Source organism: Homo sapiens, chromosome X, assembly GCF_000001405.40.
Source record: "Homo sapiens chromosome X, GRCh38.p14 Primary Assembly".
Lineage (NCBI taxonomy): Eukaryota > Metazoa > Chordata > Mammalia > Primates > Hominidae > Homo > Homo sapiens.
This window is the reverse complement of record NC_000023.11, coordinates 118,466,168-118,722,948: the sequence shown is the minus strand read 5'-3', so window position 1 is coordinate 118,722,948 and position 256,781 is coordinate 118,466,168. Positions and strand designations below refer to the sequence as shown.

The window sequence follows — 256,781 nt, the reverse complement described above, 5'->3', positions numbered from 1 at the left end:
TTGCACAAGAGGCCACTGACAGGACCCTTTGGGTTTTGCCTGAGAGTAGGCACGCTTCTAGGTGACTGGGTCAGTGTCCTGAAACCCGTAGACCTGTGGGCCTCCAAACTTTACAGCAGGTTTTTTTTTTTTTTTTTTTTTTTTTTTAAGATGGAGTCTCGCTCTGTTGCCCAGACTGGACTGCAGTGCAATCTCAGCTCGCTGCAACCTCCACCTCCTGGGTTCAAGAGATTCTCCTGCCTCAGCCTCCCAAGTAGCTGGGATTACAGGCACATGCCACCATGCCCAGCTAATCTGTGTATTTTTAGTAGAGATGGGGATTCGCCATGTTGGCTAGGCTAGTCTCAAACTCCTGACCTCAGGTGATCCGCCCGCCTTGGCCTCCCAAAGTGCTGGGATTACAGGCGTGAGCCACTGCACCCAGCCTACAGCAGTTATTAAATTGACTCTTTAATTCAACAAGGCACTCCCTTTACCCAGAAATCTCCAATGCTAAAGTCCTCAAGATGGCTTCCAAGGCCTTACCCTATCTGACCCCATTATCTCTCTAACCTTCTCTCCTACTGCTCTCCTTGGCTCCCTTACTCTCCTCCAGCAACACTGACCACCTGGCTGTTCTTCACACAAGCTAAGTGCACTCCTGCCCGAGGGCCTTTGCCTTGACTTTTTCTTTGGCTATTTGCTCTCTCCCCGTCAAGATATCCTCATGCCTCACTCCCTGGCTTCTGTCAGATCTCTCACTGAGACCTGTCCTGGCCACCCCATTGAAAACTGCAAGCCCCATGGCCACTTCCTTTCTCTCCTTCCGCTTCCTGGGTCATTTGCTGTCTCCACTAGAATGTAAGCTCCATCAGGGCAAGAAGTTTTTTCTGATCGGTTCCCAGCTGGATCCCCAGCACTCAAAACTATATGTGGCACATAATACATGCTCAATAAATATATTTTAATTGAATAAATAAATTGTACATTTTTCTAGGTGCTGTGAGGAATACCAACCAACAAACCAAAGGCCTGCTCTTAGGAAACTCCTGGTCTAAGTTGTGGAAAGGTATAGAGAGCAATTAGAGAAAATGTAAAAAGCAAACAAACAAAAATGGTACAAATGCTCATCTGTGATATGGGTTCAAAGAAAGGTGACACAGGCCTGTGCTTTTGAAGGTTTCGTACAGTAGATGGGAGTTGAACTAGACCTTGAAGGATGACCAGAATGAGAGAGGGAGGTTAGGAGGAGAGAGAGAGAGAGAGAGAGAGAGCAGTCAGTTTATGGCTTGACCTCATAAGCAATAAGAAGTCACAGCAGGCTTTTTACAAACAAGATGCTGACATAATACGTGGTGTTTTGCTTTCTAAGATGAATTACCAAGAGTTTGTTAATTCTTGTCTGGAGGTAAGAAGGCCCAGGAAAGAATATTTGAGGTGTTGGCAGCCAGGGACAGGGCCAGCCTCCAGGCAAACTGCTGGCTCCATCAGTCAGAGCCCAGGTGCCAGGAGGCTGATTCTTCCCTGGGCAAAATGACTTGGGGTGCTGCTCTACACAGGAGCATGTTCCTGGGGCCTGGAGCCCCTACGCTCTCTTGCTCCCCTTGAAAGCATTCATTATTCCTTTCAGAAGCTCCCTGGCCTCACTTCCTCCAGGCTGCCAACCCTTCCTCTCTGGAATTGGCCTTGCTCTGTTTTCCAACACTTCAGTCTCTGAAAGAGGAAGGGCCTCTGTGTCTTAGCATCCAGGTCCCCTCCTTTGGCTTCTGGCTGCGTTGCTATCATCACTGCCACTACCACTACCCTGGCATCTTAGCCAGGATCCCCTACAACCTTTTCACTGCACTTTCCCCACCCTGGATCTAAAACTCTATGTAGGGCCTGTCCCCTGTTCTGGTCCAGGCAGGACAGGTCCAATCCTTGTACACTTTACCAGCCCCGTTAGTGCTTTGCCACTCAGTTCCCTGGCGTTAGGATCTCTCCTCGGCCTTAGGGTTCCTCAGTTTAAACATTCACACTTTGGGAGGCTGGGGCAGACAGATCACTTGAGCACAGGAGTTCCAGACCAGCCTGGGCAACATGGCCAGACTCCATGTCTACAAAAAATACCAAAAAAAATAATAATAATTAGTCAGGAACTGTAACATATGCTGTAGTCCCAGCTACTCTGGAGGCTGAGGCTGGAGGATGGCTTGAGCCCAGGAGGTGATTGTAGTGAGCCGAGATCACGCCACTACACTCCAACCTGGGCGACAGAGCAGGATTGTCTCAAAAAAAAAAGAAAGAAAGAAAGATTCAAATGCTCCATTTGTGTGTTAGTCACCTGCACCTTCTTGCCTTGAAAGGTCTCCATTGTTTGCTTTGAAAGTGTAGGGCAATTAGTATTTTCATTTAAACAAAGAAGCCTCTAGTCCCTCTTGCCCCAATCCACAACACCTCTCCAAGGAGGGGGCTCTTTGCATATCTGTAACTCCACCCCATTAATGCTGTCATTTGCATATCCCAATAGCATCCCCAGAGGTCACTCTGCATATCTAGCTATTGGACAGATCCCTGTGCAAGCACAGAATTGAGGCCTCATTTGTGGATTGGAAAATACCAGGCTTCTGGAGGAGCAGCAAAACCCACCCCAGTTCAGTCCCTGCATAAACCCATCTTTCCCATAGTCGTTGACCTGGACTGCCTTTTCCGACCCTCAGTCATAGAGCAAGTTGACTGCAGTGTGACCTCATTGGCATCCCTGGTGCTATGCTGCACCAGCCTTGCTACTTCTCAGCCACAGAAGCAAGGACCCCTCCTTAACTTCTTATTCCCAGTTTCCAGGATGGTACCAATCTTTGCGAGTGTGATGAGGTTTGCTTTATGTCACAACATATAGTTTGTTTTTGTAAATGTTCCATGAGTGTTTGAGGAAAATGCATATTCTCCAATTACTGGGCCCAGTGTTCTATACGTTCCATTAAGTCAAGTTTGTGGATTGTGTTGGTCAAATCAACATACTTGCTGGTTTTTTGTTCCTTTGGACCTGCTAATTACTGAGGGTGTTAACGATTCTCACTATGATATTATGAGGGTGCATTTGTCAAATTCTTCTTATAATTCTGTTAATTATTGCTTTATATATCTTTTTCGACGCTATTTCATCAAATACACGCAAATCTAGAATTGTTATAGTTTCCTCGTGAACCAAACCACTTATCACTATGAAGTACCTTTCATTAATGAAGTACTATTCTTTGTCTTAAAAGTGTATTTTGACTAATTTATTATAACTTCATTAACTTTCTTTTGTTTAGTATGTACCTGGTACATTTTCTTACATCCTTATTTTCCTTTCAGTGCAATTATGTTTTGGGTCTGATCTTGGGAACAGCATAAAGTGCAAATTCGGTTTTTTCTATCCAATAGGCAATTGTTGTCTTTTAACTGTAGACTTTAGTTCACTTAGATTTACTTCTTTCTTTTTTCTTAATTTAGTAGAGATGGGGGGGTCTCCCTACGTGGCCCAGGCTGGTCTTGAACTCCTGAGCTCAAGTGATCCTCCCACCTTGGTCTGCCAAAGTGCTGAGATTACAGGCATAAGCCACCACACCCAGCCAGACTTCTAATATATTTATACTTATATCTACCATCTGATTCTGTGCTTTCTATTTGTCCCATTTTTCTGTTTCTTTTTATCTTCTTTCTAGAATTGTGTTAAATGTTGTGGGCATTTTTTTTTTTTGGCCTTTTTAAATAACAAGAGCATGTTTTATCTTTTGTAAACCAGGCATAATGCTATAATAGTGCCTACCACAGGGTTTATTGTAACGATTAAATGAGATGAAGAAACTGACATAAAATGCTTATCCAGTGCCTAGCACATAATAAGCACTAATAAATGGGAACTATTATTAGAATTTCTAGTACTCTTTCATCTTTACAGTTCCCTTGTCTCTTGAGGTTCCGCTTCTGTTGTTCTCCTTTCTGCTGACATTGTCCCATTTGTTCTTAGTCCTTTTTCTTTCATTTCTCCTTTATTGCCACTCAATTTCCTGTTTCCTCTTACCCTTTCATCCCCAGGCAAGCTACATGCACAAGCTGCAATGATGAAGCCCTTTTGGGGAAGAGAGTCAATGTAAAGGGGCTTGGTGGCACAGCAGGGACAGGATCAGGGAGGAGTGCCTTGTCTACTGATCCCCACTCCACAAGCTGGCAAAGGTACACATAGCCAACGCTGGGCACCACTCCTGGCTGGCCATGGTGGAATTAGATCAGCTGGGATCACCGGTTTTTGTGAATGAGTTTAAAGGCCATAGCGTTCACCAACTAGGATACAGTTGAATTCCTTAGCACCTTCATGTATGAAGGATAGCTGGATCCTCACTCTCCACTCTCAAGAAGTAGGGCCGGGCACGGTGGCTCATGCCTGTAATCCCAGCACTTTGGGAGGCCGAGGCGGGCGGATCACCTAAGGTCAGAGTTCGAGACCAGCCTGGCCAACATGGTGAAACCCTGCCTCTATTAAAAATACAAAATTAGCCGGGCGTGGTGGCGCATGCCTGTAATCCAAGCTATTCGGGAGGCTGAGACAGGAGAATCGCTTGAACCCAGGAGGCGGAGGTTGCAGTGAGCCGAGATCGCACCATTGCACTCCAATCTGGACAACAAGAGCAAAACTCCGTCTCAAAAAAAAAAAAAAAGAAGGAGCCCCGCTGTGGGGGAGTGGGTCTCACCTCACTAGGAATTTGTGTATGCACAGGCCAGAGCCTGGAAAGAGGAACCATTTGTACTCAAACACATTGTGGTCAGAGGAAAATTTTGTCATCATTGTTGTGACAGAGCCGCAACTAAATTTAACAAGCTGTGTATTTTTGTTTCCTTCATGATGCATGGAGAAAGCAAAACATTTTGTTTCCAAAAAAGCAAAAACTCTTCAAACAAAACAAAACGACAACAAAAAGCCTTCTTCTAATTTGGTATTTGATTGCTGTAGAGATTCCTTTCTCTAGTTGCTTTAGATTTTGCTTTTTCATGTCCTTTGTAGCATGACGTACTTTCAAGATTCATTGTGTCACTGGAGGAACATTGGCACTTGGTGGAGTTTTGGGTGCTTTTCTGTTTTCTGGTGGTTTCCACACTTGGATTGAAATAAACAGAGGTGCCGAACTTCCATATTTCAATCGAGTCTCACGACAACTTGAGAGTCCAATATTTTGATGACAACTCAGCATGTGCTATCATTCTTCACGGTAAATTTTAAATAGACACTGTTGGTAATTTTTGAAATTTCTTTATTACAAAACTACAATGTCAACTTACAAGGTAGATGAAATGCAATATATTTCTGACTGCTTGCATCTACAATAACAAAATGCCTCTATATTATTCAGAAGTTCTAAAAAACAAACTATATATAATCTATCGTATCTATCTTTATCAAAGACAATGATACTGCGAGCATAGAAACAGGAGCAATTTGGTATTGACAGGTGACAGCATGCTGGCAGTCCTCAGAGCCCTCGCTTGCTCTCAGCGCCTCCTCTGCCTGGGTTCCCACTTTGGCGGCACTTGAGGAGCCCTTCGGCCCGCCGCTGCACTGTGGGATCCCCTTTCTGGGCTGGCCAAGGCCAGAGCCCGCTCCCTCAGCTTGCGGGGAGGTGTGGAGGGAGAGGCGTGAGCAGGAACCAGGGCTGCGCACAGCGCTTGCGGGCCAGCTGGAGTTCCGGGTGGGCGTGGGCTTGGAGGGCCCCGCACTACGAGCGGCCGGCCGGCCGGCCAGCCGGCCCCGGGCAGTGAGGGGCTTAGCACCCAGGCCAGCGGCTGCGGAGGGTGTACTGGGTCCCCCAGCAGTGCCAGCCCACGGGCGCTGTGCTCGATTTCTCGCTGGGCCTTAGCTGCCTTCCCACGGGGCAGGCCTCGGGACCTGCAGCCCGCCATGCCTGAGCCTTCCCCCGCCTCCGTGGGTTCCTGTGCAGCCCGAGCCTCCCCGACGAATGCCACCCCCTGCTCCACGGCGCCCAGTCCCATCGACTGCCCAAGGGCTGAGGAGGGCCAGCGCATGGCGTGGGACTGGCAGGCAGCTCCACCTGCAGCCCCAGTGCGGGATCCACTGGGTGAAGCCAGCTGGGCTCCTGAGTCTGGTGGGGACGTGGAGAGTGTTTATATCTAGCTCAGGGATTGTAAACACACCAATCAGCACCCTGTGTCTAGCTCAGGGTTTGTGAGTGCACCAATGGACACCATGTATCTAGCTGCTCCAGTGGGGCCTTGGAGAACCTTTATGTTTAGCTCAGGGATTGTAAACACACCAATCAGCACCCTGTGTCTAGCTCAGGGTTTGTGAGTGCACCAATCGACACTCTGTATCTAGCTGCTCTGGTGGGGCCTTGGAGAACCTTTATGTCTAGCTCAGGGATTGTAAATACACCAATCGGCACTCTGTATCTAGCTCAAGGTTTTGTAAACACACCAATCAGCACCCTGTGTTTAGCTCAAGGTTTTTGTGAGTGCACCAATCGACACTCTGTATCTAGCTGCTCTGGTGGGGCCTTGGAGAACCTTTGTGTGGATACTCTGTATCTAACTAATCTGATGGGGACCTGGAGAACCTTTGTATCTAGCTCAGGGATTGTAAATGCACCAATCAGCACCCTGTCAAAACAGGCCACTGGGCTCTACCAATCAGCAGGATGTGGGTGGGGCCAGATAAGAGAATAAAAGCAGGCTGTCCAAGCCAGTAGTGGCAACGCGCTCCGGTCCCCTTCCACACTGTGGAAGCTTTGTTCTTTGACTCTTTGCAATAAATCTTGCTACTGCTCACTCTTTGGGTCCACACTGCTTTTATGAGCCGTAACACTCACCGCGAAGATTTGCAGCTTCTCTTCTGGAGCCAGCAAGACCACAAGCTCACCAGGAGGAACGAACAACTCCAGACACGCTGCCTTAAGAGCTGTAACACTCACCGCGAAGGTCTGCAGCTTCACTCCTGAGCCAGGGAGACCACGAACCCACCAGAAGGAAGAAACTCGGAACACATTTGAACATCAGAAGGGACAGACTCCAGACGCGCCACCTTAAGAGCTGTAACACTCACCGCGAGGGTCCGCGGCTTCATTCTTGAAGTCAGTGAGACCAAGAACCCACCAATTCCGGACACAGTATCTTGCAATCCACAGAAAAGATTTGAGGAGTAGAAGGTGAAATGAACATAAACGGGAGACCAACACACGGGGATGCAGAGTGAAACCCATATAGGAAATAGTTTTAGGAAAGAGTGGGAAAAGGAAAGGAGATGAGAGAGACAGAGAGAAAGTAGGGAATGAGAGCGGGAGAGAGATGAACAGGAGAGAGGGTCTTCCACTATTAGTAGCCAGATAAATATTTGATTTGAAGTGACTCTGCGGGGGTTTTACCTCTCCTAGTATGCTGTAGACCAGTGGCTCTGAAACTTTTGATCTAGAGACCCCTTTAAACTTTCAAAAATTGTGGAAGACCTGATTCCTGCTTGCTTTCCCTCTTTCCCACAGCTATTCATCCCCAGAGCACTCCTTACTTAACCACCTGTCTCAGAGTTTACTTCCTGGGGAACCTCACCTGTGACAACTGTCCAGCACAATGCCTGCCGTATTAATGCTTAAATGACTGCAGCAATTAGTTTCTTCAGTTGCAAATGTACTTGACTTTAAACAAACTAAATTAAACAACTTTTAGACACATAGGGGTTATTTATTTTGTAAACAGTTTCTTTCTTTTTTTTTTTTTTGAGATGGAGTCTCAGAGTCTTGCTCTGTCGCCCAGGCTGGAGTGCAGTGGCAGAATCTCGGCTCACTGCAAGCTCCGCCTTCCAGGTTCATGCCATTCTCCTGCCTCAGCCTCCTGAGTAGCTGGGACTACAGGCACCCGCCACCACGTCCGGCTAATTTTTTGTATTTTTAGTAGAGACCGGGTTTCACTGTGTTAGCCAGGATGGTCTCAATCTCCTGACCTTGTGATCCACCCGCCTCGGCCTCCCAAAGTGCTGGGATTACAGGTGTGAGCCACCGCGCCTGGCCATAAACAGATTCTTGAATTCTCTCAAGGTATTTAACTGATAATATGATTTATTAAAAATAAAGTAAAACAGACAAAAAACAAGGTATCATTAGGGAAATGCAAACCAAAACCACAATGAGATACATCACACCCATTAGGTTGGTTTGGCTATTATCAAAAAGCAGAAGATAAAAAGAGTCATCCAGGATGTAGAAATATTAGATCTTTGTGTACTGCTGATGGGAATGTAAAATAGTGCAGCTACTATGGATAACAGTATGGAGGTTCCTCAAAAAATAAAACAGAATTGTCATAAGATCCAATGACTACACTTCTAAATATATACCCAAAATAATTGAAAGCCGGGACTTGAACAGATAATTGTACACCCATGTTCATAGCAGCACTATTCACCATAGCCACATGATGAGAACAACCCAAATGTCCATCAGTGAATGAATGGATAAACAAAATGTGGTATCCACATACAATAGAGTATTATTCAGCCTTAAGGAGAGAAATTCTGACACATACTACAACGTGAACTTTGCAGACATTATGCTAAGTGAAATAAGCCAGTCGCAAAAGGATAAATACTATATTATTCCTCTTAAATAAGGTACCTAGAATAGTCAGATACATAGACACAGAAAGTAGAATAGTGGTTACAAGGGGCTGGGAGAGGGGAAATGAGTTATTTTTTAATGCATACAGAGTTTTCTTTTTCTTTTTTTGGAGACAGCGTCTCACTCTGTTGCCCAAGCTGGAGTGCAGTGGCACAACCATAGCTCACTAGGCCTTGACCTCCTGGGCTCAATGGATCCTCCCACGTCAGCCTCCTACAGATGGGTGCTGCCACACCTGGCTAATTTTTGTATTTTTTGTAGAGATGGGATATCACCATGTTGCCCAGGCCGGTCTCAAACTCCTGAGCTCAAGTGATCCTCCTGCATCAGCCTCCCAAAAAGTGCTGGGATTAGAGAGGCATGAGCCACTGGACTCAGCCACATACAGAGTTTTCAATTTGGGATGATGAAAAAGTGCTGGAGACAGATGGTGGTGATGGTTGCAGAACATATGAATGTACTTAATATCATGGAATTGTACACTTCAAAATTGTTAAAATGGTAAATTTTATGTGATGTGTGTTTTACCACAATAAAAATGTACAAAATAAAATGTATAAATATGTCTGAAATCTTGCAATACCTTATAAATTGGCTGCATTCCTTTTTCTTGCCAGATAATAGTTCATTGTATGAATATATCACCCTGAAAACATCATGCTAAGTGAAAGAAGCCAGTCACAAAAGACCATATATTGTGATTCTATTTATATAAGATGTCCAGAAGGGGCAAGTCTATAGAGACAGAAAGTAATTTAATAGTTGCCAGGAACTGGCGGGAAGACTGAGGGGGGGAGGGCAGGCAGGGAAGAGGAGTGACTGCCAATGGGCACATTAGCAAATGGGCACAAGTGTTTTTGGGGGGTTGATGAAAATGTCGTAAATTTCATTGAAATGTTCTAAAATTAATTGTGGTGATGGCTCTGTAACTCAATGAATATACTAAAAACCGTTGAATTCACTTTAAATCACTGAATTATATCTCAACGAAAAGGTTAATGAAAACTGAAACAATAGAAAAGAGTCTTGGGGACTATCTTTCCTGATTGACCAAGGAAATTAAACTTTTTGCCTCTGTATGGAAAGGTAGGTGGGCTTTCTTGTGTTTCTCTTCAATCATTCAGTAAGTATGTTACAGTAGGTAGCTAGTAAGGTATGAGCAGGGCAGGAGAGGGCTCCCCCGACACACACACCAGTAGTGTCAGGCAACCATCCCGTGATGGTCAGGCAATGAGTGGTTAACTGTCTTTCTAAAGTAATAATTGTGGCCAGGCATGATGGCTTACACCTGCGATCCCAGCACTTTGGGAGGCCGAGATGGACGGATTACTTGAGGTCAGGAGTTTGAGACCAGCCTTGCCAACATGGTGGAACCCCGCCTCTACTAAAAATACAAAAAAAGAATTAGCCAGGCGTGATGGTGTGCACCTATAATCCCAGCTACTCAGGAAGCTGAGGCAGGAGAATCGCTTGAATCTGGGAGGTGGAGGTTGCAATGAGTCGAGATTGCACCACTGCACTCCAGCCTGGGAGACAGAGGGACAGTCTGTCTCAAAAAAAAAAAAAAGTAATAATTGGTCACAGCCGGTGCCAGGGAAAGGCAGTCTCCTAATAGAAAACACCTGAAACTGGTGATGAGCAACTTCCTGATAAGATCTCAGGAGTTGGGCGAGTGAGGAGAAATAGCACAAGACCCTAGAAGTATGCCAACCTATAAAACTCTAAGTCAAAGGTCAAACTGGGCACTTGTCTCTCAAGTCACCCACTTGGCCCTCTTCTGAGTGTACTTTCCTTCCTTTCATTCCTGCTGTAAAGCTTTTTAACGAACTTTCACTCCTCTAAAACTTGCCTCACTCTCTCCTTTTCCCTTACGCCCGTCAGTCGAATTCTTCTGAGGAGGCAAGAATTGAGGTTGCCGCAGAGCTGTATGGATACGTTTCACCGCTAACAAATATTTATTGAAAACATTCTCTAGGCAAATAATACTGTTGAAGGTAAATACCGGCCTACAAAAAGATATTATGTTAAAAAATGGTGTCTGCCTTTTATTTTATTTTTTGAGACTGAGTCTCGCTCTGTCACCCAGGCTGGAGTGCAGTGGCGCGATCTCGACTCACTGCAACCTCCGCCTCCTGGGTTCAAGCAATTCTCTGCCTCAGCCTCCCAAGTAGCTGGGATTACAGGTGCCCACCACCATGCCCAGCTATTTTTTTTTTATTTTTAGTAGAGACGGGGTTTCACCATGTTGGCCAGGCTGGTCTTGAACTCCTGACCTCGTGATCCACCTGCCTTGGCTTCCCAAAGTGCTGGGATTACAGGCCTGAGCCACGAGGCCCAGCCTTATTTTAGAGACGGAATCTCTGTCGCCCACACTGGAGTGCAGAGGTGCAATCTCAGCTCACTGTAACCTCCACTTCTTAGTTTCAAGTGATTCTCCTGCCTCAGGCTCCTGAGTAGCTGGGATTACAGGCATGTGCCACCACTTCCGGCTAATTTTTGTATTTTTGGTAGAGACGGAATTTCACCATGTTGGCCAGGCTGGTCTCAAACTCCTGACCCCAGGTGATCCACCCACCTTGGCCTCCCAAAGTGCTGGAATTAAAGTTGTGAGCCACCCGCACCCCCCAAGTCTGATATGATTTTTTTCTAATTCACCATTTCACTGAGGGAAAGGGTAAGTGAAGATCCAGTCTGTATATGGGGTTCTTGGTTCCAGGGCCTTGGCTTTTCTCTCTGTATGTTCATCGTATTGGTTAGTATTAGGTTCAGCTGAGAGAAACAGAGCTTCAAAATAATAGTGGCATAAACAAGAGGAAAATTGATCTCTCATGGAACAGTCTAGAGAAAGGCAGTCCAAAGCCAGTGTGGACTGTTTGTCCTCGTAATGTTCTCAGGCACTCCAGCCTCCTTTGATCTTGTTGCTCTACTCTATATGACCTCTATTTCTCAGGTCATCTCATGGTCCAAGATGGTTCCTCCAGCTCTAGGCTTCACTTTCACATTCCAGCCAATAGGAAAAACTAAAGAGCCAAGAAGAAAGGGACATGGCAGCTATCTTTTGAGATTCCCAGTACCTCCACATGAAATTTGCTTTTATATCCCCTTGGTGAGAGGTTAGTCACAGTGGTCATTACTCTGGGTAGCCATGTATGCAGTTAAAAATTAGTAGTTCTATTTCTGTGGACGTAGAGGAGAATGGGTGTTAGAAAATAACTAATAGTCTTGGGCTGGGTGCAGTGGCTCACACCTGTAATCCCAGCACTTTGGGAGGACAAGTCAGGCAGATCACCTGCGGCCAGGAGTTTGAGACCAGCCTGGCCAACATGGCAAAACCCTGTCTCTACTAAAAATACTAAAATGAGCCAGGCATGGTGGCGTATGCCTGTAATCCCAGCTACTCCGGAGGCTGAGGCAGGAGAATTGCTTGAACCCAGAAGGCAGAGCTTGCAGTGAGCTGAGATCGCGCCACTGGGTGACAGAGTGAGACTCTGTCTCAAAAAGAAAGAGAGAGAAAGAAAGAAAAGGAAAGCAGAAAGAGAGAGAGAAAGAAAGAAGAGAGGGAGAGAAAGAGAGAAACAGGCCAGACGCAGTGGCTCACGCCTGTAATCCCAGCACTTTGGGAGGCTGAGGCGGGCGGATCACGAGGTCAGGAGATCCAGACCATCCTGGCTAACGCGGTGAAGCCCCATCTCTACTAAAAATACAAAAAATTAGCCGGGCGTGGTGGCACACGCTTATAGTCCCAGCTACTCGGAAGGCTGAGGCAGGAGAATGGCCTGAACCCAGGAGGTGGAGCTTGCAGTGAGCTGAGATCGCGCCACTGCACTCCAGCCTGGGTGACAGAGTGAGACTCCATCTCAAAAAAAAAAAAAAAAAAAAAAATAGGAAGAAAGGAAGGGAGAAATAAAAAGAAAGAAAGGAAAAGAAAGAGCAGAACTAATAGTCTTGGCCACAGGGGTTGAATCTCGAATCACTAGATCACAGTTCACCTGCATGTCCCTCTAGTTTTCATTTCCTTCATCCTTTCTGGACTCTATTTTTCTTGCACTCAGTTGTGCCTTTCATTTATCCATTCATTCAACAAATATTTATTGAGCATCTACTATGTGCTGGAAACTGTTTTAGGAGCTGAAGATACAGCAGTGAACAAGATGAAAGTCCTACCCTTATTGAGCTTACATTCTATTTGGGGGAAACAGACCATAATCCAGAAAATGTAATACTATGATGTCAGAGGGTGTGAACTGGTATGGAGAAAAATAAAGCAGGTTAAGGGGATGGGGGGGTCCCGGGAGTGGGGTGAGTGGTTATTTTTTTTTCAGGGAAGGCCTCTGTGATGAGGTGACACGTGAGTCGAGACCTAAAATGAGGAAGAAAGCTATGGTATCATTTTGGGCAAGAGCATTCTAAGTGGAGATAACAGCAACTACAAATGGTCCGAGGTGGAAGTGGACGTGGTGTGTACAAAGGTCAATAAGGAGGCCTGAGTGACTGGAGTGGAGTGGGAGAGGGATAGCAGCTCTTCTCCAGAGGCAGCAAAGTGCCAGATTAGCCAGGGCTTCATAGTCTTTTGCGATTACTTGGAATGAGAAGAGAAGCCATTGGAGGATTTGGACAAAGGCATGACTTAACCTGCCTTATGTGTTGTTGGTTTTTTAAAACTTGAGATAGGGTCTAGTTCTGTGGTCCAGGCTGCAGTGCAGTGATGCGATCTCAGCTTACTATAACCTCCGCCTCCTGGCCTCAAGCACTCCTCCCACCTCAGCCTCCCAAGTAGCTGGGACTACACACATATCAACATGCCTGGCTAATTTTATATATATATATATAGTGTGTGTGTGTATATATATATACACACACATATATATGTGTGTATATATATATACACACATATATAGTGTGTATATATATATACACACTATATAGTGTGTATATATAGTATATATAGTGTATATATATAGTGTATATATAGTGTATATATATAGTGTATATATAGTGTGTATATATAGTATATATAGTGTGTATATAGTATATATAGTGTGTATATATAGTATATATAGTGTATATATAGTATATATAGTGTATAGTGTATACATAGTATATACAGTGTATATATAGTATATATAGTGTATGTATATAGTATATATAGTGTATGTATATAGTATATATATAGTGTATGTATATAGTATATATATAGTGTATATATATACACTATATATAGTGTGTATATATATAGTGTATGTGTGTGTATATATATATATATATTGTGTGTGTGTGTGTGTGTGCACGTGTGTGTAGAGATGGAGTCTCACCATGTTGTCTAGGCTGGTCTGGAACTGCTGGGCTCAATCAATCTGCCCAGCTTGGCCTCTCAAGGTGCTGGGATTACAGGTGTGAGCCACTGTGCCCAGCCTGCATTATGTTTTAAAAGGATCACTTTGGCTGTTGAGTTGAGAATAGACTCTAAGGTAGTAAAGAGTGGATACAGGAAGATAAGTTAGAAGGCTATTGTGGTTAGCTAGGCATGAGATAAAAAGTATATTTTGAAGGGAGAGACACAAATATTTAGTGAAGGATTAGATACAAGGTATGAGAGAAAGAGAGAGGCTGACTCAACTCCTAGGTTTCTGGTCTGAGCAATTAATTGAGTGGTGACACCATTTACCGAGATGGGGAATTCTGGGAAAAGAACAGGCTTGTGGGGTAGATTGAGGGTACTGTTCTGGCCAGGTTAAATTTGAGATATGCAATGGGAAAGGTCATAATACAACTGGGCATAATTTTTTTTTTTGAGACAGAGTATTACTCTGTCACCCAGGCTGGAGTGCAATGGTGCAGTCTCAGCTCACTGCAACCTCTGCCTCACGGGTTCAAGTGATTCTCGTGCCTCAGCCTCCCAAGTAGCTGGAATTACAGGTGTGAGCCACCACGCCCAGTTAATTTTTGCGTTTCTAGTAGAGACGGGATTTCGCCGTGTGGCCAGGCTGGTCTCGAGCTCTTAACCTCAAGTGATCCACCCGCCTCAGCCTCCCAAAGTACTGGGATTACAGACGAGAGTTACTGTACCTGGCCAGGCATAATATTTTTGAGATTAGAGAAATCTGGGTTGGAAACTCAAATTTGGGAGCCATAAGCCTATATATATGACCATGAGATTGGATGAGATCAGGAAAGGCAGCAGGGAGGTTGGTAGATTTGGCAGTGGGAGGAGGATACTCTCTTCTGATTCCAGTTTTTTTTTCAGTGCAATGAGAAAGAAGATCATTTGCTGACAGTGAGATGCAGAAGAGGAAACAAGGTTTGAGGAAAGGGGAGATGATATTAAATAGCTATTTGTGATGTTGTTATATTTTACATTTCTAGGTGTTTGTTGTGGAAAGGGTTTTTGTGTTATTCATTGAGCAAGTTTTGCTGTCATAGCTCACTTTTGTAATGAAGAGAAAGGTAATTTTATTTTATTATTATTATTTCTTTGAGACGGAGTCTACCTCTGTCACCCAGGCTGGAGTGCAGTGGTGCGATCTTGGCTCACTGCAGCCTCGACCTCCTATGCTCAGGTGATCCTCCCACCTCAGCCTCCCGAGTAACTGGGACTACAGGTATGTGCCACCACACCCAGCTAATTTTTTTTGCATTTTTGTAGAGATGGGATTTCACCATGGCTGGTCTTGAACTCCTGACCTCAAGTGATCCGCCTGCCTTGGCCTCCGAAAGTGCTGGGGTTACAGGTGTGAGCCACTGCACCCGGCCAGTAATTTTAAATTGAAAGATAAGTAGATAACAATCATCCTGTCGAAAATCAGGCAGAAGATGTTTTATTAAGACATTGACTGGCTGGGCATGGTGGCTCATGCCCATAAATCCCAGCACTTTGGGAGGCCGAGGTGGGAGGATCACCTGAGCCCAGGAGTTCGAGAACAGTTCTGGGCAACATGGCAAGACTCTCATCCCCACAAAAACATTTAAAAAGTAGAACAATAAGTAAATAAAAGAAACTGATTAGACACCATAGAAAAAGGAAACAATCACAAATTTGAAATGTTCCTTTTTTTTTTTTTTGAGACAGAATCTCACTCTGTCACCCAGGCTGGAGTGCAGTAGTGTAATCTCAGCTCACTGGAACCTCTGCCTCCTGGGTTCAAGCAATTCTCCTGTCTCAGCCTCCCGAGTAGCTGGGATTACAGGCACCCGCCACCACGCCCAGCTAATTTTTATGTATTTTAGTAGAGACGGAGTTTCATCAGGTTGGCCAGGCTGGTCTGGAACTCCTGACCTCAAGTGATCCACCTGCCTTGGACTCCCACAGTGCTGGGATTACAGGTGTGAGCCACAGTGCCCGGCCTGAAATGTTTCTTATATTCCAGTAATTGAATAAAATAGGAACTAGATTGGATTTCCTCTTTTTCCCCTTTACACAGAAGGAATGACATCAAAGAGTGGTTTACCTAATGTCTCTTGCTCGCTGTCACCATGATGTGGTGACTGTCATCATGTAGGTGGCACTAGCTCCCTTGATATTTGCCCGCCGGTCATGTTTCCAGACAAGAATGCTATTGCTGTCCAATGCCTCATCAAAGGTATAGATGGGGCAGAGAACTAGAAATTGAGGAGCAAACACCTCAAATGTCCTTGGCAGATTAGCTGGGTCCTAGCCACATGCAGATGTGTGGTTCCAAGTGAAAGCAGATCTGAATATCCAGTGTGGAGACCACTGGAAAGAAGGGGCCAGACATAGTCCAGCCAGCCCCTGAGGTTAGAAACAGCCAGCATGCTCTCAAATGCTGTCTCCCACTCTCTGCTTTGTAGACCCTTTCACTGGAGGTAGCTGATAGAGCATCATATGCCCTCTCTTCCCAGGCCACAGCAGAAAATGGTGGCATGCATTAACATATTATTTATCCAGTGCCAGCTGAAGGAAGGGGCAAACTAATCTGTAACTTATGCTATACACTATAAGGAACTTAAAAAAACATGGGAAGGACATGTACTTCCATGTACGATAGTTGTAGAGGATCTTTCCTTGTAGTTTTCAATTTTGCTTAACTGTCTATGTCAGAAAGCAAAATGGGCCTGGCGCGGTGGCTCATGCCTGTAATCCCAGCACTTTGGGAGGCCAAGGTGGGCAGACCACTTGAGGTCAGGAGTTTGAGACCAGACTGGCCAACAGGGTAAAACCACGTCTCTACTAAAATACAAAAAAAAAAAAATAATAAATTAGCTGGGCTTGGTGCGTGCCTGCAATCCCAACCACTCTGGAGGCTGAGACAGGAGAATCGCTTGAACCCAGGAGGTGGAGAGGTTGCAGTGAGCCGAGGTTGTGCCACTGCACTCCAGCCTGGGTGACAGAGCGAGACTGTGTCTCAAAAATTAAAAAAAAAAAGCAAAATGGACAAGTACCTGAACTAAAATGATGTAAAGATGGATGAAGAGATTCAATAACCATTTAAAAAGTGAGATCTCCAGGCATGGTGGTGCACACCTGTAGTCCCAGCTATTCAGGAGGCTGAGGCAGGAGGATCACTTGAGACCAGGAGTTTGAGACCAGCCTGAGCAACATAGTAAGGCCCCCTTCTCAGATAAAAAAAAAAAAAAAAGAAAACAAAGTGAGATTGTTGGACTTGTCTGATCAGATGTGGGGAAGGGAGGAGAGTGAGGATTCTAGAGCAGCAAGCTCTTCATATACCAAATCTAGCCCACCTACTTTTGTACAACCTGTAAGCTAAGAGTGGTTTATTACATTTTTAAGTGGTTGGAAAAAACTCAAAAGAATATCTTGTAACATATGAAAATGACATGACATCCAAATTTTAGCACTCACACAATTTGACTGGAATATAGCCCTGCCCATTTCTTACATATTGTTCAGTAGCTGTTTTCATCCTGCAGCAGCAGTTGAGTAGCTGCAGCAGAGAGTGTATGGCTTGCAAAGCTTCACATATTTCTTCTTTTTTTTTTTTTCTGAGACGGAGTCTCACTCTGTCGCCAGCTTCACATATTTCTATAAATAGTCCTTTATAGGAAAAGCTTACTGACCACTAGTCTAGGTGACTTGTAAATTTCTGGCCAGTGTCACTGGATAGGAAGGGGTGTCCTCAACTGAGACGGAGAACAGAGGAGGAGGAGCAGGTTGAGAGGAAAGAGGAGCATGGTGATTGTGAGGTGCCTGTGGATCACCTAAGGAGAGAAGCTCAGCAAACAGCTGGGTGTCAGGCTCTCGAACTTGGAGAGAGGCCCCACTGTAAACTGAGTAGGTGAATTTCGCCATTCTTCCACTACTCCAGAAGTGAATTTCTAAATTTTCAGAGTCTCTTCCCATTAATTTGGTAAGGGGCTTAAAGCTCTAATTTTATCTTCAATCTCAGTAGTTGGTTTAGAAATAAAGTCTTACTGTCTTATAGAATCCTAAAGACATGGCACAGGGTGGATGAAGACTACAGGGCTTTTAAGAATTTGAGAAGCTGGAGTTATCTACAATTTAGTCTGCCATCTTACTAGGATGTAAGGGCTTATGGCTGTTCAAAAGCTGCAACTTTGCCTTTTCCTGTTTAAATTATAGCTTAGTGCTGCGGAAAAGGCATGAATGGATCTTCTGATTTTGGTGCTCTAGGTTGCACATAGGCAGAGGGAAGAAAACTGAAACCAAAAAGGCAGCTTTTTTTTTCTTTTTTTTTTGAGACGGAGTCTTGCTCTGCTGCCAGGCTGGAGTGCAGTGGCGTGGTCTTGGCTCACTGCAACCTCCGCCTCCTGGGTTCAAGCAATTCTCCTCCCTCAGCCTCCCAAGTAGCTGGGATTATAGGCACACACCACCATGCCTGGCTAATTTTTGCATTTTTAGTATAGATGGGGTTTCACCATGTTGGCCAGGCTGGTCTTGAACTCCTGACCTCGTGATCCACCCACCTCGGCCTCCCAAAGTGCTGGGATTACAGGCATGAGCCATGGTGCCTGGCCAAGGCAGCATTTTTATATTCCTGAATTCACATGGATTCCTTCTGAAAACAATTGTTGTTTGTAATATAAAAAATAATAAGGCCGGGCACGGTGGCTCATGCCTGTAATCCCAACACTTTGGGAGGCTGAGGCGGGCAGATCACTTGAGGTCAGGAGTTCAAGACCAGCCTAGCCAACATAGTGAAACCCTGTCTCTACTAAAAATACAAAACTTAGCCGGGAGTGGTGGCGGGTGCCTGTAATCCCAGCTACTCGGGAGGCTGAGGCAGTAGAATCGCTTGAACCCAGGAGGCGGAGGTTGCAGTGAGCCGAGATTATGCCATTGCACTCCAGCCTGGGCAACAGAGTGAGACTCCGTCTCAAAAATAATAATAATAATAATTATTATTATTATATTGGGGAGAGAGTTAGAAAATTACCTATCAGGTACAATGTTTACTATTTGGGTAATGGCTATACTAGAAGCCCACTCCCAGTACAGAATATACTCATGTAACAGACAAGCACATGTACCCCCTGAATCTAAGATACAATAGAAGCAATATCAGGCCAGGCGCAGTGGCTCATGCTTGTAATCCCAGCACTTTGGAGGCCGAGGCAGGCGGATCACTTGAGGACAGGAGTTTGAGACCAGCCTGGTCAACATGGCAAAGCCCTGTCTGTACTAAAAATACAAAAATTAGCTGGGCGTGGTGGCACACACCTGTAATCCCAGCTACTTGGGAGGCTGAGGCAGGAGAATCACTTGAACCTGGGAGGCAGAGGTTGTAGCGAGTGGAGATCACGCCACTGCACTCCAGTCTGGGTGACAGAGCGAGACTCCATTTCAAAAAAAAAAAAAGAAAAAAGAAACAACATCAATTCCTCTGGACACCATTTATTTGTGAAAAAAATAGTTTGAACACTTATCCCCAAATCATGTCATTTTAGGAAGCTTGATAACAGAGGTAGAGGTGGGGACTGCAAAGACCTGGGTGTGGGCCTGAAAAAGGAGGCTGGGTACCATGTAGCAATTGCCTTCAGGTGTTAGTGAGCTGAGTTTTTCCTCCTCCTTCCTCCCCTTTTTATTCTCTTAGATCTCTCTTCTTTTTCCCTTGATTCCTCTCAAAGTGGTGGCTTGAGTGTGAACTGTTACACCAGATTCTCTGGGTTCAAATTCCAGCATTGCCACCGATTGTGTGATCTCAAACAAGTTATCTAGCTTTGCTGTGCCTTAGTTTCCCCATTCATAAAATGAGGGATATGTGTCATTACCTAACAAAGTTGTAGTGATCATTGAAGGATTTAATTTAGAACAGTGCCGGGCATGCATTTAAGCATTGTACGAGTTATTAACATCACAATTCCCTTCCACACCCTGCTTTCTTTTGTCATTATTTACTGTCCTGTGATGAGCCCACTTAAATGACTGCCTAAGCATGATTCTTGTTTTATGAATGCCGCAGTTGTTGCGGTTTGCTTAGTTGTGGTTCTATGTTTGAGTTAACCAGAGTAACATAAACCTCTGTGACTCAGGGGTGAGTTCTCAGCTGGACAAGTTAATTCTTTGTGTTAGCCACCTTGGTAAAAAGGTCTGTCTCTCAAACGAACAAAAAACAAAACAAAAAAACAACCAAACAAGCAAACTTGAACTGGGAGAGCCTTTCTTGGCATGTCTAGTAAAACACTCTTTCCATCTTCACCACGATGTCAAGATGTCTAGAAGGCACCTCCTGTGGGGAGAAGTAGGTTTATGGGGAGTAAGAAGCAGAGAGAAAAAGCAAGGAACCCAGATAAAGTGTCTCTGAAGTTGTACCAACCTTTTTTTAGACTAGATATCTCAGATGTTTATCATTTTGTTTCTTCTTAGAGTTTAAAAAAGATATTTCCTCCTTTGTCTAGTATTAATTCATATTTATTTAATAATAAAATTGAACATTAGTTCCTATGTTTATTGACCACTTGAATTTTTTCTTCTGCAAATTGCCTATTCACGTTCTTTACCCATTTTCTTTTCTTTCTCTTTTTGAGAAGGAGTCTTTTTCTGTTGCCCAGGCTGGAGTACAGTGGCATAATCTCAGCTCATTGCAACCTCCGCCTCCTGGGTTCAAGCAGTTCTCCTGCCTCAGTCTCCCAAGTAGCTGGGATTACAGGCTTGTGCTACCATGCCCAGCTAATTTTTAGTATTTTTAGTAGAGATGGGTTTTCCCCATGTTAGCTGGTTTCGAACTCCTGACCTCAGGTGATCCACCCACCTCAGCCTCCCAAAGTGCTGGGATTACGGGTGTGAGCCACTGCACCCAGCCTACCCGTTTTCTTATTGAGAAATTTCATCTTATTGATTTGTAAGAGCTCTTTTTATAGTAAGAATATTTATCCTTATCCTATCATGTATACTACAAATATTTTACTATTATTTTCCTTTTGACTTTATAATTTTTTTTTTTTTTTTTTAGACAGAGTCTCGCTCTGTCGCCCAGGCTGGAGTGAAGTGGTGCAATCTTGGCTCACTGCAAGCTCCGCCTCCAGGGTTCAAGTGAATCTCCTGCCTCAGCCTCCTGAGTAGCTGAGACTACAGGCACATGCCACTGTGTCCAGCTAATTTTTGTATTTTTAGTAAAGACTGGGTTTCACCATGTTGGCCAGACTGGTCTCGAACTAGCCTCAGATGATCCTCCCACCGTAGCCTCCCAAAGTGCTGGGACTACAGGTGTGAGCCACCATGCCCAGCCTATAATCTTTTTAAATTTAAATTTTATATGATCAAATGTATTAATTGCTTTTCCTTTTGACTTCTGGTTTTTAAGTCTTCTTTAGAAAGACTTTCCTCACCTCTACTGCACATATAATAATCTATGCCCAGTTTTAGTTTTTAAAGGATCTTGTCTTTTACATTTAAATCTCTAATCAATTTGAAATTTATTTTTGTGTAAATAGAGAGCCCTTAAATTTTGTGCATAAGGCCGGGTGCAATGGCTCATGCCTGTAACCTCAGCACTTTGGGAGGCGAAGGCGGGTGGATCATTTGAAGTCGGGAGTTCCAGACCAGCTTGGCCAACATGGTGAGACCCCATCTCTACTAAAAAATACAAAAATTAACCAAGTGTGGTATCACGCACCTGTAATCCCAGCTACTGAGGAGGCTGAGGCAGGAGAATCGCTTGAACTTAGGAGGTGGAGGTTGCAGTGAGCCAAGATTGTGCCACTGCACTCCAGCCTGGGCAACAGAGCGAGACTCCGTCTCAAAAAAAAAAAAAAAAGGTGCAAATGCTTACCTAATTATTCCAACACCATTTATTGAATGATCTTGACACTGTTATTTCTTGAAATACAACTTTTTTTTTTTTTTTTTTTTTTGAGACCAAGTTTTGTTCTTGTTGCCCAGGCTGGAGTGCAATGGCACGATCTTGGCTCACTGCAACCTCCACCTCCTGGGTTCAAGCGATTCTCCTGCCTCAGCCTCCGGAGTAGCTGAGATTACAGGCTTGTGTCACCATGCCCAGCTAATTTTTAGTATTTTTAGTAGAGATGGGGTTTCCCCATGTTAGCTGGTTTCGAACTCCTGACCTCAGGTGATCCACCCACCTTGGCCTCCCAAAGTGCTGGGATTACGGGTGTGAGCCACTGCGCCCGGCAGAAATCCAACGTTTATCATACACATTTTTATATACATACAGATTCTGTGTCCTATTACATCCTTCTGCCTATTTCTCTATTAGTAAATGTCCAATTTATTTTTAGGTTTAATTTTTATGGGTAAAATGTTCAATTTTAATTAGCTACATTATTCATTTTAATGTCTGCCAGGGCTCCTTACTCCTCTTCTTTGGTATTTTCTTAGCTGTTTTTACATCTTGATTCCTTCTGATAAATTTTATTTTTTATTTCAATTTTCCTTTTTTTGAGACAGAGTCTTGCTATGTTGCCCAGGATAGTCTTGAACTCTTGGCCTCCAGCAATCCTTCCACCTTGGCCTCCTGAGTAGCTGGGACTTCAGGTGCTTCTGATAAATTTTATAATCATTTTGCCAAGTTAAAAAAAAAAATCCTGGCCAGGTGCAGTGGCTCATGCCTGTAATCCCAGCACTTTGGGAGGCCGAGGCAGGCGAATCACGAGGTCAGGATTTCGAGACCAGCCTGGCCAACGTGGTGAAACACTGTCTCTACTAAAAATACAAAAATTAGCCGGGCGTGTTGCACCTATAATCCCAGCTACTGGGGAGGCTGAGGCAGGAGAATCGCTTGAAACCAGGAGTCGGAGGTTGCAGTGAGCCAAGATCGTGCCACTGCACTCCAGCCTGGGCAAGAGAGCAAAACTCCATCTCAAAATAATAATAATAATAATAATAATAATAATAATAATAATAATAATAATCCTTCTGGGATTTTGACTAAGGTGGCATTGAATTGACAGATATTAAGGAGAGAAGTCACATATTTATAATTCTAACAAAATATGTCTCTCCATTGATTTGGGAGTTTGTTTTTGTCCTTCAGTAGACAAGTCCTCCCGACTTACTGCTTCTCCTTCAGGGCTAATAACTTAGAGGTCTTAGGTTTTGTTTTATTAAATAAACTATACTGCTTCATAGGTGGTAGTAGCAATGACATTGTAATTGTATGGCCTAGTTAACTTGGATGGTTTCTAGTAATGAGAAAGCCTTTACTTCACCGGAAAGTGAAAGGGATAGCCACGGAGATCATGAAGCAGATCCTGAGCACCTTCAGGTTCTTGAGTATGGCCAACCTGCAGATGAAGTGCAGAGTTAGGAATGAAGGTTGAGCAGACCACCATTACTTGTGGCATGCAAACATGTGAGGGGGCAGACAGATGTAAATGAGGGTACAAACAGCTATTAATGGGAGAGATCTCCTAGTGGATTTATTGGTGAGTTGACCAGCAAAAGGCTCCTTGAAGACAAACCAGCGGTGGAGTAGGCATCACACATTCCAGTGAGGCAGGCATTCCTTCTAGCCAGTGTTTTTCAACATCTGCACTATTGATAGCAGGAGCCAGGTGAGTTTTTGTTGTAGGAGGCTAGCTGTGCATAGTAGGATGTTTAACAGCATCCCTGGCCTCTACCCACTAGGTGTCAGTGGCAACCTCTTTGCCCCAGTTGTGACAACCAAAAATGTCTCCAGGCATTGCTAAATGTTCCCTAGGGGGTAAAACCACCCCCAGTTAAGAACCCCTCCTCTAAGATCTCAGGGACAGTGGAGCAAACAACCAAAAAATGAGCATGTGGGGTCAGTGAGTAGAATGACAGTGGTAAGGGTGGGGGGGTCTAGGTAGTTCAGTCTTGGCCAGTCGGCCTCCCAGAAAGGGGAAGTGAAAGATACCCTACCCTCATTGGGCCACATCTTGGTAGAGGGGGTGGAGTAGCTGACTTCCTAAGGATGTGCCAACATCAGAGCAGGAGAAGGAAGAAACAGAACGAGGGCAGAAACTAACTTACTCATATCCATCTGAAAGAAGACATCCTTGCTGGGGTAAATCTTCCAGGAAGGGAGACTGAAGGTAGAGAGGGAGCCAACTCAGAGAAAAATTTTAGATCTTGGGTGGAGAGAAGGAAATTACAGTAAGTTCCACCTCACAACATTTATCTAATGGAGAAGACTCATCAGATCCTAACTAAACGTGTTTTTCCGAGTTGCAGCATCTGCAGTGACTTGCTAAAATGCCCTTTGGTGAGATGAGCTGGAGTTACACGTCATGGTTGTGGAAATTGATTCAGCCAGGAAGTGGACACTGGGAAATTGTCTTGAGTGTGCACAATATAGGAATGTGAGGGTGCTCCTGGAAAGATAAAGCAACTAAGTTGTCAGGGAGGACAGGGCTTAGGAGAGTACTGTGAGATAGGGGTCAGTGCTTTACTAGAAAGCAACAAAAAGGTAGACCTCAACTCCAAGCCCCATTACCTAAGTGAGAATGAAATGTCTTCAAATAATATTGGTTGGGCCAAGTTTCCCTTAAAGGGTGTCTGTCGTTACAGAGAAGTGGGTAGGAGGTGGGGAAGGGGAACTCTGAAAACCTTTCTGATCTACTTGAGAGCCATAAAATAGCAATCTGTGACCAGTGACAGGGAAATCCAAATGAGGGGAATAAATTAAACTTAACTGTAGGAGACTGTGTATGAGAGGCTCTCTATGGAGGGAATACTGAGCAAGTCCCACTAGTTGAATTTCAAATCCAAAACCACTTTCTGTGTAGTTCTGGTAGTGTAACAAAGCCAAAGGAAGTGCCAGTAAGCAGAGAAATCCTATAGTTAGGTGGCACATGGGAATTTTCATCAATCCTCAGATGCACAAGAAAGCCATAAAGATAAGCCACTGGCTTTGTTCAAGAAGACAGACACAGGGCCGGATGCAGTGGCTCACGCCTGTAATCCCAGCACTTTGGGAGGCTGAGGCGGGTGGATCACTTGAGATCAGGAGTTCGAGACCAGCCTGGCCAACATGGTGAAACCCCATTTCTACTAAAATTACAAAAATTAGCTGGGCGTGGTGGCGTGCACCTGTAGTCCCAGCTATTTGGGAGGCTGAGGCACGAGAATCACTTGAACCCAGAAGGCGGAGGTTGCAGTGAACCGAGATCGCACCACTGCACTCCAGCCTGGCCGACAGAGCGAGACTCCATCTCAAAAAAAAAAAAAAAAAAAAAAAAAAAAAAGAAAGAAAGAAAAGAAAAGAAAAAAAAAGACAGACACAGGAGCAGGGCTGATATTCAGCCAAGATGCGCCAGTATGGCAGTACTAGTTGCTAACAGCCAGCATCTGTGTATATTTGTTGGTACTTATACCACCACACAGAAAACAATGTCCCTTCATGGGGGAACAGATCTTCACCATATGGTGAGATCAACGGAGGCCAGAGGTGACCTGTAAGATATCAAATGGCAAAAATTGCCTGACCTTGACCCATCCATTACCCCTACCTGGATGGAGGGATGGGCCCAGAGACACAGAGGGTATCATGGCTGGTAAAATTATCCTATGCTGTGGGGGAAAGATTACAGTTATAAATAACACATATATAGATGTAACAATTACGTAGATGTGCCAGGCAGCATTCCTTTTTTAAAAAAATTATTTTTATATTTTTAGTGACAGAGTCTCGCTTTTGTCACCCAGGCTGAAGTGCAGTGGCACGATAGCTCACTGCAGCCTCAAACTCCTGGGCTCTTCCAGGAGTGATCCTTCCACCTCAGCCTTCCAGAGTGCTAGGGTTAAAGGCACACACCACCATGCCCAGTCCAGGCATCATTCTCTATGCTTTATATACTTGGCTTCATTGAATCCTCACGATGTTAGGAGGTAGGGACAATTCATACCTGCATTTTACAGGTGAGGAAATGAAGACCTAGAGGGGTTAAGTAATGTGACCAAGGTCCCACAGCTTGGTAAATGACAAAACTGGGATTCTGACCCAGTCAACCTGCTTCAGAATTTGTATACTTAACAAATGTGCTGTACAGTAGGGATGCCAAAACTCTCAAGATGAGAATAATCATTAGAGGGAGAGCAGCCAAAACACCCAGGTAGGTATGGGTACCCCTAACTACCCCCCTCCCCCGGCAGCATCCCCCCAACCCAACAGTCTCATCTAGCGTCACAGAGCTATAATGAAATAAACTTGGAGGCCATCACGGTAGTGGCAGTTCTAATAAAAATGAGAAAAATCACAAGATGGTTAAACCAATGGGGAGAGCTGGAATTTCCCCTCCTGAAGATATTCCAGGGCTAAAACTTCAATTCTGAGTTTTGTTTCTACAACAAAGAAGAGGTGGTGGTGGTTAGAGAGGTTACTTTGTTTTAAAAAATAAAACATTCTGTGTAAATATCCAAAATCATTTCCATGAAAATTTCTCTTCAGAAAGGAGGATGAAGAGAAGTGGGTTAAAGGGTACAGTTAGATAGACGGAATAAATTCAATGTTTGATAGCAGAATAGGGTGACTACAGTTAAAACAAAAATGTACTTGGGAGATGGACACCTTAAACACCCTGACTTGATCACTATGCATTACATACATGTAACAAAATTTCACATGTACCCTACAAGTTTGTACAAATAATGTGGGTACATTTTTAAAAATTCTCTTACATGTGACCTGAACTGTATTCAGCTGGCTCTGTGACTACTTGGGAGTTGCTGTGGAACAAACTGCAGCAATGCTTTCTTCTGGAAGTCTTTCATTTTCTTTATGATTATTATTCTTTTTTTAGACAGGGTCTTACTCTGTCACCCAGGCTGGAGTGCAGTGGCATAATCTTGGCTCACTGCAACCTCTGCCTCCCAGGCTCAAGTTTCCTTCCCACTTCAGCCTCCTGAGTAGCTGGGACTACAGGTGCATGCCTCCACACCTGGCTGATTTTTTGTATTTTTAGTAGAGAGGTGGTTTCGCCATGTTGCCCAGGTTGGTCTCAAACTCCTGGGCTCATGTGATCCTCCCACCTTGACCTCCCCAGTGCCGGAATTACAGGAGTAAGCCACCATGCCCGGCTTCATTTTCATTTTCCTTGTTCTGATAGGGATAATTTTGTCAACTCCACCTTTCTTTCTCTCTAATCCTCTTTCATTGCATGTGTATTTGTGTCTAGATTTAGTTTGGGATGGGGAGGGAGGACATAGTACTATTACATGATATCATCGTGGCTCTGAAGGTATCTCAAATCCTGACTATGCCACAGAAGAATTCTGAAATAACCCACTGCATGAGTACTATAGGAGCTGGTCAGCTTTGCATTGAACATAATTCCACATCTATAATGGCTTAGCTTTTGCTTCTCAATCAACATATTAATTGTTACAATATATCAGTACTAGGAACTATTACTCACATTCATCAGAGACATAAGATGTCTCTCTTCAAGAATACAGAATTTGGAAGATTCGTTATTGACAGAAGAAGACTACTTTTGAATTATCTTTTAGATTATAACATCCCATCTGCATTATCTGCCTGTGAAATATTGCCTTGATCATTCATATACCTGGTTCACAGTGGGTGGTCAATAAATGTGTGATGGATGAATGAATGGTCTACAGCTTCCACACTGCAGCCTTTACCTGCTCATATGATAGTTTTCACTGATTTTCTATGAAAGGCACATGCAGTAAGCATGCAGGATGAGAAGTCTAGAGCCTGTAAGACTCAATTCTAGGAGATCTACTAAAGTAATGACTATTACAAAACACTATGGTATATAAAGAATGAGACTTGTCGATCAGAAATTGACTGAGGTTGGCTGTAAAGGTTTTCTATCAAGAGGATGAAGAAAATTGAGCATAAGTTTTCTGGACAAAAAGAAAAAGCTGATTTAACTTGGCTTGTGTCTAAGACCAAAACAGGATGAGAGAGTCTGAGAAAAAACATATAAAGAATGTTACCTGATTTTATATGCACTTTATTATTTTTGCTTTGCATATTGTGTACTACGGATGGTTTTAATTGTTGGAATTCATATAATGATAAAAATAAAGAAGTTAATTTTTTAAACTTCCTGTTAAAAACTTGGCCTAAAGTACTTCCTCAACACAGACACGCTAGTGGCAGTTCTAATAAAAATGAGAAAAATTCATGGCATTTCCTCCATGAAGCCTTTTTCAGTCTACATCTATAAAGACTCTGCCTTTTCAAGCACTTGTAACTACCACTGATTTGCTATTATCAGACTTCTTCATAATACTTTGAGACCGAGTCTTGCTCTGTTGCCCAGGGTGGAGTGCAGTTGTGCGATCTCGGCTTACTGCAACCTCCGCCTCCCAGGTTCAAGCGATTCACCTGTCTCAGCCCTCCCCCACCCCCGCACCCCCCACCCCAGTAGCTGGAATTACAGGCGTGCCACCAGGCTTGGCTAACTTTTTGTATTTTTAGTAGAGATGGGGTTTCACCATGTTGGCCAGGTTGGTCTCAAACTCCTGACCTTAGGTGATCTACCTGCCTCGGCCTCCCAAAGTGCTGGGATTATAGGCATGAGCCACCATGCCCGGCCCATAATATCTTTTTAATGTGACTATTTGTTATCTCCCTCAACCACAGTCTCTCCGAGTTCTGGGATATCTGCCCACAATACCTTGCACATAATAAAGGCTCCAGGGGTGCTGTTTATCTAAACTGGCTTTATTTCCTTGAGACTGCTCAAGCACTTATCCTGTGCTAGGTTCTGGGAAAACAGAGGTGGAAAAGTTCAGATCCAGACTCTACCCATATGGAGGTTACCTTTTAAATGAAAAAGTGGAAAAGATGAACCCTTTTTAGTCTCTAGAAAGTTGCAAGAAGTTGAAGCAGAAGACCAAAGGAAAAAGTAGAGTTGAAAACAATAGACTATAAATCAGGATACCGTGACCTCATCTCTAATTTCCTGCGTGTCTTGAGTGCATTTCTTAACCATTTATGCATCCATTTCCTTATATGTGATACAGGATCACATGAAGAATTGATTCCTATATGACATATATAAGGAGAATTGGATCAGAAAATAGATGCAAAACATGTTGGAGGAAACTTCCTGAACCAGATAAAAAGCATCCATAAAAAACCCACAGGTAACACCATACTGAAAGGTGAAAGACTGAAAGCTTTCTCCCAAAGATCAGGAACAAGACAAGGCTATCTGCAATTCTGCTACTCAATATTATACAGGAAGTTCTAGCTAGGTTCTAGGTAACAAAATAAAATAAAAGACATCAAGATTTAAAAAGAAGTAAAACTATATCTGCAGATGATATGATCTTATGTATAGAAAAACCTAAAGAAGCCACCAAAAACACGATTAAAGCTAATACAGAAATTCAGCAAGATTTTGGGATATCAGATCAATATACAAAGACCATTTGTATTTCTATAAACTAGCAATGAACAATCCAAAAATAAAATTAAGAAAACAAATCAGGCCGGGCGCAGTGGCTCATGCCTGTAATCCCAGCACTTTGGGAGGCTGAGGCAGCTGGATCACGTGAGGTCAGGAGTTTGAGACCAGCCTGGCTAACATGGTGAAACCCCGTTTCTACTAAAAATACAAAAAAATTAGCCAGGTGTGGTGCCATGGGCCTGTAATCCCAGCTACTTGGGAGGCTGAGGCAGGAGAATCGCTTGAACCCGGGAGGCAGAGGTTGCAGTGAGCTAAGATCGCGCCATTGCACTCCAGCTTGGGCCACAGCAGCGAAACTCCATCTCACTAAATAAATAAATAAATAAATAAATAGAAAAGAAAAGAAAACAAATCCATTTACAATAGCATTAAAAAGGATAAAATACTAAGGAATAAACTTCCTTGTGGGCATAAGGAATAAACAAAAGAAGTGTAAGACTTATATACTGAAAACTGTAAAACATTGTTGAAAGAAATTAAAGATGATCTAAATAAATAGAAAAACATCCTATTTCATGGGGGCTGGAACACTTATTATTATTGAGATGGCAATACTCTGCACATTGAATTACAGATTCACAGCAAATCCTGCCAAAATCCCAGCGGCCATTTTTTTTTTTTTTTTTTTTTTTGAGATGGAGTCTTGCTTTGTTGCCCAGGCTGGAGTACAGTGGTGCAATCTCGGCTCACTGTAAACTCCGCCTCCCACCTTCACGCCATTTTCCTGCCTCAGTCTCCCGAGTAGCTGGGACTACAGGCACCTGCCACCACGCCCGGCTAATTTTTTTTGTATTTTTAGTAGAGACGAGGTTTCCCCCTGTTAGCCAGGATGGTCTCCATCTCCTGACCTCGTGATCCACCCACCTCGGCCTCCCAAAGTGCTGGGATTACAGGCGTGAGCCACTGCGCCCAGCCTGCCTTTTTTTTTTTTTTTTTTTTTTAAACAGCTATTGACTAGCTGATGCTAAAATTAATATGGGCCTGGGCGTGTGGCTCATGCCTGTAATCCTAGTACTTTGAGAGGCCGAGGAGGGTGGATCACTTGAGGTCAAGAGTTCGAGACCAGCCTGGCCAACATGGTGAAATCCCACCACTACCAAAAATACAAAAATTAACCAGGCATGGTGGCATGTTCCTGTAATCCCAGCTACTCAGGAGGCTGAGGCAGGAGAATCACTTGAACCCAAGAGGTGGAGGTTGCAGTGACCCGAGATCGTGCAACTATACTCCAGCCTGGAGGACAGAGTGAGACTCCGTCTCAAAAAAATAAGATAAAATAAAATAAAAATGGAAATGCGAGGGGCCTAGAATATACAAAACAATTTTGAAAAAGAATAAAGTTGGAGGACTCACACTTCCAAATTTCAAAATCTTACTACAAAGCTATAGTAATTAAGACTTTGTGGCACTAGCGTAAGGACAGATACAGAGGTCAATAGAATAGAACTAAGAGTCCAGAATAAACCCACATATTTTTGGTCAATTGATTTTTTATAAGGGTGCCAAGGCAATTGGATGGGGGAAAGATTCTTTTCAACAAATGGTGCAGGGAAAACTGGTTATCCACATGCAAAAGAATGAATCTGAATCCCTACAACACACCATATACAAAATTAGCTCAAAATGGACCAAAGACCAAAAGTAAGAGTTAAGATTATAAAACTCTTAAGAGAAAACATAGGTGTAAATTTCTGTGAAATTGGATTACGCAAGGTCTTCTTAGATACAATGCCAAAGCACAGGCAACAAAAGAAAATATAAATTGGACTGCATCAAAATTTTTAAAAACTTGAATGCTTCAAAGAACACCATCATGAAAGTGAAAAGGCAACACACAGAACAGGAGAAATATGTTTAAATCATATACTTGCATCTCGAATAAAGAACCCTGCAACTCAACAATAATAGTAATAATAGTAAAGCAACCTGATTTAAAAATGGGCTAAGGGGCTGGGAACGGTGACTTATACCTGTAATCCCAGCACTTTGGGAGGCCAAGGTGGGTGGATTGCTTGAGGCCAGGAATTCGGGACCAGCCTGGGAAACATGGCGAAACCCCAATTCTACAGAAATTAGCCAGGTGTGGTGGTGTTCATCTGTAGTCCCAGCTACTTGGGAAGCTGAAAAGGGAGGATCGCTTGAGCCCGGGATGGGAAGGTTGCAGTGAGCTGAGATCGCACCACTGCACTCCAGCCTGGGCAACACAGCAAGACCCTGTCTCAAAAAAGCAAATGGTCTAAGGACTTAAAAGAGATATTTCTCTGAGGAAGATACAAAAATGGCCAGTAACCACATGAAAGAATTCTCAACATCATTAGACATCAGGGAAATTCAAATGAAAACCACAAAGAGATACTACACACTTGCTAGGATGGCAATAATCAAAGAGGCAGATAATAACAAGTGTTGTCAAGAATATTGAGAAACTGGGACCCTCATACATTGCTGGTGGTAATATAAAGTGGTGCAGCTGCCGTGGAAATCAGTCTGGCAATTCTTCAAAAGGTTAAACATGGAGTTACCATATGAACCAGTCATTCCACTTCTGTGTACATGCCCAAGAGAACTAAAAACATGTCCACACAAAAACTTGTGAGTGTTCACAGCAACATTATTCACAGTAGCCAAAAAGTGGAAATAACCCAAATGTCCATCAACTGATGAGAAGATAAAATATGGTGTATCTATATAATGGATTATTATTTAGCCATAAAAAGGAATGAAGTACTGATACATTCTACAACATCGATGAACTTTGGAAATATGCTATGTCAAAGAAGCTGGACACAAAAGGCCACATATTGTATGACTGCATTTATATGAAATGTCCAGAACAGGTAAACCTTGTAGGGACAAAAAGTAGATTAGTGGTTGCCAGGGGCTGGAGGATGATGACCGGTAGGAGTGACTGCTAATGAGTATGGGGTCTCTTTCAGGTGATAAACATGTTTTAAATTGTAGTGATACTTGCACAACTCTGTGGATGTAATTTTAAAAAACACTGAATTGTGTACTTTAAATGGGTAAATTGTATGGTATGTGAATTATATCTCAATAAAAAGGAAAAACAAAGCAAAAAAAAAGAACATTGGAAAAGTTTTAAAATGCTATGCACAGAGGCAAAATCTTAGAACTTAGCCACGACTCCCATTAGGAGATGAACAAACATAGATACACTGTTTTTAGACAGTGACCATTAAGTGCTTAGAAAAAAAAAAAAAAGATAAATAAAGCACTCTTACTCACCAACTCCCAAGACAGGGGTATAGCCTTGTTACACAAACCCACTCCCCACCCACAACCAACTTTTACTCCTTTCCTCTCCTTGTCTTTTGATAGCTGAACTAGTGTACTGTTAGAACAAGACTGAGACTAAAGGTAGCCCAACATTTTGGAGATCAGAAGCCCAAGACATATGTCTAATTATCAATGTTTTGAAGAGTTTGGAAATTCCTATTAATCCATTATATCACTCAGGTTCTTCATCTCAGAGAAAGCTAATATCTCATGGAACAAACCTGCACATGTACCCCCTGAACCTAAAAGTTAGAAGAAAAAAAGATACGAAATAGTTTTTTAAAAATGTGCGTTCTTATTATCATGACTTATCTAGTTTCTTAATTAGAGTCATCTCTAGTTCTAGGATGATGTGTTGTTGGTCAAGGTTCCAAGGACATTACTACCACTGCTGCTTTCTGTTTCACTTTTGAAAATATATAATATTTTGATAGGCAGCCAAATCATATAAATACGGTAACAATAACAATCCCATCTATATACATGATGCCAGTGGTGACAACTGGTTACTAGGAAAATTTCCATGGAATTTCTTATTTTCTCTATGGTTTTTCACCGTAGTGATAAACTAACACTACCAAGGGTGACTTAATCACATTTCACAGTATGTCCAAAGACTATCAAAACAACAACTTCTAGGGGAAATTGGACTCAAGCTTAACTGCAAAACAATCAGTATAGGAGAAATGTATTCTTTGGTGTTAATTAATTTGTAGAGGACAAATCACTTCAAGAAATCATTAAACTATATACACTTTAATGCCTAATACATGTAGTGTTTAAAAAACAGATTTACCTAGCTTTCTCTGTTCGAGCCCACCTTGTTCTCTACAGCTTGCTACCTTTAGTCTGAGAGTTGGAAAAATAAATCTAGTGAGCTTGTGCCATGACATGGCAAACTCCCTGGCCACAGGACACAAAATTATCTTTCACATTTCTTTTTTTTTTTCCCTTGGCCATCCAATGAGTCTTACCTAGTCCTTCCATATATGTCTCTGGGACTCGTCCTTTCTTCTCCATTCTTGTCATATCACTCACATCTAGAGGTTTATTGAATTTAGTTTATTGCAATATCTATGTAACTGGTTTCCTAATTTCCATGTCTCTCTACCTCAAATACATCTGGCAGCAATATAAAAGATTAAATTTCTAAAAATAACATTTAATTAAGTAATCTGTTTAAAAACCTTGGCTAGCTCTCTCATGCCTATTGAGTAAACTCCAAATACCATTAGCCTGGTATTCAGCGCCTTCCAAAATCTCAGTCCGAATGTATTTTATTTCTTTTTTCTTTCTTTTTGTTGTTGTTGTTGTTGTTGTTGTTGACAGAATCTCACTCTGCCACCCAGGCTGGAGTGCAATGGCATGATCTAGGCTCACTACAACCTCCACCTCCCGGGTTCAAGCGATTCTTGTGCCTCAGCCTCCCAAGTAGCTGGGATTACAGGTGTGTACCACCATGCCTGGCTAACTTTTTTTTGTATTTTTATTAGAGACAGTGTTTTACCATGTTGGCCAAGCTGGTCTTGAACTCCTGGGCTCAAGTGATCTGCCTGTCTCAGCCTCCCAAAGTGCTGGGATTACAGGCATGAGCCACCACGCCCAGCCTGTATTTTCTAGATTTATCATCTACCACCTCTTGGACAAAACTGGTCTCCTTACTATCCCCTGAACCTCCACAAATTCTTTTTGCACCTTTGCTTATGGTGTTCCTCCTGCCTAGAATACCCCTCTCCATTTTTGGAAGCCTGTTCAAAGCTTAACTTTTCTTCACTAAACCCTCCCTGAACATTTACAATTCACAGTGATCTCTTTCTTTGAATGTGATTTGAGTTATGAATGCTGTCGTTCATTTGGCAATACTCACATATGACTTCTCCTGTCTTACATTGTTAATTCTTGTACTATTTAATTTTGTGCGTCTTGCTTTCTCAACTAGACTGCGAGATCCTTGGCAATAGGGGCCATTTATTACATTAAAAAATCTACCCACAGTGCATATTGCTGTGCTAGGGGCTTTGACAGGGACTAGTTACAGACAGAAGAGTGCTGGAGTCTCCTCAAGATGCCAAACTCTCAGAATGCAGCATTTACTAGAGGTGATGATTCCTCACACATACATATCAAATATAATCACTTTAAAGGTGAAACTAACTCTACAGGTTACTCTAAGATATTAAGGAATTACAAACTGCCTTGGAAATACTTGTAAAAGTCCCCTATTAAAATACAAAATTAACTTTTAATAAATAAGTTCATGCTCTCCTGAAAGCTTAAAAATGACATATAAAGAAAAAATGGGCTGGACGCGGTGGCTCACGCCTGTAATCCCAGTACTTTGGGAGGCTGAGGCGGGTGGATCACAAGGTCAGGAGTTCGAGACCAGCCTGAGCAGCATGGTGAAACCCCGTCTCTACTAAAAATACAAAAATTAGCTGGGCGTGGTGGCACCTGCCTGTAATCCCAGCTACTCAGGAGGTTGAGGCAGGAGAATCATTTGAACCCGGGAGATGGAGGTTGCAGTGAGCCAAGATGGCGCCACTGCACTCCAGCCTGGGTGACAGAGCAAGACTTTGTCTCAAAAAAGAAAAAATGGTACCCCCCAAAAAATAAAAATAAAAATGGTCAGGCCAGGAGCATAATCTCTAGGATTTACTTGATCACAAAGTGCTCAAAAAGCCAAGGCCCCGTGCAATCCATTTATATTTTAGTGACTGTTTTTTCATCTGTAAAAGAGGCTAAACCACATAAGGAAAATAAGTGTAGGCTGGGCAAAGTGGCTCATGCCTGTAATCCCAGCACTTTTGGCAGATCACGATGTCAGGAGATCGAGACCATCCTGGCTAACACAGTGAAACCCCGTCTCTACTAAAAAAAAAATACAAAAAATTAGCCGGGCGTGGTGGCAGGCGCCTGTAGTCTCAACTACTCGGGAGGCTGAGGCAGGAGAATGGCGTGAACCAGGGAGGCAGAGGTTGCAGTGAGCCAAGATCGCGCCATTGTACGCCAGCCTGGGCGACAGAACGAGACTCCATCTCAAAAAAAAAAAAAAAAGGAAGTCTAGAACCCGAGTTCCCATAGAAGGCAGCCAAAATGATTTGGATAATTCAAGCTAAAAAATGTCATTCACATCTTGGTTTCTCCTGAATTATTTAGGCAATCTGAGATTTCTTCATAGACAGAAATATAATCCCAAGCTAGTTTGCCAAATCTGTGGTGGTTTTCTACATTGACCCAAGACATGCTGCAACCATTAAGTTCTAATCAAAATGTTTATTAATCTTGTAACTGAAGAAAATAATCATTACAAAACTCCTACCTCAGATTGCTGTAAAAGCTTTGAAGTTCTGTGGGATGTACTGACTGCAATCTCAGAAATGTTTTATCTTTGTAGATGGCCCCAGATGATAAAGCTTTGGCAACAAATGCTGCTTGCCCTGTATAAATCCCTTAGATGTCTTGTATGTAGAAGGGAGACCTACTAGATTACCTAGCGTCATCAGATCATAACATATATATATGGTATCTCAAGCTTACTATTATATATATGTTATATATACAGAGTCTCACTGTCGCCCAGACTGGAGTGCAGTGGCGTGATCTCAGCTCACTGCAACCTCCACCTCCTGGGTTCAAGCGATTCTCCTGCCTCAACCTCCTCAGTAGCTGGGATTACAGGCATGCACCACCATGACCAGCTAATTTTTGTATTTTTAGTAGAGATGGGGTTTCACCATGTTGGTCAGGCTGGTCTTGAACTCCTGACCTCATGATCCGCCTGCCTCAGCCTCCCAAAGTGTTGGGATTACAGGCATGAGCCACCGTGTCCAGCCTAAGCTTCGTATATTTGTAAATATATCCTTTCCTTTTGAAATTTTCTGTGAAATAATGCTTTTGGTTCCTTTAGCCCAGCCTTGACTACTAATTGGCAAGGATTCAAATGATCTCCCCAATTTTAAATATCCGTGTATTACGGAAATGTTATCAATTTTCTTCTCCTCCTACCAAGGATTAGTATGATAATGAATTGAGCTTCTTGTCAAGAAAAATGCTAAGTTCAAAGTATTATTTCTTTCACTTCTAATTACAAATAAGTTTTACCTTTTATTGTATTCCATTATACAATTTTACATAGTACCATTATTTTAAGCAATAATTAAGCAAATTGAACTACTGTTTTTGAGCTCTACTTTTCAGCATATAGATTTACCTAAAAAAGTACAAACCAAGCACAGTGGTGCAATTTTCCAGGCACTTTCAAGTTGCTTATTTACAAATATGTAAGCACCCTGTTGGAACACATGAAAATTTTGGTGTCGAGAAGAAACACTCCATGTATATCAAATCTTTAAATTTTAACATTTGCACAGCTCCAAATATTCCTGAGAAAGGTCAGTCTCATTGTCACGTACATCTGCATTTCCTCACACTTCAGCGTATCTTGGGGAACCATAACCTCGGTCACTTGATGTACCACTAATTGCACAAAATACATGTAATGTGTTGCTCATCCAGGGAGAATGCATTGTGTCTTCTTGTAATATCTAAAACAGAAGAAATCAGCATGATTATCATGAAGCAAAATAGCCACTGCCAAAAAAAGAATGTGTATATGAAATTGCAGGCATATTTCAATTTATCACTGACAGTTATTTAAAAAGACAGAAAGCAGAGAGAGCAAAGAATAACATTACCGACTTAAGTCTTCAAAGCTGTATTACAAAGGCAGCATATCAAAAAAGCAGAAAAGATCTAGTTACTCATTAAGAAAAACAAAGACTGTAAAATGCAAAATTCAATAAAAAGCGAGAGGTAACACAATCTTTAAAATATTTTTTAACAGATGGTCATAACAAGAGCTCTAAATGGTAGACTCTGACATGAGTTTATGAATGATCTAACACAGTGGTTCTCAGAATCATCTATGGGACTTTTGAAACATGCAGATACCTATGTTCCTTCCCTGGAGACTTGAAAATAATAGTAAATGAAGATAAAAGTCTTAAGTGCATATTTCTAAAGACACATTATAATTGTATAAGCTAATTGATACAGAAGATTTTTCTTGGAAAGGAAGAACTTCATAAATATAAAATTTAAAGATTGTATTCCAGTAAGTATATAAACATAGATATTCGTATTAGTTTAAATATTTTTTAAATGATCCATTTTGTGTAATCTAAAGAAAAAGCAACAGAAATCTTGTGCTTAAAGTAGATTGAGGTAAAAAACGCTATATACATTATATCCACTCTCTTTACCATAAAGTCCTAACTTAGGTCCCAAGCTTTCAATACTTGGTTCTCAAGTTAGTTGTGAAACTTCAGTATTAAGCCCACAGATTGATCTATAGTGGCAGTATTGAGACATATCATTTGTGTTGCTACAAATCATAAGGCTTAAATAAAATTTATAATAGAGAAATTTCCTCTTACAAAAATATTAACTCATGACACTAATCTGAAAGCATACTAGAATGTTAAGAGATGAATAACTGATTATCTATGCTGGTCAGATGTGACAGGCAAGGAGGGTACTTATTGCTAAGAAATTACAAAACATACCCAACAGATGCTACAATGACCACCCCCAACTCTATCTGAGAAATCTGTAATTTATAGCTTTATGATAATATAAATCCTTTTAAAAATCAAAAGCAGCCAGGCGTGGTGGCTCACGCCTGTAATCCCACCACTTTTGGAGGCCGAGGCGGGTGGATTACGAGGTCAGGAGATCGACACCATCCTGGCTAACATGGTGAAATCCCCATCTCTACTAAAAATACAAAAAAATTAGCCAGGCGTGGTGGCACGTGCCTGTAGTCCCAGCTACTTGGGAGGCTGAGGCAGGAGAAATCACTTGAATCCGGGAGGCGGAGGTTGCAGTGAGCTGACATTGTGCCACTGCACTCCAGCCTGGGCGACAGAGTGAGACTCCCTCTCAAAAAAAAAAAAAAAAAAGAAAAAAAAAAGAAAAAAAAGCTTGAAGAAGTTTTTGAAAGGACTATATACTTCGGTATTCTGTAACAGATTACACTGAAAGGGGACAAGGAATATCCAGTCATGTCTTTTTGTCAAGTAATCATTTATGGAGCTCAAGAGAATATTTCAAATTTCAGTACACATTAACACTTGTCTTACTTCTCAGTATTAATATATGCCTCAAAGTGTATGACTACAAGGTGGCTCTCTTTTATGTGAAACTCAATTCACTACAAAGTCAACATTTGCCAAAAGTAAGGCACACCCAAATATGTTTCATAATGACAGGATGGCTTGCATAAATATAAGCCAATAGAAACTAAGAGTTTTCTTGGTTAGCTATCAATATACAATATTAAGAGTCTAAATTATTGGTCTCTATATCTAAGAGAAATAGCCATGTTTTATGGGAATAACTGATACAGACAAGTGGGAAATACGACAGTAGATTTGAAAAATCCATGCTTCAAAAGGAAAACAAAATTTTATAAAATGACCACTCAGAATATCTTGATTACAGTAATAACAGTACATTGAATAATTTGTTTTCAATTTGAATAATTTAGAGTTCAACACTAGGTCATGCAGCTGCATGCAAATGAAATAACTGTAATATAGTAGATACTCACTTAAAATAGCATGTGCAATTGTCATATCTTTTGTGAAGGAGGAATTTTTGCTGCTTTTTCTATGCATTATGAGGAATAGAAACTCATCAACTAGATAGTTTCTAAAAACAAACTATGTAATCTATTTGATAACGGTATACCTCAGTTCAACCTCTTGCCTCTGACACTGGAGCACAAAAAACAAAATGGTTTCTTACAGATAACTGCATCACTAACCACTTTAGATAATTGTTGCAAATTTGATTTGTATTGTATCACTTAAATGATTAAAGATAATATGAAAAAAGTTTAAAATATAGACTTAATAACTTTAAGGTTGTGCATTTTGAACCATTATATTTTGCTAAGCAACAATTTTGGGACCCGCAGATCATGTTTTCAGTTTTAGTCACCCTAATACTTGCCTGCTCATGGATAATGTCAGATAATTCTTTTACCATGTCTCTGAAATTTGACTTTAGCCCTTCATGGTACTCAACTTGATCTTCTTTAATTAGCCGCTCATTTAGTTCAAGTGCAATGCTGCATGCTTGTATAAATTTCCTGTGGATGAATATCAAAGATAAAGGTCTTGTTATTTATTCTTAGGAAGTATCACTGACAATCCATTTGATAACTCAGTTTAGCCATGGCTTGCCTAGGAAGAAGATCAGAATCCTCTATTTTCTCACTGTGCATTTATTTCTTAATGTCTCTTCCTAAGTCTGAAATGCCTTCTTTCCTTTCCACCTTTGCCTTATGGTTTCATTTCTTATCTCCTTCAAGACTTGGCTCAAAACACATACCCTCTGGAAAGCCTACTTGCTCAATCATTTCCTTGGCATTCTATCAGCTAAAGTTGTGCTGACATTAATTTGCACCTATAAATAACGAGTCATTCATTCAAAAAGAATTTATTTTGAGCTTACTATGTGGCTAGTACAGTGCTGGGTGGTACAGGTATGAAGGATCTTCCCTGGGCTGCTAGGAAGGAGAACAGAAAGTTGATGACCTATCATAAAAGTCTTTTTCCATTATTTCATGTGTTTATGTTTAATGTCCACAATTAGAGTGTAGGTCTTAGGGGACAAAGTACTTCATTGTCCATTTGTTTTATATCCCTGTCATAGCAACAAATAGTCTTTTGCATGTACCAGGCATTAATACTGGTGAATGAATGACTACTGGTTACTCTGCACTCTGGAACAGCTGATAAAACATAGACAGGAAAAGTAAACAAAATAAGTCGGGAGCAAATGAGTGGATAGATTATCATCTTTCTCCTTAGTCCATATTACTCAACTGTTTCTCTTCTTCTGAATGAAGACTTTTATATATTAAAGATATTTCTCTAATGTAGGAGCATTCATACATGCCTAAGCTTACAGAGCCGCTCACTGAAGACAAGATGTTGCATGCCCTAGTTTGGCAGAGTCCAAGTAGAAGTAAGGACAGGGGACTGGAGTGAGCCTATGCAATCTTTCCTGCCCCACTTCTATTCCTACCCCAAATGGTCTGAAATGCTGTAACAGGAGGTCAATTGGGTGAAGAAGGAAAGCACATAAGGAACATAGGCTTGTGTTTGTGTCACTTAAAATATTCAAAGCAATATAGTAAACTGGCATATTTAATCTCTTGGGTCACTAGGGTATTGTTAATGTCCTGCAGGATGAAACTGATCTCACATTTGCTCAAAGTGCCATTAGGAGGTCACTTAGATATTGTAAAAGACCACAGAGAATGTCCCTTTTTGGAAGGGTATTATTTGGTCAATACTTTGTTGTTTTTTAAAAGAAGAAAATAGAGAAAACGAACACGGGTCTAACCTGAAAACTATAAAACACTTACCTAAACATGTCTTTCAACTCACTCACTTTCTTAGGTGGATACTTGCTAGCTTGGCTGTCATTTAAGAAAGCTCTTGCATATGCTAATGGACCAGCATTGACCTATATCACAATAGAAGAAAAATGAGAGTGTTTCCAGAATGCAATAATCAAAAGAAGTTTTGGCATTTCTCTTTTTTATTAAAAATCCCAAAATATACAAGAAATCCATATCTGAGAAATATATGCTTATTTCAAGTTTATTTCAAAAAACCATTAACTAAAGAAAATAATCTACAAAGATGATATTCTAGTAAGTTAGTGATTTCTGATATGTACATACAGGGCTTCGCTACAGTCATCGGACTTATGTTAAAGTCCTCTGACATAACACAAAACTTTAAAAAATTCAATGTAATATCTTCATTAAATGAACAAAAAATAATGCACAGGTTTTTGCACTCAGTAAGTGCCCAACACATAATTACAATTAATGCTTGCTCTGTGCCCTTATAAAACCAAAAGAAACATCAAGAAACATTCAATACATGTTGGATGACCAACGTACCTGCACAGAAACACAGCCCTGCAATTTAAGTTGGAGCTGAATCATGTCCACGTCAGTAGAGGAGCAAAGCTTTTGCAGCTCTGCAGTTTTATCTTTTATTTCATCAGTGGCAACATCAATTGGTTTTAAATTAATCTGCTGTTCACAGTTAATAGGAATCCTCTTCTTCACGTAAGGAAACGAGTTTGAAGCTATTAAAATGTTAAGATTGATTTACTGACTTTAGAAAATCATTTGTTCAAACAGCCAAATTAAAGAAAAAACTCTATTGTGCTTAACTCTCCCCATCCTTTATCTAGAAGATGACTTAGGGTCCCATATAGTACTTCAGGATTCAGAGAGAAATTCTCTTTATGAGACACCTCTGGGCAATCATGGATGACATATGGGAAAATGATGGTTTATCACATGGACGTGCTTGTGCAAACTTGTAACTGAACAGCAGAACAAATAATAATTAAAATTTCAGTTGTATGTTCCAGCTGGCCAGCTGCTACTCGTGTATGCTGAAAAAGACCAAGACAAATAAGAAGTTAATATGTAAAATTGTACTTACTTGTCAAGATTGTACGGCGTTTGCACTGTTCTTCTATACAGCCCTGTTTTTTGCCTGATAAAGTGTAAGGGGCCTCAAAAACAAATCTGCTGATATTATGATTTCTTTCAAACTCGGTCTTCCTTTCTGTGAGTTCTTTGTCATCAAAGTAAGGCTTCACATAAGTAACTTGTATATGAGCATATTTTGGATCAAGCTCTTTGGCATTTACCTATAAAATAAGAAAGTTTTTATTTATTTATTTTATTTTATTTTTTATTTTATTCAGTGGAAGGGAAAAGGAGATAAGGTAACCTACTAACTTCTTTGAGACCAAGTGAGGAACATTGCCATTATAATTGTGTTTCCAATAAAGGGCGTCTTCATTCTTCTTTTTAAAAATCACTTACTTCTGATTATAAAGAAGTTACAGAAATCTATTTGGAGACTACAGAAACATACGAAGAAATTAAAAATTACTGTAATTGGCCAGGCACGGTGGCTCATGCCTGTAATCCCAGCATTTTAAGAGGCCGAGGCGGGCGGATCACTTGAGGTCAGGGGTTTGAGACCAGCCTGGCCAACATGGTGAAACCTTGTCTCTACTAAAAACACAAAAATTAGCCAGGCGGGGTGGCATGAGCCTGTAGTCCCAGCTACTCAGGAGGCTGAGGCAGGAGAATCACTTGAGCTTGGGAGGCGGAGGTTGCAGTGAGCCGAGATCGCGCCACTGAACTCCAGTCTGGGCGACAAAGTGAAACTCTGTCTCCAAAAAAAAAAAAAAAAAAAAAAAAATTACTGTAATCCTACTACCCAGCAATGATCATTATTCACATTTTTATATATTTCCTTCTCATCTTTCTTCTATGCCTATGTATTCAGAAAATTGAGGTCAGACTAAACAGTTTTGATTGTGCATTATGTGAATTACACCTCAATAAAAACACAGGTATCATAGTTTATTTATTTATTTTTGAGATGGAGTCTCGCTCTGTTGCCCAGGCTCAAGTGCAGTGGTGTGATCATGTCTCACTGCAGCCTCAGCCTCCTGGGCTCAAGTGATCCTCCCACTTCAGCTTCCCGTGTAGCTGGGACCATAGACATGCACTACCATACCTGGCTAATTTTTAAATTTTTTTGTAGAAATGAGGTCTCCCTGTGTTGCTGAGGCTAGCTTGGAACTCCTGGGCACAAGTGATCCTCCTGCCTCAGCCCCCTAGTGTTGGGATTATAGGCATGAGCCACCATGTCTGGCCAATAGTTTATACTATAGTCACTGACATTACTTTTAATGGCTGTATGGATAAACATGACTTATTGGACCATTCTCTCATTAGTGGAGACAGGCTGTTTTCCAACTTTTTGCTGTTGTAAATAATGTTCTGATGAACATCCTTGTATTTAAAACTGTGTGCATTTTTTTTCTGATTTTTTCCTTAGGATAAATTCCTAGAAAAGAAATTGCTTAGTTAAAAGATTTACATGGGGCCAGTTGCAGTGGTTCATGCCTGTAATCTGAGGGCTTGGGAGGCCAAGACAGGAGGATTGCTTGAGCGCAGGAGATTGAGACCAGCTTGGGCAACATAGCAAGACCCTGTCTCTAAGAAACATAAAAAAATTAGCTGGGGTATGGTGGTAACACACCTGTAGTCCCACCTATTCAGGAGGCTAAGACAGGAGGATTGCTTGAACCCAGGAGTTTGAGACCAGCCTGGGCAACATAGTGAGACCCCGTCTCCACACACACACACACAAAAACCCCACAAGAAACAAAAATAAGCCAGGTGTGGTGGTGCACACCTGTAGTCCCAGCTACTCAAGAGGCTGAGGTGGGAGGATCGCTTGAGCACAGGAGGTCAAGGCTGCCGTGAGCTGTGATCGTGCCACAGCACTCCAGCCTGGGCGACAGAGCCAGACCCTGTCTCGAAAAAAATTAAAAGCGGCCAGGCGTGGTGGCTCAGGCCTGTAATCCCAGCACTTTGGGAGGCTGAGGTGGGTGGATCACTTGAGGTTAGGAGTTCGAGACCATCCTGGCCAACATGGTGGAACCCCAGCTCTACTAAAAATACAAAAATTAGCCAGGTGTGGTGGTGAGCGACTGTAATCCCAGCTATTAGGGAGGCTGAGGTGGGAGAATTGCTTAAACCCAGGAGGCGGAGGTTGCAGTAAGCCAAGATGGCACCAATGCACTCCAGCCTGGGTGACAGAGCAAGACTCTGTCTAAAAAAAAATAAAATAAAATAAAAAGAAAAGAAAAAAATATACATCTTGATAGATTCATATGGACACTTACAAATCTCTCATGCTTTTTAATGTCTAGGTGGTTATATCCATTATATGGGTAATACCGCCATTTCTTTAACCATATGGACATTTAGACTGCTTCCAGGTTTTTGCTATATAAATTTTGTGGCAGTGAACAACTTTAAACATATACATTTATATGTGTACATCTACAAGATAAAATGTTAAATGTGAAATTGTTGGGTCCAAGGACACATACATTTAAAATATTGGAAGATATTGCCAAACTCCTCTTCAAATTGCCTTTGCCCTTAAGCAGATTTTGTTCTTTGGCAAGGGAAAAGAATATTTTTAATTTTTATTTTCACAAACTGAGAAAACAATAAATATATTTTAAAAGCCAGAACTGCTTATTATGTCTGTTGCCTGTGGGGAACTACTAAAATATGATACATAACAAACATCAGGAGTCCAGCCACCTGTAGTGGTTTGTCGCTAGCATTCTTTGGCCCAGTTTTCAGAGGCAGAATAAGGTAGAAAACTGCATGTTGCACAGAAAGTCTGACTTTTCATTACCTTTCCATTTATACAGTAATCAATATTGTGGGAACAAGTCTTACACTATCTGGCTGCAAGGGGAGAAAATCTTCTGTTGTCTCAATTCAACGAAACAACACAAAATAGTGAAACTGATAAGGAAAGAAGTAGAGAGTGTTTGCCATATATTACGTTGAAACTACCACCAAATCTATTTTTAAATGTCTTAGGCATGTGTTTAAGATAAAGTCATCTCCAAGAGATATATGTAAGTATACAAAGTGAAGAGATTATTTTCGTGGTAGACAATGAAGTGTCTTTACAATAGCCATGGGCTTTTTCACTCTGGTAATGCTTCCTGCTAGCTTTTAAGTGTTCTGCATAGCACTGCGCATATCATAGTCACTCAGTAAATATCACTGTGGATACAAATCTTGAACTTTATATGAGCTTCCTACCCTTAAAAATCAGCTCTAAGTCTGGGCACACCCAAGGCAACTAAGGACAGTCAGGCATTCCTACAGTGCTTCCCCCAAATCCTGTCTATAGGGAACTATGCATTTCCTAGGAAAGGGCCTCTCTTGCTATAATATAAGCCTTCTCACTATGCCTTGGCAGGGCCTAGTGGGATGGATAACCTTTAGAGCAAGGCTCAAGGATCTCTCCTAAACCTATTTCATTGCAAATGTTAACTACAGTCACTATTACTGAACTAAGGATATCTTAGAATAAAATGTGTGCCCCAAGGTGATTTTAATCATGATGTAACGGAGAATCATGATGTACAATAGCATTTACAATAATATCTAACCTTTAGTGAGCATGCTAGCTTGCTATTATTAGTGAATGCTTTTTATGTACCAGGAAAGTGATTATACTTTCCATATATTAACTCATTTAATCCATACAACAACCTCATGAGGAAAATACTACTATTATTATCTCCATTTTATTACTAAGAACGATGAAGCACAGAGAGTTAAGTACCTTCCCCATGGTCACACAGCTAGTGAGTGGCAGAGAGTAGAGATTTGAAGCTTGGTATCTCTGACTCCAAAGCCCCTGTTCTTTCTTTTATTATCTGGAAAGCTCTGTTTTCATGCTTCTCTACCAGTTAAAAAAGGAAAAAGTCAGGAGCAATGTACAATGCCTGGAACTAACAAATAATGATTTCAACATGTAGGGTATGTGTTACCTTGTCTGAATCCTGAATTATTTTGACATTCTCCGTACCAAACTTTTCACCATAAAGTTTAACAAGTCTCAAGGAAATTTCTGAGAGGCCAGTGAGCTTTGGTTCTTTATAGATGTACTCCTTTCCATCTTCTTCTTCAAAAAAAGACTATTATAAAGTTAAACAAATAATAACTTATAAATAATATGAGCAAACACAACATTTAAAGAAAATCTACTAAATAACTAGTAATAATATATTTGAAATAAATTTTGAATAATATTACTAAAAGTCCCATGCTTGTATTTACCCTTTTAATTTCAAATACATGAGAATTTTTAAATTCCTGGTAATTTTCAAATTTATAATCACATAAACATATGGCCTGAGGAAGATTTCCAAACTAGGTTTTTTCCTTCCCTGTACACTTACCTGTTTTTTATTTAAAAGTTTTAACTACTATATATTTAATATGTACTTTAAAAAGCTTAACAGAAAATGAAACTGACAGAAATCAAAACCTTTTCTGTTGTATTCTGACCTGAAGGGTTTAGATATGAGAACCAAAGTGAACTTTATACATACAAAAGAGGCTCCCTGCTGTTGTAATAGGCACTCTATCTGGATAGACTCCTAGCTGCTATAGTAAACTAGTAATTCAAAGGTGAATGTTTAAAAAGGAAAACTTTATGGATTCAAGTACACTTACTTGGCCATAAAAGGCAACTCTGAAGAAAGTGCCTAAAAGTCTCTTTTTTGTATGCATAACTTCCAGAATTTTTGTGTAAGCTCCATGAAGAGTTCTATAAACTTGAGTAAGTTTCTGAAAAATAAAAATATACAAATCAGCTTTGTTTTTTGTTTAATTACTAAATGTCTTCAAGATGAATGTACAAAAATAAAAAGCACCAGTATATTCTTTTCAAAATGGTCTTGGTGGGGCCATTCATACTCATCTCCCTTTGTAACAATCAAAGTCCTCAACAACTTTAGGTCTAAGGGTAGAACTTAAAATGGTAAAATAACACTGTATTTCTTTTTAAAAGAAATTTCTTCTAAAAAAAAAAGGGGGGATACATGTGCAGAATATGCAGGTTTGTTACATAGATAGATGTGTGTCATCGTGGTTTGCTGCACCTATTGGCCCATCCTCTAAGTTCCCTCCCCTCACCCCCCACCCCACAACAAGCCCTGTGTGAGTTGTTCCCCTCTCTGTGTCCATGGGTTCTCATTGTTCAGCTCCCACTTGAGTGAGAACACGCGGTATGTGGTTTTCTGTTCCTCAATGACAATGTATTTCTTAATATCATGCTTCATTTCATTCACATCTCAATGGAAATTTTAAATTTTGAAATACTGTATTATCAACTACTATTTTCTACAGGATCGGAATATTTTTAACTGAAAGGGCAGCCAAATGCTTTGCTTGAGCCCTCAGGTAGAGAGCTATGAGAATAAACAATCCATGTATTTAAAAAGGAAAATAAAATGCAAATATAAAAATAAGCAATGGTGTAAGCTGCAGTGAGGACTGCTTTTATGCAAGTTCACAGATATTTCCAAAGGATATGTTTTTCCGCACTTCCAGAAAAAGAGAGCACGTTGTGCAAAGAACATTATCAAAAATGTGAAAGACGAGCTACAGAATGGAAGAAAATATATGCAAATCACAGATCTGATAAGGGTTTAGTACCCAGAATATTTAAGGACTTCTTACCACTCAACAACAAAATATATGCAAACCAATTTTAAAAATGGGCAAATGACCTGAATAGACATTGCTCCAAAGATGTACAAGCAGCCAAGAAGGACACGAAAAGACACTCAATCTCACTGTCATTAAGGAAATGCAAACCAAGACAATGAGGTGCCACTTCACATGCACTAGGATGGATTTTATAAAACAAAATAAAACAAACAGAAAATAAAAAATGTTGGTAAGGATATGAAGTAATAGGAATCCTAGAACACTGATGATCGAAATGTAAAACGGTACAGCCACTGTGGAAAACAGCTTCGTGGGTCCTCAAAAAGTTAAACATAGAATTACCAAATGATCCAGCAATTCTACTCCCTAGTATATATTCAAGAGAATTGAAAATATATATCCACACAGAAACTTGCACATGAATGTTTACAACAGCACTATTCATAATAGACAAAAGGTGAAACAACCCAAATGTCCATCAATGGATGAATGGATAAACAATCTGCAGTATATCCATACAATGGAATCTTACTCAGCCATAAAAAAGAATGAAGTTCTGATATATGCTACAACTGATACATGAACCTCTAAATATTATGTTAACAGGCCAGGTGCGGTGGCTCACGCCTGTAATCCCAGCACTTTGGAAGGCTGAGACAGGTGGATCACTTGAGGTCAGGAGTTTGAGACCAGCCTGGACAACATGGTGAAACCCCATCTCTATTAAAAATACAAAAATTAGCCGGGAGTGGTGGTGTGCACCTCCCAGCTACTTGGGAGGCTGAGGTGTGAGGATTGCTTGAACCCAGGAGGCGGAGGTTGCGGTGAGCTGAGATCATGCCATTGTACTCCAACCTCGATGACAGAGTGAGATTCTGTCTCAATTAAAAAAAAATTATGCTAACTGAAAGAAGCCAGACATAAAAGGTCACATATAATATCACAGGCTGAGTATCCCTTATCTGAAATGCTTTGGACCAGAAGTGTTTGAGATTTTGAAATATTTGCATTGGACTTACCAATTGAACATGTCTAATCTGAAAATCTGATATCCAAAATGTTCCAATGAGCATTTCCACTGAGCACCATGACCATGCTCAAACAGTTTCAGATTTGGGAGCATTTATGATTTCGAATTTTCAGATTAGAGAGGCTCAATCTGTATTCCTTTTATATGACATATCCAGAATAAGCAAATCCAGAAAGCAGGTTAGTGGTTATTGGAAAATGGGAGTGGGGTGGGGAGTAATTACTTAATGGGTATGGAGTGTTTTTCTGGGGAGATGAAAAAGTTTTAAAACTAGAAAGAGGTGGTGGGTGCATATTGAGAATGATAGGATAATAGGATTTCTATACTTTAAAATGGTTAATTGTATGTTATATAAATTTCACCTCAACAAAAAAGGAAAAACACACAAGCTTCTTTCTCTAAAATTCCTCCCATATTATCTTTTATAATTGAGCTCAATTGGAGGGAAATCTTCCTTACTTTGGCTGCTATCTCTGATAGTTTTCAGCCCGTTCCATAGAGATACACTGAAAAAGTATGCATCAGTGTTCTACTTTTTGGTTTTGTTTTGAGATTGGATCTTGTTCTGTAGCCAAGGCTGGAGTGCAGTGTCTCAATCATAGCTCACTGAAGCCTCAATCTCCTGGACTTAAGCAATCCTCCTACCTCAGTCTCCCAAGTGGCCGGAATCACAGGCGTGTATACCATGCTCCAGCTACATCAGTCTTAAACACAATTACTTCATCTATACAGAGTTCTAGGGGATTTATACAGACCCTTACACCCCTCCAAGGAAATAGGAGTAGTTCCCCTGTAGAAAACATCATTTCCTTTAATGTATAAAGAAGATATATTTTTCTTTCTTCCCTGTTGGTTGGCTAAGTAGCAAAAGGCTCCCTGGGTTTCTAACAGCCAGAACTTCCTTCATCCTAAGAGTCAAAAAATGGGGACTTTATTTTGAAATTACTACAAAGGTTCTTCAGATGTAATGCTTTGATAGGAGGGGTAATGGCAAATCTGGTTTTGTCTCATAGGCTATTCTTTGCCATCTGTATGACCTATACTTCAGCTTATTAATATATTCACTTGAATTCTACTATGAGTTTTCAGGCATGCCCCATATACACCAAAAGTATGGCAGAGAGAGGAAGACCTAGAATCTGGGAAGAAAAAGTGAATTTGATCAGAGCTAGTTTGGAGGAGAGATGAAAACACTACTCAGATTATATTAAATCTATGTGTGTTCACTCTCAGAAACCACGTCAACAAGGAAAGGCCTAACTGCTTTATTTAAGAATACATGGCCAGGCCGGGCACGGTGGCTCACGCCTGTAATCCCAGCACTTTGGGAGGCCAAGGCGGGCGCATCACAAGGTCAGGAGATCGAGACCATCTTGGCTAACACGGTGAAACCCTGCCTCTACTAAAAATACAAAAAAATATTAGTCGGGCGCGGTGGCGGGCGCCTGTAATCCCAGCTACTCAGGAGGCTGAAGCAGGAGAATGGCGTGAACCCGGGAGGTGGAGCTTGCAGTGAGCCGAGATAGCGCCACTGCAGTCCGGCCTGGGCCAAAGAGCAAGACTCCGTCTCAAAAAAACTAAATAAATAAAATAAAAAACAAAAAAAAAGAATAAATTGCCTTGCTTTTTTAAAATGGCTTGAATCCTAAATCATCCCTTCCCAGCATAGTAGCAACAGAAATTATGATATGGACTAAGAGACTTGAATATTTAAAAAATCCTGTTTAGTGCTGGTGGCAATTGCTGTGCATTATACTACTATTCTTTATTAACTAAACTTTATCAATAGTTTATCTGGCAAGTCAAAATTTTAAAATTCTCATAATAGGGGTATTACTAGTGTATTATTACCTACCCCACTGTCATTTGCCAGCACCTTTAGGTTCTCCGCTAAATTATAAAGAATAGAATCATGTCTATGCCTCTTCCCTGGGTAACATGGAAATTTGACAGCTTTTTGAAGTGAAGGTTTAGTGAAAACAACACTGATTATTTTACGCTCTGAGAGGAAGAGGGGAGGTTGCTAGATAAAAATATTTTCAGGCCGGTCACAGTGGCTCACGCCTATAATCCCAACACTTTGAGAAGCTAAGGCCGGAGGATCACTTGAGGTCAAGAGTTCGAGACAAGCCTGGTCAACATGGTGAAACCCCGTCTCTACTAATAATACAAAGATAGCGGGGCGTGGTGGTGCATGCCTGTAATCCCAGCTACTGGGAAGGCTGAGGCAGGAGAACTGCTTGAACTCGGGAGACAGAGGTTGCAGTGAGCCAAGATTGCGCCACTGCACTCCAGCCTGGGCAACAGAGCGAGACTCCATCTCAAAAAAAAATTTTTTTTTTCAGAACCACTGGTCTAATTTAAATCTCAATTTCTATTTTGGATCTTTTACCCTTAATTTCATTTGGAAAACATAAATGAATATAAGGTAGGATGTTTTAAGTTTTACTTTATTTTCATAAGCAGGACCAGAGGAAGTTTTATGTTGTCTTTAATTGACACATAATAACTGTACATATTTATGGGGTACAATTTATGGGGGAAATGTTGTTTCCATACATGCCAACATTGTGTAATGATCAAAACAGGGTAATTAGTAAATGTATCATCTCAAACATTTATCATTCCTTTGTGGTGAAATCATTAAAAAATCTCAGGATTTAATAGCATTTTTAGGAATTGTCACTTTGAAATTGGACAAATGTGTCAAAATGATAGACTATACTCTATGATAAAATGCAAAAGTCATAATGTAATGAACCTTATATTCTTCAGAGGACACAAGTCGAATAATAGTGACAGAACTATATTACTGTTTTCCCTAAAACCAAAATAAAATACATAAGTCAATGATAAAAATGTTCAAATTGCCTACCTCAAACTCACGACGTTTCTCATAAATTGGAACGATCAACTTGGAAATCTCAGAAATTATTTCATAACGTTCTGCCTTCCATAAGCCATCCACACATTGTTCTAGCAACTCCAGCAAGACCTCCTGCATTAAGAGAAAAATCCAATTAGGAATTAAAAATAGTTTTAGAGTTTTGGACAAATAAATTTTGAAGCATTTCAAGTTGGTAGAAAACAAACAGATGGTACTAAATTCAATGAGATGCACAAAAGGAACATACTTGTGTGACGATATTTTCTAAATCAAATATTTAAAATATTTAAAGTTAAAAACATTCTTAAAAATATAAAATTGATGTTAACAATAGTAAACTATGATTATTTTGTTTATTCACATAATGAAGATGTTAACTATAGTTGTAAACGTTAACACATCGAGAAAGAATATTTTTAAAAAGGGAATATATTGTTTGTTCCAAATTGAGGATGTCTGAATGTCTAACATCTATTATTTTTTATATTAAAACAATATTTACCCATATTAGTCTTAAGAAAATTTGACAACTTTTTCAAGCTATTGTGTTGGTGGTTTAGGTGTTTATTACAATGATTCGATGTTTTTTTAAATTTTTTTAGTTTTTATTTTTGTGGGTTGGTATTAAAATGACTCAGTTTTGATAAAGAACACTTCCCGACTGATGGTTCTAAAATTACTGAGAATGATAGGATAACAGCTCAAAATAGAGATCACCAGCGCTGCCAGAATAACAGTTGCTATAAAACTCTTTTGTGAACCTTCATCTCATGTTCTCAACGATGAAAACATGAAGCCAATTACTGATGCTACCCGTAAGTCATAACAGCTTGTTTCTATCTTAAAGAGATGCACTTCAAACCTGTAGAACTGATTCCTAAAACAGCTCTTCCTGTATGTCCTTTAGAAAATCGAATTCATCTTCTAGCTCTTATACCTGTGTTTCCTATCTCACCAGTGGCAATATCCTATAGACCCTTAGGTAGTAAACTAAGCACAGTTTTGACTTTATTGTCTGTTATGGGTTGAATTGTGTCTCCTAAAAAGATAAGTTGAAGTTGTAACCCCAAGTACCTCAGAATGTGACCTTATTTGAAAATAAAGTCATTGCAGATATGATCATTTATGATGAAGCAATACTGGAGTAGGGTGGGCCCCAATCCAATATGACTGGTATCTTTATATGAAGACAGAGACACACAGGGAAAACACCATGAGACTACAGAGGCAGAGACTGGAGTGATGCAGCCACAAGTCAGGGGAAGTCAAGGAACAACTCTTACCACCAGAAGACAAAGAAGGCTTCTACCCAGAGTCTTAGAGGGAGCATGGCCCTGAAAACAATTTGACTGCATATTTCTAGACTCTAGAACTGTGAGACAATAAATTTCTCTTGTTCTAAGCCACCCAATTTGTGGTACTTTGATATTGCAGTCTTAGTGCTACAGCCTGAATGTTTCTGTGTACTCAGAATGCGTATGTTAAAATCCTAACCCCCAAGGGGATGGTATTAGGAGGTGGAGACTTTGGGAGATGACTAAGTCATGAGGGCAGAGCCCTCATGAATGGGATTAGTACCCTAATAAAAAGAGAGTTAGCTCACCCCCTTCCATCACGTAAGGGCACAGTGAGAAGATACCATCTATGAACTAGGAAGTCGATCCTCACCAGACACCAAGTCGGCTAACACCTTTATCTTCACCTACTCAGCTTCCAGTATAGTGAAAAATACATTTCTGTTGTTTATAACCTACCCAGTCTCTGGTATTTTGTTATAGAAGCCCAAATAGGCTCAGATATCTACGCAACTATTACACCCTCTTTCTTTACTCATTCTCTAATGAGTTCATCACCAAGTCCTGCCAGTTTTATTTCCTAAATATTTCTCAAATCTGACCCTTTCTCTCCATTTCTCTCATTGCTAAGGTGCAAAATTTCACTATTGTTTTTTCTTAATTTATCTTCCTGCCTCCAGTCTTAGCCCTTTCAAATACATCTTCCACACATCTGCCATAGGGTTCTGATTAAAATGCAAACCTGAGCGTGCCACTCTCCCTTTCTTAAAATCTGGCAATGGCTCCGCATCACTCACAGAACAACGGACACGCTCCTTCATGTGGCACATAAAGCTTGCAATGATGTGGCTGATACTTCCATAATCTCATCATTCATCATACCAAACTTTGTACTTTATGTTATAACAACAGCGAACTACTAGCAGTTTCCCTGAAGCACAATGGTGTGTCTTAGCTTTATGTCTTTGTTCAGGCTGTGCCCCTCCTCCCTTTAATCCCTTCTACTTGGTTAATCTCTTTAAAACACTTTAGGTATCACCTTTTCCAGGATCCTTCTCCTTATCAATATAGGGTAGGCAAGACACTACACATCTTTTTTTCTATTTCACTACTTTTTTGGCAAAGATTTATCACTATATTTGTACATTATTTACGTATTATCTACATATCTGACTTTTCCAATAGGCTGTGATTCTTTGAGAGTAGGGACAATATTTTACTTACATTGGCTTTTCCAGTAATTATTTTAGTGTCACTGGATAGTATATGTGAAATAAATGTTGCTACTTGAATAAAACATCTGTATATTAACATCTGCTAGCCAAATTAAAATTTCCAGCAATTTTGGGACAAACATTGGGGGAATTAAAAATAAGGTGCACACTTAGTATGAATTATCCCAGGAATGTAAAGTTAGGTTACAATTAGAAAAAAAAAACAATGTAATATACAACCTCATAAACTGAATAAAAAAGAAAAATTATATCTCTTTCAATAGATGCAAGAAAAAAGCATTTACAACACTCAACACCCATTCATGATATTTAAAAAGAACTCAAGAAACAAAGAATAGAAGAGATCTTCCTCAATCTGATAAGGGGCATTTACTAAAAACCTTAAAGGCTAGACATGTTTCTCCTAAGATTGAGAACAAGTTAGAATGTCTGCTCTCACCACTTCTATCCAACATTATGCTGAAGGTTCTAGCCAGTACAATAAGGCAAGAGAAAGAGAAAAAGCATACAGGATTAGAAAAAGTAAAATTGTTCCGTGCATATGGCATAATTGTATATGTAGAAAATCATAAAAGACATACAAACTATGAAAACTAATAAGCAGATTTAGTAAGGTTGCAGGACGTAAGATCAACATACAAAATCAATTATATTTCTATATACTAGCAACAACATAATAAAAAATAAAAATATAAAAGCAAACAATATTATTTACAATAGCATCAAAACATCACATATCTACCAGTAAATCTAACCCAAGACTTCTACCCTAACAACTACAAAATATTATTGGCAGTTAAAGATAACCCAGATAAATGTCCATTGATTGAGAAATTCAATATTGTTAAACTCTCCATTCTCAGGCTATTTTGAGGAAGTAGAAAAGATGATTCTAAAGATTATATGGAAATTCAAAGGACGTAGAATAGCCAAAACAACTTTGAAAAAGAATAAAGCTGGAGGGCTAACACTACTTGATTTCAAGACTTAAGTTATAGTAATCAAGTGTGATATTGGCATCAAGATGGGCAAATAGATCAGTGGAAGAGAACCGAGAATCCAGAAATAGCCCACACAAATATGAAAAACCGAACTTTTGACCAAGGTGCCAAAGTAAATTCAACGTGACAAAAGGAAAGTCTTGTTTTTCCCCAAATGGTACGTCTTAAAAAAAAAAAAAACTGTCTTAAAAAAAGAGCTTTGACCTCTATTTCATTCCACAAATGAACTTTAAATATATTATAGACCTAAACAAAACTCGGAAACAAGTTTCTAGGAGAAAACACAGGACAACACTATCAGGATCTTGAGGTAGGCACAGATTTTTGGGACCAGATACAAAAAGAACAAATTATTATAAAATAATAAACTGGATTTCATCAATTACAACCAAAACCAAAATTTTCTGCTCAACCACAGACTCAATTAAGAAAGTGAATGGTCAAGTCAGAAGCTGGTAAAGAAATATACAGCACATATATCTTGACAAAGGATTTATATCCAGGAAAGAACTCCCACAAAACAACAATAAAAAGTAAGCAATGTGATTTCTAAAACGGATAAAAGACAAACATTTCACAAAAGAAAATACAAAAGAGGCCAAGGAACACCTGAAAAAGTGGTAGACATCATCGGTTATTAGGGAAATACAAATAAAAGCCACAATGAGATGTTGATTCACACCTAATATTAATAGAATGGCTAAAATTTAAAAAGATCAGCAATATCAGATGCTAGGGAGGATGTGGGGCAACTAGAACTCTCATCTACTACTGGCAAACAGTATAAAACGGTCCAACCACTTTGAGAAACTCTTCGGAAATTTCTTAAAAGTTAAACATATATCTTCCCTAGGATTCAGCAATGCTACTCCTAGGTATTTACCCAAGAGAAAAAAAGCATATGTCAACAATAAGTCATAGATAGGAATGTTTAAAGTAGACTTATTCGTAACAGCCTGAAACTGGAAACAATTCAAAATCCATCAACTGAATGGATTTAAAATTTGTATATAAAGACAAAGAACAAACTTTTGATATACCCAACAATATGGATGAATCTCAAAAACATTAGGTTAAACAAGAGAAGCCAGATTAAAAAAAGGTACATATTGAATGATTGATTCCATTTTTATGCCATAAAAACTAATTCATGGTGATAGAAATCAGATGGTGGAGGTGGGGAGCCTGACTGGAAATGGGCACAAGGGAACCTTTCCCGAAGGAATGGGCATGTTCTATTTTTTGTTTCTGATGGTAGGTTACATGGGTGTATACAACTGTCAAAATTCATCAAATTGTTTAAGATTTTATTACATATTAATTATATCATTTTTATTTTTATTTTTGAGACACAGTCTCGTTCTGTTGCCCAGGCTGCAGTGCAGTGGCACGATCTTGGCTCACTGCAACCTCTGCCCCTGGGGTTCAAGAGATTCTTGTGCCTCAGCCTCCTGAATAGCTGGGATTACAGGCCTGTGCCACCACGCTCGGCTAATTTTTATATTTTTAGTGGAGACGGGGTTTCACCATGGGGACAGGCTGGTCTTGAACTCCTGGCCTCAAGTGATCTGCCTGCCTTGGCCTCCCAAACTGCTGGAATTACAGGTGTGAGCCACCACGCCCAGCCCAATTATATATTAATTATATGTTTAAAATCGATTGCAGGGGCACACGTCATCAGGACCTCCTGAGGTGGTGTCATGCAGAAAAAAAAAACTGTTGCAAATCAAGTCAGAAATACATTTTTGGAAACAAGTTACATTGCGTTATTACCGGTTTAACTCACATATTTAAATACAAGCACTAAATGGACAACTGTTTGTATTTTTCATTTCAATGTAACTTCTAAATCAGTGTCAGTTTTTTTAATTGGCTAGGGTTTAAGGAAGAAGCCTTATTATGCAAACTGAAAAATAAAGTGGCACTTGGTAAAACATGATTCTACCTGTATATATCAAATAGAAGTATGTATAAATTACTTGTAGAACCCAAAAGATTTCCAACAAATGTGTTTATACAGAAAACTAATTACAGTTTTTGATTATTAAGAAAAGTTATTGCTCTCCTTAAGAGTATAAAAAAGGGTCAAGCTCAAAGCCATTTCTATGAATACACTGAAGCTGCTGTTTAGAAGGCAAGGATATAAGTTCAGTTGTACTGAACCAGTTAAGCCCCATGAAATCCTCTGAATCTTCCTGCTGTCAGCCTGTAAAACCTGCAGGTCTCTGGGAAATCATCTAACTAATATCCAGAAACATGAATTAACTTGTCCAAGGCTATACAGTCAAAAATTAAGCTGGAATAAAAATTCAAGTATCTTGCATCTCTGTTATGATCAATCAATTCAACAAACATATTTTAAGTATCTATCCTTGTAGGTTCTGAGGGTAAAAGGACACCAACTTGCTTTTAAGAAATCTCACTGCCAAGTAGGTCAATGATAAAACCTGACATTATTCTCACACTTCATGACTTTTTAAGTTTTCGCATGTATTGTGAAGTGACCACGATAGTATTATTGTCCTTATTTTACTGATAGGGAGACAGACTATGTAGAAATAGTAGGTAAAGCTTCTAGGTGTATCATTAATTTAACTAAATAAGCCAGAGCTAAGTTGAGATTTGTGTATTTTAAAAAATCAATTCATAAAGTGTTTATGAAGTGTGTCACTGTAATTTTCATCTCATTGTTTAATACAATTTTTTTAAGAAATGTAATTTTATGGGACTGTAACTTCAATCTCTTTTCTGTGTTTCTTTCTTGTTTTCTACGTTCACACTCTTTGTGAACTTTTCCCCCATGGTTCAGTCCTTGATTCTCCGGTCTTCACTTGCCGTTATTATGTCTAACATTCAGTCTGCTTTGGTCCTCATAAGGATATGACTTCCAGATGTGTATTTCTAACCCTAATCTCTCTCCTTAGATTCAGTTTCATATTTCTTTTTTTTTTCTTTTTTGAGACACAGTCTCACTTTGTCACCCAGGCTGGAGTACAGTAGCACAATCTTGGGTCACTGCAACCTCCACCTCCCAAATTCAAGTGGTTCTCCTGCCTCAGCCTCCTGAGCAGCTGGGATTATAGGCAGGTGCCACCACGTCTGGCTAATTTTTGTATTTTTAGTAGAGCCATGTTGGCCAGGCTGGTCTCGAACTCCTGACCTCAGGTGATCCACCTGCCTCAGCCTCCCAAAGTACTGGGATTACAGTCGTGAGACACTGCGCCCAGCCTCAGTTCCACATTTCTAATGGCTTGATGGTTATTTCCATTTTGATAAGCTTTCACATCAAAATCAACTCACCTATAAAATGAAATTCATCACTTTTCCTGCAAAACCATCCATCTATCATTTTCCCTTAACCTCCAAACCTGAAATCTTAGAGCTACCTTTGACCCTTCCCCTCCCACAGCCAGCAAATCAGCATCTTTTCCTCACACTATTTCCTGAATCTTTCACTACCCTGGTTTAAGCCTTAACTACTCGTATCTGGATAATTAGGGCAGCCTTCTCTCTAGCCCCTGCCTCTAGCTCCTATCCCTGTATCTTCAATACATCTCCCACATCATCACCAAATTAGCCTTCCCTCTTCCTTGCTTTCATGTAGTCATCATCCTGCTCAAAAATCTTTGAGGCCAGGTGCGGTGGCTCATGCCTGTAATCCCAGCCCTTTGGGAGGTCAAGGCAGGTGGATCATGAGGTCAAGAGATCGAGACCATCCTGGCCAACATGGTGAAACCCTGTCTCTACTAAAAATACAAAAATTAGCTGGGCATAGTGGTGCACGCCTGTAGTCCCTGGTACTCGGTAGGCTGAGGCAGGAGAATCACTTGAACCCGGGAGGCAGAGGTTGCAGTGAACCAAGATTGCGCCACTGCACTCCAGCCTGGCGACATAGCGAGACTCCATAAAAAAAAAAAAAAAAAAAAAAGACTTTGATGCCAATTTAATATTCTACTGAATAAAGCCCAAACATTGAAAGTTTCTCAAAATCTGGCCTCAACTAATACTCTTCTCTATGGGAACCTACTGCTATAGCCAAAAGGATCCACTTCCACTCACTGTGCCTCAAACATGTCTTACACTTTCCTACCTCTTAGTCGTGGTCCCTGCCCTTCTCCTGTCTCTTAGGATGCCTTCAGGGTGTCCTCATTCTTCCAATCCCTCTCTGATCATACTTCCTTTATTTTACCTGAGCTCTAAGGCATCTTTCACCTTTGACTTTGCATGGCACATATTGTCTGCATTATTCAAATATTATTCAAAAGTCTTTTTTCCATTTCATGTACATGTATTATCTCTTCAGGTGGACCTTGGAGGTCAGGGACTAATCATATTTAATTATTTAAAGCTCCTAGGTCACCAAGTCCAAGGCCTTGCTGTTAAGTCAATGTTCAATAAATCTTTGGTGGTTGACTGACAGCCAAAGCTGTTTTCTATCCATGTGGTGTTTAGAGCAGAAATTTTCCATTTAAAAATACTTTTGTGCATAGTCTGTCTTAGTTGAAGTAAAGAGCAATGTTAACTCTATTTTTTATGGAAAAATTTCCAACATGTGTTGACTCTTATCTAGTTATTGGAATGGTGACTTGAGGACGGCAAATGCTGTATTTCTAAAACTAGACAATGGGACCAGTTCAAGAGACAGGGCCCTCTAAACAGGAACATCTTTGCCCTGGACAGTTTTAATACTTAAAGTTCATTAACCCTTAGTTACCTTCAAAATTAGGTTAGCTGTAATAATTGTTTAATATATATGAATTTTAAGAAGTGAAATTTATATAACTGGCAATGCAGGCCCTGGAATCCTTACTTCACTATAATGGACATCCATCATCCCAGCATCTTCTTTCATTGCTCCTTCTTCATCTATATTGGGAGTAATTTTCTTGAACGCTGAACATCCGTTAGGAAATAATTCTGTGTGAATAAAAAAAACAGTGGAGTGAATTTATGAGAAAGCATTTAGTAAATAACAGTGAGCCTTACAGAGATGGGCTATTTAAAATAAACACATTATTTTTGTAAGAATCAAAGTCTTAAGTACAATTTTCACTTACAAAAATTTTTAAATTTGTTTCCATTTGCTACATATTTTATTAGTTTCTCCCCCTACAAAGTGAGCTTAAGTTAGTTATGAATAACTTTTATTCTTTGACTATGTATCATCTTCAATGGCTAGGATAGATGTTTACCTAGTGCAATCTAAACATTTTTATTTAAACTTTGATCCTGTATACATTTGTGTTCTATCATCTAAACAAGAGGGCAGGCACTTTTCAGGTAACCACTAAGTGATCTTTGGTAACCATGTCTAGTGCCTAATTTCACTGAGATTTGGGAGAGGAAGTGAGATGTTGGAGAAGGTCTGGCCTAGGACTTTTAAGAGAGTCAGGAAATAAAACAGATGGCAGGGATGAAGCATCCTAGAGAAAACAGGATGGGGCACTGGAAGAACCACCACTTTTGGAGTTACATAGACTCAGCTCTATCACTAACTGTGTGATTTTGTGCTAATGTTTATCTCCCTGGGACTATAAAAAGTTTTATCATCTGTAAAACAGGGATAATAAATAACTATGCTATGAGAATTAAATGAAATGTAAAGTGTTTAGAATGGAGCCTAGTAAATAAGTACTCAATGAATTATTACTAGCAAATAAGCCTACCAATAAATAAACTAGCCTTCTCAAGGTAGAATAAAATAATGGCTGCCAGCTGGACTCCTGGGAAGTAGGAAGTGAACTCAAGCTGAGAACACCTGCTGTAGGCTTCTGGACCAAATTGTTACTGTCAAGCAACAGTCGAGGTGTAAAGGCCACATGGTTCCCCTATAGATTCTAGACAGGGGAACATGTGTAAACATTCCTACTGTGTCTGCCTTTACCTTTATCTAAGTGGGCTGTAATTTTAGAGTTCAAGGAAAATTCTGCCTCTTTATAACATAACCATTGAAAACGTTTCAATGAAAAAGTTTCCTTCTGATAGGAGCTAGTCACACAGACACAAAAAAATGGCTGTTGCAATCTACTGTTCTACAACCTAACAGTGATACTTACAAATAATGACCTTTACTTACAATTAAGTATCTGGTAATCTTCCTGTTAGAGGTTGGGGAAGGAAGAAGGAAGGTTTAAAAAAAAAATCAGACCTCATGTTGAAGAGATTTCTCAGAATTCTGGTGGAAAAGAGGTTATATATCAGGGCTTGGATTTTTCCAACTCTTCTTGTCTAAATGAAACCTAATCACTAGACATGTATCTTCTGGGTAAGCTGCTTAACAGAACATGGGTAGGAACCACACACAGAAGTAGGAACCACACTTCTTTGAGAGAAAGATGAAAGTCTGCTAGGGGAAGATAGGATTATTTTGAAATACTTTTTTTTTTTTTTTTTGGAGACAGAGTGTTACCCCGTCACCTAGGCTGCAGTGCAGTAGCGTGATCATAGCTCATTCCAGCCTCGACTTCCTGGACTCAAGCCATCCTTCTGCCTCAGCCTCCCAAGTAGCTGGGACTACTGGTGCAAGCCACCACGGCTGGCAAATTTTTATATATTTTGTAGAGACCAGGTCTTGCCATGTTACCCAGGATGGTCTCAAACTCCTGAGCTCAAGTGATCCTACCCATCTCAGATTACCAAAGTGCTGAGATTATAGGCGTGAGCCACTACGCCTGGCTTTGAAATACTTTTTCAAGAAGGGAGAAATACATGGGAGTAGTCAGTGAGTTTTAATTAAGGAAGAAGGAGCCCCAGGAATGAAAGTGATATTTACTTTGACCCACCAAGCTGTAGGACCATTTTTGTTCAAATAAAGTAGATAATAAAAGGCATTGGGCCAGGCGCGGTGGCTCACGCCTGTAATCCCAGCACTTTGGGAGGCCGAGGCAGGCAGATCACGAGGTCAGGAGATTGAGACCATCCTGGCTAACAGGGTGAAACCCCATCTCTACTAAAAAAAAAAATACAAAAAATTAGCTGGGCGTGGTGGCGGGTGCCTGTAGTCCCAGCTACTCGGGAGGCTGAGGCAGGAGAATGGCGTGAACCCGGGAGGTGGAGCTTGCAGTGAGCCGAGATCACCACTGCACTCCAGCCTGGGTGACACAGCGAGACGCCATCTCAAAAAATAATAATAATAAATAAAAGGCGCTGAAGATAAAACATAGCCTGCTTCATTTCTGAAGATAAGCATGCCTAAAATGGTCTGTTACAAGACCTCTAGAGAGTTCTATTCAAAGTACTGGACCATAAAAAGATAAGGAACTTTCACCAGAATGTAAATCAATTCCTCATTTCCTTCTTCAACAAAGTCTTTCTATTAAAAGGAACAAGTCAGTTGAACAAACAGAGTGTTTAGTGACATGGTTAATTTACATTCAGGACAATACTCCTTATCTTGTTGTAAACATGTGATAAATAGTTCTCAGACTAGCAGCTGGTCTGTGGGATACTCTTTGTGCAGTAGCGCATTAGGAGAACTTTTTGAAATGTAGAAGAAACCATCCCACTTGATCAGCACTATCAGGTCAAGAGCCAGGCCGTAAAGAAGAGGGCCCAAGACTTGAGTGAAGAGACAAAGAACATAGCCTTTATTGAAGAAGATAGTGAATCCCTGAAGGCCTCAGGCAGCTAGGTCCATGACTGGGAGAAAAAAAATTCCCATCTGTTCAAAAGAGATTATTACTTTAAGTCATTTCCAAATGTAGGGCTTTTCTAGAATGCTGGGATTTAAGGGAGGATGAAGAAAGGCACACTCCTATGCCAGATGAGATGAGGCTAAAAGCATCTTGCTAGAGTCTTCCGGTGTATCTTAAGTAGAAGTAGGGAAAATTATGTTTTATCTCAGGAACAAAGACATAAACACCCACTTTTGAAAGTCGTGTCTGGGTTATCTAGTGCAAAGACTACTATTGTGAATTTTCAGCTTCAGAGTCCAATATTCTTGCTAAGTGTGTTATCTTAATGCATCTGCCTGATAATGGATCTCTACCCAGAGATGACTATATTCCTCCCCCTTTTTGCTAAAGTTATCAACACCCATCAATATCCAATTACATCACGACCCTTTGTTAGAATCTTTAAAATGCTTGGAGAAAATCCTGATTCCTCTTAGTTCTAGAAAGATTTTCAGATGAAACAAGTTGCTGAGTCTAGAATTGGCCAATGTACATATCCCAACAGAAGGATGCATCTGTTTGAGGGATCTCATGTAGACCTATGCAGCCCTGTAGAAGGTGGTCCTGGAGAGTCTGCTATCAGTTTCTCTGGTATTTGACCAGGACTCTTGACCTTGCTGTTTATAGCTGTAACTTCTGTATTCCTGACTGCTGTTCTAGGGAAAGCAAGATGGAAACTGTTCAGATAGAGACCATAACCCTGAATCCAAGTTATCCCGTGAAAAAAAGTGGGAAGGGGTGTGGAAGATGGGATAGCAGTGCAACCCTTGATTAAAAAGGATGGCCAGTCAGAAGAAGGATAAGAGCTAAGAGTCCTGAGGGGAGGATAAGAAGGGGAAAAGCTATGACTAGGAAAGAATGAGGGAATAAAAAGCTTCATGAAACTCAAGCTATCAGATCCTGGATACCACGTCTTGGGAAAGAGAGCAACATTACCCTGTAAGGAATGAAAAAAACCAGATTCTATGGGAAAGGAAATTCCTTTTTCTGGGTTGATGGGTGAATCCTTGCAGGCCTGAAGCTTTGCTGAACCTAGGATGCTATTTGGTGGTGAAAGAATGCAGAGACTTGACTCTTGTCTTCCCTGGGGAAAACAGTTGTACCCTCTCTTAGGAAAAGAAAAAAGGGAGAATGTGATCTAGAAAATTTGAGGTTCTCAAACAAAATAAAAATAAGCAAATTCTGACATTTTTTATTTTATATTTTTTGGGAGGAAGGAGAATAGCTGACACTCAGTATTATCACTTTGAGGTGCCTTCAATAAAGGGAAGAGAATAGTGATCCTTAAGTCTCTTTGGTAGAACAAGCAAGAGCTCAGGCTGCCTGAAAGAAGTTTGAGGGTAGGGTGAGGGTGGGGGCAGGGAGTACTGCATACCTCCTTTCCCTTTTCCTGTCAATTCAGTGCCTGACACAGTGAAGAAAAGGATCTGGAAATGGTCCCTTGTGGGTGCTGTGCAGTCACCTTTGAGGGGCAAGGGCCCCTAAGCCCTTCCCTGCTTAGGCAATGATCCAATAGGGCAAAGTATTTTTTTTCCTTAAAAACGCTACACAGTAGAACATCTGCTTCCAATGTGTCAACTGATGAGTAGTATTTTATTCCATCTTGATTTAAAAATGTTTTATAATGTACTTCAAGAGAAACTGGTTAGGAATTAGAGAAAACAAAACATTTTTGGCAATGGATATGTATCAGGGATTTAAAATATACTCTAATGCTCCTTCCCTCTTGGCTTCATTATCAAAGGGCACTTAATGATAGAAAACAAAGAGTTCTAAAGGTGCCCAATTATCTTTGTCAAATACGTTGGTCTTAAGTGTAAATTCAATGATTTTTTTTCAGTTCTGCACTCAAATGTATTTTCATTTACTCTGTCAACTGCCGGGTCTTATCTAGACTTCAAAAAGCTCACTAATGCTTTCTCAGAATGGATGGGAGGTTAACAGATTACAGGTTTTTTAAAAAAAATAGTTTTGGAGGAAGAGGTGATTTTTTGTTACATGGATAAGTCCTTTAGCAGTAATTTCTGAGATTTTGGTGTACCTGTCACCCGAGCAGTACCCAATGTGTAGTCTTTAATTCCTCCCTGGCCCCCACCCCCAGTCCCCAAAGTCCATTATATCATTCTTATGCCTTTAAATCCTCATAGCTTAGCTCCCACTTATAAGCAAGAACATACAATATTTGGTTTCCATTCCTGAGTTAGTTCACTTAGAATAATACTCAGTTTACGTTTTTAACTTGTGTTTTAAATTGGTAGTCGACCTCGGTATAGCTAGCATAGTTGAATCAGCTAATTAAGAAAAAAAAGGTGTTTTGGATCACTGAAGCTAAGTGGGGAAAACCCTGAGGACTTTTACTACTACCACTATTTTAGAATAAGGTTTTCTAATTTAGGCAAATAGAATTTTCCAGGTTTAAAAATAGATGGCATCAGCAAACCACCATGGCACATGTTTACCTATGTAACAAACCTGCACATCCTGCACATGTATCCCAGAACTTAAAATAAAATAAAATTTAATTAAAAGAAATTTAAAAATAGATGACACCTATAAATAAATATGTAAATTCTCTTAAACATCATTTTTTTTAACATTCAAAACAACATTTTCTCCTCATTAGTGAAGAGTGCTTTGATTTCTATGAAGAATAAATTCTAAGAAACCTTGAGGGTATTATGAAATATATAAATGGCTAGTTGAAAATATTATTTCCACTTCCTGAAATGTATCAGTTTGGTGTTTATGCTAGCTGCCCCATGCTAATATCCAGAAAAACCATAGCAAGAAATTATATTTCTAAAGCTTAAGGACTGATAATAAAGACAAATAATTCTTGATTTTTGCTTAGCTTTAATGTCTCTGCACTTGTGAAAAAAACAAAAACATTCCAGGAAATAGTTTTAATATAATTAACTATTTTCAAAGTCTAAAAAGTACAGTTTTAGACTTAGTGGACATAAAAATCTTCAGATTTCTACTGCTATTATTATTATTTAGATGGAGTTTTGTTCTCATTGCCCAGGCTGGAGTGCAGTGGCGTGATCTTGGCTCACTGCAACCTCCGCCTCCTGGGTTCAAGCGCTCCTGCCTCAGCCTTCTGAGTAGTTGGGATTACACGTGTGTGCCACAACGTCCGGAGTTTCACCATGTTGTCTAGGGTGGTCTTGAACTCCTGACCTCAGGTGATCACCTACCTTGGCCTCCCAAAGTGCTGGGATTATAGGCGTGAGCCACCATGCCTGGCCAGATTTCTAATTAAAAAGATGAGATAATATTAATCTATTTCTCTGAAGACATACTTGAAATCACGGTACTCCGTTTAAGGTTCTCATATCTTGTCAGTTTATTTGGAATTTCAGGTGTGTAATTTCAATATTTACTTATACTGTGATTTCATATGCATACCAGTGATTTTTAAAAAAACCCTCAAATGGGGCCTTATTTTGGTAATTAATCTCCTTCTCTGTTTAAAACTCACATATGTATACTAAAAGGAGAAAACTAAAGTATATCAAACACATAGATTATTCAAAAGAATTCCAGAGTCAGACAGAAAGTGTTAATTTAAAATATAAGTAAAATGAATCTACATTTTACTTAAGAAGAATCTTTTTTAAAAAATTTATTTATTCATTTATTTATTTATTTATTTATTTATTATTTTTTGAGACAGGGTCTTGTCCTGTCACCCAGGTTGAAGTGCAGTGTCCTGGGCTCAAGCTATGATCCTACCTCACCCTCCTTCGTAGCTGGAACCACAGGCATGTGACACCATGCCCAGCTAATTTTTGTATTTTTTGTAGAGATGGGGTTTCACCATTCCTGCCAAGGCTGGTCTCAAATTCCTGGGCTCAAGTGATCCACCTACCCATGCCTCCCAAAGTGTTGACATTACAGGTCTGAGTCACCACACTCGGCCAAGAATCTTTTTAGAAAAAGATTCTCCACATGGGTGTTATATGAGGCAATCAAACACTGAGCCTCAGTGTGAAATGATAGATATACAGTTAACTGTAGGAATTCTGTAATTAAAAAATAAAACAAAATATGGTTGTGTTCGTACAGCTGAAGCCAGAGTGATATGACTCCTTTAATAAGTTGGTTTCATTTTGCCGTATTGTTACTCATTCCACTGCCTTAAAGGAAGTAGCTTGGACATTGAGATAGAGATTTCTTGGTTGCCAGCTCCATTGCCAATCAATGTTTAAACCTAACTCAACTGGGTTACTATTTGAGCAGATGCAGTTTGTTCAACAATACTGTTGAGCAGTAGCCAACAATACTGTTTATGGAAAGGGACACTTCCAAGTAGATTTCCTGAATTAGGAATCTTAAATTAGGAATCCAGGGCTGCTGGACCTAAAGCCCTTCAAGAGTATGACTCCCTTTTAGTACCCAGGTATCACTGCACTAAAGTGGCTGGAGAGACATAGTCTATGGGCAGTTTGGTGATGTTAAGACACATGACGGGGAAACAAATAATCTGTGTTATCCCGACTTGAGCCTTGAGAAGAGTTTAATTTGTGGCAGTCTTCCAGGGAGGGACAGTCTTGGAAAATAAACACTGGGCATCAGGCCTGGCCCTGTACTATTTTTTTTTTATATTTTATATTTTATTTTAAAATAGGTACAGGATCACACTCTGTTGCCCAGGCTGGTCTCAAACTCCTGGCCTCAAGCAATCCTCCAGCCTTGGCCTCCCAAAGCACTGGGATTACAGGCAAGAGCCACTGCACCTGGCCACCCTGTACTATTTAACTTTTCTTGTAATCTCTAATGAAAGCAGAAGGGACAACAAACAATCCAGTCTTCTTTTATAACAGCTTATTTTTAACACTGAATAAGGCCAAGGGTGAACATATTTTTCAGTGTTCTATTATATCATATTCATAGCTAAACTACAAAGATAAAAAACTATTATGCTAAATGAAAATCCCCCCATCTCTAAAAACAGAAATATCTTACTTTTTCGATGAAGAAACTCTGCAACTAGAGCTGCTACATGGACATAACACATCGCAGCCTGAAAAAGGATGACAGAGAAAGAACTGTCAGAACATGCTCAAGGTGTTTTGAAGGGCTGTTTAGAACAAAACTTTAAGTAGTCACCTCTGAAAAATCTCCATTTTTTACATGAATCTTGGCCATGCTATCAAGCCAGGTTTTCCTGAGCTCTGGGGTGCTTGCATAGGACTTGGCTAAGCTATACTGGAGATCAATTAGCATTTCAGGGTCTTTCTCATGCTCCTTCATTTGGGCAGTGGCCATAAGAACAGTGCGGATTCTCTTGGTCAAGTCTTTGACTTCTGCGGGAAAGGCAGTTGCCTAATTTCAAAACAAACAAAAAAGACAAGTTGAACAACAATATCGATGTGCTCTAAGGCTTGTCATCCAATGCTGAGGACATATGATTTTCACTTCCTGTTACAGTTCTTGGTATTGCATATAGTACACTGAAATAATTTTAAATAAATTATTTTTTAAATATGTAACTAGCCCAGGCTTCAAAGGCTCTAACCTTGGTGGCAGTACATTCACAGGACATAAAAGCATTAGCTCTGGAGCCAGACTACCTGGCTTTGAATCCCAGATCCTCCATTGTGAATTGCACAGCCATGGGAGTGATCTTTGTTTGCCGTTTTCTTGTAACAGTAACTAAAAACTAATAGCTTACTATGTGCCAAGCACTAGTCTGGGTTCTTTACATGTTTTAATTTTTACGACAACCCTATGAGTTAAGCACTATTATAAAAAAGTGTTTAAATGCTCGACCAAAGTCTCAAAATTGGTAAATGTTAGAGACAGGATTTTCACCCAGGCAGTCTGGCCCTAGAGCTGGTGCTCTTGGCCACTCTTCCATTCTGATAAGCATGCCTACTCCATCCACTAACTACCACATACACTAAGGTGAAAACCATACTGCAGAAATTTCTGTTTACACAAATGGGAGGTCATGAATCACAGAACGTTCCAGAAAGTTTAGAGAGATCATTAAGCTTTCAAAGTTTGTTTTTGGCACCAAGAATACCAGAGTTTCCTCTTTACCCTAGCCACTGCTAAGGAAGTCCTATTGCATCCTCTTAACCCCCACAGGAGTAATCACAATTATCTATATGATTCAGAGATGATGAGGAAGAGACAGGTACAGGGGTTAGGGAGCTTGTCAATATAAACACAATATGTGGGGGAAATGGTTTGAAACACTGCCTTCTTGGCCGGGAGCAGTGGCTCATGACTGTAATCCCAGCACTTTGGGAGGCCGAGGCAAGAGGACCACCTGAGATCAGGAGTTCGAGACCAGCCTGGCCAACATGGTGAAATCCCATTTCTATTAAAAATATAAAAAATTACCCAGGCGTGGTGGCAGGCACCTGTAATCCCAGCTACTCGGGAGGCTGAGGCAGGAAAATCACTTGAACCTGGGAGGTGGAGGTTGCAGTGAGCCAAGATCGGGCCATTGCACTCCAGCCTGGGCAACAAGAGTGAAACTCCGTCTCTAAGTAAATAAATAAATACAATAGAAATAAAAAATACCTACCTGGCTTTGACTCCCTTTAAAAATAATAATTATATACATAAAGTTCCTTTCTATACATTAATAGAGATCCCATTTACCAGGGGAAAGCTGTATCTTTTCGTAATAGGGTTTGTTGGTAATGACTGCCATAACAGAATAAAACTAAGTCATTTCATAAATGAGATATGGAAAAGAAAAAGATTTCCTATCAAGGAGAGAATATACAAGCCCCATTTACCTAGAAAAACTTACCAATCTACCTATATAACATAGTACTAAGGATGGTAACAACTGGTAAAAACAATTCCTTAGAGTATAAGCATAAGTGGTGTAACTTGTTTCTATGCTCACAAGATTAGCTGGAGCATATACTGATCCCCTGCGGAACTAGTAGAACTGGCTGGAAAGCAAACTTTCCCAGCCTGAGAGCGGCTGGCACTACACGCTGTTATTTTTCAGTACAAGCAACATTCCTATGGGAATATTTTTTGGTACTTAGATTCTACACATCCAAACATCAAATATGCTGTGACTATGAGCTTTTAATCTTTTTCAGATTTTACACAATGTTGTCAAACTGTGCTGGAAGATGACCTTTCCCAAGAATGGGGATGATTCATTCTTCTGGGAGGAAAAGTCCTATTGGCAAAGGATTCTTCTTCCCTTGTATACATGTGTCACTGAAGATCAGAACCTGCACTCTACGCAACAAAGCAACAGATGAATTTTTACAGTGCTATAAGTTTTAAGCATATAGGAAAGAAAGTGGAACAGTGGTCAGAGTCTTGGGTTTGGCCTCAGCAAAATGGTGCTTAAGAGTGACAGCCTTGGTGTTAACAGATAATTTTCAAAACTCACAAAACCATCAAATAATGAATCCCTTCTGTGCCATTTCTCATCCATTGGCAATGGATCAGGCAACTGTTAGCTATTCTAAGTGAAATTTTGTGAAATTTCAAATTCAGTGCTTTTTTAACCAATATTAAAAGTGGTGACAATTGTTAAGAAATAAAGGATCTATGTATTTTCTGAGCAAGTTTGGAAATGAAGCCCAGAAAAAAAAAATTCAGATTCGACTTGCCATAACAACTATGAATACATAGTATATTCATTCATCCATCCACTAAACTGATATTGAATATATGCTATGTACCAGGCAGTGTTCTAGGTACTAGAGATATAGTGATGTATAAGACAAAGCCCTTAACTCATAAAACTCACATTCCGTACATTCTATACTAACAAAAGTTGTGAATCCAATGACAGTTTAAGAGTTTAAACTTCCCTGATAGCAAAGGTGGTTCTAATTTATTATCTGAAATGAGAACATACCTTCATAGGTCTGTCACTATTTGCAAAATTATTGATAATGAATAAAGACTCCTGAAATCTTGATCCTCCGCTTAGTGCTACATCAGCTATCAGTTGGCTTACAGCAATTATTATCTGTGGGAAGAAGTAAATATTATTTTCCAAATAACTTTTGAACAAATGCTGTCTATGCTCATCATTTTATAAGTATATAAGCACTCACATGAAATGCTTCTTTTAAAGATTCTACACTGTACCATCATAATGTACCCTTCATACATGAGGGGTTTACATTCTTCTGCTGAAATAGTAACTTGAAAGGCCCTATTTCAAATTTTAAAGGATCTTTCTTGGTTAGACGTAAACAATTTTTCAAAACTCATAGCATAGCCAGATCTAAAACTATTTTCATAATAGTGAACTGATACAATGGTAGTCAGGTCTCCATTTTAAATATGCTTTCTAGGTTGTAGCTGTGGCAAAGGTGAGAATAAATCATGTTTTTCTTTGATGATTTCTCATTCCTTTTCACTAGTCTATTTTAGTTGGCTGGACTTCCAAGTCCAGTGCCTCAGCAACTTTCTTTGTTTTTGACCAGGGTTTACCTAGTTTAACAGAAGTTTATGGAATGGACTTTGATGGTACTTCTTATTTTTTGGGACAGGGTCTCACTCTATTGCCCAGGCTGGAATGCAGTGGTACGGTCTTGGTTCACTGGTTCACTGCAGCCTCAACCTCCCAGGCTCAGGTGATCCTCCCACCTCAGCCTCCCAAGTAGCTGGGACTACAGATGTGTGCCACCACACCTAACTAATTTTTTATATTTTTGTAGGGACAGGATTTTGCCATGTTGCCTAGGCTGGTCTCGAGCTCCTGGGCTCAAGTGATCCACCCACTTATGCCGCCCAAAGTGCTAGGATTACAGGCATGAACCACTGTCTTTGATGGGACTTTTAAATCTCTCAGTCTCCCTTGGGTGAATGCCAAAACAATTCATACTAAGATGTTAATGGCTGGATGCTTTACCACTGGTCCTAGGAAGCAAGATACAGTAATAGCCATGTGTATGGGCTCTAGAGTTGAATGCCTTAGATACAAATCTTGACTTTATCAATAATTCACTGTGTGGCTTTGGAAAAGCTATTTAACCTTTCTGTGCCTCATGTTTCTCATCTGTAAAATGCCTATGATAAAAATCCCTACTTTGTAGAGGATGAAAGAGATCATAACCATTAGAGTACTAGTTAATCCTTTATTGAGCACTTATTATGTGCCAGACAGTGTTCTAAGTCTTCATATTTATTAATTTGTCTATATTTGAATAAAAGACTTAAAGAAAACTGATGCTTTGACCCAGAAGAATCAATACCAATGGGGGAATTTCAGGTATATTGGCACACAAATTAGAACAATGTTCTAGGGGAAGGTGGGTTTCCAAATGCCATCTCATATAAAAGCAAATAGTAAAGGACCTAATGTGTAATGATGGCTGACTCTAACATGCAAAAGTAATTATATAGCAGACTTTTACAGGAAGCATACACAGTATTCCTATTAGATTTTCACATTATTGATGACATTTTTCAACAAGCTGCTTATGGTTGTTTCCCCACTAATAATCTTATCTCCAGTAAACAACTCTAATGGGACAGACCATGACAGTAAAGATATAAATAGGACCAAGGATTTCCCATATTACAATGAAGGCTACTGAGTCAAGCAGTCCCAATTGTGGTTTAGTTCAGAGCTATTTCATCCAATAAACCCAAAAGTATGGAGATGTTGAATAATAACTATCATGTAGGAAGTATCTATCTTGTGCTACACATTGTGTCAGGCACTATAGGCACTATACACGCCTTATTTTAATCCTCAGGGTAACTCTGCAAAGTGAAATACTCAGTCTCATTTCACAAATAAGGGAACAGGTTCAGTCAGATTGAGTGACTTGCTTAGGGTCACAGGGCATGTAAGGATTTAAGCTATGATTTAAGTGCAGGTAGGCCTGATTCCAAAGTCAATGCTTTCCACTAAACCTTGACACATCTCTCATTTTTAAAATAAGTGGGCATACTGGAGCATGAAAAACATAAACTGTGTTATCTGTTCTGTAAAATCTAACAAGCTTGTTATTTAATCATCTCATTTAATCCTCATAAAAATCCTATGAGCTAGGTAACAATATTTACCCCACCAGATTTGCAGAAACTGAGGCACTGAGAGGCTAAGGAAGTAACTTGCTCCAGGTCACATAGTATGTGGCAGTCCTCAAATTTAAACTAGAGACTGGGCACGGTGGCTCATGCTTGTAATCGCAGCACTTTGGGAGGTTAAGGTGGGTGGATCACCTGAGGTCAGGAGTTTGAGACCAGCCTGGCCAACATGGTGAAACCCCGTCTCTACTAAAAATACAAAAATTAGCTGGGCATAGTGGTGCATGCCTGTAATCCTACTTGGGAGGCTGAGGCAGGAGAATCACTTGAGCCCGGGAGGTGGAGGTTGCAGTGAGCCGAGATCATGCCACAGCACTCCAGCCTGGGTGACAGGGCGAGACTCCGTCTCAAAAAATAAAATAAAATAAAATAAAATTTGAAATAAAGCCTATGCTCTTCTCTGCTCAGGAGCAGCTCTATTCCATAGAAATATGACACATGCCACATACGTAATTATCAATTACCTAGTAGCCACACTAAAAAGAGACTTATTTTAATATACTTAACCTAATACAGGCAACATATCATTTCAACATATAATCAATATAAAACAATTGAGATCTTCTATTTTTTTCATACTTAGTCTTCAAAAGCCATAGTATATTTTACACTTTCAGAACATCTAAATTTAGACTAGCCACACATCAAGTGCTAGATGGCCACATTGTATTGGACTGGATTGGGTGGCTCTGGATCTTGATCTAGAGGTTAAAGATTGAAGAGAAGAAAGATGAAGAGGCGCTTTTATTTTCACTGACCTGTAGATGTGTCCTCAAAAAGGTTTTCCTTTTGGTATACTCAAAGTTGTTTCTCATCAAAAGATACAAAAGTGCAGATGCTTCATTCCTGGTTGAGCTAATCTTCGATGTGCAGCACTTTAAAACCTCATAGCAAAATGCAGCACACATGTTTACTCTTCCTTTGAAAAATGCTGAAGGAAACTAAAGAACAGGGAAAACAGAAATAAGTATTTAAAATCCAATCATAAAATCAATAGAATATCAAGTGCCCTCTATATCCTCACCTAAAACTATGCTGGGGGCTTTGAGGATACAAAATCAACATAAGGCAGGCTCTGCTCTCCAGAGAGCCTGAACTAGTTAACATAAACACCAGCATGTGATAATAATAGAACTTAAGTCAGTATATAAGTTATTACAAAGATGTAGAAGTACTGAATATAAATGCTATAGATCTGAGAAGAGCTCGAGAGTCTGCAACATATTATAGTATTATATTATATCTATTATATATTATATATGTATTATATATTATATATTAATATATTATATATATTATATATTTATATATATGTATATAATATATATAATTTATGTTATATATAAATATATAAATATATATATATTACATATTAATATATTAACATATCAATATAATATATTATTATATAATAATATATTGTCTCAGCACGTTGATGTTCACAATAAAGGAACTGTTGAAATATAAAGCAAAAGAGTAAGTAATGAAAATTGACCTTCCCATTTTTAAGCCCCCATTTGAGACCCATCATTCATCATTTCAGGCATTCTTTCAAAACATATTGAGAACCTGCTTACTGTATTATGGCGGTGCAAAAGTAATTGCCACTATATCACTATATAGTGGCAAAAACCGCAATTACTTTTATATATATATTATATTATTATATAATATTATAATATTATATATTATATTATTATATATTACTATTATATTATATATTATATTATTATATATTAATTTATATATTATATTATATAATATTACAATTTATATATTATATTGTATAATATTACAATTTATATTATATATATTACAATTTATATTATATATTATATATTATATTATTATATAATATTATAATTTATATTATATATTATAATAATATATTATATATTATTATATATTATATATAATTATATATTATATATTATTATATATTATAAAATATATTATTTATTATATATAATATTATAATATATAATACATGATATATTATTAAATATTATATATTACATGTTATTAAATATTATATTATAATATATATTAAATATTATATTATAATAATATAATATATATTATTATATATTATAATATATTATATATTATTATATATTATAATATATTATATATTATTATATATTATATTATATTATATTAATTATTATATATTATATTATTATATATTATATTATAATATAATATTATATAATAATTATTAATATATAATATATAAACATATAATATATTAACATATAATATATCTTATATATTATATTTATATATTAATATATAAGATATATTATATGTTAATATATTATATTAATATATAATAACATATATAATATATAATATTATATTATATATTATATTATTATATAATATATTATATAATAATATAATATATATAAAAGTAATTGCGGTTTTTGCCACTATATAGTGATATAGTAGCAATTACTTTTGCACCGCCATAATACAGTAAGCAGGTTCTCAATATGTTTTGAAAGAATGCCTGAAATGATGAATGATGGGTCTCAAATGGGGGCTTAAAAATGGGAAGGTCAATTTTCATTACTTACTCTTTTGCTTTATATTTCAACAGTTCCTTTATTGTGAACATCAACGTGCTGAGAAAATTATAGCTAAAATCTACTCAGCAAGTGAAGTTCATCTTTTAACAAATGGGATATAGGAGATACACACACACACACACACACACACACACACACACACACACACACACACATATCCTCTTCACATAAACACTGATAGTTAAGATACATTTTAGCATAGAAAAGGAGTAAGAAAGTGACTAATTATCAAAAGAGACAAGTGGCCTGTTCCTTTAAGAATGTATTCAGTCTGCTTTGTGGAAGACACAATATACAGGTAACAGACTTGTTACAATTTCCCATGCTTTTAGGTCTAGGCAAGCAAATAACAAGCTGCTTCAGGATACACAATAGATGTTTTTCAGAGAGTGAAGCTAGAGGGACATCTTTTAAAAATTATTTCTTAGGAACCTTGAATTTAGACCCACATATAGGAATCTACCCTTTATTTCACCTTAATACCAAGTGTAATTCTATGCAGATAATGAATGCTTAATAAATGTTTTCTGATTGGGAATTGGGAAATCTCGCTAATAATTTCACCAAACTAAACTAACTCTGGATGAAGCAGATACTCTGGTATGAAAATAAACATTTAAGGGAGATCATAGCTATAGTGTAGCTCATCACTACACTAAGTCTTCTACCCACATCACTCACTTCTCTGAGTGGGCAATGGCTAAAATCATCAATGACCTAATTGCCAATTCTAACAGACCTCTTTTCTCCTTTCTTATTTGACTACTCCGTATACGTCATGACAATGTTGGAACTCTTTCCTTCTTTGGCTTCCATGATATCCTTCTTTCTTACCTTTCTTCCCACCTCTGTGACTGCTCCCTCTCATCTCCCTTACAGATTCGTCTTTGAACCTCCCTTCTACGTTGTTTCTCTCCAATGTTCTGCTCCTGATTTTTTTTGTTGTTGTTGTTATTCTTCTTCTTCAATGTACCCTCCAGGGAAAATCAAACCACTCCCATGGCTTCAACTACCACTTGTATGTTGATGCTCCCGCTAGTTCACTATGCTCCAAAAATACCAGCCTTTTAGTTCTCAGAATACTGCAAACTGTTTCCCAACTCAGAGCCTTGGCACATGTATGTCATTCTCCCTAGATAGTTCTTCTTTAAGCTCTTTTTACAGCTGGCCCCTTTTCAATAATTCAGGTCTCTCTGTTTTTTTGTTGTTGTTGTTGTGTTTTTTTTTTTTTTTTTTTTTTTGACGAAGTCTCGCTCTGTTGCCCAAGCTGGAGCGCAATGGCGCGATCTCGGCTCACTGCAACCTCTGCCTCCCGGGTTCAAGTGATTCTCCTGCCTCAGCCTCCCGTGTAGCTGGGACTACAGGCACCTGCCACCATGCCCAGCTAATTTTTTTTTTTTTTTTTTTTTAACTAGAGACAGGGTTTCACTATGTTGGCCAAGCTGGTCTCGAACTCCTGACTTCGTGATCTGCCCGCCTCAGCCTCCCAAAGTGCTGGGATTACAGATTCAGGTCTCATTTTAAAAGTGACAAACCTATCTAAGATAAGATTATCTCCCACAAATCATTTACTGTCTCAGTACACTGTTTGTTTCCTTCCTAGAACATATAATAATTATGAATTCTTTTTTTTGAGACGAAATCTTGCCCTGTCACCCAGGCTGGAGTGCAGTGGCGCGATCTTGGCTCACTGCAACCTCCGCCTCCTGAGTAGCTGGGATTACAGGCACCCGCCACCACGCCCGGCTAATTTTTGTATTTTTAGTAGAGATGGGGTTTCGCCATGTTGGTCAGGCTGGTGTCAAACTCCTGACCTCAGGTGATCTGCCCGCCTCGGCCTCCCAAAGTGCTGGGATTATAGGCGTGAACCACTGCGCCCGGCTCATGATTACTAATTCTTTTATTATTTATTTTCTGTCTCCCCTATCCCCACTAAGACTGAACGCTTCATGAGGGCAAAGAGTATATTTATTTTGTATCTCCATTGTATCTACAGGACCTAGTACAGCACTTGACACAGAGAAGGTCCTCAATAAATATAGTATGGATGAATGGAGAATGACTCCAACTCTGGCTCTCCAATCTGATCCCTCTCCAGAGCAAAGATCCATATATCCTAATGTCCCAAAGGCACTCAAATTCAACAGGACTCATTAACTTTTACTGCAAATGTAGTCTTTCCCCTGTATTTCACATCAACCACCACACTCCACCATACTGTCAGTGGACTGATGATCAAATCCTGTAAATCCTTTTTCAACATGTCTCATCTGCCTTTGATCCTTCATATATCCACTGTCACTGCCTTACTTCAGGCCCTCATTTCTTATCTAGCTTACTGCAACTAGTCTTTTTACTGCCTTTGACATTGTCACCAATCCTTCTTCAACACAACTTTTAAAGAGATTTTCCCCAGTCCTTACCAATTCCCTCTTAATACAAATATAATTGTGTTACTTCCCTGCTTAAAACCCTTCCATGACTACCTGATGCCTGAAAGATGAAATCCAACTCTTAAGATGAGTCCACATGATCTGTACTCCATTTACATCTTTAGTTTCATCTCTTGGTGAATCCATATTAAATCCTAGCTCCGTTGCTGCAGAAAAACTTTTGCTAAATTAGAGTTCTTCTCCTGCTCACCCCCAGAGGTCTATACAGACTTATTTTATCCTGATGGTATTTGTTTCTGTGTATGTGTATCTTGATGTGTGTGTGCCTCCCTCTACTGGACAATAAGCCTTTAGGGACTATATCCAGTAAGTACCTACAGTTTTTGTTAAATGAATTAGTTCTGAATCTCTTTCCCTTAGTTTTTGTAACATGCTTGTGTTGAACTTGGCTTCCCATAGATTAATTCATAAATTATATTAAAGAATGGCAATAAAAAGCTTCAAATTCATCTAATTTCTGTATCTATTAAACACAATTGGCTGCTATCTAAATAATGAGGATGGCAAAAAGTTTTCAAAGCTTAGCTAGCCTATTACACAAATAAAGAAACTGAATTTCTTTGTCTTATTGTAGTTACATAAACCAGTGGAAGATCTGGACTGTGCCTTTCCATAACCTTGGCTCTATCTTGGTTAATTATGTTTATTCTTAAGTTTAAAAAGCCCCTGAGCACAGAAAATAAATCTTTGCTGTCTGTTTCAGTCATATTTCTTCCTAAAAGCCAAGTCTGAGGTTATTGTTTAGCTGAGGTAAGTGGACTGCACATTTAGGGCCCTCAGTTATGGCTAGCATTGAAAGGCAGGATTCATCCATTTGAACATGTACTGAGTGCTTACCATTTCCAAGATATTATACAAGACCCTGGGATTACAAAAGTTGGATCCTTTCAAAGTGTTTAGACATGAGTGCACTCATGGCTTATATACCTCCAACATGACAATACTTTTAAAAAGAAGCAAAATAGAGAACTGGCAGGTTTGGTAATTTTAAAACGATATTCTTCAAAGGAGCTTAATGGAAAAGGGAAGGTATGATGGGGTGAAATAAAAAGTAGCTTCTGATTTGAGGGGGTTCATGGTAGGCCCTCTGTGTGTGCTTTGTTGTTCTGTATTTCTATTTACAAAGGCAGTACTTAATGGCTTCATGAGCTGGCATTGTATATGTCACCACAATGACCCCCATTGTCCCATCTTTCCTTTTTGCAATGAAGAGAGCCCACCGGCTGCTCCCAAGCTTCTGTCCTTACCTTACTGATGAAAGCTCTCAGTGAGGCAAATACATGTTTCAGCGACACTTCAGATTGTCCATTTTTAAGAAAAGCAAGATGTATATCAAACACTTTTTTCATTAATGGGTTATGGCCATCATTATTTAAAAGTTGGGTCTATAAAACATTAAAAAATATGGTTTATGCCCCACTGAGAATGACAGAACTGATTTCACCAATACCTGTTTATGAAACCACTGTTTGGAAGTTTCAGGAAAATAAAAGGCTCTTGCATATAATTTCAAAATATTTGTGCCATCTTTCAACTTGGAAATCTCAAACAACTACTACATACATGATATCTAAAATATTTAATCCCAACATTTTAAACAGGTAGATTTTTTTTCAATGCAACACAGCAATATACAGGACTAGTATGGGAAGAGTATTTTCTATTAACCTATACCATATTGCTTCTCAATTAAGAAATCAATAAATTAATAATGAATACAAGCAAATCAGCCTTTGTATTTCTGAGAGACTAAATATTGTAATGTATGAATGAAGGAAAATACCAGTTCTATTTTATTAGATTATGATCTAATTTACTTTAAAAGTATGTTTAGTATATGGTTAGCCATTTGTGAAAAAATAAGCCCTCTATGAGTAGAGATAATTAACAGGTATCACAATTGAACAGACTATGTAAATTGTTTAAATGTCCCTTGCAAAGAAACAACAAATTGTAGAGAAATACCTTTTAGTTTGTCAACTTTGTTTTAATCAGCAATGGTTAATTTCTCCAGCCCTATCCTGCTAACCCTCAAGAAAGTAACCAGCAGGTTACAGCTTGGCCAAAACCAACAAAACCCAAAACAACAACAATCTAATGATAATACTGACAGCCAGAATCCCTGAATGGTGTTTGATTTTTCTGGCACTTTCCTTAGTATATTTCAAGGCATGGTATAGTGGCTAGAATCATGGTCTCTTATAACTGGCCTAGATCTCAATCCTGATTCTGCCACTGCCCAGCTATTTGACATTAACCTCCTGTGGGCCCCAGTTTCCCCATTATCAAAAGGGAATAATAACAGTATCTACATCATAAGGCTATTATGAGGATTAAAAGTGAGTTCATATTTGTATTTTTAAGTTATTGAGATATAATTTACAAACCATAAAATTCACCAGTTTCAGGTATACAATTAAATTACATTTAGTAAATTCGGCAACAGAGTTGGGTGACCACCGCAATCCAATTTTAGAACATTTCCATTGTTTCAAAAAGATCACTCCCCTTTCTCATTCCCAGCCTCACAATGAAAAAGTGAGTTAATATTTGTAAAGCACTTAGGACAGTGCCTGATATCTACCAAGAGACTATATAAATGTTTGTTAAATAAATTAGAGGTATCAGAATAGGAGGAAGGAATACAATGTACATCATGAGATCTAATGGCTTTCTTAGTTATTGGCACGATGAAACATGGAGTTGTGTTGCATTTTAATATAGAACAAACCTAATACTTCATAAAGGGATCTGTAGCCTATTTATTAAAGGTATTCTGCAGCCTATTTTATATTAGTATCTAATTCAATTTTCCTTTATAAGCCTCTTTGAAAAGCACAGGCCAGGTTTCCATAGAAAATCTCGAGGTCTGAAGCAATTAACTTAATTACTTAGAGAAGAGGGGAAAAAGGAAAAAAAAAATCTGTATAACTGAAGTGAAAGCAAGCAAGATTTTCACCTTTGAGTTCTTACATTATGGTCACACCGTTTTTACTTTTCAAAGCACTCTCACGTCCATTATCCCATTTCCCCCTCCAATAATCCTGCTAGATAACTGCTTTTACCTTCTTTTTAAAATCATAGCAATGATGATTTGCACTGAGAGGCAAACATCTGAGAAAAAACACTAAGTGCGCGCCTAGGGAAGCCAGCCAGACTGCCCGGACATCATCTACCCTGACAGGACATCTCATCACAATGGGTATTTGGGCAAACAGATCCAATCATATTTTGGGCTAAAAATTGCTGGCTACTTAAAGTATGGAAACTTTGTTTTTAAATACGAAAATCTAATAGAATTTAAGAGGTAGAAGAGAGCTTAAGGGCAAGTTAGTCCACTCCCTTCCCTTTATGGATGACACAAGTGAGTCTCAGTGACTTCCAGGGTCACATGATAACCAAACTAGAACTGCCATCCACATTTCCTGACTATTCATGCCAGCCTTTTTCAGTGTACTACCCCACATTGACTAGGTAATTTCTGCATAATGTTACTTTGCAATGGTACCAACTGAATTATAACTCTTCATTTTTACCTTGAAGCACTGAGTGAAAAATGATATGGTGTCTAGTACTGTTAGGGAAACTTCAGTAGCTGTATTGCCTTCAAGAAGTGCCTGGTGGAAAATGTCTGCTTCAGTTGTTGTAGAACCTAGGATTAAAAAAGTAAATTAAACTTTTCCCAACACGAAGATGCACATAATGGTGTTGAATGACTTTCTACCCAAAGACTTAAGACAAGAAAGGGGGCTCGGCTGGGTGCGGTGGCTCATGCCTGTAATCCCAGCACTTTGGGAGGCTGAGGCGGACAGATCATGAGGTCAGTTCAAGACCAGCCTGGCTAGCATGATGAAACCTGTCTCTACTAAAAATACAAAAAATTAGCCGGGCATGGTGGCACGTACCTACAATCCCAGCTACTCAGGAGGCTGAGGCAGGAGAATCACTTGAACCCGGGAGGCAGAGGTTGCAGCGAGCCGAGATCACGTCACTGCACTCCAACCTGGGTGACAGAGTGAGACTCCGTCTCAAAAAAAAGAGGGCTCACAGTGTCATACTGTATTTAACTCCTTCATCAAATATAGTCTGGGTTAATCAATTTCATTAGTTTTCATTACAGTTCTGTATCAACAGCTCTGCAGGACATAATTAGGTGCCCACCTCTTTGGAGACAAGGTTTCAGTGATGAACTCTGGCGATGTAACTAGGAAATAATGTGGGAGGCCTTCTAAGTCATGCCACTAATTATGTGGGTAAAAATGAGAAACCACTAAATAGAAATTCAGCTACAGATAAACAGTAGTGCCCTATGGTCAGACATTTTCAATTATGCCAATTATATGACATTTGTTTCTAAATCAGAAGGAAAACAAGGTATCTTGGAGGCAACTGAAGGAAGTGGTTCATCATATTTTTACAAGAAGCTGAAGGCTTTAAAACATGCAGATTTAAAGGTCCTGAGTCTATTAGTTCAGGGTCTAGCAAAACATTATTTTTTATTACTAGGTCTTACCACAAAGCCAGTTTTGCTGGCTTCCTTTTCTGAAACCTTCAGAGGACTGTGTGGAAACAAAACATTCTCACTCTTTGAGTTGTTATTAATATTTGCTTTTCATAGGATAGCTTCCATTTATATAACCCTCTAGCTTCCGCAGTTGGGCAAGATTTCTCTCCTTGCCCTATTTGCCTTGTCAATACTTCAACCTGTCTGAAATACACCTTTGCCAAACTAGTATTTAGGATTCACCGATTTCTGCAGTCAACTCAGCATGTTCATTCCCTAATCATTAAATGACCAAAAGTAACTAAACAAATATTACATATACTATTATATTAAGATGTCAATATTTGCATTGAAGTCTAACAGTAGGAATGAAGAATACTCAATATAAAAATATTATGAGAATAGCAATTCCATGGGAAAAATTTAGTTTCTTTAACACTAAGAAGAAAACATCATGACCTAAAATTGTTCAAAAATCCATGTGTATTTTATCATTTTATAGTCATGTATGATGAAATTGATTATATACATAGCAGAGAGATGCAAACACATGTATGGGAAATCATTTCCCATCATATTGGCAATTTAAACCAGGACTTCTTTTCTTCATACATATTTAAGGGATACAGGTGATATTTTGTTACATGCATATAATGTGTAATGATCAAGGTATTTATGGTATCCATCACCTTCAGTTTTTATTATTTAAACCAGGACTTCTTTAAGGTCAAATGGGTACCACACACACATTTTCACTTACTGTGATTAAGTGTAAATGAACTTTCTAGGCTACTAAGATGCTGAAGCCGGGCCTGCATTACTCCTGATCTGTTTCGAAGAGCAGGCATGGTTTGCGATTTTCGGTCTATTCCGAAGTGTTTTGACAGCCAGGCATCATGCACCCTAAAATAAATTTTAAAGTCAGGAACTGGAGTGCTCTAATAACATATCTCAATGTTATCATCTTTTTAACTAAAAAAAATTAGGTTTCCACATAAACATAGTAGTACACTCAAGGATTAAATGAAGTGTCACTAGAAACTGGATGAAGTTTTAATGTATCTTTAAAATAGCATATATGAATATAATTAAGGAATTTAGAAAGAGCTTCCACTTCCCTCCTTCTTCTCAAAAACATCAGAGATAAGTGGCCAACACTCCAATAAGATTTAATCTTTTCACAGGAGGTGAGGAAGGGCAAGAGTGGGAAGAAGACAGCCAGAGGTTCACTAAGAGTTGAAATGAGAGGGGAAACTCCTAGAGCCAGATGTTCAAGAATGAATGCCAATCTAATCTGTTTCTGAACCTGAGGTAAGTTTGGATTAGAAATTTTTACTCTGTAAGCATGTCCATTGCTAAGATGAACAAACTTTTCTTTGTTTTACTTTAATGTTGTTTCCATTTAAAAAATTACAACTGGGTCATACATGGACTAAGGAAGAAATAGTTTGTTTATCCTCTAGTAAACGTAGTGGGAGAGTTGACAGAATCCTAGAGACTGAGGTTCATGGTAACAATGGCCATACCAGCTCCAACTTATGGGAAAACATGGTTGAAATTGGAACCCTCACCACCCAAACTACCTATCCTTAGGACGTTCCAGAGACTGAACAGTAATCCCCATCCACACAGCCTCTTAAAAATTAAACATTTTTTAAAACTGTTTTTGAGCTCCTTTAATGACTAACTCTACCCCTAAAATACATCTCATTGAAATAAGCAAGTAACCTTCTTCACCTTAGAATCTCTCAAATATTTCCTTAAGTATTTATTTCACTAGGACTTACATGGCAAAAAGAGGAAATAGATAATGTATCATTTATGTCCCAATTGCTGTTGGGGATTTCTATTTGCTTTAGTAACTGAGGTGAGTATTGATAGTTTTCAGACAAAAATACAGACCTTACAGTTGTCCTCACTTTATGATTTCCTGCCTTCCCCTGGATCTAGCCTCTTCTGGATTCCTTTAGAAAAGATAAGCATCTCACAAGGTAGAAACTCTGTATATCACTTTAATCATCACTCCTTGGGAAGCTTGAAAATGTAAAAGTTCCCATTCGTTTAAACTTTCAATTGGGACATGTTAACTAAATCACCGGTATCCCAATGTTAACTCAAAGTATGCAACCTAGGTTTTACATGGCATGACTAAGATTGCCCTCTGTTGGAAGAGAAGGAAAAAGTAGAAATTGCAGTGCTATGGGAATTACCTTGCTATGTTTCTTTTCCCCATATATCTAAAGTGAAACAAGCATACTCTAGAAAGAAAAACAATAGCATGTTAGTAATATATTAACATCCTCTACAGATTAACAAGTGATATTTTAAAAGTCATAAGTTACAAAGAATAGCCTATTTAAATCATATTATAATGATAAGTGTTTTGCTATACAGAAATACATAGATAATTAATTGCGGGCTTGCCATATTCTCTTTCTACATTTATTTGCTACAATTACATCATGTTTTCATATACAATTTTAATGACAGGTTTAAAAAACCTGTCAATGCAAATCACCCTTTATGCTCTGTAACTTATCATAGCAAAGGTCTCCATCAGTCATTTTTTATTTTTGACACAGGACCTCGCTCTGTCACCCATGCTGGAAGGCAGTGGAATGATCATGCGCGGCTCACTGCAGCCTCGACCTCCCAGGCTCAAATTATTCTCTCACCTCTGCCTCCCAAGTACCTGGAACCACAGGTGCACATCACCATGCCCAGCTAATGTTTTATTTTTTGTAGAGATCAGGTCTCACTATGTTGCCCAGGCTGCTCTCAAACTCCTGGGCTCAAGTGATCCTCCTGCCTCAGCTTCCCAAAGTGCTGGGATTACAGGCGTGAGCCACCACGCCTGGCCCGCCAGCATAGTCAATAATATCTCTAAAAGGTTCTTCCACACTAAAAATTGGGGCAATTTCTACATTTTAAATAATAGCATTAAAATACTTTATATTATTAAAAATTTCAAACGCGTACAAAAGTAGGGAGAGTACCATAGTTAACTCCTACATACCCAATCATCCCCCAGATTCAACAATGATTGAACTCATGGCTATTCTTGTTTGACCTCTGCCCTGAATAGGTCCCCTGATATCCCTCCACCCTCCCTACCCCTGTGTTTCTAAAGCAAATCCCCAACATCAGATATTTTCATTAGTAAATATTTCAGTACAATTACAGTAGTTAAAAAAAAATCTTAACTGCTGTTTATTCTTCTGACATTTTCCGTAAAAGTTTGTAAGACTTTAATCCAAGGGTTTTGTATTGATATGCTTTGTTTTTGTAGACATGCACATACAAATCATATACGTGTACTATTTATTTAAAAATTTATTGCATTTCATTCTATCTCTAATTTTTCTTTTAGCTTCCAATAATCATATAAAAATAGCTCAGGATGAAATATAGGACAACTTCCCATGTCCAGACTAGGTTTCCCCCCAAGAGTCTTGGAATACATACATATACACGTGTGTGTGTGTGTGTGTGTGTGTGTGTGTGTGTGTACACACAAATACACAGACACATTTCTGCAGTGGGTAGAATTACTCAGCTCTACATGAAAGTACAAATTCTAAATTCCAATCATTTACACTGCTCCACTAATCCAGCATCTGTTCCAAATGAATGATGCACGACAGATGATACTACTTCTAGTTTTTCAGATCACAGAAAGCCTTTTGCTGGGCTTTAAAGATGGTTTATTATTAGCTAGAGTTTCAGCAGTATACAAAGTATTCCACGTTCACATTTTTCTTCTGTCTGCAGGTAAAGAACCTCTATGTCAGGCTCTATATTATCAAAATAATTTAACATTTTCTACATTATTAGCAAATAAGCTATTAAAAACAGAAAAAATTGTAACAGTTGAATTCTCCCCAAATAAGGGGAAAGTATATGAAGATAAATTAATATAACTTACTCTAAAAGTATAAGAATGTTTATGAGCTCCTGAGGTGATACTTTATTCCAGTAAGTTAAGAGAGTATCTGAAAATGGAATAAATAAAGTGTTAGATCTTGAAATAATTACAGCAAATAGCACAGTGAATCCCCAAGTCCTATGTAGCTTCAAGGACTATCAACTCAAGGTGAATCTTGTTTCATCTATATTCTCCTCTCCCCTCCCACTGCGCAGTATACACTCTGTATTCTTTTGAATTAATTCCAAATATATCATTTAATTGGTAATTAGTTCAGCATCAATGATCCTTTTTATGTGCTTTGTGTATGTCCTTTTGGGTCGCTTATCCCAATCTTCGTATCATTTCTGAAGACAGAGTAAGGGAAGTTGCTGTGTTTTTACTTTAGATGAGGTGTTTTGAATGAACTCCCTAAAATTTTATGCCAGATGGTGTGTTTATGTGCATTTTTCTGAGAAGGTCAAATGCCGTTGCCTGCTACTCAGAGGGCTCTGTGAATAAAAAGGTTTAAGAATTTTAAACTTCAGCCTGGTTGCGGTAGCTCACATCTGTAATCCAGCACTTTGGGAGGCCAAGGTGGGCGTATCACTTGAGGTCAGGAGCTCGAGGCCAACCTGGACAACATGATGAAACCCCTTCTCTACTAAAAATATAAAAATTAGCTGGGCGTGGTGGCCAGCGCCTATAATCCCAGCTACTCGGGAGGCTGAGGCAGGAGAATCACTTGAACCTGGGAGGTGGAGGTTGCAGTGAGCTGAGATCGTGCCACTGCACTCCAGCCTGGGCGACAGAGTGAGACTCCGTCTCAAAAAAAATAATAAAAATAAAAAAGAGAATTTTAAACTTCAGGAGAGACAGATAACTTTCCTTTTTCTCTCTGCCTTTGCATTATAAATTCTGATGTCCTATCTATCTGTGGAACAACTATTTCAGACACAAAAGTCTCTTAAATCTATCACATATACTTCTCTTTCTTACCCATTTCTTCCCCAACACACCTACTTAGTGAGATTTAAAACAAAACAAAACAAAACAAACAGTGCCACCACTTGACTTTCCACTCCTTTTTTATCCTACTTTGATGGAGCTAATGGTGTCAGCAGACCCTCCTCTAACTGTAAAAATCGCATAGGTGTCACAAAAGCAGGCAAATGACTTAATTCCCAACTGAGCTAGAACCTCTCAATGATAAAGATGGAAGACAAGACAATGTTGGCTTTATGGAGGGGCAAGGAGGATGAGGGAACAGGGGAGGTCGACTTAGTTACTTCCAATTTTCCAATTGTTTTATAAGACCACGAATATTGCTAGGTTTCAATTATTACAAAATGCTAATCATCAAGAATAAAACTGAAAATAGACTCAAAATTTGACTTGTTTTAAAAATTAGGCCAGGCCCAGTGGGTCACGCCTGTAATCCCAGCACTTTCGGAGGCCGAGGCGGGTGGATCTGAAGTCAGGAATTCGAGACCAGCCTGACCAACATCGTGAAACCCTGTCTCTACTAAAAATACAAAAATTAGTTGGGCGTGGTGGCGCGCCTGTAATCCCAGTTACTCAGGAGGCTGAGGCAGGAGAATTGCTTGAACCCGGGAGGCGGAGGTTGCAGTGAGCTGAGATCGCGCCACTGCTCTCCAGCCTGGGCTCAACAGAGTGAGACTCCATCTAAAAAAAATTAAATTAAAAAAATATATATCAAGCTAGCAGTGACTTCCGCTTTCGCCTATCTGCCACTGGGTGTCTACTCACAGAAGCTTGGGTTCCCCCCCAGAAGTCCCTGCGTTTCCGGCCTCCGGTCAAAGGGCAGCTTGCTGCGCCACTGCCTGAGGGTGCTGGCCTCCCTCTCCTGTGGGTTAGCTCTTCTAGCCGAAAAGTTGGTGCCTCCTCTCCAGCGAAAACCTGGGACTTTGCGTCCAACGGTGAGCACCCATCTCCCTCGCCCCATGTCCTAAGGTAGCTTCGGAGAAGGTCTGTGAAAGGGGTAAAAGTGCTCGCCCTCACAGCGAACTAGCTCCAATCCACTGCAAGTCCGCCATTTTCTTAACGGCACTGTTGTTGAGCGACGAGGCCATCCCTCCCATTTCCAAATCTGTGAAACATGATGCAGGCAGGGAACGAGGGTGTAGGAGGGAGGAGAGGTTGTAAGAAATCTTCAGGAAGAGAATCATCACGGCTTAGTGTATGTGATTTGGAATCTGACAATTTTAAAAAAACATGGCTGGCGCTAAAAGAGCTCCATGATAAAGAGCTGCGGCGTCTACAGGCAAAATTAACAAGTCTGAGGAAACAGCGATTGTCAGACGGGAGGCGGACGGGCTCCACAGCCAAAATTAAAGAGTTGACTAAACAGCAGAGAGTCCTGCAGAGCACCATTAATGACTTGAAAGATCAGTTAAAGGCAAAAACCTGTGACTGCTGTTCAATGACAGAAACATACAGGCTTGCGCTAGAGAAAGACTATTATGAAATCCAACAACAAAATCTTTTCTTTATTGCGGAACTCACTAAAGAAACAAATAAATTACGAGAAGAAAATAAAAGGCTTTCTAAAATAATAATGAGGCAACAACAATTTCAGACTTCTGGTAGTGATGACTTCGTTTCTGGTAGTCAAATGACTATGTCAGATTTTTCAGTCAGGGAGCCTGCACAAGGAAGGCAGAGGCATGTGCCTATCAAATCGATAAGCCAGTCACAAAGTAAGCAGATGAAACCTACGAGCACAAAGGAACTGCAACAAAGTTCAGAGTTTCCAGCTCCATCTTTTAGTCAAGGCCTCTTTGAAGTGCCAGAGACCTCTTTTGCGAAAAGTTCCTCTAATGACACTAAGCCTAACATAGAAGACCCTGCCAGCCAGAAGCCACTGGCAAGTTCTCTTTTAACAACTTCACTTAGTCCTCAAAAGAGGTATGAATTTCAAGATTTTTTCAATCTTCATGAAGACAAGATTGGCCAGCCAAAAGGGACACTTGAAACAAAGGTCTCCCCGCAAAAAGAAACTCAGATTGGCACATCATGGAACCCTTCCGCTATCTCCCCAGGAGAATACCCAACTCATGTATCTGAAAGTTTACTGGAAACTTTAGAGGATTATTCTATAACCTCATATAGCCCTCTTGCAAAGGAAAAGAAAATAATCCCTTTGAATGTCTTGCCTTTAGACTCTACTTTAAAATCTAGTACAAAAAGAAGAGCAGTGGTTGCTATTCCTTCTAACACCAAATTTGCAGTGAGAGATAGCTCTAACCAGATACCTTCCAATGAACAGTCTGCTTCGGAGAATATTAATGAATCTACAAGTGCAGGGTATGGTGCCGATAAGCCTCAATGTGATACTGAGAGTGTCTTTTTGGAGTCTGGGCTAAAGAGAAAAGTGAAGACACAGTCACAAAGAAAGAGGAAGTAGCTTCCCCATCCCCCCCACCCCCCTCACCCCCCCCCCCACCGCCCCCCACCACCTTCTCTCTTAAGGAAGCAACAATGTTTTACTTTTCCAACAGAACAGTCTTCTTGTCAATTCAGACTTCGTAACTGGTAACTCCTGACTCTTATTCCTTTTCTCACGATATAATAAACTAAGCAGTAAGGCCTGAAAATGTTTGGCAAATGAATCTAAGACTTTGAAATAGCAAATTTTTGTCAATTAATAAAATGCAGCTATAAGTAGAGAATGAAATTTATTCTCCAGAATCCATATAAAAGTGTAGAGATAGAACATCTTTTCATTGACATTAAAGTTGCTACTGTTTATGACTCAATAAAAAAGAAAGCCAAGAGAGGACCTCAAGATTGTGGACTTGAAAGAGATAAATATTTAAATGCATATAGAGTAACTAAAACAATATTTACCGGACAAGACAAAGTAATTAGAATACATCCATTGAGAAGGATCTAGAAGACATTTCTTAGAACAAAATGAATATGACTTTACAGATATACAGCATGACTTTATACATATAAAAGATAAACAGATGTGACATAGACTGTATACTAGTTATTGAAAATGTGCTTTTTAAAATCAAAAAGCAAGAGCAGAAGACTACAAAACCTAATTAACAAAGACTGAATATTCGGCACAGAGTACTGCCACTGAGCAAGCATGGTCAACATTTGCAAGAATAAGAGGAACTATCAAGTTCACAAGAAATAAAACAGTCATGGGCCGGGTGTGGTGGCTCACGCCTGTAATCCCAGCACTTTGGGAGGCCGAGGTGGGCGGATCACGAGGTCAGGAGATCGAGACCATCCTGGCTAACACCGTGAAACCCCATCTCTACTAAAAATAAACAAATTAGCCGGGCGTGGTGGCGGGCGCCTGTAGTCCCAGCTACTCGGGAGGCTGAAACAGGAGAATCACTTGAACCTGGGAGGTGGAGGTTGCAGTGAGCTGAGATCCTGCCACTGCACTCCAGCCTAGGCGACAGAGTGAGACTCCATCTTCAAAACAAAAACAGTCATGGTTTTACCCATGACATTAAAAATAACAACCAGAGACTTGTCTCTGGTTAGTATAGAATGTGATGTATATGTGTGTGTATGTGTGTGTGAGACCTACAGTGGAGGAGGGGAGAGAACTAGTCAGCAATGCAGCTTTTCCCCTCCTCCTACCTTCTCTCTCTTTCCCTCATTCTTTGGGCTGTGGTGGTATTCAACCGCTTTTTTGTTCACTTCTGCTTTTTTTCTAATGTATCTCTTGGACCTATTTTTTTTAAGGCTAGTCAAGTGGCAATGGGAGTGGAGAACAGATAAAGATTGGGCCTCTTTTTAAAAAAAAACATTTACTGAGAGATTCATTTATCATAAAAATGCCCACATAAATAGCCCACAATATTACAATAGTTTATAGTTTATTCAAAGACTAAGGAAACCTTCACCACAGTTTTAGAACATTTTCATTGCCTTAAGAAGAAACTCCATAAATGTTAGCAATTTCCAGATTCCACAACATAATGTTTGATATTTATGCTAAATCGTACATTCCTAGAACTTGAATATTCCAGTTATTTTTATTTTATTAATGAACTTTAGAATTTACTCATATCTAGCTATTTATTTTAATGTTTCTATAGCTACTTAGATATCAACTTATTTTATGTCTTTACATCCTGCATTATTATAAAATATTTAAAACGAAATAATTACTAAAAATAAAAAAATAGAAAATGAGTAAAAGATAGCAATCACTATGATGATCCCAGGTGCTTTTATGTTTTCCATTTTTGCATTTTTTTTTTTTAAGCAAAAGTATTGCGAAAAGGAAGAGAAGGGAGGGAACTGTCTAAGTAAATGTGGTATTTGGAAATAACCTGCTTTTACTTCCCGAGGACATGCAGTTTATGAAAGTCCTTCGGTTGTATTCCATCATATAGTGTAAAGAGGAACTGGTGACACTAGTAAATACGGCTCTATACCAAGGAGAAAAAACAGAGCCCGACAAAGAACGCGATACCAGACAATATCATACAGTGTTGCTGCAAAGATAATGATGACATTCCCTACCCTTCAAGAACTCTTCCTGTCTTTTTGTTTCTTATTTGTCAAATCCTGGGTTAAATAAAAGCTGAAGTATTAAATATGAATTCTGGTGGTTATTATTTCCTTTCAGTTACATTGGTCATTTAATGAATTAAATGCTCTGCATGAAAACAAAATGTTTAGCACTTCTAAAACCATTGCCTCATTTTAGAAATTCATTTGCAAAATTATGTTAAAATTATTTCAAAGACTCGAACTTGTGTGACTGACATGAACCTATTTTGAAGTTCAATTTAAGAAACATTTTAAAGTCAGAGTCTCCAAATAACTGTTTATAATGTGCATGTGCTCTGCCTCCAGATGATGATCAAATATTGTTGCATGAATTTGTGAACCTGTGAGGGTGTATGTCTAGTACAGTCCATGCTTAATATGATGGTAACTCACCTTCTGAAATCATTTTTACTATATACAGGTAGCACATCAGGAGGCTTCTGATTTCATACTGATCCAGGCGGTTATACTGGGATACACTACTCCTTGTAGAACTCTGTCGGGTCTGTAAGGACAGGATGTTCGTGAAATAGTATCAGTACAATTTTCCACAGCCTTTAACTCAGTAACTCTTTTTTTATCATTAGATCTGTTTGGGAAAATTCTAAACATAAATCTAAATTTTATATCACAACTTGAAGGTGAATGGGCTGAATCTTTCTTTCCTAGTAATAGCTAGTAATATCACTAGAAATTACCTTGGAGTCTTCACAAAGATATAGCCATGAATACTGTGTTTCATTCTCATATGCCATGTGTTTTAGTGGTAAAATTTTAAAATAATCATGGCTATTTAAGGAAAGATAGCTTTTACATGGAGTGAAAGCATAAGAAACATCTTAAACTTTTTCATTTGAATCTTTCCTTAGAGTTTATTAAAATCCAACCTCCAAATCATACATTAGAAAATCTATCTTAAGGGCTAATAAAACCAGGCGCAGTAGCCCACACCTGTAGACCCAGCGTTTTGGGACGCTCAGGTGGGAGGATCACTTGAGGCCAGGAGTTTAATACCAGCCTGGGCAATATAGCAAAACCTGTCTCTACAAAAAAAAAAAAAAAAAAAATTTAGCTGGGTGTGATGGTGCATGCCTGTAGTCCTAGCTACTCAGGAGGCTGAGGCAGGAAGACTGCTTGAGCCCAGGAGTTCAAGGCTGCAGTGAGCACTGATCGTGTCACTGCACTCCAGCCTGGGTGACAGAGCAAGACCCTATTTCTAAAAACTATAAATAAATTAAAAAATGGGCTAATTATATTACGATAATTACACTTAGGAGTACCCAATAATACTTCAAAATTAGTACCTCTACAAAGTACTGATGTGTTCCTATTATTTAATGACTTTTTAAAAAATATCAGAAATTAAGCATGACAAGATCTGACTTATTTGGGGATTTATATGAATAGAATAACAATAATCTAAAAAATTTAAAAACTAATACTTTCAGTTGAGCTAAACTGGGGATGCACCATTGACTAGGGTGGAATTTACTAAGGAAGAACTTTTACTTGGAGCAAACAGACCTAGGTTCTGATTGCTTGCCTAGCTACTATGTGACTACTAGCAAGTCATTCAACCTCTCTGACCTTTATTTGCCTTAGCTATGACAGTACCTGTTGTCACAATTTCTAAATGGTGTAAAAGAGAAACATTTGTGAATAAATTACTGTTTACCCAAAGGCTCAAGGAACCAGTGGAAGTATAGTCCACTGGTTCTCAAGGGTAACAATACCCAACCAGCAGCATCAACATCACCTGGGAACTTAGAAATACATGTTAGCAGGCCCTATTCCAGACTTACTGAATCTCACCCTGGGGTGAGGCCCAGACATCTATTTTTTAAGCCCTCCAGGTGATGCTGATGTACACTAAGAGCACCATGATATAGGAGACAAAGTGCTCATATTAGAAAATCTGGGTTCGAGTATGGTCCTGCCATAGCTGGTTGTTCTAAGTCATAATCCCAATTTTCATTTGTAAATTGAGAGTTGGAATTTATTGTTCTTATAGTCCCTTCTAATATAATTTTATACGATTCAATGATTTTACATAACAACATGGCAAAACTTTACTCGTCTAAAATGAGGTCTTTCTGCCTTAAGGCAGTCACATCTCAAACTTTAATGGTAGGCGTGAAACGACTTGATAGAAGAGTTGGGAGGATATATTCTGATTAAGTGATGCTGGGACCCTAAGATTGTCAATTTTGGGACCTATATTTTTTCCTCCCAAATTAATATCATTACTCTATTACAAAAGAATGAAAGACTGCATTAATCCTGCCAGGATGTGCTTCGTTTTAAATAACAAGGCACATTAGATATTTTAAACTTGAATTTCTCCTCACTAAAATAGCGTGCTAGGGTTAAAGGAGATATTCAGAGTTAGAACTCTTGAGGATGAATGCCTTATTCTCTATAAATAGTTTAAGACATTGAAGTAGCAGCTGCCACTATAGGAAGATACTGCTAAAATATCTAAGAATTATGGGATGCTTTTCGCAGAGCCAGGATGGACTACAGGTGAGTACAGATGCTCATATTTATACTATAAAAAAATTGTTGCAGGCTAATGTGTCACTAGGGTCATCCTATATATTTAAGTTCTTACATTTTCACCAGTGTTGCCCTGATCTGGAAATCCTGTTGCTCCTTCTGGGATGAGGGAACCTCTTGAATCTTCTCTCTTAATTCCATGTCCATTTTGAAAAGACCCATAAGCTGGGGAAAAAAAAAAGTCAAGCCCTTGTTGGCAAGAGGGGGAACTGTCAGAAATATTTAAAAAGTACGGAACTAATTTAAGTAGAGACATTAATGTAGGGAATAGATCTTGGACATCTAAAATGTGAAGTTTATTATATCAAAACACCATAAGAAACCATGTAAAAGTGAAGCAACTTTTCACCTTTCAAAACACTTTAGCATGTACAAAATGACAAGAAATTCCTTGGAAGCCGTAAAATAAAGCCACACAATTTAAAAGACAATTTTATAGACAAGGAAACTTGAGCCCATAGATGGGAGTATCTGGCTTAAAACTGGTGACAGATAAGAAGAGTGGAAACCAGTATTTTTCTCATTATCCTCTATTTTCTCAGTATGCCAAGCTATGTTCTAAATAAGCTTAGACAAGGAAACCTAGGCAAATAAATTTGACTGCAAGTATAAGTCAGATTTTAATTAAACTTTAGTAGAGATCAAGCTATGTATGGTCTTTATTATGAAATATATCAAAAATACTGAGAAGTAGAGGGTACATGTCTAAACACCCACGCAATGTATCATCTCCAAAAGGTTTAATTACCGGTGTCTTTGTCAGTGCTCAGACTCCCTCTATTGGCAGGTGAAGTAAAGCCACATGGAAACTCATCTCTGGATGCCTGTAACAGAATATGATACCTGTGTCATTTAAACAAATTCGTATATAGGATAAGAAATCTGAATTAACAGAATAAAATGTTACATTGATTTTAAACAAAGCTCACTGTGAAAGTCTAAATCAGATACTAGTAATTAGTATTTAGGTGACTCTTTTTTAAAAAAAAAAAGCTACTAGCATACTGTTGTAACCATGACCTCTAGCCAAGTGACATAATTCTAGATAGCTGCAACTGGTACAGCTGCAACTGGTACAGTCTTTTTTGTTTTCGTTTTCTGAGACAGGGTCTTGCTGTGTAGTCCAGGCTAGAGTGCGGTGGCATGATCATAGCTCACTGTAGCCTCAACCTCCTGGGCTCAAGTGACCCTCTCACTTCAGCCTCCAGATTAGCCAGGACTACAGGTATACACCACCACACCCAGCTAATTTTTCATTTTTTTAGAGATGGGGTTTTCCCATGTTGCCTAGGTTGGTCTCAAACTCCTGGACTCAAGTGATCCTCCTGCCTTGGCCTCCCCAAGTGCTGGGATTACAGGCATGTGCCACGGCGCCCAGCCTGGTAAAGTCTTAACATGATTCAGTTCTCCTCCTTAGAACCAGGGCAATGCTAGAAGAAGGTGTGTGACCAGAAGCCCTAGGGAAACTTGAGCTGCAAAGAATACAGAGAAGTGAAATATTTCCAAATAATGCTGTCAAATCTATGTGGAGGGAGCATAAGCATGAGATACTGTATTTGTAAAGTGAGACCAGCCTGACACTCAGGTAGGTGTAGTATCCACATTCAGCCAGTTGACATGACTGGGAGTCACAGGGAAGCAAGCCACTAGAAAAGCTTAAAAGCAACGTCCTCAGGAACACAGGACAGGCATGACAAATTGGCTGTAGCATTTCATAGGGGGAATTTGCAGAGGAAGCTGTAAATGACACAGTTTAACCTGCTACCCAACAATATTACGTGGCCAGCCAAAGTGCAAAGGTGATCTTGGGCCATACAGAACATGGATGGGGGCAGAAGTTAACAGTCCACTGGGCAGACTATAAAGTGTATAATTTGGACATTGTATTTTAATAGGGTTACTGGTAAACTGAAGCATATTTGGAAAAGGGGTGACCACGAAAGCAAAGGGTTTTGGGGACCGGGCACAGTGGCTCATGCCTATAATTCCAGCACTTTGGGAGGCTGAGGCAGGCAGATCACTTGAGGTCAGGATTTCAAGACCAGCTTGGCCAACATGGTGAAACCCCCCGTCTCTACTAAAAGTACAAAAAAAATTAGCCGGGCGTGGTGGCGCATGCCTGTAGTCCCAGCTACTCAGGAGGCTGAGGCAGGAGAATCACTTGAACCCAGGAGGCAGAGATTGCAGTGAGCTGAGATCATGCCACTGCACTTTAGCCTGGGTGACAGACTTAGACTCTGTCTCAAAAAAAAAAAAAAAAAAGTAAAGGATTTGGAATGACAGATTAGTGGAGATATTTGGTGGCTTGGAGAAAAATTTAGAAGGCACAAGTGGAAAGGGTACATTTGGAGGTGGGAACAGATGTGTTTCATGTGTCTCTAGAAGACAAAAGTAAGACCAGTGGATAGAAAACCTTTTAGGTCTAATGTGAGAAGGAATGTTTAAATTATTACAATGGCAAAAGGTTGTTTTGCCAAATAGGAGACTGATCACCTCCAAAGTTCCTTCTAATTCTTAAAATTCTAAGGGGAGCAAAAAAAGCACAGACCAATTGTGATAAACTAAAAGAGTCTCACCAAGAAGTGCTGAAGGAGACTACTAAGGGAAAGGAGAAGCAAAGGAATACAGTTTAGTCCCCAGTGCCTAATATCTTGGAAGTAGAGAATCTTTTGTTCAGTTTAAGTTGAATAAATGTATGAAGCCATACAACAACAGAAAATGTTAAGAACGAAAACACAGCGTTCAAAGGATTTGTGGTGTTCTCTTGGAATTTGTTTTCCAAAGTGCAATCTTTGGACCAGAAGCAGCCAAAAGCTTGTTAGAAATGCATGCTCTCAAGTCCCACCCCAGGTCTATTGAATTAAAATCTGTTGGCTAGGTGTGGTGCCTCACGCCTGTAATCCTAGCACTTTGGGGGCCGTGGTGGGTAGATCACCTGAGGTCAGATGTTCCAGACCAGCCTGGCTAACATGGTGAAACACCGTCTCTACTAAATATACAAAAAAATTAGCCAGGCATGGTGGCGGGCACCTGTAGTCCCAGCTATTCAGGAGGCTGAGGCAGGAGAATCCCTTGAACCCAGGAGGCGGAGGTTGCAGTGAGCCGAGATCACGCCACTGCACTCCAGCCTGGGCGACAGAGCGAGACTCTGTCTCAAAAAAAAAAAAACCTGTTTTAACAAATTCCCCAGGTGATTCATATGCAGATTAAAGTTTGCAAAGCACTGTATTAGGAAAAACAGTGTACATGGAGTAAAAACTGAACTCTTGGCTGGGCACGGTGGCTCATGCCTGTAATCCCAGCACTTCACGGGGCTGAGAGGGGAGGATTCCTTGAGCTCAGGAGTTTGAGATCAGCCTGGGCTGCACAGTGAGACCCTGTCTCTGCTAAAAATGAAAAACATTAGCTGGGCATGGTGGCGTATGCCTGTAGTCCCAGCCACTCGGGAGGCCAAAGCAGGAGGATCACTTGAGCACAGGAGTTTGAGACTACAGTGAACTATGATTGTGCCACTACACTCCAGCCTGGGTGATAGAGCGAGACTCTGGCTCAAAAAAAAAAAAAAAAAAAAAAGTGAACTCTTAAGGTTGAGATCATATAGCATATGACCCCAATTCCAAATGCATTCAATAAAATAGGATAAAACTCCAACAGAAACACATTACTACTTACAGAATTAGGCATGGCTGCACAAGAATACAAGGTATCTCGACCTGCTAATCGCTGTATATTTTCCAAAAGTAGTCCAACAAAGGGGAGGTACAATTGTGCTATTTTGGCTTGTTGGTTCTGAAAAATAATTATTGAAAGCTTAATACGTATATAATATGTATATATTACAAATAAATGGAGTTGGCTTCATATATCAATTTAAAGACTAAAAAGTAGGCTAACATCCATAACAAATTACTGAAGCATGAATCTCTTTATACTTATAGTCTGAAAACTAATTACCACAGAACTTTGTTGGCCTTTGGATTTATCCATGATACAGACTCAAATTACATCCCTCAAACATAATGACATGAAGTAAAAGGTTTTTGTAAAAAATAGAAGTTGGCCTATAAAGCAGATGATATTATTCCTGTTTTTCAGCTCCAGTGAGCGTTGAGCTTCATGAGAGCAGGGACAGTGTCTGTCTTGTTCACTGCTTCATCCCCAATGCCTGGGCACATAGCAGATGGTCAATACATATTAGCTGAAGGAATGAATGAGTAAGTGGAAGAAGTGAAAAAATGGTAAGTTACTGTATTCATTCAGGAAACATTTTTTGCTTCCATTAAAGCTACAATTACAATAATATGAACTTGGTCCCCTAAGTCAATTTTAAGACTTGGGAGATTGATATATTTGTAAATATGTAAATAAAACTGGCCACCAGGGCTCTTAATTAATGTGGTACCTCTTATACAAATTTATTTCTTTCCTCAGCTTATAGACATTCCTCGCCAGATATGTATATACACTCAAATCAGAGAAAATAGTGGCTGTGGTAGCACAAGCATTGCCCTCTATCTTTCATGACTTTAGGAGGTTTTTCTGGAGAATTAGATAAGGCCCTCTAGGGCAAAATGGTCAATATGTAGAATGTAGAAGATTACTGGTCTCTTACTATTGTTTTAGTTTGCATTTACTATTGAGGTTGAACAATTTGTCACGTGTTAATTGGCCATTTGCACTTCATTTGTGAATTTCAAAAACCCTTCCCTTCTTAACAGACTTTCTTCCAACATAGTACCCCGTCAGTAATAGTCTCTACCACCAGAAGATTCTGATTTACCAGGTCTGGACTGGTCCAGATGATGCTGATGTGCATAAATGTTTCAGAACCACTAACCTAGTCCAACTTCCTGCTGAAGGCAGGAATGAATGGCCCTTACATGTATCCTTGACAAATAGTTTTTTAAACTTCTTTAAAACTCAAGCCGTTTCATGGGTTCTATTAGGAAGGTCCTTTATCTGAAATACACTCCTCCTAAGTTCTACCTCCTAGGTATAGCTCTGCCCTTTGGAGCTACAAAGAATAAGTCTATTTCTACTTTTGCATGGCAACCCTTTAAATATGTGAATACAGTTACCATGAATCATCTTAACTCATTCTTTTTTTTTTGAGACTGAGTCTTACTCTGTCACCCAGGTTGGAGTGCAGAGGCACAATCTCAGCTCACTGCAATCTCTGCCTCCTGGGTTCGAGAGATTCTCCTGCCTCAGTCTCCCAAGTAGCTGGGATTATAGGTATCCACCACCACGCCTGGCTAATTTTTGTCCCTTTTTAGTAGAAACAGCGTTTTACTATGTTGGCCAGGCTGGTCTCGAACTCCCAACCTTAGGTGATCCACCCTCCTCAGCCTCTCAAAGTGCTGGGATTACAGGCGTGAGCCACCGCTCCCGGCCTTTTAACTCTCATTACTTTCCTTTGTTCCATGACTTTGGTGTCAAGATTTTTCACTTAGTGATTACCCTTTTTCTGGTGGTTCTCTAATTTTTCAATGTCCCAAGTTGAGATTTAAAAGGCAGTATAGCTAGTGGCTGACAGCACAGATTTTGCAGTTAGAGACATGCGCAAAACCCAGCTCTCCCATTACTAGCTACTTGATTACAATCAAGTCACTTAACTACAGTTTTCTCTTTGGTAAAATGGGGGTAATAATAATGATATCAATTAATGTGAGGTATTTAAAATAGTGTTCGGCATATAGTGAGTCCTCAATAAATTTTAGCTGCTATTATTAATATTATGGCTTCTAAATAGGAGTCCATTTTAGTTCTGATAATGAGTGATCTCTAGGGGAAGAGAAATTACAATTCTCTCAGGGAAGCAGGAACACAGGAAAACATACAGTCATTGCCAAATATGTTAAAAATTTTGCCTGCACAACAGAGAATATAACCTAAGTATCTATTAATAGAAGACTAGTTAGATAAATAAAATAAAGTATATCCATATGATAGAATACTATGCAGCTACTTTTTAAAATGCGGTAGATCTAACCTTCAGGCTGTATTGTTAAGTGAAAAAAGAAAAATGTATAATGGTTTCTGTTATATTTTATACATATATGTCATATAGGCTTGTGCTTATATAAAATAGAAGTATAAATAAACTCACAAGAGTAGTTGCTTCTGGAAAGATGAATTGGTAAGTGGAGGTAAGGAATGGGAGACAGGCATTTTGATTTTTGTTTTTCACCATGCACGTGGATTACTTTTTCAAAAAAGGAAAAAGGATTTGCCCACAGCCGAACTAGAAGTAGAATCTGCAGTTCTCTTAGGTATGAACATTACTTGTAGTGGGTACAAGAACTATACAGGCCCCAGGGTAAATGTTAGATATTGAACATTCTTGTTCTGAAAAGGAAAAATGTCTCATGGTAATTATAACAAGAGACATTGCTGGCTGGGCACGGTGTCTCGCACTTGTAATCCCAGCACTTTGGGAGGCCAAGGCAGGCAGATCACGAGGTCAGGAGATCAAGACCATCCTGGCCATCATGGTGAAATCCCATCTCTGCTAAAAATACAAAAAATTAGCCAGGCATAGCAGTGCGTGCCTGTAATCCCAGCTACTCGGGAGGCTGAGGCAGGAGAACTGCTTGAACCCGGGAGGCGGAGGCTGCAGCGAGCTGAGATTGTGCCACTGTACTCCAGTCTGGGCTACACAGCGAGACTCCGTCACAAAAAAAAAAGAGAGAGATATTGCTAAATAGTTTATGAGTAACACATAACAGGGACCAGCAATATCTCCAGAATTTCCTAAGAGCAGGGGCTTAGGAGTGGCAATTGGCTGGAAAGGGTGGGGATGATTAGGGAGTTGAGTCTCAAAGCAGGCTTTTCATAGGAAACATTCTTTTCTTTTTTTGGTTTATTACTTTGGGGTCCCTTTAGAGAACTGATGGAAAATATGAGGGCTTAAGGCTCCCTCCAATCCCTCACCTTGGTGTCATCATTAATAGGAAACATGCTCTACTTGGATGTATTTGATAAATGAACTCTTACACAGGCTGCCTGGAAACTGCACAAAACAGACAAAGGACCTTTTATATCCTCATCCAATACTCTAGAATTGAAACTTTGGTTAACCAAGCCCACGAAGTAAACAAACTTCTTATGGAGAAAACTCTATCGTCATTTAATGCCTGTATGAAGCCTCTGAACAAAGAGGAAAGAGCTTCAGAAGTCATTGAAAGAGTAATAAGGCTTGGCATTTCAATCTTTCCTGTAGTTTAAAACCTCAAACACTCAAAGAGTGTCTAACTTATTTACAGGTAACAATACCTGCGTGTGTACACACACTGCTCTAAGAATTTAAAAAGTAAGTTAAAAGTGTCCAAATTTGTGATATAAAATATTTAATTCTGCCTCTAGGTGGTGAGAATCCCACTGGCAAAATCCAATTTTCTTTCTCTTTCATGTGAAAAGGCAGTGGAGAAATATACAACTTTTTGCTTCAGAGAGGGGAAGTTCATTTTGTACTTTTCCAGTGAATCATTTAAAATCATGGCTAAAGACATTTTCCTCCACGTGGCATAAGATCCTTTTCCCCACTTACAGGCATAAGCAAGTAGTTAGCCAGAACCCAGCGATAATGCATTTTTAAAGGCTTGACCAAGCTTGATTGGACTGGAGGACTTTTAAGATATCTTTTTATTTGGATATATTATACCAGTTAATTTGTGTGAAGTCAATATCAACATTCACAAAAAGTGAAAATGGCACATAACTGAGCCAACTACACTAAGTGGAGGTATGTTATAATGTGTCAAAAACAAAGCAAACTGCAGTAAGCAATAAATTACATCTTAAAGCAAAGGAGTTAAATCTACTTTAGGATACAATCACATGAAGAAAACTAGCAAGATTTACATGTATGAAAATCACTGTAATTAAAGGAATGTGAGCAGATGTCACTGGCAGGCATTTTCTGTTTAAAAAGGACAAATGGGAATACCGTAGAAAAAGAATAAAAGCTCCAAGTCAGCCTTCCAAAATGACCGATGATAAATGACATCATAATTTTATTTATATTGGAATGTAAAAAGAAAAGGATAAATTATTTATTATGAAACAATATTATGTTTCCTAGAGTGATTTATGATACCGTGGAAGTAAATTAGAGTCTTCTAAATCCATACAGTTTGCACTCTACTTTTTCAAGCCAACAGGATTTAATGTCAGTAAGATTTCAATATATATGTTAAAAGTACAGTAAATAGGCCGGGCATGGTGGCTCACGCCTGTAATCCCAGCACTTTGGGAGACTGAGGGGGGCGGATCATGAGGTCAGGAAATGAGGACCATCCTGGCCAATATAGTGAAACCCCATCTCTACTAAAAATACAAAAATTAGCTGGGCATGACGGTGTGTGCCTGTAGTCCCAGCTACTTGGGAGGCTGAGGCAGGAGAATTGCTTGAACCAGGGAGGCAGAGGTTGCAGTGAGCCGAGATCGCACCACTGCACTCCAGCCTGGGTGGCAGAGCGAGACTCCATCTCAAAAAAAAAAAAAGAAAGAAAACAAAATTAGTGCAGTAAATAGAAACTGTAGCTGTGACCGTTACTCATAGACAACAGTGTAACGTATGTAAAATTTATAGCCACACCCACAGCTATTTATAGTAACACCATCACATTAACATTTTTTTCAGTAAGAAGAAAAACTTATTACATATTTTACATATGATATATATTTAAAGATATATTAAAGCATATGTTTCACAGAATAAATTTTTTAAAAATTCTTAATCATGAAGCAGTTATGTTATTCTTTAAGTATGAGTTGAGAAAACAGTGTATTTCTTTAACAGTTAACTAAACTATATATATATATATATTTTTTTTTTTTTTTTTTGAGACAGAGTTTCACTCTGTCGCCCAGGCTGGAGTGCAGTGGCATGATCTCAGCTCACTGCAGCCTCCACCTCCTGCCTCCCCAGTTCAAGTGATTCTCCTGCCTCAGCCTCCCGAGTAACTAAGACTACAGGTGTGTGCCACCACGCCCGGCTAATTTTTGTATTTTTAGTAGAGATGAGGTTTCACCATGTTGCCCAGGCTGGTCTCAAACTCCTGGCCTCAAGCGATCCACCCACCTCAGCCTCCCAAAGTGCTGGGATTACAGGTGTGAGCCACTGCTCCCGGTCCCAAATGGTATTTTTAAAAACCTAATGTTTTGAGGCCAGGTACAGTGGCTCATGCCTGTAATTCCAGCAGTTTGGGAGACCACAGTGGGTGGATCACTTGAGGCCAGGAGTTCGAGACCAGTCTGGACAATATGGTGAAACCCCATCTCTACTAAAAAATACAAAAATTAGCCAGGCGTGGTGGCACTCGCCTGTAGTCCCAGCAACTCGGGAGGCTGAGGCACAAGAATCGCTTGAACCTGGGAGGCAGAGGTTGCAGTGAGCCGAGATCATGCCACTGCACTCCAGCCTGGGTGGCAGAGTGAAACTCTGTCTCAAAAAAAAAACAACTTATGATTTGAAGCAAAAATAAATTTTCCTCAATGCTTATATAATGCTCCTTGCTACAAAAACTTCATCTTCTATAAAAAATCATAGTAGAACTCTACCAGTGTGATACTGATGACTGCATGGATATCCTTACCTTGTGCTGGTATCTTGTGTCAAATGCATGTTTTATCAAAAGATTCTTTATAACAGAGATAGCTGTATATCTGATCTCATAATTGTCCTGAAGAGCAATGGAAGTTTCCCTCAGAAGTAGACCAACCAAGAAGTGATGCTTGCAATACTCATCTGATAAACTGTATTCAAGATTTGAATCTGCAGTACAATGAAATTTAAAACCCATTTATGAAAATATTCAAAACATGATTATAATTAAAATACTGTATTATTTAATAATATGTGATCATGCTAGCAAGAGCTATAATTTTTATTATTAATGATTCTGAGCAATTCTTTTATCATCTAGAATAAGCATGCAAAATTTACAAGACAGGAGCACTCATATTTTGGGCTAAACGATAGCTTTAATGATCATTTCAGTCAGAAAGAAAGTCCCTAATTCTTTTTTTTCCCCTAGATTCTTTTAAACTCATAGAAATCTTAGGATAGAAACTACAATAAAATAATTATATATTTTGCAACGTTTTAACAGATTTCTTTATAGCTGAAGAGATTTTGTCACAACTATAAATTTGAAAAATTCTATGTAATAATACTTGATTTACTTATCCATTTATACTTATAAAGTGGGAAAAGACAAACTAAACAACTGAATAGTCTGACAGTATTGACTGTTTTAGTAAATATTATATATTGGGCTGAAAATATACATGGGACATAAGAACAATAAGGAAAACAGTCTCATTTCATTCCAATCCATCATCACTCAAAAACAAATATTTTATATCAGAAAATAATCACTTCGAACTAAGTCTTTCCCTTCCTTTAAGATCCTCAGTCTATTTTATTTATTTATTTATTTGAGATGGAGTCTCACTCTGTTGCCCAGGCTGGAGCTCAGTGGCACAATCTCAGCTCACTGCAACCTCTGCCTCCAGGGTTCAAGCAGTTCTCCTGCCTCAGCCTCTGAAGTAGCTATGACTATAGACGTGCACCACCATGCCCAACTAATTCTTTTTGTATTTTTAGTAGGGACGGGGTTTCACCATGTTGGCCAGGATGGTCTCGAACTCCCGAGCTCAGGTGATCTGCCTGCCTTGGCCTCCCGAAGTGCTGGGATTAAGGCATAAGCCACTGTGCCCAGGCTAGATCCTCAGTCTATTTTAAATCCCAGATGTTAATATCATGGTTGGGACTTGCTTTATAAGTACTTATAGGGGATTGTGATCAGGTTTAGTAATTTTTTTTTTTTTGAGACAGAGTCTCGCTCTGTCACCCAGGCTGGAGTGCAGTGGCGCAATCTCGGCTCACTGCAACCTCTGCCTCCCGGGTTCAAGCAATTCTGCTGCCTCAGCCTCCTGAGTAGTTGGGATTACAGGCATGTGCCACCATGCCCGGCTAATTTTTTTGTATTTTTAGTAGAGACGGGATTTCACCATATTGGCCACGCTGGTCTCTAACTCCTGACCTTGGAATCCACCCGCCTCGGCCTCCCAAAGTGCTGGGATTACAGACGTTAGCCATCGCGCCCAGCCAAGTTTAGTAATTTCTGTGGTAGATTTCTACTATCTTTATTTCCTCTCCCGTGCTATTTAATTAGATAGGCCATGAAGCCGAAGGATTATGTTTTCTATTTTTCTTTTGGCCTGTTCAGCACTTAATACAATGCTTTATATTCAGTTGGGACTTAATAAATGCTGCGAGTAGTCCAATTTAATCCTAAATCCTGATTATCTGTCCACCTCTTCTTTTTCCTGACTTCCTCATAGTTATAAATAAATATTGGGTGAATTATGTGAGCTATACATGTTCAGAATCGAATAAGGGGGTAGCTGAATAGGAGTGCTATGGTTTAAAAATATTTTTTTCTCCATTTTCACTGGCTATAATTCCATCACTAAAACCACCACTCAGCAGATACTTCTATACAGACCAAGGCAGATTATTTTCTTCCTGCATTGGTCTTGCTCTTTTGTGAATCCCTATCACCTTCTATGCACAAGGGCCAGGACTGACTAACAAAGGTGGCTTTATCTGAGTAGATTTTACAAATGGTAATCAATTTGTTATTTTGGTGATTTGAATAAATCCAATCAGGTGGTTTCATCTACACCTGCAAAATTGTGGCCAAGGTGTCACTAAACAGCATCTGAGAGAGGCAAGCCTGAGAGAGGAGACACACACAAAAAAAAAACAAAAACAAAAACAAAAAAAAAACAAGTAACTTCCAGTTCCCCATCCATGGCCTCTATGCTGGCTTGCAGCAGGAACTTGTGTTTTGAGGGAAAATGTTTTAAAGTTGATTTCTCTAGCAACACTCAGTTTTATTTTAAAACTAAACAAACACACTGCCTCCTAGATTTTCTGGGTACTTTAACTAAAGCCTCATTTTGGCTAGGGAGAATTTGAAAAGCAAACAAAGCCCCCATCCATCTTAGCAATTCATCAAATCAATTGTTTTCTAAAACAGCAAGCTAATTTAGAGTGAACCGAGTTAAACCTACCTACTGAAGTCAAACGGTCCACCGCAAATGAAAAAAAATCTAATTAATATATGAAAAGAAAAGGGACAAATAAAAAACATAGTAACATAAGAATAGTGCTATACAACAAAGCATTCAATAAAACTAGCAATGGAGATAACTGAAGGCATTTCATAAATTTAGCACAAACATGTTACCATTTTACTCTACCTTTACATTTTTTGATGCTTTGAGGAGAAATGCATTTATATGTCTTTTTCTTAATTTAGTCTCATACAAGATCCCAAACACTACTACAGAAAGTAATTTCACTAGTATCTGACATCTGTGTTTAAGCAGCAATCTATTAACACACCTGATTTCTTCACACTATGAACATTATTACTGATATTATGAAGGAAATGCAGAAAAACATTAATGGACTTCAGATAGTAACAATTCTGAAATTACCTTCAAGTTGACTGGTTCAACTAGAAAACATTATACTACACTAGCGCTAGCAAAACATGGAAAAAAACAAACTCAAATGATGGAAAATGCAAATACATGCCTTGAACCCGCTGCAGTTTAGGTTTTGCAAATGCCATTGGCAAGTTCAGAGGAATGTAATGTTCGTGATTGCAAATTGTTTGCAGAAATTCAAACTTGTATTCAGCCAGAACCTAAATGGAAAGAAATGATACATTAGCTCATATTTAGTAGGCATTTGCTATTTTAAGAATTTAATACAGCGCATTATTTTTCACAACGGAAGTGCTTAGTATTCTAAGCATACCTTGAGATGCGACCTGTGCAGGAAAGAGTTAACATAGCAGGTCCAAGACTGCTATCCTTTAAAAGGCCTGCTTGTTGGCTGGCATCTAAAAAATGAAATTTTGAAATGTTCCCTACATGTTAAGTTGCACCTTCTGTGTCAGCCTGCTTAGACTATTTGTACAAACATTGTGATTTATAGTGAACACCTGCTTTGCTTTCCTTTCTGAGAGTCTGGAATTTTGACCAGCCTCCAACACATAATCAGCCCCCAATAAAAACTCTCAACTCTGAGTTTTAAACAGGCTTCCTTGAACAGAAATATTGCACACTTACAAGTGCATTTTCACTGCTAGAAGGAGGCTGTGCTCTGTGAGACCCTTCACAGGAGGGAAAGAGCTCAAAAAGGCTGCATGTGGATTGCTACCCACCCCATTTGATGTCTTTTCCTTTCCCGATTCAGCTGAGTATCCTCATTATGTCACGCTCATGAATCTCAGCCATCAATACAACTATATGTTGAGTCTGTGAATCCTTAAAATGAGCTATTGAACACATGGGGGGTCCTGGGGACCCCAAAACACAGTCCAGTATTCCTTGCTTTTACGTATGTCTATAGTCCAACTACCTAAATAAAAACAACAGTTCCTAATCCCCTAGAAGAGAATAAATGTCACTTTGGTCTTATGCTCAGATGTCTGACATCCACTACAATCATGTCCTTATAACTTACCTTAGGATCTTTGGGGCTGAATCCAGATATATAGTCATTTATTAAATTGAAAATAAATCCTCTATCCATTAGTGTCAAACAGCGCTATAGAAACCAAAACAAAACTAAGGGTTAATTACATAATTCTAAAAGTCTAAATTTTAAAAATGTAAAGTTTTAAAAATTCAAAATTGGTTCCACACAAAAAGAAAGACATTTTTATTTTTATAGATAACTTTCTGAGCTTCAGGTGACCTTAAAGAAAAAGATAAAGGGCAAGTGGCATCACTGGAATTGGGACTGAAGGGCCTCAATTATACAGTTTTCAGAACAAGATGTATATATAGCCACACACACAAATATACATTTATCTATACATACACACACATACATACACAGACACACATACATATCTGTAATCTATTCAGCTACACTTCCTCATTTTGGTCAACTCTCAAAGCCCAAGCGAGTTGACCTCATTTTGGTCAACTCCCACTTCCAAAGGGAAGTGTAAGGTAGTCTGTTAGCTGATGAAAGTGAGGCTTGCCTATGTAAATATTAATAATTCAGACCAAAAGAGTTTTTGTGTTCAGTGAAGTCAAAGCATAAAACCTCCCTTCTCTGTGACAGCCCCAAGTTATTTATATTTGCCCACTGTCATTGTCCTAGTTAAGGCTCTCACTACCTTGCAACTGAAAAACTGCAGTTAACCTCCTCAGTCTTCATGTCTCTCATGTCTCTATCCATCTGCTTCCAGATTAACCTCTAAGTCCTAGCCCAATGGTGTCATTTTCCTGCCCCAAAGCTTCCAATAGTTCCCTATTGTCTCTAATACAATTTCAAATTCCTTAGCTTGCCATTCAAGAACACTCATAGTCTTTTCCCAACTTACTTGTCCAGCTTCATTTGCCAATAGATCTCATTGACTTTCTTTGACTCTGTCTCAAAACAGAAAAAAAGAGAGAGAGAGAGAGACAGGCAGAGTCTTGCTCTGTCACTCAGGCTGGAGTGTGGTAGCACAGTCATAGCGCACTACAGCCTTAAACAATCCTCCTGCCTGTCTCCCAAGTAGCTGAGACTAAGGCGGGCACCAGCATGCTCAGCCATCATTCACTTATTATCCCCTCGAGATGCACTGTGTATTCCCACCTCTAAGTCTTTGGCTTATGCCACACCTAGCAATTCTTTCGCTACTTCTATCTGGTCTTATTCATTCTTTAAGGTTCTCATGAAATCCCATCTTCCTTAACTACATTGGTCCATGGATCCTTTTAAACACTTTATTTCAGTATTAGCTTGTATTTTACTGACTGTTTTCCTGTCGTCTCACCTAGATTGGACAATAAGAATGATCTTTTCCTTTATATCCTTCATAGTGCCTAGAATATTTCTGTGAAATCCGAAGAATTCAATATTTGATTAACCAGCTACCTGCATCTTGCATCTCATACTCTCCTTTATACTTCTGCTGCCACTGCCCAGGGTAAGACCCTCATCACCTCTCATCTGGATTACTGAGTGAGGCTCATATTTATTTATTCCAGCATCCAACAAACATTTAGAGGATCTACTATGTTTGAGACAATGTACTACATTCTAGAGAAATACAAAGTGGAATAAGGCATGGTCCATAATCATGTCTAATAGTGAAGACAAACAAATAATGAAAAGATAGTGCACAATAACAGTGCCACAGAGCTATGTAAAAGACAGGTGAACAACAGAAGGGGTGATCAACACTGCATGGAAAGGCCAGGGAAGAGCTGAGCCTAAAAGATAAGTGGATTGTGCCACGCGGATGATTGGTTTTCTAATCGGTTGCCCTGACTCGAGTCTCTTCCTCACTTCATCTATCATACCAGCAAGAAAAGTATCCTCCCAAGTATTTGGTGTTACTCCATTGCATATGAATCAAAGTCCAAATTCCTTAACCTGACATTCAAGGCCTTTCATTATTGGCACCAGATGGCCTTTCCAGCTCTTTCTCCATACATCCTAAACTCATCACACGACTTTTCACTCGTCCCTGAACAATTTTTGAACATGCATATTTCATCTTTGTTCAGGGACCCTCTAACTGCAACATGCTCAACTCTTGTCTTGGGGAACTCTGCACTATGTTACTTGTTTCATGCTGCCTGGTCATAATCTCTCTCTCCCTTTCTAGTTTTTCTATAGTATTTTGTCTGTATTTCTGGTATTACTGTTATCACCTTTATCTTGTATATATATTCAAATTTGACTACTAACACGGCCTCTCACATCTTTGAATTGCCACACAGAAGTCAAGCCAATGTTTGCTGACTTGAATTAAGTAAATACTGCTACTAAACCAAAAATGTTCTATTCCCTTTACATAGTAAACTTCAACTTTAAACTCCATGGAAGAAGCTAATATTCTACATTTCAGATAATCTAATTCGTAGTTTATTTTAAAAAGATATGTGGATGTTGGCTTTTTTAATACACAAAAAAGGCTAGTGTAATAGGGTTAAAACTTTATTTTAATTCTGGCAAAGAGAAGTCTTATGTCAGAAAATCATACTCAAGATGTGTGAAACCTAGTTGTGAATTTTTAATTAACAATGAGGATATGTTAGAAACTAAAACTCCTTGGATGAATTGCTGCCCACAAGGTTCTTAATATGAAGAGTTTTGAGAGTAATGAAGAGCTTTGAGAAATGAAGAGAGGGAGAATGGAAAGAGGCAAGTAAAAACTAGGTGCATTTGCAACCCACGCTTGTCTCTGCCACACATCAAATATTGTTGTTACCCACTTTATCACAGTTACATTCAGGCCAAGAGGGGCAGATCACTTGAAGTCAGGAGTTCAAGACCAGCCAGGCCAACATGGCAAACCCCTGTCTCTACTAAAAATACTGGGCATGGTGATGCATGCCTGTAATCCCAGCTACTTGGGAGGCTGAGACATGAGAATCAGTTGAACCCAAGAGGCGGAGGTTGCAGTGAGCTGAGATCGCACCAGTGCACTCCAGCCTGGGTGACAGAGCGAGACTCTGTCTCAAATTAAAAAAAAATGAAAGAAAGCAAGAAAAAAGAAAGAAAAAACAGTTACATTCTCTCACTGCCACTTACATACTGACAATAACAAAACCTAATGATGGTAGTTTGCCATCTTTCATAAATATAGTTTTCTTCTGGTATATCCCAAATAAAATAACCTCACTGATCAACACTAACAATTTACATTTACACGTATTAGCAACATGTACACTGTGGTTACATCACCAAACAGGTTGCTTTAGTCCAAAAGTTGCAAAGTCAAAAGCCAACGGGGTCAGAGAAACGATTTAAATGAATGAGGAGGCTCAGGGCTGTAATAAGGAGTGGTAGGGATGGTGGCAACCTAGAAAGTATGTGCTCCCATTTAAATAAGCATTCAAACTATGCTTAAAAACACTGTGTACAACAAGCAACACTTGTCTTCTGACTAGGCCACCTGTATGTGTCCTCTGATTTAATTATTTGTCATTTCATTGGGGGATGGGGACAAATTTGTTGTGATCAGGTAAGCTAAAATATACAGCTTTTATCCAAAAGAGGCAATAACAAGTGTTGGTGAGGATGTGGAGAAAAGGGAACCTTCCTTCCCTATTGGTGAGAATGTAAATTAGTACAATCACTATCAAGAACAGATTTGTTTGTATTTCTGGTATTATTGTTATCACCTTTATCTTGTATATATAGTTAAATTTGACTACTAAGGTAGCTTCTCACATCTTTTCTTGTTTTGTTTTGAGATGGAGTCTTACTCTATTGCCCAGGCTGGAGTGCAGTGGTGTGATTTCGGCTCACTGAAACCTCCACCTCCCAGGTTCAAGGGATTCTCCTGCCTCAGCCTCCCAAGTAGCTGGGATTACAGGTGCCTGCCACCACACCCAGCTGATTTTTGTATTTTTGGTAGAGACGGGGTTTCACCATGTTGGCCAGGTTGGTCTCGAACTCCTGACCTCATGTGATCCGCCCACCTCGGCCTCCCAAAGTGCTGGGATTACAGGTGTGAGCTACTGTGCCTGGCCAGCCTCTCACATTTTTGAATCGCCATATAGAACACAAGCCAATGCCAATGTCTTCTATGGAGGTTTCTCAAATAACTGAAAATAGAGCTACCATACGATCCAACATTCTACTCTTAGATGTATACCCAAAAGGAAGAAAATCAGTGCATCAAAGAGATATCTACACTCCCATGTTTGTTGCAGCACTGTTCACAATAGCCAACGTTTGTAAGCAACCTAAGTTTTCCAACAGTCTTATGAAGACCTAGCTGAGCCTCTAGAAAGTGCTTAATTTTTTTCTTGGGCTTCCTATCAATGAAGAGGAGTTCCTTACCACATTCTAGCTGCCTTGAACTCACCTTCAGGAAGCTAGCCAAACTATAGTTCACATTTCTGGACTCATCGGGAATCTCCGCATACCGAATAGTCACATGGGGAATTATTGCAAGAAGCAGTGAATGTAAGACATGATGATATGTCTCGGGAAATCTCTGGCCTCGGGGAAGCTGAAATGAAATAGGCACAGAAAAAAGTCAGACTTCCAAAAGGTCTAAATCAATTGCCATTTTTACTTTCAAACACATTCTACAAATAAATATATCTTAAAACTGATGTATAATTGTTCTCCCAACTTAAAAATGACATCACTAGTTCAAGATGTACTTCACTCTATATAATTACAGGAACTATCTGGATCTCTAATAATCTACCTGACTGAGGTTATCAGCAAGAATGGGTTGTTCTGCCCCAACTTTGGAATATCATGCTTCTGAGTTACAGACACAACGCAGTTTTCATTCTACTTTTTTCCTGGCACACAAAGTATGCATGCACTTCAATTTCAGTAAACATATTCTGTGAAAATTCTGATAAAAAATAATTAAGTATAAGGTAAATATTTTGTACTTCACAAGTCTTAGCTTTATGATTCCTATGAATAAGAAAATATTTTTATACCTTTCAAACAATTAAAAATTACAACAAAATGTATACATCACATTCCGGGATCATATCTAGTGCATAAAGTGTTTGTAACACTCCACGTGCATGGGCAAGCGCTATGTCTGATTTAACCAAATGGGTCTTCTCGAGAGACATTTTTAAGCCATAAGACAAAGGCAAAGCTTCAAAGGTAATGAGATGTACATGGCAAATGATTATAGGAAAGAATCTATGTGGAAAAGTCTCTGCAGATTAGACGGTGAGAACATATCAACTGCGAGACCTCAGATTTATGCAATAGATCCATTGTTTTGTAAGCAACATTGAAAAAGCCAAGCACTAGCAGCCTTTAAATATAAAATGGGATTTGCATGGCATGGCTATCTGAGAGTAAGATTAGCTTTTTTTGTCTCCATCAAATATTATTCTTATATATACAATTATCATTTGCCAATTGAAAGTTATTCTTTACCTTAATTTACTTACCTTAATCTTATTCTCTTCCAACAAGTATGTGGCCATTGACTTTGCAATTATTTCAAAGAAAAACCATGAGTACTGAAAAAAAAAGAAAGAGAATCTTTAACGGTTACCAAATCTCTGAAGCTTAGCAAAGTTTGACAGATCAATATGGGTCTTGTCTTTGAATTTTACTAACATTTTCAAGTGATCCCAAGTCACTATCAAAGTCACAGAATATCTGCAAATGGTTTTAGCAAAAAGGTACTATTGTACTTCAGGGTTGACTGGTAATATATAAAGGAAGGATGGGAACCTTTGTCCCACTGGGGAGTATTTTATCCCCAAAATTGTTTCTAATTGCCCTCAAGTGGTAATAAGAGCAAACTAACTTCTAGTTTATCTTGTTACCGCTTTTAAATGCTCTATAGACAATGAATCTTATTACCACCTGCACTTAGCTTGGACCCCAACCCTGCTCTTGATGTGACATTCGTGCAGCCTAAGTAGCCTAGATGTTTGCCTACCTCATGTAATTTGAAGAGTAGAGAGAAGCCCCAATCAGATATACTCCAAGATACTCGAAATTCTACCATTAATAAAAGAAGTAATAAAAATAATGACAATAATAAGAGCTATCATTTCTTGAGTGCCTACAATGTGCCAGGAACGATGTGTTAAATGCTTTACTTGTATTTTAGAAATGAGGACTTGGAGGCTCAGAAATGTTAAATACCTGGCCCCAGGTCACAAAACTATTTTGTGATGGATACAGGATTCTAACTCAGGTCTATCTGATCCAAAATTCTTTCTTTTACACATTTAAATGAGGGCAGGGGGTGGGTAGTTGGGGTGAAGAAGGTTCTGTGGAGAACTTCAGGAAAAGGATGCATGGGCAAAATGGTGGAGAAAGGACGGGTCACATGTGAAACTGATGAAAGACTAGAAGTGAAACGGGAGGGTATCAAAAAAAGTGTGTCTATGGCTGCTTTTGTTCCTTGTTGTGTCCTGTGTTCATACCTTTAGCAATTTGTTTATTGATAAAAAATCTGCAGACTGTTTCAATATTGCTATCATCGTAGTAGCCAGGGTTTCATGTATCAGCTGGGCCTGAGGAGCACTCGGTTTTTCAGGTCGGAAGCTATACTACAAATAAACAAACAAAAAAAAATGAACTGTAAGACAAAATTGTCACATAAAACAAATTGCTCAGAAAGAAACTTTACTCCACAAACCTTTATGAATGATCTTAGATAACTATCCAAGCCTTCTTCATGGCACTTTGATACAATATGTAAGAGAACCCTGAAACGACATTCACAAGAGTCAGCATGTCATGCTATAATGAATTAACATATTTTGATTCTTAAGATCGTCATGTCTAGCCCCCAAAACATCTAACACTGCCTGAATAATTAAAAGTGAGATGATTGCATTAGATATAATGGTGATAGTTTAGGCATAACAAAGATTTCAGCATCTAACATGCTTGGGCCTTATGAAATATATTTCCTAGTTCAAAAGAAGGATATTTAATTTGACAACCCAGATGTCACATCTGTTTCTAAATCTCTGTATGTGTCTGAAGCATGGTGGTAGCTACTATCCAGTAAAAGACTTCAAATTAGGTAAATATTGAGATCTCCTCTAGTGAGAATAAAAGGAAGAGAATAGAAAGATAAAATGAAGGCTGAATCCCAGCACTTTGGGAGGCCAAGGCGGGTGGATCACGAGGGCACAAGATTGAGACCACAGTGAAACCCCGTCTCTACCAAAAAATACAAAAAATTAGCCAGGCGCGGTGGCGGGGGCCTGTAGTCCCAGCTACTCGGGAGGCTGAGGCAGGAGAATGGCGTGAACCCAGGAGGCGGAGCTTGCAGTGAGCCAAGATCACGCCACTGCACTCCAGCCTGGGCAACAGAGCGAGACTCTGTCTCAAAAAAAAAAAAAAAAAAAAATGAAGGCCCGGCACGGTGGCTCATGCTTGTAATCCCAGCACTTTGGGTGGCCAAGGCAGGTGGATCATGAGGTCAGGAGTTCGAGACCAGCCTTTCCAACACAGTGAAACCCTGTCTCTACTAAAAATACAAAAATTAGCTGGGTGTGGTGGTGGGCGCCTGTAATCCCAGCTACTCGGGAGGCTGAGGCAGGAGAATTGCTTGAACCCCAGGAGGCAGAGGTTGCAGTGAGCCAAGATTGCACCACTGCACTCCAGCCTGGGCAACAGAGCTAGACTCCACCTAAAAAAAAAAAAAAAAAAAAAAGAAGGAAAGGAAAAGAAAAGGGAAAGGGAAAAGGAAAGGAAAGGAAAAGGAAAAGGAAAGGAAAGGGAAAGGAAAGGAGAAGGAAAGGAAAGGAATAAAGACGCAATGAAAAGCATGTCAACGGGGAAAAGGAAGGGAGAGCCGGGGCAGGTGTAATGATATGAACTATAATTGGGGGTAAGAGACTAGCAGTGTCCTCAAAGTTTAGCATATATCAGAAGCACCTGGTGGGCCCTTTTAATAGATTGCTCAGCCCCTCTCCCGGAATTTCTGATTTTGTAGGTCTGGAGTGAAGCTCAATGATTAACAATTTTACTAAGTTCCCAGGCGATATTGATGCTACTGGTATGGGAACCATGTTTTGGAAACCACTGGCCTAAAGTTTCTTCCATTTTCAACAACACTATCCCCAACAGCAGCGATGCCCGCAAATGGTGTGTGGCTGTGGTGTGAGGCCTGCTGGAAGAGGTTGTGGCAACAGCAGAGGCAGCAAAGCCAAAGCCAGAAACTTCCAGCACTCAGCCCACAATTTAAGTACCCTGTTTTGATTTCAAAATTCAGGTGCATTTTGCATTCTACTCTACAATATATCCTTGTTTGTTTTCACATAAAAATAATACTTCCTTATTCTTTCAAGTAAAAATTGATGGCTTGGGGCCACATTCTGTTAAATATGCATCCCTAGTCACCTGTGTCTATTTAAATTGATTAAAATTAAAATTACACACAATTAAAAATTCAGTTCCTGCAGGAAGCGGTGGCTCACGCCTGTAATCCCAGCACTGGGAGGCCGAGGCGGATGGATCGCCTGAGATCAGGAGTTTGAGACCAGCCCGACCAACATGGTGAAACCCCATCTCTACTAAAAATACAAAATTAACCGGGCATGGTGGTGGGCGCCTGTAATCCCAGCTACTCGGGAAGCTGAGGCAGAAGAATCGCTTGAACCCGGGAGGCGAAGTGAGACATTGCACTCCAGCAGGGGCAACAAGAGCGAAACTCTGTCTCAAAAAAAAAAAAAAAAAAAAAAATTCTGTTCCTCAGCTGAACCAGCCCCAGTTGAAGTCTCAATAGCCACATGTGGCTGGTGGCTGCTATATTGAACAACACAAGTGCAGAACATTTACATAATTGGAAAAAGTTCAATTGGAACTTATATATTTATCTTCTTAAATACATAAAGCAAATATTAACGAACATGAAAGGAGAAATATATTGCAATAGAAAAATAGAGGACTTCAATACCCCACTTTCAACAATGGACAGATCAACCAGACAGAAAAGTAATAAGGAAACATTGGACTTGAACTACACTTAGACCAAATAGACCTAACAGACATATACAGAACATTCCATCCAACAGCAACAGAATATCCATTCTTTTCATGAGCACATAGAATAGTCTCCAGAATAGACCATATATGTTAGGCCACACAACAAGCCCTAAGAATTATAAGAAGACTGAAATCATATCAAGTGTTGTTTCCAACCACAATGGAATGAAACTAGAAATCAATCACAGGAGAAACCGTGGAAAATTCAAAATAGGTGGAAATTAAACATGTTCCTGAGTCAAAAAAGAAAAGGGAAAATTTAAAATATCTTGAGACAAATGACAATGAAAACACAACATACCAAAACCTATGGAATGCAACAGCAGTTCTAAGAGGGAAGTTTATAGTAATGAATACCTCCATTAAAAAATAAGAAAGATCTCAAATAAATAGCATCTTTGTATTATAACACCAAAACTCACATGGTGCAGTTGATAGGAACGTCATCTTCATGGGTCATATTTGTGAGAACTCGGAAGAGTTGCATAAGAATTACAGGTAGAAACTGTATCATGACTTGGATCTCCATGGCATGCAAACACTAAAATTAAGTCATTATTAGTTATGAAAACAAACAGAAATATGATAAAATTTGCAAATGTGAAACAGCAAAAAAATTAAGTAGTGAGAAATACATTGACTAGCATATAAGCTCAATTAAAAGTGAGCTTTCCATTGGATAGGGGGCTTTTTTGTTAATTACTTAATCCACACCTCTATTTGGCACTCAGATTTTGTTATTTAACATTAAACACTTTACTAAAGCTAATAAGTATAATTTGGATAAACAGTTTTTAGAAAATTGACAACTGACTCCTGGTAAACCAACACTCAATTGCCTGGGGCAGTGGGGAGGAACAGATGTTTGGAGATGATACTGGAGATGCATCTACTAACCCCCAGGCATTCTGTATGTTCTGCAGGGGAATGTGGGCATCAGTTAATCTGGTGACAAGTTAAGTGGAATGCAATAAAGAGTGGTTCTATATGTAATTGGCTCTACACCATCACCACTACAAAACGGAAGCACTTTTGCAGTCTAAGAATCTCACAATACATTTCCTTCAAAGTGCTAACACTGTGTCTCCAATGATAAGTGCGTTACAAACATCAAAAAGAAGAAACGTGATCATATATACAGAGAAATAATACAAACAGTGAAAGTTGTTCAATTTCTTTCTTCTTTCTTCCCTTCTCTCCACATCATTCACTCACTCAACCAGCTAACCAAAAAAAAAAAAAAAAAAAAAAAAAAAAGGAAACAAACCTCGCTGAGCATCTTTCTATATCAATTCAATGTGTAGTGCTAGGGGAAATAGAGAGGTGGATAAATCAAGTCTCTGTACTTAAAAAACTCATAAATTCTCTTTCCCAGATTCCCTGACTTTTGCCACTATCTGTCTTCAAGACCCTCTAATCAATAACCAAAATAGTATAAATCATTTTCTTTTTAGCAGGTCTCTGTACAATTTCTCTTTACTCTCCATACATCCAACTCTCATTTCTAAATTAATCTTCCTCAAATACTCGTTACATTAGACCACCTCCTGCCAAGATTTTTTCGATGTCTCCCCATAGCCTATGGCAGTGGTTCTCAACCAGGGGCCATTTTGTTCCCGACAGATTTGGCAATGTCTGGAAACAGTTTTGGTGGTCACAACCAGGGAGTGATACTGACATCTAGTGGTCAGAGGCCAGCAATGCTGCTAAATATCCTACGACGCACACACAGACCCTCACGGACAAAGAATAACTCTACCTCAAAATGTCAATAGTGCGAAGATTGAGAAATCCTGGCGTAGAGTATCAAGACCAAGTTATTTCAGACCTAACTGACATTTTCAGCCTAAACAATCATCACTGTTCTCTACAAGGCCAAACTGGTATCTCTGGTTTCTTCACTGTTCTTGAATATATCATATACTTTCCTGCCTTTGTGTCTGTTCATCGTTTTTAGCCAAATCCTGGCTACTCTTTCAAGGCAAGTACAAATCCCCACTTCAGTGAAACCATTCATTTTCTCATTCGACAAAGGGCAAACAAATGAACTTCCAATAGCCAAGCACACCAAAAACAAAAGTAAACCCAAACAAATAAAGGCCATGGTTTCTACCATCAAGTAGTTCACAGTGTACAGGGGATAAACACATGGAACTAAATAATTGCAATATCAACAGTAAATAGCATGATCATGGAATATACAAAATGCACAAAGAAGCAACTGAGTGTGCAAGTGGGTAGGGAATGTCTGGTAAGGCCTCAGAGATGAGAAAGGGTAAATGATAAATAGAATAGTGCCAGGTAGAAAAGAGAGATGGGCATTCCCTGCTACCAGTAGCAGTCCTCTGTAATTTATTCTCAACATGACAGCCAGAGTGTTCTTTCTGAAATGCAAATTAGACATTGCCATCTTTCTGTTGTTAAAAAACAAAACAAAACAAAACAAACTACCACGAACAAAGAGCTATCATAAGCTTCCATGCCTACGACATACCCGGCCTGTCCCGCCAAACCTGTCACTTGCCATCCTCCCCTCACAATGCACACTGTACTATAGCTACACGGTCTTTTATTTTTCTGTCCTTCAAACATGCTGATGTAAGGTGTTTACACCTACTGTGATATTCTGTTATCCTTTTACACGACTTTACCCCCTAAGGTTGTCTTCCTCTCATCCTTTCAGCTTGAAATGCTATTTCCCCCAATAGGCCTTCCCTGACAACTCTATGTAGAATACACTCCTGGTCATGTTGGATCTCATTAACCTGCTCTTTTCTTCATGGCACTCACTTATAATCTCTCTACCACAACTAGAAAAGGTATGCTGTCTAAACTGTTCCCCATTTGATTCATAGCATCCAGAACAATGTCTGGCCCATACTACATGGTCAATAAATATTTGGTGACTTACTGAATAAATGAATAAAATAAGAAAGTAGGCCGGGCGCGGCAGCTCACACCTGTAATCCCAGCACTTTGGGAGGCTGAGGTAGGCGGATTACTTGAACTCAGGAGTTCGAGACCAGCCTGGCCAACATGGTGAAACCCTGTCTCTACTAAAAATACAAAAATTAGCCAGGCATATTGGTGCATGCCTGTAATCCCAGCTACTTGGGAGGCTGAGGCAGGAGAATAGCTTGAACCCGGGAGGCAGAGGTTGCAGTGAGCTGAGTTCATACCATTGCACTCCAGCCTGGGCAACAGAGTGAGACTCTGTCTCCAAAAAAAAAAAGACAGGAGCCCTCTAGTCTACAGTAGTTCCTCAGTTCACCGAACCCTCAGCACTTGTGCCCTGTATCACATACTGGACATTTAATCATATATTGCTTTGAACTATTAATTGTATTATTGACAGACTGTCATTTAACTTATGTATGTCCTGTCTCTTCAGTTAGACTGTAAGTTCCCCTATGGACAATAACCCTAAATTATTCTTCTCTGTAAGCCTCAAAGAGCTAGGAAAATACTAAATATATAACAAGAGCTCAACAAGTGGATGGTAAATGAATTCTTGAAACAATGTCATTTATAGGAACAAGAGATAGCAAGGTGTGGTAGAAAGAACATGGGACTTGTCATAGTCTCACCCCAGTTCTGCTACTAACCAGTTGAATGTCTACAGGCAAGTCACCTCTACTTGGGCCCCAGCTTCCTCATCTGTTAAAAAAAAAAAAAAAAAAAAAAGTCTTGGCCGGGCATGGTGGCTCACACCTGTAATGCCAGCACTTTAGGAGGCCCAGGTGGGCGGATCACCTGAGGTGAGGAGTTCAAGACCAGCCTGGCCAACATGGCAAAACCCCATCTCTACTAAAAAATACAAAAAAAAAAAAAAAATTAGCTGGGCATGGTGGCGGGCGCCTGTAGTCCCAGCTACTCGGGAGGCTGAGGCAGGAGAATTACTTTAACCCAGGAGGCGGAGGTTGCAGTGAGCTGAGATTACGCCACTGCACTCCAGCCTGGGCGACAGAGTGAGACCCTGTCTCAAAAAAAGAAAGAAAGAAAAAAAGTCTTAAGAATCCTTTTCAGCACTAAGGTTATATAGAGGAGCTTGGCTATTTCTGAAATCACATGGTATTTCATTGACTACCACTAGAGGGAGAGCGTAGGTCACATAAATACCAGAAATTCCACATCTTCAGAAAAACAAATACGAGAACTTTTCTATTTTAAGAATACCCGTATATATGAAAATGATGTTCTTTTCCATTCCACTTGATTGAAACTTTTATAAAACTTTCCCATGTGAAGAACAAACCTTAACAAAGCATTCATACATATTGAAGTCCTAGATATTTACCTGAGGAAAGGATTTAAAAGTTAGATGATTATCATACTTTTTTCTTTTTTTTTTTTTTTTGAGACAGGGTCTCGCTGTGGCCCAGGCTGGAGTACAGTGGCATGATCACAGTTTACTGGAGACTCAACCTCCCAGGCTCAAACGATCCTCCCACCTCAGCCTCCTAAGTAGCTGAGATTACAGGTGTGTGCCACTATGCCCGGCTAATTTTTGTATTTTTTTATAGAGATGGGTTTCACCATGTTGATCAGGCTGGTCTCGAACTCCTGGGCTCAAGCAATCTGCCTGCCTGGGCCTCCCAAGGTGCTGGGATTACAGGCATGAGCCATTGCACCTGGCCTATTATACGTCTTAATGATAGTTAAGAACATATAGCCATATAGCCACCACTTATTGACTGTCTCCCTTCTACTCTTCCAACAGTGTGTTTTCTATATGGTAAGCAGAATGACACTTTAAAAACCAAAGTCACATCATGTCACACTTCTGTCCAAAGCTCCATATTCCTATCTCACTCGGAGTAAATTCAAACTCCTCGCCATGGCTTATGAAGCCTTACTCGACAAGCTCCCAGCAACCTCCCCAAGGTAATGTCCTATCACTCTGTGTCCCAGCCACACTGGGATTCTTGCTGTTCCCCAAACACACCAAGCCAAGCTCCTCGGGGCCTTTGTACTTGCTGTTCCCAGCTCTCCCCGAGAAATCCACATGGCTGGCACTCTCATTTCCTTTAGGTCTCTGCTCAAATGTGCCTTTACTAGAGAGATTTTCTCTGGCCACTTTAAAACAGGGACCCCTTGTAAATCCCTGCTCCCCTTCATTGTGCTGGTTTTCTTTATAACAGTTATTACCATATGAGATGACGTATATATTTATTAACTTATGTGTTTATTGTCTGTCTCAACAAGTAAGCTCTTTGACAATAGGGATATTATTTGTTTTCTCCACTTAAATTTCCAATGCTTAGAATGATGCCTGGCCCATAGGAAGCACTAAAGAAATAAGTGTGGCATGAACGATTACTATCCGGCAGATGCCCTAATCTTTTTCTTTTTTCTTTTTTTTTTTTTTTAAAAAAAAAGAAAACAAACCAGAATCTCGCTGTCACCCAGGCTGGCACAATCTCAGCTCACTGCAACCTCCGCCTCCCAGGTTCAAGCGATTCTCCTGCCTCAGCCTCCTGAGTAGCTGGGATTACAGGCGTATGCCACCACGTCTGGCTGATTTTTGTATTCTTAGTAGAGACGGGGTTTCGCCATGATGGTCAGGCCGGTCTTGAACTCCTGAGCTCAAGCAATCTCCTGCCTCGGCCTCCCAAAGTGCTGGGATTATAGGCGTGAAGCACCATGCCCAGCTCCATCATCTCATTTAAGTCTCACAACCACCCTACAAGATGGGCACTATTGTTATCCTCACATGACAGATGAAGAAACAAAGGCTCAGAGAAGTAACTTGGTCATGGTCAGTTACAGAGCTAGTAAGTGACATGTGGGATACAAGCTCAGTTTATGATTCCAGAACCCATATATTTGATCTCATCTCATACTACCTCTCTGAAAGAAATGAACATTTTTGTTTCCTGAGTATATCATTAAGTAATAGCATATGTCCAAAGGTAAATCCTAAAGATGTTTCATTTAAAATAATATTTCCTCAGACTTGCTATAGCTATCTTACTAAAGGAACAATTAAAAGAAGAGAGCCACTGTCAGGCAAATTATGATATGCACTGTAGTCCTAGCACACAGGGAAAAAACCAAGTGTTAGGTCCTCTATACATGTGGTAAGATACAATATGCCAACATGCATAAAATATGTGTCTTTCATTAGCTAGCCCCTTTGTTAGTCTATCACCCATGGACACAAGAACAATTTCACATTTCATTCCAAGTCAAAGTGATTCCATTCCTCCTGGCCCTTTCCCCCACAGCATCCTCCACCTTTATTGGGCAGTCAGCAGGAAGAGAAAGCCCCTGAAAAATCAATTTATGGACCTGAAATAAACATTTTCATGAGAGTTTCAAAAATATGATGCTGCATTGTGGCTATTACATTTTCTTCCTAATGTTGCCACTCTGCTGTCTGCTTCTAAACAGCCACATGATGGAAAAATACATCATAGAAAGTATTCTCTTGAGGAAATACAGCCAAAAATATTTTAAACTGTCTGTTTGCTTTTTTTTTTCACACCAAAATGTGGCAACAGAAAGACATGAAAAACAAACGTTTTGCAGAAAGCTGCTGTTCATTTACCTTTAAATATTTAATGAGCTCCCCTGGAACTTCTTTCGAGCCTGACTGAATCAGCTGGCAATGATGGAAGAATTTGTGCACATGCAGATCCTGGAACACAGATGGAAACAGCCATATGAAATTTGATTCATTATCCTCAAATGCAAGCTCTCTACCTCTCCCTCCTCCTGTATCTTGCAGACCTATTTATCCGGTATTCTAATGCCCAGGCTCAGCAGCTCTTGACCACTATACAAAGCAGCAAAACCAGGTAAATCTGCCATGTACACAAGCACATGGGGTAGGCCACCATTTATGCCCAACTAGCTAAAGATTCATTTGATTCCGACTTTGACTAGTGTGTTCTATGAAGTTGGGCTGCTTCTCCATTTTAATGAAATAAGCAGGAATAAAGGTATGAACTGAAAAAGATACAGATAAATAAATAATAAAGATGTGAACTGATAAAGAAAAGATAGCAGCAGGAAGTTAGCAGAACAATAGTCTCAGGCATTCAGTACCCAAATTTACCATGGCACTTCACTGGCAAGGGAGTCCAACTGTCCTATGTGGAACCCATATACACTGATTCTGTAGACAGCATGGACTACATCAGGAACCAGAATAATGAAATGTGTGTTTTGACCTGATTCCCCTGATTACTACTCTGTGACCTTGGGTAAGTCACCTAACCTGCCTGAGCCTCAGTTTCCTCACCTATAAAATGGAGATGATGGCTTCCACATTCCTTTCAGAGTTCTGTGAGGCTCAAATCAGTTAATGAGAATTAAAAGATCATGTAATTTGAGAGGAATTATAATATTTGAGATAGAATGACTGTTTTTTTTTTTTTTTAAGAGACAGGGTCTTACTCTGTCTTCCAGGCAAGAGTGCAGTGGCGCAATCATAGTTCACTGCAGCTTTGAACTCCTGAGCTCAAGCAATCCTCCTGCCTTAGCCTCCCAAAGTACTGAGATTACAGGCATGAGCCACTGCACCTGGACAGATGTTATTACTAATGAGAAAATCTTGCAGGTCACATATTCTCTAAGGCTGTAGGAATCAAATGTGGTCTATTTTAATCAAACAAACTCAAGTATAAAAATTGACAAAATTCAAATGATGCAACTTACTTGAGTGTAAATGGTAGATTCTAAGTGGCTTTTAATCTTCAACAAAGGCTTTGCACCATCTACCCATTTAATATCCACGTTACATTGCTGTGAACAGAAAATTGAGATTCTATAACATAATAATGGATAGATGAATAACATATAATACCTTTATGCATTTAAACATTTTTTTCAGAAATGAATGTATTAATTTCATACCAAGAGATTACTGGAGAAAATACCCTGCCTTTAGAATAAATGTATCATAAATCATTTTACATTTCCAATCCTTTGCAGACTATTTTTATAAATTATGATAAAATGAATTACTTAAATAATTTTTTAAAATTATGCACAAAATCTGAGCCCCACTAAAAAAATTATTAAAATCAACAGACATAAAATTACTTTGTCAAACTGCTATAAATTCTAAACATGCACATTCCATGTTTATCTTTGTTGTGGACCCGCACCAGCCCTCAGACCCCACTTTGAGTAACATTGTACTAAACAATCGAGACCAACAGAATTCTATTTTTTGCACATTTAATCATGATTACTTCAACAAATGCAGTATTTTCCTACCCTTCTTGATTCTGCATCATTCAGATTCAAGTAGCCTGGGGGAAGATTGGCGGAAACTGGCAGCTGCTGCTCAAATGTGATGATTCTACCATCTTTCAGCAAAGGTACCCAGGCAAACCCAACTGCCAAGATAATAACAAACTGTGAGAAATGAAATATCAAATGCAATCAGCTACACAAATGGCTGACTGCTAGGGGGCAGGGCAGGGTGGTGATGTCTCCAGGGATCTGTATGTGGGAGTTCAGGTGCTGGGCAACTGAGTACTGGGGAAGGAACAATGGGTTTGGATCGACTCTGAATCCCAGCCTGGCCACTAACAAGTTATGTACTCTATTTCTTTGACCATAAAAATGGGAACAGCAACATGGCCTTTCCATCTACAAGAATTATTGAGAAACCTAGAGTGAGATTATATGAAAACATTTTAAACCTTTAAAAGCGCATCGATACCATTATCTTTATGCTTTGGGAAATATTTTTGGTGGATTTATTTTCAAAAGGCTCAGATAGTTCTCATCCATTCTTACACTAAGAGTGCAGAGTCTCACGGCTGAGACTATTTCAGATAACAATCACATGTTCCAAAATTTCTTATGGCAACCCTAGGGTAAGGAACTATGGAAAATTAAGGTCACAAAGTCACGGCTACACTCCATATTTATACAAGGCAGTAGGCATAAATCATTTAGTTAGGCAGACTTGTCCTGATTACAGAAGGAAGAGGTGTAGGTGTAGGTAGGAGAATGCAGGCAGGAAATAGTGTTTATGACTTGAATCCATCAAGAGATTTTCCCCAATCTCTACATTTCTTAACAGTTCTCCCCAAAAGAGCCTTTTGGCTTTCAATTAGAAAACTCATCATGTTCTAGCTAAAAAAGCCAGAGCCATCTGTGTTACTCAAGTTGAGTGGTGTCAGTATTTCCATTATAGAAATTACTCTGGGATTCAAGTGTTTATAACTCAGCTGTAAAAAAGCTTGCTCTGGACTGAGTTTTGGCATATGAGAGAGGGTATTGGCTGGAGAACATTTTTTAAAGCTACTGCTTTCTGATTCTTTAAAATTATTTGTGACTCTGTGTGTGAGTGTGTGTGTGATACTGTGAACACAGAAGTCAACACAAATCTGGTTAGAATGTTTTCATTTATGTGTTTAATTTGGCAAATGCTTTAATTCTTAAAAGGAGACTAAAACATTGCTTCTCTAAGTAGACTAAATGGCTTTCTCAGACTCCGAAATGTGCCTGACGGGCATCTTTACTAGTTCAACTACAGAAATGCTTTACCCAGACCTTTTCTTTTATAAAAAGCAGAGGAAAGTAACATGAGCAGAAGAACCATTAGAAATGACTCTGTCAAAGTAGTTAAACTAAAAATTTGACAAATGAGAAAAGATTTCCAGCCCAGAAAATAGGAAAATGAAAGGAAAATCTATTTCTTGTTCTTAAGCAACATTTTTAAATAGAAATTTTTATTGAGACCTCATTCAGATATACCACACAATTCATCTATTTAAAGTGTACATATAGTGGTCTTTAGTATATTTGCAAAGTTGTATCTCCATGACCACCACTTAATTCCAGAACTTTTCATCACCCCCAAAATAAATCCCATAGCCCTTAGAAGTCACTCCCCATTTCCCTCTCCTCCCAGCCCCTGGCAACCGATAGTCTACTTTCTGTCTCTGTGGGATTGCTTAGGCAACATTTTTGTACTGTAAATGAATCAGAGCACGACCAAGCGTTTCCCCTATTCAAAACTCATAGAGAGCACTTGGAAGCTATAAAGGTACAATGTCAAGCACACCATCTGGCTCAAAGGTGGGAAGCCACTTAAAGAATGCACAGTTCAAAGTGATGAGTGGCACACGGAATAACTGTTTCATGCTCCGCTGAGCATCTTGTCCACTTCTGTCTAGGATTTGGATAATGAATCAGTAATTTAGCTTTCAGGATGTACACATGGTCATGGGTTCTCATCGTTCTGCCAGTTTTCTTCTCAATCCTCAAAGCCCCTACCCTGAACTAACGGCAATTTCTATGGGGATAAAGAACATATCCATACTACCTGCAAAGGGAACTCCCTCATATTCAGTCCTGCTGCCTGCTGGGTATCACTCCAATGTCTCACTAGCACCTAAAACTCAACTGATGTCCCAAACCTGCCATCCCTACCCACAGTTTTGCTATTGGCAATACCTTCTTTCCAATCACCCAGTTTTGAAACTTCATTGCTAACTAAATCATCTCTCTAATAGCCAATCACTTTCCAGGTCCAATATGTTCTTCTTCTGCACTTCCCTTTCTCTCTGCCCCCGCTGCTACTGCCATAGTGTGGCCTCTTCCTTTCCTGGACTTTTGAAATAACCCTCTAACTGGTGTTCCTTTCTTCCTCTTCCTGCTTCTACTTGCCTTGCCCATTATACTGCTGCCTGGTTGGTTTTCCTGAAAAACTGCTCTAATGTTTAAAACCCTCCAATAGTTCTACTGTGGTGATAGAATAAAATAAAATCTATAGCCTGGTATTCAAGGCTTTCCAAAATCTGATGCCTCCTGTTCAACCTGACATCCTATGATCCCCCTCCTAGCACCCTGTGCTCCAGGCTTAGTGAACTACTTGTGGTTTCCTGTCCATGCCTCTTGATACTCTGCCTCTGTACAAGCTGTTCCTTCACCCCATAATCCCCTACATTCCTGCCATTGTTGCATTATCAAACCCCACCCAACCCTTTAAGGCCTCACTCAAACACCATCTCCTAGAAGCCTTCTCTGATTCTCAGCCACTCGTCTCTCCACCAGCTGAATAACTCGCTCTTCTGAGTTCACGTAGCACTACTTTCTTAAACACCACTTTCTATCTTGTATTATAATTGTTTACGCAGGACTCATTTCCCTTACTAGATCATATCCTCACTGAAGATGAGATCTGTGTTTGATTCTCCACTGTATTCTCCAAAGTGCCTACTACAATATCTTGTACATAATACAGTTTGAGTATCCCTTATCTGAAATTTTTAGGAACAGAAGTGTTTCAAATTTCTGATTTTTTCAGATTTTTTCAGAATATTTGCATAATACCAGTTGATATCTCAAATCCAAAAATCCAAAATATGAAATGTTCCAATAAGCATTTCCCTTGAAGATCTTGTCAGTGCTCAAAAAGTTTCCAATTTTGGAGCATTTTGGACTTGGGGATTTGGGATGCTCAACCTGTATGCAGAAATATTTGCTGAATGAATGAATGAGTGAATAATACAGACTAGCTGGGATCTGAATCTTAGGACATGCTGATGTTCGTAAAGTGCTTGTGATACAAGCTGTGTTCACAAGGCCTTCTATTTCTGCTAAGGGTGCTACCCATTGGTTTACGTAAAGCCTTGCTGAATGGGCCCATGACGAGAGCTTCACTGCTGAAGCTTATTCAAGTTTGTTAAATCAGTTATCTTCTCATTAGAACTAGTCAGCCCCCAACCTCCCTCTGGCTCACAGATGTCCCTGGCTCTGGGCTCACTTCCCTCTTCCTCAGTGAGCAGAACTGGAAAATTCTGGTTGCTGGGCAATTCTACATAAAAGAAATAACAAAAATACTGTATCGCAATATGTGTTTCTTTTTGAGAATAGCAATATTACTTTATGTTGCTTATAGTAGTCTAAGCACATTGGCAAGCATATGGACAATGATATTTGGTAGAAATACTAAAATGAACATATAATATGCATTTTACCAATGAACTTTTAAAATCAGAAATGTGCTTGATATGGTTTGGCTGTGTCCCAACCCAAATCTCAATGTGAATTGTATCTCCCAGAATTCCCAGGTGTTGTAGGAGGGACCCAGGGGGAGGTAATTGAATCATGGGGGCCGCTCTTTCCTGTGCTATTCTTGTGATAATGAATAAGTCTCACGAGATCTGGTGGGTTTATCAGGGGTTTCTGCTTTTGCTTCTTCCTCATTTTTCTCTTGCTGCTGCCAAGAAGTGCCTTTCACCTCTTGCTATGATTCTGAGGCCTCCTCAGCCATGTGGAAGTGTAAGGTTCAATTAAACTTCTTTTTCTTCCCAGTCTCTGGTACGTCTTTATCAGCAGCATGAAAATGAACTAATACAGTGGTTTTTGGTCAAGGGGAGAAGTGGTCTATAGCTTGGTGAAAAGAGGTTATACCCTGGACAGTTCCATTTCAAATAACTGTAGAGAGAGACATTTAAAGAGAACACGTACCTGGAGTTTCAACTGTGTCTTGCTTTTTGGTTGTTCCCTTTGTGTTAATTTCACAACTTACATGATAAAAAGTGAAAAGCAAATGATGTTTTTGATGTAGGTGAATGGGAAGCTCAATTTTAATCTGAAATGAAAGCAAAATTACACATGGAACTTCGTTTTCTCAAGCTGAAACTGTCAGACATTAGTTCAGTTTCATCATACTGCTCCAAAAATACTTCCTAAAGGACTGGCCAAGTGGCCAAATAGTAGGTATCATTTAAATATATTCCAAATGCTTTTCTGGTCAGTTTCAATTTGACAGCAATATTCTGAGTTGTGAGAGTTGATTTATTACTTTTGCTGGAGAGTACAATGGATTCTCCTGGATTCAATTTTGCAGCAGAATTTTCTAAAACACTAAGTCAAAACTACATCATCACAGCCCAGGGATACTATGCAACTCAATCTGCATCAATGAATGCAACCCATTTAAAATGTACACTGAATCTGAAAAACAACTTTTTTTCTAAGTTGTTGCTCTCTTTTGCATGAAAAAATTAAGCCATTACAAATAAATATGCAAAAAGTAACGATGGTCTTATAGTATCCACAAATTATAGTTTATAGAAATTTCTCTAGAAGAAAAACACAACTTTGCTCTTAAAGATGAAAATTATCAGCCATGACATACAAACTTAGTTAAAAATTAATGGTTGTAATAAAGTATCACAAGTAATTTTCTAATCAGATCCCAACCGAATGTTTGTAATGCCTCCTGGAAGTATGTAAGAGACAAATTACAGATTTAAATGATTTGATGCACATGCATGTACCCACAAAGGTACACGTGCAAATATTCTCTCTGTCTCTCTCAGTCAATATACAGTGAATGATTGAAAGCATGTTCATTGACACTTCTCAAAAGAAGACATTTATGCAGCCAAAAAACACATGAAAAAATGCTCATCATCACTGGCCATCAGAGAAATGCAAATCAAAACCACAATGAGATACCAACTCACACCAGTTAGAGTGGCAATCATTAAAAAGTCAGGAAACAACAGGTGCTGGAGAGGATGTGGAGAAATAGGAACACTTTTACACTGTTGGTGGGACTGTAAACTAGTTCAACCATTGTGGAAGTCGGTGAGGTGATTCCTCAGGGATCTAGAGCTAGAAATGCCATTTGACCCAGCCATCCCATTACTGGGTATATACCCAAAGGACTATAAAACATGCTGCTATAAAGACACATGCACATGTATGTTTATTGCGGCACTATTCACAATAGCAAAGACTTGGAACCAACCCAAATGTCCAACAATGATAGACTGGATTAAGAAAATGTGGCACATATACACCATGGAATACTATGCATCCATAAAAAATGATGAGCTCATGTCCTTTGCAGGGACATGGATGAAGCTGGAAACCATCATTCTCAGCAAACTATTGCAAGGACAAAAAACCAAACACCGCATGTTCTCACTCATAGGTGGCAATTGAACAATGAGAACACATGGACACAGGAAGGGGAACATCACACTCTGGGGACTGTTGTGGGGTGGGGGGAGGGGGGAGGGACAGCATTAGGAGATATACCTAATGCTAAATGACGAGTTAATGGGTGCAGCACACCAACATGGCACATGTATACATATGTAACAAACCTGCATGTTGTGCACATGTATCCTAAAACTTAAAGTGTAATAATAATAATAAAAAAGAAAAGAATGATTAGGGAGGAAAAAAGGGGAATATTAAAAAATCAGAGCTATAAAAAAAAAAAGAAAAGCATGTTCATTTTAGGTATCCTAAAAATAATGTGGGTTACTTACTACATGATCAAGTTTTTTGTAGTGACTGATGTTGGTTACAGAGATACACATATTAAACAACTTGGTGATGGACATCTGGTCCAATTATCATTCATACAAAGCATGGTTTTGATGTTATAACTAATGTCCGTTTTAGGTCTATTTCACTACAGAACATGCCTATTCACAGCATCCAGACCATCTGGGTATGTAATGCTCTGCTGCACATAAATATGGGCATACTCCCTCCCTGGGTGGCAAAAATACTATTCCCCTCCCCATCCCCCATGAAACTAGGGACATTGGATTGAGAAGGAAATGAGCAAGGCCTAAGGCTGGGATATAAGGCTTCCATACAACAGCAGGTGGACATGGCAAAATCACCACAGCCGGGGGGATGGTTTCAGACCAAGCCAAGAATGGAGACATGTGGACTGAGAAGCAGGGACAGCAGAACGTCTGGGCTGGGATGCCCATCCAGGTTCCATAGAGACATATAGGAATCAAAAGGAGACTACAGATTTGGATATGCTGGATACATACAGACCAGAAGTGGCTGTGACAGAGATGCTAAGAGACATGCTGGGAAGCACACAGAGATGTAGAGGTGGAGAAGTAGGAAGAAGGAAAGAGGGGCAGAGACAGGGTTTCAAAGGCAGAGACACAATTTGAGAGGCTGAGTCAGGAGGAACCACAGAGGCTCAGAGACCCAACCATACCCCTTTATGTGCTTTGCACCCAAGCATGCAGGCCAGCCAGTGGGATTCTGGTGGCCCAGCTGTATCCCTGTCTTTCCTAGTATTTCAGTTACAGAGAGGCTGCACCCTACTGTGTAAAACCATAAGGGGAAAGAGCTAGAAAGGCATTCTGAAAATCTCTTCTGAATTTCTCATTTTAAAGCTGAGGAAATGGAGACTCTGGAGGGGGAAGTGACTTGATGTTACAGAGCCAGCACTGTCAAAGCTAGGAGGGCTAGAACCCTAGCTCTACTCTCATGTTTGTTTCCTGCATTGTTACCTCAAGTCGAAGAGCCCCTTAAATTGGGGGGTAAATCTTCTACTACCATCAAAAGGCACCAAGCAGGCCAGTAACACTCTGTTTTGTTGTAATATTTTCTGTTTTCATGGAACAAAACACTCAGGGATTGAAAGTGCTGGTAAAATGATGAAAATGATTCAAAGAGAAAAAGAATTCCAACCACTGTGTTTTAGAAATGTCAGGATAATATATTTTTACCTCATCATAGAACTCTGGATTTTGGTTGTGATGCGAGACAACAGCATAAGCATTTGTGGTAAAAACAGACCCTGCAGGTTTTCCATAAATACACTGCAAAAGAAAGAAACAGAGTCACCGCTCTAAATGCAGGTCTGTAAATGTGATGCCATGGAACCACATATAGTTAGAGGCATCTGTGACTATAGGGCCATGGCCAAGCCCACCTGGCAGTCACCGTGAGCCTGTAAATTCCCAATCATTTACACAGTCACTCCAGACACCAAATGAGACACCATGTAACTTGGCTGTATGGATGCTTCTGAATTTCCAGCCATCAAAGAAACACGATCTCAAACTAGTTGACAGTAAGGAGCTGAACAGGCCTACTCATTTGGAAGGGAAATACTTGTCTCAAACCAGGCCTGTAAAGCTTACTTCTCTTATGCTACTTGCATTTCTTAATATGAGAGGCTCCCCCTCAACCAGTCGGCAACATTTGTTGAACGCTCTTTGTGCAGTGGGCAAGGTGAAGCGTGTTTAAAAAGCTCCAGCAGACACATTCCTGGCCTAAAGGAATTAAAAAGTTGAATGTGTATTAAGCTACAGACAAGCTTGCTGTTCTCTCACATTTTTAAATGTGGCACTTTATGAGCCACATTTTAAAATATCAGTGGCTTTCTGTTATACCAATAAAATAAATGTAAGGCTTTCTATGGTTCCAAGGAAAGATCCAATTTCATTTCTAGTGGGATTTTTTCACTTCTATAGGCCTAATAGGCTCAAGGATGAATATGGAGTCAGCATGCCAACGTACTAATTGCCTCATTCTGTTACTTTAGAGTGAGCAATCCAGGCCAGCTAAGAAATGAAATTGAAACTCCATATAAGTGAATATCCAACTCTTCTTAAATATGGTTATGAAGGCAATTTGCAAGAACTGCTGAGAAGTAACCTAAGAGTCATTGGGTCTACAAAAGGATATTGCATGGAGGAAATAGAGCAGTTGTTCTCATCTCCACTGAACAGAGAACCAGAGAAAACATACAGAATTTGAGCCAGCAAATCCTTAATTTAAGTTTCTCTGTATACATAAAAAAAAAAAATCTCTTTTCAAAGGTAGGGGCTATTATTCAATTACTTAGTCAGGGGCATTCCAGCCTGTTTCCCTAGGTGGTTTGAGTGTAAGACCCAGCATCCATCTGTCTGATTTAGGCTGATGCAAGAGAAATGGGGAGCCAAATAAACACTTCTTGCTGGCTAGATGTTCTGACTTCTCTTTCAGGTCCCTGATTGATGGGTTACAGTTATAAAGAGTAAAAATATAAAGGCACTGTGGTGTGACAGGTATTTAAGGATTGCTGTATCAGATAAGACTGAGATTCTGCTTTTCATAGACCACAATCCAAGACTGGAGGCACCATTTGGCCAGTCACGGAGTAGAAGTCGTATCTCAGATCAAAGCAGTCATGCTGTGCTTCTGTCAGCTCAAAGCCTGTTCAGGTTTCAAGGAGAAAGGAGTTTATAGTCCCTTGATGGTACCATTATAAACTATCAGGTCATAAGAAAACGACCTTGCAATTGGGCATTGAAGCAATTGCAAAATCAAAAAGGAGCAAAAGCCAAAACCTGGCATTTTTAAAGCTATATATGCTCCTACTGCATTAATATTTAAACTAAGCCTTATAGTTAATATGTAAGAGTAGAAAAGAAAGTATTACATTTGTCACTTTAGAACATTTTCTTTTTGATGTTGATACAAATTAAACCTAGAGCATAAGACTACTGAGTACCAAAATCTCCATCTCTACTAAAAACATATGCCTATCAATATCATAAACAAACCTTTAGGGCACTAGCGTCACTTTCATCTGAATCCCGGAATTCCACACAGACTGCAATGTTCCTTGCCTAAAATGATTAATCAGTCAAAATGAGTCACACAATTAGCAGATTATAAATAACATTTTATACTCCAAAAATGTATAGTTTACATGGTTACCTTGGCAAATGTTTTCTGGCTATCGTATTTTAATTGCAGGGGATATACATACAGATGGTTTTTGTAAATAGTAAATGGATAACAATATTTTGTCATTTCTGGAACAAACTCTTCAACCTCCACAGTAATATTTTGGCAATTCTTTTCAAAAGGCTTCAAGGGCACATATGAAGAAGTAATACAATCTATAGCAGGGAAAAAAACAGGCAAAGATCATTCAGTTTAATAATCATTAACACATTCCTGCATGTATAAAAAATATACATGAATTGCATTCTCAAAGAGCGATTTAAAAAACATAATTCTTAGTAATTGACCAAAAAAATCACATGACAACTTTAAGAACCCAAAAAGACAAGACTGAGTAGTCTGATGCTGATTTTAGTGGAACCCTTCATACCAGACGTGGAGTGCTATTTCGTTCTCAATGTCGAGTGATTTGCCAAATATAACACATCATAATTTTGACAAATTTAAACTCTGCAAAGAAATCCATTTCATTTTCCCTCCTGTGGCAGCAATTTAGCTTTCACTGCAAATTTTTATTGGTATCAGGGAAATAACGGTAAATTTATGCTTCCAATTAGTTCATGGCAAGTCACTTTTTAAAAGCTAACTTGGTACAGGTGCAAATTTTCACCTAAGAAATAATGGAGGCCTTTTGATCTTACGATGTGTTACCAATGATAAACTCAATACCCCGACCGTGAAAAAATACTAAGCCTCAGAGAAGTTTAGCAGCATATGTTATTGAAATCGTCACTGTAGTAAAGGTTATTCATATACTTAAGGGGCTCTAAGACTGCTGGTCCTTGCTGCAGAGCAGTAATGATGAAGGAAGACCCAGGGAGAGTTGGACCTGAGGATGCTGTATTTTTTGTTGGATTTGCTTTTCTGATTATTACAGTGATACATGCCTATAACAGAGCATCTGGAGGTAGACAGTGAAGGTAGACAAGGACAGTTGCTCATTCCGCCACCCAGAGATAACTACTGTTGAGACTTTGGCATATCTTCTTTTAGTCTTCTATGCATATTGTATATAGTGATATGAAAATCCTACACTATATATAGAACTTTATCCTGATTTTTCGACATTTATCTGATGTCTCATTCCATGAACTCTTTGTAAACATTGCTGTTAATGGCTGCAATAAAGTTTCATGGTATCAGTGTAGCATCATTATCTTAACCACACTGACAGTGTTGGATTCTGATTGTTTCCAATTTTCCTCCAATATAAATAACACTGCAAAGAACATCTTTATGGATCCATTTCTGCCTAGATTTCAAATTGCTTCTTTAGGAAAAAATAATCCATTGTACTCTTAGATGTTTTAAAATATAAAGTGGATGCCACACCTCCATTTACTATTCTTTATTGACTTCTCACTGCATTTAGAATAAAATTCAATTTTTTAAGGCATTACCACAGTCAACACAATTCCTTACATGACCTGATGCTTCCTATTTTATCTCCTATCTCCACTGTTCCCATCACATACTACACTAGAGCTATACTGGATTCCCTTCTGTTCATGCAAACCCAGCTTGGTCTCACCTCAAGGTCTTTACATATATATGTGATGGTCTTTACAACGTATGTGATGCCCTCAGTCTGAAAATGTTCAGTCCCAATCACCACATGCTGGCTCTCTTTCTCCCTCTTCAGTTCCTGAGCTTAAGACAGGTGTTCCCTGGCTACCCTTTTTACAGCTGCCCTTGTGATATGGTTAGGCTTTGTGTCTCCACCCAAATCTCACCATGAATTGTAATCCCCAGGTGTTGAGGGAGAGACCTGGTGGGAGGTGAATGTATCATGGGGCGGTTTCCCCCATGCTGTTCTTGTGATAGTGAGTGAGTTCTCATGAGATCTGATGGTTTTATAAGTGTTTGGAAGTTCCTCTTTCATTCACTATTTATCTCGCCTGCCACCACAAAAGACGTGCCTGCTTCCCCTTCTGCCACGATTTTAAGTTTCCTGAGGCCTCCCCAGCCATACAGAACTGTGAGTCAATTAAACCTCTCTCCTTTATAAATTACCCAGTCTTGGGTAGTATCTTTATAGCCGTGTGAAAAACGGAGTAATACAACTCGTTTGCTTGCATACTATCTGTCACTCCTTCTAGACTTTAAACTCCCTACGTTTAAAGCACCTCGTTGGTAGTCAATAAACGTTTACTCAATAGATAGTTATTCAGTGAATGAATGCATATACTCTCAGAATTGGAATGCCCTACTTATGAACATCTATGGATATCTATTACCAAACTGTACTCCTACTCATGATAGGTGATACCACCTGGCCAAAACCTAGCCAGCATTAGGTAGCTTCACTTTAAACATTTTAATAGATTTGATGGATGAGCAAAAGCATATTGTTTAATTTGCCTTACTGGCATTATTACTAAGATTGAATATTTTTCACATATTTACTAGCTACTTCATTTTATCTCTTGCAAATTGTGTTTTGTGTCTTCTATTTTTCTCCTGGGATCTTGGATTCTTGTCCTTAGACAAGAAAAGAAATCCTTCTCCTTTTTCATCTCTTAGTTGATGACAGAAGTAAAAGTTACCAAAGGCAAAAGGCAATAGAACCTGACTGGGACACACTCACAACTTCGTATATATGAAACAGCATCTGATAAAATCAACTCAATTCACTTCCTAATCTGTAACTATTCATCGTGCATACTGGGTTGAAAAGCATCCACGCCCCCACTCAAAATTCATGTCCACCCGGAACCTCAGAATGTGACTTTATTTAGAAATGGGATATTTGTAGATGCAATTAGTTAAGATGAGGTCATACTAGATTAGATGGGCCTTAAATCCAATGACTGGTGTCCTTATAAGAAGGTCATGTGATGACAGAGGAGAAGTTGGAGTGATGCAGCCACAAGCCAACTGATGCCAAGGTTAGCTGGGAGCTACTGGAAGGCAGGAAGAGGCAAGGAATGGCTCTTCCCTAGAGCATTCAGAGAGAGCATGGCCCTGCAAACACCTTAATTTTGGACTTCTAGCCTCTGGAACTGTGAGAGAATAAATGTTTGTTGTCTTAAGCCACCCAATTTGTAACAGTACTTTGTGCTATGGCAACCCTGGGAAACTAATATGCCACGTAAACCTCAAGAAAAATATTGAAAGGATAACAACCTGACATTCAAACATTATGCTTAAGGTTTATTTGCAATATGTTCTTACTTGATAAATCCACAGGAACACATTCTACTGTGATGTTTAGCTGCCCAGGAATAATCTGCAGTTTGGTCTTTTCTGGCCTGGGTATAAAATAATAATATTTTAGAGTTAAAATTATGATTACTGAATGCACTGGTTACCCTCTATCCAAACTTACAATTTTAATCATTCTGTTTTTCCCATATATGACTCACATTCATCATTTTAAAAAACTGAGGATTCATCTATTATATTTACTTATTGCAGAAACACCAAACACTTACTTCTTATATTCTGAGAGCAACTTGAGAATGTCTTCACTTGAAAGCTTGCTACTGTCTTGTTTATACAGAGGAGAAAATCTCCCATCCAGATCAAGAGAGCCTTGAGTATCTTTGAAAATGGGTCTAAAACAGCAACAGAAGCATTTTTTTAAAAAAAAAAATTCCATGTTGATAAATTAAGATAAAATTAGCAATGGTCGGGATGTAAAATGGTGAAACCACTTTGGAAACAGTTTGGCGGTTTCTCATTAAGTTAATCACCCATCACTCTACAATCCTGCAATTCCACTCCTAGGCATATTTCCACATGGTACATGAATGTTCTTAATTTGCGCAGCAGCAATTTAACAAAAATTTATATAAATAAATGTTCACAGCCAATTTATTTGCTATAGCTCCAAACTAGTAATAACCCAGAAAAAGTGAATGGGTAAGCAAACTGCTGTATATTCACGCAATGGGATACTGCTCAAAATGAACTACATATTCACACAACAATATGGATGAATCTCAAGAACACTGAGTACAAGAAAGCAAACATCAGAGGACATACTGCATGATTCCATTTATATGAAGGTGCAAAAGAGATTAAAAGTCATCTGCAATGAAAATCAGATCAGTGGTTGCCTGGGACAGGGATAAGATGGCTGAATGGACAAGGGACATGAGGAAACTTTCTGGGGTAATAGACATGTTCCATATCTGGTTGGGGTGGTGGTTACGTGACTGTATACATTCATGAAAATTCATGAAGCTAGACATTTAAAATATGTACATTTTATCAAAGGTGAAGTATATTTCCATAAAGTTCATAAAAAGCATAAGGATAAATTTATATGGGGAGATTACAATGTAGAGTCGGTTCTCTGTATCCACAGGCTCCGCATCCGTGGATTCAAAAAACCATGGATAAAAAATATTTGGAAAAAAGAACTGTGTCTGTACTGAACACAAATAGACTTTCTTGTCATTATTCACTAAAGAATACAGTATAACAACTATTTATATAGCATTTACATTGCATTAGGTATTATAAGTAATCTACAGATGACTTAAAGTACATGGGAGGATGTGAATAGGTTACATGCAAATACTACGTAATTTTATATCAGAGACTTCAGCATTTGCAGATCTTGGTATCTGTGGGAGATCCTGGAACCAATGCCCCATGGATACTGAGGGATGACTATATATGTATAGTTTCCTATATGAACTTGAATTATTCCCTTCCCCTCCTCTTCTCCCATTTTTAAGCAACTATTCTGCTGCTAAAATGGAAAACAATATACACGCACCCAACACACTGGAAGCAGCTATAGCCTGAAACATATTTCCCCCCAGCATACCTCTGAAGATGTGGTAATAGGCATTAATTAACTCCATTGTTCCTACTTCATATATATATATGTGTGTATATATAAAGTGTATATATACACTTTAAGTTCTGGAATACATGTGCAGAATGTGCAGGTTTGTTACACAGGTATACATGTGCCATGGTGGTTTGCTGTACCCATCAACCTATCATCTACATTAGGTATTTCTCCTAATGTTATCCCTCCCCTAGCCCCCCAACCCACCGAAAGGCTCCGGTGTGTGATGTTCCCTTCCCCATGTCCATGTATTCTCATTGTTCAACTCCCACCTATGAGTGAGAACATGCGGTGTTTGGTTTTCTGTTTTTGTGTTAGTTTGTTGAGAATGAAGGTTCCTAGCTTCATCCATGTCCCTGCAAAGGACATGAACTCATCCTTTTTTATGGCTGCATAGTATTCCATGGTGTATATGTGCCACATTTTCTTTATCCAGTCATCATTGTTGGACATTTGGGTTGGTCCCAAGTCTTTGCTATTATGAACAGTGCCACAATAAACATACATGTGCATGTGTCTTTATAGTAGAATGATTTATAATCCTTTGGGTATATACCCAGTAATGGGACTGCTGGGTCAAATGTTGTTTCTGGTTCTAGATCCTTGAGGATCGTGACATTGTCTTCCACAATGGTCAAACTAATTTACACTCCCACCAACAGTGTAAAAGCGTTCCTATTTCTCCACATCCTCTCTAGCGTCTGTTGTTTCCTGACTTTTTAATGACCGCCATTCTAACTAGCATGAGATGGTATCTCGTTGCGGTTTTGATTTGCATTTCTCTAATGACCAGTGATGATGAGCTTTTATTCATATCTTTGTTGGCCACATAAATGTCTTCTTTTGAGAAGTGTCTGTTCATATCCTTCGCTAAGCATACCTCCTTTATTTCTAGTAAACAGAGGTTTATCATATATCTTTTAAACATCCAGCCCAGCCTTTTGAGTAAGTTTTTACTACTGCTGAGAACCAAAACAATTCAGGAGGAAAAAAATACCTTAATTCCTCATTAGAACTGGAAATCAAAGCTTCTAACTTTGAAGACTTCAAAATTAACTTTTCTACTGGTAAAACGGCATCAAGCAGCTACTGGTATGGCCCAAAGAGGGACCGTATGCCACAGTGGTCTAGAGATGGCTTTGAAGGCAGGTGCCCTGGGTTCTGATCCATGTTCTGCCACATGCTGTGTGAACTTGGAAAATAATTTATATTTTTGTCTTTCTGCTTCACTTCTGGGCCTCAATTTCCTCATCTTCAAAGACAGGGATAACAGTACCCACCTTTTAAGACAATAGACATGAAGCACGTAGATAAGTGCCTTGAACAGAGTTAGCACTTGATAACTTTTTTTTTCCCCGAGACAGAGTCTTGCTGTTGCCCAGGCTGAAGTACAGTGCTGTGATCTCGGCTCACTGCAACCTCCGCCTCCCACGTTCAAGCAATTCTCCTGTCTCAGCCTCCCGAGTAGCTGGGATTACAGGCGCCTGCCATCACGCCCGGCTAATTTTTATATTTTTAGCAGAGACGGGGTTTCACCATGTTGGCCAGGCTGGTCTTGAACTCCTGATCTTGTGATCCACCCGCCTCAGCCTCCCAAACTGCTGGGATTACAGGCGTGAGCCACTGTGGCCGGCCAATAACCAATTTTTTTTTTTTTTTTTTTTTTTTTTTTTTTTTTTAGGAGACGGAGTCTCGCTCTGTCGCCCAGGCTGGAGTGCCGTGGCGCAATCTCTGCTCACTGCAAGCTCCACCTCCCAGGTTCACGCCATTCTCCTGCCTCAGCCTCCAGAGTAGCTGGCACTACAGGTGCACGCCACCATGCCCAGCTAATTTTTTTGTATTTTTAGTAGAGACAGGGTTTCACCACGTTAGCCAGGATGGTCTCGATCTCCTGACCTCGTGATCCACCCGCCTCGGCCTCCCAAAGTGCTGGGATTACAGGCGTGAGCCACTGCACCCAGCCGTGCCCAGCCAATAACTATTAACAATAATAATAGCAGCAGCAGCAATGGACTTTTCAGGCTGGAGCATTAAAAATATGCTGATATTTATAAGCCATACTTCACCTTCTATAATGCCTACATACACCAACCTCTGCTACTCTTTGCCATTCACCTACCCCTAGCTATCATTTTTTTTTACCAGTCTGCAAAACAAGGACAATAGTGATCTTTCATCCACCAACATACAATACATTTTGAGACCTTGCCCAAAATGAAATGATTATAAATAGTGACAAATAAAAGAGTTAATTAACTTAGAATCTCCTACCCTTATGCTACTCCCTAGCACCCACTGAACATAATTGATTGAATTATTCAGAACATGGTGTCCTTTCCACAGAAGCCCCAGTGAGCTGTACAGGCTGTACCACAAACAAGCCAGTGAACCTGTACTTGAAAAAGGGAGAAAAACAAGAAACTTGTTTTAAGTCATCCCTGCATGGATTTACAAAATTTGGATAAAATAATGTAACCTACCATCAGATATGAAATATAGTTATCACATGCTGGCAGAATTTGTCATCAGGAAGAAAATACATTAATTACACACTCACATTTAATGACTTCATTAGTTGCCTCTGAATTTTCAGTATGTTTTCCAGAAATATTCTATGATAGATTTTCAAAGCATAAACACAACCAACTCTGAAATAGGGGGTATACTGTACATAACTCACTATAATTTCTGCTTTTCTGAAAAAATTCCATGACTACCAAATAAATTCTGCTTTTAAATGCAGTAAAATTAAGTGGTGTCAGTCAGAGCAGTAACCAAAGCCAAAGAAAACTTCCCTAAAGCAAGACATATGAAAAAAAAAATGAGAGGGTCTTTGATGCACAGCAAAGTTTAAGAGAAAGCATTCTTGGCCGGGCACAGTAGCTCACGCCTGTAATCCCAGCACTTTGGGAGGCCGAGGCGGGTGGATCGCCTGAGGTCAGGAATCCGAGACCAGCCTGACTAACATGGTGAAACCCCGTCTCTACTAAAAATACAAAAATTAGCCAGGTGTGGTGGCGCATGCCTGTAATCCCAGCTACTTGGGAGGCTGAGGCAGGAGAATCGCTTGAACCCAAGAGGCGGAGGTTGTGGTGAGCCGAGATCGCGCCACTGCACTCCAGCCTGGGCAACAAGAGCGAAACTCCGTCTCAAAAACAACAACAAAAATAATAATTATTACATCCCAAGTGTCCCAAGATACAACTGGCCTGCCAGAAACACAGTGCTGAATGCTGGTAAGTATAACAGCCCTTAACTTCACATATGAACACGAGTGAGCGGGTCAGGATTATATTTGTACAAACCTGGCAGCCCAAGCGAAGGGCATTCTGTATTGTCCAAGGCGGCTACACACTTGTTTAGCTGTCCTGTGCACCTTCTGGGCCGTCTAAGGTCAGAAACAAGAAGATAGGCTTGTATTTGTTCAAACTGCCATGGACCCACCCAGAAAAATAATTTCCCCAACCTACCATTACAAAACATCAAAAATCTCAAAAAAATATATAGAAATAGCCACAAGCAGAATAACATGCATCAGCCAGCCATTTTTCAAGTCCAAAGTATTTCATAAAGGCTTTGGATTTTCTCATTAACAGAGCTTCTGTCACTTATAGCAGAAGACAGACGAAATAGATATAGGGCACACTTTGAACCAAGACCTCTACTGGAAAAATGTTCAGTGGTTTTAACATGTACTTTACTTCACATAGCAGGCAAATGCTCATCATTCTTGGGAGAAGTTTTTTCTGGATACAGCTGCCCTTTCTACTCCCAAGACAAGGAGCAAGTCACCAGGAGTCAAGGCAATTAGTCTAAGTGTGGGCAGGAGCTGCTGTTTGCACAGGCACAGGGAGATGACAAGGAGATAAACTGCCTATAGAGTCTAAACAGACTCGAAATGCTGGCTGGATGCTTATCCCTAGGGATACAGAATGCTGGAGGCTTTTATCTATATTGTTGAGACATTTTTCCTCCACAAATTAGTCCCATCACATCAGCAACTTCCATTTAATAAACACTATTTGGGTATACAACAAAATGCCATGTACAACAGATTGATGTACATAAATACACAGTAGCTGGAGTGCTACTAATGAACTCAACCATGAACCTTTCCCTCCTGGGGTCTCAGTTTTTCCATTTATAAAAGGAGAGGATGAGATTAGAGCGATGATTTCCAAACATTTGAATTTCACAATTTCACAATTTTCTAGAAATCTGGATGACAATATAGGGTTGCCAACTTTTAATATTGCCACTTAAGGACACTCAACAATAATTTTTTAAATCCCTGCCATTTAATATGCCAACATTTCATGAAAGGAAGATACGCATAACCTTTAAAAAGTAGGAAGGGCAAAGATCTCAGAATAAAGGGCAGCCCTTTGAATTAAATACATTTAGCTTCATGAAATGTTCACTGTCTGTCTTTCTTTTCTCGTTTCATCACAGACAGGAGTAAATCTGGGTATGAACTGACATTTGGGAACTATAGGACTGGATCATCTTTAATCTCCCAGCTCTGAGATTCATTCTAGCACTTCATGTAGGGCTGTAAGGAAAAGAACGGCTATTGTCAAGGATATGGTGTCAATTAGCAGATGTTGCCTAAAAGCTTTTGGCTCTTATTTTGATAATCAAGCAGAAATCAGATTATCACATTAACAGAACATCAATGACAATAGGAAAATATGCCATGTTCAAGTTTTAGCAAACATACACAGTATACAATGTTTTCAGAATATATAGCATGCTCAAAGCAATGGCATTTAAAATATCAGTAAAAGGCAAATTCTACGTTAAGGTGAAATGTTGATCAACAACCTTTATAAATTACCTTTACTGGATCAGAATTTTTGATATAGGGTTCTGCACAGTGTGTAATGTTTCCCTGTAGTACCTTTTCAATTCTGGCAACTAGAAAAATTTCAGGATGTGGATTCGTCACTGAGAAAATTCCCTGGGAAAAAAGTACTTCCGTTAGACTTTCTTATGTAATCTTGTGCATATGGTTGTTTATGGTTAACGATTTTTAGTAAACAATGTTCATATTCAACAAAGGATCATGTCCAGGACCCTAGAAATAGATAGAATTTCCTTTCATAGAGTTTTCAAAGCTTCCAACGTTCCTTTCAAAATGGATTTTATATTTTGTCACCAACCTCACATCTGTTAGTCTCCATAGCGCAGGTGTCACCGTTGCTGCTTTGCCTCTTTGGTTTGGTTGTGTATGCGAAGTGAGTACATTTCTCGAGTGGAACTAGATATACATTTTTAAATGCAGCTGCATGTAACTCAAGAGCAATTAATATTTAACTAATATTTATTTCCACTAAGAAGGAAAAAGAAACTTTACTGCTCTAATATAGAAAAACTAAATCATCCTCTAAAAGACATTCCTTTGTTGCAGTTCAAGAGCTCTGGTGCTTCCAATGCAAAGGTAGGAGACAGAGAATCCAAAACTCATTTTGTCCCCATACACTTTACTTAAATGTACTAATGTAGATGCAACCAAAATTACATTTTTCTTTGAATGCATGTGGAACAGGAACACCTCCTGTCCAGTTTGACTCCTTCCAAATATAATATCATCTACATAGCATGTTAGTTGGTTATGCCTGTTGTTTAAAGGGGCATCACTAGTGAATTCAAGTGGAAAAATCTATCACTGAGTCTCTACCAAAATTTCGTTTTTTTCCTTGATATATTACCAACTTTGTTAATATAGTGATTTCCAGTTTCCAATGCATTTCAGACACATTATCTCATTTGTACCAGATAGAACCCTTGGAGGTAGACAGGGCAGAATAGAAAATTGAGTGTTAAGAGGCTAATGATTTCCCCCAAGTCAAACAGCTTATAAGGATCCTGCGTAATGGCTGATTCAGCTTTGAATTCCCAAGCAGCAAGCATGGAACAAAGTGGTTCAAATTTGCTTGAGAAAGTGAACAAAGTGGTTCAAAATTGCTTGTCAAATTTCTTGGGTTCTGGCTCCAACATTTATGGGTTTAAGCAAGTCACATTCTCTCTAAGTCTCAGGTTTCTCATCTGTGAAATAGCAGGATAGTAGTGATTTCATACATTTCTTGTATGGATTAAATGAAGTAATGCACATCAGGTACCTTGCTATTACCCAGGTGGCCCACCAAAGCATCCCAAGGTCACAGAACCTGGCTTCGGGTACTGCCGGGAACATGCTGTTTGAGCTGTGAGGCTGAACGGGTTGGCAGACTGCCCGGGCTGTCCCTGCAGAAGGTATGCTGAGCAGTGCACCTTGAGTGCAGTGTTACGCTAACTGCCACATAACCATGCTAGATGGTTTTCATGCTTTATCTCATTCAGTCTTCATAAAAACCCTGAAATGTAGGCACTACTATATACATATTCTATAGATTAAGAAGTGGAGGCTCAGAAAGGTTTGTGCAGTGAGTAAGTGGGTGAAGAAGATTGCAGTTCAGGCTTCCAGATTACACAGCCCATGCTATATTCTCTCTCAGCCCTGAGTCCCATACACCCAACATCTCATATGATGAGGCCTGATTAGAACAGTAATACTGCTGGGTGTGGTGGCTCGTGCCTGTAATCCCAGCACTTTGGGAGGCTGAGGCGGGAGGATTGCTTGAGCCCAGGAGTTTGAGAACAGTAATACTGATTATTGCTATAGCTAACATTTACTGAGCACCTATTGTTTCCCATTCCCAGTACTCTAAGCATTTCCTACTGATGCCAGCAATGAGGACTATAATTTTAAGATAGTTGATAATTGATAAAAGCTTGCTGTTTTCACTTGTTTGAGATCACTGTCAGTGCTACTACTCCTGGCTGCTACGCTGCACTGCGCTAACCCAGTGTGCCCATCACAGTGCTGAGTGTTTTCTTAGAACCACGCACCTTATTTGTGCCTCCCCACAGCCCTTGGAGACAGGTACTGTCACCACCTCCACTTGCAGATAAGGATGCTGAGGCACAGAGATGTCCATTTTCTAACTGACCAGGGATTCCAATGATGGGGGACACTCTTTGGGGTTGTTTTACCTTTTGTCCCAACAGCTTCTGGTCCTCTCCCTGTCCCCAGAATGCAAAAGGTGGCCAGAGAGAACCCAGAAATCCCACGTGGGCTGGAGGTCTGGCCGTTTAGGACAAGGTCTATGGCCCAGTCCTTGTTTCCCACCAAGGGGCATGAATATGCCTCCCCACCCCAGGGCGACTCTTACCCACTTTGCTGGCCCCTCCCGCTAGAAAATGGGCCAGGTCCTCTACCCCAGCCACCAGCACTTACAAAGCTCCCAGGATGTGGCAGGGCATGTGCTAGGGTTATATATTTCGGCACTTAATTACATTTGTCTAATATTCTTGATCAAATTATTTCAAACAGACCTAAATTCAAATCCTACCGTCACCACTACTAGCTGTGTAATGGTGAGCAGTTTACTTAACCTCCCTGAGCTTCAGTTTCGCCATCTGTCAAACAGTAGTGATTATATCATTTCACAAACTAGTATGATTACATGAGACACTGATGGAATAATGTTGGCACACAGGAGATCTTTTTTAAATGTTGATTTTCTTCCTGTTCCAAATTACAAACTGGATGACATCTGAAATCATAATTTAAACTTCCTGCATTGAACATACAGCTGAGTGCTACACACTGAAGTAATACGGGAAATACACATTGGCTTAAAATGACTTATTTGATATTGTGCAGGAAATTTTAAACATAAAATTCAATAGCAAGTTCTCAAATATTTACAACACTTTACTTGCTCCATCCCTCTTTCAGAAGCATCCACCATCATTGTGGAATGTTCACAGAGGTGACAACTATAGTCTCAGTAACAAGCTAAGGGGCTATCAGGGGATAAGGGACAACTTGAGGACAAGCCACCAGAAATCCACAGCCCCAAAAAGACAGTGACAGTCCATGTAAAGCAGTCTTCCCCAATGTTTGATCATCTATATAAATCAGCATAATCTTTGACCCTAAAAATCCTAATGCTTGGAATTTATTCTAAGGAGATAATTCAACAAATGAGCTAAGATGTGTGCACAAGAGGTTCAATGCAGCATTATTTCTGATAGCAAATAATTAGAAATGTCTTAAGTAGCTAAATCAATGAAATGTCATGTTAGCCTTTCATATAAATATGACTGATCTATAGATATTGGTATAGGATGATAAATATGATATTAAAAGAATACAGTAGGTATAAAACAGCATGAATATAATTTTTATAAGCATACACATAATGTGTATATATTTCTATATACACAACAGAGATGTCTGAAAAGATGTTTACCAAAATGTTAATAGGTATTGTCTTTTGGGTGGAGACTTTTACTTTCTTTTTTATACTTCTTATATTATTTGAATTTTCTACATAAGAATGTACTTATTATAATCAGGAAAAAAAGAATAGTATTTTTATTTAGAAAAAAATCAATCTCCTTACAACATGAACAGCTTTGTTCATATGCCTCTTTCTACTTTTAATTCTATGCCGTGCTCTCATTTCCTTTTAGCTGCAAAAGTCTAGCGAGCAAATGATCAATCCACTCGGCTAACTTCTTATGGCCTCTAGTCTGGTCAGAGGTCAGAATTCCAAGGAACAGTTAAGCTCTTTCTGAAAGGGATTCTTTGCTCCAGATAGAATAGAAGAGTGTAGCATTACAGCTATGACACAAGCAGTTCCCGCCCATTGCTTTTCAAGTAAAACTCCTTGTATAAAGAGCCCATATGCTCCATTCAAATGACCTACTCATAATGGACATGAAAATCAGGGGTGGGAGAGTTAATTTAGGGTCAATTTTTCTTAAAAACCAAAACTTTCAAGCACTTATTGCCTTGCTTAGAAGTATATGTATGAGTGTGGGTGCAGGTGTGTTTATGGGTGTCTGTATCAGCTTTCTTTGTGAGACGGAGTCTTGCTCTGTTGCCCAGGCTGGAGTGCAGTGTAGCGTGATCTCGGCTCACTGCAACCTCCACCTCCTGGGTTCAAGCGATTCTCCTGCCTCAGTGTCCCGAGTAGCTAGGATTACAGGCGCACATCACCACGCCTGGCTAATTTTTTTGGTACCTTTAGTAGAGATGGGGTTTCACCATGTTGGCCAGGCTGGTCTCGAACTCTTGACCTCAAGTGATCTGCCCGCCTCAGCCTCCCATAGTGCTGGGATTACAGGCGTGAGCCACCACGCCTGGCCTGGTTCAGCTTTCTATCTCACAAAATAATTCCCTTGTGTCTCACATCATGGTCCCATTAAAAATGTTCCTTTGATAACATGTTACTAGCATGTTCATTGGTTTCCATTTTTGCCCTCAAACTTCAGTAACCAGAAAAATCTCTATCGACAGACCTTACAAGAGAGAGAATGCCATGAAAACATTGGCCTGAAACCATGAAATAATACAAGAATATTTCTGTTTCTTATTCTGAATACGCTGCTAAGACTAAAGGTCATTCGTTACCTGTTGTATGTAGCGTAACTGAGATTCGGCAATTCCATGAATGTAAGATTCGGGTGAAGAGCCCTTTGGGCTACCGTCACTGGCCAGTTGGGTTGAAGAGCCCCACAGCATTTCACGGACAGATGGGGGATTCAGGTCTACATGAAAGTCTGCTGAAATCTTACAATTGTTCTTTACATCAAATAAGGCAAGATTGATAAAAAAGGGCTCAACCTGGGAATGAAAACAGTTACATTTTAAAACTGAGACTTTAGTGGGGGCATGGCGGGGAGGGGCACAAGTGCAAAATAAGTTTTGTATTCCTCCAGTTTCTGTGATTACAATTCCTTTCTGAGTTCAACACTTAGCTAAAATTATATTATGGCTTATCTGCACAGAAGAAAGGGCATTCCAAAACAACAGACTTCATCAAATTTTAACTTCCGTCAGGTGTAGATAATTTCACAAGTTATAAAGTTTACCAAAAAAATGGAAATCAAAAGCTACATTTAAATAACACAAATTGTTCTATGAATAAAATTTTATTCGCTACACGTTTACTGAAACTACCTAAAAAATAATGCCAATATTACAGTATAGAAATAAATCTTCTCTTCTGTTATGTTCCAACTTACTTGACTATACATTTCATAAGCGCTAATAACAGTCAACACCAAAGTACTTGACAAAAGCTTTGCCCTATCAGCAATTTTGGAAGACATGATTCCTCTCTACAGATGGCATTTGAAAGATGGTCACAAAGAGAAATTTCATGCCAGATGGCATAAAGATTAACCCTTTACACACAGAAAAGTCTGTTGTACTTTTAAGCTATTTTGTAAGAGAATCCCTCATCACTGTTTTATTTTTAATAGACAAAACTAGAACGAAAAAATAAAGATGAACACAAAAAAGTCTCTCTGAAGATTTTACACTTACAGTTTCAAGGATTTCTAAGCAACTCAAATGATCCATGAGAGCTGTCACTTAGAATTTTCTCTGTAGACCAAAATGAATCTAATGCTATAGAATAGTGACCGAGCCTAGCAGACTGCACAGCATCTGTATCCCAGCATGGCTATGGTGATCCTTACTCATTGCTACGAACCAATTTCATAGAAGAAAACATATTATCTAGTAGAATTTACGCATTTGAAGATTTTGCAAGTTTGGGAGACATGCTCCTCTTGAACATCAAGAGCCTACTCTATCTGCTATTCTGAGTAGGTAAGATTTTCATGAATCCTCACAATGAGAACATAGTCATATTTTGGCAAAAGAAAGAGATGTATAAAATTCTTCCATGTCAAATTTATCATAATATGTGGCACTGGAATTTTCACACAGTCAATTATTAATAGTTCTCAGTCATACAAAGATGTTTCTTCATTTTTTTATTGTAATAAGATTTCTTTTTTATATATATAAAACTTTCATTTTAGGTTCAGGAGTACATGTGCAGGTTTGTTATATAGGTAAATTGCATGTCACGGAGGTTTGGTGTACAAATTATTTTGAGAAAGACATTTCTTTAATGCACTGATGCAAGGGGGGTAGAAGGCAAAGTCATACATACATTTGTGGGTGGTCCTTTTGCATTGTCTCCAATTTGGCCCAAGATATTGAAAGTTAAATCATGGCAATTCACCAGGAAACGTTTATTGCATTTTTCTTCAAATGGCTTTATATCAGGTTCAATTCCTGAAAAGTCCAACCTCTATAAAAGAGATAGTATGAATCATTTTCAAAAAAAGATGGGATTCATATTGATTTACATCAATATACAAAAAATGGCAAAAATCCAACAGTTCTCTGTCCATTCTTCATTTGAACCCTTTTTATGTTTTCATCTAACAAGCTTTTATAGACTTTTTACACTAAGGTTAAACAGTGATGGAGAAATCCTAGAGGGAGATGATGAAACTCGGATCTAAGGGCAATGGAAAAGTCACAAGTCTGTACTATGGCCTACAAAGCCCTACATGGCATGATTCCCTGTCTCTTCTCACTGCTCTGACCTCATCTCCTACCACAATTGCCCTCTTCCCTCTTGCAGCCACACTGGCCTCCTTGGTTATTTTGCCAGCACAACAAGGACACTCCCATGCCGGGGCTTTTGCACTTGCTACTCTGTCAGGAACCCTCTTCCCTCAGATAGCTGTATGGCTTGCTCCCTCATTTCCAAGTCTCTGATCAGTCGACACTTCTGCAGGGAGACCTTTCCTAACTCCCTATAGAAAACTGCACACTCCCTGACAGTCTATACTCCCTTTCTCTCATTTATCTTTCTAATATTACTTTTTATATGTGTTTATTCTTTGTCTTCCCCACACAATATATGTTCCAGGACAGTCGAAATTTGGTTTCGTTTTTGAGCTGTGCAGGATGCAAAATTGACAGGAATGGGTATGGGAAGCATCAAAACTAATATGTAGACCGAGGAGGGAATTTCGCTTGAGGCCAGGAGTTCGAGACCAGCCTAGGCAAGACAGTGAGACCCTTGTCTCTATAAAAAATAAAAACTAGCCAGGCATGGTGGTGCAGGTCTGTAATCCTGGTTATTCGGGAGGCTGAGGTGGGAGGATGGCTTGAGCCCAAGAGTTCAAGACTGCAGTGAGCTATGATGGTGCCACTGCACTCCGACCTGGGTGACAGAGTGAGATCCTGTCTCAGAAAAAAAAAAAAAAGATTAACACAGTGGTCTCTAATTTGGGAGATTCAATAGATAACGATGTTATGAACTTAGTCGTGAAATACAAATGAATGGCAGATTTTGGGGTACAGTGAGTAGAAATGGTGAGTTCAGTATGGGATGTGTTGTGTTTGTGGTGACGGTAGTAGGTAGTTGGAAAAATGGGAGAGGCCTGACTTAGAGATCTGGACGTGGGAGTCAGCAGCATTTAGGTTGAGAGGCACAAAAGGCTGGAACCCCATGGACTACCTACGTTTAACTTATGAACAGAGTAAGAGGCATCCGCTTAGGAAACTGAGCAACACTGAGCTCAGCTAACAGAGCTGGGCAATGGACCTGGGCTGCCACAGAAATCGATTTTTAAAAATTATTGGTATTTTGAAATAAAAACAAGTTTAAGAAGAAGATATTGGGTGTGAAGGAATTCCTTTCAGTAGGGGAGGACTCTGTCTCTCAAAGAAAAAGATTGCTCAGGCAATCTAAGTTCATCTGTTCATGCTGAATGTCTGAACAGACTTATATTCTATTCACAAAGGGGAAGAAAAGTGTGGATTGTGGGGACAATTTACTGTACTTTCATTAAGGCCATAGACATTGTAGGCAGAAAATGATTGGGTGGATCTGAGCAGAATAACACTGTCAGTATGGAAAACTCAAGACAAGAAACACAAAATTTTTTCTCAATTACCTAAGTAATTCAAGCCAAAACAGGTATTATGCCTGAAGAATACTGGATAATTATAGCTGTTCTAACCTACCCAGTATGACTGACTGAAACCTCCTTAAAAGGGCCCAATGTGTAAGATTTGTGCCTGAAAGCTTGACTTCTTCACCTTTCAATCTATTTATCTACAAAAGGAATGCGAATGTGTGGGACTAGACAGCTCCCTCTTGAACACATATCCATCTGTGGAGGCAAGTCATTGCCATGGAGATCAATTTTAATTTCCACCCATTTATCTGCTCTCCTTTCTGTGTTACTCAGACAGTAGAATGGAAAGAGAAACTGGACCAAACCACTCCAGCCTTCAAATCCTTTCCCTTCTAAGGCCTGTGAGTACAAATGTTGGGACACATGGCCTTCTTCAGCTCTACGTTTGAGCCATCCCCTTTAATCAGCCAGTGTTTCTTTATTCTCTAAGGTCATGTCTCTAAACAATGAACTATGGCCAAAAGAAAAGGTAAAATTATGGGATGGCACCTCACCTAGAAAAGGTACTCGACAGATACAACATGGGTTTCTCCGAGGCGACACTGCCTTCCATAACCAACATTACATTCAATTTCTTCTCCTTAAAGCTTCATCACAACTGTGAATTTCTCTCTTACCATAGCTCACTGATAAACAACTCAGACATAAAACCAGTTCAGTTTTATTACCACAAAAACGCTACACCACAAATTTGTAAAGATACTGGATTTAGTTTCAACCACAGTCAGTTGGCTCCTTTGTATACAATGAAACAGCCTAACACGTCCAACTAGAGCCCAGTCATGGGTGGGAGGATCAAAGACTCAGACATGCTTGGAACAAGTAAATTTCTGAATGAATATCTTAGAACAAACATCCCTGAGGCCCATTATACTGTTACTTTTTTACAAAAAAAAAAAAAATCACATAACTTGCACTAAAGCAATATTTAACTCCGTGGGGGGAGAAAGGGAAATGAAATTATTTTTTAAAATTTATTTTCTCCAAATAATTCCATTTTCTTGTGTGATACTTTCATTAAGGAAAATGTTTGCATTATTTATAGCCTATATACTTTTTCTATTTTAAACTAAATTTTTAATTAGAAAACCATATGAAGCAAAAAGAAAAAAACAACAATGGCTGGCCCAAAGGTAGTGAGTTATCTCAATTGATTGTTCAGTCAATTACATATTGAACTTTTTGTTCTACTCTTTCTCCCCTTGTCACTACTGTACTTGACTACACTTAAAAAAAGAAAAAGAGGCCGTGCACAGTGGCTCACGCCTGCAATCCCAGCACTTTGAGAGGCCAAGGCGGGTGGATCATCTGAGGTTGGGAGTTCGAGACCAGCCTGACCAATGTGGAGAAACCCCATTTCTACTAAAAATACAAAATTAGTCGGGCGTGGTGGTGCATGCCTGTAATCCCAGCTACTCGGGAGGCTGAGGCAGGAGAACTGCTTGAGGAGGCAGAGGTTGCAGTGAGCCGAGATCGTGCCATTGCACTCCAGCCTGGGCAACAAGAGCAAAACTCCATCTCAAAAAAAAAAAAAAAAAAAAAAAGGAAAGAAAGAAAGAAAGAAGAGAGAGAGAGAAAGAAAGAAAGAAGAAAAAACGACAACAACAAAATCAGACTTCCCCAAATTATTTCATATTTTCGTGGAAGAAAAAACTGTAATGCACATTTTCCGATTTCAAACTAAATAAAAAATTTTCATTCGAAATCTCATGTAGAAAAAGGGAAAAGAAAGCCAAAAAATTTCGTCTTCCTCAATTTCATTTTTTCAAAAGGTATTTTCCATTAGGAAAAATATTTGTAATACTTAAATACTGTAGACCTTTCCCACTTAAACAAATTAAAAACTTAATTAGAAAATGTCATAGACTTAAATATTAACTGCATATATCTTACTACAAAACACATCTAACTCTCATGAAAGAGGTTAAAATACACATCCGCGTATAAACCTGCACCTTCCTGCACCACCCTCCATTTAAAGTGTGATTAAGCCAGACATGACAATTATCCTAGTTCTACAGGCCTACATCAAATGTGAAAAATAAATGTCTCATATGACTCATATGTTCTTTATACTGGAGATATTTTCTGCCACTAGATCACAATTGTATTTCATGGGCTAAAAGAACACTGTAACCATCTTTAACGGTGCTTTAATTTATCTATTTTGAGGAGCAAAAGGAAGTGAAAAGAATACAAGAAACTGAGAAATATATATATATATATATATATATATATATATATATATATATATATATATATATAATTCAGCCCCAAATTATCTGCATATGTGACAGTCCCCTTGAGTGAAGAGTTATTTGTTAAGTTACCTGTTCAAAGCAAACAAGACAAATATAAAACAATCTATATTCCCCACTGGTGCAAGAAAAACAGTGATTTCAACATTTCAAAGATGTTGTTTATCTGAATAAGCAATAATTCTAGGACTATTAAAGAAATGTATCATTAATACCTGAACTTCTGAATCAAAAGAAAAGAGATTCTGTCTTCCATCTCCTCTACTGAGTTTGTTTAGTTGTTCAGTTTCTCTTCCATACTAAAATTTTAAAAAATAAGTATGTTACTTCATTTCCTTCAAAACAGTGTTAAATACTATTTAAATGTATAGTTTATGTGAAACTATCAATCTGTCACAGCTTCAAAAATATACCATTCATCCTGTAGTCAGTACAAAACAGGAATGCAAGAGACTCTGGATGCAAAGGAGAAATAAACAAAAGAGAAATCACCATAGTTTTCATAGCCATTATGTTAGCTATAGAATATTATATGTAATTCTGATTCCATCACTTTGGGAAATACCTAATGGAGCTGCACAATCCAGGATGACAAAGATTGAGAGGGAATGCAACTAAAATCTATAAAATCATTTTATAAGATAAGGCCAGGCACAGTGGTTCATGCTGGTAATCCCAGCACTTTGGGAGGCCGAAGTGGGTGGATCACTCGAGGCCAGGAGTTCAAGACCAGCCTGGCCAACAAGGTGAAACCCTGTCTCTACTAAAAATACAAAGATTAGCTGGGCGTGGTGGTGGGCGCCTGTAATCCTAGTTACTCAGGAGGCTGAGGCAGGAGAATCACTTGAACCTCGGCAACGGAGGTTGCAGTGAGGTGAGATCGTGCTACTGCACTCCAGCCTGGGCGATAGAGTGAGACTCTGTCTCAAAAAAAAAAAAAAAAAATCCTAGATTAGAGGATCATGACTGTGTCCCTAAATTTTGAAAAATAGCTTTGAAGTTTATGAGGGGTAAATTTAAAATAGAAAAAAAAAAGGAGCTTCCAAATTTGTGTAACTAATTTGTCCAGTAAGATGAATAAAGTAAAAATATAAATAGATTTGGCAATGATTTAAATGAATAAATGGGTCACAACCTTCTAATCTACTATAATATAGAGTCTACAGAATACAGTATCGTGGTAAGATACTCAGGACAATCATCTCTACAATTTCAAAACTGGTTCATTTCAAACTTCAAACAGCAGAGTAAATAACAAAAATGATGCATGTTCACCAAAATCTTTATCAGATTAAATCATTCATATACACATATATTTACATATAGAGAATATGATTTTCATGTGAGATTAACATATGTTGGTCATAGATTAAATATCATGTGCATGAGCTGCATCATTATCCTTTTGGAAGAAGAATATTTTATGAATGATATACAGTAATTAAATTAAATAAGAACTAGCAGATAAAATTAATGAAGTCACAAAAGCCTGGAAGTATTTCTTGGTGTCTGGAAAAAAATAAGATTTTTCCAAACTGTCAGTTGGTACTTACAAGTTAGTCTTCAGGAGTGCAACTTTTCTTTTACAATCTCTACCTGTTTCACCAATTTGCTGTGGTTTTTAACGTGGAAATGACATTGCCAAATGGAATCCAGCATTAAAACTTTAATAGCTAATCCTGCATTATCTCAGTTGAAGGCAAGTTGCCATATGAAAGATGTACCTTCATCAGTTCCGGATGCATGCTCCTTTCCAAACTTGCCATGATGTTCTCGGCTTTTCCTTGGCTGCTAGTTTCATCATCTGCAAATTCATTAAAAGCAGATGTTCTAAACCATACAGACCATTACTAATAACCTAAGAGGAGTATCCTAACTATCTCTCCCACCCATCCTCTCCTACAAGATTTATTGCAAAGAATTTCTATTATGAAAGCATAGGGAAAACTTTAATGGACTTTTGAAAACCTGCCATGAATTTTCTATCTGTTTTAGTCTGGTTATATTTCATATGTCAGAGCCCATGCAGCATCAACTGTTTAAAAAAAGTCTATCAACCTCCACAGTCACTTATTAATGAAGAAGCAGGTCAACTTTTAAGATTAAGAGTTCTCTACTCACCCTGCACAGAGGACATTTCCACGGATTAAAGACAAGGGCTTTACTTCAATAATAAATCACTTTAAAATTCTGACCTTGTGCTGTTTCTACCGTCTCCTTTTTTTCTTGAACTAAACTGTCGGTGTTGATCTGAATAATCTTTTTCAAAGTTATCAACCATTCCTCCATTTCCTGCTCAGTTTCAGCAGCCAGATAATGGCTATATTTATCTAACATCTTGAGTTCAAAAGCATGACGGCGCATTTTGGGGCACTAGAGGGGAGAAAAAGTATGTGTTCAGTTAGTTTAGTTGTCCTTTTACTATTAGATTTCATTAGTTTATATTTATTTTTATCTCAGCTTAGTGCATATGTGCGTCAAGACTTTCATGAAATAACTGCTTCTTTCAGTAAGAAACAGACACTCTAAGACAACAAATGACCATGTTAAATATATTTTTTGTTCCCCTCCCTCAGGACTGAGCACAGTAGTATGAATATGTATAAAGTTGGGAGAAAACAATACTTGTTAAGTATTATCATTTAAGGCCTTTTGGCATCCTTCACATTCAGAAAATCAAAGTACCACCATAAAAGTAAGCAAACATTTTAGAATTTCCACTCCGTTCAAACTTTTCCTTGAATATTTAAGGATTTTCAAAGTCAGCACTTTAAAAAATTTAAATATGACCTGAAACAAATCTGATAAATTTATATCTCACCATAAAAGGCACTATAGATCCTAACTCATTTTACCACGCATAGTATCAACTGTATCACAATAGTATAAAAGAAGACCACAGTGTTTGGCAGCACAATAGGGCGACCATAGTTAACAATAATTTATTGTATATTTCAACATAACTAGAAGAGTGGATTTGGAATGTTCCTAACACAATTAAATGATACACACTTGAGGTGATGGATAACCCAATTACTCTGATTCGATCATTTGCACATTGTATACTTGTATCAAACTATCACATGTACCCCCAAAATATGTAGAAATATTCCATATCCATAGCAACAAAAAAGTAAAGATGGGGGCAGTGGCCCACACCTGTAGTCCTAGCACTTTGGGAGACAGAGGTGGGCGGATTGCTTAAGCCCAGGAGTTTGAGACCAGCCTGAGCAAAGCGGTGAAACCTCATCTCTACAAAAAAAATACAAAAAAAAATAGCCAGGCGTGATGGCGCATGGCTGTAGTCCCAGCTACTCGTGGGGCTGAGGTGGGAGGATCACCTAAGCCTTGGAGTTCAAGGGTGCAGTGAGCCAAGATGGTACTACTACACTCCAGCCGGGGCGACACAGTGAGATCCTGCCTCAAAAAAAAAATTAAAAATTAAAAAGAGAAGCCCCAGCATGGTGGTTTATGCATGTAATCCCAGCACTTTGGAGGCTAAGGTGGATTGCCTGCAGCAAGGAGTTCAAGGCTGCAAGGCTGCAGTGAGATATGATCATGCCACTGCACTCCAGACAGGGCAAGACTCCAAAGAAGGAAAGAAAGAAAGAAGGAAGGAAGGAAGGGAAAGAAGGAAAGAACGAAAGAGAGAAAGAGAGAGAGAGAAAGAGAAAGAAACAGAAAGAAAGAAAGAGAAAGAAAGAAAGAAAGCTAGCAAGCAAGCAAAGAAGAAGAAGAATGGCTTGGTAAAAAAGAAAGAAAAAATAAGACCATGCAACCATAGTTGGTTCACATTAAATTGTGACTCTCCATAAAATACATGGAAGTAACCTGTGCTGAATACCACCACACAAGGAAAATAAGTCTCCTCCTTTTCTCAAGCTTGCTGATACATTCTTTTACTTTACCACCTTCTCTGTCATGAAAAAAGAAATGACATACTACCCTTTTCAAATCCCTCAGCATTAATTTCAAGAAATGCTCATGAATCAATAATTTTCCACTGCATGGTCATTATTCAAGAAGGAACCAAGAAAGTTCCTCCTTCTAATCTTTGAAGTCTACGAAAGGATGAAATTAAACTGCTGTATCAAGTCATAAAGATTTATACATTTGAAAATATTTGGGAGGCGGTATCATAAATAGATGAGGTGCCTGAGCATGGCGGCTCACGCCTGTAATCCCAGCACTTTGGGTGGCTGAGGTGAGCGGATCACTTGAGGTCAGGAATTTGAGACCAGCCTGGCCAACATGCAGAAACCCCATCTCTGACAGAGACAGGAGACAGCCAAGGATTCCCGGCAAAACCTTTAATCTGTGAGGTGGGAAACCTGCTAGCAGGACTCTCTCTCACTTTGGTGAGAGTTATTTTTCCTTTTCACCCAGTAAATTCCACTTCTCACCCTTCTATGTGTCCACAAGCCTAATCTTTCCTGGTTATGTGACAAGAACTGGTTTTAACTGAACTAAGGAGAAAGTTATACAACATCTCTACTAAAAATACAAAAATTAGCCAGGCATGGTGGCGGGTGCCTCTAATCCCAGCTACTCTAGGCAGGAGAATCGCCTGAACCCAGAAGGTGGAGGTTGCAGCAAGCTGAGATTGCGCCACTGCACTCCAGCCTGGGCAACATAGTGAGACTCTGTCTCAAAAAAAAAAAAGAAAAGAAAAAAATTTTTTAAATGATAATAAAAATAAAAAGATGAGGGAAGCACTACAAAGAAAGGTCAATCCGGAAATTGTGTGTGCCTCGTTCTTCCAGTAAGAAAGCTCTTCTTTATATATATGAATATATATGAATTCATATATATGAATATATAATATATAATCATACATATAAGCACATTTTATTCACATAGAGCTTTATACTTTTTAAAAAGTGTTTTCTCATTTGTTAGAATTTTTTAATTTATCTTTTTAGAGATGAGATCTCACTGTGCTGCCCAGGCTGGAGTGCACTGGCTAATTCCACAGGCGTGATCATATCTCACTGCAGCGTCAAACTCCTGGGCCCAAGCAATGCTCCTGCCACAGGCTCCTGAGTAGCTGGCACTACAGGCACACAACATCATGCCCTAAAGGTATTTTCTCATTTGATCCTCACAACAATCTTGTTTGATAGAGTATACAGATACTACTAATCCCACTTCACAGTTCTGAAAATGAAGATTTAGGTAAACTGAGGGTGCTGAACTAACATCACTTTCCTCCTAATCAGCCCATTGTTCTTCTAGTCCACCACACCACCCTGGCTCTGTAATAATGACTTCTGTTCCATAGTCAATTGACTTCCCATCCAGATCATCTCTCAGCCCTCTACTTCCCATCCTGTTTCTGTCTGTGTCCCCTCAGTAATTCATATCAACAAACATTCATTAAGTCCCTACTGTGTGCAGAACCCTGGTAATTATAGAAGAAACAGAAATGAGTAAGAGATGGTCCCTGTAATCCCCAAAGGAATGTGTAGAATTAACCAAAATTAGAATGTGACTTAGTTGTATGACAGAAGGAAAAGCAAAATGGTTAGCACAGGAGAGGTGGAGCTTAATTCTACTTGGTAGTCACGAGGGTGAGGAAGGAAACACAAAACTTTTCACGGCAGTAGCCTTTAAGCTGAGTCATAAAAGATAAGGTTCAAACGGGAATAGAAGGAGAAATTATATATAGCAAGAAGAGGAAAAAAATGTAAGGCAAGCCATATATGTGTGCAACGCTTTAGAATGCTTAGCCTGGTGTGACCAGAGCACAGAATACACAAGGGGGTTCAGGAAGGATGAGGCTAGAAAGCACAGTGAGGCCAAATCACTATGGGCCTTCAATGTCAGGGCAAAAGCTTTAGAGTTCACTCTGTAAGACAATAAATCAAGAGCCAAAAGATTTGGAGAAGGCAAATGATTGACCCAAACTATATCTTAGGAAGTTGAACTGGAGCAAGACAAGAAATCAGGAGGCATAAAAGCGCAACTTTGGGCCAGCGATGATAAAAGGGAGAACTGGAGAAAGGGCAATGAAAGTAGGAGGTAAGAGGTTAAGAGGCACTTTAGAGCCAGACTCAAAGAGACTTGATAAACATTTAAATATTGGCACTGAGCAAGAACAGGGCACTGAAGAGGATTCTGAGCTTTCTAGTGTAGATGTTTCGGAGGACGGAGATGCCATCAATCAAGATGGAAAAATGCCAAGGTTCATTTTCTTTCCTTTTTTTTTTTTTGTGATGGAGTCTCACTCCATCACCCAGGCTGCAGTGTAGTGGCACCGTCTTGGCTCACTGCAACCTCTGACTCCTGGGTTCAAGCGATTCTCCTGCCTCAGCCTCCTGTGTAGCTGGGATTACAGGTGCGTGCCACCACACCTGGCTAATTTTTGTATTTTTAGTAGAGACGGGGTTTCACCATGTTGCCTAGGCTAGTCTCGAACTCCTGACCTCAAGTGACCTGCCCACCTCAGCCTTACAAAGCGCAGGGATTATACACATGAGCCACCGCACCAGTCACTTTTTCTTTTCTTTTTTGTAGACAGGGTCTTGCTCTGTCACCCAGGCTGGAGTGCAGTGGTGCAATCACAGCTCACTGCAGCTTCAACCTCCTAGACTCAAGTGATCCTCCCACTTCAGCCTCCAGAGTAGCTGGGACCACAGGAATGTGCCACCATGCCTGGGTAATTTTTGTATTTTTTTGTAGAGATGGGGTCTCTTTGTTGCCCAGGCTGATGTACTCCTAGGCTCAAGCGATCCTCCTGCCTCAGCCTCTCAAAGTGCTGGGATTACAGGCATAAGCCACCCCACCCAACCATCTGGGGTTCTTAAAAGTTTATCAATAACCCTGTTAGAAAAAGAGAAGGATTACCTCAATGGCCTTACCTGAACAACATCAATGCAGGCGTCCAAGTAGATGCAACCTTTCGATTCTTTTGAATTTTTCTCATCTTTATAGGAATTGAGAATATATGAACCGTCAGGAAGTTGGGTCAAGTAAAAATATCGTCTCTTGAATACCTACATGGGGAAAACCCAGCAATGATACATTTGTTACATATACATTGCATTTGAATAGTTTCTCTGAACTAAAAACCTCAAAAGCTTGCCAGGCAATTGTGCCTGGACAATCTTCAGACAACCCTGACAAGATGTTAGGAATTATCATTATCTTCATTTTTCTAAGATAGTGAATGAAAATCACATGATTTACCCTCAGTTAATCAAATATCTAGAGAACAATAATTAAGACTTAACACTTTGAAATGTATAAAGCATTCTGATATCTGAATCTCCTGACCCTTTCACTATAGCATTCTTTTCCCATTTAATTGCAAACCATGATTACATCATTTTAATTTGGTTTCTATTACCACGAATCCAAGAATAAACATAAAAAGCATATATATACATATATACATATACCCACATTACATATTTCCATCTCACCTACACATGTACTCATCTACACTGTACCACTGTCTTTGCTTCTGAAAGTCCAATTTACAGGGCACTCACAGGGAAGCACAGAGTCATTAGTTGCCTGCCAGTTGTTGTCGAGTGCCCCAAGTGCTGAGCTTTAAATCAACAGGCCTAATGGAACTATGCCATTTGTTTGGAGTTAGGGATTCACAATAGTTAAGGAGTAGCCTGTTGCTACAACTCACAGCAAAGCCCACAGGAACAGGAAAAGGTTGGGGACTGCCTGATGAGTTCATGCTGTCCCTCTATTCTCCCCTAAAAACAGACTTTGACAGTCTGATAAAAGAGGTGAGAAAAGGGATTAGGAGCTCTCTGATGAATTGATGCTTCTTTCAGTAAGTCACAAACTGCAGGCTATGTCAAGCAATTGTCACAGTGAAAGGCAGAGCTTATTCAAGTTGCAATTTCCCAGGATGACAGATCTGAAGTCACTTCAGGGTGAGATGGGAAGAGCAGCTCCTGGTGATTATTGAGGAAATGCATTCCTATGCATCTTGTCTTATTCGAAGAACCTGGCTTTAAAATTTAAGCTGGTCATTTTTAATTACCCATCTGATTATCCAATATGATCCCTGATCATTTTGAGAACTTTAATTATGGAAAGAGTATTATTTGGCAAGATCGTTCTTGCCAACAACTTAACGTCTGGCAAAGTACCTGAAACATCAATTTATTTCTCCATAGCATGACCAAGCAAAATATATAAAAGCCTTAAGGGACATTTCTTTTTAGAAAAACCAGTAAAAATAAATAACATTGATATTTATTTTTGACTTGTATAAATATCATTGATTTTTTTTAATGAATGACAAAAATATATATCAGTGTAAGGAATACCCTAACAGGTTAGACTGATAAATGCTACAGCTTCTATCTCGGGAAGGGGCCATGTGGGCTACGTGCTATCAACAGAAAAGAGTCCTAGCAGAAAACATCAGCTTGTTTTGCAATGCCAGTCAATTAAATGTTATTGTATTAGTATGCAAAGGAACAGAAAGAGAATGTGTGGGTATATTTATATCTTTCATATATGTACATATCTCATATATGTGAGAATATATACATATATTCTCATATTCAATTAATCTACATTTAAGTTTGCTGGAAGAAATCTAGATTAATATTAAAGGAAAATGTTAATCATAATGGTGATTATATATGCATGTTTGCTTATTTTCTTTATTTTTATTTTTATTTTTAGTAGACACAAGGTCTCCCTATGTTGCCCATGCTGGTCTCGAACTCCTGAGCTCAAGGGATCCTTCTGCCTCAGCCTCCCAAAAGTGAGCCACCCTGCCTGGCCTATTTGCTTATTTTCATGACAATGGTTCACATCTCTCATTAAAATGATGGGAATAGAAGGCTTAAAATTACATGCTGAGGTCATTTCAAATGAATAACATGTAATGAACACTAACTTTGTATAACACATTGCTTTTTAAAGTTATCACAGTAATTATCTATAACAAAACTAGAATACATCTTTCAGGCCAAAAGTAACATGAAAAAAATAATATGAAAAAATTTATATTTGAATTGTTCAAATCTAAAACTGAAATTCTGCTGCTTCAGTGGGACAGCCTACAGAATCCACTTGCAGAGTCAACAGCCAGCAACAAAGAGAGAGGCAGAAGAAGAGAAAATACAGAGCAAAACATTTGTGGCATACAGTCAAATTATAGTCTGAGAAATTTTTTTTTCACATACAGCTGCCTCACCAAGCAAAGAAATTCTGTGGCAGCCACCACTTCCCATATTAGCAAAGTGCATCATTACAATGGACATGGAAAGGGATATGAAATTACAGCAAATCACTTCCTCTAACATTGCAATTATATCTAAATGTGACACTAGGGTAGGTAGCTTATGAATCTGAGGAGAGAATATGATGCCTGAAAGAGCACTCAGAAAGAGCAGTTGCCTGAAAGTCTTATGATACTGATTCTCAGCCAGTATCTCCTGCTAACCAGCAGTGAAATTGTCCTCAAGACTCTGCTTCTCTCAGTTTACTCACTTGTAAAATGATGACATCAGACGAGATGATCTGTAAGATCATATTTTTCCACAATCTACAAATAATTTCATTCAACTTGAACAAATAACACAGCAGCCTTCCTAGCCTGGAAGCTACTCTCCCCATGTGATTTCTCATACACTAGAAACACACAGTTTGGACAGTAAGGAATATTTTTAAAAGTCATCTCTATGTAGAAATCAGACTCTGCCCAACAACAAATTGTAAGGTCTCTTCTCATTCTAATATTTTATGATATATGTTGGGTTTCAACTTCTGAGAAGCTTTTAAGATATCTTTTGCAAAGAAGAAAGGAATATCCTAAATCTCTCTCATGGAAATCAAAGGGAAATCAGAAACATAACTTCCTAGACATTTAAAAAATTTCCACAATGCAGCTACTTAGGGTATAAGTTTATATATATTTTTTACATTTCTAAAAGAAGACAGGTGTTAAAATAACGACTATACAGAATAATGGTAATTACTCTATATCATACCTGTCATTTGAAGGCTGCGAGCCTTTTGTAACCAATAGCTAATTCTTTTAATGCCTCTTGGGGTAAGTATCATTATCCACATTTTACCTAACAGCAAACTGAGGGATCAAGAGCTCATTCAAATTCACACAGGCGGCCAGGAGCGGTGGTTCATGCCTCTAATCCCAACACTTTGGGAGGCCGAGGTGGGTGAAACATCTGAAGTCAGAAGTTCAAGACCAGCCTGGCCAACATGGTGAAACCGTGTCTCTATTAAAAATGCAAAAATTAGCCAGGCGTGGTGGCGCACCCCTGTAATCCCAGCAACTCGGGAGGCTGAGGTGAGAATTACTTGTACCCGGGAGGCGGAGGCTGCAGTGAGCCGAGATCACACCACTGCACTCCAGCCTGGGCGAGACAGCAAGACTCCGTCTCAAAAAAAAAAAAAAAAGGTTCACACAGGCAAGTCACTGATAGAACTGGAATCAGAATAGGATAATGGCTACAAAGAGAATCTTGCCCAAATCCTCCAATGGCTTCCCATCTTACTTTACAGTAAGATCTAAAATCCTCACCATAGCCCAGAAAACTGCACAGGATTTGGCCTCAGATTACTTCTTGGATTCTATTTCTTCTCTTTTTTTTTTTTTTTTTTTTTTTTTTTGAGACAGAGTCTCATTCTGTCTCCCGGGCTGGAGTACAGTGGCGCGATCTCGGCTCACTGCAAGCTCCACCTCCTGGGTTCACGCCATTCTCCGGCCTCAGCCTCCTGAGTAGCTGGGACTACGGGCGCCCGCCACCATGCCCGGCTAATTTTTGTATTTTTAGTAGAGACGGGGTTTCACCATGTTAGCCAGGATGGTCTCGATCTGACCTCGTGATCCACCCACCTCAGCCTCCCAAAGTGTTGGGATTACAGGCATGAGCCACCGCGCCCGGCCTTCCTTGGACTCTATTTCTAATCTTTCTGCTCCAGCTACACTGGCTTATCTGCTGTTACTCAAATATCTCAAGTAAGCTCCTTTGGGTCTCTGTACTTCCTGTTTCCTCAGCCTAGAATCCTCTTTCCTCACTATCCACACAGTTTACTTTCTTACTCCTTTCACGTCTTTGCTTCAATCTCCCCTCCTCTGGGAGGCCTTCTGTACCACCTGCCCTCATCATAGCACCCAGTTATGTCTTTTTCATGGAGTGATCCCTATACAAATATGTTATTCATCTATCTGTTTTATTTGCCGTCTCTTTCTAGCCCATGAAGTTTCATGTTTCATCTACTGCTGTTAACCCCCCAGTACCTATAACAATGCCTGGACTCAATAAAATGTTTCAAAATTAATAAACAATGAATGAATAATCCCATTTCCAGCAAAGATTCTCCAGCAGATTCTCCAGTGGTTTCATACAACAGAATTGTGTTTCTCTGTAATGCCCACACTCTTCTTTCTCCTCCTCCTCGTCTTTATTATTTTTGTTTGATGGTGAACACAGCTGAAAATGCCCCACCTTACTCAGTGAGGAACACAGATCCTGAAGAGTGGCCCATTCAGACCACCCACAACAATAAAACAGAGAGCAAGCCAAAGGATTTGATTCTATAGGATCAGGTCCTGCCAAGTGTGCTTAAGGCCCCAAGCTGTTGGAATGACACACTTTTTTTTTTTTTTTTTTCCGGAGACAGAGCCACGCTCTGTTGCCCAGGCTGTAGTGCAGTGGTGTGATCTCGGCTTACTGCAACCTCTGCCTCCCGGATTCAAGCAATTCTCCTGCCTCAGCCTCCCGAGTAGCTGGGATTACAGGTGCATGCCACCACGCCTGGCTAATTTTTTTTTATTTTTATTTTTAGTAGAGATGGGGTTTCACCATGTTGGCCAGGCTGGTCTTGAACTTCTGGCCTCAAGTGATCTACCCACCTCACCCTCCCAAAGTGTTGGGATTACAGGTGTGAGCTACCGTGCCTGGCCAGATGACAACCTTTTTGAACCCCTTCTGGAGCAGGAACAAAGGCCTTTTGTCATTCAGCTGCATCAAAGATTAAACATAGGAAGGAAAGTTGGAGCACTTAGTATCCTCAAAGTAGGAAAATGGCTGGGGGTGGCGGCTCACATCTGTAATCCCAGTACTTTGGGATGCCGAGGCGGGTGGATCACCTGAGGTCAGGAGTTCGAGACCAGCCTGGCCAACATGGTGAAACCCCATCTCTGCTAAAAATACAAAAATTAGCTGGGCGTGGTGGTGCACACCTGTAATCCCAGCTACTTGAGAGGCTGAGGCTGGAGAAGTGCTTGAACCCAGGAGGCAGAGGTTGCAGTGAGCAGAGATTGTACCACTGCACTCCAGCCTGGAAGACAGAGCGAGATCCTCTGTCAAAAAAAAAAAAAAGAAAGAAAAGAAAGTAGGAAAACCTTTTATCATTTTATACAGCAAATCCCAAGAGCGTTTACCTATTGTGTGTTACCTAGAGGGGTAATTATTTACTGCTAAATTGCATGAACCAGAAGCCCTTAGAAAGGATACATCAAAGGTTTAGAGGCAGAGTAGGTAGGCCAAGAGCAATGTAGAAATGATGTAGGGGAACTTGCCTAATGTCTCAGACAGAACACAATGGAAGAGCCAGCAAGGAAAAGGAGAAAGCAGGAGAGACAGAGACATACTGGGTCTTAGAACTGTTCTGCACAAAAATGAAAGAAACAATGGGGAAAAAAACCACAGGACTTAGAAAAGTGAGTTGCAGTAATGACACCAGAATGCCAGGAACTTCATCCTGCTAAAGAACCCCTACCACTACGTTGGCAACCTGATATATCACTCACCTCTCTCCATCATGTCATTTACAGTCCTATCAAGTTTATTTTGTTTTTTTTTTTTCTTTTCAAGATGAAGTCTCACTCTGTCGCCCAGGGTGGAGTGCAGTGGCACGATCTCAGCTCACTGCAACCTCAGCCTCCTGGGTTCAAGCGATCCTCCCACCTCAGCCTCTCAAGTGGGTGGGACTATAGGTGTGTGTCACCATACCCGGCTAAGCTTTTTGTCTTTTTAGTGGAGACAGGGTTTCACCGTGTTGCCCAGGCTGGTCTCGAACTCCTGACCTCAAGTGATCCTTCTGGCTTGGCCTCCCAAAGTGCTGGCATTACAGGCATGAGCCACCACACCTGGCCCCAAGTTTTAATATATGACACTCTCCTACCCACTGAGAAACTGAGTAAAAATCAAATAGCTTTTCTTAAATAATTCTACCGTATCTGGGCACTGAAGAGTTCAACTATTTGATTTAAAGCCAAGTCTAGTAGGAGGGGTCTACAATCCACCCTTCTCATTACAGACAAATTATTTTATCAGATGTATTTCAGCACAGCATGTCACTGCTCAAATAATCAATGACTCTCAATTACTCACATAAGGCACACATGCCAGATACTGCATTCAAGGCCCTCCCACAATCCTAATAATATAAAATAACAACAATTGCTAACATCTGTGGGGTGCTTTGTGCATTATGGTCTCTGGTTAAGTGCTTTCCTTGTATTATTTCATTGAATCCTAGTAACAATTTATGTGGTCATTACTGTTATGCCCTCCATATTACAGAAGAGAAATGGAGGCACAAGGTGATACCAAAGAACCAAATCAACTTCATCTCCCATGACTACTGAGCTTCACCTAACCATTCTGCCTTATACATATTGCCTGGCACACTCACTTTCTCCTTTCTGATTCACTTCCTTCGAGGCCCCGCCTTCTTCAAGAAGCCTTCTCTGACCCCAGGCCACAATGATCTAGATTCATGTAGCACTTGGTCACTGTACCATCTTTAAACAATTATTTTTATTGTGTGTCTCACCTCCCCAAAAAGGTGGTTTTTTGTTTTGTTTTGTTTTTTTGAGACAGAGTCTCACTCTGTTGCCCAGGCTGGAGTGCAGTGGTGCGATCTCAGCTCACTGCAACCTCTGCCTCTCGGGTTCGAGAGATTCTGGTGCCTCAGCCTCCCGAGTAGCTGATATTACAGGTGCACACCACGACGCCTGGCTAATTTTTGTATTTTTAGTAGAGACAGGGTTTCACTATGTTGGCCAGGCTGGTCTTGAACTTTTGACTTCAAGTTATCAGCCCACCTCAGCCTCCCAAAGTGCTGGGATTACAAGTGTGAGCCACTGTGCCCAGCCCACCTTCCCAAAAAGGTTTTAAGCTCTACATCTGACACTTCTCTCTACCCTCCACAATGCTAATACCTTGTATTAACAAGGCATTCAATATCTATTTGGTAGCCAGGCGTGGTGGGATGCACCTGTAGTCTCAGGTACTTGGGAGCCTGAGGCAAGAGGATCGCTTCAGCCCAGGTGTTGGAGGCTGCAATGAGCTATGATTGTGCCACTGCACTCCAGCCAGGGCAATATAGTAAGACCTTGTCTCTGAAAAAATTAAATTAAGAAATTATCTATTTGGTCATGAATTTGTTGATACCCAATAGTGTCTGACACATATGAAGCACCTAATAAATAGTTTTTGAGAAGTAATATGAATGAGAGAAAACAAAACATAAAAAACAAATTAATGAAAAAATCTTATGCATAATAAATGAATGCAATCCATTTGTTAGCTGTAAGAGATAGTCTGGTAGATTTGAGAATACAATTGGACTAAGATATCAAAAATAAAATATTTTCTCTTCCTTTTGTTCTAACACACATAGTGACCTTGACCTCCTAGCAATTATTTTAATATTGTATGTGCTTTCTTAGGTCAAATCCTCATTTGATTTGATGTTCTCCCACTGCAGAGGAGGAAAAATCCCTCCTGGAAGAGTTAAGGATTTAAGGACTTTTGGACTCTGGATATATAACAAATGGCTCTTTTTGTGCCAAAAAAATTTTAAAGGGCACTAGAAGTGAGTCATACATCAACCAGTTGAACTTGCAACCCCGATATCATATCAAGGCACTTCAGCGTTTAATTGCTGAGAATGGGGAGGAGAGAGCTAGAGGAATGTGACCAAATTGAGCCAAAAAGATGCATAAAGGTGGGTGTCCCAGGAGTTGGCCAAGAATCTGCAGCAATTTTTTAAAAAATGAAAAACCACCCTGAAGATTAAATTCCTCCATATATCATTATATCTCTTAGGAGAAATAGTTCTAAATACCAGGGGAAGGCTATGTCCAATATCACAGCTATCTAAACCCACATTAAATTCCTTCATTGATATGAAAAGAAGTTGAATAAAGCAGATGTCTCTAGCAGCTACTTGGGAAAGAGAGAATGTAAATGAATAGGGGTCTGTTAGGATTGTGGTTTCTGTCTAAAGGATCATGTATTCTCTATGACATCTTAAAACTTCTCTCTAATACTTTTCCAGGAATTGAAGAGTGGCAGCAAGGTACCTCCTCATTAACTAGAAACCACAAATTGACGAAATTAATCACTATGATAAGGCTTGTCCTGTTTTAACTTGAATACCAAGAACAAAGCAAATTACAAGTGCTAAATGTTCACTGCACCCAAACAACCAACAGAGCGTTGGTTTTTTGTTTTTTGGGGTTTTCTTTTTGAAAAAAAAAAGGGGATGAGGTCTCGCTTTGTGCTCAGGCTGGAGTGCAGTGGCACAATCATAGCTCACTGCAGCTTCAAACTCCTGGGCTCAAGCGATCCTCCTGACTCAGCCTCTTAAGTTGCTGGGATTACAGGCACATGCCACCACACCCAGTACAACAGAGCTTCTGCAAGAACTGCATGATGCATCCTCTTCAGTGAGAGGAAGTGCTTGGGCACAGAGCACTGTGACTCGTGGAGTGATGCACATTATTCGCAGCTTTCCTGTAGTCCAGGCTCCTCAGGGCAAGTTTCTCAGCCAACAATGAGGTTATACTCAGCAAGCACTTCTGGGAAAATATGCCCATTTCAGAAGGTGGTACAGATTATATCTTAACAACTGACCAGAGCAGGGGGAAAGCTATATATTGGGGAAAATATAAATTTTTATCCTATAAATATGTGGTCTTATAATCTTCCAATACGAAGAACTCAGCCTAGTTCCTCTACTAGCCCCTCTTTTCCCTACAGCCCATCGACTTGAATGCACTGCAAGTCATTGCAAGAACTGTCGACTTGAATGTTCTTGCAAAACTTGCTGGCAAGCTAGCTAGGAAGGTTAAACTGTCTACAGCAACCCATATACAAATTAGTTTGGCTATATTATTTAGATTGCATTAAAGGCCATGTGGTTGCTTTCTCAAAAGATCTTATAAAGTTGGAATCTTCTAATTCCCTTTTATCAACTGCACTTTGCTGAGTCTCTTCTAATACTCTTTCCTTCGTTTTATTTTTGCACTTTCTCTCACGATGTGATTCCTCCCTTCCTTGCTATTAGAGTCCTCCCTCCCTCCCTTTTTTTTTTTTTTTGAGACAGAGTGTCGCTCTGTCACCCAGGCTGGAGTGCAGTGGCACAATCTTGGCTCACTGCAACCTCCACCTCTTAAACTCAGGTGATCCTCCCACTTAAGCCTCCAGAGTAGCTGGGACTATAGGAGTGCACCACCACGCCTAGCTAACTACCTTTGTATTTTTTGTAGAGGCGAGGTTTCGTCATGTTGCTCAGGCTGGTCATGAACGCCTGGGCAGATTCCTTTATTTCTAACAGTCAAAATGTCCAGCAAAACAACTCAGACCTATTTCTAAGATCAGTTTAAAGTTGCGCATAATTTCAAACTTTCCAAAGAACTGACTGTAATTTTTTTTTTAAGAGATCGAGTATTGCTCTGTCAGTCAGACTGGAGTACAGTCATGCAATCACAGCTCACTGTAGCTTTGACCTCCCAGGCTCAAGCGATCCTCCCACCTCAGCTTCTCAAGTAGCTGCAAATACAGGCATGCGTCACCATGCCCAGCTAATTTTTTTATTTTTTGAAGAGACAGGGCTCGCTATGTTGCCCAGGCTAGTTTCGAACTCCCAAACTCAAGCCATCTTCCTGCCTTGGCCTCCCAAAGTGCTAAGATTACAGGCATGAGCCACTATGCCCAGCACATAATTTTTAAAATTTAGAAATTTCTTAATGAATAAAGACGCTTAAACGTACACCTCTCTCTAAAAGGCACCAAGATGCCTTGCTTTTATTCCCTAGCAATTCCAGAGGGAACTGCAGGCCAGTGTCAAGCCACAGGGCATCAAATAAGCTCAGCTAAAACACAGGGAAGAAGCTTGGCTTATGGAGGCTGTTATTTGCCACTGAGTCATGGTTAATAACCAGATCTGCTCTTGCTTCCTAGTTAGTTTGCCATGAGTTTGCAGGGGCTATCGAAGCTTGGATTTTCCAAAAAGAAAAGATTCTTTGCTCTCAACTCTGCAAGCTCTGGCCCTGAGGTGCTGGTTGCTAAATCTACCAATGCTTCTTACCAGTGTGGGCTGGAGTTCCTAGCGGGCAGGGAACTCCAGATGCTCTAAGGATAAACCTGCCTCCAGGATTGGGGAAATGACTCAGATAATAGCACACCTGAGTCATCTTCCCATTTGCTTATGAGCTTCATTAGTATTCTTCACTTCAAACATTACCATAGTAGAAAAAAAATACATAGAAACTTTCCTCTCAAACTCTGTCAACCCTTTGTCTCAGTTCTTCTGCCTCTGCCTTTTCCAATTATCCAAGAGCTGGGTCAGCTGCTCACCTCATCTTTAGCTTTAGCCTCCTATGCCTGAAACAATCCAGACGTGATGCAGGAAGAACTTATATGATCCCCCACCCTGTAACAGAGCACTGAAAGGTACAAACCAGACTCTCCCAGTGTGCCTTTGTTCATAGGCCTGGACTTGTGCTTTGGCCTTCACTTCAAGTTCTAGCCTGGAAACTATAAAACTGCTCCCCCTTTTCAATCCTCTGCCCCATACACTCACTTGCCCTGTATTGATACAGAAAGAGAACATGAAAAAATGATGTGTCAACACTGCAGTTCCAACTAATTTCAATAATGTTGAACTAAATAACAGTTAAAACACTTTTTTTTTTTGAGATAAGGTGTCACTCTGTCACCCAGGCTGGAGTGCAGTGGCTCAATCTCGCCTCACTACAGCCTCGACCTCCCAGGCTGAAGTGATCCTCCTACTTCAATGTCCCAAGTACCTGGGACTACAGGGGAGCACCAATTCACATGGCTAATTTTGTTCATTTTTGTAGAGACAGGGTCTCGCTATGTTGCCTAGGCTGGTCTTAAACTCCTGGGTTCAAGTGATCCTCCCATATTGGCTTCCCAAACTGCTGGGATTATAGGCATGAACTACCACGCCTGGCCCAAAATACAATTATTAGAGGAAAAAGTAATCTTGGCAAAATGCCTCAGAAGGTTCTAGCTGAACCTTCCTCTGATTCCCATTCTAGCTGTGACAAATTCTGAAATACAACACTACTGCTATGGCTCAGGAGATGAAATCAGAAGAGTTTGAAATTCAAAATGGAGATTCATAATTTATAATGGAAAAGAGTGGGGATAAAGGAAACTCATAACCAGAAACAGCTCCCAAACCTCAATATGGCCTTTGCATTTCAAAGTATTTCCTATTAACTTTTTTTAAGCTGTGTAGTAGCCAGGCATGGTGGCTGATGCCTGTAATCTCAGAATTTTGGGAGGACAAGGTGGGAGGATCACTTGAGTCCAAGAGTTTGAGACCAGCCTGCACAACATAGGGAGACCCCATCTCTATCAAAAACAAACAAACAAACAAACAAAATTAGCTGGGCACGGTGCTATGTGCCTGTGGTCCCAGCTACTTGGGAGGCTGAAGTGGGAGGACTGCTTGAGCCTGGGAGTTTGAGACTGCAGTGAGCCGTGATCACGCCACTGCACTCCAGCCTGGGCGACACAGTGAGACTGTCTCAAAAACAAATAAATAAATGATAAAAATAAACATAAAAGTTGTGTAGCTTCATATGACCAATTAACTTGGTTTATTCCTCTTTTCCTTCCTTTGCCTGATGTTTGGTAGAGATTTTAAAAAGAAAGAAATAGGCCGAGCACAGTGGCTCACACCTGTAATCCCAGCACTTTGGGAGGCTGAGGTAGGTGGATCACTTGAGATCAGGAGTTCGAGACGAGCCTGGCCACATGGTGAGACCCCGTCTCTAATAAAAATACAAAAATTAGCCAGGCATGGTGGCGTGCACCTGTAATCCCAGCTACACAGGAGGCTGAGGCAGGAGAATGGCTTAAACCCGGGAGGTGGAGGTTGCAGTGAGCTGAGATTGCACCTCTGCACTCCATCCTGGTGCAACAGAGCTAGGAGCCATCTCAAAAAAAAAAAAAGTTTTATATGTTAATGATCACACACACACACACACACACACAGAATATGAGCAGCTGAGGATAAAAAGAGGCAAAGCAAAGAGCCTAGCTCAGCTGCAGCAAAACAACAATTAGCTGGAGACAAGTGGCAGCTGTCCCCTTCAGCTGTGGGCTATGTGGTCACCAGGTTGCCTCGGACCCATCACACACTCTATGAATTTATGGCTCCCGCCTGGTCACTGTTAGTGCTAGAGTTTCCAAGCTCAGGGATAAGAAACACACAAGCTGAACAATCAACCTTTGCCTAACTAATTGTATTAGTTTCCTATTGCTGTTGTAATAAATTAGCACAAATTTGATGGCTTAAAATAGCACAAATTTATTATCTTATAGTTTCGCAGGTTAGAAGTCTGACATGGGTCTCACTGGGCTAAATTCAAGGTGTCAGCAGGGCTATGTTCCTTTCTGGATGCTGCATGGGAGAATCCATTTTCTTACCTTTTCCGGCTTCTAGAAGCTGCCTGCATTTCTCGGCCTGTGAGTCTTTTCTGTACCCTCAAAGCCAGCAAGACAGCATCTCTCTCTGGCCCTCCTTCTGTTCTCACATCTCTTTCCCTGACTATCCTTACATCTCTTTCCCTGACTGTCCTTTTCTGCCTCCCTCTTCCACTTATGGGGTTCTTGAAATTGCACTGGGCCCACCCGCATAATTGTGGATACCGTCCCTCCTGCCGATTAGTAATTTTAATTCCTCTTTGCCATGTAGGGGACCATTGACTGGTTCCAGGGATTAAGACATGGACATCTTTGAGAGGCCATCAATTCCTCCTATCACATCAATCAATCAATGTGTATTTCACAAATTATGAGAGAAAATGTAAAGCATGTGCTTTTTGGCTTATAATATATGGACTCCTACAAAATTAGAAGTTGTTTGTAAGGCAAATTAAAGTTGAAAGGTATTAAACTAAAGGAATCTGTGGCGAATTATTCTGTAAAGATATTAATTTCCTAACATCTTATTTTATGAATCCAGATTTTTGCACATTTACTTAATGTGAGGCTAAGGCTTAAATGTGGTTAAAACCATTCATTCCTTCATGCATTTATTTATTTAATTTAGAGACAGCATCTAATTCTGTTGCCCAGGCTGGAGTGCAGTGGTGTGATCATAGCTCACTGCAGCCTCGAACTCCTGGGCTCAAGCGATCCTCCTGCCTTGGCCTCCCAAAGTGCTGGGATTACAGGTATGAGCCTCCTGCCTGGCCCTATTTGAATATTTTGAGAATCTGCGGGAAAGGGAATGCAGTCAAAAACGATACAACCATTTTCTGATAATCCACACAGAAATGTAACCTTCACGTACATTTCTGAACCTGATAACTCTGGCACGAAATATATTGTTAATAAACCCTTGAGTCTCATTCAGCTAGTGAGCACTGATAGTATACTGGTTAAGAGCATAGGCTCTGACATCAGCCTGCCTAGGTTCAAATCCTACCTCTGAAAACTTGGAGCTGTGGGACCTTGGGTTAATTATTGAATTTCTCTGAGCTTCACTTTCCAAATCTATAAACTAAGAATAGTTAGCAGTACCTATTGCATAGGGCAGCCATGAGAATTAAACAAGATACAGAATATAAAACACCCAGTATGGTGTCTGGTACGTATTAAGTCCTTAATAAATGGTTTCTCTTATTATCACCACTTGCTGATGCCCATGCTTAGGTGCAAGCGATATACAGGAAGTATCCTACAACTTGGATTCATTATTTTCAGGGCTTGAAAATGAAAGTGAGAACAGGACATGATCACCAAAGGGAAGGCAGCAGGCAAAATATTAAATTAAGATAAAATTTGAGTCTTCCCTTGGTAGATACCCACGGTTTCTACTTGCAGCCTGTGTGAAAGATAGAATGACCTTCAATACTTAATGCAAGTGTGAATCATCCTCAGAAAACCACATGATTTTATATTGAATATCTGAAAGAACAGTTATATTTGGTATCAGAGCATAATTTGTTTTTCTGCTCAGAATCCTCATGTAGCTTGTTTTCCCTTTGGATTTTAATGGCTCTTTACAGCCTCCCAAATAAGTGAACCTCATGTCCAAGGTGTTCAAGGCTCTGCACAATTTTATCCTTTTTTGTAAAAAAAAAAAAAATTATCTATTTATTTTTGAGATACACTCTCCCTCTGTTGCCCAGGCTGGAATGCAGTAGTGCCATCTTGGCTCACTGCAACCTCCATCTCCTGGGATCAAGGGATTCTCCCACCTCAGTCTCCTGAGTAGCTGGGACTACAGGTGTGTGCTATCACGCCAGGCTAATTTTTGTAGTTTTTGTAGAGATGGGGTTTCATCATGTTGCACAGGCTGGTCTCGAACTCCTGCCCTCAAGCAATCCACCCACCTCGGCCTCCCAAAGAAGGAGGGACTACAGGTGTGAGCTACTGCACCCAGCCCAATTTTATCCTTTTCAACGTTTCAACTTTTAGCTCACTTAAACCCCTTATGCAAACTCACTATCCTGTCAAACTACAAAACTTTCTAGTTAGACTGTTCTCACTGCACTAAAGGACTGCTTTGTATACTAGTTAAAATAGTATATTTCTTGTCTAGTCTAGAGGCTGAGACCAAGGACCACATCTTAGATATCTACATATTTCCCCACAGTGACTAATATGTAATAAGTACCTAATTAATATTTGCTAAAGAAATGGATTACTTGTCCTTCCACTCATTAAGGTCATTTCTACATATGAAACTTTGATGCCCATTTTTCAAAGCTATTTTCCTCCTTCAACTGACAGCCTCCTTTTTAAACATCCTGATTCACCAGATAATCATTACATTATATGTCTTTAAAAAGTTGCACTTCTAAATTTATCCTGATGTTTTAGATTTTTTAAATTCCATACGTCTGTGAGAATCCTCTCCTTTTTTTTTTTTTTTTTTTTTGCTAGGGCTCTTTGTAAAATAAATATTGTTTCCAGATAGACTACTTATGCCAATATCATTAAAATGATGGAATAATATAATAACTACTTCCTACCTTCATGGTTACTGTGATGGTACTATTTACATTTGCTTTATGCAACCAGCCTTGTTTTATCACACCACCCTTCTGAGAACATAAAGAAGATGAGTCCTGAAATAGAACAAAAATTATCAGTAAAACAACAGCCAGCCTGCCATCTAATTAGCGAAACATTTAGGGGCACAGAATGAGGCCCTGCCCATTTCCTAATTAAAACATAAAGTCCCCTCTTCCCCGTGAGGATTTAAAATAGTTGACTGTAGAATGAAAGGCTCTGTGCTATGCACACAGTAGGCACTCAGTATTTACTGAATGGTATGGGCTCTCTTCTGGGAAATCTTCTGCATTATGTAAACAGTCGAACTGCACCTCGAAATGTCACAGACATCCGGGCCATCTGTCCCAAGAGGAATCTATCAGGCAGGAGAGTCCAGATGAATCACCACACCACATGCCCAACTCAAGAAAAGCAACTCCACAAGCATGTCCCACAGGTGGGGGAACATGTTTATGTACAAATCATAGCCCCTCTCACTTGATTTTTTTTCCTAAACCCTACTTGGAAATACAGTAATTAAAAAAAAAATTGAAAAGCACCCGGTTTGAAAGCTGGCCACAGATCATTCCAGAATAATTATTTCCTTCATATTTTCTCAAGAAATTCCCTTTGAAATCTTTTTCAGCAAAGTGACCGTGAGGAAACTAGCACAGTTACCCCAACTGTTGCCCCCATTCTTACCTCATCTTTCTCACAGTCTTCATCTATCTCAAATACATGATTAGGAATCTTTTCTGGTCTCAAAGATTTACTGCAAATATAAGAGAACTGTCTTAGACACTAAAAAGACCAAAAAAAAAAAGAAAAACAACACAAAAACACAACAATAATGACAACAACAGTAAAAGCAAGATGAGCAGATTTCTTTCTTTCACAAACGAGAAAATGCCAAGACATCCTATTCTCCTTTCCAAATTCAGATTATCCCCTCTGAGTAAACTTACTGTAAGTTTGTGTTTCTGTAAGGACTTCCACATATGTGGCCAGCAGCGAAGACATAACTAAGCCCAGAAACTTAGGGAGGGCAGAAGTTGCTAAGGAACCTGTGCCAGAGCTGTTAGTGGTGGCAGAACTTCTCCTTCCCCGGGTCAAAAAGCAACACAGGCCAGGCGTGGTGGCTCAAACCTGTAATCCCAACACTTTGGGAGGCAGAGGCGGGTGGATCACCTGAGGTCAGGAGTTCAAGACCAGCCTGGCCAAAAGGGTGAAACCCCGTCTCTACCAAAAATTAAAAAAAAAAAAAAAATTAACTGGGGGTGATGGCGGGTGCCTGTAAGCCCAGCTACTCAGGAGGCTGAGGCAGAAGAATCACCTGAACCCGGGAGGCAGAGGTTGCAGTGAGCCGAGATCGCGCCACTGCACTCCAGCCTGGGTGACAAGAGCGAAACTCTGTCTCAAAAAAAAAAAAAAAAAAAAAAAAAAAAAAAAGCAACAGTGTAATTCTGGCTCTTGCATTTGTTTGCTGTATGACCTTGGACTGGTCATTTTAGGACTCTGTTTTCTTTTTCTTTTTCTTTTTTTTTCCCAAGGACCAGGCTGTCATATAGGACTCAGTTTTCTCCTCTTTTGGAAAGTGCTCTGAAAACTACAAAAGGCTAAACAAATGTCTTATTCCTCTGCTATTTGTTCCAAAAACATTTCCCATATGACATCCTGTGAGGAATTAGTGCTAGAGATGAGAAAATGGAGAGCTCAAACAGGTTAAGTGACTGAGCCATGGTCATCCAGCTAGTAAGTGGTAGAAATAAGATTTGAGCCCCAACAGTCTGGCTCCTGGGCCAGTGTGCTCATGCCATTCCTTCAATTCAACTGAAAGAGATGCACTTTTTCCAAGGGATGGCTAGGTTCATCAAACTGAACTAATTATCATCAAGCTTTTTCACTGACACTACTGGAAAATGCTCACTACATTATCCATCATCAGCTATATTTTAGTTTATGATCAATACAGGTTCACTAAAGCCAAAAAGTGAGCTCTCATACATTTTGGAATTTCAAAGAGGAAAGTTAAAACCTATTCAATTAACCAAAACACTGCATTTAACCAAACATGCAGGTTCCTTGAAGATTTGCTTTATTACAAATTATAACTGAAAGGTTTCACAAGTGGTGTTTGTTTGTTTTGAGATGGAGTCTCTATCTGTCGCCCAAGCTGGAGTGTGATGGCATGATCTCCGCTCACTGCAACCTCCGCCTCCCGGGTTTACAACATTGTCCTGCCTCACCCTCCCAAGTAGCTGAGACTACAGGCGCCTGCCACCACGCCCGGCTAATTTTTTGTATTTTTAGTAGAGACAGGGTTTCACCGTGTTAGCCAGGATGGTCTCGATCTCCTGACCTTGTGATCTGCCCGCCTCGGCCTCCCAAAGTGCTGGGATTACAGGCGTGAGCCACTGCACCCGGCCTCACAAGTGGTTTTAACAAGGTAAAAAAGCTTAATAATTCTCCTGTTGCATGTTTCCCTGGAATGCTAAACTTACCATGGCAACATTCGAAAGTCCCCAGAGAAGTCCTCATACTTGTAGTTTACCACGTGCCAATCTGTGCTATAGGTTTTAATACACTGAAAGAAAATAGGAATCTTGAATTTGAAATATAGGAAAAGTACATATATATCCACTTTTTAAAACTCTGGTACTATGCCGACAGGCTTTCTAAAACCATTTGGCAATTACTAGTACTGGGATCTTCCTTTATGGGTTAACTGTGTCTCTCTTACCCAGTTGGTGGCAATAAATCCCAATTCATATGCCCTTTGAATACTCTGACTCTCAGTGCAAAGAGTATTCAAATCCAAAAGGAAAACACTAAGGTCATATGCACCTTGTGGAAATGTTTAAGCTTTATCATCATATAGACTTGTTAACAGCATATAAACTTGTTATTTAGGACAGTTAATGTTAGTTATTTTATTTTACCTTTACATTAAAGGAAGACTACTTTAAATATTTTACATTTATGTATTTATAAACAGGTTACAAATACATAAAGACATATAAATACTGTATATATTTTAAATATATGAAGAATATTCTTCTGTGGCCTTTGAGCCTCTTACCTCTTTAACAAATAAACTCTGGGCCCTCTTTTCAGCATCTTCTGGTACAGTAGACTGCACCGTTCTGCGTTGACGACCTATCACCGAGATCTAGAACACAAAGAACATTTTTGCTGTAAGAACTGGCTTGAAAAATAGGGGTTTTTTTCTTTAAAGAAGTGTTTGTGAACTCACAGATATATCTTCCATTGGGAACATAAGCAGATCTCGGAGGGGGTCGCTGTAAATCTGGGTTTTTCTTTGGGCAATAACATTCTCATAGTCCAGGGGCTCAACAACTTTGGCCTTTTCCTTTATAAGAGACAAAAGTAAAGTTATTATGATCAAACTCACAAGAGTTAAATAACTTTCTATGTACTAAAGATACATTACTTCTCAAAGGAAGGGATTACTGATACTTTTAAGTACTTAATTGAGACAGTTTCACAAGAGAAATAGTCTTCATAGCTAGACACACACCACAAACACATACACACACACACACACACACACACAAACACACACACACACACACAGACATTCTCTTGCTAAAGATAAAGAGTTCTGGCTGGGCATGGTGGCTCATGCCTGTAATCCCAGTACTTTGGGAGGCTGAGGAAGGTGGATGACTTGAGCCCAGGAATTAGAGATCAGCCTGGGCAACATGAGAAAACCCCATCTCAACAAAAAGTACAAAAATTAGCTGGGTGTGATAGCCCATGCCTGTAGTCCCAGCCACTCGGGAGGCTGAGGCAGGAGGATCACTTGAGCCTGGGAGGTTGAGGTTGTAGTGATCCGTGATTGTGCCACTTATATCTGGGCAACAGAGCAAGATCCTGTCTCTCCAAAAAAAAAAAAAAAGTTCTGGAGAAATAGAACTGTGTTATTCTACTTAATCTGTGTGCCTTCTAAAAATTATTGAATTTTAAGTAAAACAAAAAGTGGCATACTTGGAAGTGTGCCTGTTGGTATTTACTGCATCTGTACTACTCTCTGGGCAACGTTGGAGGAGAAAGTATCAACATTCATGTTCCTACTCTGTACCAGGGACACTGTCCCATGGGCATACTAAGTTCCAGCATATCCAGGGCAGGCATAGATACTAGAGATGCTTGATCCCTTGGGCAGGTTATGAAAGGGTTAGGTTCAAGGTGACAAAGTCAGTGGATCCCTGCTGGACTTCTAGGCGAGCTGGCCATTGACAGTAGGACCCAGACTGAAGCTAAAGTAACAAGAAGCAGGGTCAGTGATGCTAAGAAAGCCAGGATGTAACATAATAAGAGTAGTGGTAACAGTTCACATTTACTGAGCCCTTTCTATATGCCAGGCACTGTGCTAAGCGCTTTCTGTACATTTTTTCATGTAACACTCATAGCAATATGAAACAGATTGAATCATTATCCCCATTTTACAGATGCAGAGACTCTGGACCTAACTGAGGTTAAGTAACTTGCCTGCCTTCAGAACTGGAATTCAAACCCAGGTCTGTGACTGCAAAGGCTCTGCTTTTCTTTTTCCCCTCAGAAATACACAAAGACGGCACCCACTTCTGCACACCCATGGCTGACCCTGCAGCTGTGTGTACACATGCAACTGACTTCAATGTCTATCATCACTAGTTTTCATTGTCACAGGTGTGCATGCCATAAGCCTCAACCCCCACAGCCATATGAGGTGACCCTGACTTCCACCACTGGCCATCACTACTGTACATGCACCCACAGCTGTCATGCATGCACACCACCAGCCCTTGACCCCTGCAACTGCGGGGGAGCGGGGGGCGGAAAGAAAAAGAAAGAAATATACCAAGATTCTCATGTGCATGGTACTGAACTGGGAATGGGATCCCACTATTTACCTTCCTATCATTTTTTTTCCTTCATTGAACTTACCACAATCTGATATACCATCTATTTCACCTCTCTGACTATTTGAGGGCAGGGATTTTCTTTTATTTGTTTACTTCTTTAATCCCAGCACTTAGAATACCTGGCACACGGTAGACATCCAGTCATTAATTGCTGATGAACTTTGAGATATTCAGATTCAACCAGAGCCATGTCTCAACACTCTATTCTAAACCAAGGTGGGCAGACAGTAGTAATTTTTAATGATGATGTTTCATATGAAATTATTTCCTTAAAATTTTATAATAAAAACTGTATAAAAACCCCAAATATAATTTATATTAAGACTTAATATTATAATAGCATCGGGATTATACTTGTATTTTTGTACATAGTATTTGAGGTAGTCTCTAGTATCACTACATCCATAGAAAAGTTGAGAATAGTTTTTATACATGGTTCACAACAGGTCACAGCTATACCCAATTTCCATATCGGAAGGGCATCTCAGAGTTTCCTGTAGAAGATTATTTAGAAAGATTAAAGTAAACTACTCTGACCAATGAGCTCAGTGTTCAACAAATCTAAAAGATCCTAACCTTTATGCTTTATTTCAAGTCTTAAATTTGGATTTGTAGACCCATGTCTACAAAGATCAAAGCAAGTTGATCATCCCTCTCATGTCTGCAAATACTACTGCAAAATGAGTTGAAATAAAAGGAAAAAATCCTATTTGAGAAATTCAGATTTTCTGACAGAAAAATCTGACCCCTTTCGGCCATATCTACCGTGTTTCCATGGACTCAAAAGGAAACTGACTGCATCTTCCAGCTCTAACGCTCACAGTCTGAGATCAATTTCTCAGAGAAGTTGAATGAATAAGTCCTATCTAAGAAAGCAAGCTTGAGGCACTAAAAATAATCTAAGTCTTGCTTTTGGTGCCAACTATTTTCCTAGTACAGATTGCAAAAACAGTCCTCAAATTTCAATGTTTTAACCTGTTGAATCTGTCAACTTCTCTGTACAATAATTTTACAAGTACCTACTTCAAGTATATTTGAAAAAGAAAAAAAAGAAAATCCTCCTTCAGCTTTCTTTTTTCTTTTCTTTTCCTTTTTTTTTTTTTTTTTTTTTTTTTGAGATGGAGTTTTGCTCTTGTTGCCCAGGCTGGAGTGCAATGGCGTGATCTCAGCTCACTGCAACCTCCACCTCCTGGGTTCAAGCGATTCTCCTGCCTCAGCCTCCCGAGTAGGTGGGATTACAGGTGCCTGCCACCACACCCAGCTAATCTTTGTATTTTTAGTAGAGACAGGGTTTCACCATGTTGGCCAGGCTGGTCTCGAACTCCTGAGCTCAGGTGATCCCCCCGCCTTGACCTCCCAAAGTACTGGAATTACAGGCATGAGCCACCATGCCTGGCCCTCCTTCAGCTTTCTAATGTAGCTCCAAATTAATATGGAAAGAATATGTCAAAATGAATCACTTATTTTTTTAATTTATGGGGTACAAAGTGGTGTTATGATTTTTAATACAATGTAGAATGATGAAATTAAGCTAGTTATATCTATCACCTCAAATATTTAACATTTCTTGTGATGAGAACATGAGAAATTTATTCTTAGTGATAAGATGTACAGTACTCAATTATTAGGCATATTCAGCATGCTATACTATTGATCTCAAAAAAACCAAACTTATTCTTCCTGTTTAACTGAGACTTTGTATCCCACCATTGACTACCATCTCCCCCACTTTGCCCCCAGCCCCTGGTAACCACCATTCTACCCTGCTTCTATGAGTTTGATTGTTTTAGATTTCACATATAAGTGAGATCATGCAGTATTTGTCTTTCTTTGCCTGACATACTTCACTTAGCGTAATGTTCTCCAATTCCTGAATTACTCATTTATTTAAAAGTATATACCTTCTAAAAATGAAACACAGCTTACCACATGTTTTGAAGGACATATATTTATGTTATAGAAAACAAAGTTTCACTTTTCATTTAAAACTGATTAAACTAAGCATTCTGGGTCTTCACGCCTACTTTTTTTGTCAGGGGTAGCTCAATTGCGGAAAAGTTAGGGTGGCTACTCTGGGTCCCACAAAGCTTCCCCTAATAGAAGATTTAGGCCTGTGAATCAGGATTCATCTCTCCAAGAAGAAAGATGAGAAGGGACTGAACCCTGCATTTCCCTTCTAGTAGGATTCAGTTATAACTCTGCAGGCATCAGAGACAAAGAAAACCTTTTGACCTATAGAATTATCATGATTTAATGGTGGTTCTGCCCTGCAGTCTCCATCATATCCCTTATCTAACTTTCTCATTCAGCTTTCTCATTCTATTATTAGACTTATACATAAAAGCTTCCAATACACTCAAAGAGGGTCTTTCTTTCAGCTTTGTAATTTATCCTTTCTGCCAGTGTGCACTGATTGGCCTGCAAAGGTGCTTTTTCATAACTCCAAAAACCCGTTACAATAAATGGTACCTTAAACATTCAAATAATAGCAACTTCCATACAGTTCCGGAGCAGTGCTAAGTAAAAGGCGAAGGCATTTATGCAATCTGGAGAGAAGTGAGCATATGTTTCAGTCTTCTTCCCGTAAGTAGTGACAGGAAAACCGTCAACCTAAATTTGGAACCAACTCAGTTTTCACCATGGGGAAAACAAAACAAAACAAAATGATTTGTTCTTAAAAGTTTTCATTCACTGACTCCTAAGTTTTCTTGAATAACTTGCTAATAATATTAGTATTTTTTGTTAATTCATTTCAAGGTCACTTTGCAGTCTTAAGAAAACACTTTCATATGCATTCTGTTTGTTACCAAACGCTTTGTCAAGTAGACAAGGAAAATACCATCATTTCAACTTTATCCATCAGGAAACTGGCTCAGAGGCCTAAGTTCATCTGTCTACATTAGGAGCTGAACCAGGATTCAAACCCAGGTCTCCCAACTCCTAATCCTTGTTTCTATTAGTTTCCCGAACTTATTCACATATAATCCTCATATTTGCCACACCATCTGTATTATCATTTACTTCATATTTTTCTTCAAATCAAATATCTTCTTCATTGAAAACATTTATTGAAAAAGAAAGCTTCATATCATCCCATAAAGGAGAATAAATTGCATTTTTCTATCTCTAGTAAAATAAAAATGCCAATTTTGGTACCATGGTGTGGGATGCAGTACACTTTTCCGTTGCTTACTCAGGCCACTAAGGACCAAATCTCAATGAGCTTTCTATGTGCAAACTCTACAAATGGGAAGAAATGCACAGCTCCATAAATTGAGATAATTTTATTTCTAATATAAGTGGAAAGGACAGATAGCAAAAAAGGAAACTCGTCAGAATAGATTCAGTTGCAGTCCACTTCTTGGTCCAAAGAGAGGAAACAATGGATCCTCACTGAGGGTCACTAATAGCATCACCACTTAGACTTTACAATTTTGTGGTGGTTCCTGTACATTCGCAGTACAGGATGACTGATCTTTTATCATCGTAACTGTATGTGTATAAATATAAAACCATGCTTGTAATACTAAAATACATAAAAATGTACATGAATGTATATATTCAACCATCCAACCACTCATGTATCCAAAAGCACATTTGACTAGCAGGCATATTTATGTTATCATTAGAAATGTGTAAGACACAAGAATAATCACATAATATTTATCTGTAAGCAATGCAAAATGAGCCTGGGTTACTTCTGCTTAAATACCATACCAAAGGTCATTAGTTTACCGGTAAATCTTTTACTTTAGAAACTAGTTCTCCTTAAGAATTCTAAGAATGTCTCTTCTGCAAGTCTGAAGTGAACACTGGCATCATAGAATCTCTCCTTTATCACACTGGGAGGGATACCAGAAAGCAGGCAGAAAGCTGAGCAGTAGGGCACAGAGCCAATTCAAAAACATCCCTGCACCACCACGCCACCACTACCACCACCCCATCCTCCAAACTGAGTTTCAGCACAAGGAGGAACATGGCAACTACTGGTTTCAGAAAGAGAATGATTAGCCCAAAAGTGCTTTTTTGCAGTATTGCAGTCAGACTACAGCCTCAATGACATCTGAGCATTTTCTTATGAAAAATAACAACAGTCTTGGGATAGAAGTAGCACACTCAAAAAGAGGTGAGTCTCTCCTTCCCATCATTTCTCCACGACCTTCACTTAGGAATTTCTCCAGATCCCCTAGTCATTCGGCTCTCCTTTCCTCTCAGACATTTGTAAGCAGAGCCTAGAGTGCTTTCTCTAGAGAGCATCTTAAAATAACACTTTGCACTCAAAATGGCCACTGGGGGCATGCAATTTCCGGCAGCACAGAAAACAAAGTGAGTTCAGCATAAAGATGCATTTATTGAGTTCCTACTGAGGTTCTGGCCCTGTGCTAGCCCCTGGTAATGCAGAGGTGAATAAAAAAACAGACCTTGCCCTTGAGAAGTTCACAGTCTCGTGGGGAAGGTAGATAAACCCAAGATGTGAGAGCTGATCACAGACTATTGTAATTTCTGTGCATCTATCATGCCCTTTGATAGCCATATCTTCTTCCAAAAAAGGAACTGTACAAGTGTGTTTGCACACTAAAATGTGTGAGTCCCTCTATTCCCCATTAGATCAATCAGAAGAATTTCATCATATCGATTTATGTGGTCTCAGATCATTTCATCTTGCCTTCTAGTTTTATTCATAAACCCTGTAAGATCAGAGACTAGGTAACTGTCAAGAGTGGTGTGTGAATATGAGGAGAAGCAAAAGTTGCATTATGATTCACAGAAGTGAGAGATGCCACCACTGTAGATTAGAGACTTCTAGAGAGGAACCCTATACAGCATGTCAATAATGGAACCATAACTGTAAGGATTTTTTTTTTTTTGAGACAAGGTCTTACTCTGTCGCCCAGGATGGAGTGTAGTAGTTTGATCACAGCTCACTGCAGCCTCAACCTCCCTGGGCTCAGGCAATCCTCCCACCTCAGCCTCCCAAGTAGCTGGGACTACACATGTGTGCCACCACATCAGGCTAATTTTTGTATTTTTTATAGAGACGGGGTTTTGCCGTGTTGCCCAGGCTGGTCTCAAACTCCTGAGGTCAAGTGATCCACCCATCAAGCCTCCCAAAGTGCTGGCATGAGCCACTGTGTCCAGCCTGTAAGAAATTTCTTCATAAGGTTCAAATAAAGAGTATTTGACTTTGTTATGACCATGGCCTGTTTGTTCCAAATGTGACCATCTTTCAGCAGCTCATCTCTTTGTCTCTTCCCCAATAGGAACTCCAATTACTGAAGGAGCTTTGCATAACTACAATCTAATGGTGATGTGGTGGGGCGGGAGGGGCATCTTTTTAACTAGCAGAACCCAACTTGCCAAAATAGACATGAACATCTTTTCATAAAGATTATTTTCTGGGGAAAATCTTGGCATAAGAATCTAAATACAAACTGCATTCAGGACACTGACCTTTCTTAAAGTAAACGGCTAAGGGAAAAGTCATACTTTCCATGAGACCAGTGGGTCATGTTTATTACCAACCCACACTTAGCTCACCTGATTCTTATGATAGCATAGCCCTCCTCGCTCCCCAACAGCCCTTATTGTCTTTCCCATCTATTGTGGCATTTACTCATATATAACATTCCCTGGATACTTAACTGCTTTTTGGGTGGTTTACTTAGTCTCCTAGGCAGGATCAAAAACACCGGTTCGGTCAGCAAACAGTGCCTTGTACTTTCTGTTACCACTTACATTAAGCATTGCTGTATACTCGGTTAAGCGTTTTATATCTATGATCTCATCTAATTCTCCCCAAAATCCTGTGAGAGGTTATTTTATTATGCCCATTTTACAGATGAGGAAATTGAGGCTTAGGCAGGTCCAGTGTCACATATTTGTGGAGCTGGGATTCAAATCTTTATCTGATGGACTCCCAAGCCAGTGCTCTTAACCATGATCCACATAAACCTTTATGCGTTGAACTTAACAAAAGCAAATCATTTTCTCAGCTCCTACCACATTTTATTTCCTTGAATGAACTTTGCATTTTAGAATTTTCTAAAACTTACTCAAACTACGCTATCATTCTTACCAAAGTGAGATCTTGCCTTCCTATCGCCCTGATGATGCTGAACATGACTGGCTTAGAGAGCTTGTAATGTAATTGGATAAGGATCTTTGCATTCCTAAGCTGTTGCTTCCAATTTAGCATTTGTCATCAGTGAGTAGGGATTAGCACCTTAGGTCTTTTACTTGGGGGAAAGGAGTTGGCAGATTCAATTTCAAGTGGTTAAGAATCAAATTACAAAAAAAAACAACAGTACGCTATTGTCAAGGGACCATGTCTAATTCACCTCAATATCCTCCACACAACCTAGCAGAGAGCCCTGAGAACTACAAAGCCAGAAGTTTTTGTGTAGGGATAACCAGCTAAATAGTACAAAGAGACTGCTCTTACACGTATGCCTTCCAAGCTAAAATGGCAGCACACAAGGAGAGAAGGACAAGTTGTTGCTGATGCTTTCAGAATTAAATTTTCACTTCCCAGCTTTAATTTAGGAACAACAACTTAATGTTCTAAGAATCAGCACAATATGATTTCGAAGGCCTTTAAATCTAACATAGAAACATTAAGGAAAAATAAAACCCATTTTTTCCCTTAGAGTTTTAGCATAGGGAAGAAATTGTTTTAACTGCCGAATTATTTCCCCTTTCCAAGTCTATTTAACTATTTACAAAAACTCAAGAGCTACTTTTAAAAACTTACAAAGAATTTACTTTAAAAACAATAAGAAACAAACAAGACTATGCACTATATGATTAGTGCACACTCTATTAACAAACATTTTTCATTACAGCCAGTTCAAATATTATGCAAATAACCTTGATTACCTACAAATGGATAAATAGAATTTTCATGAACTTTCTACCCCAAAACTCAATTTAGCCAAAACTTTACTCGACAAACTTGTTGACAGGTAGGAAAGCTGATTTGAATTCAATTCCTCCTGGCTTTTTGTGCTCACTCTGTGCTAATAAGCATTTAAATGACTCAAAAGTAACACAAAAGAGGTTTAAGAAATGAAAAGAAGGGCTTGAATAATTGAGAGACTAGAATGGCAAAGAGCCTTTTTAAAATTAGAATTTTTTTTCTATTCTTTAGTACACCATTATTGACAGAAAGAAAAAGAAATGTGCCTTGGAGATACATAATGACTTTCTAACAAATCAAAGAATTTAACGAGTTCACAAAGACATACACAAATTATTGCAAATAATTCATTCCTGCAAGGAGAAATTAGACTGTGCTCATTCTATGCCTATCAACTATTTTATAACCTGCCTCAGATCTTAGTGCTCACCTTAAACTTGTAACAACAACAACAACAAAAAGACATCTCTGACTTTTTCCTGAGTTTTATAAACAAAACTCTAACATAACTTGCATTCTTAAGCAGAAAAAACTGTAAAGTGCACAGGCATTCTATAGGTATGTAGATTTAGCCATCTAAATCACTTACATTCAATAAAACATAACCTCCTAGAGGTCCTGTTTGTATCATTTGAACACAGTAGCATAAACTTACTCCATTAGAGAAGCTCAGTAATCTATAAAGCAGCCACACATCATTTTCCACACTGGATCTGGCAATCGGTCTACCCATCTCATTAACTTGCTCTTGATAATGGAGTAAAGAAAACTGACAGACTCTAGTTTGAAAATCAACCTTGATAGGGGCAAAAATACACCTTTCTACAAATATTTTAGTTTTCCACCATCCATCACATTGAATCTATCCATTAATTGAAATTATCTCTACCTTTTTTGGGCCCACCAATATTTTAAGTTTATACAACTGCATGAGATAATATATTCTAAAAGCTATGTAAGGCCAGGCGTGGTGTCTCACGCCTGTAATCCCAGCACTTTGGGAGGCCGTGGTGGGCAGATCACCTGAGATCAGGAGTTAGAGACCAGCCCGGCCAACATGGTGAAACCCTGTCTCTACCAAAAATATAAAAATTAGCCAGATGTGGTGATGGGCGCCTGTAATCCCAGCTACTCAGAAGGCTGAAGCGGGAGAATCGCTTAAACCCGGGAGGCGGAGGTTGCAGTGAGCGGAGACCATGACATTGCACTCCAGCCAGGGCAACAAGAGCGAATCTCCATCTCAAAAATTAATAACAACAAACAAACAAACAAACAAATAAATAAATAAAAGCTATGTAAAGTAAATAAAGTGATAGCTCCTTTGACTTCAGTTTACCTCTTTATCTTTAAAATGTCAGGAGATGCTCCACCTTGTGGTATAACATTTCAGGATATGGTGAGGTGATTTACGTTTATCCTGTATCCCACTCGTGACTAAACAGGCACACCTTCTTTTTTTTTTTTTTTTTTGAGACAGAGTCTCGCTCTGTCGCCCAGGCTGGGGTGCAGTGGCGCGATCTCGGCTCACTGCAAGCTCCGCCTCCCGGATTCACGCCATTCTCCTGCCTCAGCCTCCCGAGTAGCTGGGGCTACAGGCGCCCACCACCACGCCTGACTAATTTTTTGTATTTTTTAGTAGAGACGGGGTTTCACCATGTTAGCCAGGATGGTCTCGATCTCCTGACCTCGTGATCCACCCGCCTCGGCCTCCCAAAGTGCTGGGATTACAGGTGTGAGCCACCCCGCCCGGCCGGCACACCTTCTTCAACTGGGTTTTCTTGGTGAGGTGAGGCAGGTGTCTACAGATGCCTGCCAAAAAGCCCTTCCTGATCATGCCCTGAATTTTACCGTTCTATTGGCCCTAACACATCCTGGTCCTCAGTTGCTCTCGTGTAGCTTCAGTCAAGTTCAATTAAGCTTACAGCATACTCTCCTATTAATAAGTTGTAATTATTTTCCCAATTCTTGTCTCTCTAGAAACCCATGTCTCACTTTCCTGTCCATGTTCTATAACTTTATAGGGTCTCACCGTATGAAAGCTCCAATAGCTTAGCCTCTCTCTATCCTTAGAAAGGGTGTTAAGTCAGACCAGCATCCGTTAAACCATCCCTTGGGTGTTCAGCTTTTTTTTTTTTTATTACACATCCTCCTCTGAAACAAAAAAGCCTGCCCCTATCTATAATCTTTATATTCTTCTTTAAGCCAATTCCCTTCCCTATGACAAACCCCCTATCACCAGAGATACCATTTAAAAGAAGTCTTAAGAGTTGACCTCTATGAAAGGTTTTTTGACTGTCTTAAACAAATAACCTTGAAGTGATGAAAATGTTCTAAAATTGTGGCGATGACTTCACATATCTTTGAATATACTAAAAATGAAAATATACACTTCAGCTGGGTGTGGTGGCTAACACCTCTAATCACAGCACTTTGGGAGGCTGATGCGGGCGGATCACCTGAGGTCAGGAGTTCGAGACCTGCCTGGCCATCATGGTGAAACCCCACCTCTACTAAAAATACAAAAAGTTAGCCAGATGTGGTGGCGGGCGCCTGTAATCCCAGCTACTCGGGAGGCTGAGGCAGGAGAATCACTTGAACTTGGGAGGCGGAGGTTGCAGTGAGCCAAGATGGCACCATTGCACTCCAGCCTGGGCAACAAAGCAAGACTCTGTTTCAAAAAAACAATATATATATATATATATATACACACTTCAAATGGTTAAGCTGTATAGAATGAGGATTATATCTCAAAGGCTGTCAAGAAAAGTAAAACATAAAATTACTCAGCTTCACTTCCTGTTTTTTTTTTTTTTTTTTTTTTTTTTTTTTTTTTTTTTTGAGTATATGGCTCACTGCAGCCCCGAACCTCCTGGGCTTAAGGGATCCTCCCACCTCAGTCTCCTGAGTAGCTGGGACCACAGTCATCCACCACCATACCTGGCTATTTCTTTTTTATTTTTGTAGAGATGAAGTCTCCCTATGTTGCCCAGACTGGTCTCAAACTCCTGGCCTCAAGCAACCCTCCTGCCTGACTCCCAAAGTGCTGGGATTACCAGCATGAGCCACTGCACCCAACCTCACTTCCTTATACATCCAAAAACAAAACGAAACAAAACAACAACAACAATAACAACAAAATCTCCAATATTTAGTAAGAGATGAGTTCTCAGTACAGAAATCATGTTGCTCTTCATTCCAATGGTTAGTTTTCAATGCTTGAGGTTCCTACACCATAGCCATATATTTCACAGACCAGCCTGCTACAAAAGTGAGGCTTGCTGCTCTGTCATTCCCCGAGGGCTCTTCTGGAATCTTATAAACAGAAATAGAAAACATAGAACTTAGTTCTATAGATTCACTGAGCATTAACCATGTGTCAGGCAGTGGAGCTACAAAGCTGGGAAGGCAAAAGCAGGCAAGATGTGGGCCCTGCCCTTAACAAACTCATGGGCTAGAGGGAGAGAGAGATCCCTAAATCAAGAGCTATGATGCAATGGAGTAAGGGCTAGGGTAGGGGATACAGAGAGTGCCATGCAGACACAGGGAAGGGAGTGATTCATATCACTGGTGAAGGCAGTTCAGAGAGGAAATAGCTTTTGAGCTGAGACTCGAAGGATGAAATAAAAATCCCCATGGCAGGCAAGGAAGAGAGCATAAGTCTTAGCAAAGAAGAAGAAAGCCATGTGTTCATTGATTCTGGGGTGTACAGAACAGGGAGGAATGGCCAAGATGAGCTGGGAAGGAACGTTTATGGAGGACCACATATGCCAAGTCAATGAGTTTAGACTGTTTCCTAGTGTAGGTGATGGGGAGCCAGAAGTGGTTTTTAAGCAAGGGAATGACATGAACAGATGTTTTACTCACATTTATCCACTGAAAGCCAGAAGGTCAACGTTAATGGAAATTAATCCATAAAATGACAGCATAGGCTAAAAATTTGTCCTATTGTCTATGTTTTCCAGGAGTAATACACTGAATTATGGAAAACTACTCATTAGAGTTGCATACAAAACTATTGAGGAAAATAAAGTGAGGACTCTGCTTATGTGAAAAGCCTTTCTTTAAGAGAGAGAAAATGTTTGCATTGTCCTTGTGTGACAGAGATTAACCAGAATATTTCATTTGGAAAAGATCAGCTGCCAATCTGTACTTAATTTGTTCCCAACACCTTTCCTATGGCTAATTTGATCCAAAATGGTCCAACTTTTGATGAGAAATATGTTGGATCACAGTATTTCTTTGTTTCAATCCCTTCAGTGGCTCACCAGAGTCTGTAGAATAAAGCTCAAACTGTTCAGCAAGGCTTATTAGATCCCTTGTGATCTGGTCTCCATCTTCAGCCTCCAGCCCCATGTCCTCCAATCAGGGTGGGTAGACCTCCTAATGGGTCATGTTATCTCATATTTGATGATCCTGACCTCTCTGCCTGGTTATGTCTACTCCCCCCACCTCAAGACCCCAAGAGGCTGCCTTATCTACCCAAGTACAGGTGACCACTTCTTCCTATTCAGTGCACCTTCTGAAACCCAGAGCTATTCTATTTCCTACGCTTCCTTCGCCATCCCAGCCCATTTCAGAGGTGCCAAGGTGCAGTGCCTGATGTTTCCTTTTCTGTCTCTCTACCCTCTTAAATGAAAGTTCTGTGATTGTAGTGTCGTTGTCTTATTCACTGCTCTGTCCCTAGCTCTTCAAATGAGCAAAGTACAAATCCATGGTCAATATTTTCCTAACCTTCAGAATTAAGATTTTCTGCCTCTTACAATCTTTCCTAGATGACCACAATCTCTAAAACACTGAAAGGCAAACATTAGGGTAGCTGTCCAAAGGAGCTCTGCTACTGAACACTTTTAATAGTATGAATCATCACTCACTAATTTATCTTTTTGTAAATTCACAATGCCATATATGAAGTTTTCATAGAACAAGGCACCCCACGAAGAAATGCTGGGAGGTAGAAAATAGTATGGGTGGTCGGGCGTGGTGGCTCACGCCTGTAATCCCAGCACTTTGGGAGGCCAAGGCAGGCGGATCACAAGGTCAGGAGTTTGAGACCTGCCTGGTGAGCATGGTGAAACCCCATCTCTACTAAAAATACCAAAAAAATCAGCCAGGCATGGTGGCACGCGCCTGTAGTCCCAGCTACTTGGGAGGCTGAGACGGAATTGCCTGAACCCAGGAGGCGGAGGTTGCAGTGAGCCGAGATCGCGCCACTATACTCCAGTCTGGGTGACAGAGCGAGACTCCATCTCAAAAAAAAAAAAGAAAAAAAAGAAAAAGTAAACAGTATTGGTTGCGCACTTGAATTAAACCTGAGAAGAAGTCGATGACTCAAGCAAAACTCCATTTGTGCTGGTAATAGCTTTCCCCTTGTCAAACTTCCTCCTAAACAACCTCTCTCTCTCTGTCTATCCCACCCACCCTCCCTTCCTTGAAGCTCACATTTAGTCTGTGTGCTAAATGTGCCCACAGGAACATTTTCTTACCTCTTCCCATAAAAGTGCTCCAAAGGCCATGCAGTGTTGAACATACCCAAAAGCCTAGACTAGCTTTGGTTACAAGAAGTAATAGCAAGAAGCACTCGCCCACGCCCTTCCTGAAGCATCCCCATTTTGTAATGCTAACCCGTATCCCCTGCAAATGTTACCATAAGACCTTAGACTAAGAGCAATCCTGCCTCCAGAAGCCTCTACCTATAGTGTTTGCTATCAAGGTGTCTGACACAGACAAAACTATGTCTACACCTTCTCCTGTACATTCTCCAGCTAAAATGCTATCCTCTCAATGTGACAGTGCGTTCCTGTCTTGCTTTCATTTTCAGTTCAACTGGGACCTCTTCCCCCACCACCCCTTGTCATTTTGAACCACATCCGCCATCCGCCGCCACTCCCCAGCCCTGGATCAAATCCCCTTCTCATTTATTTCTCTGCTGCTTCTCCAAGGGGCTTCCAGCCTTTGCAGCTGCTGCTGGAGAAAATCCCAACTGGGTGCCAGGGGTGGGGCGGCTTCATTCACATAGATACAAGCCCTGGGATCAACTGGGCTCTCAGGCCTGCCCCTCAAGGTTTTGACTTCCACCTTGGCAGCTCCCTATGCCTCAGCCTATAGAAGAACAGTACACTTGAGGCTTCGTGAATGGAAAAATTCCTCTCTCTTACGATAACAATGGTGTCCCAATCAATTTGCATAGTCCGATGTCAGGGCTGTGCCCTGAATCAGATGCCTCCACAATGATGCCAACAACATGTATATAACTCTGCATCCTGCTACATTTATTTGGCAGCCAATACCTTTTGGGGTACCACTCTATCCACTTCCTAAAGTAGTTCCTAATCTGGGGGTTTAGTCAATTCTTGGATGGGCTACACAGAATCTGTGAAACTACTAAAATTATATGGAAGGTGCTATATGTACATCTTTTTGGGGAGAGGGTTCACAGCTTCCCAGAATCTCAAAGGAGTGTGTGGCCCAAGAAAGGTTATAATCTACTGCCTTACTAGCTTCATATAAACAGGTTGCCTTGTCATCATATAAGATGTATTGGTTTTGTATAATTATAAAAACAATACATGTTTGTTGAAGAATTTTTAATCCAAAAATATAATGAGGAAAATATAAGTCACTTGGAAAACCACCATCCATAAATGACCACTGTTAACATTTTGATGTTCTCCATCTCTTTTCATTTTTTTCTTCTTCCAAAATGGATTCATACTGCTGATTAAGTTGATTTCTAGCAGTTACGGTGTTCCCAGTAATATAAGAGAAATTTCTGACTACAAGGAACCTCGGACCAGAGTTCAAAAACCTCTTTGATTTCCAAGATGTATCCACCAACAAATATTTGTTGCTCCAAAAGTAAGAGAGGGAAATTCTTAACTAAGTTTTCACACAAGGTGTTTAAAAATTCTAAGGATTTCAACAGGCTATGTGAAGCCCCAGCCTAAGAAAGAGTATCTTTTCACGTAAAATGACTGGATCTATATCAATTGGGAAAAAAAGCAGATGTAATTATAGTCTTGGAGAGACACAATAAAACCAGTAGAAGTTGTTTTGTTTAAATGGTAGTTTTCCTTTACTACCAAAATGCAGACACTCATCTAATGATAAAAGTATATACAGTACATGAAATACAACTATATAGTAAAGGCCCTGGGTATCTCACACGAATCATAAACTTACAGATGGAAATTCCTGGGTTTTAGAGCAATGAAAACATTAGGGAGTGATTATGTGGCCTCCTGTGGTGGGTGACAATTCAAAGGACATCACTTATATGTTTTTGGAGTCCCATCGTGTTTAAGGAGGAAGATTGGTGTAATTACTTCACTGCTGCTTACATATTTCACTATTGAGAGAATTCTGGCAAAACAGGATTATTGCTTGGATCAATGAAGGACTTCTGGCCATTTAAGTCCAGTCCTTCCAATGTAATTTTCATCCCATATTTAAATAATATCCCATTTTCCAGTGGGAAAACAAATAAGTCCCTTTCTAAAATTCAAGGAAAAGCCAATTGAAATGTTTAATGGTTTTCTCTATCAGTCACTCTGTCCTCTGTTAAATCAATGAGCCTTTTCCTCTTTCCTCTGACCCTTGGGAGGTTTCTCTTAGGGAGCAATCTGGGCCTAGCTCAGTAAAGTTTCCCAGAACCCAGGAATGTACTGGCACTACTGTAGAAACTACAGTCTCTGGCCAGGTCAGGGGCTGGCCCCTGCTTTCTCATAAACACCACAACCTGAGAGCACTCACGTTCAGACTGTAAGCAAGTAGTCATCGGACAAACAGGCAAAGGCAGCCCTTGTAAAACTCTGGCATCTTTCTCTCCCTCAGGGACCCTTGGCCAGAGTTCCTTTTGAAGGGCCCTGGGGACAGACCATTGACAGAACAGCTAGCTGAGAGAGGAAACAAGAGATAACAGCCTTCACATCTCTGAAGCAAGAGCCATGCTCGGTATGAGGAGGACTTGATTCAATATGGCTAAATGTGATGTTGCTCTGTGGCTTAGTAAGGGATGTGAGAATGACTGAAGACTTGAAAGCCCTGGCTCATATCTTTCATACGACTGGAGCTGGAAGCCAGACCTGCTGACCCCAGGTCCTTGTGCTTGTCTTGGTAGCTGCTCCCAAGATGTCATGGCCTGGGAACTACCGCCTTGCTAAGGATAGGTTTACAACAGAATGCCCAGCAGGGAAGCGATGTTTTTCACTGCTCAGGTCTTTCTTCTTTCTTTTCTGTTTGTGAATTAAGACATGGAAATTTCACAGGGAATAAGTAGGCACTATTTTGCCACCTATACGGGAAGTGGTAGAAAGTGATTGTCATTTTTGCTGACAAGGGGAGGGTAGTTAAAAAGAAACATGGTCAAATCAAAACATTAAAGATTTATGTATTCCAAATGGAGGTGTTACGTTCTTTTTCTTTTTTTTTCCTTTTCTGTTTTCCCCCAGAGTTTTCTAGCACAAACAAGTACCGCTGGTATAATCCAAAACATACAATCAACTTAATTTGGTTTTTTTAGTTATTGTGGTAAAAATATACATAAAATTTACCATTTTAACTATTTTAAAGTATATACTTCGTTAAGTATATACTATATAAGTGTCTGCATTTGGCATTAACTATATTCACATTACTCTGCAATCATCATCATTACCCATTTCCAAACTTCCTCATCATCCCAAAGAGAAACTCTGTACGCATTCAACTCTGCACTTCCTCCACACCGCCCCCGCCCATCCCTGGTAACCTTTATTCTATTTTCTGTCTCTATGTACTTGCCTATTCTAGGTACCTCATATATGTGGAATCATATAAAATTTGTCTTTCTGTGACTGGCTTCTTTCACTTAGTATAATGTCCTCAAGCTTCATGCATATTGTAGCATGTGTCATAATTTCCTTCCTTTTTAAGGCTGAATAATATTCCATTGGTCATCTGCTGAGGGACACTGGGCTGTTTCCACCTTTTGACAATTGTGAACAATGCTGCTATGAACAGTGGTGTGAAACAAGTATCTGAGTCCCTTCCTTCAATTCTTTTGGGGAGAATTTCCCAATTCCACCTAATAGAATTGCTGGGTTATATGGTAATACTTTTTTTTTTTTTTGAGACAGAGTCTCGCTCTGTCACCCAGACTGGAGTGCAGTGGCGCTATTTTGGCTCACTGCAACCTCCGCCTCCTGGGTTCAAGTGATTCTCCTGCCTCAGCCTCCTGAGTAGCTGAGATTACAGGCACACGCCACCACGCCCAGCTAATTTTCATATTTTTTAGTAGAGATGGGGTTTTACCATGTTGGCCAGGCTTGTCTCAAACTCCTGACCTCATGTGATCTGCCTGCCTCTCCCAAAATGCTGGCATTACAGGTGTGAGCCACCTCTCCCAGTCTATTATATGGTAATTCTATATTTAACTTTCTGAGGAACCACTTAACTGTTTTCCATAGTGGTTGTACCATTTTACATTACCCACCAGCAATGCACAAGGGTTCCAGGTCCGCCCCGCCCGTGTTCCTCAACACTTATTTTCCAGTTTTTTGAATAACAACCATCAGAACAGGTGTGAGGTGGTATCTCGTTGTGGTTTTCATTTGTATTTCCCTGATGACTAATGGTTTTGAGTATCTTTTCCCGTGCTTATTGGCCATTTGTTTATCATCTTCAAAGAAATGTCTATTTAAGTCCTTTGCCTGACTTAAATCAAGTTTGTTGTTGTTGTTGCATTATAGGAGTTCTTTATCTATTCTGGACATTAATCTCTTATCAGATATATGCTTTACAAATACTTTTGCCCATTCTGTGGGTTGCCTTTTTACTCTCCTGTTAGTGTCCTCTGATTTGAGAAAAAAATCAGAGGACACCGACAAATAAAGTTAATGTAATCAACTTTATTTTTTAAAGAAGGTATGGGTTGAATTTTTAGGGAGCAAACAGACAGCCTGAAATATGGATGGAGAAGGTACGCCTAATACCTCCTTTTTACCCTTCTGTGGGTGAAGGAACAAGAACTGAGGTATTCTCAATGAGGTCACAAACTCATCAATCGTCCCCCAACTTGGCTCCTTTTTAGGCAGCTAATGCGGTGGGGCACTTGTGTACTAATGACAGTCACAGAAAGGAAACTCATCTGGGTGTGGTAGTGAGCCCAGCAAGGGCAAACAGGCAGGGTGGGGAGGACATAGATCTTACAGGCTTATACGATTCCTCAGCCCTACCAGCTCTCTGTTTCTGGCTGGTTCTTAACTACACACTCAAACTTCCAAACTTCTCACATAGAAGACAAACATGCAGATTTGTCACTACTGAATGGAGAGGAATGCTTGAGTAATTATTGTGAAAAGTGACACCCAAGTTCAGTTCCATCTCGGAGGATCAAACTCCCCTTCTTGTCTCTCTGCCCCTTATTTCCTTTCTCTTCAGTCCCCCCTGCAAAATGGGCCTTCGAACCAACTATTTGTCACATGGGAGTTTGTTTTCTAAGTATTATTGAGTATGATCAATTTACACAGGCAATGAGAAAAAGCAATACATATTCATTTTCTTCTAGGAATAGCCCCGGAACTATACTCAAATCCTCTAGAAATGGCTGTGTCTCAGTAGCTTATGTGAATAAACTCAGTCCAAATTTCAGGACTATCGTGAGGCTGAACTGTTGAATATCCTTACTAAACGTGAGAAACACAGTGCACAGTGCAGGTCCTGTAAACTGAAATTTCTCGCTCTACAAAGTACTGATTTGTTTTTGAAAGGTATTGACAATTACAGATCACCAACCTACCAAACTGTCTTTTCATAAGCAGAGTAAATAACCTAAAATCTTCTTACCTAGGAAGCACACCTAAAACCCCATGAACTGCCTGCTGCACATGCATTCATTTAACCAAGAATCCAATGAGAAGGATATTTCTAGAAAGGTCTCCACCTAGACATACAAATGGCTTAGAAATTTCAATGTTAAACAACCTTTATGCTCAGTAAGTTCTTTTTTGTATTTAATTCAAATCCTAAGGGCAAAAACTCAACTTCTTTAGCATGTGACCATATGTCCTACCCTCAAAGCCATTTCATTATGAGGGTGGGGAAATGAAAGAAAATGTAGGACAGGAGGAAGAAATGTAACTCTTCTCTATTATGCTTCTAACATTTATTGAAAGCTTGCTAAGCACCAGGTACTATGCGAAATGCATTACATGCGTTACCTCATTTAATTTTAGCAATGACTGTATGAGGTAGAGAATACTATCACTACTCACATTTTATCAATGGGAAAACAGATTAAGAGAGGTCAGAAACTTGCCCAAGTGAGCAAATAGAGTCAGCGTAGTACGCCAAATTCTGAGATGCCCCTAGAATTCTTGCCTCCTGGTCTACTCACCCTGTTTAATTCTCCTCTTGAATGTAAGCGGGACCTGTGAATATTGAGAGATATCCCTACCCTGATTAGGTCAGGAATCAACTGACTGTGAGTTAATCAAAACAGAGAGGATTCCAGGTGGGCCCGACCTAATCAAGTGATCTCTAGAAGAGGAACTGGGCCCATCCTGAAGAGAGAGATACACCTGCTGGATTTAAAGAAGTAAACTGCCATATGATGAGAGGCCTATCTGTCCAGGACCTGAGGATGTCCTCTAGGAGGTGACAGCAACCCCCAGCTGAATGGGACCATTTCAACTACTTCAAGGAACCAAATTGTGCTATCTTGAATGAGCTTGGAAAAGCTCTGAGCTTCTGGATAAGAATGCAGTCCTGCCAACACCTGTAAAACCCTGAGCAGAGAATCCAGCTGAGCCATGCCTACACTTCTGACTGTGAAATAATAAGTGTGTTATTTTAAGCTGCTAAGTATGTGGTAATTTGCTATGCAGCAACAGAAAACCAGTATAGTCAGGATTCAAAGCCAGGCTCTATTTAACTCTGGAGTGCATGCTTTTTTTTTTTAGACAAAGTCTCACTCTGACCCCAGGCTGGAGTGCAGTGGTGCAATATCACTCATTGCAACCTCCGCCCCCTGGGTTCAAGCAATTCTCCTGCCTCAGCTTCCTGAGTAGCTGGGACTACAGGTGCCCGCCACCACACCCAGCTAAATTTTTGTATTTTTAGTAGAGACGGGGTTTTGCTTTGTTGGCAGGGCTGTTCTCAAACTCCTGGCCTCAAGTGATCTGCCTGCCTCAGCCTCCCCAAGTGCTGGGATTACAGGAATGAGCCTGGCCAAGTGCATGCTCTTAACCACTACAGCAGATTCTGCAGCAGTTTTGTGAATTCCCAAACATTTTCAATGCTTTAAAGAGTAAAGATATTAATGTAAATCTCTATGTAATAGGAATGGTTATGATATTTTCTTCTTCTAGTGCAGTTTTCAAGTTTTAGAAATGTTTTTTTTACCACATTCTAGTATAGAAACACACTTATTGATATGTTACATTTGAGATGGAGGGAGGGGAGAATACATATTCAATAGAAAACTACTCAAATACAATGTGATAATAGGTTACGTTGTGAAAAATAAGTAGGATGGAAAACATAAGATTTCATTTACCAAAAACACCTTATTAGAATAGACGTGGCTTTTGCAAGAGCTCCAGGGTATGCTATTTACAAATACTTTCCTTCTGACTATTGCGTGAACTACAAAGTCTGTCATGTGGTGCTTCCAAGGAGATGACAACACATTCCCTCTTTTAACAGGGCACAACTAAAAATGTAGTGAATATGAGAAGCCAGTGAATTCTCTGCTGCAGTGAAATAAACTTAAAGAGAATTCCAAAATTCAAACACTGTGGTTGCTTTTTGGAGAGTGTCAGTCTAGAACTAATGGTTCATGTTCCCCCTTCATACAAAAACTACACACGGAGGTGAATTGATGAATAATAATAGCTAACACTTAGCCTATGCAAAGGGTTGACCATGGATTATCCCTTTAGGCCTCATGCTTACCTTATGCGGTAGGTATGATTATCACCATCACTCCTATTTTATAAACAAAGAAACTGGGACTTAAAAAGGTTGAGTAAGTTTCCCAATATTCCACAGCCAGAAAGTGGCATTTCAACTCAGAAGTGGACACCAGAGCTCATTCTCAGTCACTTAGCTATATGACCAAAACTTCTATTGCTTTCCAACTAGATGTTTCTTCCATCCTTCACAGTATCTAGGAATGCTCAATAAATTTTGCTGGTAATGATAAGGAATGAGAGACCGGAACCTGAGGGAGTAGATAAGGCTTCCAAGCCATTCATCACTGTGAGAAGATGGGAGATGTGGAGAGGGCAGAAGTTGACAGAGGATAAGGAAGCAGGCTAAAGGCAGCCCCCACTTATGTGGATGTCAGTCTAAAGGAAGTGAACAGGATTGTACTACTTAGAACTCCAAATATATGTTGACTAACCACGCACAAGCAGATTTAATTCTGGCCCTAAGATCATTTAAAAAAATAATAAAACCCAGTTTTCCAGAGTGTATTTCTCTCTTTTGGAAAAGTTTCTGCTCCACATCTGGAAGTGATTTTCTAACAACACTAATTCCAATGAGTCATCTATGATATTAAGCAATGATTCCATAGGGTGAACCCTGATCATATTTTTCCATTGACTGGCAGCCACCGAGGTCAATGAAAGGCAAAGGCGAACCCAGACATGGAGAACCTCACCCTCCACAGCTCCATCTTGTATTATCAAGGACATGGGTTTTAAGAAGTACAGGAATGCAATCCATCTCCCAGCACTAATGCAAGGCATCTTCTAATATACTCCGTTTCTTTTCACTGGTTATATGCAGAAGATGGATCCAAAGGCTGCTTGAGGGGAAAGCAACCATAAATTAAGCTGGCAGAAGAAACATTATGAGGCCATGTGTAACCATGAGGCAGTTAGAAAAGCAGGGAGTGGGCTTTCTGGACAAAAGAACAGGACAGCCTATGGTACACAGAGTACAGCCAGAGCTCAGGAGCCTTAATGCTGCCAGCAAGAATTTCCCCAAGGAATATTCTAGAAAGCACTGCCAGTCAATCCCTTGCCCTTTCATCCTAATACAGTGGCTCCAACCATCAACTTTAAACCAATATCATATTGGTTTCCTAATATTTAAGATCTCTAGTACTGATGTTTAGAAGTGTAACTTAAGTCCATTTCCCAGTGTCTTCTGACACTTGGATTTCTTTCAAGTTACAAAGAAAGAATGAGTCATGTTCTCTTAGAGACTGAGGAGCCACTTACAAAGGCTATTTTAAATTTTTTGAGTGACAAGGGTATTATTTAGTTCCCAGAAACAATAATTGACTAAATGCCTTCTTCAGGTCTGAAGGAGTTAATGCAACTTCCCAGAGTTATCCTTCTCTCCCAGGTATAATCTGATTTTAAATGGCAGAGGAGTGACAGTGTGTTACAAAAACTGAAATCCCACCTCACAAAACCCTGCCTTAAAAAAATATAAATTAGTGGATGGTTACTTGCATTACAAAATTATGCTTTGCTTTTCCAAAGGATTCCAATAAAGTTCATTCAAAAATCAGATTCCCCAAGTGTATGTGAAATGACGTGATTTGCCCAAATTTGATTTACATATGGGCCACATTGAGGAAACACAGCTGCTCCAAAGTCTGAATTTGGTTAGCAGGTACCTCTTCACCATGATTTTGGTGGTTCACATACTCATTTCATCAGCGCCTTGCCTCCAGGGTCACACAGTGAAGAGCAGACCTTAAAATTTCTTTTCTGTTTTGAGACAGAGTCAAGCTCTGTTGCACAGGCTGGAGTGCAGTGGTTCACTGCAACCTCCACCTCCCAGGTTCAAGCATTTCTCCTGCCTCCACCACCCGAGTAGCTGGGATTACAGGTGTGTGCCACCACGCCTGGCTAATTTTTTTGTATTTTTAGTAGAGATGGGGTTTCGCCATGTTGGCCAGGCTGGTCTCAAACTCCTGACCTCAAGTGATCTGCCCATCTTGGCCTCCAAAAGTGCTGGGATTACAGGCGTGAGCCACCGTGCCCAGCTGACCTTAAAATTTCTGACTCATAATCCCCCACTCTAACAATAAAATTGCTTTGCTTTTACCTGGCACCTTTCATTCAAAGCCTTCGAAGTATTCAATTCTCATTTGCTGTAAGTCTCCATAATTATGCCGAACAAGTCAGCAAGAGAGCTGGGAATGCAAGCTTCCAAATTATCGAGATGGGACAAAAAGTTTTTTTAAAAAAATATTAGGACTACTGACAGGCAGAAAAATTAAAGGTCCACGGAAATGCAAAAGAACTACACTTAGGATATTTTTTGACAAAAAAAAATTTCATAGATCTTACTTTTTTAAATAAACTATTTTTCAGAGCAGTTTTAGGTTCCCAGCAAAATTAAGCAGAAATTATAGAGTTCAGTTCCCATGTGCTCCCTGCCCCAACACAGGCTCAGCCTCCCCTACTATCAACATCAGGCACCAGAGTGGTACATTTGTTACAATTGATGACCCTACAATGACACATCATAACACCCAAAGTCCATAGGATACATTAGGATTCACTCTAGGTGCTGTACATTCTATGGGTTTTGTTTGACAAATATATAATGGCATGTATCCACCACTGCAGTAGTATATGGAGTAGTTTCACTGCCTTAAAAATCCTCTCTGCTTCACTTATTCATCCCTTCATTTGCCCTACTTTTTCAGTTACAAAGAGGAAATATCCAAATCCCAGTTTAAATACAACAAACCATTTCTTTAAGAGATGGGGGTCTCACTATGTCGCCCAGGCTGGACTTGAACTCCTGGGCTCAAGGAATCCTCTCGCCTTGGTCTCCCTAAAGTAGCTGAGACTACAGGCAGAGACCACCAAACGTAACAAATCATTTTTATATATCTTGTAAGAAAAAGAGACATATAGTAGAGAGAAGACAGAAGAACAGAAGGAAGAAAGAAATGAACTCAAGGACATGCATGCTGACAGAAAAAAGAGGCACACAGTAGAGAGGGAAAGAGCCCCTGCCTACCAAGATGCGCATCATAATCTAATTGTTTTAAATGTCAGAGGCAAGACCTTCCATTTCAAAGCTCATAATTCATAAGTAATTCTCCCATCCATTTGTTTTTAAATCCATGAGAAGTATAAAGATTATTTTAAATAAAAGAACAAAGATTCAGCATGTTCAAAATCAGAAAAATCATGACCACAAATCCTTGCAATTTCAATGCAAATTAATTAGCTTTACTTGAAATTTAAGTCCCTCTAGTGATTCATCTTCTTAATGGCAGCAAAAGAGAACTCCAGTATCAACAACCTGAGATACATTTCACACGCAACATAGCAGCTATTTTAATTTACAGTTCAGAAAATTCAGAGTAGGCACTTAGGCCTCCCCAAAATTATAAAGATAATATGAAATATATAGATATATGTGGATGTACAGGCAAATATCTAGTGTAAGACTATATACATATATTCTTCAAAATTTCACTTTAAAGAAAACACATTATAATCAAAGTTCAGGGAATAATACTTAAGAAGATAGGAATTAAATGCAAGTGGGAATTAAAGTCTAATCTCTAGCCCATCCTAATTTTAATGATCTAGCAGACAGAGAATCTGAGATACGCAAAGCACTAGGCAAGGAGCTGCAGGATTATAGGAAAAATTATCTTAATAATAATAGCTAATTATAGAGAGACCATATGTTGTGTGTGCACACACATGCGTGTCACATAAATCTAGAAATCCTGAAAGTATGGTTCTTATCTTGAACTCTACATCTTCTGTTTATAAAAATAATAATGCTCAGAGTAAAATAAATGAATTAATGTTTTTAAAGCAAAAATAAAATTTCCTCATAACATAATCCCACCATCCGAGATAGGCACTCTTTTATTTATTTTATTTTTCTTTTTTTTTAAAACAGGGTCTCACTCTGTCACCCACGCTGGAGTGCAGTGGCGCGATCATAGCTCACTGTAACCCCAAACTCCTGGGTTTAAGCAATCCTCTTGCCTCAGACTCACAAGTAGCTAGGACTACAGGCACACACCACCATGCCCAGCTAATTTTATTATTTTTTTTAAGAGACAGGGGTCTGGCTATGTTGCCCAGCCTCGAACTCCTGGGCTCAAATGATCCTCCCACCTCAGCCTCCTGAGTCACTAGGATTACAGGTGTGAGCCAGTGTGCCCATCTAGCACTCTTAATATTATACACACATATACGCATTATATATAAACATATGTTATCAACATACAACATCCTTTGGGAATGTTGTTTTGAATATAACAATAATACTAATAGCTACGTTTATTCAGTGCTTCTCTATGTGCTAGGCATTGTTCCTCGTGCTTCAATGTCTAATTTTACTCAAACCTTGCAACAAGCCTCTGAGGTCAGTACTATCATTATCTACATTTTACAGATGAAGAAAACGAGGCACAGAGTGATTAGGTAAGTATATTCACATATATCGTATATGCATTATTTTATAAAAATAGGATCATACTTTGCATGCCATTTCATAATGTAAATTTTTTGCCACTGTCAATAAATATAGATGTCAGCCGGGTGCGGTGGCTCACGTCTGTAATCCCAGCACTTTGGGAGGCTGAGGTGCACAGATCATTTGAGGTCAGGAGTTCGAGACCAGCCTGGCCAACATGGCGAAACCCCATCTCTACTAAAAATACAAAAATTAGCTTGGGCATGGTAGTGCACTCCCAGCTACTAGGGAGGCTGAGGTAGGAGAATTGCTTGAACTCAGGGGGAGAAGGATGCAGTGAGCCAAGATCACACAGCTGCACTCCAGCCTGGGCAACAGAGCGAGTGTGAGAGAGGCGGAGAGAGAAAGAAAGAAGAAAAAGGAGGGGAGGGGAGGGGAGGGGAGGAGAGGAGAGGAGGAGGCCGGGTGCAGTGGCTCACGCCTGTAATCCCAGCACTTTGGGAGGCCGAGGCGGGCAGATTACGAGGTCAGGAGATCGAAACCATCCTGGCTAACATGGTGAAACCCCATCTCTACTAAAAATACAAAACAAAATTAGCCGGGCATGGTGGTGGGCGCCTGTAGTCCCAGCTACTCAGGAGGCTGAGGCAGGAGAATGGCGTGAACCCGGGAGGCGGAGCTTGCAGTGAGTCGAGATCATGCCACTGCACTCCAGGCTGGATAACAGACGCAGACTCCATCACAAAAAAAAAAAAAAAAAGAAAAAGAAAAGAAAAGAAAAAAGAAAGAAAGAATGTCATTTTAAGGACTGCACAGTTTTCTGGTGTAAGAATGTATATATATATATATTTGCCCAAATCCTTACTTTTGAACATTTAGGTGAACTTTTTTGGGTTTTTGTTTTTGCTATTATAAACATATTTGCAAGGCCAATTGATGTTCATGTTATTCTTCCAATGTTTACAAATAAGCAAAAGGAGATCCCCCAAAAGTCAAACAGTCTGCCCAAGGTAACACAGATTGTCAGTAGAATTGCTGGGCCCTCTGGCACTGACTACTAAGCAATAGCTTTCTAGTCTCCTACCAGCCCCTTAAGGTATTTACATTCTAATACAATAGAGAAGCTATCAACAACTATCTTAGGAGGCCTAATGAAATCAATCCTCTCTAAAATGAAAGTACTGATATCAATCCTCTCTAAAACCTAAGAACACACAGACTGAAAAAATGCCTCCCCCACAAAAAGATATGCCCCCATCCTCATCCCTGGAACCTGCAAATGATATATGGCCAAAGGGTCTTTACAGACGTGAAATAAATTGGCTGGGTGCAGTGGCTCACATCTATAATCCCAGCACTTTGGGAGGCCAAGGCGGGCGGATCACCTGAGGTCAGGAGTTCGAGACCAACCTGACCAACATGAAGAAACCCCGTCTCTACTAAAAATACAAAATTAGCCAGGCATGGTGGTGCATGCCTGTAATCCCAGCTACTCGGGAGGCTGAGGCAGAAGAATCGCTTGAACTCGAGAGGCGGAGGTTGCGGTAAGCCGAGATTGCACCATTGCACTCCAGCCTGGGCAACAAGAGCGAAACTCCATCTCAAAAAACAAAACAAAATGAAATAAATTAAGGATCTTGAGATGAAGAGCGCATCCGGATTATTGGGGTGGACTCTAAATGCCATCACAAGTATCTTGATAAGAAAGAGGCAGCGGGAGACCTGAAACAGACCAAAGAGGTGGCAATGTGACCACAGAGGCAGAGATTGGAGTGATGCAACCACAAGCCAAGGAATGCTGGTAGCTACCAGAGCTGGAAGAGGCAATAAATGATCCTTTCCTAAAATCTCCTGAAGGAGTGAGGCCTAGTGATACTTATTTCAGACGTCTGGCCTCTAGATCTGTTAGAGAACAAACTTGTTTTAGGCCACCCAATTTGTGGTAATTTGTTACAGCAGCCACAGGAAGCCAACGCAACTAGTAAGAGGCTGTAAGGCTGCAGAAGGAGCAATTAGCTCCAAATATGGTGGCCATGGAGAAGATGGCCATTTGACCTAAGCCCTGAAGGACAGATAGGATTCCCTTTAGCAGGGAAGGGCTTGTAAGGGCATCCCCGGATGAGGAGTCAGCATGCACAAAGGTATGTAGGTGAGAAACTATAGAAATGTGTTTGAAAAAGTGTGATGGTTCAATGTGGCTAGACTACAGGGCAAAGGAAGGGTGTGGTGGGAGAAGAAACTTCAAAGGTGGGATGGTCCTTACTGGTGGACATGAAGGGCCATGAAGTCCCCTCTAGGAAATCTGGGTGTTTATGGCAATGTGAAGCCAGTGCAGACAGAGTTGGCATTTTTATGGGTTTGGGTATTGTTAATCTCCCCCACGCTCTCAAGAGGTAGGAGAATGGTACAGTTTCTAGATATTTCAAGACAATAACTTTTTGCTTACCATCAAGGTGGTCAACTCTGACTTGTTTCACCCCGCAGGAACGTGTGCACAAAACTCTGGCCAAATTATTTGTATTAGTCCATTTTCATACTCCTAATAAAGAACTGCCTGAGACTGGGTAATTTATAAAGGAAAGAGGTTTAATTGACTCACAGTTCAGCATTGATGGGGGGGGCCTCAGGAAACTTACAGTCCAGGCAGAAGGCAAAGGAGAAGCAGGCACCCTCTTCACAGGGTGGCAGGATGGAGTGAGTGCAGGCAGGGGAAAGGTCAGACGTTTAAAAAACCATCAGATATGCATGAGACTCATTCACTATCACCAGAACAGCATGCAGAAAAACTGCCCCCATGATCCAATTACCTCCACTTGTTCCCACCATTGACGTGGGGATTATGGGGATTACAATTCAAGATGAGATTTTTGGGTGGGTACACAGCCAAACCATATCATTATTTCTCCAAGAGGGGGCAAGAAACATGAAGGTGGAGTAGGCCTACTCAACTGCACCTGGTAACAACTGGAATGATGCTGCTGCTCCCCCATAAGGCCCACTCCAGGTGCTCTGAAGTGTGCCTGGCCTCTGCCAAGTAACCCCAACGAAGCAAAATCATCGATTAAACTGAGGTGCAAGAACTTTATTTGACTCTCATGCAAAAGGTTTCACTTTTTAAAGATCTACTAAGTCAAAGGCCACTCTTTCCCAATTAAACCCAGCAGAAAAAAACAGTGACATAAACTGGGCTCTGGGGTTACAATTACATAATTTCGTAAACTCTTCACTTTTTTTTAAAATTTGAGACAAGGTCTCGCTCTGTCACCCAGGCTGGAGTACAATGGTGTAATCATAGTTCACCATGGCCTTGAAGTGGGTTCAAGTGATCCTCCTGCTTCAGCCTCCCGAGTAGCTGGAACCACAGGCGTGTGCCACCACACCTAGCTAACTCTTCATTCTGATTCCATAATTCCAGATAGAACCTCCCCTTCTTTCAGTTGGAACTAAATCCAAAGCCAGGACATTTTAGGGGACAACCTTGCCAGATGTGTAGCTCCACAACATTCCCTTGGCACCCAGGCCACTGGATTTCCAGAAAAGGCATCCAGCCATCACTAGCTCAGGCCTTTGGAATTTTCCATCCTTGGCTAAAGAAAAGGTTTAAAAAAAATAAACACAGTGATGGCTCTGTGCCACAAAGCACACTTTTTAGCCAAACAGAGGAGAGAGAAAGAAGAGGTGAGAAAAAGATGAGAAGGGGAGAGAAGGAGTGTGCCCACAGTCAAACAATGGTTCCCAGGGCATGGTAGAAGGGAGAAGTCAAGGAGCTGGATCAGGCAGCCAGATCCACAGAAGAGTTTCCTGGAAGGTGGCAGTGCAGAGGCAAACACCAGGAGCAGCAGTTGAGGAAAATCAGAATGGGGGGAAAGCAGTTAGGGAATAGTAGAAGGTGGAAAGGGGAAGATAGTAGCTTGCAAGAAAGAGAATGTAGTCAGTAAGAAGAAGCCAGTCCCAGTGGGGGCTGCTCTCAGAGAAGGTCACAAGGGCTCAGAGTGGCAGCCTCTATGGCCACCATTCCTGTCAAGCAGCGTTTTCTGCCTTGAGAAACACGGGTCTGGCAGAGGCATGAGCTGTTGGCTCCCCTTCTACCCTGGTAGAGGATAGGATGGAAAAAAGGAGGGCAGGCAGACCTAGCACCTGAGTCCCTCTACCCTGGGCTCCCAACAGAAATCTGGCCCCTATGGGTGTCTGATGGTCATGTGTCTCTGACCTCCATTGAAGTTGGAGAATGAGTTTCCCTATGTTCCAACTATCCTATATGCTGAATGGCATACAAGTATTTTCTCAATTCCTTAACTAACTGATTTGAGGTCCTGCATCATGCAAGTTGACAGTATATGCACTGTCTCCAGCCCCTGAATAAGTATCTACTCACCCCTTTGGTGCCAGACAAAACTGTTTCATTTATCAAGCACAATTTCTAAAGGACTTGATCTCTTCCTGTCTGAATCTAAAAATATACGGCTGCACTCATTAAATATTGTTAATATTTTAATCTCTGGTCTCTTGGTCTTTGTAATGGAAAAAAAATACCTTCCTTTTGCCCCTTTTTAATCCTTCAGTTTCTTGAGATTAAGCCCTGGTCTTGCCTTCCACCATTCCTCCTACCTCCTTGTCGTAAGTAGGTTTGATCTGTTAAAAAGAAATCAGCGGAGCAGGGCATGGTGGCTCACGCTGTAATCCCAGCATTTTGGGAGGCCAAGGCAGGCAGATTGTCTGAGCTCAGGAGTTCGCGACCAGCCTGGGCAACACGGTGAAACCCTGTCTTTACTAAAATACACGCATGGCGGCGTGCGCCTGTAGTCCCAGCTACTCGGGAGGCTGAGGCAGGAGAATTGCTTGAACCCCGGAGTCGGTGGTTGCAGTGAGCCAAGATCGTGCCACTGCACTCCAGCCTGGGCGACAGAGTGAGACTCCTTCTCAAAAAATAAATAAATAAATAAGCGGAAATAGATTCTCTGCTTCTCTTCAATTCAAGCAACAGTTCACAAACATTTCCCTTGGGATTTGAGCATGAACTGAACGACGGTATCTGTCTTCTCCCTCAGCCAGGGGAGCCATCTTCCACAGCTCAGCACAACTTTCTCTCTCTCTAGCTCACTCTCCAGCAACGCCCTCCTCCTTTCTAGTTCCTTCTGCTGCATAACACAGCCCCAGAGGTTCCAGGGTTCCCAGGCGTCAACTCTGTCATGAAGCTCATTGACCTAATGCACAGTACCCAGAAGCCTCGGTGAAGTTCAGCTGACAGCCAATAGAGAAAAGGAGAAACTCCAAAGCAGAAAGTAGTAAATCGCAAAATAAAATCAAATAAGCCAGGTTGAAGAGAATAAACCCACAATTTACAGAAAATGAACACCATTTTCTAAAAAAGATTTAAATAGGACTACAGTTAATACCCTTTCACATTTAATAATTAGTAGATATTCATCGTAGATAAGCACTTTCAAAAAATGGTTTAACATAATTCCACTGAAAACATCTGAATATTTACCCTGAGATGGTTTATAAGGAGAATTGAAACTGTTTTCCTATTGAGGAGGAAAAAAAGAAAAAATAGAACAGGAGAAAAGTGAAGATAGTGAATGTGTATTTTGTCTCTACAGATTTTCAAACACAATCTGGGAGTTTCCCCAACCTTTTCTATAATGATTTTCAGTGCATTACAGCCAGGTCAATTAGCCAGAGGCTTGAAAAAAGATATGCTGGGCCTGGGAGAAATATGGCCGTGGCCAATTAGAACCAAGGTAAAAATAGGAAATGCAATCCACATCTACGATAGAGTGCTTCTTCAGGACAGCAAAGCTCTGTGCCATCAGACACATCATGGACATCATACTGGCCAGTGTGAGGAGGGCTGATGCAAATGTTATCAGCCAGGAAACTTTTGTTCTATGTGTCTCTAAGATGGCAGTGACTAGATGTGGTAGAGAGGGGAAGTTTCCATTTATCTTTTAATTGAAATCATCATGAAGCCAGAAAGAACTCAGATAGATTTTCCAGTCCTTCCTTCTGCTTCTCCAATCATGTGTTTTAGAAAGCCATTTCTGGGAAGGGATTCTGTGATTACCTTGAAAATGCAGAAGGACCATGCCCAGTCTAACTTGACCTTCAGGCTGGGCAAAGCATCTCTTACACAGGACATATGAGAGGTATCTTGGGACTTGTGGCCAAATAGTTATTTTATGTGATGTGCAACCATCGCTTTCTCTTTTAAACACCTCCCCGCTGACCCCCCGCCACACACATACATCCACACACCCACACACACCCCTACCTCTTTGCTCTTTTCTTTAACTGAAGGTGGAAAATTCTATAGGCCTGAGCTGGCTAAATGCCCGCAAAGTGTCTGCCCAGCTTGTATCCTAAAACACCTCAAGTCTGAAAGCAGTGCCCGCTATAAGAACTCCAGGCTCAGGGAGTCCTGTGTGGGGAAAGACATTTAGTTATGAAGAATTTAAGAAAACATGTCAATTGAAATTGCAGACTGCAGACCTGTATTGCTTTCTTTCAGCCAAAATTCGCAAAAGGGATTGTGCTTCCTCATTTGAATTCTATGAAGACTTCTGCGCCTGGCTGTTTGCCAGATCCCTGTTCCTCCTCCACTGTAATGTCAGGACCTGTGCTGGGAACCCCTCTGACCCCAGGATTCCATCAGTCCTCAAACTTGGGTGACATCTTGCGTGATAGGCAGAATAATGGTTCCTCAATGATGGCCACATCTTAATCCGTGGAACCTGTGAATATGTTACTTTACATGGCAAAGAAGACTTTGCAGGCATGATTAAATTAAGGATTTGGAGATGGGGCAATTATCCTAGATTACCAAGGTGGAACCAAGGTCCTTATAAGTGAAAGAGGGAGGCAAGAGAGCCGGTGTCAGAGAAGGAGATATAATGACAGAAGCAGTGTGAGACTGATAGGATGTGAGAAAGACTCGACCAGTCATTGCTGGTTTGAGGAGGGAGGAAGGGGCCATGAGCCAAGGAATGTGGGCATCCTCTAGAAGCTGGAAGAGACCAGGCAATGGATCCTCCCCTACAGCTTCTGGAGGAAGTGAGGCTTTTTGGACACCTTGGCTTTAGCTCAGTGAAACCAATTTTGGCCTTCTGATCTCTAGAACTGGAACACATCTGTGTTAAGACACTAAGTTTGTGGCAATTCATTACAGTGGCAATAGGAAACTAATAGACCATAAAGCTAGTCCAGTCCTCAACAGGGCCACTTGCTGGACTGCGTTATCCCAGGCACTTTGTCTCCTCTGAGTTCTCTAAGCAGAAACTCACCCCTCCAGGCCAGGTGCAGTGGCTCACGCCTATAATCCGAGCACTTTGGGAGGCCGAGGCAGTTGGAACACTTGAGGTCAGGAGTTCGAGACCAGCCTGACCAACATGGTAAAACCCCGTCTCTACTAAACATACAAAAAATTAGCCAGGAGTGGTGGTGTACACCTGTAGTCCCAGCTACTCAGGAGGCTGAGGCAGGAGAATCACTTGAACACGGGAAGCAGAGGTTTCAGTGAGCCGAGATTGCACCACTGCACCCCAGCCTGGGAAGACTCTGTTTCCAGAAAAAAAAAAAGAGAGAAACTCACCCCTTCAATCCACAGTTCCACTGTGCTGGGCTCAGTCATATGGTCCTGGTGAGGGTAAGGCACCCCTCCTCAGGAAGGCCAGCAACAAGGCAAGAACTTACTCCTAGAGGAACTGGGCGATTAGCCAGAAAACTGAGGCAGGGGGTTAGCTATGGACAGGCTAGGGGGCCAGACAGAGATACAGTGAGTGAGACAAAGACACAAGGGGACAAGAAGATCCAAATCCAGTTGACTGGAAATGGATTTTAAAGGCAGGGCAGAACCAGCAGCCTATGGACTTGAAGAACCTGGGCTCTGAATATGAGACTCCCTGATGTCTCTGAGCCTAGGGGCAGTACTGAGCAAAGGAAGCAGGGCAGGCAGGGAGAGGGAGCTGGGTTTGTTATTACAGAACTGAAGCGAGAAGCCTTATGGAATTTTCTTCTGGCTCTCCTGATGAGAATTCTGCCAGACCATTTAGCAGGGACAGACGGAGGCCAAGTTCCCTTGCAAGTGGTCATGTCGGTCACTAGGAGTAGAGGAGCAAGTCTCCCCAGGGTCAAGTTAGCAAGGGAGGGCTTTCTTTGCTCCACAAACTATAGAGCATGTCGTAAACACTCGGCTGGACACAACGAGAGCTATTGGCCCCTGTGAGCTTTGAAATAACGATTCAGTTCCATGTATGTACCGGTTGATTTAGAACCTTCTTGAACTTAAGTTATTTCTTGGTGGGAAGGTAGGTACCTTGGAAGGTAGCATTCCCTCCTTCAGATCTCTAGGAAACGATTTAATGTACTGAAGCATTAGGAACGTGTTCACCTATGAAAGTAAACTGGCCATGCCAACAGCACTCTTCCATTCACACCGTGAACACTGTGACAACAGGCCCTGCAAGGCATAAAGCTGGCAGTTTCTCAAGTGGGAAAACTAAACTACTAATATAAAAGGCATGGAAAGAAATATATATGTTGTTATTTTTGGACAGCACTAACCCACTTGAAAAAAATCATGAAAACAGTTCCATGAAAATGATCCCAGGTACCTCTGCAGAGCCAGTGTTCTGGATATTTTTTTCCATATAGTTATTCAAATAGCAAAGTAAGGAGGGATGGCCAATTGCAAACAGTTCTCAATATCCTTAGGCTTACTTTGGCAAGCAAAAATCTATACTGATCTTGCCCACATTTCTCAATAACAACCCCATCCCTCTTTTTTTTTTTTTTGTCCTCACCTCCTACTTTCCCACTAAAGAGACCTAAGCTTGTTTAGAAATAAACACTGTTTCCCAATAGAGCGAGATCATCACCAAAACCACACAGAAAGAGCTTTCTCCACCTGATTGACTGTGGAATCTGGCATCCCTCTAGTATTTCTTCACATGGTTACTCCAAAGGAATCAGGACACCTGGAGTTCATTACCTGCTCTGTCATTTCATTAATATAAATAACCTATGGCCTGCCTCACTGAAAACCATGCCTCTGTTTCCCCACTTACAGAAGAGGGGTGATGACTATGTGATATGTGTTCAGTAGTGACCTGTAGACATATGAGGCCACAGATAGATATAACAGCATTTTTAAGTCTTAAGATTTCGGCTATAAAAACTCAAGGTCTTGTCACCATTTAAAAAACGGGCCGGGCACGGTGGCTCATGCCTGTAATTCCAGCACCTTGGGAGGCCCAGGCGGATGGATCACCTGAGGTCAGGAGTTCAAAACCAGCATGGCCAACATGGTGAAACCCCGTCTCTACTAAAAACACAAAAATTAGCCAGGCGTGGTGGCAGATGCCTGTAATCCCAGCTACTTGGGAGGCTGAGGCAGGAGAATCGCTTGAACACAGGAGGCGGAGGTTGCCACTGCACTCCAGCCTGGGTGACAGAGCAAGACTCTGTCTCCGGAAAAAAAAAAAAAATCTTATACAAATGAATTCCCCAGCCTTCTGACACACTTCACTGAAACACTTCAAATAAAGATGTTCTGTCTCAGAGACTTGGAAGCAACACTTGACTTCTCAGTTAAATCTTACCCAGTAAAATATTTCCAGTCATTAGGGAAAGCAATGCGATGGGAACGCTGAAGTATCAGAATATCTTCTAACATTTCTTAGCAGCTTGAAACATATACACAATCCAACAGAAGTCAAAAACGGCAAAAGCACATAACTTCCCATGAACAATAAACTCAATAGGCAATAAAAGTGGAGAAGAATCGCAGGAAATCATTAATAGCAAATTTAGGCATGATTGTGCAAGGCTGCACACAGACAAAAGATGAACCACGTAGAGCTGGAACACTCGGCATGTTTTCCACTGTACTGACTCTGCTAGGAACCTGTGTGCACTATTCTTTTTATTTTTTTGGAAAGACGGGGGTCTCGCTATGTTGCCCAGGCTGGTCTTGAACTCCTGGCCTCAAACAATCCTCCTACCTCAGCCTGCCAAAGTGCTGGCATTTTAGGCACTAGCCATCATGCCCAGCCACACACTATCCTTAACAGAACTTATCCTGCTACCACAAAACCAGAATAGCCAAATATAAAAGAATAATTTCTCGAGACAGCTTTAAGTTTTAAAATTTCCTATTAAAACGTATGTTTCCAAAATATAATTTTTTTTTTGAGACAGTCTCACTTTGTCGCCCAGGCTGGGGTGCAGTGGCGTGATCTCAGCTCACTGCAACCTCTGCCTCCCGGGTTCAAGTGATTCTCATGCCTCAGCCTCCCAAGTAGCTGGGATTACAGGCGTGCACCACCATGCCCAGCTAATTTTTGTATTTTTGGTAGAGACAGGGTTTTACCATGTTGGCCAGGCTGATCTCAAACTCCTGACCTCAAGTGATCCACCCACCTCGGCCTCTCAAAGTGCTGGGAATATAGGTGTGAGCCACCGCGCTCAGCCCCAAAATAGAACTTTAAAAAAGCATTTGCATTTCAATATTTATTTGACTATTAAATGTGAGGATTAAGAGTGAAAGGGATAACAATAAAGGTTTTTTGGTTTTGGTTTTTTGTTGTTTTTTTTTTTTTTGAGACAGGGTCTCAGTCTGTCACCCAAGCTGGAGTGCAGTGGCACAATCAAGGCTCACTGCAGCCTCGAACTCCTGGGCTCAAGGAATCCTCCCACTTCAGTCTCTCAAGTAGCTGGACTACACGCATGTGCCACCACGCCTGGCTCATTTTTGTTTTAATTTTGTAAAGATGGGGGTCTCCCTGTATCTCCCAGGCTGGCCTGGAACTCCCAGGCTCAAGCAATCCTCCCAGCTCAGCCTCCCAAAGGGCTGGGATTATAGGCATAGGCTAACGTGCCTGGCATCAGTGAAGGTTTGAAAGGGAAAGGTAGGCATGTCCAAGCTCTGTTTTTCCACACAGATCCCAATTCTCTTCTATTCACCCCTTTGCATAAATCACACTGAACAGGCTGGCATAAAGGTAAGTGCTTCTGCCAAAGGCCACAGGTACAGTTTCCCCAGTCTGGAGAGCCTTCCGGCCCAAGGCACAGGACAGAGTGCTTCTCCCCACTTGAGGACCAGCCTTCCCACTCACTCATTAAACTCGTGTGAAGGTAGAAAATGCCAAAAACCCAGAACCCTTGCTACCATCCACTAGGCTTTTCAGTATGACTAAGTCAGACTGGGAACGGGTATTGGCAAGAACCTCATGCAGAGGGGTCTGCCAGCTTGTTCTTCCAGGAAGGGTAAGATTCTTGGATCAGCCATGTGGCTCACCCCTTTGGGGCATCATCTGGAGCAAGGAATTAAAGCAAGGGTACCTGCTTCCCCTCTTCCAGTTAACTTTTCTGTCTGCTGACTTGTAACACATATACAAAAGACGTCTCTTGCCCACCATAAAGCCTGGGGATGATAATGCGAGCCAACAGTCATCAGTACTTAACAATTGGCAAACCCCACTTGAAGTGCTTTCAATATTATACATTAAGAATATAATAACTCACTCAAGGCTGGGCATGGTGTCTCACGCCTGTAATCCCAGCACTTTGGGAGGCCGAGGCAGGCGGATCATTTGAGGTCAGGAGTTCGAGACCAGCCTGGCCAACATGGCAAAACCCTGTCTCTATACTAAAAACACAAAACTTAGCCGGGCAATGGTGGTGCACACCTGTAGTCCCAGCTACTAGGGAGGCTGAGATGGAAGGATCACTTGAACCCAGGAGGCGGAGGTTACAGTGAACCAAGTTCGTGTCACTGCACTCCAGCCTGGGTGACAGAGCGAGACCCCGTCTCAAAAACAAAACAAAACAAATAACTCATTTAAGCCTTTCAACAAGCCCCTGAGGGGGTTACCAATGCCCAGGAAGGTTAAATAATTGGCCCAAGGTCATCTAGGGCTGAACTCTGAACCTGGGCAGCATGCTTCCAGAGCCCAAGCTCTTAACCACTTTGCTCTGAAGCACAAGCTTACAAAGGCAATGGCAGCTAACTGAGACTGTCTCTTTGCTCCATTCAAGCTACTGCTCTGGGAGCGTCCAGGGTGGGGTCCTGCAAGGAATCAAAAAGGCATCTGGCTGTAGGCTGATATAAACGGCAGGCCAATGTTACCCACCAACTCCTCTGCATGCCTGATAAAAATTAAACCAAGAGGGGTAAATCTCAAAGAGAAACGTATTCTAAGTACCCTTAGGATTTACAGAAGAAATGGCTCGAGCTGTACCCTCATGTAGTTTTGGCCTCCCCTTCCATGATAAACAAATTATTTTTAAAAACTAATCGTCTTTCAACATGACTTGCTGACAATTCTATAGCTCAGGAGAAAGCACAATCAGACAGGTGAATTACTCCTCTGAACTGAACAGCAAGGGTGGTTCTTGACGTGGAGCATGGGAAAGTAGCAACCACTGCTTGCAATCCACAGAGGTCAAGTAAGAGAACGCCAAGATGAGTTAGTTACACACGCACACTATATAGGAATTTCTCAGCCTGTTAGATGTTACCATTTACTCTCCACTTTCCATAAAAAGCCGGTTGGGGGTGGGGCAGGGTCTGTGGTCAAATAAATGTGGGAAATGCCATAAACAGAACAATGTTCATTAGTAAAGGCCTATTTAACCTTGTCGAACCCAGAAAGGACGAAAGTCTTGAAAAACGTTAAGGATCTTAAGAGAGAGCACTGGGGGCTGGGGTGGGGGTCGGAGATGGGGTGAAGACTGGGAAACCAATGACCACTGGACTCCTATCTGGCTTCTATCTTCTGTAGGTTATTTGCGTACTTCTAGTCTCCCTTAAAAGCAGGAACTATCCTATTAGCCTCTTCCTGAGCACCTGAGCAGGAAGTCAACCCCTCACTGACCCCCTGCTCCTCAGGGCAACTGCTGCTCAGACCCACCCCAGAGTGGGATCTGCCCAAGGGGTGGACTCACTTCCCATCCCCACCCCATTCTAACTGGAAGTCTGGGGCTGGCCTCCAGATCGTTTCCCCACACCCTGCCTCCCACTTCCCTAATCACCCCCAAAGGTGCAAACCTCTTCAATCAGCTAATCTCGCCTACAATTTCATCTCTGTCCACTCAGCCCTGGCCTTTTCCTGGCTCTTCTTCTTCCTGAACCCACTTGGAACACTTTCCACCTCTGCCCTCGAGAACCCTAGTCCTTTGCCAAAAGACAACCTTATATGCTCAGCCACCATCTTGCTTAACTGAAACCTGGCTTTGCCCTGACAACTCCCTCAAACAGAAGTTGCTCATTTTCTTTTCCCTTCCCCTATCAACAAACTTGCTTTTCCTTCAGTTCACACAAGCTGAGAAACCTCAAAATTATCTTGACTCCACCTCCGCTCTTCCTCTCTTTCTTCCTCCCCCTTCTCCTTCCCTTTTAAGAATCACCAAATCCTGTTGATTTTCTCAGCACAATGTTTCTTATGTCTTCTCCCTTATCTCCATTCTCATTGCCTCAGTTAAAAGCCTTTGTTCGCCTGGTGCAGTGGCTCAGGCCTGTAATCCCAGCACTTTGGGAGGCAGAGGTGGGTGGATCACCTGAGGTCAGGAGTTCGAGATCAGCCTGGCCAACGTGGTGAAACCCCATCTCTACTAAAAATACAAAAATTATATGGGGCGTGGTGGCACGCATCTGTAATCCCAGCTACTCAGGAGCCCGAGGCAGGAGAATCGCTTGAACCCGGGAGGCAGAGGTTGCAGTGAGCCAAGATCGTGCCTGGGCGACAAGAGTGAAACTCCATTTCAAAAAAAAAAAAAAAAGCCTTTGTTATCTCTCTCCAGAACTATATTAACTGTATTTTAAGTCATTTCCTGGCCTCCAGGCTCTTCTCCCAACAATGAGTCCATCCTACCCAAGGTTGGCAGTGTATTTTCACAAAACACCTAAGAATCTACTGCACTCCAGACACTGTGTGAGGGGCTGGGCTGGGAATAAAAATGAATACACAGCCCCCGGCTTCTCGGCTCACACCCAGAAATGATACAAAACATTGCCCCCTCCCTGACTGTATTCAGTGGCAGATCCTTCTGGAATACTGTTTTTTTGTTTGTTTGTTTGTTTGTTTGTTTTGTTTTGGCCAGATCTCTTTTTTTAACCTTTATGAATCACTTATACATTAGAAACTTTCCATATGTTACCTTCGTTATTCCCAAGAACTCCACAAGGGAGGTACTACTATTTATTCCCATTTCACAGATAAGGAAAATGAGACCAGGTTACTTGCGTCTGTTCACAATTCAGGCAAGTGACAGACGTTGGGTTCAAGACCAGATCTGATCCTCTAGCTTATGCTCTGTCTCTCACATCTTAAGTAGGACATAGAAAACTTGGAAAAGAGCCCAAACAGGATGATAATGATATGAAGAATCTTGAAACCAAGTCATGTGGGGAACGAAGGAAAGAAATGTAGCCTCTTTGGCTTTGTGAAGAGTGAATTTTAAAATGACATGGTGGCTGTCTCTAAATATTTGAGAGGTTGTTATGCAAAAGAGGAAGGAAGCAAACGTGTGGCTCCAACAGCAGAGCTAGGTCTAGCCCATGGTGAAATTTACACAGTAAATTTCGGCTCAAGAACCTTTTCTAACATAGCCCTCTAACAGGCAGGGGTGTTTAAGGAGAAGCTAAATAATCATTTGTCAGGGCTGGGTGGAAAGGACATTCCTGCCTTGAGTGGACAAGCGGTCTAGATGAGTGTTTCTGTGCACATGAGAATCATCTGGGGTCCTTTTAAAGAATACAGATGCAGGCCCCACCCCAGACTTAGCAAAACAGAATCTTGGGGGATGGAGACTGTATTGCAAGAATCACAAACGAGGAAATAAGTCTGTAAGCAGATTCATTCAAGCCTCAACAGAAGAACTATGAAAGGCCAATCAACATGAAAAACTGTTCAACTTTAAGAGTAATCAAAGAAATGCAAATTAGAACGGTGATGTACCATTTATTTCCTATCAAACTGCAAAAAATTTTTAAAATATTACTAACAAGCGTTGGCATGGGAGAGGGGAAATGAACACCCTCACACTCTCCTGGTGAAAGAGTAAACTGAAGCTACTTTCTGTAGAGCAATTTAACAGTATGTTTAAGAGGAATTTTTAATACTAAAAATGCATACAGTGTAATCTTTGAGCAAGCAAGTTCACTGCTAGAAATTTATCCTAAGGGGACGATTTGGCAATTTTGAAGATGCCTTCTCAAAGACATTCACTCAGTTACTGATGGTAATGCTCTTTATCTGCATATATAGTATATGCAGTCCAATATAGTAGCCACTAGCCACATGTGGCTATTGAGCACTTGAACTGTGGCAAGTGAAATTTAGAAACTGATTATTATTATTACTTTTTTTGAGTCGGAGTATCGCTGTGTCGCCTAGGCTGGAGTGCAGTGGTGGGATCTCAGATCACTGCAACCTCCACCTCCTGGGTTCAAGCGATTCTCCTGCCTCAGCCTCCCGAGTACCTGGGACTACAGGCATGCGCCATGACACTCAGCTAATTTTTGTATTTTTTTTTAAGTAGAGACGGGGTTTTGCCATGTTGGCCAGGCTGGTCTCAAACTCCTGTCCTCAGGTGATATGCCTGCCTCAGCCTCCCAAAGTGCTGGGATTACAGGTGTGAGCCACCATGCCTGGATATGATTATTTTTAATTAATTTAAATTTAAAAGTAAAGAAAGATATATAGCTATTTACCTTTATAGTTCATGTTTATAACAGCACAAAATTAGAAAAACTATCAAAATATCAAACAATAAATGATAATTACCTCTGGTACACCCATAATGAAAATTTAGGCAGTCATTAAATATGATTATATAGATTTGTATTTATTGACATCAAAAAATATTCATAAGATACTGATAAATGAAAAAAATTATTTAAAAGTTTGTGTGGCCAGGCGAAGTGGCTCATGCCTGTAATCCCAGCACTTTGAGAGGCCAAGGTGGGAGGACTGCTTGAGCTCAGGAGTTTGAGACCAGCCTGGGGAAACACTGTGAAACCCTGTCTCTACTAAAAAAACAAAACAAAACAAAAACAAAAAAAACTTTAGCTGGGCACGGTGGCGTTTGCCTGCAGTCCCAGCTACTTGGGAGGCTGAGGTGGGAGGATCCCTTGAGTCCCAAAGGTCAAAGCTGCAGTGAGCCATGATTACACCACTGCACTCCAACCTGGGTAAAGAGCAAGACTTTGTCTCAAAAAAAAAATACATAAACAAAAATAAAAAGTTTGTGTATATTTCTTTCCATCCATATATGTGTGTGGGTATGTATATGTATGTATAGATATGTATACATCTATATATACAGTATATATGTGTATTTATAGATGTGTATATATACACATAGAAAGAGAGAAAGGTAAATATTTACATTAAAATATTTACGGAGCTTCCTCTGGGTAATGAGATGGTGATAATTATTCTTACTTTTCTGTTTTTCTAGCTGTTGTACAATAAACAAGCATTTGGCATGTAATAAAGCAATGAAGGCCGGGCGCGGTGGCTCACGCCTGTAATCCCAGCACTTTGAGAGACCGAGGCGGGCGGATCACGAGGTCAGGAGATCGAGACCATCCTGGCTAACACGGTGAAACCCCGTCTCTACTAAAAATACAAAAAATTAGCCGGGCGTGGCGGCGGGCGCCTGTAGTCCCAGCTACTCGGGAGGCTGAGGCGGGAGAATGACGTGAACCCGGGAGGCGGAGCTTGCAGTGAGCCGAGATCCCGCCACCGCACTCCAGTCTGGGCGACAGAGGGAGATTCCGTCTAAAAAAAAAAAAAAAGCAATGAAAGCTTAAAAAACAAAGGTTCACTGGTGATTAGAATAGAAAAAGACTCAATCCAGAGAATTTTTTAACATGTTAGTCTCAGAAAACAAATTTTCCTATTTGGTGCTTAAACAAGGGTTCAGCAAGGAGGCCTCTCTGGCTTCACAGCAACCTGCACCGGTCTTTTGTACAGATCGTGGTGGAGTGGCTTGCTCTGGGCCCTGCTAACCTCCAGTAGCGAGACTATTTTATGTTTAGGTGCTAACACTCTGGTTAACTTTCCTGACCCTCAGTTCATTGACAGCTCAGTTCATTGAGAGCCTCTGAACTGGAAATGCTTGGTCAAGAAGCCCAAGTTGAAACTGGCTTTTATTCCGTATTGTTCTCACCTCCTTAGAGATGAGGCTGTGGGTTTTGTCCTATATTACCTACTTTACACAAATTCCCTTGGGAAGAGGGAGCAGAGGAGTGGTTCCGTTTCAGCGCTTCTCTAAATGCAAACATAACAAACATTCCATGCAAAGGTAGTTGTGAGCGGCGGGTTGGGGGAGTCAACAGCTGCAGACGCTTTTCAGCCATTCTCAGCTTCTGGAGAGCTTTTCTCTACTGGAGCTATTATACGAAATCTGGCTGATGCCAGCCAGGGGACGCTGCGTGCATTACGGCGCGTCCAGGGGCTACAACCCCTAATATCTAGCAACTCTTTCCCGATCTTTTGGCGCACAAGGAATTGAGGGTAAGCTCCGCAGTAAACAGTATTTAAACAGCTACTAGGCGACTCTTCCAGGCTGATAAAGTGGCTTCTCTAAAGGGCGGCCATAATACAACAGGTTTAGCAAAATGCCTTTGTTCCCCTGCGGCACCAGTAGCTACATCCTGAATTACAACAAAATCAATTTAAAAATTTAAAACTCTGCATTTTAAACAAGTACATATGTAAACACTTCTCTCTTAATCACATACACTCTCAGGTTATAATGTTTCTCCCCAATCCCCTCTTGAGAAATCTGTCAATGATGATTCTGTAATTATCCCTTTCCCTGGGTTAAAACTGACCTTCATAAAAATGCTGAACTTATAGGAAAATGCAGTAACAGTGGAACAGTCTCTCTGTCTGCTTTATTATGTAGTTAGTTAATAGATTCGTGGAAGTACTAATAACTGAATAACAGTTTGAATACGCAACAACATGCTATATATAGCCCAGGCCCAGCCATCTGAATTTTTCAAACAGTGAGGAAAACTGAATGATGTTAGCAACAGGCCAACAAGGGTGTAATTCCAAAATCCTTAAAAAAAAAATAAAAAAAAAACCTAAACAGGAAATACTGTATATTTGTACAGCTTGGTGGGTTTTCCATGTTCTAACAAGAGATACACCAGAGGAAAGCTTGACTTGCTGCGGTAATGGCTCTAACTCATATTGAAGCCCCAATGTGAGTATCTTGGGTTTATAGCACAAGTGTAAATCCTACCTCAGCTGTCCCTTAAAAGAATCAGAAGTTATGGCAGCAGCTGCAACATGGTCCCCTCACTCTCCAGCCACTCGTGGTTTTACTAACTTTGGTTAACAGCTCTTTGTGAGAGAGAGTCATTTAGGAGCATACATTCCATGTAAGAACTATTTCCTTATTTTTTCGTTGACTAAACTGCTTACAAATAGCATTTGCTAAGGCTCTATGAAGAATCTAAACTTGATTTGTGTGCATAATCTGGGTGTCCTATTGACAAAGACATTCCCATACACACAACCAACCCAGATTGTAAATAATGAAAACAAATGAAGAAAAAGATCATTTGCATTCTCATAATTATAGAGCATCTAGCATTGTGTGTGGCACATTGTAAGGGCTCAATAGATATTCATTGATTTAGATTACTAGAATCTGTTCTCCCTCACTCCCAAAATCTCAATGTGGTTCACATACTAGAGTAATGAGTAAATATTCCTCTGCATTGCCTGGTGTAAACGGTAAAAATCAATGACCTTGGTCCCAAGTAAGCTGGGCTGACAAGGGAACCATGGCCACTGCCAGCGTCTCCTAGAAAAGACTCCTGCCAATAACAGTTTTTCCTCCTTCGCCATAGAATCAATGGTCAGGAAGGAGCCGCTGAACCTACAATGCACAAAATTCTTTTGAAAACCTAAAAACAGGGGAAAGAATGCTAATGTTAACTTTTTGCTGCTAGGGTGGCAGGTCAAGTGCTGATCAAATCCCAGTGGAAGTTTTCTTAGTCCCATTTATTCTCGAGAAATCTGGCCACCTACAGCTTTCTTCACGTGTTGTGGTAGAAGGCCAGCCAACCCCGCTCAAGGAAGGTTTTTTGTTTTCTCTGAATTTAGGAAAGCGTTCTCTGCTAGGTAGATTGAATCACGTGTTAACAATCACCCAAGATGAGAGCCCTGGTATAAATGCTCTGCACACAGCTTGCCTTCCTCTCTTAACTGGCTGTGATGACAGGCAAGGCTCCAATCTGACCTCAACAGGTCCTCACTCCAAAATCAGACTGAAATACACAAGCCAAGTCCATTAAAGTAACATTAAAGGTCTGGATTTAGCTCCACTAAACAGCAGAATTAAACTTTCAAGGGTCTAGCCACAATAAAGAGATTTCTTTAAAGTCACTTAGGTTTGCACAGTTGTAGCTATTAGGGATCAGATCTTTATCTCAAAGGTACATAGTTTACCTTTGATCCTCCTCCAGAACTCCCACTAATGTCAACTTTCTCCACTGTTGGGATCAAGCCCCTGGCCTCCCTTTAATGCTGGGTTTTATTGCTGATTCTACAAGATCAACAGAAAAATTACAAGGAAAAGCTGTGAAGTTCCCTTCCGATGACAAGTTGTTTTAACAAAAAGAGCCCTCTCTTAAACGGTGAAATTTAAACACAGCAAACGACTCGCTGTAAAATGGAGCTGAGGGAGACAAAAACAAACAAAAACAACAACCAAAAAACAAAGTAACAAAACAAACACTAATTAATCAGTCCGATTGCTTATTCAGGGTTTGTTCGCTTGTCCAGGAAACTGGCAACGAGTGTCTTGAAAACAAGAGAAGGGGCAAGTGCCCGTTAGCACCCTTTAGCCTTTCTCCAGAGTCAGACAATCTGGATAAGGCTGAGGGTGCTCTGGGAGGGTTCCCAGGGAGTCAGCGCGCTTTCGAATCCCCATCCCCCAGTCCTGAGCTGTGGGGCTCTGACCCCAGGTCCTCCATCCCTGGACTGACACACCCAGTCTTCCCCCAAATCCCCACGGCACCGTCCCCTTGGTCCCCTTGCCTCTGGAGCGCTCGCGTGTCCCCGAGGGACACACTCTCCCTGCGGTGGATGACCCTGCGCCCACTCTGTCGCAGAACCCCGTTGTTTCTAATGCCCTTCCTCCGCAGCAGCACCCCTTCAACACCCATCACCACCCTCTCTCCCCAGTTGCAGGAGGAAGTCGCTCTGCTTCCTCTGTTCTCACCGCCAGCCCGAGCTTGGGCGCCCGGGGCTTTCTGGGTGGGGTTCTTTTTTGTGTACACAGTGTGTGTATGTGTGCGCGCGAGAGTGTGTGTGCCAAACGCTCATCGCATCCTTCCGCCTAGGCGGCCTCAGGTGCTCGCGGGAGGGGATCAGGATCTCGTCGTGCCCTTGTCCCCGGCTCTTTGTGCCGAGTCCAGAGCAGCGCGAGGTCAGCTCTTTAGCTCACACCCCCGGCCCCGACCCTGGGTGGGAGCCTCCGCCTCCGCCTCCTCCGCAGCCGTCCGAGCCCGGCTTTTGCCCGTCTGCTTCCATCCCGGCGCACGCCTCCGCCGTGCCGGGCGGCCGGAGAGCTGTCAGCCGGCGCCTGGGACTCGGACCCCGGCCGGCGGCTGCCGGTGCGAAAACTTACTGGAGCGGAGAAAGACAGCGCGCGGCGCACCAAGCGGCCGCACTGGCGCCGTTCCTGCCCCTTCCCGCGTCGCTCCCGCCTGGAGCGCGTCCCCCGGGATGCCCCGTCCCCCGGCCACTCACCAGCACCACGGAGCCCCGCACGGCCTCAGACACGCTCTGCCGGAGCTCAGCCGCCGTGCCAGGCTTGCTGAGCCGTTTGGTGAATTTGCGCACTTCGGCCATGGCAGCGGCGGCGGGCGGGTCTCGGCGGGCGGGCGGACCTCGGCGGGCGGGTGGACTCACTGCCCCGGCCCGCGGCGGCCGCGGCCGCTGCTGCTCCCTCTGTTTACTCGCCGGCCGGCCGGCCACATCGCAGCTCGGCGGCGGCGCGGCTCACGCTGCTCCTCCCTCCCACCTCCCACCCGCTGCTCCTCCCTCGTTCCCTCCTTCCCTCCTTTTCTCGCTCGCTTCGCCCGCTCACTGTCCTGCCCCACGGCGTCGGCGGCGGCAGCTCCCTCCCCTAGAGGGCCCGAGCTCCGATCGCCACCAGCCGAAGCAGGAGGGTGTGTCTGATGGGGAAGGGTGTGTAGAGGGGGAGGGAGAACTGGAGGTGGGGGCGAGGGTCACGAGGGAAGAGGGGGGAAGTGGCTACCGCTCGGGCTCCGCCCGCAGCTGATGTTGCTGGTGCAGCCGCATCCGGGAGGGGAGATCTGGGCTGCTTCTTTTTTTCCGCTTGAGTGGGGAGGGCGGGGTGGGGTGGGGGAACAGAGAGGGGTGATGAAATGTCTCCAAGAGTGGGGCGTGCTCCTCTCCCGCCCTAGTGCTCCTCTCCCGCCTCCGAGCTGCAGTGCCCGCAGGAGGGCTGGAGAACTCTCACGTCCCTCCACCCCGCAAGCCCCCAGGGCCCAGGCGGCTAGGGGCTGGAAAACAACGTGGAGCAGCCGCCTTTTGTGTGCTCCTTGGGGAAGGGTCGCACCAATGTCGAAGGACAGAGAGCTGCTTTCCAGCGTGAGCGGCTCGACTGGGTCCCCCTCCTCGCCCACACCGTTTTCCTACTCAGTTGGCTCACCTAACAGGGGGCAACACTGGGGAGAGAGCATGCTTCTGGAAGTGGGAACTTATTGTGGCGGCACCCCTCGCTCCGTCCCCCACGGGGGAGAGCTGGGTGGTGGAGCCTGAGCCTGTGGCAGGTGATCCCTAGGTCAGCACTGACTGCACCAGGAGTGGGGTGGGGGTGGGCATTAGGATGAGCCTGTGGCAGGTGATCCCTAGGTCAGCACTGACTGCACCAGGAGTGGGGTGGGGGTGGGCATTAGGAAGGCCATCTCCCTGGGTTTGGTGGACTTACCAATCTTATAGTAGCTTTTACAAGTGCCCTGCACTCACCTCTCCATTTCCTATTCATCTCCTTACTCTTTTCAGCTTCCAAGAAATTGTTTTTCCAAGAATCAAAGAACATCTCATAACAGGGTATAAAACGAACATGCTTAAGACAGAAATAGGGACGGGAATCTTGAAGTACTAGTGACCCTGTCAGACCTCCTGAAGTGCAGAGTGAAAGGCTCCACTGATGGTGGCAGTTTTCTATCTGGTTATTTCATTTGTTGAGAGTTTGAAAATGGCCCTCAGTCTGGGGGACCGAGCAGCCCTTCTGAAAGCAGTCCTACCACCACCCATCGGGCACTTTCCCCACCCTCAAAGACCAAACAGTCTTTTAGGGGACTTTATTATGGAAACAAGGGCATGCGTGGTGATGGTTTCTTTGAACCCAGAAAAGGCCAAGTCTCTTCGCAGTAAGCCTATTTCAGCCATCCCATCAGTCTCAATAAAGCATATATGGAGGCTCCTAGAGGGCCTGGGACCTGGAAGTCCTCTAAAGACATTCTGTCACAAATCTTAGTTTTGCACAGTACGTGTAAAATTTGTTAATTGTTGCGTGTAGGCTGATCTCCAAGAATTCATACCCTCTGTTCCATAAATGCCTGTGTGGCTCATGCTGTTGGTTACCACCACAATAGCTATAACACTTTTTGCTTGCAAAGAGAGCCCAGATTTACTTCAGATATAGGGCAGAGCCACAGGGTTTAAGGAAGGCAGGCCCAACTCCAGGTGATGAATCATGACTGATGAAAAAACCATGATAAGCTCCCTCTTATTGACTAGTGGGATGGTCTAGACTCCCAATCGGTTTGGGCCAATAAGATATAAGAGGGAAGTGTGAGAGGAGGGTTCCTGGGAAAGTTTTTCTACCTTGATGAAAAAAAAAGGAGAGAGGCCCAGGCCCCACTTTCTTCCTGAGAGGGATGTTTTCTTGCAATGCTTTGGCCCTTGGCAGCCATATTGCAACCATGAGGCAAGGCCAAGGCAATCTCAGAGAAGCCAATGTAGAATCCAGACAGCATTGAACTGTTGAACCAGGCCTGATACTGCCTACCTCTAGTTCCTTTTTATGTAAGAAAAATAAACCCCTGCAGTTTATGACACGTTTAGATGAATATTCTGTTACTTTCAGCCAAAAGCATTCTTAGTACCACAGGCTCTATGGTAGCCACTGAAGGTGCACAGCATTGAACAAGACAGGCAAGGTCCCTCCTCTCCTGGAGCTCACATGTCAGTGCAAAGAAATGAACATGTTAATTTCAGAAACATAAATGCTATGTAGAGAATTAAGGGGAGTTGATAGAGAGTAACTGGAGTTGGGGACCTAGTTTAAAATAGATGATCAAGAAAAGCTTCTTTGAGGAGGTAAACACTGAGCTGAGTCTTAAAGAAGCAGTCAGCAGAGATCAGCAGGTAGACCATTCCAGGCGACAGAAATGCCAGGAACGAAGGCCTAGAGATGGGGGCAGACTTAGTGTGTTCAAAGACCAAAAAAAGGCCAGTGTGGCTGGAGCGTAGAAGGAAGAAGAGTGGTACAAGATAGAGTAGGAGAAGTAAGCAATTTCTGCAGAGTATTGTGAGCCATGGGAAGCATATGTCACACTGATGGTGCACAAACACCATCTGGCCATTGTGCAGGCTCTATGCTCATTCTTGAGATTGTAGATTTCACTTCTTCTGGTTTAAGACTTCTATTTAAATACATAAACATTGAGCATGGTGCTACACACTGAGGGAGAATGCAGTATGAATTAAAGACACTATTTCCTTCTGGGAAAAAAAAAAGAAAGTCTAGTAGAGAATGTATTTATGGTACAAAGTAGTATGTGATACAGACCATACTCAAGGTAAAGAGGCAGGAGAGGCCGAGCGCGGTGGCTCATGCCTGTAATCCCAGCACTTTGGGAGGCCGAGGTGGGTGGATCACCTGAGGTCAGGAGTTCGAGACCAGCCTAACCAACATGGCAAAATCCGTCTCTACTAAAAATACAAAAATTAGCCAGGTATGGTGGCAGGCACCTGTAATCCCAACTACTTGGGAGGCTGAGGCAGGAGATCACTTGAACCCGGGAGGCAGAGATTTCACTGAGCCAAGATTGCACCATTGCCCTCCAGCCTGGGCAAGAAGAGTGAGACTCCATCTCAAAAAAGAAAAAAGAAAAAAAAAAGGCAGGAGAGATCATATCTTCTTAGGTCTATGAAAGGTTTTCTGGAACAGGGGGTGTTTGAGCATTTGAGCTGGACTTTGCGGAATGGGTAGGATTTGGATATAACTGCACTCACATAGTAAAGAGAAATCGTAGGTGCAATCTTACAACTTCCAATAGGGCATTTTATTGGGCGATTTCTTTTCCACATTCGTTAAATATATTCAGTTTTTATCACAAATTTAGCTGCTGCATTAACACTATCCTAATTCTATCCTAATTGAACCTGAGATACAAGTATTAGAAATGCCATTGAGCCCTTTGACTGAGAAATTCCACTTGTATAAATCAATGCCAAATAAAAACTTGCATATGTGAGCTCAGATGCCTGTATAAGGATGGTCATTATATCAAATGTTTGTAATAGCAAAATATTAGAAAGAACCTGAATGTCCATCTAAAAGGGACTTCTTTATGATCAGTCCCTAGACCACTGCCTGGCACATTGTGAGTGCTCAAAAAATAGTTGTTCAGCGAATGAATGAATACACATGATTTATTCAAATGAAGGGACTCTCTTCAGCTATTAAAAAAAGAATGAGGTAAATATGTATGTAATTACATTGAAAAAGCTCCAAAGGATATTCACTGATAAAAGCAAGTTGCAGAACAACTCTATTTATGAAAATGTGTATGTGTGGGCCAGGCGCGGTGGCTCACGCCTGTAATCCCAACATTTTGGGAGGCTGAGGCAGGCGGATCACCTGAGGCCAGGAGTTTGAGACCAACCTGGCCAGGAGTTTGAGACCAACCTGACCAACATGGCATGGCGAAACTCCGTCTCTACTAAAAATACAAAAATTACCCAGGCGTGATGGTGTGCACCCTGTAATCTCAGCTACTTGGGAGGCTGAGGCATGAGAATGGCTTGAACCCGAGAGGTGGAGATTGCAGTGAGCCAAGATCGCTTCACTGCACTCCAGCCTGGAGGATACAGCGGGATTCTGTCTCAAAAAAAGAAAAATTTGTGTGTGTGGTGTGTGTGTATATGTATGTCCCTATACATGAGCTAATAGTGGGGGCCTCATGGGTGGGGAGTGGAAGTGGGGAGCAAGGAGACTTTAACATTTTATCATCTAAATGCTAAAGACTCTCAAATTTTTATTTCCAGCCTCAAACATCAAACTTGTATATCGAACTCAGCATCCCCACTGGGATGTCTAGTATCTCTAATTAAGCGTGCCTAAAATCGAACTCTTATTCTTTCTCCACGAATCTAGTTTTTCTATAGTTTTCTCCATCTCAGTATATGATCATTCTTTCTAGTTCCTCAGAACAAAAGCCTTAGAGTCATCTTATTACCTACACACCCTTTATCCAACCAACAGCAAAGCCTGTTGGCTCTGCCTTCAAAATACGTCTGAAATCCAACCACTTCTTAATATCTCTACCAATACCACCAGCAACCCTTACCAAGCTTATGTCAATAGCCTCTCAACTGACCTCCCTGCTTTCACCCTTACCCTCCTGTAGTCTATTTGCAACATAGCCAGTGAGTCCCACCAACCCCCTATTCAGTTTCTACTTACAGTGACCTACAATATCTAGTGTTATCTCTTGCTGTGTAACAAATTACCCCCAAGTTTAGCAGCTTAAAACAATACACATGTATTATCTCACGGTTTCTGTCGTTCAGGAATCTAAGCATGGCTTAGTTGGGTTGTCCAGACCAGAGTCTCTCGCTAGGCTGCCATCAAGGTATGAGTTCAGGATCTCTCATAGGCTATGATCAAGGTGTCAGAGCAGGGGCCTCACCCATCTCAAGGTTTAACTGGGGCAGAATTTGTTTTTAAGCCCATTCACTGGTTGTGGCAGCATCCAGATCCTCACAGGTTGTTGTAGTAAGGGCCTTAGTTCCTTGCTGGCTGTCAGCCAGAGGTTGGCCTCAGTTCCTTGCCTCATGAGCTTCTCCAGAAGGCAGTTAATAACATGGCAGTTTACCAAAGTGAGCAAACAGGGCCAGGCGCAGTGGCTCACGCCTGTAGTTCCAGCATTTTGGGAGGCCAATGTGGGTGGATCACTTGACGTCAGGAGTTCAAGACCAGCCTGGCCAACATGGTGAAACCCTGTCTCTACTAAGAATACTAAAGTTGGCAGGGTGTGGTGGTGCATACCTGTAATCCCAGCTACTCAGGAGGCTGAGGTGAGAGGATCACTTGAACCCAGGAGGTGGAGGTTGCAGTGAGCCAAGATCCCACCACTGCATTCCAGCCTGGGCAACAGAGTGAGATTCTGTCAAAAAAAAAGAAAGAAAGAAAGAAAAGAAAAGAAAAGAAAAAGAAAAAAAAGTGAGCAAACAAGAGAGAGTTGAAAGAGTGAAAGACTACCTGCAATTGGAATCCACAGTCTTTTATAACCTAAACTTGGAAGTGGCATCCCATCAATTTTACTGTATTTTATTCACTAGGTCCAGCTCACATTGAAGGGGAAGATATTAACACAGGGCATTAATACTAGGAGGCAAGAATCATCTGGAGCCATGTCAGAAGCTGCCCATCACAATCTACCTGACCTGTCTCACTATAGCATTACAGCTTTTTTCCCATACCTGTCTGATCTCATCTCCTATTGATCCTCTCCTTTGCACTCCATGATCTACCACACAGGCCTCCTTGAGGGTCCCTGAATTGCCAAGGCTTTGTCCATCATCAAGGCCTCCTCACTTACTGTTGCTTCTACCCAGCGGAAGAAGCTTCATTACTTACTCTCTCAACATCTAGATTTTGGGCGTTCCTTGACCTTCGTATTTAAAAGTTCAACCCTCCTACCATCTCCTATCTAACTTGCTTTCTTTGTTTTTCTCCAAAGCACTTGTCACCATTTGATATACTATATATGTTTATATATTTATTTTATCATCTGTCTTCCGCACTAAAATGCACGTTCCATGAAAGCGGGATATTTTGTCTCCTTTGTTCACTGCTTTATCATCAGTGCCTAAAGCAGCACTGCCCAACAGAAATATAATATGAGTACATATGTAATTATAAATTCACTTGTAGCCACATTAAAAAATTAGTAAAAAGAAGCAGGTGAAATTAATTTTAAAAGTATATTTTTGTTGGGCATGGTGGCTCACACCTGTAATCCCAGCACTTTGGGAGGCCGAGGTGGGCGGATCACCTTAGGTCAGGAGTTCGAGACAAGCCTGGCCAACATGGTGAAACCCTATCCCTACTAAAAATGCCAAAACTTAGCCAGGTGTAGTGGCGGGCGCCTGTAATCCCAGCTACTCAGGAGGCTGAGACAGGAGAACTGCTTGAACTCAGGAGGGGGAGGTTACAGTGAGCCGAGATCACGCCATTGCACACCAGCCTGAGCAACAAGAGCGAAACTCCGTCTCAAAAAAAAAAAAAAAAAGTTTTCTAATGGCCAGGTGCAGTGGCTCATGACTATAATCCCAGCACTTTGGGAGGCTGAGGCAGGAGGATCATTTGAGGTCAGGAGTTTGAGACCAGCCTGACCAACATGGTGAAACCTTGTCTCCACTAAAATTACAAAAAAATTGGCCAGATGTGGTGGCTCACGCATCTAATCCCAGCACTTTGGGAGGCTGAGGTGGGTGGATCACGAGGTCAGGAGTTCGAGAACAGCCTGGCCAATATGGTGAAACCCCATCTCTACTAAAAATACAAAAATTAGTCGGGCGTGGTGGCACGCACCTGTACTCCCAGCTATTCAGGAGGCTGAGGCAGAAGAATCACTTGAAACCGGGAGGCAGAGGTTGCAGTGAGCCATGATCATGCCACTGCAGTCCAGCCTGGGCAACAGAGTGAGACTCCATCTCTAAATAAATAAAGAAATAAATAAAACCAGCCTGGTCAACATAAGAAGATCCCATCTGTACAAAAAAATTAAAAATTAAAAAATTAGCTGGGCATTGTGGTACACGTCTGTAGTCCCAGCTACTCAGGAGGTTGAGACAGGTGGATTACATGAGCCCAGGAGTTTGAGGCTTCAGTGAGCCGTGATTGTGCCACTGCACTCCAGCATGGGTGACAGAGCAAGACCCTGTCAGAAAAACAATTCTAATAATTATTTCATATCAGTTTTTGTATTTAAGTGTAAATTAACTAAAATTAAATAAAATTACAAATTCATTTCCCCAGTCGCATGAACTACATTCATGTGCTCAATAGCTCTATGTGGCTAGTGGCCACAACGTTGCACAAGGCAGGCCTAGAACAGTGCCCAGCACTTAAAGGTCACTCAATAATTAATTATTATATACAAATTGTGTGCTGCTTTTCCAATCAGAATATATTCATGATGACTTCAATGAGATAAATAAAGCAAAACAAAAGAAATCATGATACCATGTTCACTTCTGTGTGTTGTTGAGGCATTTATTACAACCAAACTATAATTGTGGAGAGTTGTATGGTCTCCAAAGCATATTTATATCCATTATCTCATTCAATCTTCAGAACAATCTGGAGAGGTAGACAGAGCCAAGATTATTTTTCCCCATTTTACAGATAAGTCACACAGTAGTTGGCAGGGCCAGAAACAGAAGCCAGGTCTTTTAGGTCTCTTTCAGATACACCACATGGCACTGACTAACCTTAAGGGCCTTGGGAGACTCTCCATCTTACTCTAATTCTATGCGGATCCATTAGTCATGAATTTATAGTGAGATTGTCATATATATTTTATCTGTCAAACAACTGTATATTGTTGCATACAATAATATAGGCAATATATGAGTATTTGAAAAAGTTAAAAGCCCTATCGCAATTATAAGATATTTTAAATAATATAAAACTTATTGAATATATATTAATCGCCTATGGTACCACTTGGAATAATGAGAGGTTCCTTATTTCCCAAAGTTAACACCTTCTTTTTCACTTTTTTATCCTTCAAAGGAATATTTTAAAAATAATATTAAAAACATATTTTAAAAATATTTTTAAATTTTCTTAAAAATATTTTTTAGGCCGGGTGCGGTGGCTCACGCCTGTAATACCAGTACTTTGGGAGGCTGAGGAGGGCGGATCACGAGGTCAGGAGATCGAGACCATCCTGGCTAACACGGTGAAACCCTGTCTCTACTAAAAATACAAAAAAAAAAAAAAATTAGCTGGGCGCGGTGGCGGGCACTTGTAGTCCCAGTTACTCGGGAGGCTGAGGCAGGAGAATGGCGTGAACCTGGGAGGCAGAGCTTGCAGTGAGCCGAGATCACGCCACTGCACTCCAGCCTGGGCGACAGGGTGAGACTCCGCCTCTAAAAAATAATAACAATAAAAAATAAAAAGAAGTAAAAAATATATATATATATGTAATACTCATCTGGGCACAGTGGCTCACACTTATACTCCCAGCACTTTGAGAGGCCAAGGCAGGTGGATCACCTGAGGTCAGGAGTTGAAGACCAGCCTGGCTAACATGGTGAAACCCCTTCTTTACTAAAAATACAAAAATTAGCCAGGCGTGGTGGCAGAAGCCTGTAATCCCAGCTACTCGGGAGGCTGGGCAGGAGAATCACTTGAGCCTAGAGGCAGAGGTTTCAGTGAGCCGAGGTCATGCCATTGCACTCCAGCTGGGTGACAAGAGTGAAACTCCGTCTCAAAATAATAATAATAATAATAATAATCCTATTGAGTTCTCAAAAGGGATAGATGATAACCTGGGAGTTGTCCATTAGTTGTACATGCTATTGCTAAAGGACCAAATTTGTTGTCATGCCCAGGCTGTACAGGCTTGAAGGGAGTGGGGAAGGGCTGATGCACATGAGAGCTCTGATGAAAGAGTTTGGGCAAGGACAGAGTACAGGTGGCATTGATCTTACCCAGAGGACATTTTCTCAGGTCACTTTAATTCCTTTATGAGATGACAAAGGACACCTGCCAATCTGAACTCTGGAAATCTGAACTAAAAGATCAGCCTCCCCTCAAAGACTGATAATTGTGTTTATAATAATGGCAAAGAAGAGTTGGAAGTACCAGAAGCCGGGCAAGCCTGAGGTTGCATTTTTCAAAGGTCAGCTAAGGATTATGCTCTACGCCCAAGGGATGGGGCCACAAAAGCCATGAATCCTGTGCTTGGGGGACTATCGAGTGAAGAGTTAGGTGCCTTGGCAACCAGACATCAGGCCCCTCCCATCATCTAATACCAGCTACTTTTATCTAATACCATTATCTAATACCAGCTACTTTTTCTTCTCTATCAATCAGTTCTTTGTTAATGTCCTAGCAGCCTTGTGGCTGCACTCACCTAAATTAAAACATCTGGAGTTCTTAAACCTCCTGATCTGATATCCTTCTAGATGGCCTATTAGACTTCAAATTGCTCCACCTAATGGCAGCTAGTTCCTGTATAAGTATCAATTCATGACCCAAAGCCCAGATGGGTGGAGATGCCTAGGGACATTTGACTATCATGTTCCTCAAGATAACCTATGGAGAAAATGATTCAAATGTGGTCCTGCTGCCCTTGAAAAGATCACAGTATATATGCACCACTGTTAATTTAAAAAGGTTAGGTACGGTTGTCATGTTTCATTATCAGAAATGCACTATTTTGTTTTTTCAATATACTTCTAGGTCACTGAGGAGCGTTAACCCAAGAGTTTCTCTATCTAGCTCTCATTTAAAAGTTTTCCATAATCCTGTTTTGTAAATTGATAGTCATTAATTTTCCCCCAATAGATGGCTGTTAGTAGAAGTGACCTAGCTAAAATTCTGCTGTAAAAGAGTGAAACGAGGTTGTTTTGTTTATGAGCCCCTATGTGTACATCTCTGGGCTCAGTCTGATTACCTTTTTTCTTTAGCCAAATAGAATGTCCTACTTTTTTCTTTAGCCAAATAGAATGTTCTATCCTTTAGCCCCACAGCTAAGAGAGGTGGGGATAGGTGTAATGCTACTGCTGGTAGGCAAGGGGTTTTGAATAGTAAAAGCCAATGGAGAATAGAAAAATAGTCAGAACCAGACTTTTAAAAAATATATCAGCGTGGTTTCCTGAGTTGTGGGGTTTTTGTCTGTTTGTTTTTTTGCAAAGCAGAAATCTATGAGAACCATAATCAAAATGCAATTTTATCTTGTGAAGCCATATGAAACTCTTCAGGAGAATAAGAAAAAGCCCATCAGTGGGAGATGCTAGGACCATCAGCTGAGCCAGGGAGAGGATGATTAGGCATGTAATGTTCAGAGGCTACTTGAGGGGAAAGGGAGAACAAAAAAACCCCACCGTAATGAAAGGCCTCAAAGAATTAACAATAAAACTATATTTGATCCAGCAATCCCACTGGGAAACTACCCAAAGGAAAAGAAATAATTATAGCCAAAAGACACCTATACTCACGTTTATCACAGCACTATTCATAATAGTAAAGTTACGGAATCAAACTAAGTGTCCATCAATGAATGATTGGATAAAGGAAATGTGATATATATACACAATGGAATATTATTCAGCCATAAAAAGAATGGAATTATGAATTTTGCAGCAAAATGAATGGACCTGGAGGCCATTAAGTGAAACAACTCAGAAACAAAAAGTCAAATACTGCATGTTCTCACTTATAAGTGGGAGCTAAATAATGCATTCACATGGACATAGAATGTGGAATAATCACTGGAGACACAGAAGGGTGGAAGGGTGGAAGAGGGGTGAGGGATAAGAAATTACTTAATGGGTAAAATGTACACTATTTGGGTGATGGATACACTAAAAGCCTAAACATCACCACTATGCAATGTAGCCACGTAACAAAACTGCATTTGTCCTTCTCAAAATTATACAAATATAACTGTAAAAAAAAAAAAAAAGAAAATAAGAGCTAAAGGAGTAAGAAAGAAAAAGTGGCTAGAAATATAATTATGAATCCAAGATAGGAGAGCCCAAGTATGGGGAGGCCAGGACAGAAACTGCCAGACAAATGGGAAAAAAAAACCAGGAAGTGAATGTCCAATTGGCTTTAGTCTAGACTCTAGGGTCAGAGAAAAACTATTCCCAAGAAGGGCCCAGATCAGAAGCCAGAAAGCAAATAGATGAGGATGGTCCGTGGGTGTATGTCAGGGGGTCTAAGAGCCACCAAATATATCTACCCACGGCTATGCCCCGTAGCAGTTTCTCAAAGGCAGAAAAACTTAAATATATTTCTGTTTCCACGGAATGGCCCCAGAAAGATTCAGTGAGTATTTACATTTGCTTGTTTGCTGAGTCAATTCTAGACTATAGCCAGATAGCCAGCATGCCTGGGAGACTAAGTCAGAAGGGTTGGAGAGGGCAGTCCCCAAACTTGTCAGACTGGGAAAGTGGGAGTTTGGGATAAGTCCAAATTTAGCGTGTTGTCCTAATATACTTAGCCACCAACAAATATTGAAAAATACTCAGCTGGGCGCAGTGGCTCACGCCTGTAATCCCAGCACTTTGGCAGGCCGAGGCGTGCAGATCACCTGAGGTCAGGAGTTCAAGACAAGCCTGGCCAGCATGGCAAAATCTCGTCTCTACTAAAAATACAAAAATTAGTTGGGTGTGGTGGTGGGTGCCTGTAGTCCCAGCTACTAGGGAGGCTGAGGCAGGAGGATTGCTTGAACTGGGAGGCAGAGGTTGCAGTGAGCCGAGATCACACCACTGCACTCCAGCCTGGGCTACAGAGGGAGACTGCCTCTCAAAAAAAAAAAAAAAAAAGAGAAAACCTCTTCATCCATAAAATGTTGTGGTTTTCAAAATGACCCTTTCCCTTGCAGGAAGCTAATGATATGTCTGTGAAAATGCCAGTGTAAGCTTCTTAAGTATTTCAAATGTTGTAGAAAGCATTAGGTATTGCTTTCTATTATGTACATGTATATTCCTGAATATGAAACTTTTTTTTTACCTTGAACTCCTGGGCTGAAGCAATTCCTCCGCTTCAGCCTCCTGAGTAGCTTGGACTACAGGTACATGCCATGCCTGGCTAATTTTCAAGGTTTTTTTTAGAGATGAGATCTCACACTATTGCCCAGACTGCTGACTGCGAAACTTACTTATAAAGAGACCAAATGGTTTAGTGTCGCCTTCATATGAAAAAAAAAAAAAAAAAGAGAGAGAGACAACAAATGGTCCAGGCTGGGGAAAGGATATGAGGACTTGGTGCTGGACAAGTCCAGTGGAAATTATTCCTGGGCACAACTGAAAAGAGCAAAGAAGGACTTTCAGGAGCCTTTAGGGACAGATAAGTTGTATCCAGAAAATTACAGGGACTAGGATCAGAACAGGAGCAAGGACAGGGAGGGCAGGTACGTGGAGTTGGATCAGACCTTAGAAATTGCCTAGTGAGATCGGGTGCTGTGGTTCACGCCTGTAATCCCAGCACTTTGGGAGGTCGAGGCGGGCGGATCACAAGGTCAAGAGATCGAAACCATCCTGGCCAAAATGGTGAAACCCCGTCTCTACTAAAAATACAAAAATTAGCTGGGCATGGTGGCACGTGCTTGTAGTCCCAGCTACTCAGGAGGCTGAGGCAGGAGAATTACTTGAACCCAGGAAGTGGAGGTTGCAGTGAGCCGAGATCATGCCATTGCACTCCAGCCTGGGTGACAGAGCCAGACTCTGTCTCAAAAAAAAAAAAAAAAGAAAGAAAAAAGAAAAGAAATTGCCTAGTGACTAAATTTTAGTTCAAACTGCTTCTTTGTACAGAAGGCAAGACCAGGATTAATTCAGACAAAGGAAAGCAAACCACTTAAGAGATGGAGCTTCCCGTGTGCGGTGGCTCACGCCTGTAATCCTATTATTTTGGGAGGCCAAGGTGGGTGGATCACTTGAGGTCAGGAGTTCGAGACCAGACAGGCCAATATGGCAAAACCCCGTCCCTACTAAAAATACAAAAATTAGCCAGGCCTGGTGGCACATGCCTGTAATCCCAGTTACTTGGGAGGCTGAGGCACGAGAATGGCTTGAACCAGCAAGGTGGAGGTTACAGTGAGCTGAGGTCATGCCACTGCACTCCAGTCTGGGCATCAGAGCTAGATTCTGTCTCAAAAAAAAAAAAGAAAAAAGAAATGGAACTGACCAGGTGTGGTGGCTCACACCTGTAATCCCAGCGCTTTGAGAGGCCAAAGCAGGAGGATCCCTTGAGGACAAGAGTTCAGGACCAGCTTGGCAACATAGCGAGACTCTGTCTCTACAAAAAATGCAAAAATTAGCCGGGCATGGTGGTGCATGCCTGTGGTCTCAGCTACTCAGGAGGCTGAGGTGAGAGGATTGCTTGAGCCTGGGAGGTTGAGGCTGCAGTGAGCCATGATTGTGCTACTGCACTCCAGCCTGGGTGACAGAGTGAGACCCTGTCTCAAAATAAATAAATGAAGTCTTTATCGATTTGAGATCAACACTGAAGTATTTACAGATGAAACAACATGATGTCCAGGATTTGCTTTAAAATACTACGGAAAGTGTCAAGACCATACAATGGGGGAAATAAGCATCTCTTCCCCACCAAATGGTGCTGGGATAACTGGAAAATCACCTGCAAAATAATAAAGTTGGATCCCTATTTCACTCCATATACAAAAACTAAATGAAAATGGATCAATGATCTAAATATAATAGCTGAGGCTGGGTGTGGTGGCTCATGCCTGTAATCCCAGCACTTTGGGAGGCCGAGGCAGGTGGATCACTTGAGGTCAGGAGTTTGAGACTAGCCTGTCCAACAAGGTGAAACCCCATCTCTACCAAAAATACAAAAAATTATCCATGTGTGGTGGTAGGCACCTGTGTTTCCAGCTACTCAGGAGGCTGAGGCAGGAGAATCAATTGAGCCCAGGAGGCAGAGGTTTCAGTGGGCCGAGATTATGCCACTGCACTCCAGCCTGGGTGACAGAGCAAGACTCTGTCTCAAAAAAAATAAATTAAATAAATAAATAAATAAATATATCATTTGAAATGATAAAACTCTTAGAGGAAAACATAGAGATATATCTTTATGACCTCGGATTTGGCAATGAATTATTAAATTTGATACCAAAAGCACAAGCACCAAAAGAAAAAAAAATAGGTAAACTGGACTTCATCAAAATTTAAAACTTTTGTACATCAAAGGACATTATAAAGAAAGTGAGAAGTCAACCTGCAGAATGGGAAACATAATTCTGTTGAGGGTCTAGTATTCAGAATATGTAAAGAACTCTTACAATTCAGTACGAAAAGGGCCAACAATCTAATTTAAAAATGGGTAGAGCAGCTATTCAGGAGGCTAAGGTGAAAGAATCGTTTGAGTCTGGTAGGTCGAGGCCACAGTAAACTATGATTACGCCATTGTACTCCAGCCTGGGTGACAGAGTGAGACCCTCTCTCAAAAAAAGAAAAGAAAAGAAAGGCCGGGTATGGTGACTCATGCCTGTAATCCCAGCACTTTGGGAGGCTGAGGCGGGTAGATCACGAAGTCAAGAGATCGAGACCATCCTGGCCAACATGGTGAAATCCTGTCTCTACTAACAATACAAAACTTAGCTGGGCGTGGTGGTGCGCACCTGTAGTCCCAGCTACTCGGTAGGCTGAGGCAGAAGAATCGCTTGAACCTGGGAGGCAGAGACTGCAGTGAGCTGAGATCGTGCCACTGCACTCCAGCCTGGCGACAGAGCGGGACTCCGTCTCAAAGAAAACAAAACAAAACAAAACAAAACAAAAACATGGGTGGAGGACTTGAACAGGCATTTCTCCAGAGGAGATATACAAATGACCAATAGGCACATGAAAAAATGCTAGGCCGGGTGCAGTGGCTCACGTCTGTAATCCCAGCCCTTTGGGAGGTCGAGGCAGACAGATCACTTGAGGCCAGGAGCTCGAGACCAGCCTGACCAACATGGCGAAATCCCGTCTCTACTAAAAATACAAAAATTAGCCGGGCGTGGTGGCACGCGCCTGTAGTCCCAGCTACTTGGGAGCCTGAGGAAGGAGAATCACTTGAACCTGGGAGGTGGAGGTTGCAGTGAGCTGAGATGGGGCCACTGCACTCCAACCTGGGTGACAGGTTCACTCTGTCTCAAAAAAAAAAAAAAAAAAAAAGAAAAAGAAAAAAGAAAAAATGCTCAGTATCATTAGTAATTAGGTAAACAGAAATCAAAACCATGAGATACCACTTCACATCCACTAGGATGGCTATAATACACACACACACACACACACACAGAGAGAGAGACACACACACACACAGAGACACACACACACAGAGAAAATAACAAGTGTTGGTCAGATGCACAGAAATGGGAACCCTTGTATATTACTGGTGGGAATGTGAAATGGTGCAGCTGCTGTGGAATACAGTTTGGCAGTTCCTCGGAATGTTAAGTATAGAATTACCATATGATTTAGCAACTTCACTCCTAGGTATATTTCCAAGAGAAATGAAAACATATGTCTGCACAGAAACTTGTATGTAAATATTTACAGCAGGATTATTCATAATAGCCAAAAGATGGGAACAGCCCAAATGTCCACCAATGGATGAGTGGATAAATAAATTGTGGTACATCTATATTTTGAAATATTATTCAGCCATAAATTGGAATGCATGACTGATACATGCTACAACTTGAATGAACGTCTAAAAAATGCTAAATGAAAAGAGCCAGAGACAAAAAGTCACATACTGTATGATTCCTTTCTTGTAAAATGCCCAGAATAGGCAAATTTATAGAGACAGAAAGCATATTAGTGGTTGCCAGGGGTCAGGAAGAGGGGGAAATAAAGAGTAATTACTTAATAGGTACAAGGTATTCTTCTGGGGTGATGAAAACATTTGAAACTAGAGAGAGGTAGTGGTTGCACTGCATTTTTAATGCACGAAATGCCATTGAATTGTGCACTTTTAAATGGTGAACTGTATGTTGTGCAAATTCCAGCTCAATTTAAAAAATACAATACCAGCCTGGACAACATACAGAGACCCCCTTCTGCACAAAAAATAAAAATAAAAAAATTAGATAGGTAAGGTGGTGAGTGCCTGTAGTCCCACCTACTTGGGAAGCTGAGGTGGGAGGATCACTTGAGCCCAGGAGGTAGAGGCTGCAGTGAGCTATGATCGCATCACTATACTTTAGCCTGGGTGACAGAGTGAGATCCTGTCTCAAAGAAAGAAAGAAAGAAAAAAGACTGTGCAGGGTGTGGCTGAAGCCTGTAATCCTGGCACTTTGGGTGACCAAGGTGGGAAGATCGCTTGAGCCCAGGAGTTCGAGACCAGCCTGGGCAACATAGGGCGACCCCGTCTCTACAAAAAAAAAAAAAAAAAATTAGATGGGTGTAGGCCGGGTGCGGTGGCTCACTCCTATAATCCCAGCACTTTGGGAGGCTGAGGCAGGTGGATCACCTGAGGTCAGGAGTTTGAGAATACATTCCTATAATTATTATGTGATTATCTGCCTTTTAAAATGGTGTACCATGGGTGTACCATGGCCAAAGACTACTGAAAGTCTATAAAAGATCACCAGGAGAATGAAAACATAATAGAAAATCAATGCAGCCCTGGTGGTACATGTGTTTAGTACGTAATTCTGAATAATGTCACGGAAACTGCTATCACTGGGGAGGACAATATATCTCAGTATGATGTTGTGTTGGTAAGTGTTGCCACATTGAACAATTCTGGAGATGCCAATCACATCATAGACTATGTGAATGGCACTCCCCTGGAGATGTATAAAGATGTATAGAGGCCGGGAGCGGTGGCTCATGCCTGTAATCCCAGCGCTTTGAAAGGCCGAGGTGGGTGGATCACCTGAGGTCAGGAGTTTGAGACCAGCCTGGCCAACATGGTGAAAACCCATCTCTATTAAAAATACCAAAAATTAGTCAGGTGTAGTGGCGGGCACCTGTAATCCCAGCTACTCCGGAGGCTGAGGCAGGAGAATCACTTGAACCCGGGAGGCGGAGGTTGCGGTGAGCCGAGATAATGCCATTGCACTTCAGCCTGGGCAACAAGAGCGAAACTCTATCTCAAAAAAAAAAAAATTGTGTAGAGACAGTCTGTTGAACCCTATACAAGTGGCCCTGTGCTATATAAACTCATTCTTTTCATTCCCCAGAGATGTCTGGTTGAAAGAATAGTTATAAGTCAGGTGTGGTGGTGTGCACCTGTAGCCCCAGTTACTTGTGAGGCTGAGGTGGGAGGAACGCTTGAGCACAGGAGTTGGAGGCTGCAGTGAGCTATGATCGCACCACTGCACTCCAGCCTGGGCGAAAGAGTGAGACACTATCTCCAAAAAAAAAATAAATTTTTTTTTTTTGAGATGGAGTCTCGCTCTGTCGCCCAGGCTGGAGTGCAGTGGCACAATCTCGGCTCACTGCAAGCTCCGCCTCCCGGGTTCACGCCATTCTCCTGCCTCAGCCTCCCGAGAAGCTGGGACTACAGGCGCCCGCCACCAAGCCCGGCTAATTTTTGTATTTTTAGAAGAGACGGGGTTTCACCGTGTTAGCTATGATGGTCTCGATCTCCTGACCTCGTGATCCACCCGCCTCGGCCTCCCAAAATGCTGGGATTATAGGCGTGAGCCACCGCGCCCAGCCAAAAAAAATTTTTAAAGAAAAGTTATAAACAAAAACCACTATTATGGGGCTCAAACTGTGTCTGAATCTAACAAAGACAGAGTTAGAATAATTTAAAGAAAATGTAAACAATGAGAGCCTTTGATTTCTAAAAACTCAGGAGGTGAGGTGTCTAGAATGAAATAATAATGATTTCTGAAACAGATGAATTAAAGAGTGCCTAAATATTGTAAAACAGGGGATTTGTGTTCCTCTTTTTGCTCCAATGAATCTATTCAAAATGGTTTATTCATTTTAAGCTGCAACTAAAACAAAATATGGTGGGGTGGTGGTAACATGAATATATACATATATATACATGTGAATATATATACACACATATATACATATATAAAATGAAGGCGCGTTATTTTTTACAATTAAAACTCAATAAAGTTGAATGTGTATGTGTGTATATATGTGTTTATATATGTGTATGTGGTGTGTATATATATTTATATATATATAATATATTTCTTGTCAATGAGGCCTCAATTTTCAGACTTCTTCTCTAGCCACTCTTCTCACTCCCTTGATGATCTCATCCAGTGTTTATGGCTTTATATAACATCTGTACCAGCACGGTCCAATGGAAATATAATGTGAGCCACATATATAACTTTAAATACTTTACTAGCCACGTTCAACAAGTAAAAAGGAACACATGAAATCAATTTTAATAATGTATTTTATTTAATCCAATATAGCCAAAAATATCTTTTCAACATGTGATCAATATTTAAAAATTATTAATAAAATATTTCACTTTCTTTTTTCTGTATTGTCTTTGACATCCAGTGAGTATTTTACACTCATAGCATATCTCATTTCGGACTAGCCACATTTCAGGTGATCAATCGTCACATGTGGCTGGTGGCTACTGTATCAGATAGTAGGTATCTATACGCTGACAAGGTCCAGATTTACTTTTCCAACCTAGATCTCTCCTCTGAACTGCAGACTCATTCATCCAACTGTCTACTCAACATCCCCACCTGCATTTATTATAGTCATCTAAAATTTATGTCCAGGGCCAGGCGTGGTGGCTCACGCCTGCAATCCCAGCACTTCGGGAGGCTGAGGTGGCCAGATCACTTGAGGGCAGGAGTTTGAGAACAGCCTGGGCAACATGGCAAAATCACGTCTCTACTAAAAATACAAAAACAATTAGCCGGGCATGGTGGCCCGTGCTTCTAATCCCAGCTATTCCAGAGGCTGAGGCACGAGAATAGCTTGAACCGGGGAGGTGGAGGTTGCAGTGAGCTGAGATCGCTCCACTGCACTCCAGCCTGGGTGACGAAGTGAGACTGTCTCAAATACATATATATTATATATAAAATTATATATAAAATTATAATATAATATATTATATATGTGTGTTTGTGATATAATATATATTTTTATACACACACACACACACACACACACACACACATATATATATATATATAGAGAGAGAGAGAGAGAGAGAGAGTATGTCCCAAACGCAGCTACTCATCTTCCCCCAAGAAACCTTTCAGAGGCTTACACATCTCAATTAATGACAACTCCATTTTTCAGGTTGCTCAGGCCCAAAACCTTGGAGCCATCCCAGACTCCTCTTTCTCTCACATCCTGCATCCAATCCTTCAGCACATCCTGGTGTCCCTACCTTCAAAATATAAGACCACTTCTCACCACTTCCATTAATACCCTGGTCCAAAGCACTATCATCTCTTACTAAGATGATGGATCGTCTCTAAGAATGTACTAGCCTCCTAAATGGTCTCCTTGCTTACAGCCTTGGCCCATTCAGTGTTTAAAACACAGCAGCCAGAGTGATCCTGTTAAAATGGAAGTCAGATCACAGCAGTCTGCTCTGAACTTTCCTCTGGCTCATCATTTCACTTCGCAAAAGCTGAAGTCCTTACAATGGTTCCACGCCCTCACCTCCGGTGACCTCTCCACTCTCCTCTCCATTCTCCCCTTGCTCACTCACATCAGGCTTACCAGCTTCCTTGCTCTTTCTCAAACACGCCAGGCATGCTTCAGCCCCAAGGCATTTGCACTTGCTGTCCCCTCTGTCTGGAATGCTGTTACCCCAGACAGAAGAGTGGTTCTCTTTCTCCCCTCCTTCCAGCCTTTGCTCAAATGCCACCTTCTCAGTGAGGCCTTCCCTTTACACCTTATTTAAAATTGCAACCCACCCCCCAGACTACCTATTTTTTTCTCTTCCCTGTTTTGTTTTTTCTCCATAGCATTTACTACACACACATCTTTTTTTTTTTTTTTTTTTGAGATGGTGTTCCTCTCTTGCTGCCCAGGCTGGAGTGCAATGGTGTCGTCTCAGCTCACCGCAAACTCTGCCTCCCAGGTTCAAGCGATTCTCCTGCCTCAGCCTCCCGAGTAGCTGGGATTATAGGCATGTGCCACCATGCCCCGCTAATTTTGTATTTTTAGTAGAGACGGGGTTTCTCCATGTTGGTCATGCTGGTCTTGAACTCCTGACCTCAGGTGATCCGCCCGTCTCGGCCTCCCAAATTGCTGGGATTACAGGTGTGAGCCACTGCGCCCAGCCAACCTATATATATTTAGTATTTGTCTCTCCCCATAAATTATAAGCTCTGTATGAGCAAAGCTTTTTGTGTGTTTTGTTCATCACTATATATCCACAGCACCTAGAACAGTGTTTGGCATATAGTAGGCACTCAGTAAATATTTGTTGAATGGCTACATTATATAACATTTTCATTCAGGACGATTGTTCATAATATTAAGAAAGTATGTAAAGAAAAGACAAATGATTTTTCAACATTGCTTCATATATGCCACATTTTATAACAAAACATAAAAAGATCCGCCTCCCGGGTTCAAGTGATTCTCCTGCCTCAGCCTCCCGAGTAGCTGGGACTACAGATGCCTGCCACCACGCCCATCTACATTTTGTATTTTCAGTAGTTTCACCATTTTGTAGTTTCACCGTGTTGGCCAGGCTGGTCTCGAACTCCTGACCTCAGGTGATTCACCCGCCTCAGCATCCCAAAGTGCTGGGATTATAGGCATGAGTCACCACGCCCAGCTATGGTGGTGGTCGGAGGGGGGCCTCCCTATGTTGCCCAGGCTGGTCTTGAACTCCTAGGCTCAAGCAATCCACCCACCTTGGCCTCCCAAAGTGGTGGGGATACAGGCATGAGCCACGGCGCCCAGCCCTGGTTGTCTACTTTCATTCAAATGAGCATTATATCTTGAGTTCCTGGTGGAATTCCAGTCACATACGATAATTTTAAGAGTGTTCCTTGGTCAAATACATGTGGGAAATGCTCCTTAGTGTATTATTCTGTGGAAACTATTTCATCTTCTCAGTTCTTTACTTCATTTTCTGGACTTCCTCCAGCTCAGTGACTTCACGTCATCGTTTGCTCTTTCCCTGACTTGTGCATGCAAAAAAAAAGATCTCCACCTCAAGGAGTTTGCCATTGCATTGCTTTTACGCTAGTAGTTAGGGAGCAATTTTTAATGTTTCCCTCTTAAAGGATTTATTTTTTTGCATCTTATCCTTAAGAGCTATTGACTTTGGTTTCATCTTTCTCTTGAAATGGCTGAAAATGTCTCCAGAGTGGGTATATTTTTGACTTCTTTCCCCCTCACAGTACTCCAGGCGAGAAGCTTTCTGAGATGTTCATTTTCCGCACTCATGAATGGAAGTCCATTTAAAAACTCTGAGGTGGAGATCATCCTAAATGCTTAGTTCTTTCCTGGTACCCTCTTCACACAAGGTAAAAGTGTACACAGACATAATATACATATCTATCATTAAGTATACATCATATTTGTGCATATATATATATATTTGCTCACTGTGACAGATTTTGAAGTTTATTAATTAGTGTTTGTGAATGAATAAAATATGTTCCATTATACATTTTTTTTGAGACAGGGTCTCACTTTGTTGCCCAAGATGGAGCGCAGTGGGGTGATCTCAGCTCACTGCAACCTCAACCTCCCAAGCTCAAGCCATCCTCCCATAGCCTCCTGAGTAGCTGGGACTACAGCTGCATGCCACCATGCCCAGCTATTTTTTTTTTTAAATTTTGTAGTGATGGGGTTTCAACATGTTGTGCAGGTTGGTCTCAAACTTCTGGGCTGAAGTGATCTGCCTGCCTCAACCTCCTAAGGTGTTGGGATTACAGGTGTGAGCCACAGCACTCAGCCTAAATATACATTTCATACATACATGCATGTGTGCAAATGTGCATGTATGTGTATACACATACATGCATGTACATTCACATATGAAGTCAGTGTCTGTACTTCCCATTGCTAGTTTTTACACTCTTACTATCTGTATATTTATTCATAAATGCTGTATAGTAGCTCCCTTCCCTTTCATTGTTTGTCTTGTAAAATGAATATTCTACCACTGCTTCCCCTCCTTTTGCTACTCACTTGATCCTTCGCTGCCTGCCACTTGGCCTCTCATAACTGCTTGACAAAAATCTTCTCATCTGAAGTCAGATGCGTTGGGTCATGCCTGTAATCCTAGCACTTTGGAAGGCTGAGGTTGGAGGATTGCCTGAGCCCAGGAATTACAGACCAGCCCTGGCTACATAGCAAGATCATGTGTCTACAAAACATAATTTTAAGAAAATTATAAAAATTGAAAAAAAATTAGCTGGGCGTGGCAGTGTGCACCTGTAGTCCCAGCCATTCAGGAGGCTGAGGTGGAAGGATCCTTTGAGCCCAAGACATTGAGGCTGCAGTGAGCTATAATGGAGGCACTGCACTCCAGCCTCGGTGACAGAGTGAGACCCTGTCTCTAAACAACAACAAAAAATCTTCTCATCTGAAAGTCATCACCATACTCAGTAACCTTTCCTTGGTCCTCATTACCTGACTTCTTCATTGTTCCTCCTCCCCTCCTTCTTGGATCTCTTTTGAGATGGAGTCTCACCTGGCCTCCCTGGTTCAAGGGATTCTCCTGCCTCAGCCTTCCAATTACAGGTGCGCACCATCATCCCCAGCTAATTTGTTTTTTTTGTATGGCGGTTCACCATGTTGGCCAAGCTGGTCTTGAACTCCTGACCTCAAGTGATCTGCCCACCTCAGCCCCCCAAATTGCTGGGATTACAGGCATGAGCCACTGTGCCCAGCCCTTCTTGGATCTCTTAATGAAATACTCTAATGTTGAAGGGGCTGGCCCCTGTGAAGAGGTGAAAGGGTGGGGCTGAGGGCTAATATCCTGCTTTGCCACTCTCTCGGCAGGCCTGTTTTCTCTCCCGACCACCAGCTTCACGCAGTCTCATGTACATTTCCAGAGGGATGTTCTGCTGTTTCCTTCAGCTTCACTTGTCTGAAATATAACTCATCTTCTTCCACAAAGCCAGTTTCCGTAGCTTCTCTTTTTCTGTCACTAACGTCAGCACCAGACATAAAACCTGAGTCATCTTTGACTCCTTTCTTGACTTCGCACCCACGTTCTATCCATCACCTAGTTGTGTTGATTTTTTTTAATGTTTTGAACTTTTGAAATATTTCAAAAACACAGAAAACTACAGAGAATAAACGATTTCATCACTGCTTAGATTTGACAAATCTTTGTATTTTGTCATATGGACTTCAGAGTTTTTCAAGAAATAAAACATAATACATTTGAAGTCCCTCTGCACCTTTCCTCAATCCTGTCCTCTATTCCCTTAGAAGTTATCACTACCTAAAGTCTATGTACCCCAAAAGCAATGTTGTATACTTTTCCTACATATGCATTTATCCATAAATAATATATAGGCCAGGCACAGTGGCTTATGCCTGTAATCCCAGCACTTTGGGAGGCCAAGGTGGGAGGTTCACTTGAGCTCAGGAGTTTGAGACCAGCCTAGGCAACATGGTGAGGCCCCATCTCTATAAAACATTAAAAAATTAGCAAGGCATGGTGGCGTACACCTGTAGTCCCAGCTACTTGGGAGGCTGAGGTGGCAAGATCACTTGAGCCCAGGAATTCAAGGCTGCTGTGAGCTATGATCATGCCACTGCACTCCAGCCTGGGTGGCAGAGTGAGACCCTGTCTCAAAAACAAGAATCATCAACAAAAACAACAATATTTTATTATAATAAAGGGTTTAGAGAAAATCAAAATTATGGGAGAAATTATTCTTATTTTTTGATCTAGTTGTCTACATCTATGTAGATGTAGGTCATCTTGTTCCCAAAAATGTAACCCCATCATCATTTGAGTCACGTGAATGTTAGGTATAGTTCTCAGGAGTAAACAGAGATTTGTGTGTCTGTGTGTGTGTGTTTAAGAGATGGGGTCTCACTCTGTTTCCCAGGTGGGAGTGCAGTGACAGGATCATAGTGTGTCTGGAGTTGGTTCCTTCTGGTGGGTTCTTGGTCTTGCTGACTTCAAGAAGGAAGTTGCGGACCTTCATGGTGAGTGTTACAGCTCTTAAAGGTGACATGGACCCAAAGAGTGAGCAGCAGCAAGATTTAGAGTGAAAGAACAAAGCTTCCACAGCATGGAAGTGGACCTGAGTGGGTTGTTTCTGCTGGCTCGGGTGGCCAGCTTTTATTCCCTTGTTTGTCCCCACTCACATCCTGCTGATTGGTCCATTTTACAGAGCGCTGATTGGCCCATTTTACAGAGTGCTGATTGGTGAGTTTACAACCGTTTAGCTAGATCCAGAGTGCTGATTGGTGCATTTTTACAGAGTGCTGATTGGTGCATTTACAATCCTTTAGCTAGACACAGAGCACTGATTGGTGCATTTTTACAGAGTGCTGATTGGTGCATTTACAATCCTTTAGCTAGACACAGAGTGCTGATTGATGCATTTACAATCCTCTAGCTAGACACAGAGTGCTGATTGATGCATTTTTACAGAGTGCTGATTGGTGCATTTACAATCCTCTAGCTAGACACAGAGTGCTGATTGGTGCATTTACAATCCTTTAGCTAGACACAGAGGGCTGATTGGTGCGTTTTTACAGAGTGCTGATTGATGCATTTTTACATAATGCTGATTGGTGCATTTACAATCCTTTAGCTAGACACAGAGGGCTGATTGGTGTGTTTTACAGAGTGCTGATTAGTGCATTTACAATCCTCTAGCTAGACACAGAGTTCTGATTGGTGCACTTACAATCCTTTAGCTATACACAGAGTGCTGATTGGTGCGTTTTTACAGAATGCTGACTGGTGCATTTACAATCCTTTAGCTAGACACAGAGTTCTGATTGGTGCACTTCCAATCCTTTAGCTAGACACAGAGTGCTGATTGGTGTGTTTTTACAGAGTGCTGATTGGTGCATTTACAGTCCTCTAGGTAGACACAGAGCGCTGATTGGTGCATTTTTACAGAGTGCTGATTGGTGCATTTACAATCCTTTAGCTAGACACAGAGCGCTGATTGGTGCGTTTTTACAGAGTGCTGACTGGTGCATTTACAATCCTCTAGCTAGACACAGAGTGCTGATTGGTGTGTTTTCAAAGGGTGCTGACTGGTGCATTTACAATCTTTTAGCTAGACACAGAGCACTTATTGGTGCGTATTTACAGAGTGCTGATTGGTGTGTTTACAATCCTCTAACTAGACAAAATTTCTCCAAGTCCCCACTCGACCTAGGAAGTCCAGCTGGCTTCACCTCTCAATAGCTCATACCTTATTACAGCCTCAAACTCCTGGGATCAAGCTACCCTCCCACCTCAGCCTCTCAAGAAGCTGGGAATACAGGCATGTGCCACTGTGCCTGGCTAAGAGAGAGCTTCTGAATGTCTTTGCTTATGAATCTAAATGTATAAAGTGAGTAAATAGCATGGAGTTCAAATGAAATTTCTGTTACTATTGGTAGGGTCACAGGAATATGCTAAATTGTAAGGGCTCAGTGCTATTAGGTAATGAAAGAGAGAAACTTACAACGTTGACAAGTGTTTTGAAAAAGATCTCTCTTGGTTTGTTCAACAAACCCTACTAGGATAATTTGTTAGCTAACTATTAGGATAAGGCCTATTTAATCATTACCCAACCTCCATGCACATTAAAAAGTAAAATAAAGGCTGGGCGTGGTGGCTCTTTCCTGTAATCCCAGCACTTTAGCAGGCCAAGGTGGGTGGATCATGAGGCCAGGAGTTCAAGACCAGCCTGGCAAACATAATGAAACCCCGTCTCTACTAAAAATACAAAAAATTAGCCGAGCATGGTGGCGCATGGCTGTAATCCCAGCAACTTGGGAGGCTGAGGCAGGAGAATTGCTTGAACCCAGTAGGTGGAGGTTGCAGTGAGCCAAGATCACTCCACTGCACTCCAGCTTGGGCAACAGAGTGAGACTTCGTCTCAAAAAAAAAAAAAAAAAGTAAAATAAAAATATCAAATCATACGTAGAAAACTGAAATAAATAAACATTTATCTGATCTCTAGGTAAAATTGTTCTAAACATGGGGGGGAAGCAAGAAACTTAACCATACAAAACCTTTGTGTGGCTGGGCATGGTGGCTCATGCCTGTAATTTCAGCACTTTGGGAGGCTGAAGCAGGAGGGCTGATTGAGACCAGGAGTTTGAGACCAGCCTGGGCAACATAGTGAGATGCTCCATCTCTATTCAAAATATTTTTTAAAAATAGGCGGGGCATGGTGGTTCATGTCTGTAATCCCGCACTTTGGGAGGCTGAGGGAAACAGATCACCTGAGCTCAGGAGTTCAAGAGCAGCCTGGCCAGGAGGTCATACACACACACACACACACACACACACACACACACACACGCACACATATATATACAATATAAATATGTATATTTAAAAGTAAAATAAAACTTCTGTAAAAAAAGGATCATGAATTAAAAGATAGACAATAAACTAGGTAAAGGGATAGTATATTTATTGTAAGGGGGCTAATGCTGTCTTTGATAATTAAAACAGAAAGACTCCAATAGACCAATGTATATCACATGAAACATCTCTTCACCAAGAGGGAGATAAAAATAATGAGGATTAGAAAAACTGTTCAGCCTCACTAAAAATCAAAGAAAAGTAAATGAAAACAAAAATTACATATCAGTTTTTGCCTATCAAATTAGCAAATATTTTTTCTTTTTGAGACAGTCTCTCTCTGTCACCCAGGCTTGAGTGCAATGGCACAATCTCAACTCACTGCAGCCTTTGCCTCCGAGGTTCAAGTGATTCTCCTGGCTCAGCCTCCCGAGTAGCTAAGACTACATGTGCCTGCCACCACACCCAGCTAATTTTTGTACTGGGGTTTCACCATGTTGCCCAGGCTGGTCTCAAACTCCTGGCCTCAAGGGATCTGCCTGTCTCAGCCTCCCAAAATGCTGGGATTACATGCGTGAGCCACCACACCAGGCCAGCAAACATTTTTTTAAAGACTATTAGTGAATTAGAAACTTCTGTTCATTTTTGGTGCTTCGTTTAACTAAAGCAATATGATAGTGTAGTGGATGTTTGAGATATTCCCGCACAGCTGACCATAATCTTTTGAATAGCATTTCAATTAGGGTTGCCAGATTTAGCAAATAAGAACATGGATGCTTGTTTAAGTCTGAATTTCAGATAAACAGGAAATAATTTTTTACTATACGTCCCATAATTGTTTGGGATACACTTATATTAAAAATTATTACTTGTTTATCTGAAATTCAAATTTAACCAGACATCCTGTATTTTATCTGGCAAACTTACTTCCTATATTTGTGAAAATTCCAAGTTTATAATGCTCGCATCGTATTCTTAGTGTCCTTTTCAGCTAGCCTGCAAGCATGTGGTCTCGGCTTTGCTTTCAGGAAACTTATATTAGGCAGTGAGGATGATGATTAAACCAGGCTCTGCATAGAACTTCCTTTTGTGCTGACAGAGGTGATGAAAGGAGGGAGCCATCTATTTTGGGTGCTGGCGTCAGTGCCAGTGGATTTTTTTATAGTGGGGTTCAGGGCTACCACATATGTATAAATCTAGGGAGTGCCATTTACATGGACTATGGTATCTGTCGCCCAGGCCAGAGTGCAGTGGCGCGATCTTGGCTCACTGCAACCTCCACCTCCCGGGTCAAGCAATTCTCCTGCCTCAGTCTCCCGAGTAGCTGGGATTACAGGTGCCTGGCACCATGCCCAGCTAATTTTTTGTATTTTTAATAGAGATGGGATTTCACCACGTTCGCCAGGCTGGTCTCGAACTCTTGACTTCAGGTGATCTGCCAGCTTCAGCCTCACAAAGTGCTGGGATTACAGGCTATAGTATCTTTTCCATCAGCTTATTCTGTGGCCTGATTGGGGGCATTTCTGGCAGCTTAGCCTTGATTATCCAGTCCCTCCAACAATTCTGTGAAAGACTCAATATCCTTTAGTAAACAACTTCTCTGCTCAATTTCCCAGAGTCAGCTTCTGTTACTTGTGACTAAAAACCCTAATAGACAGTTGTATCAAGAGTCTTAAAAATGTGCAAATTGGCTGGTCGTGGTGGCTCCCACTTTAGGAGGCCAAGGCTGGTGGATTGCTTGAGCCCAGGAGTTTGAAATTGGCCTGGGCAACATAGCGAGACCCTGTCTCTACAAAAAAATTTTTAAAAAGACAATTAGCTAGGTGTGGTGGTGCGAGTCTATAGTCCCAGCTACTCTGGAGGCTGAGGCAGGAGGATCACTTGAGCCTGGGAGGCAGAGGTTGTAATGAGTGGAGATCATACTACTGCATTCCAGTCTGGGTGACAGAGCAAGACCCTGTCTCTAAAAAAAAGTGCAAATGCTTTGAGTCCTCATTCTTAGACATTTACCTAAGTGTGCACTCTATAGTGCAGGCAAAATTTTGTACACAAAGATGTTCATCCAGGTGTTATTTATTTTCTGAGATGGAGTCTTGCTCTGTCACCCAGGCTGGAGTGCAGTGGCACAATGTCGGCTCAGTGCAGCCTCCGTCTCCCGGGTTCAAATGATTCTCCTGCTCCAGCCTCCCAAGTAGCTGAGATTACAGGCACATGCCACCACACCCAGCTAATTTTTGTATTTTTAGTAGAGACAGGATTTCACCATGTTGGCCAGGCTGGTCTTGAACTCCTGACCTCAAGTGATTCACCCACCTCGGCCTCCCAAAGTAATAGGATTATAGGTGTGAGCCACTGCACCCGGCCCAAGTGTTATTTATTTATTTATTTATTTATTTTTGAGACAGAGTCTCACCCTGTCACCCAGGCTGGAGTGCAGTTGCACAATCTCGGCTCACTGCAACCTCCGCCTCCCGGGTTCAAGCAAGTCTCCTGCCTCAGCCTCCTGAGTAGCTGGGATTATAGTCATATGTCACCATGCCCAGCTATTTTTTGTGTTTTTAGTAGAGACGGGGTTTCGTCATGTTGGCCAGGCTGGTTTTGAACTGCTGACCTCAGGTGATCCGCCCACCTTGGCCTCCCAAAGTGCTGGGATTACAGGCATGAGCCACCTCACCTGGCCGGTGTTATTGATTTAATAGAAAACTGAAAAACTGGAAACAACTTAAACCTCTAACATTAAGAGAATGGCTGAGTAAATTATGGTACAGCTAGATATCAGGACACTGAATAGTCTTTAAACAGAATCATTAGAGAAGTATTTAAGGATATGGGAAATGCTATAATATTAAAAGTGGCAATACCAAGATAAAAATTTATTTGTGTCAGCCAGGCGCCGTGGCTTACACCTGTAACCCCAGCACTTTCAGAGGCCGAGGTGGGAGGATTGCTTGAGGCCAAGAGTTCAAGACCAGCCTGGGCAACGTGGCGAAACCCAGTCTCCACTAAAAATACAAAAATAAGCTGGGTGTGGTCACAAGTGCCTGTGGTCCCAGCTACTCAGGAGACTGAGGTAAGAGGATTGCTTGAGCCCAGGAGGTCGAGGCTGCAGTGAGCCCTGATGATGCCACTGCCCTCCAACCTGGGTGACAGAGTGAGAACTTGTCCCCACCAAAAAAAAAATTATATATGTGGTACAATCGCTATTATGCTAAAAAAAAAA

The 256,781-nt window shown here is 40.7% G+C and overlaps 1 protein-coding gene, 1 long non-coding RNA gene and 1 pseudogene across 7 annotated transcripts, besides 13 other annotated features; 1 reads left to right on the top strand and 2 right to left on the bottom strand.

The window, feature by feature from the left end:
* On the bottom strand, positions 19,431–24,963 carry LOC124905207 (uncharacterized). The gene is made up of 2 exons (XR_007068306.1): positions 23,220–24,963; positions 19,431–20,281 (listed from the first exon to the last, which is right to left on the bottom strand). It is a non-coding gene; the product is annotated as an uncharacterized LOC124905207 (long non-coding RNA).
* Positions 25,421–25,650: a silencer, noted in NCBI's record as "fragment chrX:117831262-117831491 (GRCh37/hg19 assembly coordinates)". NCBI's record gives its function as "represses an EF-1alpha promoter that drives an FKBP-Casp9 reporter gene in an ReSE screen in K562 erythroleukemia cells {active_cell/tissue: K562}" and the evidence as "EXISTENCE:reporter gene assay evidence [ECO:0000049][PMID:32094911]".
* DOCK11 (dedicator of cytokinesis 11) lies at positions 36,802–227,134 on the bottom strand. 6 transcript variants are annotated; one of them, XM_005262368.5, is made up of 54 exons: positions 226,876–227,134; positions 180,108–180,224; positions 179,934–180,023; positions 179,356–179,438; positions 177,557–177,626; positions 176,833–176,928; positions 161,432–161,566; positions 156,767–156,944; positions 156,296–156,375; positions 154,787–154,870; positions 150,486–150,626; positions 148,931–149,143; positions 144,302–144,424; positions 142,770–142,852; positions 138,092–138,214; positions 137,832–137,908; positions 134,628–134,812; positions 134,471–134,536; positions 132,647–132,739; positions 129,612–129,735; positions 125,397–125,518; positions 124,833–124,919; positions 123,721–123,810; positions 117,593–117,711; positions 114,808–114,877; positions 114,593–114,718; positions 113,600–113,671; positions 112,531–112,677; positions 108,174–108,257; positions 107,238–107,349; positions 106,709–106,747; positions 104,221–104,399; positions 98,294–98,410; positions 95,370–95,445; positions 94,677–94,786; positions 92,459–92,570; positions 86,537–86,603; positions 84,822–84,869; positions 83,372–83,514; positions 81,644–81,759; positions 79,355–79,492; positions 73,822–74,004; positions 70,872–70,985; positions 68,132–68,347; positions 67,988–68,045; positions 60,157–60,263; positions 51,804–51,926; positions 46,900–47,013; positions 46,212–46,358; positions 42,257–42,467; positions 41,701–41,891; positions 41,155–41,255; positions 39,732–39,870; positions 36,802–37,261 (listed from the first exon to the last, which is right to left on the bottom strand). In XM_005262368.5, the coding sequence occupies exons 1-54, from the start codon at positions 226,975–226,977 to the stop codon at positions 37,142–37,144; spliced, it is 6,261 nt and encodes a 2,086-aa protein (XP_005262425.1). In that variant the 5' UTR covers positions 226,978–227,134; the 3' UTR covers positions 36,802–37,141. The 6 variants fall into 6 exon arrangements, with proteins under 6 accessions (XP_005262425.1, XP_011529578.1, XP_005262426.1 ...); XM_011531276.4 differs by lacking the exon at positions 226,876–227,134 and adding an exon at positions 194,182–194,488; XM_005262369.6 differs by lacking the exon at positions 226,876–227,134 and adding an exon at positions 184,252–189,687.
* On the top strand, positions 88,719–90,586 carry RBBP8P1 (RBBP8 pseudogene 1; annotated as a pseudogene).
* Positions 165,389–165,683: an enhancer, noted in NCBI's record as "tiled region #12264; K562 Activating DNase matched - State 5:Enh". NCBI's record gives its function as "activates a minimal TATA promoter and a strong SV40 promoter by Sharpr-MPRA in K562 cells {active_cell/tissue: K562}" and the evidence as "EXISTENCE:reporter gene assay evidence [ECO:0000049][PMID:27701403]".
* Positions 185,970–186,019: an enhancer, noted in NCBI's record as "active region_29877". NCBI's record gives its function as "activates an Ori minimal core promoter by ATAC-STARR-seq in GM12878 lymphoblastoid cells {active_cell/tissue: GM12878}" and the evidence as "EXISTENCE:reporter gene assay evidence [ECO:0000049][PMID:35858748]".
* Positions 186,420–186,499: an enhancer, noted in NCBI's record as "active region_29876". NCBI's record gives its function as "activates an Ori minimal core promoter by ATAC-STARR-seq in GM12878 lymphoblastoid cells {active_cell/tissue: GM12878}" and the evidence as "EXISTENCE:reporter gene assay evidence [ECO:0000049][PMID:35858748]".
* Positions 186,730–186,779: an enhancer, noted in NCBI's record as "active region_29875". NCBI's record gives its function as "activates an Ori minimal core promoter by ATAC-STARR-seq in GM12878 lymphoblastoid cells {active_cell/tissue: GM12878}" and the evidence as "EXISTENCE:reporter gene assay evidence [ECO:0000049][PMID:35858748]".
* Positions 194,516–194,575: an enhancer, noted in NCBI's record as "active region_29874". NCBI's record gives its function as "activates an Ori minimal core promoter by ATAC-STARR-seq in GM12878 lymphoblastoid cells {active_cell/tissue: GM12878}" and the evidence as "EXISTENCE:reporter gene assay evidence [ECO:0000049][PMID:35858748]".
* Positions 198,710–198,769: an enhancer, noted in NCBI's record as "active region_29873". NCBI's record gives its function as "activates an Ori minimal core promoter by ATAC-STARR-seq in GM12878 lymphoblastoid cells {active_cell/tissue: GM12878}" and the evidence as "EXISTENCE:reporter gene assay evidence [ECO:0000049][PMID:35858748]".
* Positions 226,346–227,324: an enhancer, noted in NCBI's record as "H3K27ac-H3K4me1 hESC enhancer chrX:117629588-117630566 (GRCh37/hg19 assembly coordinates)". NCBI's record gives its function as "activates a minimal SCP1, AML or CMV promoter by ChIP-STARR-seq in naive H9 embryonic stem cells {active_cell/tissue: H9 hESC(naive)}" and the evidence as "EXISTENCE:reporter gene assay evidence [ECO:0000049][PMID:30033119]".
* Positions 226,607–226,666: a silencer, noted in NCBI's record as "silent region_20949". NCBI's record gives its function as "represses an Ori minimal core promoter by ATAC-STARR-seq in GM12878 lymphoblastoid cells {active_cell/tissue: GM12878}" and the evidence as "EXISTENCE:reporter gene assay evidence [ECO:0000049][PMID:35858748]".
* Positions 226,837–226,896: a silencer, noted in NCBI's record as "silent region_20948". NCBI's record gives its function as "represses an Ori minimal core promoter by ATAC-STARR-seq in GM12878 lymphoblastoid cells {active_cell/tissue: GM12878}" and the evidence as "EXISTENCE:reporter gene assay evidence [ECO:0000049][PMID:35858748]".
* Positions 226,987–227,066: a silencer, noted in NCBI's record as "silent region_20947". NCBI's record gives its function as "represses an Ori minimal core promoter by ATAC-STARR-seq in GM12878 lymphoblastoid cells {active_cell/tissue: GM12878}" and the evidence as "EXISTENCE:reporter gene assay evidence [ECO:0000049][PMID:35858748]".
* Positions 227,177–227,316: a silencer, noted in NCBI's record as "silent region_20946". NCBI's record gives its function as "represses an Ori minimal core promoter by ATAC-STARR-seq in GM12878 lymphoblastoid cells {active_cell/tissue: GM12878}" and the evidence as "EXISTENCE:reporter gene assay evidence [ECO:0000049][PMID:35858748]".
* Positions 227,727–227,796: an enhancer, noted in NCBI's record as "active region_29872". NCBI's record gives its function as "activates an Ori minimal core promoter by ATAC-STARR-seq in GM12878 lymphoblastoid cells {active_cell/tissue: GM12878}" and the evidence as "EXISTENCE:reporter gene assay evidence [ECO:0000049][PMID:35858748]".

What these genes read in the sequence shown, in the direction of transcription:
- DOCK11 (XM_005262368.5), bottom strand. Translation starts at nt 226,977, where the DNA reads ATGGCCGAAGTGCGCAAATTCACCAAACGGCTCAGCAAGCCTGGCACG. An exon ending in CAATAAACAAATTGCTAAAG is followed by an intron (nt 113,672 to 114,592) that starts GTATGAACACAG and finishes TTTTTTTTTCAG; the next exon opens with TACTCATGGTTTTTCTTTGA. An exon ending in TAATTCAGGATTCAGACAAG is followed by an intron (nt 42,468 to 46,211) that starts GTAACACATACC and finishes CTTATTTTATAG; the next exon opens with GTAAATGCCAAAGAGCTTGA.